The sequence below is a fragment of the Geotrypetes seraphini genome, chromosome 11 (assembly GCF_902459505.1).
Source record: "Geotrypetes seraphini chromosome 11, aGeoSer1.1, whole genome shotgun sequence".
Lineage (NCBI taxonomy): Eukaryota > Metazoa > Chordata > Amphibia > Gymnophiona > Dermophiidae > Geotrypetes > Geotrypetes seraphini.
In genome coordinates this window covers 123099808-123348047 of record NC_047094.1, presented here as the reverse complement: position 1 = coordinate 123348047, position 248240 = coordinate 123099808, and the positions used below count along the sequence as shown (strand labels likewise).

Sequence of the window (248240 nt, the reverse complement as noted above, 5' to 3'; positions counted from 1 at the left end):
GTATTGCAGGGAAGCCAAAATGCTAACTTAAAAATTACTGTAGTAAATGACTCAGCAGTTAAAATGGAGAAATCATTTTTGTATATAGTCTCTACTTCTGCTTTCATTGTTATTCATCTTAAGCAGTAAGTCTTTTGAAGATTTCAAAGTCTCAGCTTTCCAGCTCCTCACCCAAATCAGAGGCACTGCTGGGCTGGCAATCTAGGAGAGCCTCCATTATTACTTTCTGATAGACCTGGTGGCCTTCAGAAAATAAATTACAAATCCAAAAAAGTCCCAGACATGAGAGGTTGTAGCACAGAAATTCTTTGTATCCAAAAAATTAGAGTCTAGAAACAAGATGGTCTTGCTGGTGGAAGGGAACATTCAAAGTGGTTTACAGGTACTTCTTTTGTACCTGGGACAATGGAAGATTGGGTGATTTGCCCAGGGTCACAAAGAGCAGTGCTAGGATTTGATCCCACAACTTCAGGGTGCTGAGGCAGCAGCTCTAGCACTAGGCCACTTCTCACCTCCATGATCACAGGAAACATAATCAGGTCATGACATTTTTTTGGCAGGGAGAGAAGCAGCTGTAGTCCTTCAACCTTCCAGCTTAACTAGAATAAGCCGCTGTTGGGCCTATACCATTGTAAGCCTTCATTCACAGTTACTGGGGGAGGGGTTTCTCCATTTTTTTAAAAATACGAATCACATACCACAATCATCACCATATCACTTCATGGCCAGGCGCAGAGTACAATTCACAACTCCCTCTGGAATCCAGTTCACATGTACTTTGAATCTGGCCAGCTACTGCTGCTGTTGCGTAATGGGTGATACACCCTGTCCTGTTATCTCTGCAGCATCCCTGAGAAGCTGAAGCTGAGCTCATGAACTGAATTTGAATTTCCCAAACCACTGCCATTGAACCACGTGATAATTCAAGAGTCTAGACCTTTTTATCATCCACTGTCTATATCGCTGTGCTCTTTCCTTAGATAATGTTTTTGAAGATGAGAATGGACCCAGGGCTCTGCTTTGCCATTTTCTTATTAATGCAGTTTTAAATATGGACCCTAAACTGGCACATACAGACTCTGCTCAGTCATGTGAGGAAAGCTTTACTTAAATATTGCTGACAACTTGATTAATTTATTTATCTCACTTCCCGGTCCTGATCTTTCTCCCTCTATACTAGTGGTCTCAAAATCAAACCCTCTACAGGGCCACATTTTGGATTTGTAGGTACTTGGAGGGCCTCAGAAAAAATAGTTAATGTCTTATTGCAGAAATGATAATTTTGCATGAGGTAAAACTCTAATAGTTTATAAATCTTTCCTTTTGGCTAAGTCTTAATAATAATATTGTCATTTATAGCTAAAGAGACATTTGATCAAGAAACTGTTTTATTTTACTTTTGTGATTATGATAAATATACCAAGGGCCTCAAAATAGTACCTGGCGGGCCGCAAGTTTGAGACCACTGCTCTATACTAACATTTGACATCTTTGTCTTATGTAGTTTTAATTGTGTCTTATAAGAAGCACTATTTTGTAACACCTTTTCTTAATCATCTAGTAAACATAACTTCCAACAGTGACTAGAATCATGAAAGATGGGTCTGAACAGGGCCTCTTCGGGTCATGTAGTCCATCAACTGTACCTAAACCATCACAGATACAGTAGATGTTTGCCTGTTGAATTCTTAAGAACCTCTAATCCTCTTTGCAACTTGTTCCAGTGCTTAACTGCCCTTAGTTAAGTTCTTTGCCATGCTAAATGCAGATAGTGAGTCACATGCCGTGGACATCTATCAGCATTATAGAAAATGATACGTAATAACAAGGAAACATGTGAATGGTGAAGAGAGAACTTTTCACCTCTTTCATTTTCTTTAGCTTGCATCTATCTTTCTATCTGCCATTGCTTTATAGCCAGGAAGATGGCACTGCCCTGTGTTCTGAATAGGGGTTCCTTGTTTTACTATGTTTCCACCAATCGTGGTTGAGAAATAATCAGCGATGATCAGTAATGCCATTTTGTCTAATCATCTTTATCTTAACATGGTCAACATCTTGGTCACTGGTATTTCAAAGATTCAAACTATCATTTAAGTAAAACAAGAAATATTTGAGTGCTGTATGTAGTTAGGAAAGTATCATATGCAGAAACTGTTCATGTGTTATCTAAGATATAAATTTTAAGAGAAATATAAACACACCAGCCAATATTCAGTGCTATTTGGCTGGCCAGGAATAGCTCCTGGTCAGCCAAATAGCCATCTAGTGCTATCTCCCGCTGAATATCCTGTTCCCTGGGTTGGCTGGTAACAGGCTATGTCATTCGGCATAGCTGGTCACTGTCAATATTCAGCAGCTAGTTAGCTAAGGCTGGTGGCTAGATAGACCCACCTAAAAAGCAGGTCTATCTTTGCTAGGCCTTAGCCGGCCAGGTGCTGAATTGTGGCTTGGCCAGCTAAGACCGAAGTGGCAAACTTTGATCTGGATATTCAACGCCAGTGGCTGGATATAGCTCTGGCATTGAATATCCTGGATTGCCGCAGACTGGGGAGGTAGCAGGTTGCCTCCATTGGTCTCAATATCAGGTAGACAGTATATAGCTGAATATCTATAAGGGTTTTAGTTATACATTGAAACTGCATTCACTCTCACATTGACGCTCTTAAGCATAAAATCTATGCCCAGTATTTTTTTTTTTTAGTATTTTGGAGACTCAGGGGCCGATATTCAGAGCATGGGGGTTAGCCGGACTGACTCCTGCGGTCAGCACTAAGACTGGATATTCAAAGCTGGGCTGTTTCCGGTGACCGGTATTGAATATCTGGTTTATGTTTGGCCACTATAAACGTAACCAGCTAAGTCGATATTCAGCACTGGCTGGCTAAGTTTATAGCAGCCAAAGATAGTGACCCAGTTTGGATGCTAAATTTAGCTGGCTAGTGCTTTAAATATCAAAGATAGCTGGCTACTTTGTGCAATATAGCTGGCTGTCCACTAGCCACTAAGCACCAATATTCAGTGACCATCTCACACTGAATGTTAGCACATAGCTGGCTAAGTGCTATTTAATTGGGAAAGAGCTGTTCCTGGCCAGTTAAATAACATTGAGTATCGGCCAGTCAGAGAATAACAGATAGATGTATATGATGTAGCCACAGATGTTTTACTGGTTCAAATGAGCATGCCTTATTTTCTCTTCTTAGGAATAATATGTCATTGGTGATTGATCTTGAGGGAAATGACTTTCAACTGATTTCACAAGTGATGGGACTTTTTAACCCCTGGCTTTCCAGCTCCTCACTGAAATCAGAGGCACTAATGGGTTGGGCATCATAGCAAAGCCTTCATTATTAACACCCTGGTAGACCTGTTTAGCTGACAGATATTGCTCATAACATAGAAAATTCTAATAGCCATTTAGGTCTTTGTGAAAAAAAAACCCCGAGTTCTTTGTTGGCTGTGATACTTTTATTGAATCAACGTAAGAATTCTTCAAAGATGATGTACATAAACTTTCAAAATCATTCAGACAGAGCCTTTCTTCTGGTGTGCACCTCAAGAATGGATGTATGATGCATCTGGATAGGGGTCCAAGCCATCGTAAAGGCTCATGTACATTGACATTTTTGGATATGCCTTATGTTAATCCAGTTCAATAGAAATAGGAACTTCTTCCTTATTTCAACTAGCAACCTGTTTAGCAACCAGGTTGCTAGTTGAAATAAGGAAGAAGTTCCTATTTCTATTGAACTGATATTTAAGAAATAGCCAGAAATCTTGATTATGTTAATCCAGTAACATGAATAGAGTACAGTTGTACATTTGTATTTTCTTCCTCCCTTTATAACTGGAGACAAGGGTCTAGATTTATTCTTGTAAAGAATTTATTTGCTCTGACTTAGTAGCATTGTACTGTACACTAGGTGAAATCTGACTGTCCCAAAAGGGAATAAAAGGTGCCATCATTTTATCTGTAACCTTAGTAATATTGTTAAGAAAATCTGGATGTTACATTTATTGATGGAAGCTCATTTTTCAGTTTATTTATACTAAGTTGTTAATTTATTTTGATTGAGATACCAGGTATACTTATGCATATTCTTGAATGAAGGTATGTGATTAGCTCTTTAACTGTCATGCTCTCATTTCTATAACATGTATGGGAACTATGGCTAATGGTTTTCTGCAGTCACAAATCATGTTTGCTCTTGCCAGGGTTTTCCCATGGTCATGAGCCATGTTCTCTTTCTTGCTATATTTACACTCTTCAGCCACCTCGTGCTAAGGTTGAACAATGTAGTGTTTCTTACTCTGCTTGCTCATGATCATGAGTCATTATATCTCTTCTCGTAATTATCTAGGATCTTAAAACTTGTTCTCTCTGCCTTTAACAATAGTTGAAATGTTTATTTAAAACTACTCAGCACACTGACTCCATTTTTGCAGTCTGTAAAATGTTTGTTTGCAGAGATGATTCCCAGAATTTTGTTTGTCACATGTTTTCTGATCGGGTTTGACTTCAGAATCTAATGTATTAGAAAAAATATTATGTTCTGACTGTGGTAGTGCACAAGCCTAACCACAAAGCAACACAAAGGCATGAAACTGTCACTTTTTCATAAATCTTGAGCATTGTTGATCATAGATTGAAAATTAACAGTAGCATCCAACATGGTTGTCTCTGATTGCCTACATCATACTAACTTCTAAATTTTAAAAAAAGCATTGACACAGGATGCTGTGACATTCATTTCACATCAGACCTGGCAGTATATATTTTGCGGATTTTAAAGCCTTTCTGGATTCCATGTGAACTAAACATTGAGGGGCCCTTGTACTAAAGTGAATAAAGCACTTAATACATGGTTAATGCCTGGAAACAGGCAATCACGTGACTGTGTTAAAGGGTTTTGCAGTAGTTTGCTTGTTTCTAGACATTATACCACAAATTACTGAATTTTTCATAATTTTTCTATCAGGATGTTTGGCATGGGCGGAAAGTGGGCTTGGAAATGTTACCCAACTAGTGTGTTACATTTATCATGTGCTAACTGGTTAACAGAGTTAATGAAGGACCATTTTTACTGCCTCCTTAATAGGAGGTAAATGCTTTCGCATTAACTCTCTGCAGGTACTATGCGCTAATGGAAATATTAATGCACATAATGCAATTTTTTAAAATGGGAACATTCCTTCTTGATGCAGCATTAGTTGTGGGCTTGCTGCATGTTATAATCCTGCACTATTTCTAGGGTTCAAAAGACAACAGGAGAAATTGCCTTCACACCAGTGAGGGACACGAAAACAACAACGAAGGAGACCGGATGGTGCTCAATCCTTTTATTTATAAAACAGACTCGACACGATCGTGTTTCAGCCTCAAAAGGCCTGCCTCAGGAGTCTTGATATTGAATGATAAAACCATAGATGTGTAAATCCATATGTCCAATTATGTTTTATAAAGAGGCCATATTGAAATATTTGGACATATGGATTTACACATCTATGGTTTTATCATTCAGTATCAAGACTCCTGAGGAAGGCCTTTTGAGGCTGAAACATGATCGTGTTGAGTCTGTTTTATATATAAAAGGACTGAGCACCATCTGGTCTCCTTCATTGTTGTTTCCGTGTCCCTATTTCTAGGATTACCATATGGCTCCAGAAAAAGAAGGGCGGATTGAGACTCCGGGATTTATTTCTATTGCTTTCAATGGAAGCAAAACCCAGATGTCTCAATCTGTCCTACTTAGTTCTATTGCTTTCAATGGAAGTAAAACACGGATGTATCAATCCATCCTCCTTTTTCTGGAGCCATAAGGTAATACTAATTATAATATGCTAAGCCTAAAACTTAACACATTTTAGTAAAAGGGCCCCTAATATTGTGTGCTGGTGGACTATTGTCTGGCTGCATTTGCTTATCATAATTCCCACTGTGGTTATAACCATGGTCTTTGTAAAACTACAGTCACTTATTTCCAGTTGTGGTCGTCAAGCATAGCCACAGCTTTCACATATCACGGTCAATCAGTGTCATCCATTGGTCAGAGCACTTGTCACACAAACATCCAGGCCTACCAATGGTAAGCAACCACATACACAGTGTGGTCAGTCATTGGTCAGCTCTCTCAACAATGGCAGAACATGGTGCCAAGAAGGACCATAGTCTCCTGGAGCACTGCTACTGAGGAATGGGATGAATTTGACTGCTTATCTCTTTGCACAGGTCTTTGGAAAGAAGGCTGTGTCAAATGACTGGCAGAAAGGGATAACAGGACGGACATAAAAATGACTGCTACTAATTGTGAAAGTCATGTTTTGTGTTTTGAGGTCTCAATGTAATCAGTTAACAGACAACTTTGTGTTTCAATGCAATAGAAACTATTTTACAAAGTCTCTCAGTTTTGTCTTATTTTAATCATTTCCTTACAGCCACATTGTTCTTGATGATTCAGGATATGAGAGACAGAAGCTCTTTCTTAATTATAACTGATTATTGTTTATATAGTTTTAACTATCTTTATGGTTTTGCAAAAGGAATATGAACTCAGTCAAAGTTACTGGACATCATTGCTCCAGAACCCCCAAATCAGCCATGGTTATTCCAGCCTCTTTTATCCCTTCCTATTGCAAAACCACAGATCCTATTTCATCTCTGGCTTTGGCCTCACTTCTTGGCCCAGAATTTAATTTAATGTGGTATCTTATATACCGCTAAATCTCCCAAAGGATTCGAAGCAGTTTACAAAACAATTAAACTGTCTTAAGTAATGGCCAAAAATCTAATCAGGCAGTTTAAAAAAAAATCTTTATAATTGTTTCAAAACATGAAACAAAGAAAATTTACATATTAATTTCAAAATCAATTATAAAGGAAATAAATTATATAGCCCACATCAAGATGATTGGGTGGATAATACAAAGAAAATAATTATCATAAGAAAATATTCACAAATCATTTCAATTGTGACTACTGTATAATACTGCATCAATCTATCCTGATCAACACTAATACACCTCCTAAGGTCTATCCAGTTCTTGACACTTGTCATGTAAGAGTTTCTCCAGGTGATCTAGATCAACATATACATATTGAACATTCTGATACAAAATTATACATTTACATGAAAATTTCAGGAAGAATGAGGCTCCCAAAGGCCAAAACTTTAGATTTCATATCCAGGAATTTCCTTCTTTTCAACTGCGTGGACCTAGCCACATCAGAAAAAATGTGTAGTTTTTGGCCACTGTAGATCTCAATCTTCTTTTTGAAATAAGCTCTCAAAACCCTAGATTTATCAATCTCACTAATCAAAGTTACTAGAAGGGTAGCCCTCTGCTTAAAGTCAACCTGAGAAGTTTCTAAAAGTTTGGTCAGGTCAATATTTGAGATGGCTTCTAAGACATCTATGTTCTCACCTTCTGTAGCACCAGCAATTTTCTTTTGAGGTAAATAATAAACATTAGATAATACCATTGTGTCTGAATCTTTGATAGACAAATCTTCTTTCAAATTCTTCCTAACTAGAATCTCAGGAGGAAGTAAAAGTGTCACAGGAAAATTCAAAATTCTTAGCTCTGTATAAGTTTTCCAATTGTTCCACTTGTTGATAACATGCTAAAGAATCTTTTATCCGTGCCTGCAGTACCAAAACATTAGGGCTCCTTTTATCAAGCCGCGCTAGCGGTTTAACGCGTGTGATAGCGCGCACTAAACCACGGGATGCGCTAGCCGCTACTGCCTCTTCTTGAGCAGGTGGTAGTTTTTGGCTAGCGCGGGGGTTAATGCGTGATGAAAAGCGCGGCTTGATAAAAGGAGCCCTTAGGCTCCAAATCATTTAAGCATTTATCACAATTTACCAATCGTCTATCAAGTCTGTTGTGTATATTCACATAATTGAGAAATGGAACCTTTAAGCATTAATTCAAGTCCCTTCATGAGCTTACAAACATCTAATAAAGTAATATCAAAAGGAACCTGTTCAAGCCAGCCCAGTGGACATTCTGGACATACTACTGGGTCTGGAATCATAGTTAAAAAGCTCAACTCAGAGGTCTGAATTTTCTGCTGTCCTTCCATTAATAAAGAACCCCGAGTTGAGGGAACCAATAAAGGAGACCCTTCCTCAGAGTAAGATAAAGAAGTCATAGGAAGTGAAGAGGTTAAAGGACCCACAGAACTAAGAGAAGCACAAGACATGGACTGAGTAGAGAAAATAGCTGCTGATCCTGTCAGAGCAACAGTTCTGTGAACATGTTTATCCATCAGACCGATTAGATTACCAGAATGTACTGCTCCAACCTCTTTCCTTTTCCGCTTTTTCCTCATAATATTGATGGATAAAAAAAAGAAACAAAAAACCTAGTACTCATAGGGAAGACCAATTAAAATTGGCCAATTCCAACCACCTTTTATAGTCTCAAGCCGCCTCCGGTGACCTCTATCAGACTTCGGAGGGGCCCTTTCGATCACGCCCTTTTGGGCCATGCGCCTGTGGCTGCACACCGCAATACTAGGTAGGCTATTATACTTTCCCAGGAAGCCCTGGATGACATTACAGGGCCTCCGTGCAGGTGTCCTCAGTGCCTACTCCTCCTGTTAGGTCAGCAGCTGCTCCCTCCAATCCCTACTTAAGAGGCTGTTTAATGTGTCCAGCATCCCTAATGTGAAGGAACTCTTTGGTAGGTTAATCCCACATCTTCCAGCCTCAGTTTAGAACATTATGTTCTCCAGTGGAACTCCCTTTTACTAAATAATGTGTATCTCTTGTGTGTTATTTACACCACTGTAGAATTTAAATGTCTCTATGATATACTCATTATCCCGCCTCTAGATATACGTTTTTAGGTCTCATTTTCTAGGGCTTCCAGTTCACAAGTTTGATAATATTTTTTGTTTACTTGTTTACATTTTAAAATTTACTTCATATCTTTTCCAGTAGTAGCTGAAGATGAGTTACAGTCAGGTACAGAAGGTATTTTGCTTCTCCAACCTGCTGCCTACGCCAGCTCTCCCTCCGATGTCACTTCCTGGCCCAGCGACACGGAAGTGACTTCAGAGGGAGAGCCGAGGCTGACACGAGCAGCAGGTTAGAGCTGCTGTTTGCGCTGGTGAAGAGTTAGAAGCATGGTGGGGGGGGGGGAGGAAAGTGCGGTGGGGGAGGGGCAGGGAGGGATGGGAGGCAGAGAGGTGTTGTCGCTCCCACCAAGACAGCGCTCGGGGCGGTCCAACTTCCCTCCCCCTTTAATATACCACTGTCTAGTGCTCTCCCTCTATCCAATTCTCTGGTCATCCAGTCAAAGAAATTGATCAGATTTGTCTGATAAGACCTACCTCTAGTGAATCCATGTTGCCTTGGGTTCTGTAATCCACTAGATTCCAGAAACATCATTATTCTCCTTTTTAAAAGCGTTTCTATGAATTTACTTAAGACAGAAGTCAGACTTACTTGCCTGTAGCTCTCTACTTCTTTTGTTTCAATCAAGAAATCAAAAAATGACTGTGTTCTCTGTATTACAAGACTTTCAAAGATCACAGGTTCCATTTCATCTGTATGCATGAGAATCTTGGAATGTCTGGCAACTTCCTAATGCAAGAGTCTATGCGCTGTGTCTGTATCCTGGCTCAATCCCATACCGCCTTCGCTGATTCACATGCCAACTTATAGCTTTCCGGTAAAGGTTTTCCTTCTTCATAGTGATGAAAATTGATCAGTTGAAGAGAATCCAGTCAACGTGGCAGCCTAGCAGTTGACAGCTGACAGACTGACTTCCCAAGGAGCCAGTTTTGCGGTGCAAATCGCAACCTAGATGACGCCATGCAGACTATGGGCAATCACCTGCATATACAACACACAAGCAAACAGTGCATGCTGGGGTGACCTATAAATATTGTCTAATCAAGCTGAAATTTGACACATGAGTAAGACATACCAAGTATACAAAAATAAACCTTGTGGAGACAAAAGATTTGACAAGGTTTTTTGCATACTACTGTGGACCACCTTAGTGGACAGGTTCAAACAGATACACATAAGTAATAATAACACTGGTCAACAAAAAACAAGTTTTTCTTTGCTACTTAGAACTTAAGAAGTGTTCTTAATTAATTTAATGACGTTGATTTCAGATCTGTAATTGAAATTCAGCTAGCACATCAGGTTTCTGAGATACATGTTACAGATTTTTTTTTTAGACAGTTTGCCATATTGGCACAATATTGCAAGTATGAGCTGTGTCTCACCAAACTTGTAATAAGGAGTTTACTTTGAAAACAAACACGAAGACAATAAGGAGACATGTTACAGCATATATTTACGCCTCTCTTAACTCACGCAAAAGTGATGTCACCATGTTCTGAAATGTTTGAAACACTTGCTTTTATGCTTGTACTGTACATTTGTCTCTCTATGCAAGAACCAACAATAGTCTCCTATCATACTCGGATTGAACTTTCCCTATCTGCTTTCCATCATCCTTGATATATTGATGAAATCTTTCCCCATGCTCATCTCTGACATCACCAAGATTGGGTGGGAAGAAGTCGAGGTGAGAATATAAGAAGTGCATTTTAAGTGACATTCTGGCACCCATTAGCTGATATGCTGTCAGCATGTTCTCCATAAGCTCAGCATAATTCTCTGATCTGTGATTATCAAGAAAATTCTGAACCAGCACTAATGCTTCCCGTGCTGCTGATTCAGCTGAGTTCAGCTTCTGTTTGAACGCATCATCAAAGATCAGTTCACAGATTTTGGATCCAACAAAAACACCTTCTTTGATTTTGGCTTCACTTCTCTCAAAGCCAAACGCATCATCATTTCTGTCCATTGCCTTGACAAAATTTTTCAGCAGACCCAGTTTTAGGTAAAGTGCTGGAAGGTAGATTTTCTCATGATGTACTAACAGCAGGTGCTTCACTTTGTATCTGCCAAAATAATGCTTGTATGCACTTTGAAGTCTGTTGGACAGATTTGTTCACTGAGCTTGTGCAGTAAATTGTCCACAGACATAACAGATATTATCAGGATAGTTAACACAACCTTGTTTGCTCATAATAATTATAATATCTTAGTCAAAAACAAACAAAATATAAAATTTCACAGGTAGAAAAAGCAGCACAATCACTTTTTAGTATAAACTTTCAAATTACTGGTATATGTGGTCAATGAGCTGTCCTAAATGCAATATTGTGTTACAGAAACAGTACAATACCAACATTTCACGGTAGCATTATTGATGGAAAAACTGATGCATAACTTAAAAACAGGATGGGATAGATGAAAACTGTTTTCAGATTTAGAGTCAGCATGTGGCCCTTGTTAAGGTACAGGCGACAGAACTCCAGTAGCAAAATGCTTGTTGACCAGTGTAATCTAAAGTATGGCTACATGATGCTAAGATCCACATTGGAAAACACATAAGCAGCCATCACTAGGATGAAAGTCTTATTGCTGGTTTTAATTCCATCTTTCATATGAAGACTTCCAAACTAAAGAAGAGAGAGTTATTATAAAGATACATCTTGTCCTTCAATTCCTTGTATCAGGCAGGAGGTTTTGGTGCAGTGATAACTCTCTGGCTTACGTGACGCCATGTCTGCAGTAAGGGAATTTTGGTACATTTGTGGAATAAAAGTGCTCCTAGATCTTCACTTTTGCATAAACTGACCCACTGTCCTCTTGAGGTGCCCACGAATTCTCTGCTGGCCGTGTAACATGCTGGGTTATGGAGTAATGTACTTCTTCTGGGGCCTGGACCTCTTGTTTCTGAAAGCCAGGAAGAGTCAGAGTCTGGAAAATACAAATATTGTTAAGTTTCAAGTTTATTTAAAATTTCTTATACCGCCTAATCAAACCTTCAAGGCGGTGTACAAAAATACCAAAACAGTGTACCAAATTGAATCAGAGTATAATCAAAGACAAATTGGGGGAAAAGACAAATTTTTAGACATTGACGAACGGGAATAAAGGGAAAGAGGGGGGTAGAACTACAATTGATAGAAAGAGAAAGAACATTTAAGGAAAAGAACAAAAGGAAGGGAGACTGGAGGTAAAAACCTTTCCAATCTGGTTTGTCCTTAAAAGGGCAGTTTAAGTAACAAAGACATCAAGGAATAAAAATGTCTTTAATTTCACCTTAAAATTGGCAAGACTTGTTATTTCAGGTAAGTGATTTGGAATACTATTCCAAAGCAAGGGGGTACTAACGGAAAAAATTGTAGCCCTCATTGTACTGATCCATTCCACTTTAATGAAAAAAATCACCAATATGCTAATCCACTGAAATAAACAAAGGCTACTGAGCTTCCAGCTCAGTCACAGTTATACTACAATGATGGTTAAGATAAGGGCTGTTGTATTGTGTAGTTGAAATAACTATCTACTCAGGCTATCTACCTGCCTCCTAATACTTCTATATATTCCTCAGTTCTTAATTCTATTTCTGGGGAGTTCAGGAAAGAAATCCACACAAGAGTGTAGGCAATAGTCAAAGCTTTGAGAAGCGTTTCTGCATCCCCAAAATAATGGGACGTCAGAAAGACTTACCCAATACAGGTGACTTGTCATTTTATTGACATCATTAATTAATTCATTATTAAACATACGTAGTTGGTGCATCGTCCAATTACAATCCAATTTACACGCACTGGGCAATCCTTAGAGGGCGTATTGGATGTAACTCAGGAAAACCAGGACTGGCTCAGCCTGTCCATGACGGCATGAAATTTGTTGGTAAATCTAGTCTGTATCTGACTACTCAGCTTTTACAGCATCTTACAGCTCACATTGGAAGACCTGAACCACAAGTCTGATAAGTGCTCTTTTGATTTTGTTATAATTGTAATCTGTCTGGTTACAGGGTTTGCTGCCTGATATCTAGTCTCTGAATTCTTAATTACTTAGTTCAGCTGTGCTGACTCTATATACTGTATCTGTATTGTGGTGTACTGCTCTGTTTTCAGACCTAGACCTTTCTTTCTCAAATAAAAAAAGCTTTTTCTTCCTTTTTGGTTAACCCTGATACAAGAGGAGATAGCCCTTCCATATTGAATCTAGCCATTTTTGAGTTGCTAATTTTTCTAAGCTTTCTAACTTAGGTTCTTGAACTGTACATTAGCTCTTAAGGTTTATTTTCCATTGCCAAAGCTTGGATAGGTAGCAGATTAAGTCTTGCAGCTGGTTTATTGGGCAGGAACTCATATATATACATTTGCTAGCCTCCTCCCCACACCTCTTGACTGTAGGCAGGCTCTATTACAGGGTATAGAAAGGTGTTATAATAGAAAAGTACATTGGAGATAGGTTTCATAGCTAACACAGCTCACAGATCTCTGGGTACAAGTGAATCGGGTTTTTTTTACTCTGTCAAAAATTACAAAGACTAGAGGACACTCAATGAAGTTACAAGGAAATACTTTTAAAACCAAGAGGAGGAAATAGTTTTTCACTCAGAGAATAGTTAAGCTCTGGAATACATTGCCAGAGGAAGTGGTAAGAGCGGTTTAACATAGCTAGTTTAAAAAAAGGTTTGAACAAGTTTCTGGAGGAAACATCCATAGTGTGCTATTGAGACAGACATGGGGGAAGCCACTGCTTGCCCTAGATCTTTAGCATGGAATGTCGCTACTGTTTTTGCCAGGTACTAGTGACCTGGATTGGCCATCGTGAGGATGGGCTACTGGACTTGATGGACCATTGGTCTGACCTAGTAAGGCTATTCTTATGTTCTTATGTACATTTCTCAAGCCTTTATGTATCATTCTTTCCATCTTTTGCAGGGGTCTCAAAGTCCCTCCTCGAGGGCCGCAATCCAGTCGGGTTTTCAGGATTTCCCCAATGAATATGCATGAGATCTATGTGCATGCACTGCTTTCAATGCATATTCATTGGGGAAATCCTGAAAACCCAACTGGATTGCGGCCCTCAAGGAGGGACTTTGAGATCCCTGATCTTTTGTGTGTTGGAAAGAATAAAAAGTGTACACACTCCTAATGATATATTTGAAAGTGAAAGAGTGAAATGTCCGGGGCATTATTTGGAGAGACCCCCCAGGAAAGAGACTTGGGAGTAATGCGCGGCAGTGGCGAAAAGGGTAAACAGAATGCTGGGAATGATTAAGAAGGGGATCACGAACAGATCGGAGAAGGTTATCATGCCGCTGTACTGGGCCATGGTGCGCCCTCATCTGGAGTACTGCGTCCAGCACTGGTCGCCATACATGAAGAAGGACACGGTACTATTAGAAAGGATCCAGAGAAGAGCGACTAAAATGGTTAAGGGGCTGGAGGAGTTGCCTTACAGTGAGAGATTAGAGAAACTGGGCCTCTTCTCCCTTGAAAAGAGGAGACTGAGAGGGGACATGATCGAAACATTCAAGATACTGAAGGGAATAGACTTAGTAGATAAAGACAGGTTGTTCACCCTCTCCAAGGAATGTGTTCCCAAGGGAGGTGATGTAGAGGGAAACAATTACAAAGAAACCAAAATGGAATTGTCCAAATCTGAATGATGTGCACTAAAATAGTGTCCTCCAACTCATCTGATAATGTGAAGATCTTTATTCCTCCAATATCACAATGGTACATACAAATAACTCTATGACTCAATGACTTGACATGTACATGTTTCGGCCGACAGAGTTCAAACAAGCATGGGATGAACACAGAGGATCTCTAATCGGAAAATAATGGGTATATATTGAAGGAACTAAGGCCAGTATTGGGCCTTTGTCCCATATATGGACATTCAGTTGAGGATGGCTGGTATGGTTAAGATGGACTGGAGTGAGTTTTGATGAAGACTCCAGTAGATAGAACCCAAGCACACTACTGGGCAGGGATCTGGGTTTCTGGCCCAGAAATATCTAAGAAAAAGGGCCTTTTAAATTAAATGATTGATTTTTGGAGCATGTATGGTTGGGCAGACTGGATGGACCATTCGGGTCTTTATCTGCCGTCATTTACAATGTTACTATGAGTCCCTGTGCTGGCAGGTCCTGTTCACAGGAAGAGAATGGCCTTCAGAGGGAGTGAGGCCCAGCTAAGGATGTCGATACAGGGGCTCGCAGAATACCAAAAGCGGCAGTCAAAACAGAACAGCACTCCGTTCTTAAGGTAGTATTTAGAGCAGTGGTCTCAAACCCGCAGCCCGCCAGGTACTGTTTTGAGGCCCTCTGTATGTTTATCATAATCACAAAAGTAAAATAAAAGTTTCTTGATCATATGTCTCTAGCTATAAATTATAATATTATTATTAAGACTTAGCCAAAAGGAAAGATTTATAAACTATAAAGAGTTTTACCTCATGCAAAATTGTCATTTCTGTAATAAGACATTAACTATTTTTTTTCTGAGGCCCTCTAAGTACCTACAAATCCAAAATGTGGCCCTGCAAAGGGTTTGAGTTTGAGACCACTGATTAGAGGGTATGCAAGATCTCTCTTTTATCAGGATCATGAAAACCATCAACAAGCAGCTGGAGTGACACAAGAGATATCGACCAGAACATAGTAACATAGTAGATGACGGCAGATAAAGACCCGAATGGTCCATCCAGTCTGCCCAACCTGATTCAATTTAAATTATTATTATTATTATTATTTTTCTTCTTAGCTATTTCTGGGCGAGAATCCAAAGCTTGTGCTATAAGACAGAGTTCAGTTGTGTTCTCTATCTCCACCTGCTGGAAGACCTAAAAACCATCAAATTTCTGGACTGGTATGCTGCTGATGACGAGGGACATATGTTAAACCGACAGCATTAATAGGTACTATTTTCTTGAACCTCTTAATTCAGTGCTCAGTTTCTCTCACTGCACGAGGGCATTTATTACAAAACAAAGTTCCAGCCAGGGCACTCTGCCCTGCGACTCCATTCAGAGCCGTCTCAACTACGTCACGGCCACAGAAGTTCTTTCTCGCCGAAGGCAAGCCAAGCTGCGACGTGTCACGTACTGATTACGCGTTAGGGACGTTACGCTACGGCACTTCCGATCTCCATGATTTCCTGGGGAGCGAATACTTCCGGTCTTCGTGTACCAGAACCTCTGGACCTGACTTAAATTGGGAACGGTGGCTTAGCGGAGACATGGACCCGGCTGGCCAAGGTTAGTGGGGGAATAGGCTGGTCCCCTATCCCTAGGGTTAATGCTAATGGCTCAGCCGCTTCCATATTTCTTAGAATTCCTCATTTGGCGCTGGAGTGTTTATATTTTGTGGAAATCTGAATTAATTTTAGATCTTAATGCGTTGAATTGGACAAACATAACGTTACATAATTTCACATTTCCATTATATTACTCAGGGTTTACTTTCTGTGTCTCAGAACAGGCATCCCAGGACCTTAGCAGTGCCACTCGGCTAAAAACCCTAAGCTTTACGCACCATCATCTTCATAGGTTCGTTATAGTCGGTTTTAATCTCTTATTTTATATAAAAGTATTTAAATATTTATTCAACAAAATGTTAACTCATTATCTCGACGGTCAGGGGGATAGTATGTCCAACATGCCACATGTTTCGCCTGAACAACTTTATCAAGAACATCCCTTGTAAACAATTTAAGACATCATCATACATATGTTAATTTATAATGCTCCTTAAATCTATATTATTTTAAATTGCATATTTTACTGTCACAAATGCCATACTCCCCAGCTCTCATTAGGTCAGAATGGTGGTATCATCTAAAACTCCAGCTTTTGAAATAGAGAATGACATGGGGGAAAAAATCTGTCCCCGTCACCGGCCCACCATCCTCTGCACCGCCCCGTCACCGCCATCCCTTTCACCGCCCCGTCACCGCCACTGCCATCCCATTCACCGCCCCGTCACCGTCCCCGCTGCATCCATATAAGCCTTAGTACTGTAATATTTAGCTTATTCCTTTCTTATAAATCAAAGTTCCTGCTGCTGAACTAGAGAAAGAGATGTTCAGCTGGCAGGGCTTTGTTTATAAATTTTTATCAACACAACTAATATACTATTTTATCCTAAAGCAAAAAATAAATAAATAAATATAATTTTTTTTTTCTACCTTTGTTGTCTGGTTTCTGCTTTCCACATCTTTTCATTCAATTCCTTCCATCCACTGTGTGTCTTCTCTCTGCGTCTTCCACTTACTGTGCCTCTCCCTTCACCCCCCCCCCTCCAATTGGTCTAGCACCCATCTTCTTCCCTCCGCTCCCCCATAGTCTGGCATCTGTCTTCTTCCCACTCTGTCTTCCACATTTCCCTTCGGGGTCTGTTCCTCTCCACCCTCCTTCAATGTCTGTCCTATTCCTTTCCACCACCACCCTTCACTCCCTCCTTTACCATCTGTTCCTTTCTACTACCCTTCAGCTCCTCTCGCGTGGCCTATCTATCTACCTTCCTCCCTCTTATTTTCATGGCACGTTACAATGTAATTTGTGCAAGCCACTGGAGCCTGCAAGCTCGGTCCCTGTCCCATCCCCACAAACCATCTCGCTTCTGTGCTATTTTCCCCATTTCTAATATCTCCCCTATGTATCTGCCATTGCCCCCCCCCTGTGTCCATATACCATCCCTATGGCATGTCCCCTTTATGTCACTGTCCCTATGCCCCATGCACATAATTTCCCCTCTTTCTGTTACCTTCCTGTGTCCAGATTTCCCCTATCTTCCTCTTCCATACCAGTGTGTCTCTTCTTTTCAACCCCATCTAGCTTTTTTCCCTCTTTCTTCCCCCTCCCCCCCCCTTGCTTCTAGCATCTGGCTCACCTGCCTGTCCTTCCCTTTCTTTCCTGCTGTGGGTTTTTCTTTCTGTCTTCATCCCCTTGGCCCAGAATCCTTTTCCCTTTCACTCCCTCCTTCCAATTTGAGCCGGGAACACGAGCGATCGCACGGTCCCCGCAGCCATCACCCGCCTGCCCAATGGATCCTACTGTTTAGCCAGCTCTCTCCCTTCTCCTCACCTTAGTTTGTAGGTTTTGTTTTTCGTCGACATGCACACTTTCCCAAAGAGCCGCGCACGCGCGGCTGCTCAGTGTTCAATCTTCTGCTCTGCTGCAACTTCCTGTTTCCGGTTGCGTCAGAGCAGAAGATCGAAACTGAGCAGCAGCGGGTGCGCGGCTCTCTGATAGCGTGCGGGTCACCGAAAAAGAAAACCTACAAACTAAGGTGAGGAGAAGGGAGAGAGCTGGCTAAACACTAGGATCGATTGGGCAGGCGGGTGTGTGCTGCGGGGACCACGCGATCCTTCATGCCTCACTGCGGGGACAAGACCACCGTGTCATTCTCTATTTTGAAACACTCCCTTCACCCCTTCTCATTGGTTGGTCGGGGAATCTAAACCTGAGCTATAATAGTGATGCCCACTCATTTTAGCATCTAGACCAGGGGTGTCAAACTTAATCACATAAGGAGCCAAAATCTAAAACACAGGCAAGTCATGAGCCAAATTTTTTTATTAAGATACTTAGTCTTAGTAGAAGGATTCTGGGTTAGATGAACCATTGTTCTTACCCAATATGGCGGCTCTTACGTTCTCATATTCCTCAGAGCAATCTCCATTGACCACTACCCTCTGTCACCTTGCACTGAACCAGTTCCTAACTCAGTCTGCCATTTTGGGGCCCATCCCGAGGGCACATAGTTTATTTATTAGATGTCAAGGTTTGCTAAAACCTAAATCGAAATACACGACATCTAGTGCATGCTGTACAACACCAGAGAAATAAAAACAAATGAATTTCTTCCTGAACAGTGCAAAATATAGACAGCAGATGTAAATTTTCAAAATTAACACACTTAATTGAAAATAAAATCATTTTCCTACCTTTTTATTGTCTGGTGATTTCATTTTTTAATCATCTCTCCTTCACTTTTTGTCCTACATCCATCTTTGGCATTAAACTTTAACATTCAACTTTCTTCCCTTTTTCTGCTTCTTCTCAATCTATTTTTCCATGTCTTCCACTTCTGTCCATACATGTGCACATCCCCTCCTTCCTTTTCCCCTATTCCCATCAATCCTAAACAGCATTTCTTCCATCTCTTTTCCTTTCCCTTCCCCACTCCTCCCATCCCTGTTCACCATTTCCTCCCTCTCCCCCTCCTGTGTTCTGACATCTGTTTTCTCCCTTCCTATGGTCTGGCATATTTTTTTTTCTCTCTTTCCTACAATTTGGCTTCTCTAGCCCTTCCTTCCTTTCCCTTGTTCCCCTACTGTGGCTGGCAGCTCTTCCTCCTCCTTCCCTCCCCTTCTTATGTCTGACATCTCTCTCCTTCCACAACTGAACTGCTATATTTTCCCCTGATCTGGTATCATTCTCTTCTCCTTCCCACAGTCTGGTATATCTCTCTCACTTTCATCCTTTCCCTTCTCTCCCCCTTCTTGTGGTCCATTTCCCTCCTTCCCTCTCCCCCTCCTGTTGTCTGCTATCTCTCTTCTTCTTCGCAGTCTATCATATCTGTCTCACTCTCTCTCTCCTCCCCTTCCATCCCTGCTCTGCACTGTTGTCATTCTCTAGTCCCGATGATGACCTATGCTTGCTTTTATAAGTTTTGAACACAGTAGTTGGTGATCTTAGAACTTTTTAATACACATTTTGTATGATGATTAGGAAGCTGACCATCTGAGGCAGAGCAAAAATGCACTTTTCATTGTGCTCAACCTCATCCACTTCTCAACTCTCGCAGAAATAACCTAAAGCTCAGGACTCTTTTCACCCCCTTCTTTTTCCTTCCTGCCTCTCCTTTCCTTCACCTGTCGCCCTTCCTCGTTCTCCAGGGTGATGCCACATGAGCCCCTCCACAGCAACAACATTGCGGTGCCCCTTTTATTAAACCGTGCTAGTGGTGTGTAGTGCCGGGAGCCGCGCTGAATGCTGTGCGCTGCTACTGATGCTCATAGGTACTCTATGAGTGTCGGAAGCAGCGCGAGGCATTCAGCGTGGCTCCCGGCGCTACAAAACTCTAGCGCGGTTTAATAAAAGGAGGCCTAAGAGCCGAACCTCTGCCCTATCAGCAGCAATAGCCAGTCTAGTAGGACTGAGCCTTCGTCACCTGATGGTGACTGAGTGAGGACAGCTGCCTGGCACTCCCTGACAACAGTTTACCTCATCGGGGGATTTCTCCTGCTGGCAGCGCTCCCACACGTTAGACGTACAACCAGAGCCAGCGGCTACAGCCGCCGCCACAGCAGCAACCCCTTCACCGCATCCTAACCTATATGGGGCAGGGTAAAAACACAAAATGTGTCATAGCCAATCAGAAAATGCAAGCCGGCAAGCGCAGTTGGGTGATTTTCGGCTGCTTGCCTCCTGGAAATTTTTAGTGCAGATACTGCGATATTCCGGCCTACAGTTTTTCAAAAGGCTGGGGGCTGGAGAGTTTTGCTGGGTGAAGTTGCGGGGTTGTTTTAAAAAGGTATGAGAGTAAAAATTTGTATCTTCGCTACATAACACACACCAACATTTTCACCCACTTTTGGGTGGAAAAAATGCATCTTATGAAGTGGAAAATACGATACTTTTAAAACCAGTAGGAAGATTTTTTTTCAGTCAGATTAGTTAAGCTCTGGAATGCATTGCCAGATGTTGTAGTAAGAGTGGATTGCATTCTTGGCTTTAAGAAAGGTTTGGACAATTTCCTAGAGGAAAAGTCCATACCTAGTCTGTTATTGAGAAAGACATTGGGGGAAGCCACTGCTTGCCCTGGATCAGTAGCATGGAATATTGCTACTCCTTGGGTTTTGATCAGGTACTAGTGACCTGGATTGGCCACTGTGAGAACAGGCTACTGGGCTTGATGAACCATTGGTCTGACCCACTAAGGCTACTTTTATGTTAACTGAAGAGATGGAGATATAGAATCCATCTTGTTACGCATAGAACAGCGCTTTATATATGATCTCGACACCCTCTATCCTTCAGGGCTTAATACAGAACTAGATGAGTCGAGTTAGGATAACAGCTTGCATCAAAACTTGTACTGTAACTATGGCAAATTGTAACCTGTTAACTATATATTATGTATGTTTAACCTGTAAACTGTTCTGAGCTCTTTGAGGAGAATGGGATAGAAAATGAATTAAATAAATTTCTTTGAGAATTGTTTAAGCAATTCATGTGTCACTTTTTATTCATTGCTTTTTTAAAACCATCTCTGGTTTCTTTATTTTGTCTGCCTTAAATTTTAGATCTTTTTATCCACTATAATAATACCTTTGGCGCGCATTTGCACTTCAATCTTTGTGGCTCCGTGGTGCCGTGCCCACGCATGCGCAGTAGAAGGAGCCAGCGGCGGTTTCCCTATCGCCCTCCCTCGGCGATACTAGCTCCTTCTACTGCACCTGTGGAAGCAATTTAAGCATGGACGCATGGAGGCAGCGGCGACTCTCCCCTCCCGCCTTCACTCTGTCTAACAGGACCAATGAGAGCATAAAAATAACAGAAGCAGGCATATCAACGCTCAGCATACTGACTGTGGTTGGCAGTTGTTCAGGCTGGGGAGGAGGCAAAAGGAGTTATTTAAGGGTAGGTGGGAGAAGGGGGCTGGAGCTGAAGCGTCTCAGCGCACGAGAATGAAAGACAGCGGGCTGGGAGAGAGACAGACAGAGAGACAGGGGGCCAGGGAGAGAGACAGACATAGTAACATAGTAGATGACAGCAGATAAAGATCCAAATGGTCCATCCAGTCTGCCCAACCTGATTCAATTTAAATTTTTTCTTCTTAGCTATTTCGGGCAAGATTCCAGAGCTCTACCCGGTACTGTGCTTGGGTTCCAACTGACAGACAGGGAGCGAGGGAGAGAGACAGAGAGATAGAAAGACAGACAGACAGTGGGCAGGGAAAGAGGTAGAAAGACAGACAGCGGGAGGGAGAAAGCCAGAAAGAAAGGAAGAAAGGGACAGGGGCAGGGAGAGAGGCAGAAAGATAGACAGACATATTCTAGCACCCATTAATGTAACGTGCTTAAACACTAGTGTATTTATAAATGTTTAATAGACTGATTAATGTATGATTTGAAATTTATATATATAATGTTGAATGACACTTATCATTCACATTTGCTAGTTTTTTTTAATTTTATTTTAAATCCAACATTTTTTTGTCCCAGGACAAGCAGGCAGCATATTCTCACATGTGGGTGACATCATCCACAGAGCCCCGACGCGGACAGCTTTTCAAGCAAACTTGATGAAGATTCAAGCTTGCTATGCTGCACCACGCATGTGCATGCCTTCCCGCTCCACTAGAGGGCGCATCACCACCTCGTGGTCCTCAGTTCTAAAGTTTCCGCAGAGCCAGAAGCCCTGATCTTGTGTTTCTCTGTGTGAATTTCCTTCTAGTACCGCGGCTTTGTTATTTTGTTCGGAGTCGCTGTGCGTGTTCGTGTTATTTGTTCTAGTTAAAAAAAAAAAAAAGTAGATTTTCTTTTCGTGTTTCGGCATCCGGGGGCTCCCGGGTTGCCGTGGCTGCGTGGCCTCGTTCGGTCGCAGCCTTGTTTTTCATGTCCCGGCCCTTGTCCGGTTTTAAAAAGTGCACCAGGTGTGATCGGCTGCTGTCGATCATCGACCCCCATCGGTGGTGCCTTTTGTGCTTGGGGGCTGATCATCCCACCCATTCCTGCCCCCGGTGCGCAACTTTTCAATCTCGGACTCTCCGTCGCCGTCAGGCTCAGATGGCGGACCTGTTTGTTGTGGAGCTGGCCTCGGTCCCGGCCTCGACGTCAGCCTTGGCTTCGGCCCCGGCCTTGGCCTCGGTGACCTCGGCCCCGCCACGGCTGTCCTCGGCTTCAAAGTCCTCGACATCGACCTCGAAGTCATCAGCCCCGGGTAAGTCCCCGCTTCTCTCCTCAGGTTCCACACCGGCGAAGAAGTCATCCACGGGGACGGCTGCGGTGCATGGAGGGGGTGCGCCAGCCTCGGCCCCGGTCCGGACCTCCAAACCTGTGCATGTGTCCACTCCTAGGGAATACTCTGTGTCGAGGTCGCCCTCGGTGGAATGCACTGTGACCTCGGAGATGCCGTCCATGATGGCGGGTCCGGTGTTCCAGGACGTGTTCCGTGCCTTAATATCGTCGGAGCTGTCCTTGGCGTTGGCCCACTTGCAGCCTGCCTCGACTTCGGACCAGCCTGAGCGGGGCGTTGGGGCCCCTCGGGGCAAGGTGCGCCGGTCCCGGTGCCTCTCTTCTTCCGATTCCTCGCGTCGGGCCGTTCATCGCCCTCGGGCTTGCCGAGGTCGAAGCATCGATCGAAGCATCCTTCGTCCCCACTCCGTCGTTTGTCGAAGCGTCCCCGGGATTCCCCTCCGAGGCGGGGATGCTCTCTGACGTCCTGTACCGTCGAGGCTCTTCGAGTCTCTGATCTGTCTCTCTCCAATCCCCAGTTGCTCCAGTCGCCTCCTCGGTTGGGAGCCCGGGGCCGGACCGCCTTACTATCGATAGGATCTCCATGGAGCTCTCGGGACCCTTCTCAGAGGCATCGGCGGGTTTCAGTACCGCCCACCCCTAGGTCTTCACCGCGGGGGTCCTTGAGGCCTCGTCGGTCCTCGACGCCGGTGCGTTCCTTGGGCGCTGCCTCTTCAGGTTCGGAACAGGGTGTTGGCCGTGAACCCCGCTATTCATGTGAGGCTTCGCCCTCCTTTTCGGCGGCTCGCCGTTCTCACTCGCCTACCCCCACGGACGAATGGGCCGGAGTTCGCCCATCTTCGTTTTCACAATTTGTCATGGACATGGGGCGGGCACTGGATTTGGACCTTTATTATTATTTATTTATAAATTTTTGAAATTTTAACAAGCATACAATCTTGTACAGAAAAGTGCAATCAAGAAAACATATCATTGATTATTCTCAAACTTGAAAATAAACCAAAATTACATAAAAGGTAACTTAATCGTACACTAGTCCTCAACAATGGATCCAGGATTAAGGAATTAGGAGTAAATATAGTACAATAACAAAATTAACCAAAACATGTCATCTGTGCTGAAAGAGAGCTTAATTAATTAAGACACCGATGTTTCTCCTTTTTCAAGGCGCTTCATGGAGAGAAAAGCAGTCAAATGAGATGGTTCAAAGAAAATATATTTGAGGGAATTATACCTAATTACACACTTACAAGGGTATCTAAGAAAAAATAATCCCCCCACCTGGGTCACACCTGGTTTTAACAATAAAAATTCCCTCCTTCTTTTCTGAGTTTCTCTCGAAACATCAGGAAAAACTTGAATATGGAAGCCAAGGAAATCTCTGGATCTATTTTTAAAGAAAAGTTTAAGAATCCAATCTCTGTCTGGAGCCAAAGCTACAGTCAGTAAGAGAGTGGCTGGACTAGCCACCTCTCTATCAGATTGTTCCAATAAAGCAGTAATATCCAAAGGATTTTCCTGTGGTCTACCATCCTCATCTTTTTTTTGAGAATCCTGATTTTTTTTATTAGGCAAATAGTACACTCTTGACAATGGTGGCAATGAACTCTCAGGAATTTTTAAATTTTCCAGAAAGTACCATTTTATCATTTCTCCTGGAGGAATTGACACAACCTTTGGAAAATTAATCAAACGTAAATTGTTAAACCGACTATTATTTTCAAGTACTTCAAATTTTCTTCTCATATTAAGATTATCTTTCACAATCAAATCTTGGTTGCTCTTAAACATTTTTAAGTCCTTCTTTTCTTCTTGAATCTCAGTTTTTATGACTACAATGTCCTGTTTCACATTTTTAATTTCTTCTTTCTGAAATTCTAATTCTTTTTCCAAGTTCTTTATCTGAGGATTGAGAGAATTACCCAGACTAGAAACCAAATCCCATAACGATTCCAGTGTAACCTCTGGGGGTCGGATAGGGGCAAAGGAAAGTACTTGTGCAATGTTAGTTGGTTCATCTGAGTGTTTTACCTCCCCTGTGCCTTGTGGACCCTTAAGCACAGTTGTCCCGGTCGCTGGTTCTTTTACAAGGAGAAATTCCCCTTGTGCTGTTCCCTGCAGCGAGCCTTCCACTTCACTGGCCTCTCGAGAAGAAAACTCTGCCTCTTCGGACATGCTCTCCTCCCTCGGAGAGCTAGCTCCCAGCGGCAACGGCTGTAGAGGAGGTGTCCTGACGTCGGGGCTCAGCGGGACGTCCAGCCCGGGGGTATCCGCCGAGACACTCCTATCAGCCGGCGCTCCCAACGGGCGATTCCCCAAGCGACTCGACTCGCTTTGAAGACGCCGGAAAATGTCGTCGATAGTGAGAACTGCGGGTCTCGAGCACTGGGAGGCTCCACCAACGCTCCTACCCCTTCTCTTCGGCATTATTCTGGTAGGTAGGTAAGAAAGACACTCTCCAGCGTCTTGTCAGCAACAGATAGCGGCAGCCATCTTGGATCCATCTATGTGGATTTGGACCTTAAGTCGGACTCCAAATATACAAAGGAGTTCCTGGTGGAGATGGACTTGCCTTCCCCGCCCCGGGAGTCTCTCCGGCTTCCCTTGAACCCGGTGCTCCGTCAGGCTTTTCTGTGGAACCTGGAGACTCCCTATGCTGTTACTGCTGTTCCATCTAAGATGGAGTCTAAGTACCAGACGGTGCCGTGTCCGGGGTTCAAGCAGGCCCAGCTGTCTCACCAGTCGCTGTTGGTGGAGTCCTCGCTTAAGAAATCTCACCCATCTCGGATTTCTGCTGCGGCTCTCCCGGGGTGCGAGGGCAGAACTCTCGATAAGTTTGGGAGGAGGCTGTACCAGAACTCAATGATGGCCAATCGCGTTCTGAATTACTCCTTTACTTACACATCTTACCTCAAGCGTTTGGTAAAATCCCTGCCCGCTTTTCAGGGGGTTTTGCCGGATTCTCACCGGGAGGAATTTGGGCAGTTGATCGAGTCCCTCTCTCAGCTGCGTCTGTACCTTTTTCATGCCACCTACGACGCCTTTGAGCTCACCTCTAGGGTCTCTGCGTTCGCTGTCGCCATGCGCCGGTTGGCGTGGCTCAGGTTTGTGGATACGGATCCTAATCTTCAGGATCGCCTCGCTAACCTTCCCTGTGTGGGCTCAGAACTCTTTGATGGCTCTATCGAGGCGGCTACGAAGCGCCTATCTGAGCATGAGAGGTCCTTTGCTTCCCTGGTAAGACCCAAGGCGAAGCCTGCACCTACCAAGACCTATCGGGCTCCGCCCCGGCGGTACCCACAGAAATCGACTCCGGCTTTCTCGAGGCCGCCGCATCGACGTCCGCCTCAGTAGTCCCGGGCGCAGCAAAAGTCTGAGGCACTGGCGGCGTCTAAACCTGCACCGTCCTTTTGACAGTCTGAGCAATTGGGGGCCACCAGCCCGGCTTCCCATCGGGGGCCGACTCTATGCTTTTTACCCCAGTTGGACGCGCATCACCTCGGACGCTTGGGTCCTCAATGTCGTGGCGAACGGTTACTCTTTGAATTTCCGGGAGGTTCCACCCGACAGTCCGCCCAGCGTGTGCCCTTCGAATCGGGCACAGTTGGCCCTGTTGTTGTCGGAAGCCCGGGCCCTTCTGCGCCTCCGGGTTGTGGAGCTTGTTCCCCCTTGTCAGTAGGGCTGGGGGTTCTATTCCCGTTACTTCTTGGTCCCCAAGAAGACCGGGGACCTTCGCCCGATCTTAGACCTCAGATGTCTCAACCGGTACCTGGTTCGGGAGAAGTTCAGGATGCTCTCCCTTCCGGTTCTGTACCCGCTGCTCGACGAGGGGGACTGGCTGTGCTCCCTCGATCTGAAGGAGACTTACACCCATGTTCCAGTGCATCCCGCCTTTCGCCGGTTCCTGCATTTTCAGGTGGGGGAGTTGCACCTTCAGTACCGGGTCCTCCCCTTTGGGCTGGCTTCGTCCCCTCGAGTCTTCACGAAGTGTCTTGTAGTTGTCGCGGTGGCTCTGCGGTCCCGGGGCCTTCAGGTCTTCCCTTACCTCGACGACTGCTTTTTCAGCCTTCACATGCTGAGGAAACTTAGATCCTGTTTCCATCAAAATCACTTTACCGTACTTGTCTAATCCATCATCCTTTCCAGATTGGACTATTGCAACTCTATTTACTTAAACCTAACTAAGAAAAACCTTCATAGACTCCAGCGGATTCAGAATGCCGCGGCCAAGCTGATCTTCGCAAAAAGTAAATTTGACCATGTCTCTCCGCTTCTGTCCAAGCTTCACTGGCTACCGATAATCGCCAGGATCCACTTCAAATGCGCCTGTCTAGCTTTCAAAATCCTACATGGGATCCTCCCTCCATGTATCCCTCTTTCTTGGAACTCCTCAAACCCTAATACCATCAGATCCACCCACAAATTAAAATTTTCCTTCCCCTCATTAAGAGGCATCTCCCATAAAGGAAAACTAGGGACCTCCTTTCCCTTCAGAATCACCGAGCTCTGGAACAACCTTTCCTCCCCTCTTCGGAACCTGAGTTCCCTCCAACTTTTCCGTAAACATCTGAAGACCTGGCTATTTTAAAAAATCTGATACTTTCTCCATCTCTGGCATTCTAAGCCCTCAAAAAATCTCTCCATACTTAGTCCTCTAACCCTTCACTGTAGTTCCTTTCTATCCCATCTCCTGTAAACCTCTACCTTTCATTGTAGTTCCTTTCTATCCCATCTCCTGTAAACCGTGCCGAGCTCTACGAATGTGGAGATGATGCAGTATACAAACCTAAGGTTTAGTTTAGTTTAGTTTAGACTGGTTGATCAAGGCGCAGTCGAGGGAGGGGGTTATTGCAGCGACCCAACAGACTATTACCTATCTTCAGTGTCTGGGGTTCGAGGTGAACTTTCCCAAGTCCCAGCTATGCCCCTCGCAGTCTCTGCAATTCATCGGAGCCGTGCTGGACACGGTTCAACTTCGCTCATTCCTGCCTCTGACTTGGCAGGAGGCTCTTGTCAGACTGTGCGAGCAGGTTTCCCTGCGGTCATGGGTCTCAGCCAAGCAGATGATGGTCCTCTTGGGTCACATGACCTCCACTGTCCATGTCACGCCGTTCGCCTGGTTGCACCTTCGGATTCCTCAGTGGACTTTGGCGTCCCAATGGCGACAGGATCAGGACTCGGTTTCCCGTCTCATTGCGGTGACTCCTTCTTTGAGGCGTTCGCTCCGTTGGTGGACCGACTCTTCAAATCTTTCCAGGGGTTTGCTCTTTCTTGCTCCTCCGCATTGCAAGGTTCTGACAACGGACTCGTTGGAGTGTGCTTGGGGGGCGCACCTCGACGGTCTTCGGACCCAGGGGGCTTGGTCGGCAGCGGATCGCCGCTGTCACATCAATCTGCTGGAGCTTCGGGCCATTTACTTGGCGGTAGTGGATTTTTGTCATCTGCTTCGGGACCAGGTGGTCCTCGTACGCACGGATAATCAGGTGGCGATGTACTACGTCAACAAACGGGGGAACGGGGTCCCTGTCTCTATGCAGGGAGGCCCTTCGCCTTTGGGATTGGGCCTTCCGACACAACATCTTCCTTCGTGTGGTTTACATTCAGGGAGAACGCAACTGTTTGGCGAACAAACTGAGTCGCCTCCTGCGGCCGCACGAATGGTCTCTGCATTCTCCGACTTTACGTCGGGTGTTCGAGCACTGGGGGACTCCTCAGATAGATCTGTTTACTTCCCCCCTCAATCACAAGTTGCCTCTCTTCTGTTCCAGGATATACTCGCCGGATCGTCTCGAGGCGGATGCTTTCCTCCTGGCTTGGGAGGGGAAGTTCCTTTATGCGTTCCCGCCTTTTCCTCTAATTTTCCTCTAATTTTGCTGGTACATCTCAAGTCGACCCATGCCGATCTGATCCTGATTGCGCCTCGATGACCTCGGCAACCCTGGTTCTCCCTACTGCTTCAGCTCAGTATCCAGGAGCCTCTTCTTCTGCCTGTTTTTCCTTCTCTGCTGTCTCAGAGTCAGGGGTCGCTGTTGCATCCCAATCTGCAGTCTCTGCATCTGACGGCTTGGTTCCTTTCCACCTGATTCCTTCTGTTCAGTTGTCCCAGTCGGTGGGGGATGTTTTGGAGGCCTCTCGTAAGGCTTCGACACTGCAATGTTATTCCCAGAAGTGGACTAGATTCACTTCCTGGTGTGCTTCGCATTCTCTTCATCCTTTGTCAGCTTCTTTGTCTTCGGTTTTGGAATATTTACTTCATTTGTCTCACTCTGGCCTTAAGACGAACTCTGTTCGGGTCCATCTTAGTGCGATTGCTTCCTTCCATCAGCATCTTGATGGGAAACCCATTTCTGTCCACCCTTTGGTTTCTCGTTTTATGAGAGGGCTTTTGAATGTCCATCCTCCTCTCAAGCCTCCTCCTATGGTTTGGGATCTCAACGTGGTTCTTGCTCAGCTCATGAAGCCTCCGTTTGAGCCTATGGATAAGTCTCACCTGAAGTTCCTTACTTGGAAGGTGATCTTTTTGCTTGCGCTCACCTCTGCTCGTAGGATTAATGAGCTGCAGGCTTTGGTGGCGGATCCGCCTTTTACTGTTTTCCATCATGACAAGGTGGTTCTCCGCACTCATCCCAAGTTCTTGCCCAAGGTGGTGTCTGATTTCCATCTCAATCAGTCCATTGTGCTTCCTGTCTTTTTCCCCAAGCCACATTCTCATCCTGGAGAGGTGGCGTTGCATACTCTTGACTGTAAGAGGGCGTTGGCTTTCTATCTTCAACGCACTCAGTCTCATTGGACGGTTCCTCAATTGTTTCTGTCTTTTGACCCTAACTGGTTGGGTCACCCTGTTTCCAAGCGCACCTTGTCCAATTGGTTGGCGGCTTGTATTTCCTTCTGCTACGCTCAGGCTGGTCTCGCGCTGCAGTGAAGAAACCTTCCAAGTGTATTCCACCAGGTCATAAGGACCTTCTTATTTAGGCCTTCTCAACATGTGTCGTGAACAATATTGCCCATTTAGAGAAAAAAAAGAAACAAATATTTTAATTTTACAAAAGAAGAATTTAACGTCATACACTTTCTCTAAACTAAACCTTAAGTTTATATACCGCATCCTCTCCATGATTATAGAGCTCGGCACGGTTTACAAGAGCTTAATAAAGGAAGGTATAACACATTGGGTTTGGTTGAGTATAGGGGGAGGAGAGCATTACATTTTTGTGAAAAGCCTAGTTTTCAGGTGCTTAACGGAATAGTTGGAAGGAGACCTGATTCAGTAGTGGGGTAGTAAGGTTATTCCAAAGCCCTGTGATTCTGAAGAAGAGAGATTTTCCCAATTTTCCCGCATAGAGGATAACTTTTAGTGAGGGAAAGGATAGTTTAAGTTTTTAGGTGGGCCTGGTGTTGTCAGGACTCGAGGAGTTCCAAGATTAGGGGAGGGAGGATGCCGTGTAGGATTTTAAAAGCTAGGCAGGCACATTTTAAAATGAACCCTGGAAATTGTTGGGAGCCAGTGGAGTTTGGACAACAGTGGGGAAACGTGGTCAAATTTGCGTTTTGAAAAGATCAACTTGGCCGCAGTGTTCTGAATTAATTGAAGTCTTAGGTAGATAGAATTGCAATAGTCTAGTCTGGAAAGGATGATGGATTGAAGAAGGACGGCAATATGTTGTTGGAAGCAGGATCTCACTTTCCTCAGCATGTGGAGGCTGCAAAAGCATGATTTATCAGGGAGTTGAGGTGGTCGTTGAAGGAAAGGGAAGAGTCGATGATGATGCCTAGAACTTTGCTTTATAGCTTCTTGTCTTCCATGTATTTCCCCATCCTCCTATGTACCTGAAGCCTTGTTCCCCGCATCAAGGATTTAGTCCGACTGGGGCGTGATTTCTTGTGGGTCCCTTAGTTCTCTGACTTGTTTTTTTCCGAGCACCGATTGGGAGTTTGTTTACATCTTCCTCGTGGCACAGCATCAACAGTGCCGTGCTCGACTGTGCCTCTTGGCCTAGCCAGGGCTTTCCGAGAATTTTAGCACAGGTCCTTTCTTTCTTTCGTGGTCGACTGGTTGGTTGGACTTCTTCCAGCCTGTTTACTTTATCAATCTCCACCAGTTGATTTCCTTTCTTCATTCTTTGGCTGTGCATCTTCACATTTGCTGAGACCTCTCTGGTCCTGTGCCAATTCTTGGACTATTTGGCGATGCTCCTCCTCTCGAAGGTCAGGAATGTTTTTCTTCCCAGAGCCTGGGTTGATGGCTTAGTGTAAGGTTTGCCGCCTTCTGTTGTCCTCGATGACTAGTGTATGGGATTCTGTACACGTTTTAAGATCCATGGTGGTGATTCCCTGGGACCTTCGCCTCGTTTTCTTGTGAGACCGCTGCAGCAGTCGCATTTGTTCCGGGTTCGAAAGTGATGGTAGTGGTTGTGGTGTTTCGTTGCAACCAGGGGATTCAAATACATCCTTCATTGTCCCATTACTTCAGGTGCCTTCCTGGCGGGTCAGTTTGGCGGTGACACAAACGAGTGATTTCTCTATTTCGATCTTTGTATTCCCTTCAGGACTCTCTTGTCCTGTGGTAGTCCTTGGACCATCTCTTAGGGTTGTTTAACATGCAGGTTGATCACTTCCAGTCTCAGGTTTGTCTTTTTTCTTCAGTCACTCGGACCGAGAGTGTAGGTTTATATACAGGTTCTAGAGACCATGGTGGCATTTCTGGACTTAGCGCCTTCGGCTGGATTTCACGTCAGCACGCTGCAGCTGTAGCTTCTGTGCCGATAGTGCCCGGTGTAGGAGTCTGCACCCAAAGTGTCTAATGGACTCCTTATCCATAGTTCAGTATAAGTGGGTGGCGAAATGATTTTTTCAATGGCGTGCCATTATTATCAATGGGCCCTCTTATAGTTGCCAAGGTTTCCAGTCTTTGTGGTTAGGAGGCTCGGTTCCTTCCTGGCTCAGAGTTAGGCATCTGGTCTCAATAAGAGGCTTAGTGTTCGCTTGCTCTTAGGGAGTTGTGGACGTTCAGTCTAGCATTTCTGGAGTTTCAGGCCATCCTTCAATGAGGGAATTGTAGGGTAGCGTCTTCGCAGTTGCATTTTTTCTGCTGCCACAGAAGTATGCAGATCATTCGGTTGCTGGTCAAAGCAATGATCCTGTTTCGGTAGGTGGTACCTTATCTTTCTCTTCTCTCAGTGACTCACTTTGCGAGATCAATAAAAAAACCAAAACAAAAAAAAAACAGCCCACATGTTTCACATACCTACTCAGTGTGGATCTTCTCCATCCCGGGCTTTGCGATCTTTCCGCTCAGGAGCTCCAGCTTCTTGTGTAGCGATGACACCTCATTGAGCTATACTTCTTCACCTTATATTGCACTGCCAGCTTTTCACTTCTTCAGCGGGCTCTATGAGTGGGAGTCCGAGGGAGTTGGAGTGCATAGCTCCGTTCGCTCTTTTCTGACCTCTGGGTACTCTTCTTTATGTGTTTCCCTTGAACAATGCTTGCATTCGTCCTTCTCATGGCTCGCTTTCACGGCATGATGATATTCGTAGCTCCGGTTTTGCCGCTCCATCCTTGGTATGCGGGTCGGAGGGGTTTGTTGGTGAGCGAGCCGTTGTAGCTCTCGGTATCTTTGGATTTGTTTACCTTGGGATTCATCGACATGAACATTTGTCTTGCTGACGTTCAGGCCTAGCTCTTCGTCTCAGCTGAGGCATACGAATTATTTCTCCTTTGTTCCAGGCGAACCTGATGTCTGTATCTGTGGCTTCCGCTTGTGTCTGGAGGGGTTAGTTTGAGTCCTAGGCAGTTTGCCTGGTATTTAGCCATTCTATACTTCTGCTCTGCTTCTATGTCTTGCTTATCAGTCCACTGTAGTTCGGTTCCTGATGATGGTACCGCCTATTCGTTCATCAGTGTGGATCCCCTATCTTGGGTGGACTCTTATGATAGTTATTCGGAATTTCAGACACATTCCGTTTGAGACTTTGTCTTTTGATGCTGTAACGGAGGGGCATTGCTAACAGTGTTTCTTGTGACCATGACTCTATTTAGGTGAGTTTCTCCTTTGTTTCTTCCTCAGGTGATATATTCCTTGCATTTCAGTCGCTCTCCCTATTCCTTCCTGCTTTCTGGGAGGAGGACTGGGGGGGGCATGTGCTTCTCTTCATGGTGCTTCTTCGACCTTTGACTCTGCCTCTTTGTCTTCTTCGCGCGACACATCAAAGCTTTGGGAGCGACCAAAGCGCCCATCACTTGACGGCTCACGGGGATCTTGACTTCCACTTTCTGTATGGCAGGGAAGCGGTTCCCACATGAGCTTCATGCATTTTCACCTCAATCTCTGCCACCTTCTTGGATTGAATCCGGAGGTTTTCTTTGGCAGCCATTGGTCCGTGCTTCTAAGACGGCATTTTATATGCATGCCATTAAGAAGGCATTTTATAAGCTTGGTGCAATTGAGGATATCGGAGACTGCGTTACTTTTGGTGCTTCAGTCATTGCAGAGGTGGGGTATGCTTCCCACCCAGATTGAGGATTGCTTTGCTACAGCCCACTAGTCTCTGGATTCATCTGCTGCTGTTGCAAAGGAAGGAAAAATTTATTTCCTTTAGACGCAGCAGATGAATCCAGAGCCCCACCCTTTCTACATATTGTGGTTTGGTTTATCTTTTGCGAGTTTCTGAGGTTTTGTTATAGTTGGTCGTTGTATTCTGTATTATTACCTTTGGAATTTATTATGGGAAAGAAGTTTTTTGTATACTAAGCAGCTTACAAGTTCCGAATGCTTGGGCAAGGAGCAATACTGACGATACAGGAGAAGTGCCAGCCAAGAGGACCACCTGTTAATCAGTTTCTCTATCTCCATCTGCTAGTAGATGTGTGCTATCCCACTAGTCTCTGGATTCATTTGCTGCGTCTAAAGGAAAGAAAATTAATAGGTAAGAACATAATTTTTCCTTCAGCCTGCCCTGCTTCCCTCTGCTCCGTCATCTAAATACAGGAAGTGATGCGGAAGAGGGAAGGCCCTGGTGGGGCCGGCCGCAATCAGTCCATTCATGGTGCTGCCTCTGCTGGCTGGCTGCCACCATTGCTGCTCTTTGAGGCCTGAAGTTATGTTTGATCTGACCCGGGAAGGGGGGGGGAGTAAGTCAGAGGGGGAACATAAGAATTGCTGCTGCTAGGTCAGACCAGTGGTCCATAGCACCCAGCAGTCCGCTCACGCAGCAGCCCCTAGGTCAATGACCAGTGCTCTAAAATGAGTCCAGCCTCACCTGTGTATGTTCTAGTTTAGCAAGAACTTGTCCAGATTAGTCTTGAAACCATGGAGGATGTTTTCCCCTACAACAGACTCCGGAAGAGTGTTCCAGCTCTCCACCACTCTCTGGGTGAAGAAGAACTTCCTTACGTTTGTAGGGAATCTAGAAGACGGGGATGAGGGGAGGGGGAGAATTGAAGGATTATGCAGAATTCCTGATGCTATTGGATTATAGGGGATTAGAGAAGATGGTTTCTTTCCTGATGCATTGTGGAGTAAATCTGCTTGTGAATGCTTCTGCTGCCTCCTTATTCTCCTTCCCCATTCTGCCTTTTAATTTCTGACAGATATCAACCTTAACTCTCCTAACAAAGGTCTGCTTACTGATACAATGACGGATGTTCCTGTGGATGTAGCTAACAGTCCTGCCAGTGCTGCAAGGATGTCACTAACAGAAGCTGAAGCTGAGGAGCTCAAGACTGAGCTGTTCAAGGTAAGAATTCTTTGGTTTCTATGGTCTGTCCTCATTTTATTCAGTTGGCTTTCTTTTTTTTAATACACTTTTTTTTTTTTTTTTTAGAAATTCTTAACTGATTTAGTAAAAAATTCTAAACTAAAATTGACCAACTAATACAGTAGGACAAATTGCAGAGAGACAAATCAACTATTTATATAAAACTGTATGAGAAATGAACAGGATACAAATAATCTTTTTTTTTTTTTTTTTTTTAATTTACTCCCACCTTAACTCCCTCCTATCCCTCAAATATATTCTCAAGTAGACCATTATCTAAAAAGTAGTTGTTTATCCATGAACTGGAGTGTTAGTATCTTGGCCCTCTTTTACTAAGGTGTGCTAACTTGTGCATGTTAGTCTATGGACATGTTAGCGTTTAGTGTGCGCTAATTCGATTAGTGCACCTTAGTAAAAGAGGGGATAAAAGCCCTAAAGTTACAATAAAACTGGAGCAGTTGTGTTCTGATTACCCCTGCTTATTTACAGTTTTTTTAGTGCTTGTAAAGCACCAAACATAGAAACATAGAAAGATGACGGCAGAAAAGGGCTACAGCCCATCAAGTCTGCCCACTCTACTGACCCACCCCATTAAGTCTGAGTGCATATGACTTAGTTCCTTAGCTCGACCTTCGTAGGGATCCCACGTGGATGTCCCATTTATTCTTAAAGTCGAGCACGCTGGTGGCCTTGATCACCTGCACTGGAAGTATGTTCCATTGATCCACCACCCTTTCTGTGAAGAAGTACTTCCTGGTGTCACTACTAAATTTCCCTCCTCTAAGTTTAAGCGGGTGCCCCCTTGTGACCGAGGGTCCCTTGGGAACGAATATGTCGTCTTCCAGCTCTACACGACCTGTGACGTATTTAAATGTCTCAATCATGTCACCCCTTTCCCTGCGTTCCTCTAGAGTATAGAGCTGTAATTTGCCCAGTCTTTCTTCGTATGAGAGACCCTTGAGTCCGGAGACCATTCTAGTGGCCATCCGCTGGACCGACTCGGCTCGAAGCACATCTTTACGGTAATGTGGCCTCCAGAATTGCACACAGTATTCCAGATGAGGTCTCACCATGGCTCTATACAGTGGCATTATGACTTCAGGTTTGCGGCTGACGAAGCTTCTCTTGATACATCCCATCATTTTAGAGCAGACTATGAAGTATAAAATGTTCTTCAAAACAAGGCACTTACAGAGAAACGACTCCTTCCTTGTCATCAACAGCAGATGAATCCAGAGACTAGTGGGATCACGTCCATCAACCAGCAGGTGGAGATAGAGAGAACTGAGTTGTCCTCAGCCTTATTGGATGCATAGCTTCCTGGCCAACCAGTATTCTCTATCTCCAGCAGGCTGATGGATGTATTCCTCACAGCTCCTGGCTTCTGCTTGTGGATTTCGGTCCAGGCCTGGATATTTCAAGATGAGGGGTGTCTGGCTGAGTGGTGCCAGCTTTAGGGGTTACATCGGGACCCCCCCAGGTCCCTGCCTCACCCTCTTCTGGGATACACCTGTTCACCGCAGGTCCCTTTCCCTATCTGCCATTGTGACTTATTTACTTCTCCTTTCCCACGTTAAAAAAAGTCACTTATGAGGAGTGCTTTCAACAGCGGTTTTCATCCTCAAGAGCTTAAGCTCCCTTGCTTCTATAATAATAACAGTTTATATACCGCAGTACTGTTAACTTCTATGCGGTTTACAAAAGATTAATGAAGTACAAGTTGAGAGAACTTAAGGGATGGGAAAACAAGAGGGGGATAGGGCAAGAGAACCTTTATAAAGGAGAAAGAGAGGAACGGGTCAGCTGTCTAGATACTTCAGGAATAGGTGAGTTTTGAGGCGCTTCCTGAATACCTCGTAAGTGGTGGGCGAGAGCAGTTGTTCTAGATCTTTACCCCATAAAGCTGCTTGATGTGAGAGAAGGTGTTCATGGTTCCTGCTCCTTCAGTTGCCCTTCATTATTGATGGTGGGTGAGTGTTTCTTCCCTTTCGCAGTGTCAGGTTTTCGATGCGGTTAGCGTTTGGGCACCTGAAGGCGCTGACAAGGACTTGGATTGATCAGTTTGGCCTAGCTCCGCCGTAATTCGGGCGGGAAGCTAGGCTGTTTTCGCTCCTCTATAGAGGTATGTGGGCTTTTCCCATGTGGGTGAGCTGAGGCCGCTTTTTACCGCTTTATGATTTCCAGGGCTCTTTTCCATAGGGTCTTGGGGTGGAGAATGGACTGTCACTGTGTGCTGGTAGCACGTCATCATAAGAGAGGAGAAAATACCAGCACCTGTTGCGGTATACCATAATGCAAATATATACCTCGATTACATGATAACCTGTCTATTTCAACTTCTTTTACTAGGCTTTGTGGTGTTATGTTCCCCCTACTCGTTCATTGCTAACTTAGTTGCCTCCTGTCTTTTGACAGTTTTCTAGACATCATGGTACCCATACACAGGACTCTGAGCTTGTTTCTCTTCTCTCGCATTGACACAGGTCTCTGTCTTTCTTTGATTCTGACTAGCAGAATGTTCAGTCATGTTAATCAAACGGTTTTCACCTCTTGGGGGTTTAACCTTATGTTCTGTCCTTATCTCAGTATCCCTTTCTTCTTTTATTTTTTTTTAATCATTTTTATTAAGGAGTCAACAAGAGAAACCGGCAGGTTACATAGAGAAAATAGTCAAACAGATGCATCAATGAAAAATGAGACAATGTTCAACAACAATAGCACTTAGTACACCATTAAGACCCAGGACTATCCAAGATCAAGAACAATCCGTTTCCCTCATCTCCTCCATAAATTTTTTAGTTCAATATAACAGACCCAACCCCTTAATTCCCCTACTCAAATGACAGTACTCGCACCACTCTGCTCAAACCAGCCATTCCCACAGACATACACCATGCACCCCCCCATTCAATCACTCCCCCTCCCAAATCTAGAGACTAAAGGTAACCGCAAAAACACCTTCCATAGGGCCAAATAAGCTATCACCTCAGGGTTGGAAGAGCATTTATTATAGCAAAGCTCAAAATGTGCCAGCTCAATCATCTGATAAGTCCAGCTAGGCCCTTCTTGAGTCCAATATTGTAAAATCAGTCATTTGACTGTCAACAAAGTCAAATAAATAAATCGCCTCTGAGGAACAGTGAGGCCTGCTCTTCCAGCAGGGTCTGGTCGCCAAGAAGCAGCGTTTTGTAGTCCCACTCTATAGTGCGCTGCAGAACTAAGCGAAGCTGCGCAAAGGAGGAATCCAAAGGGTGAACTCAGGACACTCCAAAAAAGAATGCAGGAGTGTCCCCGGAGCCCCTCTGCATTTGGTACACACAGACTCCTCCCACAAACCCATGCGAGCACCCCGTTCTTTAATGATGTAAGCCCGGTGCAGAATTTTAAATTGGGTCTCCTGCCGCAGATTTCACAAAAGTATGCAAGGTTTGAAAAAGTTCCAAAAAGGTTTCAGGGTGTACTGTGTTGCAAGATTCCAATTCCATGTAACAAGGTCAGAGGCCCCTGGGAAGCAGAGGAACGAACCACCCTATACCAAACCGAAAGAGAGCTCAGAGAGGCCGGTACACGGACCAAATATGCATCAAGGGGTCCGCAAAGTCCACTCCTCGCCATACTGCAAACAGAGACTCTGATAGTAATGGCAGGCTGGTAAATAGGCAAAAAATTGAGTTTTAGGAATATCCCACTTGTTCTGAAATTGGGTAAAAGAATCAAAAACACCCATGCCCCCATCCAGTTTATGCGAATGGGTCAAGGCCCCCCCCCTAGAGGCCCAGACAGCAAACGAGGAACGACCCAGTCCTGGGTGGAAGTTAGGATTACCCTGAAGCTGCAAAAAAGGAGAAGCCCATGAGGATCGAGCCTGCGCCAGATGCCACCGCCGCCAAGCCTGGCAAAAAGAACGCATAAAGCACAATTTAGATGTCAATGGTCCCCCCTACCCCACTGGGGGCATGCACAAGATTCAAAAAGGTAAAAGGTGCACACCAACCTGCCATCCACCCCAACGGGGAGAATCGAGCAACCCCCAACACCCCTCATGGATAAAACGCATTAGAGCCGCCATGTTGTACGTGCGAACATCAGGGAGACTCAAGCCCCCCTCCTGCTTAGAAAGCGTCAGCTTCACATAGGCAATACGCGCCGCCCGATGGCGCCAAAGAAACATGGAGAAAAGAGAGTGGAGTTTCCGGATATCCCTCTGTAACACCCAAAAGGGTACCTTTTGTAGGGGGTATAACAGTTTAGGCAAGAGAATCATTTTAATCAACACCGCCCTCCCCAATAGGGACAGGGGAAGATCCCGCCATGCAGAACAAAGAGCTTGAATTTTATCAATAGCAGCCAAAACATTACTCTTGTGCATCACCCTAGGTTCCGAGTGTAAGTAAATACCTAGATACCGCATTGGTTTACGTACTGGAGAAATCAGTAACCCAGCGTGCCAGGGTTCCCAACCAGTTCCCGTCAGAGGTAACAATTCAGATTTCTCACAGTTCACTCGAAGACCTGAGAGAGTGCCAAACTCAGACACCAAACGCAGCACCACCGGTAAGTGAAGGGGGGCCTGGTCCAAAAAGAGCAGGATATCATCCGCGAACAAGGTAATGCGACATTCCGCCTTCCCTATTTGGATACCCCGCAATGCAGGGCTTGAGCGGATCTTAATAGCTAGCGGTTCAATGGCTAAGACAAACAACAAAGGAGAAAGGGGACATCCCTGACGCATCCCCCGGCAAAGCGGCAAGGACTTCGAAAGGCTGCAATTGATAATGAGACGCACTTGCGGCTGTGTGTAAAGGCCTTGAAGCCAAGTGAGGAAAGTCCCATCCAAGCCATATTCCCGCATCACCCAAAAAAGGTACTGCCATGAAGATGCATGCAATAACAGCTCTGGAAGACCCCACAGTATAAATCTTTAAAAATTGGTCTTTTGCTAATTCTGCACCAGCATACAGCTAGCTAAGCAGCACAGCTGACTACTTACCACCAGAGCTCTTGAGATCACTGCAAAATCGCTACAAAATTGCTGCACAAGGATCAGAAGGGGAAGCAGCAAGAGCCCAAAATGGCAGAATGCATGGCCCCAACGTCACCTTTCCCAAAGTCGCCGAGCTCGGTGTGGGTGGCTGAGGTTACGAACGAGGTCTAGGCAGCCCTCGAACATACGGTTGGAAAGCAACTTCAACTAATACTGAACAAGTTGGAAGCAATGGATCAACGTTTCACAGTCTATTATAGGGGAAAACACCCTCCAGGGATTCAAGAGAAAGTTGGACAAGTTCCTGCTAAACTGGAATGTACGCAGGTGAGACTGGACTCGTTTAGAGCACTGGTCTTTGACCTGGGGGCCGCTGCGTGAGTGGACTGCTGGGCACGATGGACCACTGGAAGTTTTGTTTTTATCTTTTAATTCTTCATGCTTTGTTATGAGAAATACTAACTGGCCAGATTCATTCTGTCCTAAATGAGTTCAGTTTGTTCTCCCATCTTCACTTGCTGGCCATAGCCTACAAGTTTCTGGATCCTTTCATTGTGATTAAAGGAAAGAAAATTATCAGGTAAGACATAATTTTTCCTTTCTGTTTTATCAAATAGGTCTAAACTTGCTCTTATGAAACTGCTATTACATATTAATGGTCATGCCCATGTTTAACCAGCTTTTCATAAGGAATGCCTTGATTCTTTTTTGTCCTGTTTGTGTTGCATACTAGCCTGCAGTGGCAGAAGGAAGCAAGTCTATTTTGACTGATTTGTGGGAAAATGGGAAAAAAATATCATGTTTTGCTTAGTTTCTCTGCAGTAAAATTATTATCTTTTGCCACTAAAATATTGGGTCTCCTGAACAGGCTATGCAGAAGTTAATACACATCATGATGGGACATACGAGTATGTCCTAGATTACAGATAGGCACGCCACTAATTTCTGAACATAAATGGACTTTCTGTACTACCCCGAAATGGCAGAAGGAAGTGATTGATAGTATATTGGGGAGTGTCATTGGAATTGGAATAGAAGATTGATACAGTCATCAGGTTTTGTTTTTTTTGTACACAGCTTTGAGCAGAGCTGTATTTTGCTTGGGGATACAGTTTATAAGCTAATGAATGGAATGAAATTGTGGATAGGGTAGAACAGGGGTCCCCAACCACTGGGCCAAGACCAGTATTGGGCCATGGGCTGTGCTGAACCAGGCCGCATATAAATTTTTATTTACATTACAGGCAGTACCCGGGTTCTGGCTGGCTCCCTCATTATAGCCACATTCTCCTCAGAAAGTTGTGCACAGCGGCTCTTATATGCTGCTGGTGGTTCACTTAGAAGCCTTCCCTCTTAAGTTTCTGGGTCAGCTGCATGTAGGAACTGTGGCCGCGGCTTTGTGAAGAGGAGCTAGGAGAAGGGAGCCGGCCAGAAAAAACTACTGTGGGAGGGAGGCACAAACTTGGGACACAGAATAGAGGAAGGGAAGGACGAAGAGGGGTGCATTAGGATATGAGAGAGAGGAGGCAAGTTGGGACAAGGAAGGGAGCAAGCACAAACTTCAGACAAAGGATGGAAAGAAGGAAGAAAGGAGGGAGGGGGGCATGAACTTGGGACACAAGGGAGGGAGGGAAGCTTGAACTTGGGACATAGGATGGAAGAATGGAGGGAGTAAGGGAAAGAGATACAGAGTTAGGGGAGAGAATAGAAAGGGAGAATTGTTGGGCATGGATGTCTAAGTTAGAGGGAAAGAGAGATGGTGCACATGGAGAAATGAATAAAGTGGAGAATTGATGGGCATGGTGGGAGAGGAGTGAGGTACAGATAAATGGAGAGAGATGAGAGGGAGAAATGGTGGAGAGGGAACAATGGGATGGATGGAAAGGGATGCAGGAGGGGCCTCGAAAGTGGGAAGAATGCTAGGATCAGACTTTGGAAGGGAAAAAAAGTTGATCAGAGGGAAGGCTTCCGGGTTAGCCGCAGACAGCATGGTGTGAGGGAGGAATATTGGACATGGTGGTGGAGGCAATGGAGGGAGAGATGTGGCATAGTGTTAGAAAGGGGTGATACAAGGAGAAATGTTGGTGTGGGAGCTAGGCAGGGGTGAAAGATGGTGCGCATGGTCCTGGTGATGAGAGAGGGAGAAATGTTGGGTGTGGCAGTACAGATGGTGGGAGAAATGCATCCTGGGAGGGGAAAGTTTGCTTTGTATAGTTTAATTTTGTGGTTACTGAAGTAAAAGGCTGCTTACTTTACCTCACCGGGGGTCCGTCGTGAAGGAAAAAACCCCCAAAAATAAAACCCACAAGATTTACATTGTATATTCCAAAGCAAATAACTTTATTCTAGTCATTAGTATTATAGCAGCATTTGTCAAATCAGAAATAAATCAGTTTGGACATATACAATGGAGAGAAAAACCTCATACAAACAGTGGCAGCATTTTTTCTGTAAGTATGGCGCAGTCTCTCTAAAGAAACTCTGCCAAAGCATGGGGTTTTTATACAGAAGGTGTCATGGTGTTAGATAATACTCCTGGCTGGGAATATATATCACCCTGTTGGAGAGACCAAATGCCTATCTAACCCTCTCCTAGTCTACGCCTCCATTCTTCCCTGGGGGGCCCTGGGCAGGCATAGCTTCTAGAACTTTGTTCTTCTTGAAGTTTCCATTCTTCACACGGGTACATCAATATCAGTGCCTGAGCGCATTAGCCTGGCATCACTTTATCAGTTCTTAGGTTCCCGGATGATGGAGTGTTTTGCTGACTGACATTTTTCTTTCAGCACTGTTAAATAGCTCATTGTCTTTTCAGCACTGGTTGATGTCCTTGAGAAACTTCACAGCAAGAAATCCACACACTCACGTCGCACATTAGCATTTCAGCATCTGAACTGAAACCAGTTTGCACAAACCCGTGACTTCAGCAACTTCAGCAAAATGCAGGAATAGGTCTCATAACCTGTAAAAGTCTCCCATAGGTTCCTGTCATCTATCTCATTACCATAATGAATTAGTAAGATTATATTGTGTATACAGTACAGTGAAGATTATATATTATGCACTTTATTGATTTATGCGCTTGAATCCCACCCCTAGTCTGTGGAAAAATTGTTTTGCATGAAACCAGTCCCTGGGGCAGTGTTCCCGCTAAGCTGCGCTGGCCTGCGCTGGCGCACAAAATATTACATCGCAGCACACAAGTTTCTCTTCACAGCGCACACACGCGTCGCAAAGGTAAGGGGAGGTAAGGTAAGGGGACGCATTGGGGGGATTGCACTTCCCCACAATTGCCATGCTTCGGTTCCTCTTCTTCCTTCCTTCCTCCCCCCCCCCCCCCCCCCGCGGGACTCTGCGGCACCATCAACTCTTACTCCCTCTAATGTCGGCCCTGCAGCTCCAGACTTCCTCGCACCTTCTCAAGTTTTCAAGTTTCAAGTTTATTCAGTTTTTGATGAATCGCCTATTATAAATTCTAGGCGATGTACATGATACAATTTTAATATAAGAAACTTACAAAATAGTTCAAAAATACAGGATATAAACGATACATACATGAAATTAAGGAAAAGGGGGAAAAGTTACAATAATAGGGAGGTGTTAAAGTAAAGGAAAGAACAATAGGGAAGGTATTATAAAAAACCAGAGCACAATGTAAAAAAAAGAATTCAGAAATTGTGTTAAAAATCATAGGCGTCTTTAAATAAAAAAGTCTTTAAAAGAGATTTGAATTTAACAGAATCAGGTTCAGAACGGATATACTGTGGTAACATATTCCACCACTGAGGGCCCATAACTGTAAAAATGTCTAGTCTTCTGGTTCCAATAACCTTTAAAGATGGAACTGAAAGGAGACTCTGTTCTGATGATCTTAATGATCGTTTTGGTTTGTATGGAATTAATAACTTAGATATGAATTGCGGTTCGTTAAAAGCTAAAGTTTTAAAAATAAGAGATATTATTTTAAACATGATCCTATGGCCAATTGGTAGCCAATGCGCATCCTTCAAAAGGGGTGAAACATGGTCGTACTTTTTTGCGTTATAGATTAATTTTACTGCAGTGTTCTGGATAATCTGTAATCTCCGTTTCTCCTTGTTTGTAATATTTAGAAATAAAGCGTTACAGTAATCGAGTTTTGATATTATAAAAGAATGGATTAAAATTTTCAGGGATGAAGTAGTAAGGAATTTAGAGATTGATCTGATTTGACGAAGTTTAAAGAAACAGGTTTTAATTATAAGAGAAATATGATCGTGGTATGACAGATTCGCATCAAGTACTATTCCAAGGATTTTAACTGAAGGAACCAATTCAATTTGAATTTGCTTAAGATAAAAAGGATTACTAAGTGTTATTTCTTTTTTCCATGTAAACAGAATGGATTTAGTTTTATTAATATTTAACGCAAGTTTATTAGTGTCCAACCAATTTTGAATTTTTTCCAATTTTTGATTTATATCTAAGATTTCTGAAAAATTTCCAGGATCCAAGGGGTGTATTAGTTGTATGTCATCGGCGTAAGAGAATGGTATAAAACCTAAGGCCTGACTAATTTCTAGTAACGGAGATAAAAAGATATTGAATAATAAGGGGGAAAGTATTGAACCTTGAGGTATACCAAAAGAAGTGGTAAATGAGTTCGAATTTTCATTGTTAAATCTGACTATTGAAGTTCTATTTGAGAGGTAAGATTTGAACCATTGAAGTACTTGATCATTTATTCCTATTTCCTCAAGTCTAATTAAGAGTAAATCATGATCAATGGTATCAAAAGCTGCCGAAATATCAAGGGAGAAAAGAATAACAGATCTGTGGTGGTCTAAATAGTATTGAATATTGGTGGTCAGTCCTATTAAAGAGTATTCTGTATTATGAAATCTTCTAAAACCTCCCCCTTTGGATCGCTATTATTTTAAATGTTATAGCCGCGGAGCTGTATCCATCAGTGGAGATGTCTAACCTCGGCCTGCCCCGGAACTCTTACTGCAACAGTGACTTCCTGTTCCTGCCTAGACGGGCGGCTGCTGCAGTAAGAGTTCCGGGGCAGGCCGAGGTTAGACATCTCCACTGATGGATACAGCTCCGCGGCTATAACATTTAAAATAATAGCGATCCAAAGGGGGAGGGGAGAAGGTGCGAGGAAGTCTGGAGCTGCAGGGCCGACATTAGAGGGAGTAAGAGTTGATGGTGCCGCAGGGTCCCGCGGGGGGGGGGGGGGAGGAAGGAAGGAAGAAGAGGAACCGAAGCATGGCAATTGTGGGGAAGTGCAGAGCTGCAGGGAAGAGAGTTGCGGTACCCAGCTGGAGGGAGAAGGAAGATGAGGGAGGGAATTAAAGGAGATGCCAGGGCTTGGAGCGTAGGAGGAAGGTATGCCAGTCTAAGGGAAAAGGAAGGGGGAGATGTGAGAGCATGGAGGGGGAGCGAAAGATGGAAGAAAAGGAAAGGAGAGAGATGCCAGAGAATCAGGGAAGGGGAGATACCAGACTATGAGGAGAGGTGTGGGAGAGGGAAGGCGAGGAGAGAGATGCCAGACCAATGGGGTGAAAGGAGAGATGGAAGGGGGAGGCATACAGTTTCTGGAAGGGGCATAGAAGGAGAGAAGATGCCATATAGGGGAAGAGAGACGGCAGACAGTGGATGGAAGGAAGAGAGTTACAAGAAGATGAGGAAAGGAGAAACCACAGAAGACAAAGGTAGAAAAAAATTTCTATTTATTTATTGCTTTAGGAGACATGTGTCACTGTTTCTGTGAAGCATTGTATGCAGAGTCCAGCTTCTTGCTGGTTCAATTTAACCTTTGTCTATGTATTTTTATTTTATCCCCCCTTTTACAAAACTGTGAAGCGTTTTTAGCACCAGCCTTGGTGGTAGCAGCTCTGATGCTCAGAATTTTATGAGCATCAGAGCTGTTACCTCCGTAGCTAAAATCCACACTACAGTTTTGTAAAAGAGGGAGGGGTTAGTTTGTGATTACATATTCCTTACTAGGCGAAGGTGTTTTCTGTGTTCTGTGTGTTCGAAAGACATGGTTTTCTGTTAGGATTGACGGTGTAGGATTGATCTGTGCTGGTCTGGCTTGTTTAGTTTTACAATGGGTGTATTGATGTACTGTTCACTGCAATATGTAAGATGCTGCCTTTTCCTAGGTACTCATGTGTGACGTGTGGCTTGTTACTAAAAATCACGTTTTTCGTACAGATGGGGGGGGGGTGCCAAAAAATGATGGGCCCCGGGTGTTACATATGCTAGGTACACCACTGCATTATGTAAAGATACCAGAAAGCTGGCTTAGCAAAAACTTTAAGTAAATTGTTATTCTTCTAAGTTTTGAGTATTTAACCCTCCCACAATCTCATGGGCACTCGTTTCAAGTTTCAAGTTTATTGAGATTTTGATTTAAACGCAATATCAAATATTTTCAATGTGTATAACAAAAATAAATTTTGGGAAATAAATAAAACCATTTGAACAATAAACATACAAACATATCCATAGATGATTAAAATTACATAAGGAGTACAAGGATAAACTACATTTGTTTAAAAATGCGTCCTCTGCGCCTGCTCATAAATTTGTGGAGTATGTAATTTGTCGCTCATGCATATTTTTTTTTGCACACACCTCATCAATCCTTAGAGGGAACACTGGTCCCTGGTGCAAAAAAGGTTGGGGGACCACTGGGATAGAGGACATTGTATCTTTAGTCACATTTGTGCTTCTTTCTCCTTGCCAACCCATATGCTGCAGTGCCTTTCTTTGCAGGTGGAAGAAGAGATCTGTACACTGCGCCAAGTTCTGGCTGCGAAGGAGAGGTATGCGGCAGAGCTGAAACGAAAGTTGGGCCAGACCCCTCTGAATGAGCTGAGGCAGAATCTTTCCCGGAGCTGGCAAGAAGTGCAGATGTCAAATGCGTGGGTGTTAACTTCTGATCAATTACAGTAGAAGCTCTTAAGTTCTCAAATACAATGAGGGAGCTTTCCTTCATTCTGAGCTCAGGTAGTTCAGAGAAATTGCAACTGGTCTACTGTAGAGCTTCTGATTTTAAGGGGGTTAAGTGTGTTAGCTTTGCTTTATATCCCTTCCATCCAGCACATATTTATCCCTGTGTAAGTAGATACCTTAGAATGGGCTATAAATGGACTTCCCCTTTCTTTCCCTATGAAAGAAGCATGCAGTTTCTAGCTTTTGAAATTTGTTCTCATTTAGCAGAATCCATGCACATTTGATCATGTGTAGCAGTAGTTCGATCCACAACCTCTTTTAATATAGTGTTAGCAAAGTCAATTAATTTTAAGGAGACATGAACAAATGCCGTATTTTCACGCATATAATGCGCACGTTATACACTATTTTTACAAACCGAGTATAACCATGCGCGTTATATTCGTGAGCGCGTTATCCCCTTTTTTTTTCATAGTTCCCCCCCCCCGACATCCAATTCACCCCGCAGGACCGCTCGCACCCCCACCCCGAAGGACCGCTCGTGCTCGAACCCGCACCCCCACAGCCTCCCCACCCCACCCCATCATGTAGAAGCTGCCTACCGTTGTCCTGCTGCTTCCTCTGCCGGCGGTCCTGCCCCTTCTCTTAGCCCTGCGTCTACGCTGCTTCCTCTTCTGGCGGTCCCGCCCTTTCTCTGACGTAAGAGAAGGGGCAGGACCGCCGGCAGAGGAAGCAGGACGACGGTAGGCAGCTTCTACATGATGGGGGGGTGGGGAGGCTGTGGGGGTGCGAGCAGTCCTTCGGGGTGGGGGTGCGTGTGCGAGCGCGAGCGGTCCTTTGGGGTGGGGGTGCGAGCGGTCCTGCGGGGGGGGGTGAATCGGACGTCGGGGGGGGGCATCAGGCTTTCAGGGTGGGGACAGGACTTCAAGGGGGGACAGGACTTCAAGGGGGAGAGGAGAGTCGGGGCGGGCTAAAGGAGAGTCGGGCTGGCCAGAGGAGAGTTGGGGCTGGCCAGAGGAGAGTCGGGCTGGCCAGAGGAGAGTCGGGGCGGGCTAAAGGAGAGTCGGGCTTGCCAGAGGAGAGTCGGGGCGGGCGAAAGGAGAGTCGGGCAGCGACGGGAGAGTCGGGGCGGCATGCGCAGTATAGAGGTGTGCACGGTATATAAAAATTTATTTACATAAATTTCCCGCGCGCTATACCCGTGTGCGCGTTTTACACGCACACGCACACGGGTGCGCGGTATATGAGTGAAAATACAGTACATAATTGCTTGTTCAAGAAGAGGAGACATGGCTTTTGAATTTCAGCTGTAACATGCTGGAATCATTTTAGTTAAAGAAGCTCAGTTTATCCATTCCTGACTAATTTCTCAGCTCTGTGATGTGCTGGCAGCACTATGTGATAGAAGTCCCAAGTTTGATATCTTTCTTTGGCTATAGCTAGGGATGAAAGTGATGTGGAGACAACATTTACTCCCTTAGGGGGTAGGGAGTCTTAACCACAGATCAGATGTAGGTGCATGTGTGTTGGGGTACCATAGGAAGTTGCAATTTGTGGCTTCGGGTCAGATATTTCATAGTATTTGTTTATAAAATAGGGGGAAAATTCTTGTAGCAATTGTAAATGAAAACTAATTGGCATTATAGGCTAAGAAGAGCTGATCTTGATTAAACTATAAGCCCAAAGGAACAGTACACCTGATCATCTCAATCCTTTTAATAACTTTGCTTTGGCGACTATAGTGTGGCTTGCAACCCCATAGTCACTTGGCTTTTTAGAATATCCAAATGGAATTTTTCTGAGGAAATTTTTCATGTTTTGGAAACCGCATGTCCTGAAAATCCCGCTGGTGTGGAGTCCCTGGGACAGGTTTGGAAAATGTTGATGTAGGGTTCAATTGCTGCTTTTTTTGCACTTGGGTCCTTAATTTTTTTCTTTCACTGAGGAATGGTGTGTTGGTGACTGGATGTTGGTGGGTTGTATGACCAAATATATGTGGAAATTCAATCGTGTAAGTCAGACTAAATGTAAGAACGCATTGAGGATACTGCTATGATAGCCTAGGACCATTCATACCACGTTAACACAGAACATTCATTAACATCACACCATCAATATAAGAAATTATAAAACAACGGAGAAAAATAAACCTCAAGTGTGAGAGGCCGGGACTACACAAGTACCCGAGTCTATTCACATCATCACTGGTTTATGAAAAAACTCCGTGTACATTTAAATCAATACTTCTTCATTCACACTCAATGATTTCTTAAGAGTTTTCAAAGAATTTTCTCAAAAGTGTTTCAGGGTGATATATAAAGACATATTCATGGCATGAACCAGATCCCAAACTACATACACCTGTTTGCATACACCTGTTTAGCTGAGCTGTAGCCCTCGTGCTGTTTATGATTAGTTTGGGATCTGGTTCATGCCATGAATATGTCTTTATATATCACCCTGAAACACTTTTGAGAAAATTCTTTGAAAACTCTTAAGAAATCATTGAGTGTGAATGAAGAAGTATTGATTTAAATGTACACGGAGTTTTTTCATAAACCAGTGATGATGTGAATAGACTCGGGTACTTGTGTAGTCCCGGCCTCTCACACTTGAGGTTTATTTTTCTCCGTTGTTTTATAATTTCTTATATTGATGGTGTGATGTTAATGAATGTTCTGTGTTAACGTGGTATGAATGGTCCTAGGCTATCATAGCAGTATCCTCAATGCGTTCTTAGGTGGGTTGTATGAACCAGGATTGTGAGCATATGACTGGAATGTTATGACCAATCAGATGTGTCCATTTGAATATGAAAAAGAAAAATATTTTTAAGGGCAGGCAGTCATTAATTGCAATATCTCTTGGAGGAGGGGGCTTTTCAATTTTAACTTGGTGAGATTAGAACTGAGGAATTGATTTTCTTTGCAGGTCTGAAGCAGGTTGCTTATTCCTTTTAATATTAACAAAGCAATGCCTGGAGTCCTGAAACAAACTGTACAACATCCCACCTTGTAATATGGGAACAGTCTCAAGTTGTTTATAACCAGAGGCAAACTGTAAGCATCCATGGCAGTGATTGCTGTGACATAGAACTTCTGGAATGTGTTACAAGCGATTGTTTGTATTTGAGGGTATTTTTAGCCTTGTAGTTTAATAATAAGCATCCTTTTATATAACAGTTTGAAATATTGCTGCTGAAGATTTTGTTTTGACTCATGTTGGAGAAAACATTTATTGGTGCTTCACATGAGAATATATTGGAACTGAAATGACAGTTTACTTGAGTTCTTTTGTTTCTAGCTACATGAAAATTTCTGAGAAATTTGGGGAGTAGAATGAGAAAGTAATGCAATCAAATGTTTGAGCTGCTGCAGCTGCTCGGCACCATTTTCCATGGGGCTGGCTGTGTGCTTGGTAGTGCTGCCCGATTCACGATTCAAATCGGTTCACCGATTCACTTCGGGTGAATCGATTTAAAACAAACAAAAAAATCGGCCTCCCGATTCGGTAACTGATCCTCCTCCCCTCGCCCCCTAAAGCAGGAGTGGCAGCGCTGCCTCTTGCTGGCTGGCCGCTGCCCCACCTGCTTTAGAGGGCATGGGGGGAGGGTCAATCAGGAAGTGCTGGTGTCCGGCTTCCTCCCTGGCCTCCCGCTGGTGTCCGGCTTCTCCCGTGGCCTCCCACGCACCATTTACCTACAAGCAGCAAACTGCTATAGGTCTTCGGAGCCGTTTCCAATGCCGTGGTCCCGCCCCTACCTCTAACATCAGAGGCAGGATCGCAGCAGAGAAAACAGCTCCAAAGACCTATAGCAGCTTGTAGAGATCGCTAGCCCCAGTTATCTTCTCTGCAGGCTGCTGCTAGTGGGTAAATGGTGTGTGGGAGGCCAGGGAGAACATGCAGGCCTTCCAGGGGGGTAGGGTGGGAGTATGCAGTCCTTCAGGGGGACAGGCAAGCCTTCAGGGGTGGGGTGCAGGCCTTCGGGGAGGTGGTACAGGCCTTCAGGGGTGGGGTGCAGGCCTTCGGGGAGGTGGTACAGGCCTTCAGGGGTGGGGTGCAGGCCTTCAGGGGGAGGTGCAGGGCTTCAGGGGAGGGGGCCCTGGTGTAGAAGTACATGGAGGGAGGGAGGGAAGGGGGATTCAAAAGAGATGTGCATATGCCGGATTTTTTTTTTTTGGGGGGGGGAATAATGGGTCTAAAAACAGAGTAGAGGGAGAGAGATGGTGGACAATGGGATTTAGAGAGGGAAGGAACAGAAAGGGAGAGAAGTTGGATGCAAAGGATGGTGTGCAGGGGGATAGAGATACTGGATAGGAGGCTAGTTGGGAAAAGAAAAGGAGATATGGTGGACCCTGGGGTGGTGGGGAAGGAGGGAGAGATGCTGGATGAAAGGGTAGTTGAGAAAAGGTGGATCTGTGGATGGAGACGAAAAAAAGGAACTATGCTAGACTTCCGGGGGAGGGAAGGGAAACGGAAGGGCAGGACAGAGATAGAAGATGGATGGTTAGCACGGAGAAAGAAGAAAGGAGACCCTGGCAAGCAAGTTATCAGAAGACAACCAGAGCCGGGGACCAACAAGATTTGAATAATGACCAGACAACAAAAGGTAAAAAAAATAATTTTATTTTCTGTTTTGTGATTTTATCCTGCCAGATCTGGTGTTAGACCGCAAACGTGAGCTAGGATTTAATAGAGAGAGGAAAAGTCTTTTTTGTTTATTTTGTTTACACCACAGCGCCAGTGTGGTTAGGAAAAGGCAAAGGGGGTGAAGACAAGAGGCTATAAAATAAACCCACCAGAATGTTTGGAAAAAAAACAACCCACCTAATTGGGCAGGAAAATTGAATCGAAAAATCGATTCAATAGGCTGAATCGAATCGAAATATTATTTTTTTTTCCTGAATCGGGCAGCACTAGTACTTGGTGATGAGTTACATACAGGGAGTGTGAGACTGCATTTGAGCTTTCACTTATTAATCATATATTAAACTTTGCTTCTGAGAGTGTGCTCACTCTTGAGCCCTCCAGATGATCCTGTCTCTTGATGCTGGTGTACTGTAGGCCATTTTATGAAAATTACAGGAGAAGCCATAATGGTGTCTTCAATTCTTAATACAAAACTACAACAATTGCATATCTTGTGTCTCTAGAGCAGTGTCTCAAGCTTTCTCGAGCCGGGGCACACTAAAGGTAGTGGCCACGGCTTGAGGCACCCAGAAGTGCGCGGATGTCGCTGTGATGACATCACGTAAATGCGTGACATCATGACGTCGACGTCCATGCATGCGCAGAGGCCCTCCAGATGGGCCCTGAGACGCTAGTAGGGCATGCCTACAGGGAAGAGGGCTGGAGAGAAGGAGAGGCATTGGCGCCAGCTGCTTGCCTACAGCAGTATTTCTCAACTACTTCAAGCTAAGTGCCCCCTAAGTCTAACAAATATCAACTGAGTACCCCAACCACAGACCTCCCTAGGCCCACCCAAACTCTGCCCCAGATCCCATCCCCTTTTTTCCATTCGTTTTTCATATACACACAATATACAAGCAGATATAAATTCTCAAAGCTGACACATTTCAATCACTATATTGAAAATAAAATCATTTTACCTACCGGTGATCTTCTGCAGGCTGCTGTAATTAGCTTTAAAGGTGAAACTGGGAGGCCAGGGGGGAAGCCGGAGGATGTTAGAGAGAAAGGGGAAACATGCAGGCCTTCAGCGAATCGGGCAGCGCTGGTGCTGTACCACATAGGGAAGTCAACTGGCAGGCACCTCGTTTCCTCCTCAGTTTGCTGCAGCACACTTGGAATCTCAGGAGGCACACAGTTTGAAATACACTGCTCTAGAGCAGTGTTTCTAGTGTGCCGCGAGATGTTGCCTGGTGTGCCGCAGGGCCGCCGGGCCCGGAGCTGACAGGGGGCCCGAGGCAGGGGCGCCAGTAGCTCGCCAAGGCAAAGTGAGTCGATCACCCAGGACTCACTTTGTCTTGGCGATCTAATCTATCGAGCCGATAAGTCTTCTTCTCCCCGACGTCAATTCTGCAGTCGGAGAGGAAGTTCGGGCCAGCCAATCGCTGCCTGGCTGGGCGGAACTTCCTCTCCGATTGCAGAATTGACGTCAGGGAGAGCATGCGTCGGCGTCGGCTTTGGGGCCTGTTATCCATTGGTGGGTCCTGTTCCCCGATGGCAGCGGCAGTGGCAGTGGCTTGGGGAACGGCAGGGAGAAAGAAAGAAAGGGGGCAGGCAGGGAAACAGAAGGAAAGAAGAGAAACAGAAAAAAAGAAAGAAAGGTCAGGGAGAGAGGAAGAAAAAGTTGGGGGAGGGAATGAGTGTGGAGGAGAGAAAGCATACAGGCTGATAGAAGGGAAGAAAGATTGGATGCACAGTCAGAAGAAGAAAGTGCAACCAGAAATCACCAGACAAGGTAGGAAAAATGATTTTATTTTAAATTTAGCAAAGTGGAGGCAGTATTACCACAGTTTTCAAAGGAATTTGCCCAAATAACTTAATAGTTAACTGGGTAAATTCCCAGAGATGAAAACTTCCCTTCACTTACTATGCACAGTTCTGAATTTATATCTGCTGTCTATATTTTACAATATGGTCACCTTTTACTAAACCGCAATAGTGGTTTTTAGCGCAGGGAGCCTATGAGCGTCAAGAGCAGCACTGGACATTCAGCGCAGCTCCCTGCGCTAAAAACTGCTATTGTGGTTTAATAAAAAGGATGGAGGGTATATTTGTCTATTTTTGTATGCTATAAAAACCAAATACAGAGAGAGACTGAGAGCTGTTGACGAAGAGCTACGTGTGTGTCTTTCTTCGATTCCAGCCAGAATATCAGCTTTGTGTTCAGCCAAACAGGCCCAGGTTTCGCACTGAATAAAGTATTTTATAATTTTTATAATTTTTATTTCGTAATAAAGTAATTATAAAATACTTTCTTTGTGTTTATTTGATTCCTATTCAAGAGAATTACTTTATATATAGTCAATATAGGCAGAGAGTTAAATCTTTTAACATTTTCTAATGGTGGTGTGCCTCGTGATTTTTTTCATGAAACAAGTGTGCCTTTGCCCAAAAAAGGTTGAAAAACACTGCTCTAGAGCATGGGTGAGAAAAGTCAGCTTTCTTGTTTCTTGGATTTAGAACTTGCTTTAATTTTGTGATGCTGTTGTGAGATGCTTTGTTGAACCTGGCCTGTGAGGTGCCGTGGATTGCATTTTTGATGGAAATTTTGCATTCTGATTGGTACATCAAAATAATATTTAGTGCTGGTATGCGAGGACTGTCTAGTCACTAGACACTGTTGTCTGTGATAAAGCAAAGGATGGGGGAGAGCTGTTGTAGAAAGGTGCAAGATATTAAGTAGTGGGTAGTCCTAGAGAAAGAGCTAGCTGCCAATCATCCTTCTGGACTTCTTAATAGCCCCCTTTAGGTGTCTTGCTTTTGATCAATCGTGTGAGGTGGAAAAGCTTGATGTGTGCCTTGAGTTATAAAACAAACGTCTGTACCCACAGGCTACACACCCCACCCCACCCCCTGATTAGCTTCTGCCACCATCCTTCTTCCCCCACAGCCCCAGAACATTTGTTTATTGACACCCTAGTCCTGTGTTCTGTAGAAATGTCTTCAGTGCTCTCTTCGGGGTATGGATATAGCCAGAGCTGTTTACCTTTTTATAATATTAGGCTGTGATTTTCTTTTTTCTGGAATTACTTAGCTTCAGTTGACACAGATTTCTCAAATCAGAGAAGAATTTCATTCACTCCTGGTCTTCTGATATTTCACTACTTTACCACAAGAACTGTGTACCCCTTACTAAGGAGATAGGCAAGGGTGCTGCAGGGGATCCTAGGCCCTGGTGCATGGAGAGAACTTGTTGTTGTCTCCCTTCTGCTCTAATATCTTCCTCTGTCCCATTGTGTTTATAGATATCTGTCAGCCAGCAGCACCCTGGAAGACTGGAATGAGAAAGTTACCCAATCAGAAGCGTGAGTGTCTTGAGCTGCAGCTGCTAAAAAAATGACCAAAAGGTGTCAGGCCCAGGCTTTCAAATCTGGTCTACAGCAGGAATACCTCATTCTGTTAACTATAGGTGGGGGGGGGGATGATAGCTGCTCCAGAGGTCTTATTAGACAATATTTCTACGGTACATCGGAGGTGAGCCTGACATTGCAAAATTATCCTTTTACCCAAGTGGGAGCTGTACTTTCAAAGCACAGTGAAGGATTTTGGAGGCCCATTTTCTAACAGTTTTTCTATTTTTAACCAGTGTGCTCTGAAGAATTTATCCAGCACCAGAGTTCAGATGCTGTGTTGCTGATCTGGGTTAGAATACTTGCTAAATATGAATGAACTGGGGGGTGTGGCTGATATATGGTACAGGGTCTCTCAGGTTCAAGTCAGATTCTGGTGCAGGTTGATTAATAAGCTTGTACAACCTTATGAGATCAGGCAAAGTCTGGGATTTACCCATTTAGATTCTCTTTACATTTCTCCCTCCATATTCGCGGTTTAAGCATTCGCAGTTTCTAGCTTGCTGACTCCTCCCCCCTCCCAATTACATCAGCTTGCAAAGAGAAATCTAATTCCAAGCGTTTACAGATAAAATAGCTGATTCCCAGTACTTTCTTCACCGTGTTTTGCCTCTCCTTCAGGAACAGGCCAGGTCTCCCACCATGTTATTCGCGGTTTCACCATATTCACGATAATTTTAATAGAAAACAGTGAATAACATATGAAAAAGTTATTCACGGTTTTTCTGTATTCGCGGGTCTGTTAATCCCCTATCACAGTGAATACGGAGGGAGAAGTGTATATAATTCTTTATATCCTAGACCAGTGATTCCCAACCCTGTCCTGGAGGACCCCCAGGCCAATCGGGTTTTCAGGCTAGCCCTAATGAATATGCATGAGAGAGATTTGCATATAATGGAAGTGACAGGCATTAAAATCTGCTTCATGCATATTCATTAGGGCTATCCTGAAAACCCGATTGGCCTGATGGTCCTCCAGGACAGGGTTGGTAACTACTGCCCTAGACAGTTCAGGCTATAAATAGCACTTTTATCAGAGAAACCAAAGATTGAAAGTTTCTGAAAGATTTGGGGGGGGGATGGGATGTTTGTGCTGTTGTGGATACAGAGAGGATTTCTTTTCGTAGGGCTGTACCGAATAGTGCCCTGAAGACACTTCTGTGTTCGGCCAAATAGCTTTAAATTCAAATGCGATTCCAAGGCTTACTGAAATAAACACTTGATCTGATTTCATGTTACTGCTATTGTTAATTATTTTAAAGCTCAATGCCTATTACTTGTTTTTGGTATTAATATTCAGCTGAATAATAGAAATAATATATTCTATTCGGTACAGCTCTACAAAGAGCTGCTAAGCTGATATTCTGGCACAGCATAGAGATTCTTCTTTAAAAAAAAAAAAAAAAAAAAGCCAGTCTGCCGGCTTTAAAAGTTCACTACATTCCTACAAAACAGAAAAAAAAATTCCCTACATTCCAAGGTAAGGTTCTTTCTCCTTGGGTTCCCATACCACAAGTTAAAATTTCTTCCATACCCAAATACATGGTTCCCCTCATTCGTAATATTCTGAGTGTGTTATTGATGGCTGCTGCCATGCTTTGCTATAGAGATGTCTAAAGCATAGCCCTAGATTTGGGATGACAGTGGCATGATACTCCTGAAAGATTTGCTGAAGGAATAGAATGGGCAATAGGCACTCTTCTCTTATGGAGCCCAGGCTTGAGGGGATCAGCTGCTTTCTCAGACATTGCTCTGCATGAAGGTTTCTTTTGCTCAATGTGTAATTGAGGATGCAGGTGTACTGTTTTGTCTTTTAGTGAGAGGATTTGCTTGCTGGGATGCCTTTTTGGTTGCATACCTGCTTCCTGTGAAGCCTGCAGCATAATAACTCATTTGACTTTTAATTCTGAGGGGGAAGATTCTCAAAACATAAACTACCTTTAACATGGTCGCTAAACCTGCTCCAGCCGGTTTAGCGAGGCAGTATTTTACCAGCCGATTATGGCTCACTGTGTTCTTTTCCAGGCTTCTAGCTGTCACCGACTGTGCCATGCAAATAGAGTACAATGAGGTCATTAATATTAAAATGAGCACTCCGAGCAATACTCTATCCTCACTGGGTGATTCCCTAACCTCTTAGTACTTTTGCGGGCAAATTTTTCTGGCAGGAGCTGTTGTAGCCTTATTTCCCGATCAGTGCCTGAGTGCTGATTGGCTCAGGCACTGATAGGAAACTAAGGATTGACAGCCCAGCCCCCCTCCTCCCCTGCAAATTTTTTTTTTTTTAAAAACCCTCAAATCAAAGATTGGCAGGAAGGATGCCTGCCACCACCAAACACCCCCCCCCCCCCGACACTCCCTCCTGTTGCCACAGTCGGGCAACCTCTGCTGACACTCCCCCTCCCAGCAGCAGGAGGTATGCCCACTCCCTCCTGTCACCAGCATCAAGCAACCTCCCCCCCCTTGGGCAGCAGGAGGCAAACCCACCCCCTCCCCTACCTTCTTCACAAAGGCCGGCCTGAAAGATGCTTACGCCCTCCAACCGGCAGGCCCATCTCTTCAAAATGGTTGACCTTTCCCTTCCCTGTGCATCCTGGGATGCACCGGGGATGAGACTAAGGCTCTGATTGGCCCAGGCGTCTAAGGTACCTCCCATAAGAGGGGCCATAAGCGCTTGAGTCAAACTGAGCCTTAGGTCCTTCCCCAGCGCATCCCAGGATATACTGGGAAGGGGAAGACCCGCCATTTTGAAGAGGCAGGCCTGCTGCTCGGAGGGAGTAGGCGTGAAGAAGGTAGTGGAAAGGCGAGGTGTCATCGGGGGAGAGGTCGTCGGGGTCACAACAATGGCAGTGGCAGGGAGTGGGCATCCCTCCCACTGCTGGGGGGGATGTTGTGGAGGTTGTTTGGTGGTGGCAGGGAATGGGCGTCCCTTCTGCTGTCGTGGGAGGTTGGTGTTGGTGGGGGTTGCTTGATGGTGGCAGTGGGAGGGAGTGGGCATCCCTCCCACTGCCAGGGGGGATTGTTTGACGGTGATGGGAGGGAGTGGATATACCTCCTGCTGATCTATTTTATTTTTAAATTTGTGGGTGTATTCTGCACATGTGCTGATCACTATCACCAGTGATTCATCCCATGCAAATTTAGAAACCCTCCATGAACCTGCATGTGTGGTTTTTTAAGAATGACTGGTCTTTTTGAAATCGTTACAATAGTTGACGACAAGAGCATCCTGTCGGATTTTACCATGAACATTAGAGAATCTTCCCTTGAGCTTTTAAGGCTAAATTCCTTTCTAGGGAGAGGGTGGAGATGAGAATGGTGTGTATTTGTGCATATGGATGGGAATCTATTCAGAACCTCTGTGTTACTCACATAAACTGAAAGTTATAATGTGGTAGGATTTCCATATGTTTTTTTTCTATTCATCTATCCCAAGGGAGTTATTGATAGCAGAAATGTTAGCACACTTGCTGATATCTGTATTAGAACTATGACTTTCACTGAGTGCTTGCTGGTCTGTTGCCTTTTTTAAATTTGGGATCTCACTACACTTCGTGTACAGCTTTCCTGTATAACTTTTCTTTATCCCAGGACAAGCAGGTAGCCTATTCTCACATATGGGTGACGTCATCCATGAAGCCCGGATGCGGACAGCTTCGCAAGCAGACTTGCTTGTAGAAATGTAGAAGTTTTGAGTCAGCCGCACCACGCATGAGCGAGTGCTTTCCCCCCAGCACAGGGCGAGTCTCCTCAGTTCTCAGTTTTCCGCGGAGCCGAGAAGTCCGTCTTTGACACTCTGCGCTAAACTTTGTTACTTCGTGCCTTCTCTCATCGCGGTTTGTGTCCTTTTCGTCACGAATCGCTGTGTTACTTTATTTTATTTCAGTTTTAAAAAAGAGACTTTATTTTTTTCTTCGTTCAACTGGCGGGGCAGGCCGTTTGGCTGCAGCCTGCGGGCTTCGACTTCACTGCGGCTATTTTCCCTCCTATGTCCCGGCCAGCAACGGGCTTCAAGAAGTGTAGCCAGTGCCAGCATGCAATTTCCCTCACGGACCCACACCGTTGGTGCCTCTAGTGCCTCGGACCTGACCATAATCCTAAGTCGTGTGAGTGCTGTGCTACTCTTCAACCTCGAGCCCTTAAACGTCGTTGGATTTTAGTGGAGAAACTTTTCGGGATGGACTCTTCAGTCACACCCTTGACTTGGAGCTCTGCCTCGGTCCCATCTTCCGCCGAGAGTCCTCCTGCTTCCACGACTCTGACCTCGAGACTCATCAGACCTTCCTCGTTTGGGACATCTTTGACCTCGAGTAAACCTACTATCTCTTCCCCTGAGCTTCCCTCAGGTCAGATACCTAAGCAGAAGGTTCCGACAGTGGTCCTCAAGCTTTCTAAAACTTCTAAGTCGAAGCACATCTCCACTGCCACCTTGGAGCCTATAGCCTCAGCAAGTGGTCCGGTTTCAGACGCGGATCCATCTTTGCCGGCTTCTCTCCAGACCATGTTAGAGCAGCAGTTTGTTCAGTTACTAAGCAAATTTGGGCTGATGCTGTCTTCTCTAATCCAGCCTGGTAAATCAGCAGTCTCCTGCGAGGTCGAGTCTCTGCCTATAACCTTTACACACTATGCAAGGAGCAGTGTTTGCGAGTGTCTGGTCTGGCATCTACGCACTCTATGCAAGGAGTAGATTCTTTGCGAGTGCCTCGACAGGAATCCTCACACTCCATACAAGGAGCAGAGTCTTTGGGAGTGCTTCGAGATTCCTCCATCAAACCTCCTGAGTTTCGATCTACTGCTTCTAGCCCTATCCATTCACCGGTAGCATTGCCTACTTACATCTCTAGGGCGAAGTCTCCTCGATCCACGAACTGCTTCCACATACCACTCTCGTCGATTGAGGCATCCATCCAGGCATAGGTCTTCTTCCAAAGAGCAACCACCTTCGTCTAGACCTCGTTCCAGACCTTCCAGCTCTTCCAGACCACCAACTCCTTGATCGAGGTCTCAGCTGCGTCCATTGCCTCATCCAAGTCTCCATATTCTTTTGATGGTCATTTCTCCAGAGAGGCTTCGCCTCCGACCCAGGCTGCCTCGAGGTCATCAAGTCCCTCTCGGGGCAAGGCCTTGGTGGATCAGCTGTCTTTCTCTGCTTTTCTTCGCCAGATGGCTGATGACCTAGAACTTCAATTAGATGCTGGTTCTAAGTACTCTAAGGAGTATCTCGAGGTCATGCATCTCCCTCAACTTCCTGCAGAGTCACTTAAGCTTCCTCTTCACAAGCTTTTGTTTCAGACTTTCATACGCTGCCTGGAGACCCCATATACCATTCCTGCTGTTCCAGGCAAATTGGACTCCAGGTATAGAACTCTGCATTGTAAAGGATTTGAGAATTCGCAGTTGTCTCACATATCCCTTCTGGTGGAGTCCTCCTTAAAAAGATCCCATCCTTCCAGAGTCTATGCTACTGTTCTTCCTGGAAGGGAGGGGAAAACTATGGACAAGTTTGAACGTCGTCTTTATCAAAATGCTATGATGTCCTCCAAAGTCCTTAATTATAATTTTAACTTCGTTACTTATCTCAAGTTCCTCATTGATCTCCTTTCTAAATTTCTCAATTTTCTGGATACACAGAAGCACTTCGAATTCCAAGAAGTTATTGCTACTCTGTCACAACTCAGATTGCATCTTCTTCAGTCCTCTTATGATGCCTTTGAATTGTCACTGCTTGGCTTGGCTTCGCACCATTGACATGGACCCTAATCTTCAGGACCGCCTGGCTAATATCCCTTGTACAGGCAATGACCTCTTTGATGAATCCATAGAAGCAGCCACTAAGAAATTGTCTGAACATGAAAAATCTTTTGCTTCCATTGTTAGACCAAAGCCTAAGCCAGCTCCTGTGAAACCTTCACACCCTCCTCCAATTTTCCAGAGGCGTTATACTCCGAGGGCAGCTCCTTACAGTCGAACGCCTCCCAAGAAACAACAGCAACAGAAACCTCAGCCTTCTGCTGCACCTAAGGCTGCACAGCCTTTTTGACTGTTTAAAACAGAGCATAATCTCCATCGTTCTGTCTCTGTCCTCTCTTCCCCCATAGGAGGTCGTGTCCATCATTTTTATCACCGATGGGAGACCATTACATCCGACCTCTGGATGCTGTCAATGATCAGGGAAGGATACTATCTTCATTTCACTCAGGTTCCACCAGAGCTTTCTCCAAGAGAGTATCCTTCCAGTCCATCCCAGACCGCCCTTCTTGAGGAAGTTCAAGCTCTGCTTCGTCTCTGTGCCATCGAACCAGTTCCTTTGGAACAGCAGAACAGGGGGTTTTACTCCCGTTACTTCCTAGTTCTGAAGAAGACGGGCGATCTGCGACCCATTCTGGATCTCAGGGCTCTCAACAAATTTTTAGTCAAAGAAAAATTTTGCATGTTATCCCTGGCGTCCCTATACCCCCCTTCTAGATCAGAACGATTGGTTATATTCTCTAGATCTCAAGGAAGCGTATACCCACATTCCCATTCATCCGGCCTCCCGTCAATATCTCAGATTTCGGATGGGGAATCTGCATTACCAATATAGAGTGCTACCCTTTGACCTGACTTTATCTCCCAGAGTGTTCACCAAGTGCCTGGTGGTGGTAGCAGCAGCTCTAAGGAACTATGGTCATCAGGTATTCCCCTATCTAGACGACTGGCTCATCAAGGATTCAACATCTCGGGGGGTTATTGTAGCGAACCAACGGACTACCTGGTTCCTACAAAGCTTGGGATTCGAAATCAACTTTCCCAAATCCCAACTTCAGCCCTCTCAGAATCTACAGTTCATCGGAGGTGTTCTGGACACTATCCAACTAAGAGCATTCCTTCTGTAACAACGTCTTCTTCAACTCTGTCATGCAGTGTCTTCCCGCTCTTCAATCTCAGTGAGACACATGATGGTACTCCTAGGTCACATGGCCTCCACAGTACACATGACTCCTTTTGCCCGACTTCACCTCAGAATTCCTCAGTGGACCCTGGCTTCTCAGTGGACGCAGGCTTGCGACCCACTCTCTCAACACATTACAGTCACTCCTTCATTGAGACAGTCTCTCCGCTGGTGGATGCTCTCTTCCAATCTCTCCAGAGGCTTGCTGTTTCAAGCACCCCCTCATCAGAAGGTCCTCAACAGATTCCTCGACCTATGCTTGGGGGGGGCTCATCTTGATGGTCTCCATACTCAAGGCCACTGGACCAGTATGGATCATCAGTGTCACATCAATCTATTGGAACTCGGAGCGATCTTCAATGCTCTCAAAGCTTTTCAATATCTTCTTCACGACCAGGTAGTGCTCATTCGGACGAACAACCAAGTCGCCATGTACTATGTCAATAAACACGGGGGGACGGGATCTCCCTCCCTTTGTCAAGAAGCTCTGAAGGTTTGGGACTGGACAATCCTCCACAACACCTTCCTAAAAGCTGTCTACATCCAAGGGACGAAAAACTGTTTGGACAAATTGAGTCGTCTTCTGCAACCTCACGAATGGACACTCAATTCCTTGCCTCTTCATCACATTTTTTCACAGTGGGGAACGCCTCAGATAGATCTCTTTGCAGCGCCTCACAACCACAAACTGCCTCAGTTCTGCTCCAGGATATATTCTCCTCATCGCCCCGAGGCAGATGCTTTTCTAATGGACGAATCTTTTTCTGTATGCATTCCCTTTCATTCTCAAGACTCTCTTGTCAAGTTGAAGAACGATCATGCCACCATGATTCTGATAGCTCCTCGGTGGCCGAGACAACCTTGGTATTCCCTTCTACTTCAACTCAGCAGCAGGGAGCCATACCTTCTACCAGTTTTTCTGTCTCTGCTTACACAGAGTCAGGGATCTCTACTTCATCCCAACCTGCAGTCTCTACACCTGACAGCTTGGTATCTCTCAACATAACTCTTCCTCAGTTTTCTCAACCTGTCAGAGACATTTTAGAGACTTCTAGAAAGCCTGCCACTAGACAATGCTACCACCAAAAATGGACTAGATTTTCTACGTGGTGCATCTCTCATGATAAGAAGCCTCAAGATTACTCCTTATCTTCTGTTCTAGATTATCTTTTGCACTTATCCACCTCTGGCCTCAAGTATACATCGATCCGAGACCATCTCAGTGCAGTTGCTGCTTTCCATCAGCCTATTGAAGGGAAACCCCTCTCTGCTCATCCAGTGGTTTCCAGATTTATGAAAGGACTTTTCAATATCAAACCTCCTCTCAGACCGCCTCCAGTGGTTTGGGATCTCAATGTTGTTCTTGCTCAATTAAGCCTCCATTTGAACCAATGTCTATGGCTCATCATAAGAATCTTACTTGGAAAGTGTTTTTTCTCATTGCCCTCACATCTGCTCGAAGAGTCAGTGAGCTGCAAGCATTAGTTGCTGATCCACCTTTCACAGTTTTCCATCATGACAAGGTGGTCCTCCGTACTCATCCTAAATTCTTACCTAAAGTGGTTTCAGAATTTCAACTCAACCAATCTATTGTACTTCCAGTGTTTTTTCCAAGACCTCATTCTCATCCTGGAGAATCAGCTCTTCATATTCTGGACTGTAGTGCTTTGGCCTTCTACTTGGAACGCACCAAACCACACAGAACTGCTCCTCAGCTTTTTGTCTCCTTCGAGCCAAACAAGTTGGAACATCCAATCTCTAAGCGTACCATCTCCAACTGGATGGCTGCTTGTATCTCTTTCTGCTATGCCCAGGCTGGATTACAACTTCAGAATCGAGTCACAGCCCACAAAGTCAGAGCATTGGCAGCTTCAGTGGCTTTCCTCAGATCCACACCTATTGAGGAAATTTGCAAAGCTGCTTCCTGGTCCTCGGTTCATACTTTCACTTCTCATTATAGTCTGGATGTTTTCTCCAGACAGGATGGCCATTTTGGCCAGAGTATTACAAAATTTATTCTCCTAAATTGCCAATGCTCTCACCATCCCATTCTGGTTAGCTTGGAGATCACCCGTATGTGAGAATAGGCTGCCTGCTTGTCCTGGGATAAAGCAATAAAGCACAGTTATTTACCGTAACAGTTGTTATCCAGGGACATCAGGCAGCTATTCTCACAACCCACCTACCTCCCCTGGTAGGTTTCTCTGCTAGCTATCTGAACTGAAGAGACTCGCCTTGTGCTGGGCAGGAAGGCACTCAAGCATGCACGGTGCGGCTGACTCGAAACTTCTACATTTCTACAAGCAAGTCTACTTGCGAGGCTGTTCGCATCCGGGCTCCATGGATGACGTCACCCATATGTGAGAATAGCTGCCTGCTGTCCCTGGATAACAACTGTTATGGTAAGTAACTGTGCTTTTCTTGTAGGTACAAGAAGACTCAGGAGACTTTGTCGCAGGCTGGACAGAAGACCTCTGCAGCCCTCTCCACTGTGGGTACTGCCATTAGCAGAAAGCTGGGTGACATGAGGTATAGTTCTACACTCCTTTTTTTCATGCTGCCTGTTCCACAGCAGGGCTCTATAGCAGATGGACAGATTATACCATTTTAATAATCATTAAGATTGTTTATTAACTTGTTTCTCCCCACCTCTTAATATTTGTGTCTGTGGCAGAAGCTAAAATAGGAAAACATTTTATTTCCCCATTTCTTGCCTCCCATTTTCTTTTATTGTGAGAACCTCTAAGTGGGCCCTCCAAATCCTAGGAAGGCGGTGGCGAAAAGGGCAAACAGAATTCTAGGAATGATAAAGAAGGGGATCACGAACAGATTGGAGAAGGTTATCATGCTGCTGTACTGGGCCATGGTGCATCCTCACCTGGAGTACTGCGTCCAGCACTGGTCACCGTACATAATGAAGGACACGGTACTACTCGAAAGGGTCCAAAAAAGAGCAACTAAGATGGTTAAGGGGATGGAGGAGCTGCCGTACAGTGAAAGATTAGAGAAACTGGGCCTCTTCTCCCTCGAGTAGAGGAGATTGAGAGAGGACATGATCGAAACATTCAAGGTACTGAAGGGTATAGACTTAGTAGATAAAAACAGATTGTTCACCCTCTCCAAGGTGGGGAGAACGAGGGGGCACTCTCTAAAGTTGAAAGGGGATAGATTCCGTACGAACGTAAGGAAGAAGTTCTTCACCCAGAGAGTGATAGAAAACTGGAACGCTCTTCCGGAGTCTGTCATAGGGGAAAACGCCCTCCAGGGATTGAAGACAAAGTTAGACAAGTTCCTGCTGAACCAGAGCGTATGCAGGTATGGCTAGTCTCAGTTAGGACACTGGTCTTTGACCAGAGGGCCGCCTCGTGAGCGGACTGCTGGGCACGATGGACCACTGGTCTGACCCAGCAGCAGCAATTCTTATGTTCTTATGTGAAGACACCCCCGTTGTTTATTACTGACTTGAAGATTAAACTTCAGAGGGAGCCTAGCATTTTCCCACACAAACTATCTATAAGAGAAGGATCATAGATATAAATAAATAAATATTCATTAAAATGCTGAGGTCAACATGGTGATGGCTCTAGTGTTACTGAATATCTCATAGGCTGCTGTTTACAAATTTGTAAAACAAAATCTTAATCTCACTGAAGAAAATCTACTCCTCACCTGCAGATTTGCCTCATCACAAATCACAATCAAATGCAGAAGATTTTTTTTTTTTTTTTAAATAAATGACTTTTTGCACTTTATTGGGTCTTAGGTTCACCAATGTTCTCCAAACTCAGCTCTCAAACCCTTTTCAAATCTTAATAAATTATGAGTGAGCTAGGGAGGGCCATGGAAGTGACTGAATCTGACTTATGGAACTCCTGCTACATGCAGTTAATATGTGAAAGTGAGGACCCACTCAACACAGCAGTGCAATTAAACTTCCCAGTTCAAGGAAAGCCTAAAGCAGCAAGTAAATTTTCTGTTATTGGAGCTAAGATGTACAGACTGAAAGAGACCGGAAGATGGGTGGTTGATTTTCTACATTTTGGATGGCTGCAGACTGAGATGGAAAGGTAATTTTTGATAATATGAAATTGCCAATTGACTTGCACCTCAGTTATTATGTATGTTATATCTGTTTTTAAAAGAGACATTACTTAAAAAAAAAAAAGTAAAAAATATCAAAAATAATTTTAAAGGAACACAGTAGAGAGGAACCCAAAAAAGCAGTAATACTTACCCCGATTTAGCAATCCCCCATGTGTGCCGCTGACAGCTGCTTCAGCATCCCGCTCTGAAGAGGCTAGCTGTAATAGAAGTGAATGGGAGAACCAGGCAGTTAATGAAGGTTTATATATATATATATATATATATATATATATATATAAACTATATTAGTGATTGCAAATTTGGGACCTCTTCGACATTTTTTTATGCTCATCGGCTAGCGTTAGTGTTTGTGTGGTCCCAGCCAAATTTTTTTCTTCCAGTGTGGCCCAGGGAAGCCAAAAAGTTGGACACCCCCGGCCTTAGACCAAATAGTACAAAAGCAAAACTATATACTGCATATCCAAAAAAAAAATCCAATTATTAACAAAAAGGGGTTCCACATCAACAAGCAAAATGGCAGTGAGCATGCAGATTGGTTCCTCACTAAGTCATTCTACCTGTTTTTAGTGTTACTGCTCCAACAAAATAGAACTCGCTTCTTTTATACCTTCATTCTGAATTATCTTCTCTGAAGTTTCTTTGCTGAAAGCTTACTTTTTTCAATGTGCTTTCCCATCATCTCTAACTTAGTTGGTTTGTGGCAGCCTACCTTCTTTTCACTTCATTTATGTTGTCATCTTTTCATCAGTGGTTAATGTGGTGGCATGAGAACCCAGAGAACTGGGTTTGATTCCCACTGTAGTGTCTTGTGACTCTGGGCAAATCATTTAACCCTTCATTGCCCCAGGTATAAAATAAGTACCTGCATATAATAGAAACATAGAAACTGACGGCAGAAAAGGGCCATGGCCCATCCAGTCTGCCCACACTAATGACCCACCCCTACCTACCTCTATGAAGAGATCCCATGTGCCAATCCCAAGCTGTCTTAAAGTCTGGCACGCTACTGGCCACAATTACCTGTAGTGGAAGGTTATTCCAGCGATCAACCACCCTTTCGGTGAAGAAGTACTTTCTGGAGTCACTATGAAATTTCCCACCCCTGAGTTTCAGTGGATGCCCTCTCGTTGCTGCTGGACCTTTGAGAAAGAAGATATCTTCTTCCACCTCGATACGGCCTGTGACATATTTGAACATCTCGATCATGTCGCCTCTCTCTCTACGTTCCTCGAGTGAGTATAGCTGCAATTTATCCAGTTCCTCATACGGTAGATCCCTGAGACCAGAGACCATCCGAGTGGCCATTCGTTGAACTGACTCAACTCTCAGCACATCTTTGTGGTAATGTGGCCTCCAGAATTGTACACAGTATTCCAGATGGGGTCTAACTATGCATTATGATACAGATGGGATCTGTACAACGGCATTATGACCTCGGGCTTACGGCTGACGAAACTTCTTCGGATACAACCGATGATTTGTCTAGCCTTGGACGAAGCTTTCTCCACTTGGTTTGCCATCTTCATGTCTTCACTAATGATCACCCCCAAGTCACGTTCTGCTACAGTTTTGCTAGGGCCTCACCATTAAGGGTGTAAGTCCTGCATGGGTTTCTGCTGCCAAGGTGCATGACCTTGCATTTATTGGCATTGAAACCTAGTTGCCATGTCCTGGACCAATGCTCCAGTAGGAGTAGGTCATGTGTCATATTGTCGGGCATTGAGCTTTTGTTAGGCACTGTGCTTTTGTCTGCTATATTGCATAGTTTAGTATCATTTGTGAATAACGTAATTTTACCTCGAAGTTCCTCGGCCAAGTCCCTTACGAAGATGTTGAATAGGATCGGGCCCAGGACCGAGCCCTGCGGCACACCACTGATCACCTCAGTCGTTTCGGAGGGGGTGCTCTTTACCACCACCCTCTAAAGTCTGCCACTGAGTCAATCCTTAACCCATGCAGTTAATGTGTCTACTAATCCCAGCGAACTCATTTTGCTCAATAACCTGTGGTGTGATTGTAACCTGCAGTGTGATTATAACCACAGAAAGATGGTATATAAGTCCCATCCCCTTTCCCTTAGGTATTTAATTAAATCCCTTCCCATTTCCTTATAACATATTTATGTAATTTAATTTTTCTTTTTTGTTTCCTTTTCTCTCCTTATATAGTTTATTGTTTTATAAACTGCTTAATTATTTGTGATATGTTAATTAAAAATGAAATGTGAATTTGACACTGATGAATAGCAGAGGACAATTTTTGAATTCTAGGCCAAGCATGGAACCATGTTGGAAGCTTTTAATTTAACAAATAGCTTGAACACCAAAAACTCCCAAATACACATTATCAACATGTTCACAAAAAACCTTTTCAAGGCTCATACATTTTTTTTTTTTTTACAAAATTTCCCTGACTCCTCCCCCCACCAATCAGTGCTGAATTCCACTGCCGTAGGGATTTGTATTCAGCAGGAATACTCTTAGCTTTTAAACCATAAGATGCCTCGGATTTATGCCTTGCTAAGGTAATGGTATCTTGATCTCCCATTCATCTTAGAGGGAATGTTGATTGTGGCATTCTTAAGTTTCAAGTTTATTTCAATTTGATATCCTGTCCTTTAGAGATTTGTCATGACAGTGTACTATATACAGTGGAATCTTGGTTTATAAGCATAATTCATTCCAGAAGCATGCTCGTAAACCAAATTACTCGTATATCAAAGTGAGTTTCCCCATAGGAAGTAAGGGAAACTTGCTCGATTGGTTCCACCTTCTCTCCCCCCCCCCCTCTGCGGCCACCGGTGCTTCTCCACCCCACCACATCCCCAAAAGACCCCCGAGGCCACTGGTGCGCTTCCACATTCCCCCCCCCCCACCGCGAATGCCCGCCCGTCCAAACTGAAGCCTTACCTCCATCTGGCACTGGCATGTAGCACCAACCCACAGGAGGTGCCAGTGCCCGAAGATCCTGCCTCTTGCCAGACTGGGCCTTGAGCATCTACGCATGCTCAAGACCTTCTGGCTCCCGCCTCTCTCCGAGATTCTTGGAGAGAACAAGAGCCAGAAGGCCTTGAGCATGCGTAGATGCTCAAGGCCCAGTCTGGCAAGCAGCACGATCTTCGGGCACCTGCACATCCTGAGGGTTGGTGCTGCGTGCTGGTGCCAGATGGGGGTAAGTCTTCAGTTTGGGCGGGTGGGTGTTTGCGAATGGTGGGCAATGCCGGTTCGCAGGTGGGGGGACTCGCAAATTGAGTCAACGCTTGATTTTCGAGTCACGATTTGCGAAAATGTTTTGCTTGTCTTGCAAAACACTCGCAAACCGAGGTTTAACTGTATAAACAAATAACTAAAAAAAAGAAAGAAAAAATTCACAATTTGATAGGACAGATAATTAAAACAGTATAAGATTACACTCCCCTCACACACACACACACAAAGAACCTCTTATATAACCAGACTTGGTACTCTATCCCTGGAGCTACTAATGCTAGATACACGGCAGCAAATTCTTAACTAAAGGCATCCTGGAAGAGAGGTTTAAGTCAGCCTTGTACTTATTTATTAAGCTCTCTAAGTGTAGCTGAGAAGGTAAAGCATACCAGGGTGAAGGACCAATTGCATTGAACTATGACTGTACAAATTCATAACAGGTATGTCTGAATGAAGGAATCACTATTTGATTAAGTTGTGGTGATCGTAGAGTGTGAATTGAACAGGAGAATATGGAATCAAGAGATGCAATAAATACAAATGACTTCCTGAATTATGAAACTTTATGAATCAAAGTAAGGATAAAAAACGATATTAAAAAAAAAAAATGATCCAGGTCCCTGTTTGCCCATTTTGCCCATAACTGGTAAGATCTTGCTAATTGACCTCATCTGGTCAGACATGAGCAATGCAATTACAGGGCATTCTCTCATGTGCCATGCTTTTAAAAGTCTTATTTTAATTCCTTAAAATTGGCAAATGCATGGGCATGATATTTTATATATTGATATGCTTGTTTCCATAAATGTACACAGATGTGCTTGTATATACATGTTTTCAGCATGAGGTTTGTTTTACATCTGATGTATTGGTGGATGTATTTTTTTTTTCTTTTAAGTCAAGGCTTCTGCTTAAGTTTTAACCAGTTAACATCAGTAACACTCTTAATGCTTAAAAAATTTAAAATAGATGTCAATGGAATTAAAAACAATAAACCTGTACTTCCTTGTCCTTAACAGACCACTACAAAACCTGTGGTTGTACCTTCCAACAAGCAGATGGAGACAGAAATACTAGTGAGCTCAGGCTGCAAAGTGTCTATTTTAGGGCTGGATTCACAAGCCTTTGTTCTGTCTCCAGTAGATGGTGATAGTGATACTTTGCAGCTCCTGATCTGGTTAAATGATGAGAGCTCCTGCCACAGTTGAGCTATAGAACAAAGAGTGTATATTTTGGGGCTTCTCTCACACTTTGAGGGGATCTGTGGAGTTGTCTTAAGTTCCCCCCTCCCACCTTCCTCCTTCAGTTGGTGGAGCAGGATCTTAATCTTTCAGCAGCTCACATTGCCAGAGCTTAGAATGTGCAAGGAGACCTTTAACCATAGAACTAGAGAGTGACACGGTGACGAAATTCATTACTGTTCCCATCCCCATGGATAACCACGGGAAACCATCTCCATGTCATTCTTTAAGGAGAGAGGGAAGATTTGGAATATGAATCGGCACAACCATTGACCCTCAAGCTTTGCTTTGAAGAATGCTGGTGTAGAAAGACTGAAGTTGAGATACACTAAAAAATGACACGAGATTGTTTCCCGCGGTTATCTGTGGGGATGTGAACAGTGATGAATTTTGTCACCGTGTCATTCTCTACATAGAACCGAAGTTCTTTTTTTTTTTTTTTCTCAGTAATTTTTTTATTATAATTTGAATAATACATTATCCAATCACATAAGGAAAAAAAAGAGAAATCTCTAAACAAATATACATAATCAATCATACATACATAATTCTTTTTTGAGCTCACAAAACGGGGAGACTTAAGACAATTTACAACAGAAAAATATAAGAAAAGATAAAAGAATAATTCTCAGATCACCTATGCGATCCTCGAAACATTCCTTACTGTACTAGGGATAAATTTCACCTCACATTTCTTAGTGATGAAACTGAAAAGAAAATTAATCCTATGTCTGTTCTCGGGCAACTAAAAATTGCTGTAGTTGAACAGGATCCCAAAAAACATATTCAACCTCTTTTAATTTGACTAAGCATTTACATGGAAATTTCAAATAAAAAGACACCTCTAGAGCCAAAACTCTTAACTTTTAACCGCAAGAACTCTTTCCTTCTAAATTGAGTGGCTCGAGAGACATCAGGAAAAATTCTGACTAAATCACCACAAAACTTTGTTAATCTGTTTTTAAAATAAAGCTTCATAATTAACATTATCAATCTCACTCATGCATGTTATTACTAGTGTGGATTGATTCTGAATCACATCTTGAGTATCTTCCAAGAAATCAGTCAAATTAACTTCAGTTGTGTAGTCTTTTAGATGTGATCAGGAGTGCTGAGTAACCTTGTAAAACATATGACCACAAAGGAAATCTGTGAGGATCCAAAGCCTATAGTTTCAGAGGGAGGGAGCCAAGACAGCACAGGGGATGGGGGAGGGATTTATCAACCCTGCTGGCAGACCCTTCTGTGCTGGTTCTTGTGGCATCTGCTGCCATTTCTGACATGGCTTGCGCTACGGATGCTTCTCCGCATTTGGTAAGTGAAGCTCTCTAGTCCTTCCTCAACAGCAGGGGCTAATATGGCTTCCTTAGAGCCAACAGTAGATGAATCCAGAGACTAGCGAGTTGTGTCTATCTACCATCAGGTGGAGATAAGAGGTACTGAATTGCACTCTGCCCTATTGGATGGGATGTCTCCAGCAGGTGACCAGAGAATTGGATTGAGGTTGTGCGCTAGATGTAATGAATGTATGAACCATGGCTTTAAAGAAAAATAGGCTGGATTAATTCACGTTAAGCCTTTTCCTAATATTTAGTATTCATTTTGAAATTGGATCTCCCTATCTTACTTTCTGTTTCTCATCTAGATATTATTGAGGTCTAAGAAAGAGTATTGGAATATTTGAACCCTACATGATTTAGTCTTTAATTTTGTATTCAAATGCATGTAATGTTTAAATGTTTTTCTTTGTAAAATTATATATACTGTACATGCTTTGAAGATTTATTAAGCTCTGATTTACTGTATCAAGTGGATGCATGTAAAAGATTGAAAAATTAATAAAATATAAATTAAAAAAACAAAAAACTAACTTTGTTCGGATGGGGGTTTACATTAAGGAATTATTGTCTAGATGGGAACGTATGAAAGGAGTGGAAATGCAGAGAGCAAAACTGAAAGGAGTTATTGTAAAGGTGACAGACCTTTTTGTGAGACAAGTAAGTAAAAGTAAGAGGAAAAGAAGGCCACTTTGGTTCTCAAAAGTAGTAGCTGAGAAAGTAAGGAATAAGAGGTTAGCTTTCATAAACTACAAAAGATTGCAGAAAGAGGAAGACAGGCAAAAATATCTGGAAAAGTTAAGAGAGGCTGGTCTTGTAGTCAAGAAAACAAAGATGCAAATGGAAGAAAAAATAGCTGACACGGTAAAACAGAGAGACAAGACTTTTTAGATATATTAGTGATAGGAAGAAGTGTAAAAGTGGCATTGTGAGACTCAAAGGTGAAGGGGAGGAATATGTAGAAGCTGATAAAGAAAAGGCCGAATTGCTTAACAGATATTTCTGTTCTGTGTTCATGTCTGAAGTGCTGGGAGCGGGACCGCAGAAGACAAACGTGAATAGGGATGGAGGAGTAATAGACCCTGATTGATTTTCAGAAGGTTGTGTTCGTGAGGAGCTAGTTAAAGTAAGGGTAGACAAAGCAATGGAGCTAGATGGTGTACATCCTAGGGTGCTGAAGGAACTTAGGGAACTTCTGGTAGCTCTGCTGACTGACCTTTTCAACGAGTCTCTAGAGTCAGGAGTGGTACCGGAGGACTGGAAAAGGGCGGATGTGGTCCCTCTCCACAAAAGTGGAAGTAAAGAAGAAGTAGGGAGTTACAGGCCTGTAGGGGTTGTTCCTTCTTTTCACACCTGGGGTTAGGCCTCTATGATGTCACAAAGCCTGAACCATCTTTTGCAAGAAGAGAAAATAAGAAATCATCTTTGTTACCTGCTGCCTGCCAGGTGCATTCTGGACTTATTTACAAGAACTCTGTGTTTTCTTCAGTCAAGGACATCTGCCAGGCTCAGTTCCTGAGAAAGTTGTAGGAGGAATGCGCTTCCATGATCGGTATGTTTCTCTCTTATTTACTGAGGCACCTCTCTCTGAAGGCTGGTACACGAAGATACCAAATGGCTACTAATTGGAGAAAGGCTACTAATTGGGACTGTTTCTGGATTGGTCAGAGGGAGGTCATCTGATGAGAACTAAGGAGAAGGTGGCTAATTAATTTTTAGTCTGTGCTGAGGTGTAAGGGAACTTGGATCTTAGCATAGGTCTCTCTGCACATCTTCTATAATAATAAAATCTGATAAGTTACCTCTTGTGATTAGCTCTACCAAAGAGTGAAGAAAACAAAATCTTTATACAGATCTGGATTCCCGCACATAAGGAAACTGTTGCAGACCTAATTTACAGCTTTTCCAGTGGCTAACGGACTGTTCCTAATCAGAAGAATTTCCACATTTGCTGCTGAAGGAACAGATTCCTTCTCCCCAATTTTGCTGAGGCCTAATCTAAGGGTGAGCATAAGGAATTATCTATCTTTTCAGCTGGGTAGATAAAATTCTGTTTGGGACAAGGTTAGTTAAGGTCCCGTGGTGATAAGCTATATTTTTAGATTGCTGCTATTCAGGAATTATTATTATAAGGAATTACTTAGTGTGTAATAATTAGTATTTGCTCATTTACTTAGGGATTATTGTGTAATAATTATGTAATGAGATATATGTATGTATACAGAGACATTGTGAACAATAATTAGTTATTATTTACTGCTGGCTTGTGAATTATATTTTTCTATTTCTATAATAAAATATTTCATATAGCCCTGGCCTCTATTCTTAGTATAAACTGGCAAGATAACGAACCTGGATAAGGAGTTTATGGTTTCCCCTAGAACACTAGAGATATGCACGTAACTTGTTTATGTAGCACTAATTAGACCCATAAATCTACCTACAGTACCCCTAAGTCCTTCTCTAGGCTACTTTCACCCATTACCAGCCCTCCCATCATATAGCTGCATATAGGAAACAGAAACCCGATGTACAGCTATAAGATGGGAGTGCTGGTAATGGGTGAAAGTAGCCTAGAGAAGGATTTAGGGTTACTGGTGGATAAGACGATGAAGCTGTCGGCACAGTGTGCAGCAGCCTTAAAGAAGGTGAACAGAATGCTAGGTATTATCGAGAGAGGTATTACAACCAGAACAAAGGATGTTATCCTGCCGTTATACCGGGCGATGGTGCACCCGCATCTGGAGTACTGCGTCCAGTATTGGTCGCCGTACCTTAAGAAGGATATGGCAATACTTGAGAGGGTTCAGAAAAGAGCGACGCGATTGATAAAAGGTATGGAAAACCTTTCATATGCTGAAAGATTAGAGAAACTGGGACTCTTTTCCCTGGAGAAGTGGAGGCTTAGAGGGGACATGATAGAGACGTACAAGATCATGAAGGGCATAGAGAAAGTAGATAAGGACAGATTCTTCAAACTCTCAAACTACAAGAACAAGAGGGCATTCGGAAAAATTAAGAGGGGACGATTCAGAACCAATGCTAGGAAGTTCTTCTTCACCCAAAGAGTGCTGGACACCTGGAATGCGCTTCCAGAGGGTGTGATAGGACAAAGTACGCTATTGGGTTTCAAGAAAGGATTTGATGATTTCCTGAAGGAAAAGGGGATTGAAGGAGAATTACTGTACAGGTCCTGGACCTGATGGGCTGCCGTGTGAGCGGACTGCTGGGCGCGATGGACCTCTGGTCTGACCCAGCAGAGGCATTTCTTATGTTCTTATGAACAGGCTGGTAAGTCTGACTTCTGTGGCAAGCAAATTAATGGAAACACTTTTAAAACAGAGAATGGTCAAGTTTCTGCAAGCCTTTGGATTACAGGACCAGAGGCAACATGGATTCACTAGAGGTAGGTTTTGTCAGACAAATCTGATCAATTTCTTTTACTAGGTGACCAGAGAATTAGATATAGGATGTGCACTAGATGTGGTATATTTAGATTTTAGCAAAGCCTTTGACAGTGTTCCACACAGATGTCTAATAAATAAACTGAGTGCCCTCGGGATGGGTCCCAAAGTGACAGGCTGGGTCAAGAACTGGTTGAGTGGAAGACAACAGAGGGTAGTGATCAATGGAGATCGCTCTGAGAAAGGGATGTTAAGATTCTATTCTTGGGCCTGTTCTTTTTAACATTTTTATAAATGATATTGCTGAAGGGTTGTCGGGTAAGATTTGCCTCTTTACGGATGATACTAAAATCTGCAATAGAGTAGACACGCCGGATGGTATGAATAACATGAAGAAAGACCTGGTGAAGCTTAAAGAATGGTTTGAAATTTGACAGCTAAAATTTAATGCTAAGAAATGCAAGGTCATGCATTTGGGCTGTAAAAACCCGAGGGAACAGTACAGATTAGGGAGTGAAGAGCTTATGTGCACGACAGAAGAGTGGGACTTGGGTGTGATTGTATGTGATGATCTTAAGGTAGCCAAAGAGGTTGAAAAGGTGACAGCGAAAGCTAGAAGGATTCTAGGTAGCAAAGGGAGAGGTATGGCTATTAGGAAAAAGGAGGATTGATGCCCCTGTATAAGATTTTGGTGAGACTTCATTTAGAGGCCGCACCTTCAAAAAGATATAAAAAGGATGGAGTTGGTCCAGAGGAAGACTACTAAAATGGTGCGTGGTCTTCGTCAAAAGGCCTATGGGGACAGCCCTAAAGATCTCAATCTGTATGCTTTGGAGGAAAGGCGGGAGAGGGGTAGATATGATAGAGATGTTTAAATACCTACGGAATGTAAATGAGCATGAGTAGAGTCTCTTTCATTTGAAAGGAAACTCTGCAATGAGAGGGCATAAGATGAAGTTAAGAGGTGATAGGCTCCGGAGTAATCTAAGAAAATACTTTTTTACAGAAAGAGTAGTAGATGCATGGAACTGTCTCCCAGAAGAGGTGGTGGAGAGAGAGACTGTCTGAATTCAAAAGGACCTGGGATAGGCACGTGGGATCTCTCAGAGAGAGAAAAAGATAATGGTTACTGTGGATGGGCAGACTAGATGGACCATTTGGCCTTTATCTGCCATCATGTTTCTATGTTTTGTGGTGGAAAATGCAATCAAAATATTTCAAAAGTAAAAACTCATAATAAAGAATAAGGCATTAAGAAAAGCAAAATATTTGACTGAAAAAGTCTCACAATTATAGGAGACACAATTAAAATCACAGTGTCTGGTTCGAAAGTAATGAATAAATTACTCCATTTGTTAGTATGAGAGTATTATCTCAACAGAAGAAAAAGCCTCAGGTTTGTTCTGGCAGAGCATAAATGCTCAAACCTCCTCCATCCACATCATCTGCAGAAAAAACTTCCATAGAGAATATACAATTGCCACTGTGCTAATTTTAAGTGTGGGACTGAGATGTTATATAAAGCTATCTCAAAAGGAATTTAAAGCATGTTACTTACTGAATTGTTTGCTCGCACAATCTCACCAGCTGAGATAGTATACCATTAAAAAGGATGAGTGAGATTTTTATATCATTATATTAAAGAAGAGAAGTTAATTTAATCATATATTTTAATGAGGATAACTAATGGGCAGACTGATGACATCATCAGTAACGCAGCAGAGTGAACCCCGACGGACAAGGCCAAGCATCCTGTTTAAAGTGCTGCCAGCCCCATGCTGCTTCGGTTGAAGGTTGGGCACGGTCGGCGGGAAGGATGGTGGGTCAGCAGGGGTTCGGCTGCATGATGGGAGCAGGGATGTGCTCAAGGGTTATGCGGCACAAGAGATGGGAGGAAGGGAAGGATAGAAGCTAGGCAAGGATTCTGCTTCACAAGGGATGGATGGGAGGGGAGGGAAGATGCTGCACATGTGGGGGAGAGAAAGGAAAGAGGAAGAATTGGGGTGAAGGAGAGGAAGGGAGAGATTATCATGTGCATACCTTGAAAATAAGACCTAGTGCCTTTTTTGGGCCCAAAATGAATATAAGACACTGTCTTATTTTCGGGGAAAAACGGTATTACTGCTATTACTTATTTTTATAGCACTACTACAGTAAATGTACACAGTGGTGTGTACATATGCAGATACTTTCTCAATCCCTAGTGGACTCAGTCTAAGTTATGATTTGGGGTTTTGTTTTGTTTTTGGGGGGGTTCTTTTGTCCCTGAGGCAATGGGGAGCATTTTTAAAAATATTCATTGACAGTTTTCCTAGGGATGAACAGAAATATACCTGATTGTTAAACCGCTTAGATAACCTTGATAGGCGGTATATAAAAACCTAATAAACTTAAATTTAAACTTACATCATTCAACAGAAAAGTGGACTCTTTACATTAGTATATATTCATTCTGATGGTTATAACTCAATGAATGAGTGTGAAAGATTTATTTAGTACATGTATGCTGTCAAATCAATATCGTTTTTTGTTTAAAATTTATATCCATTTTGAGAGAGACTGTAAGGAATTGTTGTGCTGCTATGATGGTTCCCTTGATGTTGGCTTTGAACGACATGACCACACAGGTGGAGCTCTGAGGCCACAAATATTTTTAAAAAATTTTATAGTTTAAAGATGAATATTATTTCTATACCTTTTCATATATATGATTAGTTGTGGGGACTGGGATTTTTCATTTTTTCTTTTTAGTAATATAATTTGTTGTATCATTAAGAGTGGGATACCTGGTAGCAGCCGGGTAGGATTCAAAATTAGGATTATCTGCTGATATAATATAACATAATTTTTATCTGGAGCATGATTGTATGATGAAGAGAATCATGACCTTACTGTGGATTGGGTTGAAATTCAGAGATTTCACAAAGCTTTAATTACATTAGAACTATACTCTGCCACTTTGGCTGAATATTGTTGGGTACAACACACCCCTTTACAAATTGTGGTTGAATAAAGAACCACTTTTTTTGAGTAATGCTGATTAGGTTGAGAAATGGAATCGTATCTTATCTTGATGTTCTCTCGATTTGATATTATTAACGATAGATTTATTACAAACAATGGTGGTGTTTGTGGTATTGGTATTTCTTGAAAAAAAACAACTGGTAAACTAAGGAATGGAGGTATAGCCTAATGATTAGGGCTGTGGGCTGAGAACCTGGGAATTGGGTTAGATTCCCACTGCAACTCTTTGTGACTCTGGAATACACCTAACCTTAACCCCCCCCCCCTCCTTTTAATAAGCCACAGTAGAGGTTTCTACTAGTGCTGCCCTATACAGGAAAAAAAAATTTGATTCGATTCAGCCTATTGAATTGGTTTTTCGATTTGATTCGATTCTCCCTCCCAACTGGGTGGGTTGTTTTGTTTTTTTTCCCAAACATCCTGGTGGGTTTATTTTACAGTCTCTTCACCCCCTTTGCCTTCTACTAACCACACTGGTGCTGTGGAGTAAACAAAAAAGACTTTTCCTCTCTCTTTTAAATCCTAGCTCATGTTTGCGGTCTAACACCAGCTCTGGCAGGATACACATTTCAAATCTGACATATTGTAATCACAAAACAGAAAATAAAATTAGTTTTTCTACCTTTTGTTGTCTTGTCGTCATTCAAATTTTGTTGGTCTCAGGCTCTGGTTGCCTTCTGATAACTTGCTTGTCAGGGTCTCCTTCTTTCTTCTTTCTCTATGCTAACCATCCATCTTCCATCTCTGTCCTCCCCTTCCGTTTCTCTTCCCTCCCCAGGAGGTCTGGCATCTTTCCTTTTTTTCGTCTCCCTCCACAGATCCACCTTTTCTTAACTACCCTTTCATCCAGCATCTCTCCTTCCTTCCCTACCACCCCAGGGTCCACCATCTCTCCCTTTCTTTTCCCAACTACCCTCCTATCCAGTAACTCTATCCCCCCCTCCTCACCATCCCTTGCGTCCAACTTCTATCCCTTTCTGTTCCTTCCCTCCCTAAATCCCATTGTCCATCATCTCTCTCCCTCGCTACCTCTCCTCTATTTTCAGACCCATTTCTTCCTCCCCAAAGTCCAGCATATGCACATCTCTTTGAACCCCCTTCCCTCCCTCCATGTACTTCTATACCAGGGCCCCCCTCCCCTGAAGGTCTGTCTCCCCTTTGAAGGCCTGCCTCCCCCCTTGAAGGCTTGTCCCCCCCTTGAAGACCTATCCCACCCTTGAAGGCCTGCCTGTCCCCCCCATTGAAGACCTATCCCACCTCTGAAGGCCTGCCTTCCCCCCTTGAAGGCTTGTCCCTCCCCTGAAGGCCTCCCCCTTGATAGCCTATCCCACCCCTGAAGGCCTGCCTATCCCCCTTGAAGACCTGTCCCCCCCCTTTAAAGGCCTGCCTCCCCCCCTTGAAGGCTTGTCCTCCCCTTGAAAGCCTAACCCACCCCTGAAGGCCTGCCTGTCCCCTCTAAAGACCTGTCCCCCCCTTTGAAGGCCTGCCTCCCCCCCTTGAAGGCTTGTCCCCCATTGAAAGCCTATCCCACCCATTTGAAGTCCTGCCTGCCTGTCCCACCCCGAAGGACTGTTCACTCTCCCCCTCCCCGGCGACCGGCTTCCACCCCCTTGGCCTTCCGCTTTCCCCCCCCGGCCTCCCCACACTGTTTACCTCCCAGCCAGAACAGCCTGCAAGCAAGATTGCAGTGTTAGCGATCTTAGTACCGCTTCAGAGCTCGTTCCTCCATCACGGTCCTGCCCCTTCTCTGATGTCAGAGGAGGGGTGGGACCACGACGGAGGAACCAGCTCCAAAGCGGTACTAAGATCGCTAACACTGTGATCTTGCTTGCAGGCTGTTCCGGCTGGAAGGTAAATAGTGCGGGGAGGCCGGTTGGAACGGAAGGCCGAGGGGGTGGGAGCCGGAAGCCGGACACCGGGGGGGGGGAGGAAGCCGACAGCAGCACTTCCCGACTGACCCTCCCACTTCGCCTTCTAAAGCAAGTGCGGCAGCTGCCGCTCCTGCTTTAGGGGGCGAGGGGGGAGGGTCAGGTGAATCGAGAAGCCGGGGTTTTTTTTGTTTGTTTTGAACCGATTCGAATCGATTCACCCGAAGTGAATCGGTGAAGCGATGCGATTCAAATCATGAATCGGACAGCACTAGTTTCTACCGCTGCCCAGACCGCTTAATGCTGAAATGTTGCTCAGACTCTCATAAAATTCCTATGAGCATCGGAGCAAAGTCAGATCATCTAGTGCCCTAGGCCGCAGTAGAAACCTCTACCGTGGTTTAGTAAAAGAGGGTCTTAGAATGTGAGCAGAGAAAAGTACTTATATATAATAAATGTATACAGTTTTGATTGCATTACAGAAAGGCGCCAAATCAAATCCCTTGAGCCCTTATAGGGCAGAATTCATAAGCCTTTGTTCTGTCTCCCATCTGCTGGTTAATAGACATAATCCACCGGCTTTGGACTGGTCTGGTGGGACTCAAGGAAAGAAAATTAACAGGTAAGATTTTAATTTCTCTTTCTCCTAATACTATTACCCTTCCCACTTCTGTCTTGTATCCTCAACTCCTGTTTTTGTGCCTTTTCTGTACAGACAATTCCTTAGTTGTACGACTGTATCCATTTGATTCAGCTGGTTAAGCACTCTTAAAAAAAATAAACAAACCTGAAATACCCATTTTATACACCCTAAAGTAACCTTTAGTTAGCTGGAAAATAAACTCCTAAAAATAGAAGCTCCTTTTACATGCTTAATAAGTATGTTTCCTGTTTCCTGTATCTTAGTCTGCCTTTTCAGGTTAAGATATATTAGTACTGTATATACTTGAATATAAACTGAGTTTTTTGGACCAGAAAAAATGATCCAAAAATGGGGGTCTCGTTTTATATTTGGGCCAACACTAACCCACCCCTCTCCCAAACCTGTTTGCAGGTCTCTGCTGGGTCTGCCAAGAGACCTAGTGGTCCAGCGGTGGCTGGGCCAGGAGGGATCCCTCCCGCCTCCTATCCCAGCCCGATTCTAATTATTTTTATCTCCCTCCCACCTCCCCATGTATCTTAAATATCCCTGGTGGTCCAGCGATGAATCATGGCAGGAGCAACCTTCGCTCCTGCCTGTGCAGAACCGCTAGCTAATTGGCTGCCACAAGTTCTCGTGCTCCTGAGAATTTGCAGCAGCAGCAAATTAACTAGTGGTTCTGCACGAGCAGGAGTGAAGGAAGGTTGCTCCTGCCATGATTCACCGCTGGACCATAAGAGATATTTAAGGTATGCTGGGGCGGCGGGAGGGAGATAAAAATAATTAGAATCAGGGTGGGACAGGAGGATTCCCTCTTGTCCTGGCCACCGCTGGGCCATTGGGTCTCTCAGCAGGCCCAGTGGAGGCCTGTAAGGCATTGGGAGGGAGAGGGAAAAGGTACAGAACCTGGCAAGAAGAGAGGGGGGCTGGGTGCAGAGACTGGCAGGGCAAGGGGAGAGTGTGTAAGTGAGGGGGCTGGATGCAGAGCCTGGCAGAGCAGTGAGGGAGGGAGAACAGGATGCAGAGCCTGGAAAGGCACTGAACTTGAATATTAACACCCCTCCCCTCTTCTCCCCCCCCCCCCCCCGGGTTTATAGTCGAGTCAATCTTTTTCCTCCTTTTTTTGGGGGGGAGGAAAAGGTTGCCTCAGTTTATATTTGGGTCGGTTTATTTTCGAGTATATACGGTATACTCGTATATGGTATGGTATATGGTATGTTTCCTTGTTTGAGGAGTCTAACATATTTGTGAGCTCTTAGTGGTAATATTTGCATGCAGGGTTTGTATCTTTTTGACTTTTGTGCAGCTTCTACACATGGTGGTGATGTTACCAGGGCTAGTTGTGCCTGGGACCATCCATTTTTTTTTTCTTTTTACTGCATGGCAAGGCAATTTACAGCGATGTGGAAAACTCTTAACTATTTCTATTCTCTTGTTCTTGCTGCTTTTTGCTTAATTTTGTCAGGACTCATTCCTTTAGGTAAGACATCTTTTCATTCTCTGATACGGGGAGGGGGATGTCTGAGATATCAGCCCATCTTTCACATAGTTATGCTGCCATAAGCCTTTTATTCCTTGACAGCTAACTTTATTTTAAAAAACGTATCTTCTGCATGTAAAACATGTTTCACATTCAGTAGATAACTAAAGTGTGCACACTGATAAGATCATGTGCATTTGTACATAGGCTATTAATATTAATATATGTTCTGGGGGGTGCAGTTTGAGCAGAGTTGCAATGTTATATATGTAATTTAGAAAATGTTTACAAGCATAGTGTAAGTGCATGCATTTAGTCCTTAGAGCAGGTGTATGGGTGCTATTACAGAGAACATAAGAATTTCCGCTGCTGGGTCAGACCAGTGGTCCATCGTGCCCAGCAGTCCACTCCCTTAGACAAAGGTCCAGAGCCCTAACTGAGTCTAGTCTTACCTGCGTACGTTCTGGTCTAGCAGGAACTTGTCTAACTTTGTCTTGAATCCCTGGAGAGTGTTTTCCCCTATGATAGCCTCAGGAAGAGTGTTCTAGTTTTCCACAACTCTGGGTGAAAAAGAACTTCCTTATGTTTGTACAGAATCTATCCCGTTTTAACTTTAGAGAGTGCCCTCTCGTTCTCCCTACCTTGGAGAGGGTGAATAACCTGTCTTTATTTACTAAGTCTATTCCCTTCATTATCTTGAGCGTTTCAATTATGTCCCCTCTCAGTCTTCTCTTTTCAAGGGAGAAGAGGTCCAGTTTCTCTAATCTCTTGCTGTACGACAACTCCTCCAGCCCCATTAACCATTTTAGTCACTCTGAGTGCTGTTTTTCTAAGAGCTGCTTTTTCAATAAATCCACGGTGCCACTCCTTTGTACCAGGTACTGAGAAAAAGCCAGAAATACTTTATTTTTATTTTTCTCCTTTGCTTGTAAGTGAGAAAAGCTATTTTAATAATTTTAATAGATAACAGACCAGTCTACTTATCCTACCAGCTATCTCTAGAGCTTCACTTCTTACCATATATCTTTCCTTTATCAGTTTTTGTCATCCTTGTGTTCTGTACCTTTGACAAATGAGCATGTTGGAGCTCTTAACTTGACACTTATAGCTCTCCTTTCCTGTGTGTGTCTAGCTATTCATATTACTGTAAATTATGAATCATAAAAATTACCATCAAAATTAGTTTCCAAGCTTATTCAAAGTTTACTATACTGCTGATCATCCAAGCCATCTGAAAGGGACATGAGGCAATATGTAGGGCATTGTTTCTCAACATGCAGTACTAACTTTATCCTCTTAGATATCTCATAGCCCATCAAGTCTGCCCGCTCTGATCGCTCTCCCCCAATTTACCCTCTTAGAGATCCCACATGTGCATCCCATTTTTTCTTAAAATCTGGCACGCTGCTGGCCTCAACCACCTGCACTGGAAGTTCATTCCAATGATCAACCACTCTTTCGGTGAAGAAATACTTCCTGGTGTCGTCATGAAATTTCCCGCCCCTGATTTTTAGCGGATGCCCTCTTGTTGCTGAGGCTCCTTTAAGAGAGAAAATATCATCTTCCTCCTCGATACGACCGATGATATATTTAAACGTCTCAATCATGTCTCCCCTCTCCCTACGTTCTTCGAGAGAGTACAGCCGCAATTTAGTCAGCCTCTCCTTGTATGAGAGATCCTTGAGCCCTGAGACCATCCTGGTGGCCATTCATTGAACCGACTCAACTCTCAGCACATCTTTTCGGTAGTGTGGCCTCCAGAATTGTACTCAGTATTCCAGATGAGGTCTCACCATGGATCTGTACAACGGCATTATGACCTCGGGCTTCCTGCTAACGAAACTTCTACGGATACACCCCAACATTTATCTAGCCTTGGATGAAGCCTTCTCCACTTAATTAGCAGCTTTCATATCTTCACTAATGATTACTCCTAAATCACGCTCTGCTGCAGTCCTAGTTAAGGTCTCACCATTTAGGGTGTAATTTCTGCACGGATTTCTACTGCCAATGTGCATGACCTTACATTTCTTAGCGTTGAAGTTAAGTTGCCAAGTCAAGGACCAGTGTTCCAACAGGAGTAGGTCCTGTGTCATACCGTCAGGCAAATTGCTATTACTTACTATGTTACATAGTTTGACATCATCGGCGAATAATGTTGTTTTACCTTAAAGCCCCTTAGTCAGGTCTCCTACGAATATGTTGAAGAGGATCGGGCCTAAGACCGAGCCCTGCGGCACTCCACTGGTTACCTCCGACATTTTGGAGAGGGTACTGTTAACCACTACCCTCTGGAGTATAACACTTGGCCAATTTTCGAACCATGTAGTTAGTGTTTCTCTTAATCCCATCTCCTAATCCCATCCCAACACTGAAGGGGACAGCAAATACGAGGGGGCATTCTGAGAAACTGAAGGGAGACAGGTTCAAAACAAATGCAAGGAAGTTTTTTTTTCACCCAAAGGGTCGTGGACACTTGGAATGCGCTACCGGAGGAAGTGATCAGGCAGAATACGGTACAAGGATTCAAACAGGGATTGGATGGATTCCTGAGGGATAAAGGGATCGTGAGATACTGAGGGAGGAGCTGGGATGTAACACAAGTATAGGAAGTTAATCAGGTAATGAGTATAAACTAACCTGGTCGTGCATGTGCAAGACCGGAGGGCTAGGACTTCGATAGGAAGGCAGGACTTAAATGGGAAACCAAGGTGGCGAGGGAGCCCCTTCTGATGATTCAGACAGGTCTTGACCTGTTTTGGACCGCCGCGGGAGCGGACTGCTGGGTGGGATGGACCTGTGGTCTGACCCGGCGGAGGCACTGCTTATGTTCTTATGATTTCATCTTGCTTAATAACCTACGGTGTGGAATGCTATCAAAAGCTTTGCTGAAGTCCAAGTACAGGACGTCCAAGGACTCTCCTCCTTATTGCCTGCCCACACCTCTCTGCCGAAGCCATTGCTACTGCCCGAGGATCCCATGCCTTCCTTCCTGCCTGCTCCCACTCCAACGAAGCTAACAAAGAAGGCTTTCCTCCTATGTCAGAGCAGACATCAGAGGAAAACCTTCACAGTCAGCAGGGGATCCCAGTTACCTCCTTCCAGGTGAGCTGTTCCTTCCTGTCTTCAGCGGCATTTGTTGCAAGGATGCGTCATCAGCTCTTTTATGCTGCACATGGCTAACCCGGAAACCTTTCCAACGTCAGAGCTGACTTCAGAGGGAAGGCTTGTAGGTAACCACGTGCAGCATGTGAGCCACTGCCCACATATCCCTGTAAAAAGTGCCACTGAAGGCAGAAGGAACAGCCCTGGAGTGAGCAAGTAAGGGAGAGAAGGGACATGATCTGGGACAAAGGGAGGAGGGAGGAACGTGTTGGGACATGGGAGGGGCATGATTTTGGGACAAAGGATGGAAGGCAAGGGGTCCTACGGGTATAAATTTATGCATGAGTTTAAGGCGGAGGTGCCCAATACGTTGATCGTGATCGACTGGTAGATCGGGAAGGCAACGCAAGTCGATCGCGGAGCCCATCCTTTTGCCGTCCCGATCTACCAGGCTGATCAGCCTTCCTCTCCCCGCTGCCCCAAGCTCCCCCTGCATAAGCATCTGACCAACCAGCATTCCTCTCCCCGACGTCAATTCTGGCTCGGAACTTCCTCACTGACATCAGAATTGACGTCGGAGAGCGGAATGCTGGTCAGTGTGATGCTTCTGCAGGGAGAGCTTGGGGCGGCTTAGGGGCCTCTTCCCTGATGGCGGTGGCAACGGCAAACCTAGTGGCTTGGGGGCCTGTTCCCTGATGGCGACGGCGGCAAACCTAGTGGCTTGGGGGCCTGTTCCCTAATGGCGACGGCGGCAAACCTAGTGGCTTGGGGGACAGGGAGAAAGAAAGAGGCAGGCAGGGAAACAGAAAGGGGGAAAAGGGAGACAGAAAGAAAGGGCATGGAGAGAGAAAGAAACATAGAAATAGATGGCAGATAAGGGCCACGGACCATCTAGTCTGCCCACCGCAATGACCCTCCCCTACCTACCTCTGTGAATAGAACCTACGTGTCTCCCATTTGGCCTTAAAATCAGGCACGCTGCTGGCCTCAGTGACCTGAAGTGGAAGACTATTCCAGCGATCAACCACCCTTTCAGTGAAAAATAATTTCCTGGTGTCACCGTGCAGTTTCCCTCCCCTGATTTTCCACGGATGTCCCCTAGTTGCCGTGGGACCCTTGAGAAGGAAGATATCTTCTTCCACCTCGATGCGGCCCGGAAGATACTTGAAAGTCTCGATCATGTCTCCCCTCTCTCTGCGTTCCTCGAGTGAGTAGAGCTGTAATTTATCTAGCCTTTCCTCGTACGGGAGATCCTTGAGACCCGCAATCATCCGGGTGGCCATTCTCTGTACCGACTCTAGTCTCAGCACATCCTTTCGGTAATGCGGCCTCCAGAATTGCACACAGTACTCCAGGTGTGGTCTCACCATGGATCTATACAATGGCATAATGACTTCAGGCTTACGGCTGACGAAACTCCTGCGTATGCAACCTATAATTTGCCTTGCTTTGGAGGAAGCTTGCTCCACTTGATTGTCAGTCTTCATGTCCTCACTGACGATCACCCCTAAGTCACGTTCTGCTTCAGTTCTTGTTAGGATCTCACCATTTAGGGTGTAAGTCTTGCATGGATTTTGGCTGCCCAGGTGCATGACTTTGCATTTTTTGGCATTGAAGCTGAGTTGCCAGGACCTAGACCAGCGCTCCAGTAGTAGTAGGTCGTGCATCATGTTGTCAGGCATTGAATTTTTGTCTGTTGTGCTATTGGCCACTACATTGCTTAGTTTGGCGTCATCGGCGAATAATGTTATTTTACCTTGGAGCCCTTCTGCCAAGTCTCTTATGTAGATGTTGAACAGGATCGGGCCCAGGATGGAGCCCTGCGGCACTCCACTGATCACCTCCGTCATTTCGGAGGGGGTGCCGATCACCACTACCCTCTGAAGCCTACCTTCAAGCCAGTTCTCAATCCATTTCATCAATGTGTCGCCCAATCCTATAGATCTCATCTTGCTCAGCAACCTGCGGTGTGGTACGCTATCGAATGTTTTGCTGAAGTCCAGGTATACGATGTCCAAGGACTCCCCAACATCCAGCTTTCTCGTCACCCAGTCAAAGAAGCTGATCAGGTTGGATTGGCAGGATCTCCCCTTAGTAAATCCATGTTGACGGGGATCCCGTAGATTCTCCTCATTCATGATCGTATCCAATTGGCGTTTGATTAGAGTTTCCATTAGTTTGCTCACTATTGATGTGAGACTCACTGGTCTGTAGTTAGCTGTCTCCATCTTGGAGCCTTTTTTATGAAGGGGAATGACGTTAGCTGTCTTCCAGTCCAATGGGACGTTGCCTGTACTAAGGGAGAGATTGAAGAGCGCGGATAGCGGTTCCACCAAGACATCACACAACTCCCTGAGCACCCTGGGGTGTAGGTTGTCAGGCCCCATTGCCTTGTTAACCTTGAGCTTTGACAGCTCGCAGTAGACACTGCTGAGTGTAAACTCGAAATTACTAAACGGGTCAGCTGAGTCAACCCTTGTCTGCAGCTGAGGACCAAGTCCCAGCGCCTCGCGGGTGAAGACTGAGCAGAAGTATTCATTTAACAGTTGGGCTTTTTCCGAGTCCGTTTCCACATAGTCTCCGTCTGGTTTCCTGAGATGTACTATCCCGCCTGAGTTATTGTTCCTGTCACTGATATACCTGAAAAAGGATTTATCTCCTTTCTGTATGTTCTTTGCTAGAGACTCCTCCATGCGGAATTTGGCCTCCCTAACTGCTGATTTGACGGCTTTTGACTTGGCCAGATAGAAACATAGAAACATAGAAACATAGAAAGATGACGGCAGAAAAGGGCCAAGGCCCATCAAGTCTGCCCACTCTATAGACCCTCCCCTTAATACTATACAATGTTTTACCCTGACCCACTTAGGGATCCCACATGGGCGTCCCATTTATTCTTAAAATCTGGCACGCTGCTGGCCTCGATCACCTGTACTGGAAGCTTGTTCCATTGATCAACCACTCGCTCCGTGAAGAAATACTTTCTGGTGTCGCCGTGAAATTTTCCGCCCTTGAGTTTGAGCGGGTGCCCCCTTGTGGTTGAGGGGCCTCTGAGAAGGAAAATGTTATCTTCCACTTCTATACGTCCGGTGACGTATTTAAACGTCTCAATCATGTCTCCCCTCTCCCTGCGTTCCTCGAGAGTGTAGAGCTGCAAATTGTTCAGTCTTGCCTCGTACGAGAGACCTTTAAGCCCTGAGACCATTCTGGTGGCCATCCTTTGGACCGACTCGACCCTCTGCATGTCTTTGCGATAATGTGGCCTCCAGAATTGCACGCAGTATTCCAGATGAGGTCTCACCATGGTCCTGTATAATGGCATTATGACTGCAGGCTTTCTGCTGACGAAACTTCTACGGATGCAACCCAGCATCTGCCTTGCCCTTGAGGAAGCCTTCTCCACCTGATTGGCAGATTTCATGTCCGCACTAATGATTACTCCTAAATCTCGTTCTGCTGTAGTGCTGGTCAAGGTCTCCCCGTTCAAGGTATAAGTTCTGCATGGGTTTCTGCTACCCAGGTGCATGACCTTACACTTTCCAGCATTGAAGCCCAGCTGCCAGGTTGAGGACCAGCATTCCAATGTACGCAGGTCCTGCGCCATAATATCTTGTAGATTGTCCTCGCTTACCATATTACATAGTTTGGCGTCGTCGGCGAATAATGTTACTTTACCTTGAAGCCCTTGAGTCAGATCTCCTATGAATATGTTGAAGAGGAGTGGACCCAAGACCGAGCCCTGCGGCACCCCGCTGGTCACCTCCGATGTCTCAGAGAAAGTACCGTTAACCATCACTCTCTGAAGTCTGCCACTCAGCCAATCATTGACCCATGCCGTCAGAGTCTCTCCTAACCCCATCGATTTCATCTTGTTTAACAGTCTGCGGTGTGGGACGCTGTCAAAAGCTTTACTGAAGTCCAGGTACACTATGTCTAGTGAATCTCCTTCGTCCAGTCTTTTTGTTACCCAGTCAAAGAAGTTGATGAGGTTTGATTGGCAGGACCTACCCTTGGTGAATCCATGTTGATTGGGGTCCCGTAGATTCCCTTCGTCCAAGACCGTGTCCAATTGGCGTTTGATCAGTGTTTCCATGAGTTTGCATACTATCGATGTCAGACTCACCGGTCTGTAATTTGCAGCCTCTGTCCTGCAACCCTTTTTGTGTAGAGGAACGACGTTAGCTGTTTTCCAGTCCAAGGGGACTGTCCCTGTACTCAGTGAGAGATTGAAGAGCACGGCTAACGGTTCTGCCAGGACATCACCTAACTCCCTGAGCACTCTGGGGTGCAGATTGTCCGGTCCCATGGCTTTGTCCACCTTGAGTTTTGTTAGCTCAAGGTAAACCCCGCTGGGTGTGAATTTAAAATTCTGAAACGGATCTTCTGTGTTTGAATGTGGCTTCAATTGAGGGCCGGACCCTGGCGCCTCGCAGGTGAAGACCGAGCAGAAGTATTCGTTTAGTAGTTCGGCCTTTTCGGGATCCGATTCTGCGTAATTCCCGTCCGTTTTTTTCAGGCGTACTATCCCGTTTGTGTTTTTTTTCCTGTCACTGATATACCGGAAAAAGGATTTGTCCCCTTTCTTAATGTTGTTTGCTAGAGTTTCTTCCACTCGAAGTTTGGCCTCCCTGACTGCCGTTTTGACCTCTGTGGACTTGATCCTGTGTAGCAGTTGATCTTCGCTTTTCCCCGTGCGTTTGAAGGAAGCAAATGTGTTTTTTTTCTCCTTAACGAGACGTGAGATCTCTGCGGTGAACCACTGGGGTTTGTCTTTTCTTCGCCGTTTGTGTGATGATTTTATGTAACGGCCGGTTGCCTCGTGTATGACAGATTTCAGGGATGACCACATATCCTCCACATTCCCTGTCTCAGTTTGGACCTGGAGCGCCTGATGGACGAAGACTCCCATGCGTGCAAAGTCCGTTCCTCGGAAGTTGAGTACCTTTGTTTTAGTGTTTGATCTATGGAAACCTTTCCTCAGGTGGAACCATACCATGTTATGATCACTGGAGGCTAGCTTATCTCCCACGAAGACTTCTGAGACGCTTTCCCCATTGGTGAGTACTAGGTCAAGGATCGTTTGGGCCCTAGTGGGCTCCATTACCATTTGATTGAGGCGTGCTCCTCTTATGGAGGCTAATAGCCTCTTGCTGCCGCTGGTTGTTGCTGAAGGTGTGCTCCAGTCTACGTCCGGCATATTGAAGTCTCCCATTAGTACAACGTCCCCCCGTAGAGCGATATTTTCTATGTCTTCGATTAGTTCCGTGTCTTTGTCTTCTGGTTGTCTTGGGGGTCTATATACCACACCAAGATACAGGCATTTTTCTCTCCCTCTGGCCAGGTTCACCCAGAGGGATTCCCCGGTGTACTTAACGTCCGTGATTCTGGTAGTTTTGATGCCTTCTTTAATGTATAGCGCTACCCCTCCGCCTAACCTGCCCTCTCTGTCTCGACGAAGTAAATTGTAACCCGGTATGGCCATATCCCACCCATGAGAGTCCGTGAACCAGGTTTCGGATATCGCAACCACATCTAGATCGGCATTCACTATCTCGGTCTCCAATTGCAGAATTTTATTGCCTAAACTGTGTGCATTGACATACATGGCCCTCCATCCCTTGTGTTTGCTAGGGCTGTCATGCGTATTATGGGTGCTTACCTTGGATACAGAAGGGTGGTTGTGTCTCGCCTCCACCGGATGATTCCTTACTGCTCTGGAATGTGAGTGGATACCCTCCCCCAACTTACCTAGTTTAAAGCCCTGCGAAGATAGACTACTCTAGAGTCCTGTTTCCCTGATTGTTTGTAAGAGATGAATGCTTTTTTCTTCTCCTTGATGAGGTCCGAGATCTCCACAGAGAACCACTGTGGCTTATTGTTCCTACTCCGTTTACTTACTGATTTAACATAGCGGTTTGTTGCTTCCTGTATGGTGGCTTTCATAGTTGACCACATTTCTTCCACGTTATCGGTTTTTGCTTGGCTTTGTAGCACCTGGTGAACGAAGTTTCCCATGTCTTTGAAGTTTGTGTCCGTGAATTTGAGGACCTTGGTCAGTGTGGTAGATTTAGTGAAACTTTCCTGAGATTGAACCATACCATGTTATGGTCACTGGAGGCTAATGTGTCGCCCACCGAGACCTCTGTGACACTTTCTCCATTGGTAAGTATCAGGTCCAGGATTGCCTGATCCCTTGTTGGTTCCAACACCAGTTGCCTGAGTCTTGCTCCCTTCAAAGAGTTTAATAGCCTCCTGCTGCTGCCTGAAGCAGAGGAAAGTGTGACCCAATCCACATCAGGCATGTTGAAGTCACCTAACAATACTGTGTCCCCACGCAAGGTGATATTCTCTATATCTCCGATTAATTTCCTATCTTGGAGGGAGGGAGACAGAAAGAAAAGGGGCAGGGAGAAAGAAAAAGTTGGGGGAGAGAATGAGGTCTGGAGAAGAGGAAGCATACAGGAGGCTGAAAGAAGGGAAGAAATATTGGATGCACAGTCAGAAGAAGAAAGTGCAACCAGAGACTCATGAAATCACCAGACAACAAAGGTAGGAAAAATGATTTTATTTTCAATTTAGTGATCAAAATGTGTCCATTTTGAGAATTTATATCTGCTGTCTATATTTTGCACTATGGCTCCCTTTTACTAAACCACAATAGCAGTTTTTAGCGCAGGGAGCCTATGAGCGTTGAGAGCAACGCAGGGCATTCAGCACAGCTCCCTGTGCTAAAAACTGCTATCACGGTTTAGTAAACAGGGAGGGAGTATATTTGTCTATTTTTGTATGGTTGTTACTGAGGTAACATTGCATGGAGTCATCTGCCTTGACCTCTTGGAAAAAACCCTGGAATATGAATGATAATTAACATTTTCTCTGCCTTTCAGTGTGCTTTGTGGGTTTGTTTTTTAAAATTTTATTGTTGGTAGATCATTTTGACTTAGTCATTTTAAAAGTAGCTTGCAAGTCCAAAAAGTGTGGGCACCCCCCTGGTTTAAGGTATTCTAATGATGTGGATGTGATAAGAAAATAGTAGTGCTGTCCAATTCAGGAAAAAAAAATTCAATTCGATTCAGCCTATTGAATCGATTTTTCGATTCAATTCGATTTTCCTACCCAATTGGGTCGGACTTTTCCAAACATCCTGGTGGTTTTATTTTATAGCCTCTTCACCCTCTTTGCCCTCTCCTACCCACACTGGTCCTGTGGTGTAAACAAAATAAACAAACAAAAAATACTTTTCCTCTCTCTATTAAACCTAGCTCACGTTTGCGGTCCAACACCAGCTCTGGAAGGATACACATTTCAAATCTGACATATTGTAATCACAAAACAGAAAATAAAATTATTTTTCCTACCCTTTGTTGTCTGGTCATTTTTCAAATCTTGTTGGTCCCATGTTGGTCTGATTGTCTTCTGATCAGGCTCTCCTTCTTTCTTCTTTCTCCATGCTAACCATCCATCTTCCATCTCTGTCCTCCCCTTCCGTTTCCATTTCCTCCCCCGGAGGTCTGGTATCTTTCCTTTTTTTTTCATTTCCATCTCCCCGCAGCTGCAGCGATGGACCCCACCATCCACAGATCCACCATCTCTCCTTTTTTCATCTACCCTTTCATCCAGCATCTCTCTTCTATGTCGCTGTTCCTATGCCCCCTCCATGCCCAGCATCTTATCTCTCCCCATATCCAGCTTCTTCTTTCTCTCTTCCTTACCTCCTGTATCCCCTTCCCCAGGTACAGGCTTTCTCCTACTATCGCTCCTGCCATCCTGCACCTTGCCCACCTACTGTAGAGCAGTATCTGTCCCTCTTGTACCCTTCCCCTTGTGCTCTGACAGGGGGTGTGGGGGGAACTTCCCCACTCTACTTAATAGGGATCGTGCTGCCGTGTTGGGGGGCATGGGGGGTGTAACCCCCCACATTATACTGAAAACTTAACTTTTTCCCTAAAAAATAGAGAAAAAGTTACGTTTCCAGTATAATGTGGGGTTACAACCCCCCCGCCAGCACAATCACTATTAAGTAAAGTGGGGGGTTCCCCACCAACACCCCCCGTCGGAGCCCTTTAAAAGAAGGTTTTTCTATGGTGCGCTGAAGTCTTGCGCTGAATTGTCGGCCCGCGTCTGTCTCGCACACTTAAGACTATGAACCGCCAAAGGAACTCGTCCTCCTCCTCCCTCTGCACAGGCCTGCTTCCCATCACAAAGACCTGTTCCCCCCAGGAAGGCACTTTCTCTCTTCCTCCCCAAGCTAAGGCCTGCTTCCTCCACGAAGCCTGCTCCCCCCCGCCGCAAAGGCACATTTTCTCCTCCTCCCCGCCGCGAAGGCCTGTTCCCGCCGCAAACGAATGCCTGCTCCCCATGCCGTGAAGGCACATTTTCTCTTCCCCCTGCCACGAACGAACGCCTGTTTCCCCCCGCAGCCTGCACCTTCCCCGCTCTTACCTCCTTAACGGTAATAGGGCAGCTTGCAGGCTCGCTGGTGTTATAGCGATCCCTTCAGCTGCCCGTGATCCTCAGCGGCACATTCTCTCTGCCGTGATCCTGCCCTTGATGTCAGAGCAGGGGCAGGATTGCGGCAGAGAGAACGTGCCGCTGAGGATCACGGGCAGCTGCAGGGATCGCTATAACACCAGCGAGCCTGAAAGCTGCCCTATTAGCATAAAAGAGGTAAGAGTGGGGCGGCAAGAGCGGGCAAGCTGGGGGAGCATTTCTGACTGACCCTCCCCCCCACAAGTTGGAGCAGCAGCAGATGGCCAGCAAGAGGCAGCGCTGCAGCTCCTGCTTTAAGAAGGCATGGGGGAAGGGTCGGCCATTGAATCGGGAGGCCGATTTTTTTTTTATTTAATTGAATCAATTTGAATCGATTCACCTGATTCGAATTGGGCAGCACTAGTAAATAGTGCTTTATCCTGGAAAAATCTAGTGAGATGTTATGTGCTCTGTGGAATGATGAAATCAGGGTGATGTGATTAAAATATCAATATAAGTGAACCTCTGTGAACCAAAATGGAAATAGCAAAGGATGCTAGTACGCAAAATACAAATGTGGATAGTGCAGATTTGGGTGATGAAAATGTAAAAAGTGTTTCGGAAAGATATGTGAGTACAGTCGATGTGAAAGAACTAGCAAGGGGGTTGAATTAAGGGATAACATACCCAAGTGGTTTCTTCAAAGGATGCGTGGATCTGACAACTTATAAGAGACAAAAGCATGAGGCAAAGTCTGTGCTTTTATATTAAAAGGTATATAATGTATATAAAAGAAAAAAAATATATAAAATACAGTACAGCTCTAAGGGATATATGACCAATATGAAATTAAGAGCGCAAATAAACCAGTATAAAAAACATATAAAAGACAATATTAAAGACAATGTAAAAGGGTAAAACGATCAATCGTTTGATAACTGCCGATTTGATCACAGTAGGGACACGCCCATATCCATAGGTGTGTATGCAAAAACTAAAGACAACCAAACCAGTAGCCACATAGTGAGCCAAATCAATAGTGACACAAATGTTTAAAATAATCACTAAAAAAACAGACTATTTTCCTTGGTATATCATAGAGAGAAGAGAAAACATGCTTAGTAAAAATATGCTTAGTGAAAACATAAAGATGCCCTTAGCCGCTGATTTCAGACTGAGTGTTTTCATGTACTAGGGATGGACAGAAACTAATAAACTCAGTAGAAAAATGTGGACGATAGCTGACCGCCAAAAACCAGGCATAAAGTGGCCCTGGTCAAGCTGAGGCTATAATTCTATCAGAATGCATGTCCAGAAACCCAGTATGGACAGATACCAAGTATACTGTCACTTTAAATGTTAAGGTACTGCCCCTACCGCAGACATGCTGGTGTCTTTCTGCCTGACGTCTGCTCACAAGACCTACAGTTCTTTGTTTTCCATGGAGCTGAGAAACTGTCTTCAGAATTTTCCACAGCACATCAAACCTTTTTTCCATTTTTGGTGCATTCCCTACATTTTTTTCTTCCAGTTTTCTCATAATTTCTTGTTTTTATTCAGTTTTTCTTTTAGTTGAGTTCCTTTTTTTTTTTTTTTTTTTTTTACTTTCTGGTTTTCAGGCCTTTGGGCCAATTTGAGCCTTCTCTCCCTACTAGGAGCATCAAGCTGCCTTTTGGTATTGTTTTAGTTGAGCTCCCTGGGTCATTTCCCCCTTCATGTCTAAGGCAGGTAGAGGCTTCAATGCAATAGGACTATCTCAGCAACTCACCCACACAAGTGGTATGTTCAGTACCTGGGTCCTGAGTATTGGGATATTGCTTGTGCCCTCTGCTCACGCATGCAGAACAGGTTGTTGAAAGCTCGCAAGCTTTAGCATCAAGCATGATTGGGGATTTGGAGCTAGATGCCCAACTTATATCAACCTTCATCAATGCCTGCACAATCTGAGTCCACGTTGCATCAGGAACATCATACATCAGCATCGACGCAGTGCAGGGTTTCCATTTCTTCCTTGTCAGTACCACATGCATTGGGAGACCTCTCACATAAGAAAGCTAAGAAGCATATATGTCTCTCCCCTGCTAGGCATGCCTCAGTATCCTCCCAGATATCTTCTGATTTGATACAGGCCAAGCATTGGCATACAGAAAATTGCTCACCTTCTATCTAAACTGGTGTGTCTGCACAGGGGTGCCTCAACATTGAGGTCTCCCATGTCTCGACAGCTAGTACCTCAGGCAGCTCAAGACAGCTCTATCTCTGTTGTACTGGTTTTGACGATGCAAGAGATCAGGGCTCTGCTTTGGCAGGAGCTATCAGGGCTACTACAGTCGCAGCCTGTCCAGGCTTCTGCAGTCACTGCCTTGGCCCAGTCCAATAATTTGTTGACGTGTTGCTCCAGACCACACTCCAGGATACCAGCTCGGTACCGAGCATTGACATTCCAAAGATGCTGTATATATGCCTTGATCTTGGGGGAGCAGACTTTCCTGATTCACCTCAATGCATTCTAGACATTCATCTCGGCTCTCTTGTTGACACTCTCCAATGCATCTAGAAGAGAGTACTTCAACAAATCTGACTGTGACCTGTCTATACACTCCAATGAGGACCTTCCAGACTACTCTGTAAAGGAATCTTTGGTCCTTCTCCATCTCTTCCATTTCAGAGATTCCCACCTGGAAGTTTTTCACAGGCTTTGTCAGTCAGATTAGCCATGCTCTTCTATCAAACTGGAGATGGAAGTTGAACTTCATTCAGAACTTTTTGAACTCTTGGATTGATGTTCTGCCTAGTAGATGCATAAAAGTACCATACATAGTCATGAAAGCTACTTTATTTAAAAATTGGGAAACCACCTTGATCATTCAAGATGCTCACTGCAAAATAAACACAATGTATAGGATACAAACATGTCCCAGCTTTGACAGGCCTCAACTCCAACATCAGTCTCTAGTGAAGTCTGCTCTTAAGTATGCATGTAGCTCTCACTCTTATGCATTGACTCCACCAGATAGGGAAGTAAGAAATTTGGACATTTAGCAAATGCATTTTCTAGTCCACCATGCTCATCAACTCCCAATTGATGGAATATCTTGACCAGTTCTCTCTCCTGCACGAGACTCAGTCCGGCTTTAGACCTCTTTACAGCATGGAAACTGTAATTGCGGCTATCTTAGATTACTTGCATCTATTGTTAAGCAAAGGCCTCAATGCCCTGATCATGCAATTCGACATGAGCTCCGCCTTTGATCTAGTTGACCATGCGAAAATGCTATAATGCCTAGATGCTATTGGCATTGGGGGTGAAGTGCTAAACTGGTTTCATGGCTTCCTTTTATCCTGCACCTATCAGGTTCGTTTCAATAATGATCTTTCCAACACCTGGAGCAACCCATCCGGTGTACCACAAGGGTCCCCACTATCTCCACTGCTTTTCAATATCTACATGACCTCACTGAGCGTTCAATTAACCCAGCTGGGGATAAAATTATTCAGTTACGCTGATGACTTTACGATCATCATCCCATTTGCCAACTCCATCTCGGAAACCATTCCCAAAGCATCAGAAGCCATAAACTTGATGGAACACTGGATGTCAGACTTCAAGCTCAATACAGAGAAGACAAAATTCTTCGTCGCTTCACCACACCCGCTTGACATCAAAACACCACTAGGCATCAACAAACGTAACTACCTCATACAACCCACCATTAAAATACTGGGTGTAACACTGGACCAATACCTAACCATGAAAGACCAGGTGGACTCCCTAATCAAAAAGGGTTTTTTCACCCTCTGGAAGCTTAAATCCATTAAAGCATACTTTGATAACTCTGCATTCAGAATTCTGGTACAATCCTTCGTACTGAGTCAACTTGACTACTGTAACATCGCCTATTTAGCAATCCCCCAAAAGAATATGCAACGCTTACAATTAATTCAAAACACTGCGGTCAGACTTATCTTCGGTCTAAAAAAATTTGATCACGTGACGCCATACTTCAAACAGCTACACTGGCTAATGTTGGAAGCTCATGTAAAGTTTAAGTTCGCCTGCCTCTGCTTTAAAGTTCTTTGCGGTCTAGCCCCTAAATACATAACTGACCTCTTCTCCTTCTCAGCCAACAGACACAAGAGAAGCTCCCACTTGTACTTCGTTCCCCCCCCCCCCCCCCCCCCCGGTTAGAGGTTACAAACTAAAAAAACCACTATGGACACCTTCTCGCACATCAAGCAGCTTTATGGGGTAAAGACCTAGAACAACTCCTCTCGCCCACCACTTATGAGGTGTTCAGGAAACGCCTCAAAACTCACCTGTTCCTGAAGTACCTAGACAGATGACCCTTTCCTCTCTTTCCCCTCTATAACGGTTCTCTTGCCCTTTCCCCCTCTTGTTCTCCCTTCCCTTAAGTTCTCTCAACTTGTACTTCACTAAGCTTTTGTAAACCGCATAGAACTTAACGGTACTGCGGTATATAAACTGTTGTTATTATTATTATTATCAACAGGATAATGGACTATCAACTTACTGACTGGTGACCTGAATATCCACCTAGAGCAGGGCGATGCCAAAGAATTATTATCCTTTATCGATTCGCTAGACTTCCTTGTGCCACTCCCAGAAAGAACCCATCAAAAAGGACATCAACTGGATCTAGTCACCTTTTCATCCAAAGACCTAATCAATCACAAAATATTCTAGCACCAAACCACCTGGACCGATACTCTATGGTCGGACCACTGTCTATGTAATTTCCAATTCAACTGGCAATCCAAACGCTCCCCATCCAAACCCAAGGTAACTAAAAGGAATAGGAAAATAACAGCCACCAGAGGCTTGGTAAACCCAGTGGAATTCTGGACACATTACAACATCTCTTCAGACTCAGACTCCCTCTCTGTAGACTCTTGGATCGAAATGAGCACACAAATTCTAAACAAGTTGGCCCCCATCAAACTAAGAAAAATGAGAAACAAAAGCCTGGACGGTTGGTTCGATGCCGAGCTAGGAACAGCAAAACGTAAATTAAGAAAACTGGAAAGACAATGGCTGAAATCAGGAGATAATATAAGAACAAAATGGAGACTAAAACTAAAAGAATACAAAAAACTTATAACTACAAAACATATGAATTTTTACGCACAAAAAATAGGCTTTCCCAACACCAACATCAAGAACCTATTCAAACTTGTCAACAATCTTTATGATATACAGGCCTTTTCCTGCCCCACTACAGACCCCCCCACCATCAGCCGATGCGCTGGCTGAATTTTTTAACCACAAAATCAACAACCTAAGATACAACCTATCGATCTCCACAACCAACCATTTGAACTACCCAGTCGCCCAACACATTGACGAACCCAGGGTAGACATGTACTAGAACAATTTTTCCACCTCCACCTGAAATCAATTTTGCAAGCTCTACTCGAAATACGCCGATTCGTTCTGCAGATTGGATAGTTGCCCACCAAACGTCATGAAAGCTGCTCCAGTCACCTTCAAAGCCAAGCTACACGATTGGCTCTCCTCTCTATTATTGTCTAGTACATTTCCCGAGGAGTTAGGTCAGATACTAATCACACCGATTCTAAAAAACCCCAAGGAATCTATCAAGTTGAAATCGAATTACAGACCCATTGCAAACATCCCCTTTTTTGTAAAGCTGATGGAAGGCTTGGTAAACCAGGACTTAGTAACGCACCTAGATAAATTCAGTATACTTCATGACAACCAATCGGGTTTTCATTCTGGGTTCAGCACGGAAACAGTTATTGCTTCATTATTGGACTCCCTCCTGAATCTATTCAGCCAAGGTTCCAGTGCACTAATCCTTCAGCTGGACCTGAGTAGTGCCTTCGATTTAGTCGATCATGCCATCCTAATTGACTGCTTAGAGACAATTGGACTCTCAGGTAATGTATTAAAATGGTTCCAAGGACTTTTGACTAAACGATCGTACCGAGTCTATAGCGATGATAATCCTCCAACTGGGTAAACCCATGCGGAGTCCCACAGGGTTCCCCCCTTATCTCCCACTCTATTCAACATTTACCTTTCCCCACTGGCGAATCTACTACAAAAATTAAAAATCAAGTTCTACATCTACGCCGATGACATCACCATAATCCTTCCCCTAACAAACCTGACTCCTGAGATGAAGAAACATCTAGAACTAGCTTTAAAGCAAATCGAAACATGGATGACTGAGTTCAAACTGAAACTCAATTCCGAAAAAAACCAAATTCTTCCTGGCAAATCCGAACGACAAAATCAAAGACACTTCAATTTCCCTGAACGGACAGAACTTCCCTTTTGTTGACACCATAAAAATCCTGGGAGTGATGCTGGACCGTCACCTCATTCTAGATTCTCACACAGAGCTACTGATCAAAAAAGGCTTCGCAACACTATGGAAATTAAGAACCATCAGAAAGTTCTTCGACGCAGCTTCATTCCGACTACTGGTGCAAATCTCAATCTTCAGCCTGCTCGACTACTGTAATATCATTTATATGGGGTCTCTAAAGAAAACCATTCATAGGCTTTGAATCATACAAAATTCAGCAGTGTGACTGATCTTTAATATAAAAAAATGGGACAAAAACTCCACTGGCTGCCCCTAGAAGCAAGAGTGCTATTCAAATTTGCCTGCCTGTGTTTCAAATCTATTCTGGGTTTTGCCCCCCTATGTCTGGTCGCCCATTTCAAATTGGACTATTCCACCAGGCCAAAATGCAGAATACAAATATTTAGCCACCCAATAATAAAAAACTGCCGATACAAAAGATTCCTTGACAGAACTCTTGCGTTCCAAGCAAATCAACAGTTCTAGGCAATCTCATCAAGCACTCTTCATCCTACCTTAACTTCAGAAAACTAGTCAAAACCAACCTGTTCAACCGATTTGTAACCAAGAACTCTTAAAACCTTTCCCCTGTATTCTACTTACCTGTACTTGACGCCCCCACAATATGACTTTCACCCTGTTTTTCTTCCCACAAATATGCATGTATTCAAAGACATCATTGTTATTCTAAGAATTCATTGTATCCAAGGACTTCATTGTTATGTCTTCGCTGACTGTCCAGCTCTTCTTATTGTAAACCGCCTCAAACTACTTTGGCTTTGGTGGTATATAAAAATAAAATTATTATTATTATCATCAATTTTACATGTTGTTCTATCTTAAATCATGTTGTTCAAACTCTGATAGTTTCATCAAAATCTTCCCTCAGATCAACTTAAGCTATTTGGACATCTAACCAAGAATTTGTTAGCTACCAGAAAGTTCATGTCCAGGGCCACCTTTGATGCCTTTGTCTCCTTCAGATCATCTGCTGTGGCTATCACAATGCATAGAATGCTTAGTTGTGAAGTTCTGATTGTGAAACTTCAGTTCAAGAACGTCTCTCCAATGTTATCTGCAGGGGAGATAATCTCTTTGGGGAATGAATTGAGGAAGCTGCAGACAAATTAAAAACACAATGACTGCATAACAACCTCTAGACATACATAACATAAGAACAGCCTTACTGGGTCAGACCAATGGTCCATCTAGTCTAGTAGCCTGTCCTTACGGTGGCCAATCCAGGTCACTAGTACCTGGCAAAAAACTCAAAAGTAGTGACATTCCATGCTACTAATCCAGGGCAAGCAGTGGCTTCCCCCATATCTGTCTCAATAACAGACTATGGATTTCTCCTCCAGGAAATTGTCTAAACCTTTCTTAAAACTAGCTAAGTTAACTGCTCTTACCACAACCTCTGGCAACACATTCCAGAACTTAACTATTCTCTGAGTGAAAAAATGTTTCTTCCTTTTGGTTTAAAAAGTATTTCCCTGTAATTTTGTGAAAAAATGTTTCTTCCTTTTGGTTTAAAAAGTAATTTCCCTGTATGTCCCCTAGTCTATGTAATTTTTGACAAAGTAAAACATCTATCCATGTGTACCTATTCTACACCACTCAGTATTTTGTAGACTTCAATCATATCTCCCCTCAGTCGTCTCTTTTCCAAGCTGAAGAGCCTTAATCTTTTTAGACGGCAGATAAGGGCCAAATGGCCCATCTAGTTTGTCACATCCACAGTAACCATTATCTCTTTCTCTCTCTGAGAGATCCCACGTGCCTGTCCCAGGCCCTCTTGAATTCAGACAGTCTCTGTTTCAACTACCTCTTCTAGGAGACTGTTCCATGCATCTACCACCCTTTCTGTAAAAAAGTATTTCCTCAGATTACTCCAGGGCCTATCACCTCTTTCCTGAGATAAGGCAACCAGAATTGAATGCAATACTGTAGGTGAGGTTGCACCGTGGAGCGATACAGAGGCATTATAACATTCTTAGTCCTGTTAACCATCCCTTTTTTAATAATTTACCTCCAGACGTCACTACAACTAGCTTTCCTTGACTTCCAGGTCAAATAACCAGAGGCGGTTTAGACCACAAAGATAGTAGAAGTCATAATCCCAATTTTAATCTAAGCAACAGTCGTACTTTTAATGTCTTTCTGGAGAGCATAGCCACAGCCTCGCTCGATCTCCCTCCAATCAGAGTCAGACTTTATAATTTCCAACAGCGCTGGACTCTCATAACTTCGAACCAGTGGGTATGCCAGTAGTGACTCATGTTTATGCCCTGTGTTTACTGAGAGAACCTCCAAACCATCCACCAAGAGTCTCCTTTTCAGCTCCCTCCAGAAGATCCTCCATCAAGAGCTCCAAGTCCTTCTGCAGTTCAGTGTAATAGAACTAGTTCCTATGAAGGAGAGGAGTGAAAGGTCCTACTATTTCCTGATACCAAAAAAGACAAATACTTGGAGAAGGAGAAGTTTCAAATGGTCTTTCTGGGAACTCTGTTAACATTATTGGAAAAAGACTATGGGTTCTGCTCTCCAAACCTCAGACGTGTGTACACACATCAATACTGTCTGCTCACAGGAAATATCTTTCATCCCTTGCGTGGGCTTTTGTTATCTTTAGTACAAGATCCTGCCCTTTGACCTAGCTTCAGCACTGAGAGTTTTCACAAAATACCCTGTAGTAGTAGTGGTTGAAACCCTTCGGTCATGGAGGTTTCACGCCTTTCACTATATAGATGACTGGTTGATCAAGGCTTCATTGGAACTGGCTTAGCAGGCCATCCAATCAATAGTATCTCTTCTGGAACTTCTAGGGTTTGTAGTCAGCTATCAGAAATCGCATCTTCAATGCAAATCTTAGAGTTCATAGGAGCTCTCTTAGACATTACTCACAGCTGAGCTTTTCTACCTCAGAGGTTGACACTCTCTTTTACCTGTTTCAGTCTCCTCATTAACATGCATAACAGCACGTCAAATGCTATGACTTCTGGGTCACATGGCTTTGACAGTTCACTTCATGCCATTCACATGTCTAAATTTCCAAGTTTCATAATGGACTCGGTCATCCCACTGGTTGCATGCCATCAGATCTCTGCTCCAATGCCAGTTAAACCAGACCTTTGTCACTCTCTCCATTGGTGGATGCTTTTGTTCAGCCTCTCCAGAGGTGCCTTCTTCCAGCCTTCTCCTCAACAGAAACTTAACAAGACAAATTTTTCCGGGGAGCTCATCTCAATAGCCTCCTCACTCAAGGAATCTGGACTCCTCACAAGAAAACTTTCCACATCAATCTCTCAGAACTCCAAAAATTTGCAGTGCTCTCCAGGATTGACTTCGAAACCAAATAGTCTTCATCCACACCAACAATCAAGTTGACATGTTTTACTTTACCAAACAAGGAGGCACAGGATCTCATCTTCTCTACAAGAAAGCAATAGAGACTTGGACTTGGGCAGTTGTTCAAGGCATACGTCTCAGAGTAGTTTATCAAGCAGGAAAGCAGAGCGTGTTGGCAGACAAACTAAGCAGACTCCTTCAGCCTCACAAATGATCTCGCAACACATCTATCTTACGACAAATATACTGAAATTGAGGGACCCCACCATAAGAGCTTTGCTTCTTCCCACAACAATAAACTTCTGTTCCAGACTGTATGCTCCCAATCATCTAGAGTTGGATGACTTTCTCTTGGACTGGAGAAACCAAATTCCTGTATGCATTCCCTCCAATCTCTCTCATCGGAAAAACTCTACTCAAATTTTGTCTAGATTGGAGAACCATGAGCCTCATCCGTACCCCATTGACCATGTCAACCATGGTTTCCTCTCCTACCACAGCTCATTGTTTAGGAATCCATCAGACTTCAACTGTTTGACATTGCTCACACAGAACAAAATCTATCTTATCTCCATCCCAATCTACACTCATTAGCACTCGCAGCATGGCATCTCTTTCTCCAAGTAGGTAAACACCTTTACCCTGTCTGCTCCAGTATCAGCTATCATTGAAGTGTCCAGGAAACCCTCCACACAACAGTGTTACCATTTTCAAATGGACTCACTTCACTGTCTGGTATGGCCTCCATTCCTTAGAACCCTTTCACTTGTCCACTTCCTTCTATTCTAGAATACCTCCTTCATCTTTCTAATTCTGGCCTAAAGACTAACTCGGTTCTGGTTCATCTTGGTGCCATCAGTGCATTTTATATCATACCATGTATCTCTCAAGCCTCCGTCTATTGCCTGGGACCTCACTGTTGTCCTTTCTGCACTTATCAAGTCTCCATTTGAACTACTCTTGACTTTCTCACTCAAACATCTTATTTGAAGAGAGGTATTTTTCATAGCCCTTATGTCTGCAGGCCAGGTTAGTGAACTACAAGCACTTGTCTCAGATCCACCCCATACAAGATTCTACCATGATAGAGTTGTTCTCCAGACTAATCCAAAATTCCTTCCAAAAGTCATCTCCAAATTTCATCTCAATCAGTTCATAGTTCTGCCTGTCTTCTTCCCAAAACTGCACTCTCGCCCTGGTGAAGCAGCTCTCCACACCATGGACTAAGAATGTGCTCTTATGTACTACTTGGATCGCACTGAGCCTCATACTTTGTGGCTTTCAACCCTAACTGACTTGGAACTCCTGTTACCAAGAGAACCATCTCCACCTGGCTAACAAACTGTATTTCCTATGCATATACTTAGTCTGGGCTGATGCTTGAAGGTTCTATTACTGCTCATAATGTATGACCTATGGCGACTTCAGTAGCTCATTTTGCTCCACTCCTATTGAGGACATCTACAAAACGGCCATTTGATTAGAGCAGAACTCCGGAAGAAACAATCGGTTTGGGCAAGCAGATCTGCATAACTTATTTTCTTCTTAAGATCCAACTTTCCCTCCAACCCTTTTTCAGTTTTGCCAGGCTCATGTTTGTTCATTATAATCCTCTTTCTAGAGGCATGATCCTGGCAGATTGGGAGTCCCATCTGAGAATATTATACCTGCTTATCCTCGGAGAACACCTGCTACAGGTAAGTAACTTTGCTGATGAGCATTGTGATTCTTCGATTTGATGTCCTGTTGCCTATAGCCTTGAACGTGATCATTGGTGAACTCAAGCCCAGGTTGAGATGCAGAATAGCTGAATACTTTGTATAGGAAATACAAATATATAGCTTCAGAATCTCAAAAGCAAGTTTCTAATGTTCAAAAGGTGTGGCAACAGGTAATGGCTTTTTGGCCCACTGATTTGCTGTGCATCCCTTGTTCATTTGATTTTTTTTGTCCCACTTTAACCTAACACTATACAGTACCTCTAAGGCCTCTTTGTTTCTTATGCTTGAACTCTGTTATACAATCTGTTGAAAGTCTTCCTTTAGATGTCTATCACCCACATCAATGAACATATTTCCTTGCTCTCCCATTATCTATGCTTCTTTATTTAAGGGCGGCGCACATTCTTGGTAGCGTTCCATTACAGGGGGAGGAAGGGTTCTATAGTTGAGTATTTTCATTTGTGGATGGTGCATGCAGCTTCACTGATAAATGTGGAAGTACCTACAGGGTTGGCTGGTGTCTGATTCTCATGCTGCTTTCTCAGTTCTTTGTTTGTGTTGACATTCTCTGTCTTGTCTATAACAGTTACTATGTCCTGATGCTTTTAAATTGTTTTCTAACTTGATTCTATTTTCTCTCCATCCAATGCTTCCAAGTAGCAGCTATTCTATTCGCCATTCGATAAGCATGCCAGCAATGAGGTAACATACTAATCCGATCCTTCATTCCAACCTAAATATATTTAAGTGTTATTTATTTACTCAATAGAGTGTAAATTATGACTGTTTGTTGGTAATTCAACCCTACTCTTTTCTTGCAGTTGTGGCACACTGATAAATATGATTTTGCTAAAAAGATTGGGTTCTGAGCTGCCTAGGAATAGCTCTTGAGGAGAAACTGAATACTGCTTGAGTCCTGACCAACAGACCTTGTCTTTCACAGTTGCTAATTGATTTTCTTAAAATTAACACTGTTCTGCACAATTAGGTGTTCTCTCTTCCTACCAACAAGTGGAGGTAGAGAACTGAATTCTGCCACTGACATAAGCTGTGGCATTCCCTAGAACAATCTAGTATTTTGTTTTCTCTACCTTCATCAAGTGGTAGTCATACTGTAAGGTGATTCTGTGCCTGGTTAAGCTCCCTTCACTGTTGGCCATAGCCACACAGCAAGTTCGAGCCTAGTAGCCACTCCAGGTTCACAGTCTCAGGATCTTACATGGTTGAGCACCAGATGAAGCTTTGGCTCTGTCCCATGGGAAGTTGACTGATATCCTCCCCATCTCTTTTGCATGTACAGTCTCTTTGGTTATAGCTCCCCTGGATTTCTCAGCAACTCCCAGGTTAAAAAAATTTGGGACAATTTGGCCTGGGTGGCTTTAATTTCCTGTTTAAGGGAATGTCTATTCAACTGTTACTGCAGCTTTAAGAACTTTAGGACAGGGAAGTTCCTTCTACTAGTGAATTCATACCTGTAGAGAGGAAATGTTGGAGACCCTAAGACTTGCAGACAGGCAAGCCCATGTATATCTACCATGAGGTTGGGTATGTTGGCAGTCATGTACTGCAGGACTTGCAAAAGCCAGTACAGCTGCCGACTCTATCCCCAGCATGATGGGCTATTTCCAAAGATAGGGGTGGATTCTTCCTCTGCCAATGCATCGGGCACGGTGGCCATTTTGAATCGGGTAGGTTTTTCCCCGGTACTATTTTTATTATTTTTTTAATATCTTTATTCATTTTAAAGCTAACAATAAGTGCAACATATTTTACAAACATTTTACACTTTAAAAAGCATTTAAATTCTATCAAATTATGTTTCATAACAAATACATGTCTTCCCTCCCCCCCTTTTATACACACAAAAATTGCAATCAACAATAAAATAAATTAAAGGTATTTCCCACCCTGGACATGTATAATCAAAGGGCAAAATCAATAATCACTCCTTACAGAATTTTGTCAGTGGTTCCCAAACCTCCTTAAATTTCCTATAATGTCCCAGTTGTATGGCAATCATACGTTCCAGTTTAAATGTGTGGCATAAAGATTCCCATCAGAAATTATAATTTAATCGGTCCCAGTTTTTCCAGTTCTTCAAAATAAGTTGTATGGCAACTCTTGTCATGATAAAGAGAAGTTTGTTATGGGAAGTTATTGGGGTTTTAGCCCTCATTAACGTACCAAATAGCACTGTATCATATGTCAATGCCACTGGATTTTCCAGTATTCTATTCACTTGACTCCAAATGGTTCACCAAAGTTAAGTATCAAGGGACAAAAAAAGAGCAGATGATCCATTGTCCCTATATTGAGATGACAGTGCCAGCATCTATTTGATCTAGAACTATCTACTTTTTGTAATCTAACAAGGGTCCAAAAACTTCTGCGAAACAAAAAAAAAACAAGTTTGTCTCATAGATGCTGACGCCGTACATCTCATCTTCCAAGTCCAAATTTGTGACCATTGAGACGCAGAAATCTGCTGCTTTATCTCAATGCTCCAAATGTCTCTAAGACTAGTTTTTGGTTTTTTATTCATATAACCAGATATTAATTTATACCACTGGGTGGCCTGATGTCCTAGGAAATCCATCTGGAAGCACAGGTCCGGCAAGCTATACTGATTTTTTAGATTTCGCCAATCAGGGAACCCCTTCTGAATGGCTTGCTTTAACTGCAACCACTTATAAATTTGAAACTTTGCTATGCCAAATGATTGTTGCAGTTGTGAAAAATCAAGCATTTTCCCATCTGATAAAACATCATCTGGTGTACGTATACCTGCCTGCATCCAGTGCTTCCAGAAAATCTCAGACTCGCCAATTTGAATCTTGGAGTTTAGCCATAAGGATTGACATGTAGACTTCTCTACTGGAACATCTGTTAAGTTGTTAATAAATTTCAAAGTTTTCCAGGTGTCAAAATATTATTGTCCTTAACATATCTGGGTAACTTGATACTTAAAACATGACACAATCGCATTGGAGACATGAGTTGCCATTCTAAGTAAAGCCAATCAGGGAGATGTTCCATGAGCTCAGGAAGGATCCAATACATACCCTGATGCAATATATAGGTCTGATGGTACCTATAAAAATTGGGAAAATTTATCCCACCTGCCGCAATTGGTTTTTGTAAAGATACTAAAGCAATACGAGCAGTTTTACCCAACCAAACAAATTTGGTGAAAATATTATTTAATTTCTTGTAAAAGGACCCCTGAAAAAAACACTGGTAACATGCCCATTTGGTAGCAAACCACAGGCAAAATCATCATCTTAACTGTTTGGGACTCTCCCCCACCAAGACAGATATAGTGGTTCTATTGCTCACACATTTCTGAGATCTTTAGCAATAAAGATTTTTCATTTACACTCATCATGTCCTCCAGTGTTTTTTGAATCCAAATGCTCAAATATTTTATTCCTTTTTCTTTCCAAAGAAAAGGGAATGAGTCAAATAATCAATTTGGACAGTATACATTTAGCGGAAGAGCTTCCGATTTACTCCAATTTATTTTATATCCAGAAAATTTTCCAAATCTGTCAATCAACTCTAGCAAATGCAGGATGGTAAATTCAGGATTCCTCAAATGAAGCAAAATATCATCTGCATAAGCAGAGACCTTATATTCCCGACCTGCATAAGGAATACCTTGAATCTCCCTTGCCTATTGAATAGCCAATAACAAGGGTTCCAAAACAATATCAAAAAGCAAAGGAGATAATGGACACCCTTGTCTAGTTCCGCTCTCCAGACGAAAACATTCTGAGAAAGTATTATTGATATATAATCTGGCAGAAGGGGAACTATACAAGGTTTGAATCATTTCTATGAATCCAGATCCAATACCAAACCAATCCATTGGTACATAAAGGTCCATTCCACACGATCTAAGGATATAGAGAAGGCTGGATCTTCCATGGCTTTTGTTAAATTTCACATATGAAAAGCCAGTCTGGTGTTTGAAAAATGTCTTTTCCATCCGCTCTTGGACTAGATGGGCCATTTGGCCTTTATCTGCTTTATCATGTTTCATCGTTGCTCTGTTCCTATAGTTTTGACCAGGGCCGCCATCAGAAATTTCTGGGCCCCTTACTGAGCAATCCTATTGGGCCCCCCACGCACCCCTTCCCCCCCCCTTCTTCCATGGGCCAAATACACACATACTTTTCTGCTAATGCTCCACCTAAGCCAGTCCCGTAAAATCTTCTCACGTCCATTGGGTGATTTGGCATAGAGGAGATATTCATAAAAAGAACGTCCATCAAGATCTTTACTCATAGACTGTGCCATTTGCTTTAAATCATCTTCCATCATTAATCCAAATTGCACAATTCTTTCTCTGTCTTTGTCCTGAATGGCATCTGGCCACATTGCTGGATCCTTCCAGTCAACAAATTTATGAGCAGGCGCGGAGAACGCATTTTTAAACAAATGTAGTTTATCCTTGTACTCCTTATGTAATTTTAATCATCTATGGATATGTTTGTATGTTTATTGTTCAAATGGTTTTATTTATTTCCCCAAATTTATTTTTGTTATACGCATTGAAAATATTTGATATTGCGTTTAAATCAAAATCTCAATAAACTTGAAACTTGAAACGAGTGCCCATGAGATTGTGGGAGGGTTAAATACTCAAAACTTAGAAGAATAACAATTTACTTAAAGTTTTTGCTAAGCCAGCTTTCTGGTATCTTTACACACAGTGGCGTACGTAGCATATGAAACACCCGGGGCCCATCATTTTTTGGCACCCCCCCCCATCTGTAAGAAAAACATGATTTTTAGTAACAAGCCACACATCACACAAGAGTACCTAGGAAAAGGCAGCATCTTACATATTGCAGTAAGCAGTACATCAATACACCCATTGTAAAACTAAACAAGCCAGACCAGCACAGATCAATCCTACACCGTCAATCCTAACAGAAAACCATGTCTTTCGAACACACAGAACACAGAAAACACCTTCGCCTAGTATGGAATATGTCATCACAAACTAACCCCTCACTCTTTTACAAAACTGTAGTGTGGATTTTAGCCACAGTGGTAACAGCCCTGACGCTCATAGAATTCTGAGTATCAGAGCTGCTACCACCACGGCTGGCGCTAAAAAATGCTCCACAGTTTTGTAAAAGGGGGGATAAAATAGAAATACACAGTTTCAATGCTCTAGCTCAGAGGTGCCCAAACTTTTTGAGCTTGTGAGCTACTTTAAAATGACCAAGTCAAAATGATCTACCAACAATAAAATTAAAAAACACAAAGCACACTATACGCTGAGAAAATGTTAATTATCATTCCTATTCTGGGTTTTTTTCAAAGAGGTCAAGGCAGATGACTCTATGCATTGTCACCTCAGTAACAACCATACAAAAATAGACAAATATACCCTCCATCCTTTTTATTAAACCACAATAGCAGTTTTTAGCGCAGGGAGCTGCACTGAATGCCCAGCGCTGCTCTTGACGCTCATAGGCTCCCTGCGCTAAAAACCACTATTGCGGTTTAGTAAAAGGGGACCATATTGTAAAATATAGACAGCAGATATAAATTCAGAACTGTGCATAGTAAGTGAAGGGAAGTTTTCATCTCTGGGAATTTACCCAGTTAACTATTAAGTTATTTGGGCAAATTCCTTTGAAAACTGTGGTAATACTGCCTCCACTTTGCTAAATTTAAAATAAAATCATTTTTCCTACCTTGTCTGGTGATTTCATGAGTCTCTGGTTGCACTTTCTTCTTCTGACTGTGCATCCAATCTTTCTTCCCTTCTATCAGCCTGTATGCTTTCTCTCCTCCACACCTCATTCCCTCCCCCTCCCTTTTTCTTCCTCTCTCCCTGACCTTTCTTTCTTTTTTTCTGTTTCTCTTCTTTCCTTCTGTTTCCCTGCCTGCCCCCTTTCTTTCTCCCTGCCGTTCCCCAAGCTACTGCCGCTGCCATCGGGGAACAGGACCCACCAATGGATAACAGGCCCCAAAGCCGACGCCGACGCATGCTCTCCCTGCTTCGGGCCGATCAGTCTTCCTCTCCCCGACGTCAATTCTGCCGTCGGAGAGGAAGTTCCGCCCAGCCAGGCAGCGATTGGCTGGCCCGAATTTCCTCTTCGACTGCAGAATTGCCGTCGGGGAGAGGAAGACTGATCGGCCCGATAGATTAGATCGCCAAGACAAAGTGAGTCCTGGGTGATCGATCTCACTTTGCCTTGGCGAGCTACTGGCGCCCCTGCCTTAGTACACTGCCTAGGACCCTGGGGGAGCCCGGGCCCCCTGTTAGCTCCGGGCCCCTGAATGCAGGACTGGTAGTACTGCCCTGATGGCGGCCCTGGTTTTGACATATTGATCAGAGTTCACTCAGACTTTAGCTAAGCTGTTTCTTTTTTCTGTTTCTTTTTTTTTTCAGGGGAGGAGGGGTTTGTCTTCCCTTCCCTTCTCCTCCCCTCCCTTGACCAGTAGATTTGCTTTGGTATATCCCAATTGTGCAGAACAGCAGAGCTGATGCTAAGAAAAGAGAAATTTACTTAACCAGATAAAATTTCTTCTCTTTACTCAGCAACACTGTTCTGCCACCTCACTCTTGGACAACCTTGGCCTAAGACTGTGGGTGTGCTCTGTGCTTCCTTTTCAGTTTAAAAAAAAAAAATCCTTTTGCGATTGGCAGCCATACAGGGTTCCCATGAAACATCTATATCCTGGTATACGAGAGTAGCAAGTGCCATTCATGTTTTGCTTGTTTGATAATCATTGCAGCTGCAGTGGTTGGTGGGGCATGGGTAAAGTTACAAAAGGGACCTTTTGCTGCTTGGGCAGATGTATATTGAATTGTCTCAGGGAAGTTGTACCTGTGATTATCACTGGCAGAATAATATTTTTTCTACCACCACCTGCTGGTAGGAAGGGATAACACTAATCATGCAGAACAGTGTTGCTGATGAAAGAAAACAAAATTTATTTATGAAATCATAATTTCTTCTTTCTTGTATTTAAATATTCTAGCTCTAATATCCAGCATGATTGCAGTGGTCTGCTTGACTGAACTCTTACTGGCTTTTATTCTTTTCTTTAAGGAACACTGCAACCTTTAAGTCCTTTGAGGATAAAGTTGGAACTCTGAAGGTAATGCACTGAGGACAATGATAGCTTTAATATTTCTGGTAATCTTGTGCAAAGTATGACATGTTGGGGGGGGGTTCTCCTTACTATGATGGTCCTTTCCAAAAAAACAAATATTTTTCTACTCTGGTACAATCACTTTCAGTTACATGACCTTAGCTTATGCTTCAGGACAGTGATCTCCAGCATACGGCCCCAGCAGTTCTCTGATGTGGCCCTCAACCCTCCCCCCCCCCAATGTGATCGGCATTCTCCACTCTGTGCCCCACCATCTGCTTGCCTTGGCCCTTTGAACCTCTGAACCTGCCTCAGGTGCTGCCACATTAAAGGCATGCCACTTCTTCCATGCTTGGAGCCTCTCTGCAGCATTCCTTCCCACCTCCTATTCCATGGCAGGACGCTGCAGAAAAGCAGTTCGGCAGCACATGGCAGGTTTGGAGGGCTGAGACATTTACATAGAAGGAACCAGGAGAAGACAAGGATTGCGGGGGGGGGGGGGGGGGTGATGGTGCAGGAATGCTGGAGGGGAAAAGGGAAGAAATGGTGTAGAGAATGAGAAGGGGAGGCAAAAAGCAGGAGAATGGTGCCCATGGAGAGTAGGGGAAGAGAAGGGAGGTGATCATGCATATGAATGGAGGGGAAGAGACAGAAATAAGGTTAGAGAAGGAGGAAGAAAAATTGAAATTGAATGTAAAAGATGGATGTAGGGCAGGAAGGAAAAGAGAATTAAGTTGTTGGGGTTTTTTTGTCTGTGTGAATATTTGTTATTAGATTTGTTCTATATTTTTATGGTATTCCCTTTCTATTTAGTTTATGTTTTTATTGTAAACTGCTGAGAACTGTCATAAGTTTCAGCAGTATATCAAATTTTAATAAACATAAGCATTAGAAAGGTGAAATCACCAGACAACAAAAGTAAAAATAATTTTTATTTTAAAAATGTAATCCTAAAGTCTTTTGATGGTCCTCGCTTTCTCATGACCACTTTGCAGCCCTTTACATGAAAATGTTTGGAGACTCCTGCCTCAGGACAATGATGGAGTAGGAGTTTGGGGGATGGGGCATGTCTTGAGAATTCTCTTATGTCCATCCCCCTTCCCCGATCACTTGAGAATATGTATTTTCTTTGGTTTCTCTGAAACTTTCTGCCTGCTACTGATAACCATATAAGAGATTTCCTGCATTGAATTTTCATCCTCATAGTCAAATTTTGTTAAACGTTTTTTGAGGTGATCAAAGAACTAAATTTGAGGTCGCTTTTTTGAATTTCATAAGAATGGCCACTGCTGGGTCAGACCAGTGGTCCATCATGCCCAGCAGTCCGCTCCCATGGCGGCCCTTTGGTCAAAGACCAGTGCCCTATCTGAATCTAGCCTTACCTGCGTACATTCCAGTTTAGCAGGAAATTGTCTAACTTTGTCTTGGAGGGTGTTTTCCCCTATGACAGCCTCCGGAAGAGCATTCCAGTTTTCCACTACTCTCTGGGTGAAAAAGAACTTCCTTATGTTTGTATGGAATCTATCCCCTTTTAACTTTAGAGAGTGCCCTCTCGTTCTCCCTACCTTGGAGAGGGTGAATAACCTGTCTTTATCAACTAAATCTATTCCCTTCAGTATTTTGAATGTTTCGATCATGTCCTCTCTCAGTCTTCTCTTTTCAAGGGAGAAGAGGCCCAGTTTCTCTAATCCCTCACTGTATGGCAACTCCTCCAGCCTTTTAACCATTTTAGTTGCTCTTCGCTGGACCCTTTTGAGTAGTACCGTGTCCTTCAAGTACGGCGACCAGTGCTGGATGCAGTATTCCAGGTGAGGGTGATAACCTTCCTCTGATCTGTCCGCGATTCCCTTCTTTATCATTCCTAGCATTCTGTTCGCCCTTTTCACCGCCGCCACACATTGTGCAGATGGCTTCACCAGTACTCTTTCCTGGGGGATCTCTCCGAGTACTGCACCAGACATCTTGTATTCGTGTATAAGATTTTTGCTACCGACATGCATCATCTTACACTTATCCACGTTAAACCTCATTTGCCATGTCGAGCGTGTTTATGTCCCTTTGTAGGTCTTCGCAATCCTGCGTCTTCACTACTCTGAATAACTGTATTGTCTGCAAATTTTATCACCTCACACGTCATACCAATTTCCAGGTCATTTATAAATATGTTGAAGAGCACAGGTCCGAGCACTGAACCCTGAACCCTGAAGCACTCCACTCGTGACGCTTTTCCAATCCAAGTATTGTCCATTTACCCCCACTCTCTTTCCTATCCACCAACCAGTTTTTAATCCACATCAGTATTTCACCCTCGATTCCATGGTTCGCAATTTTTCGAAGTGGTAGTTCATGTGTACCTTGTCAAACGCCTTCTGAAAATCCAGATATACAATGTCGACCAGGTCGCCCTTATCTATCTGCCTGTTTACTCCCTCGAAGAAGTGCAGCAAGTTCGTCAAGCAAGATCTTCCCTTGCTGATGCTGTGCTGGCTGATCCTAATCAGATCGTGTCCGTCAAGGTGATCAATGATGCGGTCCTTTAGCAGCACCTCTACCATTTTGCCCGGTACTGAGGTCATACTCACCGTCTGTAGTTTCCCGGATCTCCCCTCAAACCTATCATGAAGATCGGCTTAACATTCGCTACTTTCTAGTCTTTCGGAATCATTCCCAATTTGATCGACAGATTGGCTATTAATTGAAGCAGTTCAGCTGTAGCCCCTTTCAGTTCCTTGATTACCCTCAGGTGGATACCATCCGGTCCGGGGGACTTATCGTTTTTAAACCTATCAATCTGCCTGCATACCTCTTCTAGACTGACCATAAACCCCATCTTCGTTTCCTGCATATAGTCTGTCGGCTTCCGGTATGTTGTGTATATCCTCTTCGGTAAATACAGACGCAAAAAATGTGTTCAGTTTGTCGCCGATGGCTTTGTCCTCCTTTAGCACTCACTTTATTCCATGGTCATCCAACGGCCCCACCGCTTCCTTCATGGGTTGTTTCCCCTTAATATATCGAAAGAACGGCTTGAAGTTTTTTTTTTTTGCCTCCTTGGCTATTTTTTTCTCAGTCTCTTTTGGCCCCTCTTACCGCCTTAAGGCACCTGCTTTGATGTTTATGCTTTTTCCAGTTTTCGTCCATTTTTGATCTTTTCCATTCCTTAAACGAAGTCTTCTTGACTCTGATCGCTTCCTTCACCGTTACTGTGAGCCACGCCGGTTCCTTGTTCTTTTTCCTCTTGGATCCCTTGTTGATACGTGGTATATCTAGATTTTGCACCTCGGTGACCATGTCCTTAAAAAGATACCATGCTTGCTCTAGCGTTTTTACAGTGCTTATCCTCTTCTTAATCTTCTTCCCCACCATGAGTCTCATCTCTTCGTAATTCCCTTTTCGGAAGTTCAGTGCCGTGGCTGTCGTTCCGGATAGATGTTTCACCCCTGTGTCCACGTTGAAGCGGATCATATTGTGATCACTGCTTCCCAGCGTCCCTTCTACTTCTACACCTTGCACTGGTCCTCGACCTGATTCTGTATAGAAAACTATTATGTCTTTTGCATGAGCTCAGTTCAAAGAACTCCTAGCACTCGGAATGGGTCCGATCTCTTGAAGCTAGAGTAGCAGATTTGGAGGAGCTGAGGAATACAAAGGTACATAGAGGAGACCTAAAGGGACGTTTTAGAAATGTCCCCCCTTCAGTCTGGTATCCTCTTTGCTGTTTCGAAGGAGGGAGGTTATCTTAAAGGAGATCATCACCCTGATGTGCAATCCTGAAGCCAGGGCCTGCCCACCAGGGGATGTAAAATCCTCTTGTACCAAGGATGTCTCTTCAGGGGCTTCTGCCCAGGAGGGAAAAGTTAGTACAGCTCCAGTCATGGGAGAAGTGAGAGATTCAATCATTAGGTATGTAGATGGGTGGCTGGTGGATATGAGGATTGCTTGATCTCTTGCCTGCCTGATGCAAAGGTGGCAGATCTTACGCATCCCCTAGATAAGATGTTACAGTGCTGGCGAGGAATCTGCAGTCTTGGGGAAATGCAGTAGGGAGGTTCTAGAAGCCAAATTTAGGCTTTTAGGTAGGAAGTTAAAAATCCAAAACCTCCAGGGTATCATTTTCAGAAATTCTCCCTGTTCCACGTGCAGGACCCAAGAGACAAGCAGAGCTCCAGACTGTCAATGTGTGGATGAGGTGAAGGTGCAGGGAGGAGGGTTTTAGATTTGTTAGGAACTAGGTGACATACTAGAGAAGTAGGAGCCTATTCTTCAAAGATGGGCTCCACCTTAACCAGGATGGAACCAGGCTGCTGGCATCAACATTTAAAAAAGAGATAGAGCAGCTTTTAAACTACAGACTAGGAGAAGGCTGACAGTCGCTCAAAAGAGCATGGTTCGGGACAAAGTATTTTTACAAGATATCAAAAAAAGGGAAGATGGTGTATTCTGATAGTGAGATTACAATACAGGCCACAGTAGATCAGGTATCCTGAAATATAGAGCAGGCTGATTTTAAATATTGCAAATTATCCATGCCAACTGCTGAGCAAATTGTAAATAGATATGACAGGCATGGTTTGAAATGTCTATATACAAATGTGAGAAGCCTAAGAAACGAGATGGAAGAGTTGAAATATATTGCTCTAAATGGAAAGGTAGATATAATAGGCATCTCTGAAAACTTGTGGAAGATAACCAATAGGACACTGTTATACCTGGGTACAAGCTATATTGTAGTGATAGGGTAGATCGAATTAGTGGAGGCTTAGTATATTGTATGTTAAGGAGGGCCTTGAATGAACTGAAATTGTATCAGAAATTAGGAAGGCTAACAAAACTGGGTAAAACAATAATAATGGGTGATTTCAACTACCCCGATATTAACTAGGTAAATGTAACATCAGGGCATGCTAGGGAGATAACATTCCTTGATGAAATAAAGGACTGCTTTATGGAGCAGCTGGTTCAGGAACCAACAAAAGTTGAAACAATGCTAGATCTAGTTGTTAGTGGAGCACATAAATTGGTGTGTGAGATAATAGTACTGGGGCTGCTTGATAATAGCAATTATAACATGCTGTTGTACTGTATTTCTTGTGAAAACTTATTCCAGGGATTATATCAAATCAGATTTTATATAATCCCTGGAATAAGTTTTCACAAGAAATATAATACAACAGCACTTGTCTTTAAAAAGGGAGACTATGATAACAGGAGGAGAATGGTAAAAAAGAAGCGTAGAGAAGCTACTGTAAAGGTCAAAAATTTATATTGGGCGTGGATATTATTTTAAAATACCATCCTGGAAGCCCAGACTACCAATACCATACCATATTGTTTCTTATACCCTGCAAATGTCAACTGGGAATCATTGTTTATGTTTATTAAAAACTTTATTTACCGCATAACAGCCTAAAAGGATCCAAGCGGATTATATAAGATTAATAAGGTTAGAAAGATAGACATTATGAATCATAGCAAGACTATAATGAAAATACCATATTTTTCGCTCTATAAGATGCACTTTTTTCCTCAATAAAGTGGGTGGAAATACGGGTGCATTGTATGGAGCGAATACCCAACCTCCACCCCCCCCCCTACACATTATTTAGTTCTTCCGGCTCTCAGATACTGGCCCAGCAGTGCCCCCCCCCCCCAAGTCTGCGAGGGGGATATCAGCGGCCGAAGCTGCACGGGCAGGCCTCAGGGTGGACACGCCCCTCCCCCATATCCACCTTGTCATACATGGCGCCCACGTTGGCTGTGATAAGCAGAAGCTCCACCCGGCCCTCCATCCAGTCCCAGCCTCCCTCGGCTCAAAGAGTGGACAAAACTCGGTACACAGAGCTGTACCTCTGTAGAAATTCAGGAAATAGCGGCCAGGAAGCTGAGGCTGTGCCTTCCCGCCCGCTCCCCCCCCCCCCCCGGCCGCCTGCTGAAGCGAGGGTATTTACACAGCAGCTACTCTTTTATGAGGTCTCACGTTTTAGTATACTGCACAGCTTGCCGCTCTCCCTCATGATCTTATTACTGTCAGCCGCTGCAGCCAACCCTTGTTATTTCAGTACTGAGCCCCACCCCCTTCCCAAGTTCTGCCAATTCTCTTTACTTTTGGACCGAAGCAATCACAGCTATTACAGTACTGAGACCCCCCTAATTCCTGCTCTGCAGCAGCCCCTGCAATTTATGTGCTGAGATCCTCCCACAAACCACCCTGCCGTGCCAAAGCACCTCACTCATCCTGCAGTAGCACCTGATAGTTCAGTACTAAGATCCCTTCCACACACAGCTGTGCCCATTCATTTCACACCTGTTGCAAAGCACACCCTATGATTCCAGTTCTGAGACCTCCCCTCACACACAGCTCTACAATACTACTCCAGTACTATACTGTACACAACTCTGCCACTGCAAGCAAGCAGGCAGGGCCCCCCACCCTGAGGCAAGCAGGCAGGCAGGGTTTCCCTTGTACCCACCCCGACTGCCTCCCTTACCTTATTTTAGTTCCTCCGGCAGTCCTGCCCTTCCCTCCAGCTGACTCCTGACTGAGCGGTGCAAAAGCGGCACTTATTCTCTCCAGCTGACTTCCGTCAGAGCGGCGCAAAAGGCAGGTGCATGCTTTTCGCATGCCTGCTTTTTCCCGTGCCACTCTGTGAATGGCTGCTGTCAGTTCTCACCACTAGGCCTGCCCGTCCTGTCCCTACCCACCCTGTCCCGGCCTACCACTAGACCACCAGAGGGGGGGACAGGGTACAGAGCCTGGCAGGGAGGGGGGACAGGGTGCAGAGCCTGGCAGGGAGAATTTGGTTCAGAATGTTTTCTTGTTTTCCTCCTCTAAATCTAGGGTGCATCTTGTGGTCAGGTGCATCTTATGGAGCGAAAAATACGATAGATCCATTTTTAGCACCTTCCTAAATTGAAGATAGGAAGAGATCTGACGTAAGCAGGTCAGCAGGCAGTTCCAAATTTTGGGTCCCTGAAACTCATAGGTGGATTGGAATTTGATGTGAAGAGGTAATTTATAGCATAAGAACATAAGAATTGCCAATGCTGGGTCAGAACAGTGGTCCATCGTGTCCAGCAGTCCGTTCACACGGCGGCCCCGAGGTCAAAGACCAGTGCTCTAAATGAGTCCAGCCTCACCTGCGTACGTTCCAGTTTAGCAGGAACTTGTCCAACTTTGTCTTGAATCCCTGGAGGGTGTTTTCCCCTATAACAGACTCTGGAAAAAGTGTTCCAGTTTTCTGCCACTCTCTGGGTGAAGAAGAACTTCCTTACGTTTGTACGGAATCTATCCCCTTTCAACTTTAGAGAGTGCCCTCTCATTCTCCCTACCTTGGAGAGGGTGAACAATCTGTCTATCTGCTAAGTCTATTCCCTTCAGTATTTTGAATGTTTCAATCATGTCCCCTCTCAGCTTCCTCTTTTCAAGGGAGAAGAGGCCCAGTTTCTCCAATCTCTCACTGTACGGCAACTCCTCCAGCCACTTCACCATTTTAGTCGCTCTTCTCTGGACCCTTTCGAGTCCTTCTTCATGTACGGCGACCAGTGCTGGACGCAGTACTCCAGGTGAGGGCGCACCATGGCCCAGTACAGCGGCATGATAACCTTCTTTGATCTGTTTGTGATCCTCTTGTTAATCATTCCTAGCATTCTGTTCGCCCTTTTCGCCACCGCACATTGCGCAGACAGCTTCATCAACTTGTTGATCAGAACTCCCAAGTTATAGAAGGAGTGTGAAACTTGGATGGCTGAAGTTAGCCCAGTCGAGCTTTCTTCATATATGGCCCTGTGAACCACACATACAATTTTAAATTGAATTCTATACTTGACTGACAGCCAGTATAGTTCTATCAGCAGCAGACTGGCCCTCTCAAATTGGGCCTTATGGAAGATCAGTCTAGCTGCTGTGTTCTGGAGTAGCTGCAACCTCTGAACTCCTTTCTGTGTGATGTTGCAATATAAAGAACTACAATAATCTAGATATGGAAGTAGAACTGCTTGAGTCACTGTCTGAAAACTAGTTGGACTCAGAATTGATCTTATCGTCCTCAACTACCTCAATCTGAAGAACAGTCTTTTGAACAGTGAGGTAATCTGCTTGCCCATGGTGAGATTAGAATCTAGAATTATTCCTAATACTTTTGACATTTTATTAATCATGAGCTTCTCACCTGAGGATAGGGTTAACTCTGAGTGAGGTATTGAGTTGTGATCACCAAACCATAGCACCTGTGCATTCTGCTTGTTTAATTTAAGGAAGTTCTGCTGTGACCATGTACTTAGATCCTCAATCAGAATATATATGCATTGCAATGTATCCATGAAAGAGTCGTTGGCTACACAGAGGAGAAAGAGATCATCTGCATAAGAAAAAGTATGGACTTATGTGGAGGAGAACCACCTGCCCAAAGGCATTCATGCATATATTGAACAGTGATGGTGAAAGAGGGGAGCCTTGTGAAACCCCACAGAAGGTATCCTAGGTTTAAGATTTCTTATGATCTTTGTTCTCTTGCTATGGAGTTCTGTGAACCATTTCAACACTAACCCACACATTCCTAGTTCTTCTAGTTTTAAAAATAGTAATAAATGATCCACTGGCAAGCAGGAAGCAGGAAAAGAGAAGGAGAGAAAAGCAGAGCAGAGAACAGGAGAGGGGAAGAAGGAGCAACAGAAGGCAGGAGAGAGCAAGGGGCATTGGCAAGAGGTAGCTCTGCCCACACCCTGACATCATCCACTGGAGCTCCTCCTTAAAAGAGGAAGGGCCAACGGTGCTCAGCCGTTCAGCGCGCATCAAAGGCAAGCGTTAAAGGCGCTCGCCTTAGCGAAAGCGCCTTTGCGAAAGGGCCTTGAGAAGGGACGAGTCACCGCTAAAGGAGAGCAGAAGGAGACCACAGCAACTGATCCAAGATGGCCGTATGCTGGAAGTGCTGAGGAACGCTCTTCAGAGTCCGACTGATTCCGAGGAAAATTTCGGGGAGTGAGATCACTACCTACCAGAGATGCCGAAGAAACATGGCCGGAGTACCGCTGCTGCCTCGCGGCACACCAGAGGAATCTCAGCCGGCACCATAGACGAGCTGTTGAAGAGGATGCAAAATGTCCCATTGGCGTGGTCCGCTGGGAGTAGGTGGGACTGCGGTGACTCTCCTTGAGCCAGATACTACTCTTAGCCCTGATGCAAGAGCACCGCCTTCGCAGCCTCAGACCACAAGCTCTCCAGAGTGGGGAGACCCCACAGACTGGATTGTTTCCCCCTCTGGAGGCAAGCATTGTAACACCAGAGAACCTGGGAGATGGGGAATTTTGGCAGGAAAGCCCCATTATGGAGACTAAGGCAATATCGCTGAGTGAAGGACATGCCCAGAGGGGAAAGTGGCAAGCAGATTCAACTGACGGTGACAATTTTTTCACTAAGCAAGAAAAATTCTTATAACTAAACCTGCTGAAGTGACCCTGGAATCATTATGGGACCTTGTGGCTAACTTTGGTAAATTCATAAGTCCCCATTTTCAATACATAGAAGGGAAAATAATTGAACAAACAAAAGAGATAAAAGAACTTAAAATTGATATGGTTTCTTCTAAAGTAACTATTGGAAAAGTGGAACAGGACTTGGTATCTTTTAAAAATATTCAAGAGACATAAAGATTATACAAATCTTAGGAGAAAAATTGAGTCTTTGGAAAACAATGCTCGTGGTAACAACCTAAGATTGATTAATTTCCCAAGGGTCGCTATGGTGTCCCCTAGAGAAATGATTAAACGATATCTACAGGAAATACTGGGAGTATCGGAGGAATGCTTACCTCCATTCTCTCAGGTTTATTACTTGCCTACAAAAAATCAAGTTTAACGTCAAGTGACTACTAACCAGGAAGTATTAGATGTATCAACCTTACTTGATACAGATAAAGAAATGGCAATTCCAGCGTCATTAATCTTAACGGTGGCTCTTTAGCCAGACAAAGCATGGATTTTGGGACTATTCTTCAAAAATAGACAAAAATAATTTCTTGCTCCAACCGCCTCTTCCTGCACTAAAGTTGGGCCTCACCAATCAGAAGGGTAAAAGGGTATAGATAGAGTATTACTATACAGGTCCTGGACCTGATGGGCCGCCGCGTGAGTGGACTGCTGGGCATGATGAACCTCTGGTCTGACCCAGCAGAGGCACTGCTTATGTTCTTTTTTTTTTTTTTTTAAAATATATGTTTATTAGCAGTGAAGCAGCACATACATTCAGGCGGCAACAATACCATAATCTGCATGCAAATAACATAAGGGATATAAAAACAGCTGGTAAAAGCAAACCATACCAGAGACATCAGGGTGTCGAGAGGGATCCGTGAACAAAAATACAAGGAAATTCCCCGCCATAAGGCAGTGCCAACTCCACCTATTGTTACTTACCCCCCAAAATATCCAAATAGACATTCCTCAAGCCCGACTCAAAGCCCATGCACACCAAGCACACACAGGACAACAACAGGCACATCTCCCTTTCTCACTAACCCCCCCCCCCCACACACACACACACAAACAAGCAAACCGCCCCCCTCCCCCCAGTCCTAGATAGAAGAGCTGTCAATGAGTATAGAAAAAGAAATAGGCCTACAGACGGAAAATAGAAGGAGAAATAGAGAAAAGGTCACCCAGGTAAGCAGAGGACTCCCGAGAACCCCCAAAAGGGGGGTCTTCACCTCGGGGCCAGAAGCTCAAAATTAGTTGTCACTGGGTACTGGCTCCGGAGCAAAGATCGAGCGCAACAAGCTGTCCCACAATGCCACATAATATCTTTTATCACAGTTTGAAGATCCCGCATACCATTATTTTTCATAGAAAAAAAATTTTAGGTCTTGGACAGAGGATGTTTTGAAAGAACTGAAGACATACCGTGTTACTGAAAAGAGTCACCCAAAATAGTGGCAGATTTTAAGCACATGTAGGAGAGTTATAGAAAGTGGTATTAAGGGAAAGTAAGGGTAAAAACTAGGTAGGCTAAATGGTTATCTGCCCTTATCTACTGTTGCAAATGGGGAATGGTCTGGTCACCATTGCACCCTCCTAGGACTGTTTGTGCTTGAGGTGCTGGTATATATCTAGCATCCTTTGAGCACATTGGGCTCTTAGAGCCAGCTTTTTGGGGGAACTTGAGGATCAAAGTAATAGGATAGAAGTGACTAAAGAAGTGCTTTGTCAGTTCTGATGCCTATGTGCATATTTAACCCTGTTCTTTCTGCTCTCTTCCAGTCCAAAGTGGTGGGTAGTGGAGAGAACATTACAGAAGATCCCCACTCCCCCTCTGAAAATGGATCCAAGTGTTCACAGGACAGTGCTGCCTTCTAATCCTGCTACATGGACCCACAGTTCAACCGCTAATCACAAAATCAATTTATAACAAGAGCACGAGAGACTAAGCAACACTCTGTGCACCCATTCCATTGTCCATACTCCATGCCACTGGATGGATTGGACACCTTTTCCTCTAACACTAGCAGATCTACTGTATCACTGTGCTGCCCTTTGCAGGTGCCATTTGATAAGCACCATGCCTTTTGTTTAGATATAAAATAACATTGGTCCAAAGATGCAAAGAGCTCTAAAGGTTTAAGCAGCTAAGGAGGGAGATGGGCCCAGGCTAGAAGAGCAATTAGAAAAACAGTGTAGCATCTCCAGCTTCAGGAAAGGAGCATGCTCAAAATTCCTTATTTCAAAAAGGTTTGGGCATTGAATGCATTCTTACTGACATAATTGGCATGAGCACTTAGTACTATCTCTCGAAGAGTGGCACTAGTATAAGCTTTTGAAGGAGGGGGAGATCCTGTCAAAGTGGTGCTAAGTGCCAGTAGCCTCCTTGCCTTTGCTGTCCCCTTATATACTATCAGAATGCAGTGGGTGGGCAGAAGCTTCAGTAGTCCCTTCTGCTCTACAAAGAACTGTGCTGTGCTTTTTTTCTCTAGAGCCTAGAAAAGGGGAATGCTACTTAGCTCAAGTTATCATACTAATCTCAAGCTTTAACAAAAACATCTTTTTATATATATATATATATATTTACATTCATCATTCTTAATACAACTAAATGATGAAGCTGAAAGCTGAATCCTGTGAACTAGAAAAGATTGATAGGTAGCTGTGACCATGGACCTGTAAGATGACTTAAAAGCCTTATTACTTTACACTTCTTTATATTATTTTATTATATGTACTAATGAGATACTTGTGCAATTTGATGTGATATACTGGGGAGCTCAGGATAGCAGAAGTGACAGAGGTGATGGTGGTGAAATCTGTGTACATGGGAATCCAGACTTACTACTTTTCCTTCTTCCTGTAAAACAATGGAGTCACATTCTTATTCAAGTAGACTTCTGGAACCTCTTAATTATAGCACATTATTCTCTTATACCCAGGAAGGAGAGAATATGCTCTCTCATTTTACAGAGGTGCTACAATCCTAGGCATGGCTTGCTTGTGGCTGAACTTAGAAGCCATTATTTCTAAAATTCTTCCTCTGCCCCTCATATCTTTTAACTCATTGAGTTTAAGATTACTAGTTCATCTCTAGAACATGTGAGTGGGTGGGAAGCAATAGGGGCTGAGAGACAAGTCATTATGGCATCTAGGTGATGCATGTTTGTGTTTGTGGGTATGTTATATTTCCCTGAAAGCCTTGGATTATAAAAATGCATTTTAGCAAATTAAGTGAGTTCACTTCACTCTGCCTCAGCAGGACACATCTGGACAGTCAGGCTGGAAATGGTGTTGTTCTAGAACCTCCACAGGATTAACTTTCAAAAATTTTTGAAGTCCTGTGTTCCAGACTTCTAGATTTCTTTTCCATCTGATCATTATTAGGGCCCTATCACCTTGTAATATGTGGAAGTTAGGAAGCTTTTTGCGTTTAGGAGGGATGTCTTTAATAGGGACAGAAAATCATAGAGGAATTCTCTGGCTTTCATTTCCTTCAGTTTGTATACCTTGATACAAACTTCCAAATTTCCTGTTTAGGAAGACAGAGATAAGTTTGGGTGCTTACTTGCTGCTACCATATTCTTTCCACAAGCCTCGGTTACTGGGAAATCTGGAAGGGCAGAATATGCTGAGATCTGCCATGTTTTCTTATGTAAGGAATTGCAGTTGCTGGAGAGAGTAGGCGATCAAAGGCAAGGACTCACCTTGATAAAGTGGAAGGTTTCCTTTCTGTAGCATGCAGTAGTGCGGAATTTGTCAATAAAACCATTCCTTCAGGAAAAAAATTGTATTCTTTGTTTATTGGGGCATTTGAAGTGAAATATAGTAAAACCCTTTTCTTAAAATTGTATTAATGCTTTATGAAGCAGAAAATCAAAATTAAAAATAAATGAAATCCATTTCCATTTGCCTTGTCTCTTTGACTTTTATTTTTTTTTTAATAAAACACAAACTTTCTACATGGAAAGTCAGTATAGTATATTAGTATGTCTGTGAAATGATTGATCATCTGCTTCCACTTCTACCAGGAATGTTTATGAATGCATCATTATCCCAGGACAAGCAGGCAGCATATTCTCTACATGTGGGTGACGTCATCTATGGAGCCTCGACGCGGACAGCTTTTCAAGCAAACTTGATTGAAGATTTCAAATTTGCTGATGCTGCACCACGCATGTGTGTGTGCCTTCCTGCTCCACTAGAGGGCGCATCCCCTCCTCGTGGTCTTCAGTTCTTAGTTTTCCGCGGAGCCAGAAAGCCCTGTTGTTTTTCTTTCCGTGTCTAAGAGCCTTTCTAGCACTGCGGCTTCTTTGTTTTACTTGCGGGAGTCGCTGTGCATTTTTTTCTTTGTTCTTTGCGAGTTTTCGTGTGTTTTTGACAGTTCGGCATCTGGGGGCTCCTGGGTTGCCGTGGCCGCTTGGCCTCGATCGGCCGTGGCCTGTTTTTTCCTTATGTCCCGGCCTCTTACTGGGTTTAAAAAGTGCTCACAGTGTAGTCGGCTGCTGTCTATAACCGACCCGCACCGCTGGTGCATCTTGTGCCTGGGGGCTGATCATCCGACTGACTCTTGCCACTGGTATGCCACTTTCCAGTCGCGTGCCCTGCATCGTTGTCAGGCCTGCATGGCTGAGCTGTTTGTGGTGGAGCCGGCCCTGGTTTCAACTCCAGTTTTGGCCTCGGTCCCGGCCTCGATGTTGGCCTCGAAGACCTCGGCCCCGAGTAAACTGTCCTCGACTTCGAAGTGACCGGCCTCGTCCTCGAAGTCCTCGGCTCCGGGTAAGTCCCCTCTTCCTTCTTCAGGGTCAGCGTCGGCGACGAAGTCAACCTCGGAGTATCCAGCCGTCCATTTGGAGGGTGCTATCCCGCTGGCCTCGACGAGACCCTCTAAGTCTTCCAAGCGTGCTTCCGCCTCCAGGGAATACTCATCTTCGAGGTCGCCCTCGGTGGAATGCACTGCTGCATGGGACATGCCCAGCATGATGTCAGTGCCCGTGTTCCAGGATATGCTCCGGGCTATGATTTCCTCGGAGCTCTCCTCGGCTTTGGCCCACTTAACCCCGGCCTTGACTTCGTGTGTGGCAGACCAGCCTGAACGTTGTGTTGAGGCCCCTCAGGGCAGGGTGCGTCGGTCTCGACGTCTTTCCTCTTCAGACTCTTCGCCTCCACCCTCAAGGCGTTCCTCGCCGTCGGGACGTCCGAGGTCGAAGCGCTGGTCGGGTCGGGGCGTGCCTCAACTCCGTCTCACCGCTTGGCGAAGCAGCCCCGGGACTCCCCCCCTGAGGCGGGGCCGGTCCCCGGGTGGTCGCATGGCCGGGGCTCTCCGGGTCTCGGAGTTGACTTTGTCCAACCCCCGGTTGTTTAAGTCCCCTTCCCGGTCCGGGGCTCCGCGCCAGGAGGTCCCGGCTTCACGGGGGTCCCCTTCTTTTTCCCGAGGCGTGTCTCTTCAGCGGCGTCAGACCTCGGTTCCTCGGACCCCAGGGTCCTCCCCTCAGGAGACCTCGAAGCGTCGTCAATCCTCAACCCCGCCTCGGTATCTCAGCAGAGCGTTGGGTTCGGGTCGTGGGGACACGGATAGGCCACCTCAATACTCTCGGGAGGCTTCTCCCTCTTTCGGTGGCGCTTCGTTCTCGCTCAACCTCCCCCATGGAGGGCCGGTCAGACAGTCGGCCCTCTTTCTTCACGAGGTTCGTCCAGGAAGGCGCTCCATCTTTACCTTCAATCCAACTTCAAGTACACCAAAGAGTTTTTGGAGGAGATGGATCTGCCTTGCCCTCCTCGGGAGTCCTTACAGTTCCCTTTGAATCCGGTGCCGCGCCAGGCGTTTTTCTGGAATTTGGAGACTCCCTGCCATTCCATCCAAGATGGAGTTGCGATACCAGACGGTCCCCTGTCCGGGGTTTGAGAAGGCTCAACTTTCCCACCAGTCTTTGCTGGTGGAATCATCTTTGAAAAAGTCTCATCTGTCCAGGGTGTCCGCGGCTGTCCCACCTGGCCGGGAAGGGAGGATGATGGATAAGTTTGGCAGACGCCTCTACCAAAACTCCGTGATGGCTAACCGGGTCTTGAATTATAATTTTACATTCACTTCCTATCTCAAGGTTCTAGTCAAATCCTTGCCTGCCTTTCAGGAGGACTTGCCCGCCTCGCACCGTGAGGAGATAGCTGGTGGACTCTCTGTTGTAGCTTCGTCATGTGGCTTATGATGCTTTCGAGCTTTCCTCGAGGGTCTCCGCCTTCGCGGTTGCCATGTGGCGATTGGTGTGGCTCCAGATCGTTGATATGGACCCTAACCTTCAGGATCGTTTGGCCAACCTTCCCTGTTTAGGCAATGAGCTCTTCGATGACTCTATCGAGGCGGCTACAAAACGCCTCTCCAAGCACGAGTGTTCTTATGCATCCTTGGTGTGGTCTAAGCCAAAGCCCACTCCTCCCAAGGCCTATCGGTTGCCGCCTCAGCAGAAGTCCACGCCTGCTTCTTTGCGTCCTCCTCCTCGATGCCAGCAGCGGCAGCGGGCTCCCCCCAAGCCTCAGACCCCGGCTGCAACTAAACCCGCCCCGTCCTTTTGATAGGCTGGCCTCCTCCGCGTTGGTCCCCGCTCCTCTCCCTATTGGGGGCCGCCTCGGCGCCTTTTATCCGGTCTGGGAAAGCTACACCTCGGACGCTTCGGTCCTCTCGGTGATCAGAGAGGGGTATTCACTGAATTTCCAGGAGTTGCTGCCGGACTGTCCTCCCGGCGTGTCTCCTTCAAACCGAGCGCAGCTTCCGTTGCTTCTTCTGGAGGCTCGGGCTCTTCTTTGCCTGCGGGCGGTGGAGGAGGTTCCCTCTTGTCAGCGGGGGCAGGGGTTTTACTCCCGCTATTTCCTGGTCCCCAAAAAGACCGGGGACCTCCGGGGGCTGAATAAGTTTCTTGTTCGGGAGATGTTCCGGATGCTTTTGCTCCCTTACTGTATCCCTTGATGGACGAGGGGGACTGGTTGTGTTCCCTCGATCTGAAGGAGGCGTACATTCACGTTCCGGTGCATCCAGCTTGCCGCCAGTTCCTTCGTTTTCAGGTGGGGGACCTGCATCTGCAATATCGGGTTCTCCCGTTCGGGCTTGCTTCATCCCCCCGAGTCTTCACGAAGTGTCTCGTGGTCGTGGCTGTGGCTCTCAGGTCCCAAGGACTCCAGGTCTTTCCGTACCTCGACGACTGTTTGATCAAAGCCCCGTCGAGGGCGGGAGTTATTTCAGCGACCCGTCGGACTATTTTATTCCTTTAAAGTCTGGGGTTCGAGGTTAACTTCCCGAAATCTCAGCTGTGCTCCACTCAGTCTCTACAGTTTATCGGGGCCGTGCTGGACACGGTTTGCCACCGATCTTTTCTGCCTCCTCCTCGCCAGGCCACACTGGTTCGGCTGAGCCAGTCGGTTTCCCCGCGGGATTCGGTCTCGGCTAGGCAGATGATGATTCTGCTGGGACACATGGCCTCCACCGTCCATGTCACACTGTTCGCCAGACTGCATCTTCGGATCCCTCAGTGGACCTTGGCGTCTCAATGGTGTCAGGATCAGGATCCCGCTTCCCAGCACATGCGGTGACTCCTTCCTTGAGATGCTCGCTCCGTTGGTGGACCAACTCTTTCAATCTTTCCAAAGGCTTGCTCTTTCTCGCGCCTCCGCATCACAAGGTCCTGACCACGGACTCCTCGGCGTATGCCTGGGGAGCACACCTCGACGGTCTTCGGACTCAGGGCCTTTGGTCGAGTGCAGATCGTCGTTGTCACATCAATCTGCTGGAACTTCGGGCCATTTACCTTGCCCTGGCCGCTTTTCGTCATCTGCTTCAGGACCAGGAGGTCCTGGTGCGCACGGACAATCAGGTGGCGATGTATTACGTCAACAAGCAGGGGGGCACAGGTTCCCTGTCCCTCTGCAAGGGAGGCTCTTCGCCTTTGGGATTGGGCGTTCCGCCACAACATCTTTCTTCGTGCGGTTTATATCCAGGGGGAGCAAAACTGTCTGGCGGACAAGTTGAGTCGCCTTCTGCAGCCGCACGAGTGGTCTCTACATTCCCAAACTCTGCATCAGGTGTTCGTTCACTGGGGGACTCCTCAAATCGATCTGTTCGCCTCCCCCCTCAATCACAAGTTGCCTCAATTCTGCTCGAGGATGTACTCCCCGGACCGTCTCGAGGCGGATACATTCTTCTTGGATTGGGAGGGCAGATTCCTTTATGCGTTTCCGCCTTTCCCTCTGATCTTATGGACGCTTGTGCACCTCAGGTCGGCGCATGCCGACATGATTCTGATTGCTCCTCGGTGGCCTTGGCAGCCGTGGTTCTCTCTGCTTCTGCAACTCAGTGTCAGGGACTCTCTACTTCTGCCTGTTTTTCCTTCTCTGCTGTCTCAGAGTCGGGGTTCACTACTGCATCCCAATCTGCAGTCTCTTCATCTGATGGCTTGGTTCCTTTCTACCTACCCTTTCTCTTGGGTTGTCTCGGTCGGTGCAGGATGTCCTTGAGGCTTCTCGGAAGGCTTCTACAAGGTAGTGCTATTCTCAGAAGTGGACTCATTTCGCCACATGGTGTGCTTCGCATCGTGTGGAACCTCTGTCTACTTCGTTGTCCTCGGTTCTGGAATATTTGCTTCATTTGTCTCAATCTGACCTCAAGACCAATTTGGTTCATGTTCATCTCAGTGCGATTGCTGTCTTTCATCGGCAGCTTGATGGGAAATCGCTTTCTGTTCACCCTGTGGTTTCTCGTTTCATGAGGGGTCTCTTGCATGTCCATCCTCCCCTCAAGCCTCCTCCTGTGGTTTGGGATCTTAATGTGGTTCTTGCTCAGTTGATGAAACCTCCCTTTGAACCCATGGATAAAACTCATCTGAAGTTCCTTACTTGGAAAGTGATCTTCCTGCTTGTACTCACTTCTGCTCGCAGTCAGTGAGCTGCAGGCGCAGGTGGCGGACCCGCCTTTTACTGTATTTCATTATGACAAGGTGGTCCTGCGGACCTATCCTAAGTTATTGCCTAAGATTGTTTCGGATTTCCACCTTAATCAGTCTATTCTTCCGGTGTTTTTTCCTAAGCCCCATTCTCATCCTGGTGAGGTGGCTTTGCATACTCTTGACTGTAAGAGGGTGTTGGCTTTCTATCTTCAACGCACCCAGTCGCATCAGAGGGTTCCTCAACTATTTTTGTCCTTTGATCCTAATCGTTTGGGACGTCCAGTTTCCAAGCGCACCTTGTCCAACTGGTTGGCTGCTTGCATTTCCTTCTGCTATGCTCAGGCTGGTCTCTCGCTGCGCGGTCGGGTTACGGGGCATAAAATCCGAGCGATGGCGGCTTCTGTCGCTTTCCTCAGGTCCACGCCAATTGAGGAGATCTGTAAGGCTGCCACTTGGTCTTCAGTTCATACCTGTCCAGAAGCGACAGCCAGTTTGGCCAGTTGATTTTGCTTAATATTTTTACCTGATTTGCCAACTTTCCCTCTGTCCCTTTTTGGTTAGCTTGGAGGTCACCCACATGTAGAGAATATGCTGCCTGCTTGTCCTGGGATAAAGCACAGTTACTTACTGTAACAGGTATTATCCAGGGACAGCAGGCAGATATTCTCACAATCCTCCCGCCTCCACGAGGTTGGCTTCTTTGCTAGCTATCTGAACTGAAGACCATGAGGAGGGGATGCGCCCTCTAGTGGAGCAGGAAGGCAAACATACATGCGTGGTGCAGCATCAGCAAACTTGAAATCTTCAATCAAGTTTGCTTGAAAAGCTGTCCGCGTCGGGGCTCCGCAGATGACGTCACCAACATGTAGAGAATATCTGCCTGCTGTCCCTGGATAACACCTGTTACGGTAAGTAACTGTGCTATCTGTGCTTGATCTGTAATTTGGAATGTCTAATCTCTTTTTCAGTCCTAATTTCATAGGGTTCTATAGTAGGGCTTCCCAAACTTGTCCTGAGTAGTGCCGCCCGATTCAGGAAAAAAAAATTTGATTCAATTCAGCCTATTGAAAAGATTTTTCGATTCGATTTTCCTGCCCAATTGGGTGTTTTTTCTCAAACATCCTGGTGGGTTTATTTTATAGTCTATTCACTCCTTTTATAACCTCTTCACCCCCTTTGCCTTCTCCTAACCAAATTGGCACTGTGGTGTAAACAAAATAAACAAAAAAGACTTTTCCTCTCTCTGTTAAAAATCCTAGCTCACATTTGCGATCTAACACAACCTCTGGCAGGATACACATTTCAAATCTGACATATTGTAATCACAAGTAAATACCAAAAAGTCCAACAGGACAGAGAACCCACAGGTATAAAACAGTACAAAAGGAAATGGGAATGGACATGAACACTCCACTGAAGATCACTGATGTAAAACCAACTTGTTTATTTCATAAAAGGACACAATTAGACTCCAGCTCTGTGGACCCACACAGCTTCTGCTTGTGTCCTTTTATGAAATAAACAAGTCGGTTTTATATCAGTGATCTTCAGTGGAGTGTTCATTGACCGTTCCCACTTTTGTACTGTATTGTAATCACAAAACAGAAAATAAAATTATTTTTTCTACCTTTTGTTGTCTGGTCATTATTCAAATCTTGTTGGTCCCCGGCTCTGGTTGTTTTCTGATAACTTGCTTACCAAGGTCTCCTTCTTTCTTCTTTCTCCGTGCTAACCATCCATCTTCTAGCTCTGTCCTCTCCTTCCATTTCTCTTCCCTCCCCTGGAGGTCTGGCATCTTTCCTTTTTTTCGTCTCCATCCACAGGTCCACCTTTTCTCAACTACCCTTTCATTCAGCATCTCTCTGTCCTTCCCCACGACCCCAGGATCCACCATCTCTCCCTTTCTTTTCCCAACTACCCTCCTATCCAGTATCTCTATCCCCCCTCCATACCATCCTTTGTGTCCAACTTCTCTACCTTTCTGTTCCTTCTCTCCCTAAATCCTATTGTCCCCATCTCTTTCCCTCTCCTCTGTTTTTAGACTCATTTCTTCCCCCCAAAGTCCAGCATATGCACATCTCTTTGAACCGTCCCTCCTTCTGTGTACTTCTACACCAGAGCCCCCCCCTGAAGGTCTGCCCCCCCGAAGGCCTTCACACCCCTGAAGGCCTGCATCCCACCCCTGAAGGCCTGCCTGCCCCCCAAAGGACTGCATCCCCCCCCCCAAAAGGCCTGTGTGTTCCCCCTGGCCTCCGCACCATTTACCTACTAGCAGCAGCCTGCTAGCAATCTCTGCAAGCTGATATAGGTCTTTGGAGCTGTTTCCTCTGCAGTGATCCTGCCTCTGACGTCAGAGGAGGAGCAGGACCATGGCAGAGGAAACAGCTCCGAAGACCTATAGCACCTTGCAGAGATCGCTAGCACCAGCTATCTTCTCTGCAGGCTGCTGCTAGTAGGTGCATGGGAGGCCAGGGGGGAAGCCGGACAACAGCGGGAGGTCAGGAGGAAGCTGGACACCAGCACTTCCCAACTGACCCTCCCCCCTTGCCCTCTAAAGCAGGTGTGGCAGCAGCCGGCCAGCAAGAGGGCCAGCCGCTCCTGCTTCAGTTACTGAATCGGGAGGCCGATTTTTTGTTTGTTTTAAATCGATTTGAATTGATTCACCTGAAGTGAATCGGTGAACCGATTCGAATCGGGCATTAGTCCTGAGTACATCAGTCAAGTTTTCATACTATCCACACTGAATATGTATATGAGAGGTTTACATAACACTGGAGCTTTAATATAAGCAAATTGGGGGGGCATGGCTTGGCGCGCGCACAAGATGGAGGGCTGATTGCGACGCTCCTCTAACCCAGGCAATGGTTTGAAAAATTGAAAGTACCTTTAGGCTTTCTTTTCCGAAACAGTAATATTTGATTCAGGAACATGGCATGTACGCGGCAAGCGAAAATTGACACGGCTTTCGCAGTTGCAGGGACGGCGAAACGCGTCAAGCATGATCAGGTGATGCCGTCAAAAGCGCCGCTTCCTGAGGAAGTAACGGAAGCTTTAGATAAAAATGAGGTAATGGTAGAGTTGTGAAACATACAAAAAATGCTTGAGGACAACGCAACTAAAATTACTGAAGTAAAAGAAGTCTTGAATATTAATAGGCAGTTGGAAGTAGCTAACCAAAGAATGTATACTGGAGAATAAATTGGATCAAATGGAACTGAACACAACCCAATGTAAAGCAGATAGCCAAACTATTAAAGAAATGCAGAAACAGCTTGAAGACTATGAAAACAGGGGAAAAAGAAAGAATGTGAAAATTATTGGCCTAGCTGAAGATCATCTGCAATAGTATTTGACTACTCACCCTAATTAAAAAAAAATGTCAACAATTACCATCTTGTAACCCAAAAAATCATTTTCCCTGACCGGGAATCGAACCCGGGCCGCGGCGGTGAGAGCGCCGAATCCTAACCACTAGACCACCAGGGAACTTATCACTTCGCTTTGCGACATAGTCTTATAAGGCGGTGCTGTTCTGCTTATTCGTTGCTCTTCCTCCTCCTTTCTTGTGGGTTGGGCAAGGCGAAAGGAGAGGAATACGTTCACGCCGTGCGCACGTATGATTTTAGGTGTCGCGTGTGCTTCCCCCCCCCCTTTCCTTTTGCACATGCGCTTCTCACGGTGTTACCGGCTGAAGTGCCTAGAGCTCCGGGCGGAGGTGGGACGGCAAGAGCCGCAGAGCGCAGTACCGGTGGGGTGAGTGAATGATCCTCCTCCCTCCTGTGTCCGTCAGACCCCTGGTGAGAGAGGCGGCCTCGGAGCGGGGTTTTAGGAGGAGGGGGGCGCTGAGGGCAGCTCCTGGCCGACACCGCATTTACCATTCGGGGAGGGGGCGGCTGCGGCTGAGGGACCTGGCGGCCGCTCCCCGTAGTGATTTATTCTCTTTTCACTAAGAGACCATCCCTCCTTTCGCAGGACGTGCTGCCGCCACAGCTGCTGCTGCTGCTGCTTCTTCCCCATGGCCTTGTCCGCTGCAGGTTACCTACGGCTCCTAATCAACGCGAAGCCCATCAAGTTCTTTTTTTTTTTTTTTTTTGCGACCCCGCTGCCCCATAATGAAACATAATCTCCGAATGTTACGCGATATCTTGGGCGATTCCGGATCTTTAGGGTATAGCTCAGTGGTTCCCAAAGCTGTCCTGGGAGAACCCCCCCCCAGCCAGTCAGGTTTTCAAGATATCCCTAATGAATATGCACGAGAGAGATTTGCATATAATGGAAGTGACAGGTGTGCAAATCTCTCTCGTGCATATTCATTAGGGCAGTGGTTCCCAATCCTGTCCTGGAGGAACACCAGGCCAATTGGGTTTTCAGGCTAGCCCTAATGAATATGCATGAAGCAAATTTGCATGCCTATCACTTCCATCATATGCAAATCTCTCTCATGCATATTCATTAGGGCTAGCCTGAAAACCCGATTGGCCTGGTGTTCCTCCAGGACAGGGTTGGGAATTAGAGAATGACACGGTGACAAAATTCATCACCGTTCCCATCCCCGCGGATAACCGCGGTAAACCATCTTCATGTCATTCTTTAAGGAGAGAGGGAAGAATCAGAGTATGAATGACCACAACCACTGACCCGCAAGCTTTACTTTGAAGAATGCTGGTGTAGAAGGACTGAGGTTGAAATAGACACTAGAAAATGACATGGTATTATTTCCCGTGGTTATCCGCGGGGACGGGAACGGTGATGAATTTTGTCACCGTGTCATTCTCTATTGGGAATCACTGCATTAGGGATATCTTGAAAACCTGAGGTGCTATTTTTTTTTTCTTTTTCAATGGAATCGGTGTTGCGGCAAATTCTGTGGTTCCCACACGAAGAGCATTTCCTATAAACACGGGAGAAATGCCTATATCAGGGATCTCAAAGTCCCTCCTTGAGGGCCGCAATCCAGTCGGGTTTTCAGGATTTCCCCAATGAATATGCATGGAAAGCAGTGCATGCGCACAGATCTCATGCATAGTCATTGGGGAAATCCTAAAAACCCGACTGGATTGAGGCCCTCAAGGAGGGATTTTGAGACCCCTGCAAATATGTAAACAGCTTTGGTTGTACAATATTGGGAGTATATCAAGTGTACCCTTATATTATTACTCCTTCACTTGTACATGTCATCCAGAGGATGACAGGTGCTAGCACAGATCATTGCAGCTTTTGTCTTTTCGGTTTATCATGGGCAAGATTAATAATAATAATAATAACTTTATTCTTGTATACCGCAATACCATGGAAGTTCATTGCGGTTAACAATAGAAGAGACGGTACATTTACAGCGATGATACATATTATAGTGTTGTTACATTTACAGAGATGTTACATAAATAGCAGTAATAAAAAGGCATATACAGTACTAAAGAAGAGACTGTACGTATACAGCGATGTTACATGTTATAGCGGTGATACATTTACAGTGATGTTAAATGTGAGGCAATGAAAAGGCAGGGCAATTAGATATGGGAGATGGTACAATCAAGTTTACATGTATTATATGCAGATGTTTTCCCTGATGGGACCACAGCCTGGATCCGAGGAGATGAAGGGTTAGGTGACTTGCCCAGAGTTACAAGGAGTTGCAGTGGAAATTTAGCACAATTTCTGGGGTTTCAGCCTACTGCACTCACTAATAGAGTACTCCTCCACTCTGCAGATAGTAGGAAATAATGAGTAATTAAATAAATTCTTTAAAATTAAAGCAATTATAGCTAGTACGTCTATCATGATAGATTAAATCTTCTCTCCAAAAGCAAATAGATCGCAAGCTTATTAACAAAGAAACAGAGGTGTTGCAAAACTGTGCCTTAAGATATAGAAGCTAAAGTGTGAAGGTAGATTGATCTAAAATGTTTTGTTTTTTAGATTTTCATTTTTTAAAATTTTAATGTATTAACATAAGTAGTTGGGATTCGTCCTGCTTCCCCCTAACATTTTATACAAAATGCAAAGTGGAAAGAAAAGCAAACCATAGCTTTTATTAATAATATACCATACATACATATTCTTTACCAAATACCCTGAGATGCTTTACATTTTTGTATTATGTTATACAATTCAGCTCTGCTGGGCAACAAGAGCTACTAGTTAGGCCCAGCCTTCAATCCAGAGTAGAGGTCTGCACGGGAACGGGGATCGCGGGGACCCCCCTTTGGCCCATGGGACTCCCACGGGGACCCCCCTTTGGCCACAGGACTCCCATGGGGACCCCCTCTAGCCAACAGGACTCCCACGGGGATGGAAGGCTTTGGAAGCAGGGTTTGTCCATATAATATAATGGACACGTCAGCCTTAGTAAAAGAGGGGGTTTATAAGTTAATTACCTGAACAGAAAACAAAAAAAGGGTTCCACCAAAGAGATTCCACAAGGAAAACAGCAGTGCAAACACAAAAGAAACTGTGGAATTGATGATCCTGTCAGAAGTAATTGCTGCTTTTTATGGGGACGGGCAGGGATGGAGGTAATTCTTGCGGGGACAGGTGGGGATGAAGAGGATTTTGGCGGGGACTGGTGGGATTTCTGTCCCCGCGCAACTCTCTAGTCCAGAGTAGACCTCCACAGTAAGCCCAAGTTTTTTTACATTGTTGTCTACATACAGCATGCACCACTTACCCAGGTACACTAATTACAGAGTGCCAACTATATATCTCAAGTGTATTGTCACTGGAAGGAAGCAATCATTCTCTAGTCAACAAGGATGAAGAAACAATGCCTAGTTGACTACTGGTTGTCTTCTTCCTTGCCTCTCTTTTGAACCCCGTCATATCTATTCCGAACAAAAATGTACTCGAAATGTGTTTTGTATTAATATGAAGGCCTACTATACTCTCTGACCTTGGAAACAAAATCTGTGTGTATACTTCTCCCTCCCTATTCGTTGGAGTTAGGGGCAGAGCTGGCCCGCGAATAGGGAAAATTTTCAAATAACTTTTGGGCCAGCTCTGACCCACCCCTGGACTTACCTGGTGGTCTAGTGGTGACACGGGGCAGGAGCAATCTTCCTACACTCCTGCCCCTTGCAGAGCTGTGTTGTGATTTCCCTTGGTCTCACGAGACTATAACAGGTAAGGTCTGTGCTCCTGGGGCAGCTGCTCGCCTCCTCTGCCTCCGATTGCCCCCCTCTGCCTCTGATGGCCCCTCTCCGCCTCCCTCCTTGCCCCGATCCAAGTCCCAGGGCCGTTGTTTTTTTTTTTAATGCGGGCTGCCAACGAGCGCCTCTCCAGGTGGGGGCTGGGGAAAAAACTGCGAATAATCAAAACCGCGAACAACGAAACCGCGAATAGGGAGGGGGAAGTGTAGTGCTTATTTAAAATATGTTTATTTTATAATTTAGTATTGTCTTCTGAAAGATGGCCTTTTTTTCAAGGTGAGGCTTTTGCCTTTAAACAATAGATTAAGGCCCTCAATATTGAATTTATTTTTGTTAAAATGAATGCTAGATCACTTTGATTTGGCAAATAGATTTATAGGCCCAGATTCTATAAACGACACCATTGTCGGCAGCTGCCGATTACGTGTCAATCATGCAGTGGTGTCATTTATTTTATTTATTTATTCAATTTTCTATACCATTCTCACAGGGGAGCTCAGAACAGTTTACATGAATTTATTCAGTACTCAAGCATTTTCCCTGTCTGTCCTGGTGTTTTCACAATCTGTCTAATGTACCTGGGGCAATGGAGGAATGAAGTGACTTGCTCAGGGTCACGGGGAGCAGTGTTGGTTGGAGCCCACATCCTCAGGGTGCTGAGGCTGTAGCTTTAACCCCTGTACCACACTCTCCCCTAGGCGCCTTTGAGAAAGGTAGGCAGCAGAAATGTAGGCCAGGCTTTTCAAGGCCTACATTTCCGACGCCTGCCTTTGACGTGAATCATGCCCATGGAAGTGCTTTACTGTGCCTAATGCTACTTGTATTGTTACTCAAAAACAAAAAAGTGCACAAATTATCGTATCAATAAACAAAATTTAACTTAAACTAACCACCATTTTTCTCGCATGAGTTCCTCAGATTGCCACACGATTTTAACGTATGGTAGCTGTCCTCATAGGAACCTTTATATTATGCGATTTTTCATTCAATATATTATTTTCTTTTTTTTTTTTTTTCTTTTCTTTTTTTCAAGTTATAAAGTGCTTGTGCTTAATATAATATAATAGTAGCAAGTGTAGCAGTTACTTAGCTTTGTTACTTGTATTGTTAGCCACACATACAGTAGCATTAGGTATTGTAAAGCGCCTCCATAGGCGCAATTTCGGTGGTGCTTTTCTTAAGCGCCAGTAGGGGCCTTGAAATTCATTTTTAAAAGTTCTTTTAAATGGTGTTTTGCACTTAGGTGCCTAAGTTAAGACACCATTTATAGACTATGGGCATTAGGCTCTTCTAGTCTGCCTGTTTTTCCATTCCTAATGCTAGGACAGTCGTTGGATATTAGTGTGCTAGGCAAAGATTGCTCCCAGAACCAGCTCCCCCCTCTACTTTCAGGTTCACTTGCTTGTAGACTGACTGAAAAGGGTGGATGTGATGCTTCCCCACCCATGCTTGGCACCTGTGGCATCACCCCTTTTGCCCCTTTGCAATAGTTTTACCTACTGTAGTACTAAAGGTATTATTTTCTTAATGATTTTACCACTTCAATGGTTTCCATATCTCAAGATCAACAGTGACATCAAGTTCTCCTGCATGTTCTGTAGCCCTAGTTAATCTAAAGATGCATTTTGTGGAATACACTCCTATAAGGGCTGCATTCATTGGAAATGTTGCTTACCTTCATTTACTGCTTATGGATCACCATTTCCATTACACACGGAGAAGCTAAGTTCTTACAGCCTGTGTATTTTTGAGCTTGGTTGGATTTGGACACTAACTTTCCAGTTTGGCCCCCAGCTTAGGGGTAAGAGATGAATTCCTTCTTTATTTTGATAATGTGTGTTTTTTTCATTTGAGTTTTTTCACACATTGCACATTTTGCACTAGTTAAGCACCACAAATATTATCCGGAGCAAGCCCGGGGATGTTTCGCAGTTAACACCTTCCTGGGTGTAAATCCGCGACAGCTTTTCCCTGGAGTTTCCAGAGGTTGCTGTGTGACTGAGGGCTTGTCCGGTTAATACTCTTAAATTAAATTATAGAATTATTTTCATTCTTTGCTCAGTTTGGAGTTGGACTTCATCTCTTTTCCTTAATCTTTGTAGACTTCTTGGGGTGAGGGAGGTTCTTTCATTTGTTAGCTTACCTTTAGAAAGCAGATGGAAGCTTTTTTTCTTCCAGCAAATATTTCTTTGTACATGATAGCAAGGTGCATTAATGAGAACATGATTGTCATCTTTATTGGTAACTTAATATTTGCTTTGCTGTGCAAACAGCATATGATTCCTTATGGATAGGTTAAGCACCTCAACTCAGGAAATGCTTGCAGAAGACATTAGTCATTTTCATCTCTCTGCACCCTTGTTTCTCTGAGCAGCGCAGCCCTCCTCAGTCTTAACTTCTACAAGTGAGTTGAGAAGATGTCATTTCATCTACTTTGCACCAGATTTTTTTTATTTTATTTTTAATCTGTTCTTGTTCAAGAGTTCCCAGTAGTCCTGGGGCAGCTCTGCATGGGAGATGGGTCAGACGTTGACAGCCCTAGATCAGGGAGAGGATCTGACACTGCATAGGCTATTTAAGCCAACAGATTTAACTGAGCTTATTATAGTCTCTCTGTGGGAGTTGGATTTAGAGTCCCCACAGATTTCTACTGCCCAGCTCTCGCTGTTAAGCAGTACCAAGTCACAGTCCATGTGCTTCCCTTCACACCCAGAGATTACCAGGATGATAACAGAGTATTGGTTGACGCCTGAAGGTCTTCTGATGGGGCCAGGGCAATGATGAAATTATATCCCATGGCTTCTGATTTCCAGCAGTTATTTACTGTATATACTCAACTATAAACGGAGATTTTGGGGCTAAAAAATTGGGGTCTCGGTTTATATTTGGGTCAGCGCAGACCTGCTTCCCCCTCCCAAACCTGTTTGTAGGCATCTCTGTTGGGCATGCCATGAGACCTGGTGGTCCAGTGGTGGCCGGGACAGGAGAGATCCCTCCCACCTCCTGTCCCAGCCGATTCTAATTATTATCTCCTGTCTCCCCCACATACCTTTAGATTCCTTGGTGGTCCAGCAGTGAACCATGGTAGGAGCGACCTTCCTTTGCTCCTACCTGTGTAGAGCCACTAGCTAATTGGCTGCTGCTGGTATCTCTACCTGTGCCTTTTAGTATCCCTGGTGGTCCAGCAGTAAATCTCTCTTCACTCCTGCCTGTGCAGAGCTGCTAGATAAGAACTCATAGCATCCAATTAGCTTGCACAGGCAGGAGTGAAGGAAGTTTGCTCCTGCCGCAATTTACCGCTGGACCACCAGGGATATTAAAGGTATGTGGGGGAGGCGGGAGGGAGATAATTAAAATCGGCTGGGTCAGGGTCCCTTCTGTCTCGGTCACTGCTGGACCACCAGGTCTCACAGCAGACCCGGCAGGGAGGGGGAAAGGGTACAGAACCTGTCAGGGAGGGAGGGGGGTTGGGTGCAGAGGCTGGCAGGGGAGTGAGTGAGTGAGGGGGCTGGATGCAGAGCAGCGAGGGAGGAGGAACAGGGTGCAGAGCCTGGCAGGGCAAGTTAAGGCGCTGCACTTGAATATTAAACTCCCCCTGGTTTATATTTGAGTCAACCTTTTTTCCTCCTTTTCTTCCTCCTTTTTTGGGGGGAAAAATGTTACCTTGGTTTATAATCGGGTCAGTTTATATTCAAGTATATATGGTACTTCACCTAAGGTGGATTCTCTGGTGGCTCAAGTTACTATAAGAACTTCTCTGCCTAGTGAAGGTGGAATAGTCCTAAAGGATTCACAGGATCACAGAGTAGACTTAGTTCTGAAGTGCCAATTTGAGGCATTGGCATTAGGCCTTAAAGTTGTGGCTGTGGCTTTCTTTCTGGTGCGGGTTTGCCTTAAGATGCTGTGTCAGAATCTGGCCACAGAGGGGGTGTTGTGCCTTCCTGGTACTGGCCGGGGTGGACTATGTAGAGGACACTATTTATGACATGCTCAGGGTCATGCGTAAAGAGTCGGCGTATTCCATCTCCGCCCGCAGAATGCTCTGGATCAGGCAGTGTGCGGGAGATTTGGCATCTAAGGGCCACCTTGAGCAAGCTCCCTTTTAAGGGGCAGATGCTTTTTGGGAAAGGTCAACTTGATGAACAGCATGATGGATCATCGTAAGCTGGACAGTAAGCGCTGAGGTACCGGGAGTTCTATTCGTGGTTCCTTCTGCGGCTACAGAAAACTGCATTATAGGTCTGCAGACTCCTCATCCCAGAGGCCCTTCCAACGCTCTAGATAGAGGTTTGGGGGGGCTCCAGAAGAACCTCCACATTTGGTTCTCACTCCACCATAAATTCTAAGAAGTCCCAATGACATCAGATCATCCGCTGAGATCCCCTGCATAGAAAGGAGAGTTAGGCGCAGATTTCATCAGACCAGTGGGTACTGGACATCATTCAAGACTTGAATTCTGTCTTCCTCTCCAGGACATCTTTCTAGACCAGGGGTGCCCAAATGGTCGATTGCGATCGACCAGTAGATCGCAAAGGCAACGCGAGTCGATCGCGTTGCCTTTGTGATCTTTTTCTCCCTGCCTGGCTGGCCTGGAACTTCCTCCCTGATGTTAGAATTGACGTCGGAGGTGAAGTCTTGTGGGCCCGGCGCTTGTATGCGCCAGGCCTGGCTCGGGGAAATAGCAGGGAGAAATCGGCATGGTGGCTTGGGGATGGTAGGGAAAGAATCGGGGAAGTGGAGAAATCGGCACGATGGCTTGAGGGGGGGCAGGGGGAGAGAGAAAGAAAGACAGGCAGGCAGGGGGAGAGAGAGAGAAAGAAAGGCAGAAATAAAGAGGAGGGGCTGGGGGGTGAGAGAAAGAAAGGCAGAAAGAAAGAGGAGGCAGGGGGAGAGAGAAAGAAAGGCAGAAAGTAAGAAATATTGGCTTTACAGAAGAAGGAAGTGCAACCAGAGACTCATGAAATCACCAAACAACAAAGGTAGGAAAAATGATTTTATTTTCAATTTAGTGATCAAAATGTGTCTGTTTTGAGAATTTATATCTGCTGTCTATATTTTGCACCATGGCCCCCTTTTACTAAACTGCAATAGCGGTTTTTAGCGCAGGGAGCCTATAAACATCGAGAGCAGCGCAGGGCATTCAGTGCAGCTTCCTCTGCTAAAAAACGCTATCGCGGTTTAGTAAAAGGGGAGGGGGTATATTTATCTATATTTGTATAGTTGTTACTGAGGTGACATTGCATATTTTAAAGTCATCTGCCTTGACCTCTGAAAAAAACCCTGAATACAAATGATAATTAACATTTTCTCTGCGTACAGTGTGCTTTGTGTTTTAAAAATTTTTATTGTTGGTAGATCATTTTGACTTGGTCATTTTAAAAGTAGCTCGCAAGCCAAAAAAGTGTGGGCACCCCTGTTCTAGACTGTCTGGCAGGACGACCAGAGAAAACAGCCAAGGTCAAAATGACTGTCCAAAGACTTCAAATTGGAGCCATAGAGCCGGTGCTAGATGCAGACTCAGACTCAGGCAGATGTTCAATATATTTTATCGTGCTTAAGAAAGAAGATCTGAGACCAATCCTGGATCTCAAATCAGTCAATACAGTGTTAAAGGTTCTAGATGGAAACAGTGAGATTGGTCATTGCCTTGGTAGGTCCGGGTGAATTTTTGACTTCGCTGGATTTGACGGAGGCTTACCTACATAAACCCATTTTCCCAGATCGCAGGAGGTTTCTCAGGATCTATGTGTTTGAGAACCATTTTCAGTTCTCAGCGTTACCCTTTGACTTGGTGCCTCAAACCTTTACCAAAATGATGATGGTGGCAGCACACATCAGGCCTCCAAGTTCATCTGTACTTGAATGATTGGCTGATCGGAACACCATCCAAGATGGAATGTCACCAGGCAGTTCAGCCCCTGCAGGATCTGGGGTGGATTATAAATTCCAGAAAAAGCCACCTTGAACCCACTCAATGTCTGGAGTATTTGGGGATTCTGTTCAGTATGGAAGAGGGCCAAGTTTTTCTTCCAGAACCACGCAAACTGAAACTCAGATACCAGATCCTGGAGATTTTGGAGCTACTGACACCTATAGCTTGGCATTACCTGCAGATTCTAGGCTCCATGGTGGCAACCATAGAGATGATTCCATTGGCAAGAGCCCATCTGCATCCTCTGCAGAGTATGTTGGTCGTCTCAGAGGGACTGTCTCCGGTTGCAGTTAGTCTGGACGGCAAAAGCGCGCCATAGTCTTCAGTGGTAGCTTTGACTGGAGTTGTCATCCAAAGGCCTCTCTCTCTGCATAGAGTCTTGGGTGATCCTGATGCCAGATTGCCAGTCTTTATGGCTGGGGGGGGGGTCATTCCAAGGGTTATCCAGTAACAAGGATGTTGGTTACGATCATGAACGAGGAGAATCTACGAGAAACGCGTCAACATGGATTTACTAAGGGGAGGTCCTGCCAATCTAACCTAATCAGCTTCTTTGACTGGGTGACAGGGAAGCTGGATGTTGGGGAGTCCCTAGACATCGTATACTTGGACTTCAGCAAAGCATTCGATAGCGTACCACACCTCAGGTTGTTGAACAAGATGAGCTCTATAGGATTAGGAGACACGTTGACAGCATGGGTTAGGGACTGGCTTGGAGGTAGGCTTCAGAGAGTGGTGGTAAATGGCACCCCCTCCGAAAAGACGGAGGTGATCAGTGGAGTGCCGCAGGGCTCGGTCTTGGGCCCGATCCTATTCAACATCTTCATAAGGGACTTGGCTGAGGGACTTCAAGGTAAAATAGCGCTATTCGCCGATGACACCAAACTATGCAATGTAGTAGGCAGGAACACGTCAGACCAAAGCACAGGGCTGGACGGAAACTCAATGCCCGACAGTATGGTGCATGACCTACTCCTACTGGAGCACTGGTCCAGGACCTGGCAACTCAGTTTCAATACCGAAAAATGTAAAGTCATGCACCTGGGCAGCCAAAATCCATGCAAGACGTACACCTTTAATGGTAAAATCCTACAAAGGATTGTAGCAGAGCGTGACTTAGGGGTGATCATCAGTGAGGACATGAAGACTGCCAAGCAAGTGGAGAAAGCTTCATCTAAGGCTAGACAAATCATAGGTTGTATACGTAGGGGTTTCGTCAGCCAGAAGCCCGAAGTCATTATGCCATTGTATAGATCCATGGTGAGACCCCATCTGGAGTACTGTGTACAATTTTGGAGGCCGCATTAGTGCAAAGATGTGCTGAGACTTGAGTCAGTCCAGCGTATGGCCACCCGGATGGTCTCGGGACTCAAGGATCTCCCGTATGAGGAAAGGCTGAAAATATTGCAGCTATACTCACTCGAGGAATACAGAGAGAGGGGAGACATGATCGAGACGTTCAAATATCTCACGGGCCGTATCGAGGTGGAAGAGGACATCTTCTTTTTCAAAGGCCCCACGGCAACAAGAGGGCATCCGTGGAAAATCAGAGGCGGGAAACTACACGGTGACACCAGGAAATACTTCTTCACCGAGAGGGTGGTTGATCACTGGAATGATCTTCCACTGCAGGTGGTCGAGGCCAGGAGCGTGCCTAATTTTAAGTCAAAATGGGATCGCCACGTGGGATCTCTTCACAGAGAAAGGTAGGGGAGGGTTGTTGGGGTGGGCAGACTTGTGGGCCGTGGCCCTTATCTGCTGTCTATTTCTATGTTTCTATGGTTACCCTCACTGAGGGCATGGTCCATCAACAGATTAGAGCTGAGAGCCATTTGGTTAGCTCTGCGGGTCTTCCAGACATGGCCGAAAGACAAAGCAGTCAGGGTCTTCTCCGACAGTTCCACAGCCATGGCATGCATCAACAGACAAGGGAGAACCAAGAGTGCTTTGCTGCAGTTGGAGACTCAATTACTGTTTCGCTGGGCGGAAGCCCATCTGCAGGCCATTATGGCGGCTCATGTAGCGGGAGTGGACAATATCCAGGCCCGTTATCTCAGCTGCCAGACTCTGGATCCAGGGGAATAGTCCTTGTCCCAGAGAGCATTCAACTGTATTGTGAAACACTGGGAGTGGCCAACATTTGATCTCATGGCCTCAGCAGACAACAAGAAAGTTCCTTGTTTCTTCAGTTGAAGGTCAGAGCTGGGAAGCATTGGCATAGACAATCTGGTACAATCTTGGCCAATAAATGAGCTCCTTGTATGTGTTTCCCTCCCCCCCCCGTGACTGATGATAGGCTGGTCCTTCACAGGTTAGCGACCTATTGACAGTTGGTAATCCTTGTGGTTCTGGATTGGCTGCGTTGGCTTTGGTACGCAGATTTAGTCTGGTTGCAGCGAGTCAGCTGTCTCAGATTACCTTTGCAGCAGGATCTTTTGTCTCAAGGGCCCATAGCCATAGAGAATCTGGAACACTTTGGCCTTACGGCATGGCTATTGAGCGTTTAGCCTTAACACAAATAGGATATTTGGATATGGTTATCACAACACTTTTACAATTGAAGAAACTTGCTAATATAATGGCCTATGCAAAAGTGTGGAAACCTTTTCAGCTCTGGTGTAAGGAGAAGCAGCTAGGATAAAAACTTGTATCGAAAACTTGTACTATAGCTTTGGTAAATTTGTAACCTGTTAACTGCAGTGTTCTCCCTAGGGCCTTTTAGCTGGGCGGTCCGCCCAGCTAATTTAGACGAGCGCCCGGCTATCATCTGCTGCTGCCGCCGCTGCTGAACATTAAAAAAACCCGGCTTGGAGATTTCAGCCCGTAGCGAACTTATGCTCCAGGGCTCTAACGTGTGCGTGCCGGCTTCCCTTCTCTTCCCTCTGAAACCGGAAGTTATGTCCGGGGGGGGGAGAAGGGAAGCCGGCACGCACATGTTGAGAGCCCTGAAGCAAGCGTTCGCTACAGGCTAAGGCGGGAGACAGGTTAGTGAAGCATTTGCTCTTCTTGCTGCCGGGTCCTGCCTACTTTCTGTTTCCGCGAAGGCAGGACCCAGCAGCATTTCCTCCAATAGGTCGATCGCGATCTTGGGCCGATCAGCCTTCCTCTCCCCGACGGCAGAATTGACGTCGGGGAGAGGAATGCTGGTCGGCCGAAGCAGGGAGAGCTTGGGGCGGCATCGGCTTTCGGGCCTGTTATTGGTGGCGGTTTGGGTCCTGGTCCCCGATGGCAGTGGCAGTGGCTTGGGGGAGGGCGGGGAGAAAGAAAGAAAAAGGGCAGGCAGGGAGACAGAAGGAAAGAAGAGAAACAGAAAAAAAAGAAAGAAAGGGCAGGGAGAGAAGAAGGAAAAGTTGGGGGAGGGAATGAGGTCTGGAGGAGAGGAAGCATACAGGCTAAAAGAAGGGAAGAAAGATTGGATGCACAGTCAGAAGAAGAAAGTGCAACCAGAGACTCATGAAATCACCAAACAAGGTAGGAAAAATGATTTTATTTTCAATTTAGTGATCAAAATGTGTCTGAATTTATATCTGCTGTCTATATTTTACACTAAGGTCCCCTTTTACTAAACCGCAATAGAGGTTTTTAGCGCAGGGAGCCTATGAGTGTCGAGAGCAGTGCTGGGCATTCAGCGCAGCTCCCTGTGCTAAAAACTACTATCGTGGTTTAGTAAAAAGGGAGGGGGTATATTTGTCTATTTTTGTATGGTTGTTACTGAGGTGACAGTGCATAGAGTCATCTGCTTTGACCTCTTTGAAAAACTCTGGAATAGGAATGATGATTAACATTTTCTTTGCATACAGTGTGCTTTGTGTTTTTTTTTTATTTTATTGTTGGTAGATCATTTTGACTTGGTCATTTTAAAAGTAGCTCTCAAGCCCAAAAAGTGTGGGCACCCCTGCTCTAGAACATCGCTCCTTAGTTTTATCAAATGGTGCAGTGAGGGGCCAGCACTTTACATCTTATCACCTCATTATTTCTTTTTTCTCCTCATGTACAAATTTAAAATTTGTTTATTCATGAAAAAACCAGAAACATACAAAATATATAGTACACCAAAAAGTCCAGTACAAAGCAAACAGTTGTAACATGACTCTTAGTGACAAGGCCAACATAAAGCGACAAGGAGAACAGTACCAGACGCTCACCCACCCCCAGAACCCTCCCACTCCCTCTTCCCCTCCCCCCCCCAAGGACCTGGAAACAAGACAAGAATAGTGTTATAGGAAGCAAAAGAAAAAAAAAATTAATACTATTTTCTAAGAAATAGAAATTATTCAACCATGCCTCCTAGCCTTCCAATCAATATGTGGCGTCAAATTTAAAAGGGCACACCCCAAATCTTTAACCATAAGCATCCCACAAATATCTGATAAATAATGATTAGTTTTTAATTATGTAGTATGAGGTTGTATATTTATGCAATGTTTAATTTTTTTGTTAAATGAATTCCATTAATCACGTACTGTATATACTCAAATATAAGTCGATCCGAATATAAGTTGAGACCCCATTTTTCCCAAAAAATCAATTACTGCAATGCTCTACTCAAGGGAATAGCCCAAAATGAAATTAGACTTTTACAGATCATTCAAAAAGCCTCAATTAAACTTATAATGAAAGCAAGGAAATTTGATCATGTCACTCCCCTTCTTAAGAAAGCGCACTGGCTCCCAGTCGCGCATCGTATACAGTATAAATTAAGTCTGCGTACCTTCAAGTCTCTGTTATATAAAACTCCAGCTTTCATTTACAAATCATTGATTCCCTATACCCCAACCAGATCACTGAGGTCTATCGATCAACATTTATTCCCTCACTTAAAGTTATTAATACACGGCGGCATTTTATTTTTTCTGTCACAGCTCTTCAAACCTGGAACTCCCTCCCTATTTACCTAAGAGAAGAAAACAACTTAGATCAGTGGTCTCAAACTCAAACCCTTTGCGGGGCCACATTTTGGATTTGTAGGTACTTGGAGGGCCGCAGAAAAAAATAGTTAATGTCTTATTAAAGAAATGACAATTTTGCATGAGGTTAAACTCTTTATAGTTTATAAAACTTTCCTTTAACAGTTAAAAGGAAAGATATATAAACTATAAAGAGTTTTACCTTATGCAAAATTGTCATTTCTTTAATAAGACATTAACTATTTTTCTGCGGCCCTCCAAGTACTCTATTTTTTCTGCAGCACTCACATTTAAAGTTTAATATCTTTTCTTTCTCAAAACTGCCACATTTCAATCACTAAATTGAAAATAAAATCATTTTCCTACCTTTGTTTGGTAATTTCATGAGTCTCTGGTTGCACTTTATTCTTCTGACTGTGCATCCAATATTTCTTCCCTTCTTTCAGCCTCCTGTATGCTTCCTCTCCTCCAGACCTCATTCCCTCCCCCAACTTTTTCTTTCTTTCTCTATGTCTGTCTTTCTCTGATTCTGTGTCCTATTTTTTGCTTTGTTTCTGGCTCCCTGTCCCCCCCTTCTTTCTTTCTTCCTTCCTGCCCTCCTCCATGCCGCTGCTGCTGCTGCCGCCATTGGGAACAGGCCCAGATCTCCATGCTTCTCTTCTCCACGGGACCGACCGCCCGACATCAATTCTAACGTCGGAAAGGACGTTCCGGGCAGCCAGGCAGCGATTGGCTAGCCAGAACGTACTCTCGACGTCAGAATTGACGTCGGGCGGTGAGAGAAGCAGGGAGATCAAAGAGCACGGTGCTGGCCTGTTCCCCGATGGCAGCTGTGAGAAGGGAAGGGAAGCAGGTTGGGCACCACTGCTCTAGACGAGCCGCACTCTAGGGAGAACAGTGGAGGGTGGCCAGCTGTGCGGACTGCCCCCCCCCTTGGTATGCCACTGGAGCAGCAGCGTGTCTGGCTGGCTCGTTCCGTTCAAAGCCGCGGGTGGCAGCTCCTTGCGAGATCCACGCCTGTGTCTGAAGCCTCTCTGATGTTGTGATGTCAGAGAGGCTTCCGATGCAGGAGTGGATAGCGCAAGGAGCCGCCAACCCGCGGCTTTGAACGGAACGAGCTGGCCAGACACGCTGCTGCTCCAAAAGGAAGAGAATGATCCAGTCCAGACCGCGGGCCGCAAATAAAACCTGGAGAGCCACATGCGGCCTGTGGGCCGCATGTTTGAGACCGCTGACTTAGATAAATTCAAGAGCAAACTAAAAAGCTTTCTTTTTCAAAGATGCTTTTGATACTTAAAAAACTTGACTAGGAGTTTCAGTTCATTCCCATAACCTCCTTAAGGTTCATTGTTTATTCCCCCCCTATTGTTTTTTTACCATAATTGTCTTCTTTCCTATCAGCAATTTGTATTTCTCTATCCACTCTTTTCCCTCGTTTTTTATTTGTTTATACTGTTAGTCAATAACTTGTTATGTTTGTTTAGCGTCTCTGTTTTGCTGCCCCTTTATTATGTGTAATTTTAAAGATATGTACATCACTTAGAAATTTGAGTAAGAGATTAATCAAATATACAATTAAACTTGAAACTTGAAAAAAATGGTTGACTTAAATATAAGTCGGGCGGCTTAATATTCAAGTGCGCTGTCAGGCTCTGCACCCAGCTCACTTTCTGCCAGGCACAGCACCCAGCACCCTTCCCTCCCTCCCCTGTCAGGCATTGCATCCAACCCCTTCCTTCCTTCCTTCCCTCCCCTGTCTGGCATTGCACCCAGCACCCTTCCCTCCCTCCTTCACCTGTCAGGCACTGCACCCAGCTCCCTTCCTGTCAGGCATTGCACACAGCCCCCTTCCTTCCCTCCCTCCCCTGTCAGACACTGCACCCAGCACCCTTCCTTCCCTCTCCCGTCAGACTCTGCACCCTGCGACCCTCGCTGCCGCTGTGCACCCTGCTGCCCTCCCTATCCTAGACTCAGGCTCATACCTCTACTGATGATCGTCGGTGGAGGTGCAGCGGGCAGGAGCGAACTTTCTAAGTTCCTGCTCCGCTATTAACTGGCTTCCCTGTCTTCGGCTGCTGAGAAGCAAAAGCAGGTGCGCAATTTTGCGCTGCTGCTCAGTGCTGAGCGGCTTCCTTAATGGCTCCTGCAAATTCTCATGAGAATTCATAATAATAGTACTAATTGTAATGTAATTTTTTCCATTCAGTTTTCATATACACACAATATATTTATTTATTTAAAAATTTATATAACGCTTAATAACTATACAGTTTACAAAATTACATGCATACATATTTAAGAAATGCTAAACATGTTTCAACAAGACAAACACAAGAAGACGTTAACAGTATCATTATCTTATTAATAAATAATGGTAACCACAAAATTAAAAAAACACAAAGCACAGAAAATGTTATCATTTATATTCAGGGTTTTTTCAAAGAGGTCAAGACAGATATAACTAAAATATGCAATGCCACCTTAGTAACCACTATAGAAAAATAGACAAATATAGTGCAAAATATAAGACAGCAGATATAAATTCTCAAAACTGACACATTTTGATCACTAAATTGAAAATAAAATAATTTTTCCTACCTTTTGCTGTCTGGTGATTTCATGAGTTTCTGGTTGCACTTCCTTCTGACTATGCATACAATATTTCTTTCTTCCTTCTGCATGCTTCCTCTCTTCCAGACCTCATTCCATTCTCCAACCAACATCTCCCTCTGTCCTTCCTTGAGTCCAACTTTTTCTTCCTATCTCACTGCCTGCCCTGTGCCACCCAACACACTCCATTCCCTCCCCCAAGTTCTTCTTCCTCTCTCCCTGCCTGCCCCTTGCCACCCAAAAACACTCCATTCCCTCCAACTTTTTCTTATCTCCCTGCCTGCCCCCTGCCACCCAACACACTCCATTCCCTCACCCAACTTTTTCTTCCTCTCTCCCTACCTGCCGCCCAACACACTCCATTCCCTCCAACTTTTTCTTCCTTTCTCCCAGCCGTCAAAAGGGCGCCGGACAATGGTGTGCTTACAAACCCGCCTTGACATTCGAGTACAAGACAATTGCGCACCACCATATTTCTTAATTTTTCCACTCTCGGGGGGTGGGGGGGGTGTTTCACGCTCTGCTTGAGGGTGGGTTATGGATGTATGTGGGCGGTGTGTGGTGATGTTGCTGTTGGATGGGAAGAGAGATACTTGGGCTGAATGAAGTCTGAATCTGGAGGATGCAAGAGAGAGAAATCCTAGAAGGTGGTAAATCCTAGGAGAGAAGACAAGGCCAAGTGTTGTGCCTAGGGTGGGAAAAAAAGTTCCATGAACCATAAGGCCAGCCACCTAACTGAGCCTAAAATAGAAATTGTCTAATACATCTAGATCTGAAATAGTTTCTGAAAAATAACAGAACAGTTTAAACTAATAAAGCTGTTTATTTCTGGAGCCACAGGCTCTTGAGTTACACAAACTCTCTGTCTCCTATGAAGAAGACTTGCTTTTTTATTTCTGTACTCAAATGTACATTACATTTTTTAGTACATTGCTGGGTTGTGGTTGGATTTAGGTGTCTGTGTGTTCAAAACTTGTTAAGTCTTAGGGGTTGGATTCATTAAGTTTTTGTGCAAGATGGCAGAGATCCCAGCTTGGTTGGTCTTTTTGTACTACCTAGTTTTAAGTCTTATGTATTTTCTCCGACCAGCGTGGAATGTGATCTGGTTTTAATTTTAGTTCTATATTTTACATAGAAACATAGAATATGACGGCAGAAAAGGGCCGACGGCCCAACAAGTCTGCCCAATCATGATCCCTTCCACCCTCGAGAAACTATCCCCTATCATACCTCTGTAGCGACCCCACACGTTTGTCCCATTGTCTCTTGAAGTCGAGCGTGCTACTAGCCTCGACTACCTGACGTGGAAGACCATTCCATCTACCAATCACCCTCTCGGTAAAGAAGTATTTTCTGGTGTCCCCATGAAATCTTCCTCCCCTAAGTTTTAGCGGATGTCCTCTTGTCACCGTGGGACCGTAAGAGTAAAGATTTCCTCCTCCTTCTCGATGCGGCCCGTTATGTACTTGAAAGTTTCTATCATGTCCCCCCTTTCTCTGCGCTCCTCGAGCGAGTATAAGCGCAGACTGCTCAGACGATCTTCATTATGAAAGATCTTTAAGTCCTAAGACCATCCTTGTGGCCTTGTGTGTTTTGTCAACAAGCATAGCTTCCTTTAAGTTTTCCCTTCATTTATTATTTTATTTTCATTTACAATTTACTGTAAAAAAAAAGATAATGTGAATTATAAAACTTGACTGTGAAATGCTTTGGGTTGCCATTTTTGTTTTCTAACTAGTAATTGAGAAAAAGGACTTAACCCTTCATATGTCCTATTTCATGTAGAATGTGAACGTGTAATGAGATTAGTTTTAGAAGATACAATCACATGCTTTGCTGTGACTCACCAAAGAGAAGCATGACTACAGAGTTGCAGTGAATGGGGCTCATGGGCTTAAACAATTCTTACTGACAGTGTACAAAGGTGTTCAAAAGCTTACAGAATACAGTGGTACCTCGGTTTACGAGTGTTTTGCAAGATGAGCAAAACAGTCAGCAAACTTTTGTCTCGTAAATCGAGCACTGCCCCAATAAACGAGCATTCAGCAATGGTGGCCCAGGGGTGAATACCTGCCTACAGGTGCTGCAGCGATTCCAAAGTGTGGTGCCTTCCTTCCCTCGGGGTCCTCGTGCGGCTGCCCTCCCGTTTCCGCCGATGCCTCTGCCATCCATAAGCACCTCCCGGCTCCTGATCCAAGCCGGCCGCCATCCTGAATGAGCATGCACACAGCTTCACCTCTCCTCTCCTAAGTCAGCTGCTGCCCCGACAACATGCTCACCACATACAAGCACGCAGGACATAGGAAAGATACTATCAAAGACCTGAAAATACAGGCCTGTCACTTCCTTGTTAAACATCACTGGCTGCCACTTTCTTATAGGTTGCAGTTCAAAATTTTGTTGTTAATCTACCATGCTTTCTGGGTAAATCACTCTGTATATTTCTTTTTGGCCCTTAAAACTTCCTGTCATTTGCCCCTACATCTTGAGTTGAAGGTTATTCACTGGATATTCTTTTCATACTTAATTCCCTCTTTCCAGTGCAATTGGTTGAGACATTCTAGACATGTGATTATCTGACATGGTAAAACGGGGAGACAAGACATTTTTTAGATATATTAGTGATAGGAAGAAGCAGGGCTGTGGAGTCGGAGTCGGAGTTGGAGGAAATTTCAGGTACCTGGAGTCGGAGTCAGAAGTACAAAAAACTGAGTAGTCGGAGTCGGAACATTTATCTACCGACTCCATTTTTGAACTTGGCATACCAATCACGAGCGATTCTTTCAGCTATAGCACCCACTATATACACAGCACAAATGTTGCGAGCAGCTTCTGCGACCTTAGAACCTTGATTAAAAGCAAAAAGAAGGTGGTGTCGAAAATGCTCATTTCTCTCAACTTGACATTCCATTTTAACGATCTGAAAATTAACCAGTGCTGTGGAGTTGGAGTCTCGGAGTCGGAGGAAATTTCGGGTACCTGGAGTTGGAGTCTGAAGTACAAAAAACTGAGGAGTCGGAGTCGGAACATTTATCTACCGACTCCACAGCCCTGGGAAGAAGTGCAAAAGTGGCATTATGAGACTCAAAGGTGAAGGAGAGGAATATGTAGAAGCTGATAAAGAAAAGGCCGAATTGCTTAACAAATATTTCTGTTCTGTGTTCACGGCTGAAGTGCCGGGAGCAGGACCGCAGAAGACAAATGTGAATAGGGATGGAGGAATAATAGACCCTGATCGATTTTCAGAGGGTTATGTACATGAGGACCTAGCTAAAATAAAGGTAAACAAAGCGATGGGGCCAGATCCCGTTGCATTTCCTCCTGGGTGATACTAATGACCAATACACTTCCCCCCCGAATCCGCTATTTCAGCATCCGCAGATTTGGTTATTCGCGGTTTTAAACCCAAAAACCCATTTTAATTTTGGGGGTTATTTTAAGCCCTGTAAGCTCCCCCTTAAGCCTTACCTGGTGGTCTAGCGGGTTTTCGGGGCAGGAGTGATCTTTCCACATTCCTGCCCTGTGCAGATCGCTCACAGGAAATGGCTCGAGAAACTACGGGAGCTCAAGGCAGCCATTTCCTGTGAGCGATCTGCACAGGGCAGGAGCGTGGGAAGATCGCTTCTGTCCCAAAAACCCGCTAGACCACCAGGTAAGGCTTAAGGGGGGGCTTACAGGGCTTAAAATAGCCGGGGGGAAGCGGGGGTTAGGGGCAGAACCGGCCCAAATATTATTCAAGTTTTTTTAATATTCGCGGGCCGGCTCTTTTCCTAACCCTCATGGAAACGGAGGGAGAAGTGTACCAGCATTTACAGTTGGAGGGTCATTGCAACGGACACTCAGTTCAGAGTTGTTGGAGTGACTCGGCAGGAATGGTCCATAAATCACTTCAGGCACTGGAGAAGTCTCTGGAAGGCAATGCAGTCAGTCTTCTCAGACAATGCAACAGTGGTGGGCTATGTCAAGGCAGGAGTGCTCTGTTGTGCTTAGAAGCTCAACTCCTCTTTCAGTGGACAGGAGCTCATTTGCAGACTCTGGGCTGCGTACGTAGTGGGAGTGGAAAATGTGCAGGCTAACTTTCTCAGTCGACAAGACACTTGATCCGGGGGAATGGTCTTCAGGCATTCAATGGCGTAGTTCGGTGGTGGAGGCCTCCACAGATGGATCTTATAGCCTCGGCAGTAAACACAAAGATGAGTCGAGTGTTGTAGTTGACAGCTATAACAATCGTGATGACAGCTGCGGAAGCCTAAGAGAACACAGAGATGACTTGCTTTTACAGCCAAAGATACAAGCCTGGAAGCGACTCATCTGAAATATCTCACTTGGAAAGTGGTTTTTCTCATTGCTTTTATGTCTACTCAAAGGGTCAGCGAGCTACAAGCTTTAGTTGCAGACCCACCTTTCACAGTATTCCATCATGACAAGGTGGTCCTCCATTCTCATCCTAAATTCTTGCCTAAAGTGGTTTCAGAATTTCATCTCAATCAATCCATTGTACTTCCATTGTTTTTTCCAAAGCCTTATTCTCATCCTGGAGAATCAGCTCTTCATACTCTGGACTGTAAGCATGCTTTGGCTTTCTACTTGCAAAGAACTAAGCCATACAGATCTGCACCTCAACTTTTTGATTCCTTTGATCCAAACAAGTTGGGACATCCGAATTCCAAGCGCACCATCTCCAACTGGTTAGCTGCTTGCATCTCTTTCTGCTATGCTCAGGCTAGACTTTATCTACAGAGTCGAGTCATAGCCCATAAAGTCAGAGTCATGGCGGCATCAGTAGCTTTCCTTAGATCTACTCCTATTCAGGAAATTGTGTAAAGCTGCCACTTGGTCCTCGTCACCTCTTATTATTGTCTGGATGCTTTTTCCAGATGGGATGGCCATTTCGGCCAGGCAGTGTTACAAGATTTGTTCTCCTGCATTGCCAACACTCCCACCATCCCATTCTGGTTAGCTTGGAGGTCACCCACATGTTGAGAATAGGCTGCCTGCTTGTCCTGGGATAAAGCACAGTTACTTACTGTAGCAGGTGTTATCCAGGGACAGCAGGCTGCTATTCTCGCAACCCACCCACCTCCCCAGGTTGGCTTCTTTGCTAGCTATCTGAACTGAGGAGACATGCGCCCTTGCATGCGTGGTGCAGCAGTCGCTAACTTTCTAAGTTCTGCAAGAAAATCAGCTTGCGAAGCTGTCAGCATCGGGGCGCCATGGATGACGTCACCCACATGTTGTGAATAGCTGCCTGCTGTCCCTGGATATCACCTGTTATGGTAAGTAACTGTGCTTTTTCACAGCTCGCCTTCCCTTGATACCCCTTCTCCGCACAGGCCGCAGTGAGAGCAGTTTTGGGCAGGGCTGCTGTACTCCCTTCCTCAGCTGACAAGCCCAAATGCAAAAGTGGGATAACTGCTGAAAGTTTGTTAACACATGTATTGTGAGAGTTCTATAATAATGAATAAACTTATATTTTTATTTGTTGACATTCATTTCCATGCATCCAACCCAGCAGTAATAATTCAAGAAACTAAATGTTAAATGAAACCACATGGCTACTGAGATATAAGCAGTTAATGCACTATTTACTGAAGAGCTCAGGTTTGGATTATGTGCCACCTGTCGCTCCTCTGTGACTCAGCTCTGCAGGTAAACCAGGTCTGATTAAGTAAACCAGGATGTCATCAAGTTCCTGATTGCCACTCAAGTAATGAGAATTTTTTTTTCTGACAATCTGAGTCATTCTAATTTTTCCTCCAAGTCTCACTAGGCACACACAGATCTGCAGAGATGAAGTTAAGGGCATTTTACTTATCTGGCTAAATTGTTCGAACAGTAATGCATCCTGAGTTCTGTACTGCTGGTCTGCAGAGAAGTTACACACCAAGAGTTTTACAAAAGCAGCTGCTTTCTTTGTATAAAAGTTCCTCTTCCCTACAACACAACTTGCACTACCCGACATATTACTACTACTGGGAGATCAGGTTTGACGTGGTTTAGGTCTTGGTTCAAGCAAGGTCAACAGATGGTGAAAGATCTATATAACTCCCAAAATTGGGAATTGTCTAAAGGAGTTCTAAAGAGCCTAGTTCAATCTTCATTTCTGCCCACTCCTAGAACATCTCTTCATTTAGAATCAAAAATGTTTTATTGGGTAAACAAAGTAAAAATACAATACAAGCAATGGAACCAGAAGTAACATACAATTATTCTAATTTGAATAATAAGAAGAAAGTTTTCACTACAGGAGTTTTAATTAGATTTCATGTCTAGCTTAGAAGCAAACACTAAATAAATCACACAGCATGCATGCCTTATAATCTTAAGGCTTTATATATTAATCTGATATCTCTAGAACCTTAACAAGTTTTAATTAAACACCTCAGTAATATTAAGATGAAAGCACTCCAGCAGCGAGAGGGATGCTATCTAGTCTTTTGCACCAAGTGTCACATATATGATTATCTCTCAGTTAGCAACAAGTTTATATGTGTGTGCTTGAAGCAAACAGCTCCTAGCTCTGTCTGTTCTCTTGAGGTTAGAGTAACAGGCTTGGAGGAGTTGAGTCAAAAAGGTACATAGAGGAGATCTATAAGGACGCTGTAGTGAAGTCCCACTTCCAGTCTGGCAGCTCCTGGGCCGTCTTGGAGGAGGGAAGGTCTCCTTAAAAAAAAGCATCAAGCAGGATTTGATTTAAATCACTAGTCAAAGAGACTTACCATAATCACGGTTTTCTACAGAAAGACTCATTCTTGCTGGTATAATCTTAAGACTCATTCTTGCTGGTATAATCTTAATACCTAAAACCAGATGAATGTGTCATTTTTTTTCCATTGTTTTTTATTAAGTTTTCAAAAAATAAACACCAAACAGCAACGTAGTGTACAACAATAAGCAGTGAGTTCCAACATTCAACCCAATTCCACTCCCATCCCTGTCGTCTCCCCCCCCAACAACAACAGTAATCACAAAGTGTAATAGAAATATTCCAGTCCAGTGTGTCTCATACCAGTGGAGATCAAATATTGAATAAATGACTGCAAGCCCGGGGAGTCAATGTATTCCAGAAGGGCTCCCAATGAGTCCAATGAAGAATGATACAGACGTTCCATGGAGGCTAGTTGTAACATCAACGAACGCCAATATGCAAGCGTAGGAGAGTCTGAAGAGATCATAGAAACATAGAACATGATGGCAGAAAAGGGCCACGGCCCATCTAGTCTGCCCACACTAATGGCCCACCCCCTAACTACCTCCATGAAGAGATCTCACATGCCAATCCCATCTTTTCTTAAAATCTGGCACGCTGCCTGCCTCAATTACCTGTTGTGGAAGATTATTCCAGCGATCAACCACCCTTTCGGTGAAGAAATATTTTCTGGTGTCGCCATGAAATTTCCCACCCCTGATTTTCAACGGATGCCCTCTTGTTGCCGTGAGTTCTTTAAGGAAAAAGAGATCCTCTTCCACCTCGATACGGCCTGTGACATATTTGAACGTCATTTTCTATGTTTCTATGTCTCTATCATGTCTCCCCTCTCTCTGTGTTCCTCGAGTGAGTACAGCTGCAACTTACCCAGTCGTTCCTCATACGGGAGATCCTTGAGTCCATTGAGTGGCCATTCGCTTAACCGACTCAACTCTCTGCACATCTTTTTGATAATGCAGCCTCCAGAATTGTACACAGTATTCCAGATGGGGTCTCACCATGGATCTGTACAACGGCATTATGACCTCGGGCTTACGGCTGACGAAACTTCTAAGGATACAGCCCATGATTTGTCTAGCCCTGGATGAAGCTTTCTCCACTTGATTGGCAGTCTTCATGTCTTTGCTAATGATCACCCCCAAGTCACGTTCTGCTACAGTCCTTGCTAGGATCTCACCATTTAGGATGTAAGTCCTGCATGGATTTTTGCCACCAAGGTGCATGACCTTGCATTTTTTGGCATTGAAACTTAGTTGCCAAGTCATTGACCAATGCTCCAGTAGGAGTAGGTCCTGCGTCATACTGTCGGGCATTGAGCTTTTGTCGGGCACTGTGCTTTCATCTGTTGTGCAGTTGCCTACCATGTTGCATAGTTTGGCGTCATCGGCGAATAATGTAATTTTACCTCAAAGCCCCTCAGCCAAGTCTCTTACGAAGATGTTAAATAGGATCAGGCCCAAGACCAAGCCCTGCGGCACTCTGCTGATCACCTCCGTCATATCGGATAGGGTACCGTTTACCACTACCCTCTGAAGTCTACCTCTAAGCCAGTCCCTAACCCATGCGGTTAATGTTTCACTCAGTCCCATCGAACCCATCTTGCTCAATAACCTGCGGTGTGGGACGCTATCAAACACTTTGCTGAAGTCCAAGTACATGATGTCCAGGGACTCCCTTATATCCAGCTTTCTTGTTACCCAGTCAAAGAAGCTGATCAGATTTGATTGGCAGGACCTTCCCTTCGTAAAACCATGTTGATGGGGATCTCGTAGATTCTCCTTGTTCAGGATCGTATCCAATTGGCGTTTGATTAGTGTTTCCATAAGTTTACTCACTATCGATGTGAGACTCACCAGTCTATAATTCTCAGCCTCCGTCCTGCATCCCTTTTTGTGGAGTTGAATGATGTTAGCCATTTTCCAATCCAACGGGACTCTTCCTGTACTTAGGGAAAGATTGAAGAGCGCGGATAACGGTTCCACTAGGACATCACTCAACTCCCTGAGCACCCTGGGGTGTAGTTTGTCCGGTCCTATAGCTTTGTTCACCTTGAGTCTTGATAGCTCCTCGTAGACACTGCTGGGCGTAAACTCGAAATTTCGAAATGGGTCTTCTGAGTTTTTCCCTCGTCAGCAGCTGAGGGCCGGATCCCGGCACCTCGCAAGTGAAGACCGAGCAGAAGTATTCATTTAAAAGTTTGGCTTTGTCGGAGTCCGATTCTACATAGGTCCCGTCGGGTTTCCTAAGGCGTACTATCCCATCTGTGTTTCTTTTTCTGTCACTAATATGCCGGAAGAAGGATTTATCGCCCTTCTTGATGTTCTTCGCAAGGTTCTCCTCCATTTGGAGTTTGGCCTCCCAACAGTATCGCATGATCCAGAAAACTCCAAAATCCCTTCGGGGCGGATCTAGGAAGAGACTCCAAAGTAAACAACATGACCAGGCGAAATGTATATTGATAATGCCACATGGTCATTATATGCTGGTGGATATGTTGCCAAAACAACCACACCTTCACACAGGACCAAAACTGGTGACCAAGAGTAGCAGGAGAATATTGGCATTTAAGGCAGTGGTCTGAAATGCACATTTTCGCCCGATACATATAAGATGGAGTTCGGTAAAGCCGTAACAAAAATTTATAGTTCATTTCAATCAATGTCACTTGAGGCATCAAGCGAGCCGCTCTATGAAGCCCTCACTTAATTATAAAGGCAGAAACCTCGCAGGGCAAATCCATGGACCATTTGGTGGTGTAAGAGTCATAAGAAAGTTCACCCAGACACTCCTGAAGATGATGATGATGAAATTGCAGAGGGATCGATACCTGTGCAGACAAACTGAAGGCTTCAGAAAGTAACTCCATGCGCCTATCCGTGAGACAGTCATGCGGGAGAGAGCGGATATAAGAAGATAGTTGAAAGTATGAATACCAATGTTGAGTAGTCCAACCATGGTCCCTTTGAAGTTCTCCCAAGGATCTCAAGGTTCCATTAGAATGGACCAATTGAAAGATGTAACGATTAGAGGCTTGAGACCATACAGAGGAAGATTCTGGCGACAGTCCAGGGAGGAAATCTCCACTTCCAAGCAATGGCAAGTATGGTGTTACGTGGTAAGAAATATGAAGATGCTGACAAAAAATCCTCCATTATCGTCTCAAAGGTAGTAAGAAAAGGTCCCATGCCAATGATATCCTCGGAGGCAAATGTTTAGCATGAAGTAATTAGCTGAAGTGGTAAGAATCACAAAGGGAGAGTTCCTGACTAGTAGCTGAAAAATGTCAAGTCCCCCTAAACCAGTCATTAAGATGTCTCATTTGGCAAGCCTGAGTCTAATACTACGCAAGCCCAAACCACCTCTGAGCCATATGAGACAAAGACATCCTAGCTTTTTTCCCATTCCACAAATAGAGTTGTAGATCTTTCCCAATTTCCTTGTCATGCTTAACAGATAACAGTACAGGTAACATTTGAAAAATATAGAGCCACTGAGGCACCAACACCATGTTATATAATGCAATCTTCCCCATCAAGGAAAGCGGGTACACCCTCCAGTTTTGCAATTTGTGCTTAGTGGCCTGCAAAAGTGGAGTAATATTTAAAGAGTAGAATTGGGAAAGATCAAGAGAAATGAGGATACCCAAATAAGTCAAACAGCTTGGGGCCCAAGTAAGAGGAAAAACACCCTCCCAAACATTCGGAATCTCAGGAGATAATGGTAAAACCATCGATTTTTGTTTATTTAACACCAGGCCGGAGTATATGCTATATTCATCCAGTAAATCTAATGCTCGCGTAAGGGATCTCTGCTGGTCTCCTAAAGTCAATAAGAGATCATCCGCAAAGGCCAGCACTCGCAACTGTGAAGCACCCTCAGGTAAGCCCTGTATCTCATCATCGAGCATAAGCGTACGTAAAAAGGGGTCTAATAAAGAAGGAAAAGAAGAGGTGTCAACGGACTACCCTGTCTAGTTCCTCTTTTGATCTGAAATGGAAGTGTGCAGGCGCCATTCACTAAGATACACGCTGTAGGGTCTTTGTATAGCAAACAAATCATCCCATAAAACTAACCATCAAAGCCCATATAAGTGAGCACTTGAAATAGATATTGCCAATTTACTTGATCGAAAGCCTTAGTGGCATCCAGGCCAACCAATATCCCCTTAATGCCTGTGTCCTTCACGCATTGCTTAGTAGTTAATAATCTACAGACATTCAGGACCAAGTGACGATGTTGTATGAAGCCAACTTGTTCTGGGATAATCAATTTAGGCAATAATAATGCCAGTTGATTGGCTAAAATTTTGTTCAGGATCTTAATATCCACATTAATAAGGGATATCGGGCGATAAGATTCAATATCGGCCTCCGGTTTTCCCGGTTTTGGGATTAAAGTTATGTGTGCGTGGTTCGCTCCCTTAGGGAACCCACCCTCTTCCAGGGCCGCCGTGTAATAATCCACTAAAGGACGACAGAGAGAAGGAAATAATAGTTTGCAAAACTCGGAGGAAAATTCATCCGGGCCCGGGGAAGTACAATTTTTGAGTTGCTTAACCACCCTCTGAAGCTCCTTTCCCTGTATAGGCCGATTCAAATGCAAGTGATCTGGAGAGGACAACCGTGGTACCCCCGCATCGGTCAAATAATCATCAGCCTCAGGACCCTCTAAGTTTTCCTTTGCAGAATAGAAAGCAGCGTAGTATTTGTGAAATCTATCTGCAATAGCAGGTGTAGTGGTCACCTCCACTCCCGAATTAAGGAGGAGGCGAGGGATATAGCGATTGGGCCGCCTAGGTCTCGTCAAGGTCGCCAGCAATCTCCCAGATTTATTTCCAAATTTATAATAATAATGAAATCTAGAATAATAAAGATAGCGCTGTGTATGCTAATGTAAAAGAGTGTTCAGGACAGCTTGTGTCGCTGTCAGGGCCTCCCTTGACTGGGAAGTGGGATGTGCGATGTGTGCCCGCTTCAGTGTTCTATAATCCCGTTCCAGGTGTAAAATCCCCTGAGTGAGTCTCTTTCTCTGGGCTACGACGTAGGAAATAATGTCTCCCCTAAGAACATACTTTGCCACCTCCCAAAATAATAACTGGGTATCCTTATGTTGAGAATTAAGTGACATAATCCTCCCACTTTGAAGTAAGATACCGAGTAAAGTCCGAGTTATTAATTAAATAGGAAGGAAATCTCCAAGTCCCTTGGATAGGAAATCCATCACCATGTAAAAGATCCACCCAAATGGGACAATGATCTGATACAGAGAGAGGACCCACCTCTGAAGAATGTACCTGGGAGAAGGAAGCCGTGGAAAGCAATATATAATCTATTCTGGAAAACGTAAGATGCACTCTCGATTGATGAGTAAAATCTCGGTCTGTAGAATGCAAAAGGCGCCACGGGTCAGTCAAATCTAAAGTATCGCAGAGAAAGGGGATACCCCTTGTTATACCAGGGTGTTGTGAAGGACCCGGTCCCGTTCTATCTAAATCTTGGTCCAACACCTGATTTAAGTCCCCCAATAATATCAGTGGAGATGTCTGGTCCCTAAGATCAAGGCTCACCAGTGAGGAAAAGAATTTGTGGTCATATTGGTTAGGTGCATATACTACCATAAGAAGATAGGATTGACCAGACATTGTAAGTTTGCACAAGAGAATTCTCCCATCTTTGTCCCCATATAAACGGTCCACCCGGCCTGGGAACCCCTTCCTTATTAAAAGTGCGACGCCTGCTTTCTTATTAGGTGAAGAAGCTGATATTACTTGGCCCACCCACCCTCTTTGTAGTTTGGCATGTTCTGCATCCGTAAGTCGGGTTTCCTGCAGGCATGCCAAATCCGCTTTATGATGTTGGAGACGTTGAAGCAGTTTAGTTCTCTTTACAGGAGATGTGACACCACCCACATTCCAGGACAGTATTCGAAAGGTCCTACCACTCACTGCCGAAAGAATAAGCACCTACCAACAGGCCCACTGGAAAAGACCCCCTGGGCGCCCAGCCCTCGCCCAGGAGACAATATCATAGCCGTTGGCTAATTTCAGGTTCATGCTCATTGCATGCAGCAAGTTGGTTCTTATTACTGCCATGTTCATGCATGTTTTGCATTTTTCCTGTTTATTAATTGTTTTCTTTTGTGTTGCAGAGCAGGACAGAATAGTGTTATACTTGTGGGGTAGTTCTCCATGCCCCCTTCTGTGTATGCTTTATTCCAGTGATGTTCAATTGCTTTTGGAATCAACTGTAGGGGGCTCTGTGTTCCTCTGCTGTATGGGAGGAGCCGAAAACAATGTTTGTGGCTTTCTACAAGACCTGGTTTCTGGGTACAGATTGAACACTTATTGTACAGATTTCTCCGTGTATTAACAGAAAGAAGATTACCAAAGGTAAGATCCTAATCCTCCATTCTGTACTTGGGGATCTGCATAGTGGTGCCTTCCCTTCAGATGTTATATTTTCTTTAAAAAAAAATTTTTTCTTTAAAATCTGTAGCTCTCTCCTAGACCCTAGCTTCTCAATGGTCTCGGGCTGCTGGGAATCTAGTGGATGTCAGCCTTATTCCCACAGATAAGAACATAAGAATTGCTGCTGCTGGGTCAGACCAGTGGTCCATCGTGCCTAGCAGTCCGCTCCTGTGGCGGCCCGTACGTCAAAGACCAGTGCCCTAATTGAGTTTAGCCTTACCTGCGTACATTCTGGTTCAGTTAATCTCATCTCTGGTAGACTGTTCCAATCTGATGCTGGGACTTCCATTCCAAATTCTATCTCCTCAGAAGGTATTAATGGTAGATGTACCCCGACTGGAATGTAGAGCCCATGCAGATGGGCTTCATATCTAGGGGAAATGGTCAGCTCAGGAAACAGAACTTCACATCAACCTCCTGGATCTCAGGGCTATATGGAAAGCCCTAAAGGCTCTTTGAGATCAGCTACAGAACCAAATTGTCCTAATTCAAATAGATAATCGGGTTGCAATGTTTTATGTGAACAAGCAGGGAGGTACAGGCTTCTACCACTTTTGTCAGGAGTGCTCCTTTGAGCCACATATCTTGCAGGCAAGGAAAACAGCCTCAGCAGGGTTTTGTAACCTCATGAGGGATCTCTCAACATGGGAGTAGTTCAAAAGATATTCCGAGAGTGAGACACCCTCTCGGTGGATCTTTTTGCCACACATCTCAACAACAAAATCCTGTAGTTCTGTTGTAGGATCGATTAACATGGCAGACTAGCATCAGATACCTTCCTTCTAAATTGGGAGACAGATCCATCAAGCCCAGTAGCCCATTCTCATGGTGGCCAAAACCCAAAGAGTAGCAACATTCCATGCTACTGATCCAGGGTAAGCAGAGGCTTCCCCTATGTCTTAATAACAGACTATGGACTTTTCCTCCAGGAATTTGTCCAAACCTTTCTTAAAACCAGCTAAGCTATTTGCTTTTACCACAATCTCTGGCAATGCGTTCCAGATCTTAACTATTCTTTGAGTGAAAAAATATTTCCTCCTAATGGTTTAAAAGTATTTCCCTGAAGTTTCATTGAGTGTCCCCTAGTTTTTGTAATTTTTGACGGAGTGAAAAATCGATCCACTTGTACCCATTCTACTCCACTCAGGATCTTGTAGTCTTCAATCATATCTCCCCTCAGCCTTCTCTTTTCCAAGCTGAAGAGCCCTAACATTTTTAGTCTTTCCTCATACAAGAGGAGTTCCATCCCCGTTATCATCTTGGACGCTCTTTGAATTTTTTCTTTTGCTGATCCTTGCATATCCTATGCATATCCTTTTATACATCTCATAAGAAGATCTTACAGAAACTCAAGCAAGATTGGGGAACCATGATCCTTATTGGCTGAGGCAGATCTGGTTCTCTCTTCTTCTGAGCTTATCCTCGGAAGAACTGTGAAGATTGGAGTGTTTACTGTCTCTCATTGTGCAGAGTGAGGGGTCTCTTCTGCATCCAGCCTCTAGTCTCTGGCCCTCACATCCTGGTTGTTGAGAGCATAGAGATGGAATCTCTTGGCCTGCCTATGGGTGTCCCCAGGACCTAGCTTACTTCCAGAAAAGACTCCACTTCCACTAAGAGATTTTAAAAGTGGAAGAGGTTTGTCATCTAGTGTGAGGGCAAGGCCCTAGATCTTTTTGCTTGTTCTACACAGAAACTGCTTGAATACTTCCTGCACCAAATCTTTAAGGGTTCACCTCGGTGTATTTAGTGCTTACCATTCTTGTGTAGGGGGCAAGTCTATCTCTGTACAGCCTCTAGTTTGCTTTGTGCGAGTTTTGTTATTGACATAGCTCTCTATCAAATCTCCTACTGTGCCATGGGATCTCAACATGGTCCTCACCCATCTGATATCTTTTGAGCCACTTGATTCCTACTACCTGAAGTTTTTGATCTGGTTTTGGTGGCAGTCACTTCAGCTCGCAGAATCAGTGAGCTACAGGTTCTAGTAGCTGATCCACCTTAAAATTAATCACTACAGAGTAGTTCTCTGCATGCACCCAAAGTTTCTTCCTAAAGTCATGATGAGTTCTGTCTTACTCATTCGCTCTGCCAACATTTTCCCCAAATCTCATGCTCATCTTGGTGAAAGCATACTGCAAACTTTAGATTACACTTCCCCCTCAATATTTGTCTGGAATAGGGGCAGAGCCGGCCCACAAATATTAAAAAACAACAAATAACTTTTAGGACCAGCTCTGACCACCCCCGCCCCCCTCCTGCGTCCCAGACCTTCCCTGGTGGTCTAGCGGTGACGCGGGGCAGGATCGATCTTCCTATGCTCCTGCCCCGTGCAGAGCCGCTATCAAAATGGCTGCCTTGAGTTCCTGTTGTAGTCTTGAAATGTCTCTATCTCCTGAAACCATGACTGAAGTATTGTTAAGAAAACAAAGCATTTTTCACTTAGAGCATTTTGAATAATTCTGCTTACTTTTTGCTATATATTCACTGTTTTAACTGGAAGAAATTGCTATGGCACATCCATAAAATATTCCAGCAGAAACATTTAGGGTGAAAATCTTTCAAGCCAATAGGGAATCACTAAACTGCAGAACTATTTCTTAGCAGTATTAATCAGGTGCAGTGCTTTCTCAGCTTCTCATCTGAAATAAGCATGCAGGAAACTAATTAACACATCTGCATATTCTTAGAGTAAGTCTGTGTTAAAATCTGCCATAAAGTGTTCTGTCCCTGTCTCTGGAAGCTGGAACTAACTCGGCAATGTTTTAGTTTTCTTAAATATTTTCAGAGGAGCTGTTTGTTGGCTCAGCTATGGATCTTTTCCCAACTGTTAGTGCTGGATGCATTAACAGTGGAACTGATACCAGGTCATGTCCCAGCAAACAGAGGACCAAACCAAGCACAAACTGCTCCGAATGGTTTTTATTACTCTAGACCAGGGATCTCAAAGTCCCTCCTTAAGGGCCACAATCCAGTCGGGTTTTCAGGATTTCCCCAATGAATATGCATGAGATCTGTGTGCATGCACTGCTTTCAATGCATATTCATTGGGGAAATCCTGAAAACCCGACTGGATTGCGGCCCTCAAGGAGGGACTTTGAGATCCCTGCTCTAGACCAGTCTTTCTCAACTTCTTCAAGCCAAGTACTACCTAAGTCTAACAAATATCAACCGAGTACCCCGACCCAAGCTCCTCCCCAGACCTGCCCAAGCTCTGCCCTTGACCCCTCCCCCATAATAATAGTACTAATTGTAATGCAATTTCTTCTATCCATTTTTTTCATATATGCACAATGTAATCTTATTCATACACCACAAAATTTAAAAAGCACACCGTACACAGAGAAAATCTTAATTATCATTTATTTATTTTTTCAGAAGAAGTTGCATCATTGGAGGCCAACCGGCCTAGCAAAGGTCACACAGTGAGCTGCTGCTGTTCGGGGGAAGGAGAGGAACCACGGCTGAACTAACGCTAGCGGCAGCTGCTTGGGGAAGTTAAAAGCACGCAGTGAGCTGCCGCTAGGGAGAGGAGAGGTACTGCTGAGCCAGCGATTCTATCAGGCAACCTTGGGGCCTTTGCTAGTCTTGCTCGCCTCCAATGATGCAACTTACTATTTCGTCAGAGGCAGGCTGGCCTAGCAAAGGTCACACAGTGAGCTGCTGCTGTTCGAGGGGAAGGGGAGGCTGGGGAGAGAAGACGAAGGTGGGAGATACGCAATGGCAGGAGGAAGGGAGACATACAGTTCTGGCGCTGTATATATGCGATGGCAGGAGGGAGGGAGACAAACAGCGCTGGCGCTGTATATACACGATGGCAGAAGGAAGTTGGGAGTCATACAGCGCCAGCGCCATGTACCCCTAGGGGTATGCAAACCTCGTGTTGAGAAACACTGGTTTAACTATCTCCTCCTGCTAATTGTAACCCCTACCCTAACATCCTGTTTATCTGTCTTGATTGATTGTAAGCTTTGTTTCCAGAAGTGAGAGGGATACAATATTTTCAACTTTTTCAGTCCACTTTACAGACAGTAAAATTTTGGCAAGATCTTTGGAGTCGTATTAAAATTATACATAATTTTAAAAATGTTTAAGGAAGTAAAGATTTTTATTTTTAAGAAATATGTTATAGGTTAATTGAACATTTGATGTTATATTAATGTAATTCTGGAGTCTGGCTCTTGCCAATTTTGTCTTGTGCGGGGACATCCTTCCTGCCAATTTTCGCAGGGGGGAGGGGTCGGTCCCTGGTGCTAGTTCGTCGGGGGGGGGGTTCGTCAGAGGGGGGATTAATTAGGCAATATTGTACATGTGTAACACATGCACAGCATCTGTGTCCATTTTAAAAATGTGCCGGTAAGAAAGGTAAGTAACTGGTGTTGATCAGTTGCTTTTTTTGTGCATCGCCAAGCAAATGTTAGTGCATCAATAACTCAGGTAATTTGCATGGGGGTTTTAATATTAAATAGCTAATTTGCATGGTCAGATCGGAAAATGGGCGATCGAGGGGAAAACACGTGATGATCCATTTTGTGCACAGGGTCAACAAATGCAATCGTTGCTAAAGCAATCAAACTGGTTTAGCGACGATCACTGACTTTAGTACCCTTGAGTAGTCAATCCCTTCTCGTGAGAATTCTTGACCCTCATTAGCATTCTTTTGCTCTCAACCCTTTGGATTGACCTCCAATTCCTCAGTTGTCTCTCTACAAGCAAGATGGTAGGAGCCAGTCTTTTTTGCTCATGTTTATTTTTCAGTTAAATTTTTTTTTTTTGGGGGGGGGGAAGTGGGGGTTGACCATTGCAAAGCTTTTCACTGCTGCAGAGGATCCCAGTCTTGGGACATCTCTTACTGCGGGAGGGCGCAGACTCTGAGGTTGAGGATCTGCTTCAAGGAGCAGACTTCTTTGCAGTGCACCCACTTGGACAGCCTGCACTAAGAATTCAGGGCCCTGGGACTGATCCCTTGGGAGCTCCAGGTTCGTCCACAATGGGTTTGAGTGCAGGCTGAGTAGCTCCTTGGCAGTTTTTCCAGGATTGAGGGCAACTGCTTCCTCCCCCTGTTTGCATGTGCGAGGTCTGGTAGGGGTTGAGGTCTCCAGCCAGTTCGTTGTGCCTGAGATGCAGTCTGAATTCCAGGCTTGTTGAAGCAGTTCTCCCAGTAAGCTGTTTGCAGCTCTAAGCACACAACACGGCACAGTGGGTAACAAGCTAACAGCCTGGATACCAAAATAGGGGTGGAGGGAGGAAGTCTTTAAAAATCTTTTTTTTTTTTGGGGGGGGGGGAGTTTCAGAAGTTTAGAGTCAGGTTCCCCCACCTTTAAAATCTCCAAATTCACTAGTTTTTGGACACAGTATAGCTCCCTTGGGCTGTTCTTGGCACTAAAATTGCTGTCGAGGTACCCATCTTGGATTTCTAAATTTGAAAATAAAAGCCTCTGTCTGCCTCACAGCACCTTGATTTTGCTTTAAAATAGGTGTTATGGACTCCTCTGACCAGGATACTGTGGATTTATGCCAAATTTGCGATTGGTGACTGAGCTGTCCATGTCCCGTGTGCTGCACAGAGTGTGAAGAGGGGGCGGGAGCCACTGTGTTAGCCTTCTCTAGTTCCTTGGGTAGTGTTAGTTCCAAAATGGTACAAGGGCCAGAAAAGAAGTCCAGGTTTGAGCCGGGGAGAAGCACTGCCACAAAACCCAGAAAGGAGCTTGTGAGTGTCGGCAAGGGCCATCTGGACTGAATTCATCAGTATGATGTTTGAAGCTTACAGGATTAATAAGGGTCGCATGAAACCCTCGGGGATCATGGCCATGCTGGTACTAAGTGTTTCTCCCCCCCCCCCACCAAGCACAATTCCACAGCAACAGTGCCTTGCACGAGACAGGGAAGTACAGTCTGAGGAAGACTGGGCTGGAGAGGGCTTTCTTTCAATGCCTTTACATTCCCAGTCAGGGTCCTCTGTAGCAGGAGATGCTGCTTTAGCCCTAGAGGGGGGAGGACCTGATCCAGATCTGGTGGAGGCCTCTGATCTTGAAGAGGACTTGATTGTGCGCAGGGTATTGAAGTCTTCAGCGTTTATGCAGGTGATAATGGAATCATAGAAAAACATAGAAAGATGACGGCAGAAAAGGGCTACAGCCCATCAAGTCTGCCCACTCTACTGTCCCACCCCATTAAGTCAGAGTGCTGCTCGACCCACGTAGAGATCCCACTTGGATACACTTTCCGACTGGCTGGCCAATCAAAAAACAAGCGACTGGTGAGGACCAGTCGCTTGTGCTAAAATCCTGCTCTCTGTCCTGATTCTCCTGCTCTGGCTGCCCTGCTCTCTGCTCCAATTCTCCTGCTCTGGCTGCCCTGCTCTCTGCCCCGATTCTCCTGCTCTGGCCTCCCTGCTCTCTTCCCCGATTCTCCTGCTCTGGCTGCCCTGCTCTCTGCTCCAATTCTCCTGCTCTGGCTGCCCTGCTCTCTGCCCCGATTCTCCTGCTCTGGCCTCCCTGCCCCAATTCTCCTCTGGCTGCCCTGCTCTCTGCTCCAATTCTCCTGCTCTGGCCTCCCTGCTCTCTGCCCCAATTCTCCTGCTCTGGCTGCCCTGCTCTCTGCTCCAATTCTCCTGCTCTGGCCTCCCTGCTCTCTGCTCCAATTCTCCTGCTCTGGCTGCCCTGCTCTCTGCTCCAATTCTCCTGCTCTGGCCGCCCTGCTCTCTGCTCCAATTCTCCTGCTCTGGCTGCCCTGCTCTCTGCTCCAATTCTCCTGCTCTGGCCTCCCTGCTCTCTGCCCCAATTCTCCTGCTCTGGCTGCCCTGCTCTCTGCTCCAATTCTCCTGCTCTGGCTGCCCTGCTCTCTGCCCCGATTCTCCTGCTCTGGCCTCCCTGCTCTCTGCCCCAATTCTCCTGCTCTGGCTGCCCTGCTCTCTGCCCCGATTCTCCTGCTCTGGCCTCCCTGCTCTCTGCCCCGATTCTCCTGCTCTGGCCTCCCTGCTCTCTGCCCCAATTCTCCTGCTCTGGCTGCCCTGCTCTCTGCTCCAATTCTCCTGCTCTGGCCGCCCTGCTCTCTGCCCCGATTCTCCTGCTCTGGCCTCCTTGCTCTCTGCCCCAATTCTCCTGCTCTGGCTGCCCTGCTCTCTGCTCCAATTTTCCTGCTCTGGCTGCCCTGCTCTCTGCTCCAATTCTCCTGCTCCAATTCTCCTGCTCTGGCCTCCCTGCTCTCTGCCCCAATTCTCCTGCTCTGGCTGCCCTGCTCTCTGCTCCAATTCTCCTGCTCTGGCTGCCCTGCTCTCTGCCCCGATTCTCCTGCTCTGGTCTCCCTGCTCTCTGCCCCAATTCTCCTGCTCTGGCTGCCCTGCTCTCTGCTCCAATTCTCCTGCTCTGGCTGCCCTGCTCTCTGCCCCGATTCTCCTGCTCTGGCCTCCTTGCTCTCTGCCCCAATTCTCCTGCTCTGGCTGCCCTGCTCTCTGCTCCAATTCTCCTGCTCTGGCCGCCCTGCTCTCTGCTCCAATTCTCCTGCTCTGGCTGCCCTGCTCTCTGCTCCAATTCTCCTGCTCTGGCCGCCCTGCTCTCTGCTCCAATTCTCCTGCTCTGGCTGCCCTGCTCTCTGCTCCAATTCTCCTGCTCTGGCCTCCCTGCTCTCCGCCCCAATTCTCCTGCTCTGGCTGCCCTGCTCTCTGCTCCAATTCTTCTGCTCTGGCTGCCCTGCTCTCTGCCCCGATTCTCCTGCTCTGGCCTCCCTGCTCTCTGCCCCAATTCTCCTGCTCTGGCTGCCCTGCTCTCTGCTCCAATTCTCCTGCTCTGGCTGCCCTGCTCTCTGCCCCAATTCTCCTGCTCTGGCTGCCCTGCTCTCTGCCCCAATTCTCCTGCTCTGGCTGCCCTGCTCTCTGCCCCAATTCTCCTGCTCTGGCTGCCCTGCTCTCTGCCCCAATTCTCCTGCTCTGGCTGCCCTGCTCTCTGCCCCAATTCTCCTGCTCTGGCTGCCCTGCTCTCTGCCCCGATTCTCCTGCTCTGGCTGCCCTGCTCTCTGCCCCGATTCTCCTGCTCTGGCTGCCCTGCTCTCTGCTCCAATTCTCCTGCTCTGGCCGCCCTGCTCTCTGCCCTGATTCTCCTGCCTGCCGCCCTGCTTTCTGCCCTGCTTCTCTGCCCCAATCTCCTGCTCTCAGCCCCGACTCTCCTGCCCTTCCCCGCAGTGCAAGCCCGTGGTTTTAACCCGCAGGCTTAAAGCGGGTTAAAACCATGGGCTTGCAAAAAAAATCCCAAAAAATCCAACAGCTAAAAACAAACACCAAACGTATGCGCAGACCATCTACAGGGAAAGCAGATGGTCTGCGCATGCATCAAGATTGCACACTAGCGATCCGTGTTAGCGATTGGGGGCGTTGCTCCGATCACCCCCATTTATAATATTACTGCTTTCTGAATCCATCGGACTTTCCTGGATTGGACATAGATCGATCACGATCGGGCAGGTTAGTGAATCTAGCCCAGTGTTCATTTTCTTCAGAACAAGCTGTTAATCAAACATGCAAATAATGGGAGGGGGGGAGGTAGGAGGGGAGGAATGGTGTGTGTGTGACCCCCAGATACAGAGAGCACAAAAACATCTTGTACCCAGCGTTTATTTAGAAGCAGTGTGACATGGCACGGCTCCCAACTTTGTGAGAAGCTTTTGTATGGGGGTGTGAGCGTCAGGACAGACATTAGCCCAGTAGACACATTCTTATCTGCTTTCTTTCTGATTAGTTGATGATGACAGACCAGAGGCAGCGCTCCCTATCCACCTCCGGGGAATCTTTATACCATGTTTTAGGACTGGACAAGAACGCCACTTCAGATGATATTAAAAAATCTTACAGGTGAGGGGTTTAAAGTAATAATCTCCAATGGTCACACACCTCTGGATTGCTACCTCATTATTTCTGCACATCCTAAACTCTCAGTTGCACCTAATATTGCACTTAATTCTGCTGAGTGAAGCTTGAATAGATAGAATAGAGATAGAATAGAGCAGTGGTCTCAAACTCGTGGCCCGCCAGGTACTATTTTGAGGCCCTCAGTATGTATATTATAATCACAAAAGTAAAATAAAACAGTTTCTTGATCATATGTCTCTTTAGCTATAAATTACAAGAATATTAAGACTTAGCCAAAAGGAAAGATTTATAAACTATAAAGAGTTTTAGTTAATGCAAAATTGTCATTTCTTTAATAAGACATTAACTATTTTTTTCTGAGGCCCTCCAAGTACCTACAAATCCAAAATGTGGCCCTGCAAAGTTTGAGACTACTGGAACAGAGGGAACTGCTGCTGTGCTGCTCATTTGAGCAGCAAGTGTTACATTCCACCAGAGGGCTCTAGTATACTTCTAATGAACTCTTTTGAATTAATTAATTAAAACCTTCTAAAGATAAACATGTCGAAGTAAATTTTGTTATCACCACTCACATTCCTGGCTGGTCAGTTCCTACTTGTACTTGCTGAATTGGAAGTTCTGTTCTAAGGACCCTAGTAGATGTAGGATTAGCTGTTACCTTGTCTTATGAGAAGTAGAAGTGCAACAAAATAATCCTATAAAATGAGCTACTTATTCTCTGAGGACAAGTGGACCAAATCATCTCATGACTCGGTGATGTCATCCAATACAGCCCGATATGGACACTGCCCAGTGCTCTCTGTTTAAGAGGCCTTTGGCAGCATCTCATTGCACAAGCACAGGTTCCTTCCTGTCTAATGTGCGAGTGTGGAGAAGAGAGGTCATAGTTTTGATCTCTCCTCCGTGGGTTTAGTTTCTCTTTTGTCTTAGTGCTTTCACCGATGGTTTCTTTTTTGTCCTTTATTATTTTCTTTTTGCTTCTCTTAGTGTCCCTAGTCTCTTTCAACTGTGTGGGCCCCCATAGGCCAAGCTCTAGCTGGGTTGCATTAATGTTTTTTTGAGAGTGAATGGCCTTTTTTCACCCTCACCATTAAGCAGTTTGATTTGGCATCAGCTGTTTTTCTTTCCACGTCCCTAAAAGTTCCCAGTGGCTTTAAGTGCTGATCCCAGTGTATTCAGTTCATCTCTGAAATGATCCACATTACTGGTGTTTCTAGTGCTTGGTACCAGACCATGATGCTTATTCCTCTGTCCTCTGTTTGTATGTGCAAAAGGGAAGCCAGTGAAATTCGGCATAAAAATATTTTTGATTTCCAAGTCCAGTCTATCGACATTAGTATTGGAAGCATCAGCCTCAGTGGCTGAGGCAGCTCATTCAGACACTAGGGCCTGCATTCAGTATAGGGCACCCATTCTCAGAAGCCACCTAAGCAGGGGTGGGGTGGAAGCAAACTTTCGGTGGGGGAGGGGGGTTCCACAGGAGGGATTGGGCAACCCTCCTGCTGCGGTCTGTATGATAGGGAGGGGGGGTGTTCCTGCAGGAGGGACTGGGCATCCCTTCTGCCACGGTCTTTATGGGTGGGGGGAGTGGGGTTCTGGCAGGAGGGACTGGGCAACCCTTCTGCAGCGGTCTTTACGGGGAAGGGGTTCTGGCAAGAGGAACTGGGCATCCCTCCTGCCAGAGGATGTGTCAGCGGGTTGGCGGCAGAAGGAATTGAGCACTTCTCCTGCAGCAGACATTTGGAGGTGGTGGTGGGGGGCTGGCTGGCTTCAGGGGTCCCGGGTACATTTCTGGCGCCTTCCACTGGCCTAGTGATTAAATTTGCGGACAATACGAAGTTGTGGAGTGTGTGGCGCGGTGGTTGAAGCTACAGCCTCTGCACCCTGGGGCTGTGAGTTCAAATCCCAAGCTGCTCCTTGTGACCCTGGGCAAGTCACTTAATCCTCCATAGCCCCAGGTACGTTAGATAAATTGTGAGCCCACCGGGACAGATAGGGAAAATGCTTGAGTACCTGATTGTAAAACCGCTTAGATAAGCTTGATAGGCGGTATATAAAATCCTAATAAACTTGAAACTTGATTCAGAGTAGTGAAGACACAGGGGGATTGTGAAGATCTACAAAGTGACATAATCAAGCTTGAGAAATGGGCATCGACATGGCAAATGAGGTTCAACGTGGATAAGTGCAAAGTGATGCATATCGGTAACAAAAATCTCATGCACGAATACAGGATGTCCGGGGCGGTACTTGGAGAGACCTCCCAGGAAAGGAACTTGGGAGTTCTGATCGACAAGTCAATGAAGTCGTCTGCACAATGTGCTGCGGCGGCAAAAAGGGCAAACAGAATGCTAGGAATGATAAAGAAGGGGATCACGAACAGATCGGAGAAGGTTATCATGCCGCTGTACCGGGCCATGGTGCGCCCTCACCTGGAGTACTGCGTCCAGCACTAGTCGCTATACATGAAGAAGGGCACGGTACTACTCGAAAGTGTCCAGAGAAGAGTGATTACAATGGTTAAGGGGCTAGAGGAGTTGCTGTATAGTGAGAGATTGGAAAAACTGGGCCTCTTCTCCCTTGAAAAGAGGAGACTGAGAGGAGACATGATCGAAACATTCAAAATACTGAAGGGAATAGACTTAGTAGATAAAGACAGACTGTTCACACTCTCTAAGGTAGGGAGAACGAGAGGGCACTCTCTAAAGTTGAAAGGGGATAGATTCCGTACAAACGTAAGGAAGTTCATCTTCACCCAGAGAGTGGTGGAGAGCTGTTAACGCTCTTCCGGAGTCTGTTGTAGGGGAACACACCCTTCAGGGTTTCAAGACTAAGCTGGACAAGTTCCTGCTGAACTGGGACATACGCAGGTGAGCCTGGACTCATTTAGAGCACTGGTCTTTGACCTGGGGCCCGCCATGTGAGCGGACTGCTGGGCAGGATGGACCACTGGTCTGACTCAGCAGCGGCAAGTCTTATGTTCTTATGTTATGTTCTTAACAATCGCCCTGGAAAGGGAATTCACTTCATCAGCTCTTGCTCCCCCTTCCTCCCGGTCAAATCAAATGTTTTTCAATTCACAATAATCAAAAACAAAGAAATCAAAACAGCTTAGCTTTAACTGCAGGGCAGGGTAGAAAGTTGGTAATCATTGAATGTTTCTGCATCCCCGCCAGTCCTTTCGCCGACGCCAAGCTAGCTGTCGTTTTGCCCACAAGCTGCGTCAGGGCTCCGGACCAGTGATCTACAAAAATAAAGAGAAAGTGGCAGGAAATGTATTGTAAGGCAGAAAGACATTCTCCAAATGCTGTAACTTACTGGGGCGTTCAGTCTTTCACGCTCACTGTGGCAGAGATGGCCCCAGCTGAAACTGCTTCCTGTTAAATGACGTCGGACGTCGCTTACGTTGTCAGCTGACAAGTGAGTTGGGAGCCTCACTACGCGCTAAATCAAAACTCATAGTTCAGAATCAGTAATTGTCAGGGTAAAAGCTTTCTAGTCCCCTGGCAATATGTTTAAAAAAACAAATGCAACTTGATCGTTTGATTTAATCCATCAGGTTCTTCCGAATGCAAGTGAAAAATCCATTCCTATTCTGAGAAAGATATTGTTGCGTGAACCCCACTGTTTTACCCTTCTCCATTGAAAATATTGACCATTTAAGCCTACTTGTTTTCTGTCTTTCAACCAGTTCTTAATCCATAATAGGACATTACCTCCTGTCCTACGACTTTCTAATTTCCTCAAAAGTCTTTCATGAGGTACTTTGTCTTTTGAAAATCCAAATACACAATATCAACCAGCTCACCTTTAGCCACATGTTTAATGCACCCCTTCAAATAAAATGCAGTAGATTTATGAGGGATCAAAAGAAACAAAAACCTAGGTGGACTGTCCATAGGCTTTAGTCCGCTCCAGATAGAAGGTTAAGGCTTGCTTGCAGTCCAGGGTGTGAAGCACACTTTTGCTAGAATGGCCATGTGGTTTGGGGAAGAATGTTGGCAGAACAACTGACTTGCTAAGATGGAACTTAAACACCACCTTAGGAAGGAACTTAGGTGAGTGTGGAGAACTACTTTGTTATGATGAAACTTCATATAAGGTGGGTCCGCTACTACAGCCTGAAGTTCACTGCCACCAAAAATCAGACCTTTTGGTTCCGGTACTTCAGATAACAGGAATCAAGTAGCACAAAAGTATCTTTCATCAGCTGGGTGATTACATCATCGAAGTCCCAAGATACAGAGGAGGTTTGATGGATAGCTTTATCAACAGCAAACATCGCATGAAGTAAACAACAGATAGGTTCATCTCCCACAAGATGATGAAAAAGCTCTGATCGCACTGAGGTGAGTTGGTTTTCAACCCAGACTCAGGAGGTACTCAAGCAGTTTTTGTGTAGGGCAAGAGAGAAGATGTAGAGCTTTACTTTCACACAAGACAGCACATCTCCTCCAGTTAAAGGAATAACTCCACTTAGTGGAATCTTTCCTAAAAGCCAGCAAGACCCTGGAAACACCTTCCAGCAGGTTCAAGGTGGCAGATTCTAGGCTCTCAGTATCCAGGCTGTGAAAGTCAGGGGACTGTAGGTTGGGATGTACCCTACAGTAATTCTATTTTATTGAGGAAAAAGGACCTCAGAAACCACTGCTCTAGATTTTTTTTTTTTTTAATTCTTTATTCATTTTCATATTTTACATCAAGTGCACAAAATATTGAATTACAACTAATGAATACACAATATCATTTTATATCTACTACATAAAATTTCAAGCATATTTTATCCCCTCCCCCACCCCCCCTTCAAGTACTTTCCAATCACATTATATATATTATATACCATATTATAACATGTTATGTAAAATTATTTTCATTACCCACCCCTACATATGTGCCATAAAGAAGACAACGAAAAAAAAAAAGAAGAAGAGAAATCCTACTATTCATTCACTATAATATTTTGTCAATGGCCCCCATATTTTTATAAATGTCCTTCTTTGTATTGCTATTGCTCTTTCCATTTTGAATATATGACAAATTGTATTCCACCAAAATGTATAATTAAGGTTACTATAATTCTTCCAGTTGTTGGTTATATGCTGAATGGCAACCCCTGTCATGACTAATAAAAGCTTGTTATTTTCTGGTGAAATTTGACTTTTTTTCCTCATCATCATTCCAAATAACACGGTATCATATGATAGTGCTACATGATTTTCCATCAATTTATTAATTTGTGGCCAAATTGCATTCCAAAAACTTTTAATGTGGGGACAATGATACAGTAAATGATCCAATGTCCCAGGTTCCAGATTACAATGCCAGCATTTATTGGACTTAGAACTGTCTAATTTTTGCAAACGTGTAGGGGTCCAAAACACTCTATGTAACAAAAATAACCAAGTTTGTCTCATAGATGCTGACACTGTACATCTCATTCTCCAAGACCAAATTAGTGGCCATTGAGATGCAGTAATTTGGTGCTTAATCTCAATGCTCCAAATGTCTCTTAGACCATTTTTTTGTTTTTTATTCAAATATCCAGATATTCATTTATACCACAATGCGGCTTGATGTCCTAGGAAGTCTGCTTGGAAACATAAGAACTCTAAACTATATTGATTATTCAATGTTTTCCATTCAGGGAACCCAACCTGAATGGCCTGCTTCAATTGCAACCATTTAAAACTTTGTGTTTTACTAAGACCAAATCTATGTTGCAATTGTGAAAATTCCAGCAGTTTACCTTCTGAAATAACATCATTTAGAGACCGAATGCCTGCAATAATCCAGTTCTTCCAAAGGATTTGAGCTCCGCCTATTTTAATCTTGGAGTTTATCCATAAAGACTGATTTGTTGACTTGTTTATTGGGATAGGTGTTAATTTACTAATAAACCTCAACGTTTTCCAAGTATCCATTAATATCTTATTTTCCCTGTATCTTCTAGGCATGTTGATACTTGGAAGATGAACTAAATTTAGGGGAAACATAAGGCGCCATTCCAAATATAACCAATCCGGTGCATTATCTATAAGTTCTGGGAGGATCCAATACATACCCTGACGTAAAATATAGGCTTGATGGTACCTATAAAAATTTGGAAAATTTACCCCTCCCTCCTTAATTGAGTTTTGCAAAGTTACTAAAGCTATACTAGGTATTTTACCAAGCCAAAGAAATTTCGTTAAAATGCTATTAAGCTTTTTATAAAAGGACCCCTGAAAATAAATAGGTATCATACTCATTTGGTAGCAAACTACAGGCAACATCATCATTTTAATAGTTTGAACTCTCCCCCACCATGAGAGATGTAAAGGATTCCATTGCTCACACAACTCCGTAACTCTTTTTAATACAAATTTTTCATTATCTTTTACTGTATCTTCAATTGTATTTTTAACTTGAATGCCAAGATATTTAAATCCTTCTTCCTTCCATATGAACGGAAAAGCGTCAAATAGTCCTTTTACACAATGAACATTTAAAGGTATAAGTTCAGACTTACTCCAGTTAATTTTATATCCTGAAAATTTACCAAACATATCAATTAATTCCAATAGACAAGATAAGGTAGACTCTGGATTTCTCAAATAAAGTAAAATATCATCCGCATATGCTGAAATTTTATATTCCATATCAGAATATGGAATATCCTGTATCCCCCTTGCTTGCTGTATTGCTAACAATAAGGGTTCTAATACAACATCAAATAACAAAGGAGATAAAGGACAACCTTGTCTAACTCCCCTCTGCAATTTAAAACCTTCAGATAACATATTGTTAATCTTGCAATCAGGAAGCTATACAATGTTTTTACCATTTGTATAAATCCAGAACCTATACCAAACCATTCTAAAGCCTGATACATAAAATTCCATTCTACCCTATCAAACGCTTTTTCTTTTTCTGCATCCAATGAAACTGTAAAAGCCGGTTCATCCATTTTTTTTGATAAATTTAACATATGAAACAATAATCTAGAGTTATTAGAGGAATGCCTTTTAGCAACAAAACCAGTCTGATGCGTGTCTATAATATGTGGGAGAGCTTTGGCTAATCTCAAAGCCAAAATTTTCGCCAAAAGTTTATTATCCACATTTATTAAAGATATAGGCCTGTAGTTCGAAACCAAAGTAGGATCTTTATTTGGCTTAGGCAAAACAATTACTACTGATTCAGCCATAGTACCTTTAATATCACCTTTTACAAGTTGTGTCTGATATAAATTTAGTAAATATGGGGAAAGGACATTTTGAAATGTTTTATAAAATTCTACTGTATAACCATCACCACCTGGAGCGGATCCAACTCTAAGAGATCTCAATGCTGTTTCTAATTCTTTTAATGATATAGGTTCATCTAAACTCTGTTTTATATGATCAGGAACCTTAGGTCCATTAATTAATCTAAAAAATTTTTACCATCTTCTTGCCTCTCCAAATAAGGCTTGGAAGAATACAGGTCCTTATAAAATTTTAGAAATTGTTTTAAAATTATATCCGTTTGATTTGTTATTATACCATTATCATCTTTTATCCCATTAATGTTAGTTCTTCTTTTTTTTGCTTTAAGATAATTCGCCAATAATCTTCCCGCCTTATTAGAATTTCCATAATACATTGTCTGTTTGGAAAACAAATCTCTTCTTATCATTTTTGAAGCTAATTCATTATATTTACCTTTTGCTTTCAAAAGAGCTTGTAATACCTCATGTTCCCATTTACTTACCAATTTAGTTTCTAGTACTTTAATTTCTTTTTCTAACTCTATATACTGCATTTTAATCTGTTTCCTAACAAAAGCCGAATAAGATATAATATGACCTCTCATAGTCGCTTTAAATGCGTCCCATACATTTTCAATAGATGTATCCTCCACTAAATTAATTTGAAAGAAATCACTAATTTGTGTTTTAAAATTTTCCAAAAATTTGTCATCCACAAGCAATGCATTATCAAATCTCCAAAGAGGTCTTCTATTCTCTAATTGATCTAAATGTAATTCTATCCATACTCCCGCATGATCCGAAATAATAATGGGATCAATGGAAGCCTTAATCACTTGTTGCACCTTATGTGATGAAATAAAAATATAATCTATTCTTGAAAATGATTTATAAACCTGTAAACAAAATGAAAATTCCTGATCATTAAAATGAAGAATACGCCATATATCCTTCAAATCACATGATTGAACCAAATTATCTAAACCTAAAGATTTTATACTTTTACCTGGTTTTTTATCCATTAATGGATCCATTACAGCATTAAAATCTCCAGCCACCACTAAATTAGAAGCAGCCAGTGGTAACCACATACTCTTCAACTTTTTTAAAAATTCTGATTGATTCGAATTAGGGGCATATATATTGAACAACGTCAGGATATTATTTCCCATACTCATATCAACATGTAACCATCTTCCATGTGGATCTGAATTTACTACCTTATTAGCCATACACTTTTTATTTATAAGAACTGCTACCCCTGCTTTTTTACCTGCTGCTGGAGCAAAAAAACATTCCTTCACCCACCCACCCACTAGTTTCTGTGATTCCTTTATATTCAGATGAGTCTCCTGCAAACAATAAACATCCGCATTTTGCTTTTTAAAAAATGATAATACCTTTTTCCTTTTGATTACATGATTCAGGCCATTGACATTAATAGAAAATATCTTAAAAGACATAATATATTTTAAACTCCTCATCATAATCCTCTTCTTCCCTTCTTTCATATTTAAGATCTAAAGAGTGAAGGATGTGGCCAACAGGATCTCCAGGATCATAGACAGTGCAGGGGGAGAGGATACTGCTGTGCTCATCCACGTGGGAACAAATGATGTAAGCGGACGGAAGTATGACAGGGAAGAGATGAAGGGCCAGCTCCGCTCACTTGGAAGACAGCTGAAGATCAGGGAGGTGAAGGTGGCCTTCTCCGAGATCCTCCCAGTACCAAGAGCGGATGGAAAGAGACAAGGGGAATTGCAAGCTATTAACGCCTGGATGAGACGATGGTGTGAAGAAGAAGGCTTCGACTTCGTGCGCAACTGGACGGCGTTCTGGGGGAAAAGCAAGTACTATAGAAAGGACGGACTACACCTCAACAAGGAAGGAGCGAGAGTATTGGCAGGCAACTTGAAGAGGGCCATCGAGAAGGCTTTAAACTAATAAATAGGGGAAAGCCGACAGTCGACCACCAGTCGATGGCACGGACGACAGGATGCCCCGATGTAGGAACAATGGGCTACTACTCATACACAGGAGAGGACGATCTCACAGCAAATAAGGAAGACAAGGCAGAAAGGGACAACTCAGACATAGGAGAGGAAGACCGCACAACAAACAAGGGAAACAACACTGGAGCGGTTAAGGATACCGTGAAAGTAACAGTAAGGACAGCAAAGAGTAGAAAGTCCATAAAAGTAACTCGAAGAGAACTCAAATGTATGTATACGAATGCTAGAAGTCTAGGAAACAAAATGGGGGAACTAGAGACAATAGCAAGAAATGATAAGTTGGAAATCATTGGCATAACAGAAACATGGTGGAATGAAGAAAACAAATGGGACACAGTACTTCAGGGATACAAACTATATAGAAGAGATCGAGTAGGGCAGAAAGGTGGAGGTATTGCCCTATATGTGCAGGAAGGAATAGAATCTGTTGAAGTGGCTACGATGGAAACGAAAGAGAAGCTAGAGTCCCTCTGGGTCAAGATTCCTGGACAAAACAGTGCAGCCACGAAAATTGGCCTTTTTTATCGTCCCCCGGGACAGGCGGATGAAACTGACTTAGAAATGATAGAGGAAATCAAACGAGAATGCAAGACGGGCAATGTAATAATATTGGGAGACTTCAATTTCCCGAGGATAGACTGGAAACTAGGAACCTCCAACTGCGGCAAGGAGGCCAAGTTCCTGGAGGCGCTAGGGGATTGCTTCCTGGAACAAATGGTGAAAGAGCCGACAAGAGGCAACGTCACCCTGGACTTGGTGCTAAATGGCCTCACGGGACCGACAAAAGAAGTAGAAGTTACGGTACCGCTGGGGACGAGCGATCACAATGTGATCATCTTTAAGCTTGACATCGGGAATAGAAAAAGTGCCAAAACCTTAACCAAAACCTTTAACTTTAAAAAGGGCAAATACGATCGCATGAGAGCCATGGTGAAACAACGACTCAAGAAAAAGGTGGATAAAATTGAAACAGTAGACCAGGCATGGTCCCTACTGAAAAGTACTATCACAGAAGCACAAAACCTACACATTCCGAGGATCTCCAAGGAAGGGAGAACAAAAGGTAAGGGAGAACCGGCATGGCTTACCAGACAGGTGAAGGAAGCCATAAAAGAAAAGAAGGACTCTTTCAAAAAATGGAAACACATCAAAACGACCGAAGCATGGAAAAAACATAAAGACGAACAGAAGAAATGTCACAAGGCGGTGAGGGATGCCAAAAAGGACTATGAAGAAAAAATAGCGCAAGAGGCCAAGAACTTCAAGCCCTTCTTTAGATACGTGAAAGGGAAAAACCCCGCAAAAGAGGCGGTGGGACCCCTGGACGACCAGGGAAGAAAAGGGTACATTAAGGAAGATAAACAAATTGCGGACAAACTAAATTCCTTCTTTGCGTCTGTCTTTACGGAGGAGGATACTGCAAAAATACCAGAGGCAATGAAAGTGTTTAATGGAGTAATAGAAGACAGCCTCACCACAGTTGAAGTGGAGTTGGACCAGATATACTACCAGATCGACAAACTTAAAAGTGACAAATCCCCTGGACCGGATGGAATTCATCCGAGAGTCTTAAAAGAATTGAAGATTGAAATCGGAGAGTTATTGCAAAAACTCACCAATCTGACAATCAGAACTGGACAGATACCAGATGACTGGAAGATAGCGAATGTCACGCCAATTTTCAAGAAAGGATCGAGAGGAGAACCGGGCAACTACAGACCAGTGAGCCTTACGTCTGTCCCTGGAAAGATGGTTGAAGCACTGATCAAGGATAGCATAGTCCGGCACTTAGATACACACGACTTGCTGAAACCCAGTCAACATGGGTTCAGGAAAGGGAAATCATGTTTAACGAATTTGCTTCAATTTTTTGAGACCGTGAACAAGCAAATTGATAGTGGAATGCCGGTGGACATAATTTATTTGGACTTCCAGAAAGCATTCGACATAGTTCCGCATGAAAGACTTCTCAGGAAACTACAAAGCCATGGAATAGAGGGAGATATACAAAGGTGGATAGGCAAATGGCTGGAAAACAGGAAGCAGAGAGTGGGCATAAATGGGAAGTTCTCAGACTGGGAGAAAGTGACTAGTGGTGTGCCCCAGGGCTCGGTACTTGGGCCGATTCTATTTAATATATATATCAATGACCTGGAAGGCGGAATATCCAGTGAGATCATTAAGTTTGCAGACGACACAAAGCTATGCCGGGAAATCAGATCGCAGGAAGATAGCGAGGAACTCCAGAGCGACTTGTATCAGCTAGAGAAATGGGCAGAGCAATGGCAGATGAAGTTCAACGTGGAGAAATGCAAAGTAATGCATTTAGGTAGTAAGAATAAGGAACACGAGTATTGAATGTCAGGAGCAACTCTGGGTAAGAGCGAACAAGAAAAGGACCTGGGTGTACTGATAGATAGGACCCTGAAGCCGTCGGCACAATGTGCGGCAGCGGCAAAGAAAGCAAACAGAATGTTGGGCATGATAAAGAAAGGAATCACGAGTAGATCGGAGAAAGTCATAATGCCGCTTTATAGAGCAATGGTCAGACCACACTTGGAATACTGTGTACAACATTGGTCTCCCAACCTAAAGAAGGATATAAAACTGCTGGAGAGGGTGCAGAGACGAGCAACGAAACTAATAAGAGGTATGGAGAAATTGGAATATGAGGAACGACTCAAGAAACTAGGATTGTTCTCCCTTGAGAAGAGGAGGCTGCGAGGGGACATGATAGAGACGTTCAAAATACTGAAAGACATCGATAAAATAGAGCAGAAAAACAAATTATTTACATTGTCCAATGTGACACGGACAAGAGGACATGGTTTGAAGCTAAGGGGTGACAAGTCCAGGACAAATGTCAGGAAGTTCTGCTTTACGCAGCGAGTGGTGGACGCATGGAATGCTCTTCCACAGGAGGTTATTAAGGAATCCACTGTGCTAGGATTCAAAGGCAAATTAGATGCACATCTCCTTATGAGAGGCATAGAGGGATATGGGTGATTAGAACAATCAGGTGTATACCTGACTGGGCCTCCGCGTGTGCGGATCGCCGGACTCGATGGACCATGGGTCTGATCCGGAGATGGCAATTCTTATGTTCTTATGTTCTAAGAGCTTCTCCCAAAGGCACACATTTTTACTCCTAAAGTACCCAATCCCTTATTAATCTTTTCCTTAATCATTCTATTAATACCTTTAATGCCCATCTTCTTCCCACCCCTCCCCCCCAATATAATGACTGCTTAAGGACACACATTTGAACAGCAATCCCAACTTTCCCCCTCCCCCCAGGCAACCAATATTTATTAATAACCCCTTTATCATTTCTTAAGACAAACTCACTAACCCTCCACAATGTATCTAAGTATATCTCTCTTCTAATCATAAAACCTTTTTTTATTTTTTTTTACCATTTTAAAATAATTACTTTCTCTATCTGTTATTTAACCTTTGGTCACATAACCATATTTAATTCCTAACATTCCATTAATGCATCTTTATATTCTCACCAATCTTTGAATTCATTTCCCCAATATTTTACTTCATACAACAATATTCTATCATAAACCTATATTTAATAAATTAGTATCATTTTTCCTATATCCCATACTATCCAATCCATCAACCCCTATCATCCTTTTAATACCTAAAAGCAAATATCCATATCTTCATATACTTCTTTAAAAATTGTTTTCAATTTTATAAGTTTTTATCTTCTATTTATATATAAATATTTTTATTTCATTCTGAAAAATAAAATTTTCACTTAAAAAAAATTATAAATATTTCCTCTTTTCCAAATTAAATCCAATCCTTTTAAAACTATAATATTACAAAATCAATCTTTACATTTGATCTTTTAGTCATCTCCTTCAATTACCAATAAATTCTTATTATGTATCTTTCTTGTATATTATTCATTTTCCTTTCCTTTACTTGCATCTAAATGTCATATAACTTTTCTGTCTATAATTAGTCCATTCTATATTCTTCTTCTTGTCCTTTCATTCATTACTTTTCATTTACTGACTTATTAAATTAACTGAACTTTCATATTTTTCTTAGCTACATCCATCCTCTCTTAAGACTCTTGACTGCCAATTGTCATTTTATTTAATATCCTTTTAGTCTATCCATTCTGCTTTCTTCTTCTTCACATCTATTTATTGTCTTGTCCATTCTTCACTTTTCTCCTTTTGTTAATTAGTCAAGTCCTTTATTCCTTCCTATTCACTCTTTACTCCAGCCATCCATCCTTCAGTCTCCTAAAGTTCAGTCTCATGACTTTCCAGTCCATCCTTCTTGCTTTTTTCTTCTTTACATTCTTTTATTGTCTTTTTCCCTTGTCCATTTTTATTTCCTGTTCTTTATTTCATATTCCTCTTTCTTCAACAAACCAAAGTCCCATAGTTCTTTATATTAAACTTTTTGTTCAATATCCACCAAACCAGTCTTAATATTTTTCCCTTCATTTCAACACCCATTGTGCTAAAATGACATAGGTTCTGATTTTGAAAGAAAGGTCTTTAGCTTTTCCGGGTCTACAAAATACAAAGATTTATCCCCACAAGATACCCTCATTTTTGCTGGGTAATATAACCCATATTTATATCCTTTTTCCTTTAATTGAGGTCTCAGATCAAGGAATTTCTTCCTAATGTTTGCTGTATTTTTAGCAAAATCTGGTAAAAACCATATTTTGGACCCTTTATAATTTAAATTTTTATCTTTCTTGGCAGCATTTAAAATTTCTATTGCTTGCTGGTATCTTAACATCTTGAATATCAGTGGCCTTGGTCTCCCTTGGTTCTCCACACGCTTTGTTGGAATTCTGTGTGCACGTTCTATTTCTAAAGGCTGTTTGAAATCCAACTGCAGTATTTTAGGTATTAAATTTTCTAAAAACTGTATGGCATTTCCTCCTTCCAAATTTTCTTGTATTCCAAAAAGTTTTACATTTTTCCTTTTACCACGGTTTTCATAATTTTCCAGCTGATTTTTCAATTGATTAATTTCCAAACTGTCATTTTTACATCTTCTTTCTGCACATTCCAAAACCTCCATTTTAGCTTCCAGATCCGTTGTTCTTTTGTTTGTCACTTCCATCTGCCTATGTATATTCAATATTTCTTCCTTCATTTCCGCCATGCTGTTAACGTTTTCTTTCAACATTTGTTTTATTTGTCTTAATTCCCCCATAACTTCGGCTTTACTTAGCTCTTCCGACTCATCCCCCGGAAGCGGAACCTTACACAGAGTAATTTGATCCGACTTTTGCCTCTTCGCCGCTCCTCCGGTTTCATTTTTACTCTGCCTCGTACTCGCCATGCTCCCGCACTTCCCTCCACACTTTTTCGCCGAAATACAAGCCACAATGATAAACTTTTTTATTCAGCCGTTGCCCAGGTAAGAGGAGCGCCGCGATCACGCGTCCATTTTGTGTGCGCGCCAAGCCACGCCCCCACTGCTCTAGATTTTAAGATATATTTTACACCTGATAGCTCTTGTGGTTCAATTATCTTTTGTAGGATCCAAAAATCTCCTGTTTTTATCTTTGCATGTAATAATTTGTACAAAATTGTACTAACAGTCAAAAATTCTTCCAAAACAAATCTGTGTTCTGAGTGTAGATGTATTTGAGTGCAAAGTTGTGTTTCATTGCATGTTTCAGCATGTGAAAGTGGTTTTGATTTTTTCTGTCACTGATAGTCTTTTGTTTGGAGGAAGAGTGTGGTAGAAAATTCAAGTAACCCCCTAGATTAGAAGGTCCCACCTGCCCCACTAGTGCATCCGTTAGATAGAGCATGCCCCTACTCGCTCAATGTTTGAGGTTGAGGAGCCACAGTAAAATTGCTCTTGCAGTATAGAAATGGAAACGGAGAATGTTCCTAAGCAGAAATTGCATTTTCATGTTTTCCTGCAGGAAATTGGCATTAAAGTACCATCCTGACAAAAATCCAGATAACCCTGAAGCAGCAGAGAAATTTAAAGAGATCAACAATGCACATGGGATCCTGACTGATGGCACCAAACGAAACATCTATGATAAGTATGGCTCTTTAGGGCTGTACGTAGCTGAACAGTTTGGAGAAGAGAACGTGAATACATACTTTGTGCTGTCGAGCTGGTGGGCAAAGGTAAGCAAGCCCAGGTGTCCCTTTGTACCTGACTAGAACAGCCTTACATGACATGCAGAGAGCCAGGGAGGTCTACCCTTTACCCTTTGTTTAATTGAACTGAATAGCTAATTTGATTTATTTGAAGTAACTGCAGTGTAAGTTAGCTGCAGTTGTGTACCTTCAACAGCTACAGTACTTACAGGAGCCTTAACATTGGACCCTGAATCCTGCAAAATTTAAATACCATTGTTTTGCATGTCTTAAAGTTTTTATTTTAAATAAGATTGTTTTAAGACCACAGTAGAGGTCTGGAAATTCTTAATATGTATTTGTGCTGCTCCTCCTCCTCCTGATCTCCATCTCAATCAGATCTGGGGTTGGGTTCTAGTACTTTGAACCCTCTTTTCCCTCTACTTTATGAACCCTGCCAATTTATATATCAAATCATTGTAAGAACACTTCAGGGCCTGGAATATGTAGAAAAGCTCTTTGTAGAACTGTGACTCCAGTCACAATGAATGGGGTTTCTGCCTCTTTCTTCCACATTCTTCCCATCCCATGCCCATGTGGTGTGCAGAAGACATGAGCTGGGAATCAGTGCCCGTCCTTCTGTATGGCAGTGTGCAACATTGCTACTAGGCTGGTCCCTTAACAACCTAAGGGGTTGGGTTTTTTTTTTTTTACTGGTACTGCAGCTTCAAAAGAAAGTTGAATCCTCTATGCAGTGTTTCAAATTAACATAAATATCCTTTATACTGCTAAATATTCTGACTGAGATTCTTCATATTAGTCCCTGGAGAGCAGATGTGTCTGCCTTATGAAGTATAATTTTATTTCACCCGATAACTTAATTTTAAAATTTCTATCCCACCTATAACCTAGTAAGTGTTTTACCATGTATATTTAAATAGATGTTAGTAGTGGTATGCCGCAAGATTTGGTTCATGGGTCTGTTTTGGGGGTTGGGGCTTGGTTTTTTTTGGGGGGGAGGTTTACATTTTTGTAAGCAATATTCCAGAAGGGCTAACTGATATAGTTTGTCTCTTTGTGGATGATATCAAAATCTGCAATAGGATAGATATTCCTGATGGTGTGGCTAATACGACGAAGGACCTAGTGTAGTTTGAAGAATGGCCCAGAATTTGGCATCTAAGATCTATTACTAAGAAATATAGGGTCATGCATTTGGGCTGCAAAAATCCAAGGGACTGGTACAGTTTAGGGGGTGAAGAACTTTTTTGCACAAAAGAAGAGTGTGACTTGGATGTGATTATTAGTATACTAGTCTTTAAGCCCGTTACATTAACGGGTGCTAGAACATATGTGTGTGTGTCTGTCTTTCTTTCTCTCTCTCTCCTTAGCCGCTCTCTTTCTGCCTTTCATTTTCCTTGGCTGTCCATCACCACCCCTTGCCTGCTCCCCCTGTCCATTTTCCCTTCCTTTTACCTCCACTGTGTCCACCACCACCCCTTCACTGCTCTCCTTATGCAGCAGCAGCCCTTCTCCCTTTGTTTTACCTCCCCCCTGTCCAGCACCACCTCTTTCCTTCTCCCTCTGTCCAACATTAGTCCTCCGTTCCTTTTTCTTCACCTCCCCTGTCCATCAGAATCTCTTTCCTTCTCCCCCTGTCCAGCAGTAGGCATCCCTTCCTTTTTTATCCTCCCTCCTCCTTCTTATCCCTATGATACTCTTACCTTGCTCTGCCCCTGATCAGAGGTTCCCGACAGCTGCCCAGTTGCACCCATTGGAAAAGTTCCCACTGCCGCATCCCGCACCCCTCCTGACGCGGCTCTCGCTGTCCTTTCTGTCTGTCTCTGTCCCGGCCCCCTTTGCCTGTCTGTCTTTCTGTGTATCTCCCTGACCCTGTGTCTTTCTTCTTTCCTTTCTGTCTCCCTTCCTCCCTCTGTCTGTCTGGCCAAAGCAGCATTCCATCCTCCTCCATTTCCCTCCCCCCACACCAGTTCTCTGTGCACCTGCCCCTGTCTTTCTTATTTTCTTTGTGTTTCCCTTCCTCTCTCTGTCTGTCTGTCCAAAGCAGCATTACCTTCCCCTCCCCCCAAAGCAGCATTCCATCCCTCTCCATTTCCCTCCCCCCACACCAGTTCCCTGTGCACCTGCCCATGTGTCTTTCTTATTTTTTTTGTGTTTCCCTTCCTTTCTCTGTCTGTCTGTCCAAAGCAGCATTCCCTTCCCCTCCATTTCCCTCCCCCCTCTCTGTGCAGCAGCATTAGCGTTTCCTCTACCCCCCCCCCCCTTTCCCTTCCCGCGGTCCGGACTACAAAGGTGGTGATTCCAGCAGCGCTTGCATCAGTCTTCACACGCTGCTTCGGGTCCTTCTACTGCCCTGATTTACTCTGGCATGTCCCTGATGACATCATCAGAGATGCGGCAGAGCAAATCAGGGCAGTAGAAGGGCCCGAAGCAGCGTGTGAAGACTGATGCACACGTTGCTGGAATCGCCATTCGGGCCCGCGGGAAGAGAAGGGGGTGGGCGGCAAAGGAGAAATGGAGATTGGCGGCGGCGGCAGGAGGAACGGACATCGTCGTCTGGCTGCGGTCCGGCTTGTGGAGGTGACATATTAGCGTGCATGCGCACTCCTTCGGCCACAGACCTACAGCGCACAGAACATGCAAATAGGAGTGCGCATGCGCGGCTAGCTCTTTATTATATTAGATGATAATCTTAAGGAGGCCAAAAAGTAGGAAAGGCAAAAGTGAAAGCTAGAAAAATGCTTGGGTACATAGGGAGAGGAATGACCAATATGAAAAAAGAGGTAATGATGCCCCTGTGTTAGACTTTGGTGAGACCTCATTTAAATTATTGTATATAAATCTGGAACCCATACCTTCAAAACCATATAAATGGGATAGATTGGTCCAAATAGCTGGTGGTCTTTATTATAAAGCATATGGAGACAGACTTAAATATCTCAATATGTATACTTTTGAGGAAAGGTGGGATAGGGGAGATATAATAGAGATGTTTAAATACATATGAGGTGAATTTTTCAATTGAAAGATAACTCTGGAATGAGGGGGTACAGGATGAAGGTAAAAGTGGATAGACTCAGAACTAATCTCAGAAAATACTTTTTCACATAAAGGGTGGTGAAAGCATGGCATGACTTTCCAGTGGAGGTAATGGAAATGAAGGTTGTATCTGAATTCAAGAAAGCTTGGGACAAGTACATTGGATCAATAAGGGAGAGGAAGGGATAACAGAGGAGAATGTGGCCCAGTGGTTAAGAGCTACACCCTCAGCATCCTGAGGTTGTGAGTTCAAATATCGTGCTGCTCCATGTAACCCTGGGCAAGTTACTTAATCCTCCTCTACCCCAGGTACATTAGATTTTGAGCCCACTGGGACAAATAAGGGAAATGCTTGAAGTACCTGTATGTAAACCGCTTTGAATGTGGTTATGAAACTACAAAAAGGCAGTATACAAGTTCCCATCCCTTTCCCTAATAGATGGCATGGATATGTAGACTAGAAAGGCCATATGGTTTTTATCTGTTTTCATTTTTCTCTATTTCTATGGATGTTCTTAGATTGTACATCCAAAGATTTTATAACACATTCTTGTACAATCTCACTTTGTTTTGGGATCAGTGAGTTATTTCTATCTACTCACCAGGACTTTGTAGGAAGCCTCAAACTTCAGAGACTTAAACCCCTCCCCCTCTCACCTCATCACTGTCCGTGTAAGCATCCGTTTTCCTTCCTACAAACCAGGCTATAGGAGTTTGTCTCTTCTGTTTTATTTCATGTAATGTCAGTCTTTGTATTCGCAGTTTTTGCCTTCGTACTGCAGAGGTTCCATGCAAGGACAGTTCTGACTGCAGGAGATCGCAGACCTTTGGAAAAGTGTGTGGGAGTGTGTGGCACAGTGGTTAGAGCTACAGGCCTGATCACCCTGAGGTTGTGGGTTCAAATCCAATGCTGCCCCTTGTGACCCTGGGCAAGTCACTTAATTTTCCCCATTGCCCCAGGTACATTAGGTAGAGTGTGAGCCTGCTGGGACAGATAGGAAAAAATGCTTGAGTACCTGAATGTAAACCACTTAGGTTATAAATAATAAAATAAATAAAAATAATGTCTGCTTCTGGGAGATTCCCTGCTTGTCAGTAAACCCCCTGAACAGCCTGCACATCAGATCGGGGCTCAGGGACCATTACCTTGGGAGCTTGCTTACACCAGGTTTGTCTGCTAGTGGGTTGAGCACAGGCTGTGTGGTTCCGTGCAGGTGCGCCAGGTTTCACAGTCAGACTGCGTTCCTCTGCCAGGCATCTGCACGGGGTGGCAGAGGTACCTGGCCGTGGAGGTCCGACCAATGGGGCAGTCAGAAGACTTGGAGTCCAGCTTTTCAGCTGTTTGAGGCAGAGGATCTCAGTATGAGCTGTTTCAGCTCTGCAGTGTTTTCCAGTCAGCACATGGTTCTGTGAGTACAGGCTGTCAGCCTGAATCAGTGATTTTTTTATTTTTTTTTTTTTGGGGGGGGGGGCGGGGGTATCTTAAAATGAGGTTTTGGGGGGGTTCCCTGCATGTCCTTACCTCCCCCCCAAACAAAATCCTAAAATCGCAATTTTTGAGGGTTCTCTGTAGTTTTCCCGGGCTATTTTTAGTCAAAATAAGAACCTTCGGTGGCCATCTTAGATTTTTCTTGATTTGATTTTAAAGTTATTTTTTTTACTTGCCTGCCTTGTTTTTGAAAGAAAACCACATAGATGATCTCCCCAGGGCAGGATGTCATGGATTCATGCCTTATTTGTGGTGGATAGCTTTTGGATACACAGCAGTGTTCCATATGCGCTGCAGCCCACGAGGGGTGCAAGGCTTGCCCGGATTCACTGCTTTCGACCTCCAAAGAGGGTCTTCTAGCGTCTTCTGCCCTGACTTCTGCAAAAATTGTTTGGGGGTGTGTGTGCCTGGGGAATGCAGAGGCGACACTACGGTGAAACGCAAGCACATTTCAGGAGATAAACCTCATAAATCCTCCAAACAGACCAAAACTAGTATGTAGGGGTTGGCTCCCACTGTGAAGGATAGGTTTTCACTGGATTTTGTTAATATGCTTTATCAGACATACTTGGTTAAAAAGTCTCTGCCTGTTTCCCTTCCACCGGCCTCCATGCCAGTCACAGGGACTCCTGCTCCTGTGGACCAAGGTCTTTTCTCTTGCCTCCCCTTGGAGGTGCCGGCAGGTAAGCCAGTAGTGCCTGCAGTTGCGCCAGATATGCTTTCCATACCTCTGCTTTCAAAGAGGGCACCACGGCAACTGTAGATCTGGCAGATCTACAGGATCCAGATCAGTGTGGAGCCCCTGATTTGGGGGCGGATTCTACTGTGCGCAGATTTTTCAAGCATGTGCATTTTGTGGGTTTGATCTCTGAATCTCTCCAGGAATTAAAGCTACAGTTTGAGCAGATTGTCACTGCAGAATGTTCCCTCATGAGTGACCAGAAGTCGCAATCTGCCTTTTTTCCTGATCATCCTGACATCGTTCGGATTCTTACAGACATCTAGGAGACTCCTGATTGTCCTTTGAAATGTTTTCGCACCATGGCGTGGCTTTATCCTATGGCAGATGCCTTTAACAAGCGCTTTGCTTCCCCAAAGGTGGATTCCTCGGTTACGCAGGTCACCAAGCACACTTCTCTCTCCAGTGACGGGGGAGTAGTCCTGAAGTATGTTCAGGACTGACGTGTGGATTTTGTCCTTAAAACGTTTGTTTGATTCAGTGGCCACTGGTGTTAGGGTGGTTTTGGCCTCTTCTTTCGTGGGCCAGGCATGCCATTCCAAGCTGTGCCATGATCTTGTTCAAGTAGGCCGGAGACTTGAACATCGAGGCCAAAAGAATTGCCAGAATGGATTCTCTTTCCCACATGATTGGGCTAGAGACTCCGTTCTGTGAATTCAAATAACAGACGAGGAAAAGCCATGTAAAAACAAATATTTATTGACAAAGCTCCCACAGTTCGGGAAGAGCAAGGCCTCAGAATTTCAGTGCTCTTCAAAGAGAGAAAACAAGGCAAACAGATTTATACCCTATGTGACATCATTTGTAATAATTATCATGCTTTAGTATACAATGGCACAGTTGATCACATGACTTCCTTTCCAAAAATGCCTTACGTCAATGTTAACATTAAAAGTCGATTCTGTTAAGTTTTTTAAACCCAGCAGGTGGCAGTGCTTCACTTTTCTTCCTAAATCGCTCTTGATCTTTGACCTCTCCATATTATCAATCATGTCAGTAAAAGCCCTACTTCTGCAGACACATCTTAACTTCTGTATGACCTTCAAATTAGCATTGTATTTTCTAATCTATAAGAAACAGATTCTCTGTAAAATACCCAAATTTCCTGTTCCTCTGAGAACCTTATCCCCATGGATGTATGTGAAGAATGGTACATAAATCTATGTCTCTTAAGAGTCACAAAATCAACCTTCTGAACTTCCTAGCATTAGCTGAAATGTAAAATCGGCAATTTAGGCAGGGAATGCCAATCTGTGAGCTAGCTAAATATATTTATTACAAGTCCTCAAGGCGGAGTTTCCAATGCAATGTGCAGATACTGTATTTTAATTTATTCATTTAAGTTTGATTCATTCACAATCTCAGTTTTCATATCATCGGTAACAACTGTCATACCTGTAAATTCCAGGAATCTTCAACATTTCCCCTCTTGTAACAAGACTCTGTTTGTTACACATACACTAGCTAGTAAGTTGTTATCCCTCACTCACAAAGGTTTCTATGCAGAGGATGTTGAGACCAGATAAGGTGGTGTGACAACTTAAGCTGTTCTTCCGAGTAGCTAAAACTGAGAGAAATCATCAGATGTGAACTGAAATGTCATGAATTGAATCAAAACAATTATAAGCATGCCAATTGTAAATCTTGGCTAGCCAAATAATGAGAGTAGAACCCATGTGTGAGACAATGTAAAAAGAGAATGTTCCTACTTTCTTAAGTAACTATAGTCATAATTATTCATGGAAGGATCAATCAAGGTTTGAAATTGTGACTGATAAGAAAAGGCTTCATAATGTAGACATCAAATCATGGCATCTTGCTTAAATGACATTCATCAAGGACATCAGTATTAAGGGGCTATAGTTGGCAATAAACTTCACAATAAGGACATTACATTAGCCTACAATTTTTGGTTTCATCACTACAAATAAAGTACAGTGGAACCTTGGTTTACGAGCATAATTCGTTCCAGAAGCATGCTCATAAATCAAGTTACTTGTATATCAAAGCGAGTTTCCCCATAGGAATGAATGGAAACTCGCTTTGATTTGTTCTACCTCCTCCTCTCCCCCCCCCCCAAGGCTACCGGCACTGCTCCATCACCCCCTCCCCCCCCCCCCCGCTCTAACCGGCATCGCACCCCCATCCCCCAGCGAATGTCCCCCCGCGAGAACCGCATCGCACCCCAGTGCTGAAAGCGGCATCTGCCCGCCCTTCCTCCCAAACATGCTCCTTACCCCATCTGCCGGTTGTGCCACTGAAAGAAATCTCCCGCCTCTTGCCTGGGCTGGGCCTTGAGCATCTGCGCATGCTCAAGGCCTTCTGGCTCTCGTTCTCTCCGAGATCCCTATGTATAATTAGTACACAAGAAATAAACACTTCACTTTTTTTCCCCCAACGAAAACTCTTATCTTTAAGTTCTCCTAAGAAAGTGAATTAAGCCAACATAAAACAATAGAATATGTAAAACCACAGAAAACCTGGGTATTAATCCCATTCTAAGGTTAAACATTTAGAATTTCAATATTCTCTATTAGAGAATGTGATCTTATTATGTGATCTTATTATGTGATCTTTTAGTCCCATTTCCTGTCCTGAACACCAGGAAACAAGCGCATAGATTCAGTTGTAGCTTCTGAACTACACCTGAAGTGAAAATCACAGGATGAGAACACATTTTAAATTAACATTTAAGCCAACATTATTAAAACCCAGAATATTCCAGATCATTAATAACTATCAGGCATAACTCATTCATTCACTGGAGCTCCAAGCATACACATAAACACGCCCATATTCTGAATTCTAACATACCATTTAGCTACAGCAAAGACAGGAAATATCACTGAACAAAATATTTATCTATACAATCCATGCAACATTGAAGTTAGTTTTTTTCTTTTTTTTCCTAAGCAAAGCAAAACATTAGCAACTTTCATGCTGCACTAAGGAAAGGCAGAATACTATAGGAAATAATAGAAGCAAAGACGGGATACAGCATTTCTAAAAGCTTACAGTCAGAATTTTTCTTGTGCTAAGCTCATGAGTTATCTGGCTGTTGATGGAACTTAATTTTTTTTAGAATCCACGTGGTGGAATGAAGAAAACAAATGGGATACAACACCAGGACAGGTCAGTACAGAAAGGAGGTGGAATAGCCCTATACATAAAAGAAAGCATACAATCGACAAAAATGGACACAGCAGAGACGACCAACAAGCTGGAATCGCTATAGGTTAAAATACCGGGAAGGAAAGGGACTGAAATAAAGATGAGCCTATACTATCGTCCACCCGAGCAAACCGGGGATATCGATGAAGAAATGGAAGCCGAGATGAAGCGAGAATGCAAAAGTGATAAAACGGTTATTATGGGAGACTTCAACTACCCCGGGATAGACTGGAGGAAGCTCAAAATGCGCTAGGGAGACAGAATTCCTGGAGGCTATACAAGATTGTTTCATGGAGCAGCTTGTTAGAGAACCAACGAGAGGAAATGCCACTCTGGATCTAATCCTAAATGGGTTAAGGAGACCTGCAAAGGAAGTGGAAGTAGTGGGACCGTTGGGAAACAGCGATCATAACATGATCAAGTTCAAGGTTGAGGTAGGAATACCGAAAGGAAAGAGAACCTTAGCGACAACTTTCAACTTCAAGAAAGGAAACTACGAAGCAATGAGGGAAATGGTAAGGAAGAAACTTAGGAACACTTCCAAAAAATGGCAAATGGTAGAACGTGCCTGGTCTTTTCTCAAGAACACGGTGAGCGAGGCGCAAAATCTGTATATCCCCAGATTCAGAAAGGGGTGCAAAAAGAGTCGAACAAAAGACCCGGCGTGGATAACTAAAATAGTGAAGGAAGCGATAGGCAATAAGAAAAATTCATTCAGGAAATGGAAAAAGGACAAAACTGAGGGGAACTGGAAAGAGCACAGGAAATATAAAAAAGAATGTCACCGAGTGGTTCAAAAAGCCAAAAGAGAGTATGAAGAGAGGCTAGCCAGGGAAGCACGAAATTTCAAAACTGTTCTTTAGATATGTTAAAGGGAAGATGGTGCGGTATACAAACCTAAGGTTTAGTTTAGTTTAGTTTAGGAAGCAACCGGCTAGGGAGGAGGTGGGACCGCTGGACTACGGAGACAGGAAGGGAGTGGTGAAGGAGGAGAAAGAAGTGGCAGAAAGGCTTAACATGTTCTTTTCGTCTGTATTCACAAACGAAGACGCATCCAACATACTGGAACCTGAGCAATTCTTCAATGGAAATCAATCAGAAAAATTAACATCCATGGAAGTGAGCCTTGAAGATGTACGCAGGCAGATAGAAAAACTAAAAACTGACAAATCCCAGTGTCCGGATGGAATCCATCCAAGGGTTCTGAAGGAATTAAAGGAGGAGATAGCGGAACTACTGCAGCAAATTTGCAATCTATCCTTGAAAACAGGCATGATCCCGGAGGACTGGAAGATAGCCAATGTTACGCCCATCTTTAAAAAGGGATCAAGAGGTGACCCGGGAAACTACAGACCGGTGAATCTGACTTCGGTCCCGGGGAAAATGGCAGAAGCACTGATAAAAGAAAACATCGATAAACATTTTGAAAGAAACGAACTTCTGATAACCAGCCAACATGGTTTCTGCAAGGGGAGATCGTGCCTAACAAACTTATTGCACTTCTTCGAAGGAATTAACAAACGGATGGACAGAGGAGACCCCATAGACATCATATATCTAGATTTCCAAAAAGCCTTTGACAAGGTGCCCCATGAACGCCTACTCTGGAAACTGAAGAACCATGGGGGTGGAAGGAGATGTACATAGATGGATCAGAAACTGGTTGGCGGGTAGGAAACAGAGGGTAGGAGTGAAGGGCCACTACTCGGACTGGAGGAGGGTCACAAGTGGGGTCCCGGAGGGCTTGGTGCTCAGGCCGCTGCTATTTAATATATTCATAAATGATCTAGAAACAGGGACGAAGTTCGAAATAAAAAAATTTGCAGACGACACCAAACTATTTAGTGGAGCTCGGACTAAAGAGGACTGCGAAGAATTGCAAAGGGACTTGAACAAACTAGGGGAATGGGCGACGAGATGGCAGATGAAGTTCAACGTTGAGAAATGTAAAGTATTACATGTGGGAAACAGAAACCCGAGGTACAACTATATGATGGGAGGGATTCTTAATTTAATAGGTCAATTGTCTTCGTCTCCCTTCCTATTGTTTTTCCCCTGAATTAAAGATTTTAATACTGAATTAATGATTTTAATACTGAATGTAACCATTAAATAATTTTCCTTTTGTCTCATTATAATTTGTAGAAATACCCTCTAAATGTACTGTAATATGTATATTTAAGATAATTGTTTGTTTAATTTAATAATTGTAAGTATGTTACCAAAAATTTTTATTTATCTGTACATCGCCTTGAATTTTGAATAGGCGATAAATCAAAATACTTAATAAACTTGGAATAATAAACTTGGGATGTTATTAAATGAGAGTACCCAAGAAAGGGACTTGGGAGTAATGGTGAACATGACAATGAAGCCAACGGCACAGTGTGCAGCGGCCGCTAAGAAGGCAAACAGAATACTAGGCATAATCAAGAAGGGTATTACAACCAGAACGAAAGAAGTTATCCTGCCATTGTATCGGACGATGGTGCGTCGGCATCTGGAGTACTGCGTCCAATATTGGTCGCCGTACCTTAAGAAGAACATGACGTTACTCGAGAGGGTTCAGAGGAGAGCGATGCGTTTGATAAAGGGGATGGAAAACCTTTCATACGCTGAGAGATTGAAGAAACTGGGTCTCTTTTCCCTGGAGAAGAGGAGACTTAGAGGGGATATGATAGAGACTTACACTCACAGGCCCTTTTCATTCTTATTTTGGAGCACCTTGCCAATTCAGCTTCAAAATCTTCCAACCTCTGGAGTGAATTCCTGCACACAATGTGGCTAGCACACAAGTGTGTCCAGTCAATTCAACGTCCAGGGAGGGACAAATGCCTTCACACGTTGGGGTCACCACATGTTCAAGTAGGCTGGAGATTTGAACATCGAGGCCAAAAGCATTGCCAGAATGGAGTCTCTAGCCCAATCATGTGAGAAAGAGAATCCATTCTGGCAATTCTTTTGGTCTCGATGTTCAAGTCTCCATCCTACTTGAAAAATCCTGACAATGTTGGTACTTTATGACTTGTATTTCATAATCTCTTCCCCCCTCAAATTGGATGCACCAGCTTTTCTCTTCCCCCTCCCCCCCAAAAAAAGTGGGTCAGCAGCAACATTTCTCTTCCCTCCCCCCCAAAATGGGTGCAGCAGAAGAATATTTTTCTTCCCCCTCCCCTCCCCTATTCGGTGCAGCAACAGCATTTCTCTTCCCATCCTTCCCAGCTCACAAACCCGGTAGTCGCTAGGCAAGTTGTAAGCTTCCCTCCATCGCTGACCTATCTTTCATAGATCAGCGATGGAGGGAAGCTTACAACTTGCTGCTTTTACTTGCTTCGGGCCTTCCTCTTTGCCGGGTCCTGCCTACTTTCTGGTTCCGTGAAGGCAGAACCCGGCAGCGAGGAAGGCCCGAAGCAAGTAAAAGCAGTAAGTTGTAAGCTTCCCTCCGGGGCTCTGTGTGCGTGCTGGCTTCCCTTCTCTCCGAAACCGGAAGTTGCGTCCCGTGGGGGGGAGGGAAGAGAAGGGAAGCCGGCATGCATTCAGAGCCCCGGAAGGAAGCTTACAACTTACTGCTTTTACTTGCTTCGGGCCTTCCTTGCTGCCGGGTCCTGCCTTCACAGAAACAGAAATTAGGCAGGACCCGGCAATAGGAAGGCCCGAAGCAAGTAAAAGCATGCTGGCAAAAAAAAAAAGGCAGGCGTCAAACAAAATTTTCGGCTGCGAGTCAGCCCGGGAAGGAGCATCGGCAGCAGCTAGTGCTAGATAAGTCGATTTTAGAGGAGTAAAATGCTGTACGTTTGTCTTTTATCAGTTGTTTGTAGATTTTTATATTGGATCTCCAGTTGTTACGGTCTGACAATTTTCCTGTTTTTTTCCAAATTCTTTCTAGTCGTCTTATTAGTTGTTTCATTTTTAGAAGTTCGGTGTCAAACCATTTGTTATATTCATTTGCGCAGCTTTTGCTATTTTGTTTAGGGACAATTTTATCTAAAATGGATGTGCTAGTTTTCATCCAGTGATCCCAAAAATTGACTCCTTCTCCTATCTCCGCTTGTAGTTCATATTGTGACCAATATTCTTCTGGATTGATATGACCCCTTGTGAGATGTTCTCTTTTTATCCTTGGATGTGTTTTAGATTTTAAATGAGTCCAGATTAATTTGAAATAATAAGTAAAATGGTCGGACCAGATATCGTGACGCCAGATGCCATCAGGTAGAGAGATGGAAGGGTCTAGAATCTCCTTTGTGGACATAGCTACCACATCTAAATGACCTTTTTCATGTGTTTGTGTGGGTAAAGGGAGATTGTAATTAAGCAAAGATAGAAAGTTTTTAAAGTCTTTCACATCTGGATTGTCCTCTTCATCTAGGTGTAAGTTTATGTCACCTGCGATGATATTATATGAAGGAGTAATTGAATTATGTAGAACAAATTCACAGAAGTCCTCTTTGGCTTTTGGCCAGCTTTTCGGTGGGATGTAAAATAATATGCAAGAAAGGGATTCTTCTAGTTCCTTATTGCTAATTTTACAGGCTAATATTTCTAACTGAAGGTCATTTTGGAATCCAATAGTTCGAACTCAAATCCTTCCTTAAGAATAATTGCTAATCCTCCCCCTTTTCTTCCATCACGGTTTAGCATAAAAATTTTAAAATTATCTGGTAGAAGATCAATTATTATTGGATCTTCTTCCGACAATAGCCATGTTTCCGTTAGAAAAAGACAAGCTATTTGCTTGCTGATGATCCAATCTTTAATTTAAAAAGCTTTATTCCTGACAGATCTAGTATTAAGATATGCACAGGGAACAGAAGCGGTTGTGATAGGTTAGGTAGATATAGTGATTCTGATAGGTTTTACTTCCCTTATCCTTTTTTTAAGGGTACATTGATGTCTTCCTTTATTTGAGATAACATTAATATGATATACCCTGTCTTCTTGTGGGTTAATTATGTGCCTAATAGATGGATCAGGGTAATGGACTGAATGTAATTGTGGATAGAGTGAATTAACATCTTTGATGCTGCCGCTTATTAAATAGATCAATAAAATCAATAGGAAATTCATGTTTGCAGGGTAATATGTCTTTTCCTGTCATGATAGCTATATTGGTTTCCCTATCACTCCCAATTTCTAGGTTGTTTAGTTGATAGTAATCAGATTGTTCAACTCTTAAGATGTAGCCAGTACCTGACAGTAATTGTTGTGTTGGGGGAGTTAGCTCATCACACATGCATCTAACAATCTGGCAAGTAAAGTGCAGAGAGCAAAAAATCTTAGCAGAAAAGCCTTAGCAAAAGCCTTAGCTTAATTTTTCACACAACACACAACTCACAGACCAGTGCAGTGAAGTGCACTGAACAGTCCAGCAACTAAAGAGCAAAGTGCAGAAAACCTAAATCACTCAAGCGTTTAACAATCTAGCAGGTAAAGTGCAGAGTGGAAAAAACCTTAGCTTGATTTCTCACCCAAGTCATGGTTCAGTGAAGTGTGCAGAGTCTTGTATAGCATCTCTTCTATGATCGCTGTCCTACATGTGAAGGGCGAGATCTCTGGTTTTTAGGTTCCGCACGGCTTTCCGCAAAGGCGCGCGCTAAGGTGGGTGCTCGCCTTTGACTCGTGCCAAACGGCGGTGTGCCATTATCTCTGCCTTTTCAAAGGGCTGAAGAAAGGCAGGTCAGTCCTTGGGGGCTTGACCAAGGCCCCGACGCTGATTTTGCTGATGGTGGTGGCAGCACATCTCCGCACCTTGGGTGTCCTGGTTCACCTTTATCAAGACAACTGGTTGATCAGAGTTCCCTTGCTGTCCGAGGGGCGTCAGGCTATCCATCAGGTGGTACAGTTGCTGCAAAGTCTGGTCTGGGTGATCAACTTCAGGAATAGTCACCTCAAGCCCATCTAGGATTTGGAGTACCTGGGAGTTCGATTTCACATGAGTCAGATCAAAGTTTCTGCCCATGTCCCATCAGGTGAAGCTACAGCAGGTTATCATGGACCTTCTGGCCACTCTGGTCCCGATGGCTTGGCAATACCTCCAGGTTCAGGGAACCATGGTGGCAACGATTGATGTGGTCCCTTGGGCCAGAGCCCATCTGTGTCCACTGTAGGATGCTCTGCTTTCACGCTGGAATCCACAGCAGGACCCTTTACATGCACTCCTGCCTTGGACGATGGTGACGCACAACAGTCTAGCATTGTGGTTACATCCTCTCTCACTGTCCTGGGGACTTCCACTCTGGAACTCGGATTGGGTGATCCTGTTGACAGATGCAAGTTTCAAAGGCTGGGGAGCTGTGTTCATGATTGTCCCTGTTGAGGGCCGGTGGGTGCCCTCAGAGCACAAGTGGTCGATCAATCATCTGGAACTGTGAGCGATTTGGCTGGTCCTTCTCTACTTCAAGGGTCGTCTCCATCATGGAGCTGTCCATGTATTCTTGGACAGTGCCACGGCCGTAGCTTACATCAATCATCAGGGGGATATGGAGTCCCTCCCTGAGCTTGGAGGCTCGGCTGCTTTTTTGGTGGGCGGAGAGACACCTTGTGATGTTGTCTGTGGTGCAAGTGGCAGAAGTGGACAACATTCAAGCAGACTTTCTCAGTCATTAGACGCTGGACTTGAGAGAGTGGTCACTCTCTCAAAGAGCATTCAGTTGCATAGTGGATCAATGGGGGTGCCCCACATTCGACCTCATGGCATCTGTAGTCAACAAAAAGCCGATCAATTCATCAGTCGTTGTCGAGAAGCCAGCAACGAAGGCCTGGACAATCAGGTTCAGCCCTGGCCCCGGGAGAGTCATCTTTGTTTTTCCTCCATAGCCCATGATAGAGCATCTGTTGTGGCTGATCACGACTCACAAGGGCCTGGTGATTTCTGGTGGCATCTGATTGACTGAGGCGGCTGTGGTGTGCTGACTTGGTTCGGCTCCAGCAGGATTGGGGGCTCCAGCTATCTTATCATTCTTGCTTTCTCACACAGAGTTCGATTGCGATGCAGGATCTGGGCTGCTTTGGTATTACAGCTTGGCTCTTGAGTGCTTAGCCTTGACTAGCTGGTGCTATTCTTTGGCAGTGATAGCCATGTTGCTTCACAGCAAAGGAAGTCCATAGTGGTGGCCTGTGCGAAGGCTTGGAGGTGTTACCAGGTCCAGTGTGCCTTGAGAAGGTAGACCCTTCTCGTCCATTGATTCCTCGGTTCCTGGAGTTTCTACAGGTTGCCCTGAAGAAAGATCTAGCAGTAGCTTCACTCCTAGTATAGATTGTTGTTTTTTTGTGTAGGAGCTCATTGGCAGTTCATCTGGATGTGGTTCATTTTCTGCGGGGCGCGTTACAACTAAGGCCTCCCTTGTGCTTTCCCTGTCTGACCTGGTTTTCACTCACTGGCTTGGGGTCTGTATGATCCTCTAGAACAGGCATCGCTGATTGATCTCACAATCAAAACAGTCTTACTGGTGGCTATTGTCTCAGCCTGCAGGATTTTGGACCTTCAGGCTCGCTCCTGCAGGAATCCCTTTCTGCATATTATGGATTCCGCTGTGATGCTGAGTACTGTTCCTTCTTTTCTTCCAAAAGTGGTTTCTGCTTTCCATGTGAATTAGGAAGCCCAGATTCCTGCTTTTGCTTCCTCTAGTTTGAGGGAGCAGGACCGAGTGTTGCGGTACTTGGACGTGCGCAGAAATTCATTACGTTATCTAGAGCAGTGTTCTTCAACTACCGGTCCATGGACTAGTGCCGGTCCACAGAAATTTCCTGCTGGTCCACAGGGCCAGCACGTGCATCAGGCCCAAAACAGTGTTCTTCAACCGCCGGTCCACGGTGCGATCGATGCGGCATTATCTTCGAGCCAGCTCCCTCTTCCTAACTGATTCAGTACACAAAGCCACAGGCGGTGGTTCCTTCAGGCATCCTGCGCCTGAACCGGAAGCCTTCTCTCTGATGTTGCAACGTCAGAAGGAAGGCTTCCAGATGAGGCACGGGAAGTGCAAGGTGCAATTAGTACTATTATGAGGGCAGGGTCTGGGGTGGAGATTGGGTAGAGATGGGCCACGACTTAGCCCAGTGTTCTTCAACCGCCAGTCCACGGACCAATGCCGGTCCACAGAATAATTCTTTTATTTCTGCCAGTCCATAGGTGTAAAAAGATTGAAAAACACTGATCTAGAGGTCACCAACGAGTTTCGCCTCTCTGACCACCTATTTGTTTTGGCGGGTCTGACCCACAATGGTAGGCCAGCTTCTAAGGCTACCATTTCCAGGTGGATTCACATGGCTATTTCCATGGCTTGCTTGGTGGCCAGAAAGAAGCCCCCTGTCAGGATGCAGGCTCATTCAACCAAAGGTGTTTTCACTCTGGGCAGAGTCATCATCTATTTCTCTGGACGAGATTTGCAGGGCCACTAACTGGTTCACATTGCATACATTCACCAAGTTTTACAGGATAGATGTGGCGGCCAACTGGATGCTGCTTTTGGTGGCAGCAAGCTCATCAGTCCCACCCTGAATTTTTGGGACTGCTCTGTTATGTCCCACTGGTCCCAGAATAAAGTAGGATTGTACAAGAATGAAAGATTAGGTTCTTACCTTTGCTAATCTTCTTTTTTGTAAATCCATACTTTATTCCGGGAACCTGCATTGTACTTGCTGATTTGCCGATTGTCTGCCTTTCCAAGTACTGGTAAGCTGGATTTCTGTTTTCTGACCAACCTTTCTAAGAGTGCCATCAGAATTGGTTCAGCACTTACTTTGGGGGGGTCTTTGGTTCAGGTATCCCTTCTGACAGTGCAGATTGTGTCTCCCTTTGGCACTGTTTTGTCATTCAGGTTTCCAATGTTTCATAACCTGTTATTCGTTTTTCATTGTTGGTGTTGTTACATTTCTTAATATAAGCAGAATTGATTTAATTGCCAGGGATTTCCACGTTCCCTTCTCTCTTGTTATTATCCTCTACAGATGTTCCTGGCTGCTTTAAGACTGACTGGTGAGCAGATGAGGTATGAGGGGGAGGGGGTAAATGTCTATGAAGTTTTGAGGCTTCCTTCATTTCCTGGCGGGTGGAGGGAAATAACCCACTGGTCTCGGACTAAAGTATAGATTTACAAGAAAGATTAGCAAAGGTAAGAAGAATCTAATCTTTCGTTGTGCCAGTTTTCAAGTAGTCTTTTAGAGAGGATGATTGTTTCCTTAAAATTTTCTCTCCCCTCCCCTTCCCTCCCCTCCCTTTTTCCCTTGCCACCTGCATTCCTGTGTTCTTCCTGGCAGGCCCTGTTTGTCTTCTGTGGACTCATTACTGGCTGCTATTTCTGCTGCTGCTTGTGCTGTTGCTGTAACTGTTGCTGTGGGAAGTGTAAGCCCAAACCTCCTGAGAGCGATAACCAGGACTACTATGTCTCGCCAGAGGACCTGGAGGCACAATTACAATCTGATGAGAGGGGTAAGAGCATTTGAATGTCTACATACACATAGCATAGGTCAGGGGTGAGCAAACTTTTTGACTCATGGGCCACAATGGATTCTTAAATGTGACAGAGGGGCCGGACCAAGAGCAGATGGATGGGGTGTTTGTGTGAACTAATATAAATTAAATGTAAATGTCATAAACATAAAAGGTTTTGGTCTTTAAAAGGTAGCAAAACTTGAAAATGTAAGGTTTATTGTACAAAACGAATGTAATGTAATGTAATTTATTTCTTATATACCGCTACATCCGTTAGGTTCTAAGCGGTTTACAGAAAATATACATTAAGATTAGAAATAAGAAAGGTACTTGAAAAATTCCCTTACTGTCCCGAAGGCTCACAATCTAACTAAAGTACCTGGAGGGTAATAGAGAAGTGAAAAGTAGAGTTAGAGGAAAAATAAAAATAAAATAAACATTTTAACAAGACAGCATTGATCTAAATACTTTGGAAGGTAGAAGAGAGGAGAGAAAGGAATAAAAGCAGAAGGGGGAGCCGTTGAACAGTAGAATTCTGGAGAAATTTAAATGATAGAAATAGAACAAAACAAAGACAAAAGGCAAAACAATAGATAAGATTAAAGATAAATCATAAGCTGGAAAGAAAAATAAAATAAAACTTTGTCTTCAATCCACGGTTTCAGCGTCAGTGATGAAGTGGAGCAAGTAAGTTTAGGAGGAGCGATTGACGTTTCCAGAAATGTACATGATCATCTCTCCCTTCCTCTCCTTCACCCCAATTCTTCCTCTTTCCTTTGTCTCCCCAAAATGTGCAACATGTTTCCTCCTTTCTCACACATCCCCTTCTGCATTCCCTCTTCAGCATCTTTCTATCCCTCCCTCTCATCCCCCTGTGCAGCAAAACCCTTGCCCAGCTTCTATCCTTCCCTCCCTCCCATCCCTCGTGCAGCAGAATCCTTGCCCAGCTTCCATCCTTCCCTCCCACCCATCTCTTGTGCAGCAGAATCCTTGAGCACCCGTCCCTGCCGCGCAGCCAAACCCCCGCTGACCCTCCATTCTTCCCTCCCATCCGAACCCAGTCGACTGCAAGCCCTACATACCTCCCTTCAGAGCAGCGTCAGGCTGTCAGCATTCTAAACAGGGTTCTTCGCGGCCTTCTCTTGTCTGGGCCTTCCGTGTGCCGCGTTACTGATGACATCGTCAGTGATGCGGCAGAGGGAATTCCCCAACGAAAGAAGGCCGTGAAGCAGCCTGTTTAGAGTGCTGCCAGCCCAATGCTGCTCTGGAGGGAGGTATGTAGGGCTCACGGTCAGTGGGGTTCAGATGGTCGGCGGACCAGATTAAAAAAACTAAACGGGCCATGTTTGCCCATGACTAGCCTAGGTATTTTCCTGTCCAAAGGGTCAGTGGAGTGTAAAGTGACTTCTTTAAGTGATAAAGAGCATCTCTGGGAGTAAGTAGCATTTGAATCCTGATTTCCTTCATTGCAGCCTGCTTCTGTAACTGCTAGGTCACCCTGTGCTCTGTGGCACACATATGAGACCAGAGAACAGTGCTTTCTGAGAGTTTTAAAAATGCTGGGATCTTTTTTTCAGCTTGTGCTCAGTTCTGGCAGGCTGACTGCAGCTCTGTGGGTATATAATTAGAATTTTAAAAAGTCTGGCCTACCACACCTCAGTATGCACAGAGCGCCAGAAACTGCTGGTTTCTGGTCTCTCATGTGACTTTATTTCATTTTCTATCCCATCCTCCCCAAAGAGCTTGGAACAGGTTATATGTTTAGGGAGGAAGAAGGCCATGTGGGGAATTAGAACAAGTAAATGAAATTTCTAGTGCAGTAGGAATGGTTTGCTGAATCTTAGGGTACTCTGTCCATTCTCATGAGCATACTGCAGAAAAATCCTTCTCCCAGGAGTCTACTGCCCCCTTCAGTTTCTATTTCTGCAGGTGAGCATGAAAGGTGTCTTCTAATCTGCTCGGTTTATTTCTTTATTATTTTGCGATAGTTGTGTGGTTTTTGCTCTAGTTGCGGTCTTTTTTTATGAAATCAGAGATCTATTTTGATAAGGGTCTACTTTGCGTGCATGGAGAGGAACAGATTTTAATCTAGCTGGCAGATGTATCCTTTGGGGACCTGTTTCAGCCAGCCTGCTGAAGATTAGTGGAGCCCAGGGTTCATTCCCCTAATGTTTGCTCACCCCTTTGGTTCGGTCAGGGGCAGGAGTGAAAGCTGTTTAGGCGCTAATAGCGTTCCTTTGGGGTGCTCATAGTACTGGCTATGTTTCATCTCCCCCTTTTTCATGAAAGGTCTGGGGGGGGGTTGAGGACTGGCAGCCTGAAGATTCCAGCGAAGTAGTTGAGTGACTGGAAGTAGAGAGCCTCTTCTAGAACAGCTACACATGAGAAGAGCTGAAGCAGGCGGCAGCAGCAGCAGCAGCACCATCACCACCATTTCCCCAGTACATGGTCTGTGAGTAAGGCTGTGACAGCCTGTGGGAAGAATCAGGGGGGAGGGTCTTCAAAAGCTGTTTTTAACTGCTAAGACCTTGGTCCCCCCCTCCCCTAAAATCCTGTGTGTGTTTTGAGATTTTTGATTAGCCCTGAGGTGATTTTAATCTGTTTTTAGCCCTAAAATTCACCAGCAGCGGCTATCTTGGATTTTCTGGATTTTTTTTTTCTAAGTTTTCAAACTTCTCCAAAAATCTCATTTTGCTTCCAAAGTGCCAGGGATGGAGTCCTCTTACTCTAATACCCCTAGATCTTGCCTTGTATGCGAAGGATGGGTTGCAGAAGAGCACCCATGTGCCATGTAACATGTTGAGCGAAGCAGGGAGGTAGGAAATTCAAGTTTAACTCCCATGCATCCTCTGGGGTATGGCACATTGCTTTCAAGCTTGTTAGGGGAATGAAAATTTCCCCAGGATCCCTGGAACAGTGGCATGGTACGCCAAACTGGTGTAAAAGCTCTACAGCCAAAGTCTCCTCCCTTCCAAAGGGGAAGGAGAGTTGCCTACTAAGGCCTTCTTCCTAAAGTTCATTAATCTGCTCTAGCAGGTGTATGTGCACGGCTAAAATGCGCAATTTAGGTCCACTGAAGAGCGACCTTCGGTGCACGCCTCTAAGAATCCTCGGAGTGCTACTTTCTATGAAAGTGGAGCTCCTCCCTGACTCTGATTGTCAATTGGACAGGGTTTCAGGGGATGAAAATTCAGTCTTGATCCTCTTACTATTTCGAACTGAGGACTCCCTGTTGGGAAATTCGGCCTCCTAGGTTGAGGATTAGGATGGAGTCCTGGCCACGGACCTGGGAGAGGATCTCTCCATACGGCAGCTGTTCAAGTCTTTGGCTCTGCCAGACATTATTACTGAGTCTCTTCGTGAGTTCAAGATAGATCCGCCTCAGCCTCAGTCATCTCTCTTTTTTTTTTTTTTTTTTTTTAATTTAATAATATCTTTATTGAAGTTTCAAAACCATACAAGGAACAATAGCAACTCAGGAAGGAAAAAAGCAGTGGAGCATAATTCAGAATAATCCTTGAAAAATACATAGAACCAATACAGAGGCCCAGAATATCCAGACCCAGGGACACAGTAAGGTAGAAGAAGACTGTGATCCCACTAAATATCAACTTATACAGCAATGAAGTATTTTAGAAAAGAAAATCCATATGACTCGAATAATCATATGCTATATTCCTCACCCAAAATCCCTCACATCCATCAACTCGCCATTCCAAAAACACAACTCTCATCCTCCCAACACTCATACCACCCTCCCCTCTCTCCATCTAGTGCCTCATAGAGTATCAACAATCTGATCAGAGAGTGTCTGAGGGTTCCCCTCGCACCTGGCATGGAAGGCCTTCCACAATGAAACATATACAAAGGTTAAACTGTTTTGAGATGCTCTATAAAATTGGATCTCAAACCCAGCCACTTTTTGCATTTTTTGTTGCCAGCCCCGTATCGGGGCAGAATCAGAAGATGCCCAATAATGAAGCAGAGTTGTCTTGAGCAAAATAATAGCCATGCATAAAAATCTCTGATAGGGAGTAGATAGACCCTATTGTTTCCACTGACTCATTGCCGAGGAGTAATGTAGAATAATCTCAGGGTATGGAGCAACCAACGACCTGTCCCAGGATAGGCAGTGCCTCTCTCCATAGCACTAGCCTAGAACATTCCAAAAATAGTGTGTATATGTGCCCACCGCTTTCAGATACTTTGTGCAGACACCACTCTCCCAAAGTCACATCGCAGCTCCCCGTTCTCTGGTTTTATAGGCCCTATGTAGGATATAACATTGAATTTCCCTAAGATTCACAGACCTTCCCATAATGTGGAGGTTATGGAGTAGCCATAGAATCTGCGAGGGGTCATAGCTAGTACCCGGTTCTGCGTTCCAAACTCGCACCAAGCCAGCAATGGGATCCAGAGGAATCTCCATTTTCAGCAATCTGTACCAAGTAGAAAGACTATACTTGCAGGGGGCATTTTCAACAGCTGAGTGTCTAGAGGGCCATAGCCCATCGCCTCACCCCACTTAGCCCAAAGAAAACAGTAATAGTGCCGGATTTGCAAATAGGCCCAGAACTAAGAAGTAGGAATTTGCCATTTATCCTGAAGCTGCGTAAACTCGGGGAAAGAAGTGCTCTGCCCTTCTAAAAGCTGACCCAGTAGCCTACAACCCCTTTTTGCCCAGTCCTGAAAGCAGGTAAGGCTGAGCCCCGGGGAAAAATCCCCATCCCCTACCAGATAGCGAGAAACTGGGAAGCCTTCGGAGATTTACCTTGCCTTCTCCGCCACCAACTCCAAGCATTTCAAAGGGGAGGCAGAAAACGGATTTTGTGTGACAGCCTCAAAAATAATCCTCATCAGGGCAGCAATATTGTATAGGCGAATATCTGGCAGGCCCAAACCCCTGCGGCATCGATCCATAGAGAGTTTAACATAGCTAATTCTAGATTTTTTACCTCTCCAGATGAAAATACTTATAATAGCCCTAAACACCCGTTCATCTTTTTGGAGCAACCATAAGGGCATAAGCTGCGAAGGGTACAACAATTTGGGAAGCATAACCATCTTTACTAGGGCTATCCTACCCCACATTTTTAAAGGAAGGTCCTTCCACTTTGCACAGAGGGTCTGAGTATTATCAATATGATCTAAAATATTAGCTTTGTACATGGCTTGTAAGTTGGTACTAAGGTAAATGCCAAGATACTGCATGGGTTTTTTCACTGGTGGAATGGCTAATTGAGTGTGCCAGGATTCCGGTTTTCCAGACCCTAAGGGAAGGAGCTCCGATTTAGCACAGTTAACTGTAAGCAGGGCTGTGGAGTCGGAGTCGAGGGTACCTGGAGTCAGAGTCGTGGGTACCAGAAACTGAGGAGTTGGAGTCAGAAGGATTTATCTACCAACTCCACAGCCCTGTAAGTCCTAAGATCATACCAAAGTCCCAGACCAAGCTGAGTGCTACATCCAGGTGAATGGGCGCCTGTTCTAAATAAAGCAGGATGCCATCTGCAAATACATTAATTCTGCTTTACTGAGCTCCGATACAAATTCCTGTAAGCTGTGGTTCTTGTCGGATTTTAAGGGCCAGGGGATCAATAGCTAACAGAAAAAGAAGCGGGGATAGAGGGCATCCCTGCCAGTTTCCCCATGCCAACGTAAATCCTCCCATCAATTTTCCATTGCCTGAGGATTATGATATAAGCTCTGCACCCAAAATAAAAACTGGTCCCCCCAGACAGTACTCTTGGAGGACCCAGAACAGGTATTGCCACGAGATGCTATCAAATGCCTTCTTCATATCAAGACCCACAATAGCTGCTTGGCCTTCCTTGCTTCTGTGTTCATGGTTGGCCAACAGAGCTCTAGTGTAAAGTTCATAGAGGTTTATCATCCAGGGACAAAACCAGCCTGGTCAGTGTGTAGAAGAGAGGGAAGAAAAGGCATTCAAATGTGCTGCCAAAATGGCCGCTAGCAGCTTGGCATCCTGCTTTAACAAAGAGATTGGCAGGAATAAACTCTCTGGTTAAACGGACTAAGGTTCTCTCCCGCTTCTACTTTGAACTCTTCCAGCACCGAACTCATCTTCAGCCCTCCTAGGGCCGCTGAAAGCTTCCAGCGTCGGATTCATCTTCAGACCCCCGAGGGCCGCCAAAAATCCCCCCCCAGCGACTTTTCCCAGGCTGAGGAAGGAAGCTTTCCTTCATCTTATCCTTCCCTCCTCCGCCCGTTGCCGTGTTAACAGGCATCCTAGCTTTCTTAAAAAAATAAAATTAAATAAAATTTTAAAAAATAAATAAATAAAAAACAAAATACAAAAACAACAACAAAAAAAAAAAAAGTCTTGCCTCCCCTTTCCAAAGGCTTCCCAGTTCTTACCTGCCTCCCCACCCACTAAGACTTTCCAATCTCTCACCATGAAGCCACCCTCGTGGCTCCTTCTCCTCCTACTCTGCTCCTCGCTCAACACCACCCTCTGCTTACTACCTCCCTCCCCCAACCCCCTTAATTCCGCAAGTGTCAGTAATATGTGCTCTGGCTTCAGAATCCCCATGCTGATATGCACCAGAAACCATCCCCCCCAAAAAAACCCTCGACAAACCAGCCTTGCCTCTCTAAAGCCTATTCCTCCTGCCAACCTCCCAAACCTCGCCTCTGACTCCCTTACCCCAGTCCCAACACTTTATTGCAATGTCAGATCCGCATGCAACAAGATCCAAATTTTGAAGGATCTACTCGAGGATTCTGACCCCAGATTCCTATGCATCACGGAATCATGGATCACAAAAGATGACCAATTTATTCAAAACGAACTCTGCTCCCACGGCTACCATGGCCTCTTCTCTCCCAGAACCAACCGTAAAGGAGGTGGCCTCGCATTGCTATACAAATCATTCTTCGATGTCCAGCTCCTCGAAAAAGGCAGTCACACCTCACTAGAATACATGCTAGCCTCTGTCAAAGATGAACTCCACCCCCATGCACTGGGTATCCTGCTTCTATATCGCCCACCCACCCCTTGGAACAAATCCTCTGAACTCGTCCTCGAGACTATAACAAATGCCTTCCTCAAATTCCAAAGACTACTGATTATTGGGGACATCAATCTCCACCTAGACCACCTCAACAGCAAGGATACAACCGAATTTATTAGCTTCCTCACCTCCCTTGGCTTCCCCCCCGCCCCATCCCCAACCCATGAAAAGGGGCACACACTTGACCTCATTAGCTTCCTTGATCTTACCGCCCACAAAACTTTAGCCGGCGATACTCGCTGGAATCATGTACCCTGGTCTGACCTCTTAGGGATCTTCTGTCTCCCCATTTTCATGTCGCCTTTTGGCGCTTCGCCCCGCACTTCCAATTCCATTACTTTCCGCAAAAAAATTACGAACGATCTGTTCTGGACCAAATTTCTCAACCTATTCTCCTCCACTCCTCAGCCTGCAGACCCAGAATCCAACTGGCATAATTGGGTCACACTTTCCCAGTCCACTTATCACTCCCTCGCCCCTCTTTCCACTAAAACCATCTCCTACTCCCGTAAGGCCCCTTGGTTTCTCCCCTATCACAGAGAACTAAAGCAGAAATGTCGAGCTCTGGAGCGCAAATGGAAAAAATCTAAATCCCCTATCGACAGACAGTCCTGGAGGGTCAACATCAAGTTCTACAATACAGTTCTGAAAAAAGCTAGACAGAACTTCTACGGAGATAAAATCACCAGATCCAACAATCAGAGCAGTATTCTATTCAATATCTGGCATTCCTTAACTTCCAAAAAAAGCTCCACCTCGGTCCCCTCCTCCCCCTCAGCTGATGTTCTGGCGAAATTCTTCAACGATAAGATCACCACCTTGAGATCCCCCTTCCCACCCACAGTTCCCTACAACTCCCTGGTGCCCACTGACTCCAATTCTACCCTAACGTCCTCCTTCCCTATCCCAGTCGACAGATCCTGGTCCACCTTTGAGCCCGTATCCGAATCCTCGGTCCTCAAACTCTGCCTCAAACTGAAATCCTGCAACTGCTCCTTAGACCCATTCCCCTCCTACCTATATGAGGAAATTCCCACGCAGGCCATCTCTTCTATTACCGAACTCATCAATTCCGCCTTACACTCGGGCCTTTTCTTCCCAGAAATGGGCCATATTGCCCTGTCCGCTCTACTGAAAAAAATCTGACCTAGACCCCTCCACACCATCCAGCTATCGCCCAATAGCAAATATCCCTCTATTAACCAAGTTGCTCGAGTCCATCATAGCCACCCAACTCGCATCATATTTAGAGAGATTCTCTATCCTCCTACCTTACCAATATGGATTTCGTCCCAATTTCAGCACCGAATCACTACTGACCTCCTTAATCTCAAAGGTTCAACTACTCCACTCTCGAAACAAGTTTGCCGTCCTCCTTCAATTCGACCTTTCCACTGCTTTTGACGTTGTTCACCATGACATCCTAGTCTACCAACTCTCCGAGATAGGCATCAACTCCACAGTCTTAGACTGGTTCTCAAAATTCTTACGTTCTCGTTCTTACACCGTCAAAATGAATGGCACCTCATCCGCCCCCTGGCAACCAACGTGTGGAGTCCCGCAAGGCTCTCCTCTTTCTCCTATTATGTTTAACATCTATATGTCCTCCCTTAAACTCCTCCATCTATCCCCCCTAGAAACAATTTACACTTATGCTGACGATATCCTAGTCCTCCTCGAGACCGACCCAAACCTTACCAACCTCTCGGAGAACATATCCTCCTGTATAACGAACCTCCAGTCCTGGGCCCATACTGTCAAAATGAAACTGAACGAGTCCAAAACTAAACTACTTTGGCTCGGCCCTAAACTAGACCAACTTCCCACCTCCATCCCCCTGTCATCTGGCTCCACTCTGCAGCTGGAGTCCTCAAGCAATGTTCTGGGCATCATCATCGACTCCACTTTGTCCTTCAACGATCACCTCAATTCCTTGGCAAAAAAATGCTATTTCAGCCTTCACATGCTGAGGAAAGTAAGATCCTATTTCCATCAAAATCACTTTACCGTTCTTGTCCAATCTATCATCCTGTCCAGACTGGACTACTGCAACTCAATCTACCTAAGCCTTACCAAGAAAAACCTTCATAGACTTCAGCGGATCCAGAATGCCGCGGCCAAGCTCATCTTTGCAAAAAGTAAATTTGACCATGTCTCACCGCACCTGTCTAAGCTTCACTGGCTTCCGATTATCACCAGGGTCCACTTTAAATGCGCCTGCCTAATTTTCAAAATCCTTCATGGCATCCTCCCTCCCTTCATCCCACTCTCCTGGAACTCCTTAAATCTTAATACCACCAGACCCACTCACAAACTAAAATTATCCTTTCCTTCATTAAAAGGCATTTCCCGTGCAGGAAAACTAGGGACCTCCCTCCCCTTCAGATTCACTGAGCTCTGGAACAACCTTACCTCCCCCCTCCGGATCCTGAGCTCTCTCCAACTCTTCCGCAAACATCTGAAAACCTGGCTTTTTTCAAAAATGTAATACCTTCCCCATCTTTGGCATCCTAAGCCCCCCAAATATTCTTCTCACTATACCCTTTAACCTTATTGGTGTTCCTTTCTCTCTCAACTCTTGTAAACCGTGCAGAGCTCTACGATTGTGGAGATGATGCGGTATATAAACCTAAGGTTTAGTTTAGTTTAGTTTAGGTCCCTGAGCGTCTTATATTGGATTGTTATGCATCTGCTGCCCGGAGTTCACGTAATGCCTCTTTGCAGGAAATGCAGTTCAAGATCTTGCATCGGACGTACATTACTAGATTCTAAGGGGTTTGGGCTGGCCTGTGGGAGTCTGATGAGTGTTTGAGATGTAAACATGTTCGTGGTACCCTCTTACACATGTTGATTGAATGTGAGAAATTAGGTCCATATTGGAATGGGATCTTTGCTGAATTGTCATGTATGATCCCTCATCAGATTCAGTGGTCCTATAAAATCTTAGTACTGGATCATGAAGGGGGATCTAGAGGGACGGTTTGACATCAACTCAATGTAAATTTATAGCCATCGCTCTCTTGTTAGCTAAGCGGTACATAATGCGGGGGTGGATGGATGAACACCCACCAGTTGTGCTGGCATGGTCTTGGTCCATGTGAGAGATGGCTGGCTGGGAACTTAGGGGGGAACGAAAAGACCAGAGGCTGCAGAAGAAGCAATAGAAACATAGAGTATGACGGCAGAAAAGGGCCGATGGCCCAACAAGTCTGCCCACTCAAGAACCCTCCCTCCATCATTTAAGCATTCCTCTGGAGCGACCCCACCTGTCTGTCCCATCGTCCTTTGAAGTCGAGCGTGGTTCTGGCCTCGACTACCTGACGTGGAAGACCATTCCATCGATCAATTACCCTTTCGGTGAAGAAATACTTCCTGGTGTCCCCATGAAATCTTCCCCCCCCCTGAGTTTTAGCGGATGCCCTCTTGTCGCCATGGGACCCGTAAGACAAAATATTTCTTCCTCCACATCAATACGACCCATGACGTATTTGAATGTTTCTATCATGTCCCCCCTTTCCCTGCGCTCTTCAAGAGAATATAAGCGCAGCTTGCTCAAACATTCTTCATATGGGTGATTCTTTAGTCCTGAGACCATCCTAGTGGCCATTCGCTGAATCGACTCCATTCTCTTCACATCCTTTTGATAATGTGGCCTCCAAAACTGAACACAGTACTCCAAGTGAGGTCTCACCATTGATCTGTACAACGGCAGTAGCACTTCAGGCTTACGACTGATAAAGCTCCTTCTGATGCAGCCCAGCATTTGTCTAGCTTTTGCTGTTGCTTTTTCCACCTGATTCGCAGCTTTCATATCTTCCCGGATGATTACTCCTAAGTCCCGTTCTGCTGCAGTTCTGGTTAGGTTTTCACCATTAAGGGTGTATGTTCTGCGTGGATTTCTGCTACCAAGGTTCATAACCTTACATTTTTTGGCATTAAAATTCAGTTGCCAAGTACTGGACCATTGTTCTAGTAAAAGTAGGTCCTGCTCCATAGCGTCGGGCATGATTGCACTATCAGGTTCTGCTGCGCTGCCTACACTGTTGCATAGTTTAGCGTCATCGGCGAATAACGTAATTTTACCTCGAAGTCCCTGAGGCAGATCACTTACAAAGATATTGAATAGTATTGGGCCTAAGACCGAACCCTGTGGTACTCCACTGGTCACTTCTGATGTTTTTGAGGGAATACCGTTTACCATTACCCTTTGGAGTCTACCACTAAGCGAGTCTTCTATCCATGCATTCAGTGTTTCCCCTAGGCCCATCGCGTTCATCTTGTTCAGTAACCTACGGTGTGGGATACTATCAAAAGCCTTACTGAAGTCTAAATACACGATGTCCAGGGACTCTCCCTTATCCAGTTTCTTTGTTACCCAGTCAAAGAAGATTATCAGATTGGATTGACAAGACCTTCCCTTCGTAAAGCCATGCTGATGGGGATCCCTTGTCCTTCGTCATCCAGAATCGTGTCCAATCTGTTTTTGATCAACGTTTCCATAAGTTTACATACAATTGATGTGAGACTCACTGGCCTGTAATTTTCGGCCTCTGACCTACATCCCTTTTTGTGGAGCGGGATAACGTTTGCAGTTTTCCAGTCCAAGGGAACTTTTCCCTTTGTTAGGGAAAGATTAAAAAGCTCAGCCAACGGTTCTGCAAGAACATCTCTCAATTCCCGAAGTACTCTGGGGTGTAGATTATCCGGGCCCATGGCTTTGTTCACCTTTAGCTTTGACAGTTCGTAGTAGACATTGCCCGCGGTAATTGCAAAGTCCCGGAATGGGTCCTCCGAGCACCCTTTTGTCTGTGCCTGAGGTCCGGATCCTGGCGCTTCGCAGGTGAAGACTGAGCAGAAGTAGTTATTGAGTAGTTCTGCTTTGTCCGCGTCCGAGTCAATGAAGTTGCCGTCAGGTTTCCTTAGGCGCACAATACCGCTTGAGTTCTTCTTCCTGTCGCTAATGTACTTAAAAAAGGATTTATCCCCCTTTTTAACATGTCTTGCCAGATTTTTTTCCATTTGGAGTTTGGCCTCCCTGACTGCCATTTTAACATTTCTAGATTTTGCCAGATAGGTTTCTTTAGCTTCCAGCCGTTGCGAATGTTTGTAGGTTACGAATGCTTTTTTCTTTTGCTTTACTAGTTCTGAGATCTCTGCTGAGAACCACTTCGGTCTGTTTTTCCTGTGTTGTTTGCTCACAGTTTTTATGTATATGTTGGTTGCTTCTTGCAGGGTTGATTTCAGAGCCGACCATAGCACCTCCACACTGTCTGTCGTGCTCAGGTTTTGCAATGCTGTGTAGACATAGTCCCCCATGCACTGAAAGTTGGCCCCTTTAAAATTTAGGACCTTGGTTGTTGTATTTGACCTAGTGATTCCTTTCTTCAGATGGAACCATACCATGTTGTGGTCACTGGATGCCAAAGCTTCTCCTACTGACACCTCTGTGACACTTTCCCCGTTGGTGAGGAGCAGGTCCAGGATCGCCTGATCCCTGGTGGGTTCTAGTACCATCTGTTTGAGATGTGCTCCTCGTATGGAGGCTAGTAGCCTCTTACTGTCACTTGTTGTAGCTGATAGTTTGTTCCAGTCCACATCGGGCATATTGAAGTCTCCCAACAGCACTGTGTCTCCCCGCAGTGTGATGGTCTCAATGTCTTCAGTTAGTTCTTGGTCCTCATCGTCCTTTTGTCTTGGTGGTCTGTACACAACCCCAAGATACAGGCATTTGTTATATTGTAATATTGGGCTCTGTGGCATTCCTTCTGGAGGGAGCCTTTTGAGGGTGCAAGTAGGTTTAGTTCTTGGAGACTGATCCTTTATTTTGAGCCACAACACAGAGGAAGTAGGGGTAGGGAGGGGAGATTGGGTAGGGGGGATCGGGGTAGGGAGTTACGAAGTGTGGGGTGAAAATCAAAATCAAAGGGTTTTGTGTTTGGCTTGCATTATGGTGTTTCTTGGTTGGTGTGCCTGGAGGTCTGGCTTTTCCAGACTTTCCGGGCATTTCTATTGCTGACTGATATGTATTATGTCTTTTTGTATTTGTACCACTTGTTATTCTGTCATTGCATGTGCTGTCATTTTCTTGTTGGTACGAAGCTTAATAAAAATGTGTTTAAAAAATACCCAAAGTGATTGGTCGGTATGACCCCACCTGATTTCCCCAATCCCTGTTCTGCTTTTAAGCCATTAAAAGCTGCACATAAAGGATCTGGAATTAGGTCTGCTAAGATTTTGTAGTACTCCAGTCCATAGCCATCTGGACTAGGTGCTTTAGTTAGTTTTAAATTTTTTATACGTGAAAGTACCTCTGCCCGGGATATTAGATTGTTACGTTTGACAATTTGGTCTTCCTGAAGCTTAGGCAGTACAATATCCTTGAAAAAAGTAGTTTTAATCCCTTCATCAAGAGTTCAAGCACTATAGAGCTCCTAATAATATTGAACAAATTGGAGCATGATAATCATTCTCATTTGGTATAAGCTATGCCTTTTGGATCCTTTATGGAGAGGACTACCTGGTTCTTCCTAAGGGGTTGGACCAAGCTTGCCAACAACCTTTCCATTTTACGCATCCCCCCCCCTCCATTTATGTAAATTATAGCTGACCTCTGCATTAAGATAAGGTCTATTTGCCTTCTAAGCTCTCCAACTGTGCTGTTTTAAGTTTTGCGCAAAATCAGGAGCCCCTGAGAGAGCTATAGGAGAGTGACGTCTGATTTTTTTTTTCTTTTTTCCCCGCAACGTAAGTGATGGCGTGACCACAAAGCACTGCATTGGAAGCAACCCAGAACACTAGAGGATCGACATCCGGCTTGGCATTATTATGGCAGTAATCTAGCCACTGCTCTCGTAAAAACTTATGAAATTCCAGGTCCCTATAGAGATAACTAAGAAACCACCATACTCTCTCCTTCGGCTCCGAAACTACCACCAGGGAGAGAACCACAGGGGAGTGGTCTGAAAGCGTGGCCTCCACAATTTGGACATCTGCCACCATAGAGAGTAAGATTTCACAATTAGCAATCTGGTATACATGCCATGTAGATTAGAGTAGAACATATAAAAACAGTTGGAAGGATCTCTACTTCATCCGCTTGCTCCATAGGAAAATTCACACCTTTGTGATAGTGGTCTTTAGGGTTACGATTGGTCAGCTGTAATATTGAAATTCCCCCCTCCCCCCCCCCCCCCCCACAATGAGCTTATAGCCAGGGTACAGTGCTATCTTAGAGATTAAGGTGGGAAAAAAAATCTATAGTTATAAACATTAGAAGTATAAGTATTGCACAACAATAATTTCTGTCCTCACAAGTCCCCCAACATCATAACATACCGACCCCTCGTTGTCCATCAAAATTTTATGGGTAATAAATGGCAGTTGTTTATGGATTAATATAGCTACCCCCCTTCTTCTGAGTATTATATACCCTATGTCTATGAAATCCCCTCCCTCCCATCTGACCCCACTCATACCCCCCCATTCATATAGTTCACTCAAACATACAACCAGACACACATCCCTGTTCTTTCCCCCATCTCCCAACCCAGAAAACCCTCAATAATACCAAACCATACATATCAAATAGAAATATATCAAGTGCTGGGGTGAGCTCCAGCGGACCTCTATGGGAGGATGAGAGCCCACCTCCATGTCCCTATAGAATCACTGACCTGAGGGAATATAGACTGATGGAAGTCCAATGAGAGGGACCCCAAATGGATTTGCGATGTTAGCAGCCAATAAAGGGAAAGTCATACCTCTACACTGGAGCAGTCCCAATCCTATTATCCCAGAATAGTACAAAGGAAATAAAAATGAAAGGAGAAATATCTCAGGCCCTCTAATACCATGCAAGAAGGAAGTTTGCAGGCAAAGAAAACCAGTGACCATGAGCATAGAATGCATGGAGGAAACCAGCACCATTCAGGAGCTAATGTGACTGTCCTACAAATTACAAATCCCCTAGTAGTCCTTCAAGGGGTGGAAGAATTGGCGGGAGATGTATTAATATAATCCAGGAATTTCTGTGCAGCATTGCGGCTTCTGAGGAGTGTAATTTTTCCATCCCTCCAAATCCAAAGGTTAGCAGAATAAACAAGCGCAAAACGAATTCCCTTCCTATGGAGGGATGTGCAGATCGGAGCCATCTCACATCGCAGAAGGGCTGTCTTGCTGGAGTAGTCATTGAATAAAATGGCGCCTCTCATATTCCAGCGCATCCAGTTTTTGATAGGCCTGCATCTTCTTCTCTATGTCACAAAATAACCTGAAACCTCACTGACAGACAGTCCTGGAGGGTTAATATTAAGTCCTACAATACCGAACTAAAAAAAGCAAGGAAGAACTACTATGGTAACAAAATCTCCAGATCCAACAACCAAAGTAATACACTGTTTAACATCTGGTGCTCCATATCCTCTAAACATGAATCCACCACACTCCCCTCCTCTCCATCTGCCGACGATCTAGCAAAATTCTTCAATGAGAAAGTCACTACCTTATGATGCTCGTTCCCACCAGCACCCTCTTACAACTCTCTGGTGCCTACCGACTCCGTCGCCAACCATATACCAGTCGACAGATCCTGGACCGCCTTCGAGCTCGTATCCGATTCCCAGGTCGCTAAACTCTGCCTCAAGTTGAAATCCTACAACTGTACCTTGGACCCTTTCCCCTCCTACCTATACAAGAAAATTCCCACACAAGCCATCTCATCTCTCACCAAACTTATAAATTCTGCCCTACTTTCAGGTCTATTTTCTGCAGAAATGGGACACATTGCCTTATCCCCACTTCTGAAAAAAGCGGATCTAGACCCCTCCACACCAGCCAGCTATCGCCCAATAGCAAATATTCCTCTCCTGACCAAGATACTGGAGTCCATCATATCCATCCAACTCTCATCCTATCTTGAGAGATTCTCCATTCTCCTACCCTTCCAACACGGCTTCAGACCCAACTTTAGCACCGAATCCCTACTGGCCTCATTAATCTCAAAGGTCCAACAACTTCACTCTTGCAATAAGTTTGCTGTTCTTCAATTTGACCTTTCTGCGGCTTTCGATATTGTCCATCATGATATACTAATTCTCCAACTTTCTGAAATTGGCATAAACTCAACAGTCCTAGATTGGTTCTCAAAATTCTTACTTTCCCGTTCCTACTTCGTTAACATGAATGGCTCCTCATCCTCTCTTGGAAACCGATTTGTGGAGTTTCCCAGGGTTCACTTCTATCTCCAATTCTTTTCAATGTTTATATGTCCTCCCTGAAACTCCTCCAATTCTCCCCCTTGGAAACACTTTACACTTATGCCGATGACATCCTTGTCCTCCTCGAGACCGACTCTAACCTCACCAATCTCTCTGAGAACATCTCTTCATGTATATCAAACCTCCAATCCTGGGCCCTCACCGTACAAATGAAACTAAACGAGATCAAAACAAAACTACTATGGCTCGGCCCAAAATTAGATCAGCTACCCACCCTCATCCCACTTTCCTCTGGCACCACTTTGTAGCTTGAACACTCAAGCAAAGTTCTGGGCATCATCATTGATTCTACACTGTCCTTTAATGACCACCTTAACTCCCTAGTAAAAAAATGCTTTTTCAATCTTCACATGTTAAGGAAAGTGAGATCCTGCTTCCATCAACAACACTTTGTTGTCCTCGTTCAATGCATCATTCTTTCCAGACTGGATTACTGTAACTCCATCTACCTAAGCCTAACAAAGAAAAGCCTTCATAGACTCCAGCGGATTCAGAACACCGCAGCTAAACTAATCTTTGCAAAAAGCAAATTCGACCACATCTCCCTGCTTCTGTATAAGCTTCACCCTCTCCAAGGTAGAGAGAACGAAAGGGCGCACTCTAAAGTTAAAAGGGATAGATTCCATACAAACGTAAGGAAGTTCTTCTTCACCCAGAGAGTGGTGGAAAACTGGAACACTCTTCTGGAAGCTGTTATAGGGTAAAACACCCTCAAGGGATTCAAGACAAAGTTAGACAAGTTCCTGCTGAACCGGAACGTAAGAAGTAAGGCTAGTCTCAGTTAGGGCAATGGTCTTTGACCTAAGGGCTGCCGTGGGAGCTGACTGCTGGGCATGATGGACCACTTGTCTGATCCAGCAGCGGCAATTCTTATGTTCTTATTGTTTGCATATTATTTGATTTGGGGTTTGTTTTTTTTTTATCATGCATCACTTCATAAGCTTTGTTTCAGGAAGATTGTTTGATATTCCCCAAAAAGCTGGACTTCTAAGTTAGTGAATTTTTCAGCCATACCTGGGTGCTTATTTTTCAGCTGAAAATTCACCTAAATTCAGGAGCCTAAAATTATACTGGTAAAATTAGGTTTCCTATTTCTTCTAGATTTATGAACCTAATTCAGTTGTCCAGGTCTAAACCGTCACCACTCTCCCTGTCCTAAATCTACCCCTTTTGTTACCCATTTTTTTAAACTCTCAAATTTTTGTGAATAAATTCAGAGGCACTAATTTAGAAGCCTAACTCTGAGATAGGAGTATGAACCCTTTAAAAATTGACCCTATAGTTTCCAGTCCTATTTTCTATATTTGGCAGCCAGTGATGAGCTATCCCTGTTTGCATATAGGAGCATTGGAACAGTTTGCTGTCTCTGTGTACATGGATTCCTCTCAGTCTTGTGTATTAAATCGTCTTCCTCTTACATTTTCAGAATCTACAGACATACCTATTGTGGTACAGCCATCATCAGCCACAGAGACTACGCAGCTGACAAGCGACTCGCATATCAGCTATCACACTGATGCTTTCAACTGACTCTTCATGGTAGACACTTGCTTAACATGAATAATGTAGTTACAACCAATTCAATCCTGGGATCATGAGCATTAAGATTAGAAAATGTGGAGGAGGTAAAGAAGCCTTGACATTTCCATTTCAGACCGGTTTGCAGCTATTCTTCCTCTTATAACGTGGAGACTCTCCCTCCATGTGCCGTAGCATGCAGTATTGAATCCATGTTGCTGCTTTTCTCAATTTTTAATAATTCCCTTTCTGATTTTATGAAATTGAACTGATGTTTCTGTATAGCATGTATCACCTTCTCTTAGCTGTCTTGTTCTCCTTGTGTTGTGTATATAATGATGAGATATTGCGGTAGGGCAGAGATTTCTGTTTTGCAACAGGATTTCTTGCAGCCCCTGTCTCCAGAGCTGCTGGAAACTGGTTGTATTTCCTTCCTTTGTTTACTGATCATATGTGCAGAGTTCTAGGGACTGCTGGGGCTTTTTTGTTTAATTTTTTTAATTTGTGTGGCCTAGAAGTTTGGAACCAGGGTGGAATATGGCACCATGAGTCTTTATTGACCACTTACTGAGGATGTCTCCTGGTTTTCTTTAATCCAGTACCCTGCAGTCACTGGACCTGAATAATAAGTGTTGCTATTTTGCTGTTTCTGAAGCATCCTCTGACCCAGAAGCTGAACCCAAGTCCCTTTGTATGGCAGAGTATTTAGGGAGCTCCATTTCATAAGGGAAAAAACTAAGGTGGTCCTGGTCTTTTACTCCTTTTCATGCATGGACTCCCTCAGTCTGTTCCCTTTGACATCTTATGCAAACTGGACCAAGCATGGAAGAGCCTATCTCTTTCTTCTGCTGCTTTCCCCTTCAATTCCTGCTCAGGTAAAAGAGCAGATAGGAAGAGAAGTGCATAGGAACAGTGCTGAAAAGACTTCATTGGGCTTAGACCCGACCCAAACTGTACGATAAAGCCATGAAGCTTACCTACTGAATAGTTCTGATCCAGCACTCAATCTTCAGAATGCAAATTCCAGGTAGCAGGGGGCTCTTTAAATGAGTACGGTAGTTTCCAAGGAGATAAAAAGTAATCCTATTAAATCGTTCTAAACTGTAAAAAAAAAAAAAACCCAACCCAAAATATGGAGCTCTGTTCAACTCATACTTACTTTAAATTTAGTTATGTGATAAATATACTGGGAAACCTGCAAAACTTCTTTCTCTGTGATTCTTGCCCCTGGAAACTCATAAATAGCTGTTCTCCACCAAATAGTCGTAATCCCAGCAACAAGCCTCAGTTTCACTGGAAATATAAAATGTACTAATTGAATCCTCATTGCATTGCAGCAGCTTTTTAAATGTACCCACTTTGCTGTCTCCTGGCTGTGCCCATGCACTGTGTGTTTGTTGACTCTGCACAGTAGTGAGTGTCCTTCTGTCATCTGTGTTTCCTGAGTTACATGTACCTGTTGTGTGTGGGGGGGGGGGGGAGTGGGTATTATCATTGGATTCTTGTTTGCTGGTATGGGTGAGGGTGTACTGGGAAAATCTCTGTGTTAACCTGTCACTTTGTAGGTTCAGTGTCTGATGTTGGGGTATCACAGGTGGCAGCGAGGTGGGTGCAATGACCTGGTGCCGAGCTTGGTGAAAGGTCATGATCCTGTGTCGGCAGTGGGGACCATGATTCATTTTTCTGTGCATCTGTTCTGCATGGGTGGTATGTGCAGTGGCCTTGTCTGGGACAGATGTGTGGACGTTATTATCTTTATTTAGAGAGAAATTCAACAACTGTTTGTTATACTTACAGTATCTTTCAAATAGGTATAACAGAGTACTTCTCCAGATTTTGAAACCGTATAGTTCCCTGTCATGGCTGCATTTCAGTAGCTGAGCTCAGTTTTGGGAAGAATTAAGCCATTTTCTTTTTCTTTCCAAGGCTTGACAATACTGTAATTCCCCTTCTGGATACTTTGCTGGGACAGTGCTGTGGAAAGACCCTAATTACAAACTGCACCTTTTTAATCTGCTGTTATTAAGATTTACTAATGTGAATTGTTGCTTTAATTAAATGATGGCGCTTGAAAAGATTTATATACAATATTAATTTGAAAACCGTTTTCATTGGACTCAGTCATTTTCCTGTAGAATGTAAAGAACAGATGTGATTATTGCAAGAGGATAAGCAATCAGAATCTTTCTGTAGATAATAATAACATAGTAGATGACGGCAGCTAAAGACCCGAAAGGTCCATCCAGTCTGCCCAACCTGATTCAATTTAAATTTTTTAATTTTTTTCTTCTTAGCTATTTCTGGGCAAGAATCCAAAGCTTTACCCGGTACTGTGCTTGGGTTCCAACTGCCGAAATCTCTGTTAAGACTTACTCCAGCCCATCTACACCCTCCCAGCCATTGAAGCCCTCCCCAGCCCATCCTCCACTAAACGGCCATATACAGACACAGACCGTGCAAGTCTGCCCAGTACTGGCCTAGAGGACTGTAGTTTGAGAAAGGACAAAAGTGACCTCTCTCTATCTCAGCATTTTCCTTCTCCTTTTTAAACTATCAGATTAGTTGGGGCAAGCGTGCCATGAGCTTTCCCTTCCTAGCTATTTGCAGGAGGTAGGGGGCGGTCCTGTTTGCAGTACCTTCTATCTGGGCTCATTATAAGAGCAGTCTTCTCTGGCCCACAGGCACAGGTTGGCTTCCTCCATAAACTGGTGTACCTGCACCCTGCAGAGTCACTAATGTGTAAGGGCAGGAAGTCATCTCTTCCCCCAACTCGGTAGTGTAAAGAGAAGGAGCCAGGCTCAAGAATTGAACGGATTTCCAAACGCAACACTGCTAACATTTAGCCTGCCATTATCTCTAGCATCTTGGGCATAGGTGAGAGAGTTCCAGAATATAAATGTGAACAAATGAATGAATTAATAAATAGGGCAAAATATAACTAGTGAAATTACATGAAGCATTTAAGCATATGATTTTGCTGGAAGGAAAGCCCAAGAAAGAGGACTGCTTCTGTATGCTTACAGTTTTGCATTTCTTCATTTGTACTTTTATTTAATAAAGATCATATTAAATAATAATGTGGTTCCTTACTGCTGTTAAAAAAAATCACCAGTTCCTCTTGTGGCTGCTTCCTTTCATCCTTTAGGCTGGCAAATCTTTTTACTTAAAAGATAGAAGAACCTCAGTCCTGCTGCATTTCCCTATTTATTTCTGGGGCCGAGTAGACAGTCATCTAAGGAAACAGGATGCAGGCAACTATTGGGAGATTCTATAGCCAAAGAGTGAGCTGGAGAGACTAAACAGCAACCTAGCAGTAGCTTAAAAGTACAAAGGAGTCTAAAACAACTCTACAAGAGGCCCAATCTGCACCTTTGCTTGTGGTGCCTGCAGACACAGGCTGCTCAAGATTTTGCTGCTTCTGCAGGTCTTGGAGGGATTTTGACCCTGTACTTGATGAATTTGGTTATTTTATACTGGCTAATTGTCAGAGAGACAAGAGGTGATGGTTTCCCCATTTTAATTCTTGAAACTAATCTGTATGTAAGAAGTATTCAGAAGCTGTAGCTTTCTCTGTAGCAATTGTGGATTGATTATTTAAATGTCTAGCCACATTTTCAATGTTCTGCATCTACTTAGGGTGGCAGACAAGTGCTGAATTTAGTATGGAAATCACTGTTAAAAACACATTTTCAGAAAGTACTGGTAAGAAAATGAAGAAAAAACTCCTCTTAGCTCTGAATGCCTCTTTTCCTTTTATCATGTATAATTCCCATTCTTTTTTCCTGTGTAAATTTGTTTCATTACGTTTAAATGTAAAGTATTTACTGTGATCTGCATTAAATGTTTCTGCGCGTATGTTTCTTTTTTGTTCTCTGCTTTTAATATCTCTTCTTGGCATGATACTTGCTTGGCTGCAGCTAAGAGCCATCAGGGATTTCTTTAGTAAACTGATGACTGAAGGAGAATGTATAGAGGAAGGTAATGGGTAAAGGAAGACTGCCTGCTGTATGCTAGGGAGGGAAATAAAGCTTCTTGCTTTGAATGCATGCTCTGAGACATTGCTTAAACCATTTGGTTTCATGCATGTTCTGCCTAGATGCTGATAACATGTAACTTACCCTTTGCAGGCTTTAACACAGATATTTTATCATAAGATGGTCTTGCAGGGTTCTACATAAATCCTTTTAAGCCTCTTCCATTCCATCCCAAATGAGCTGCAAAATTGCATATAGAGCACTTTATTTGATTTGATTTATTATATTTTATATTTTACCTTTTACAGTATCAAAATGACAAGCATTTAGGGCTTGATAGAGTATGCATTTTCTCCACAGACAACAGCCAGGAGAAAGCCCTCATGCATTTCTCTGTTGTAATATTAGTGCTGACAAATGTTTAGTGCCAAAGGTCAACTGAGTCGGTCTGTAGAATGTTAATGCCCAGTGTCTGAGGGAGAGGTATATATACTGTAATACCATAGTGGAGAAGACAAAAAGACCAAATTTAAGTGGTGGTCAAACAGATCCAATTTATTCTTAGTGACATGTACATTTGTATAAGATGATAATAATAATTTTATTCTTATATACCGCCAAAGCCATAGTAGTTCGAGGCGGTTCACAATAAGAGGAGCTGGACAATCAGCGAAGATAGGTACAAAGAAGGTTTTTAAAGTACATGGAGCGGATACAGGAAAAAGAGAGCAGGAGCCTGCTGCAAACAATCAGCGAGAGTGGGGCACTGGCCAGAACATCAATTTCAGTAGGCCGAGAGCAGAGCGGAAAAGAGAAATCGTGGTAAAAATCAGATGGAGTAAAGCAATAGGGCAAAGGGAGCAATTAGGATACAAATCGGTTGAACAAGTTTGTTTTTACTCGTTTTCTAAAACTTAGATAGGAGGAAGAGTGTGTTATTAAAGATGCTCAGCCAGTTGTTCATTTGGCCTGCTTGGAAAGCAAGGGTTCTGTCTAGGTATTTTTTGACGGATGGGTGAACATATGGACTCTGCGTGTAGATCTGCCGGGGCAGTCCAAATTGAAATGTGCAACCAGGTAGGTGGGGGCTGTGATTTCTCTTGCTCACAAGAGTTTAGATGGAGCAGCTGCCAAATTCTGGATCCTGAAACTGGAAGGCTGTTACTAGAGGTTGAGTGATATTTCACGTCTAGAACATGTCCTTTCAAAAGGGAAGCCTTAAAGCCAGAAGGACATTCAGTGTTTACAATGTGCTTAAAAAAATGATGTACAAATGCTCATTACTGTTGTCATTGATGGTCTGCTTTGAATTCCTGGAGTGCCCTACTGTGTTAGCGCTATTCTGCTCTTTTATTCTATAGATGATTTGCTCCCATAATGCAGTACTGTGATTTTGTGGCCCCTCCTAGTGTGTTTGTACATATTCTGAACATAGACAAAGTTTCTACTGCACTGCAAATATGAATAGTTTACCTTGCAGTTATTAACCTCTCACCTTTTACAAACACAATTTTCCTTAATGCATAATTTCATTATGGAAATAAATATTTATTGTTTTTCTTACTATCCCACCTAGCAGATAAACGCACAAGGCCACGTACAGGCTGAAAAGGGAAGTTAAAGGAATGGCAATTCAATAGAAAAGAAAATCAGGAGAGAAAGAAATACATAAAACTACTTAAAATTCTGAGCATACGTAAAATTATTTTAAAATTCCAACCATGATAATATATGAAAGAACTGTCTTGTCAGTTTTTCTACCCTTTACTGCCAAAGTGCACCTTCCTGTCCATGTGTATTGAAAGGCACCCTGCCTTGTGGTAGCATCCCTGTTCACTTTCTCTTGATTGCCAGACAAAGGTTCTTGTATCCCAATAGAAGAAGTAGAGTTTCAGGTAGATTTGCTGTTAGCAAGTGTCTTTTGGTGCTCATCATTTGGGCCATGATATGATGATGATACCAAAGATCCATTCTGGTGATCCTATGAGCAAGAAACAGGTGGGAAGACAGAAGCTAGTGCTGCACAAAACTGGGGGATGGAAAAAAAGGGGGGGGGGGGTCGGGGAATGTGAACTACCCTTTTGAGCATTGGTGGGAAGAATGAACATAAGAATAGCCTTACTGGGTCAGACCAATGGCCCATCAAGCCCGTTCTCACAGTGGCCAATCCAGGTCACTAGTACCTGGCCAAAACCCAAGATGTAGCAATATTCCATGCTACCGATCCAGGGCAAGCAGTGATTTCCCCCGTGTCTTTCTCAATAACAGACTATGGACTTTTCCTCCAGGAACTTGTCCAAACCTTTCTTAAAACCAGCTATACTATCCGCTCTTCACATCCTCTGGCAATGTGTTCCAGAGCTTTCCCCTAACAAACCTAACTCCCGAGACGAAGAATCACCTGGCATCTATCTTAAAGCAAATCGAACTATGGATGGCCGAATTCAAATTGAAACTCAATTTAGAAAAAAACCAAATTCTTCCTGGCGAGTCCGAACGACAAAATCAAAGATTCATCAATTTCCTTGAATGGACAAGTCTTTCCTATTGTTGATTCCATAAAAATTCTGGGTGTGATTCTGGACCATTAACTTACTCTAGATGCACACACCGAGTTATTGGTTAGAAAAGGCTTCTTGACATAATGGAAACTAAGAACCATCAGAAAGTACTTCAATGCAAATTCATTCCGCTTACTGGTGCAATCCTCCATTCTAAGCTTACTCGATTACTATAACATCATTTATTTGGGGGTCTTTCAAAAAAACCATTCAAAGACTCCGAATCATCCAAAATTCGGTAATCCGATTGATTTTTGGGCTAAAAAAGTGGGAACACATAACTCCCTACTATCAAAAACTCCACTGGCTGCCCCTGGAAGCAAGAGTGCTGTTCAAATTTGCCTGTTTCTGTTTCAAATCCATTCTTGGTTCGGCCTCCATTTCAACTCAGATTGTTTATCCAGACCCAAACGCTAAATACATCTGTTTAACCATCCAACAATAAAGGCCTGCCGTTACAAAAGATACCTAAACAGAACACTTGCTTTCCAAGCAGGTCAATTGAACGATTGGCTGGGTAACATTATCACGCACTCCTCATCCTACCTAAGTTTCAGAAAATTAGTAAAAACAAACTTGTTTAACCGATTTGTAACCCAAGACCTCTTAAGCCTTATCTCTTCAATACTAACTGAATTGTTTCCCAAAATCTCTTATGCCTTACCTCTGTATCCTGCTCATCTGTATTTTGATGACTTTACATTGTACCTTTATTCGCTGATTGTCCAGCTCTTCTTTGTGGTAAACTGCCTTGAACTACTACAGCTTTGGTGGTATCCTATATAATAAAACGCTAGGCGCGCATGCGCACTCAACTGCGTGCTTCTGTAATCCCTGTTACGTGAGATGTAAGTCCGTGGCTTTGCAGGAGTACGCATGCGCGAGTCCCCAGCCTTACTTAAGTTTCCAGCACCTACCACTCGCTGCTAGCGCTGGAGTTCCTGCTCTCCGTGTCGGCTCCTCTCACCCTACCTCGGACTTACATGTCAGGCAGGGATCGACAGAGGAGCCGCGGCATCTTTTCAAACCCTCCCCAGCACTGCCGCCATCGTCGCTAACTTTTTAAAGTCCGGAAAAGCCGTTGGCCGTGAAGTATGCAGGTGGCGTACTTCACGGCCGATGGCTTTTCAAACCGCCCCCCTCCCCCAATCGCCGCCATCGTCGTTAAGTTTTTTGTTGTTGTTTTTTTTTAAACCTGGTAGTCCAGCGGTATCCCTACCTCGCTCTCGCGGCTGCCAACGCTGGAGGGAGCTGTGTTGTTAAGGCCTGGCTTCTTCGGGCAGCAGCAGCATTTAAAATTCGCTGCTGTTGCTGACTTCAGGCCTTACTCTCTGGCGGGTCCTGCCTACTTCCTGTTTTCATGAAGACAGGACCGGCCAGAGAGGAAGACCTGAAGCCTGGCAACAGCAATGAATTATGATTGCTGCTGCTGCCCGATGAAGTTCAAGGAGGAAAGGGAGCAGAGGGGGAGAGAATGGCTTAGAGGGAAGAAGACATGGCAGGGCATGCAGGGAAGGAGGAAGGTATGCCACACCAAGTGAAAAGGAAGGGGGAAAGGAAGGAGGAGATGCCATATGGAACAGAGAGAGACAGAAGGCGGACACTGGATGGAAAGAGAAGAGAGAGCAGTGAATGGAAGGGGAAAAACAAGAGGGTGAACAGTACATAAAAGGAGTGAGAGAGGGAGACAGACACCACTGAATGCAAGTGTGGGGGAGAGGAGGGACAGCCGCTGAATGGAAGTCTGAGGAACAAGGGGAGCAGATGTTGGAAAGAAGTGGGGAGAGAAAGAAAGACAGATAGTGGGAGGGAGGGAGACAGAAAGGAAAGAAAAAAGAGACAGGGGCAGGGAGAGAGACAGAAAGAAAAAAAGACAGCGGCAGAGAGAGACAGAAATAAAGAAAGACAGACAAACATATATTCTAGCACCCGTTAATGTAACAGGCTTAAAGACTAGTATAAGAATAAAATTATTATTATTATTAACTATTCTCTGAGTGAAAAAAAATTTCCTCCAATTGGTTTTAAAAATGTTTCCCTGTAACTTCATCGAGTATCCCCCTAGTCTTTGTAATTTTTGACAGAGTGAAAAATCGATCCACTTGTACCCGTTCTACTCCACTCAGGATTTTGTAGACTTCAATCCTATCTCCCCCTCAGCCGTCTCTTTTCCAAGCTGAAGAGCCCTAACCGTTTTAGTCTTAGTCATATGAGAGGAGTTCCATTCCCTTTATCATCTTGGTCGCTCTTCTTTGAACCTTTTCTAATGCCACAATATGTTTCTTGAGATAAGGAGAACAGAATTGAATGCAATACTCCAGATGAGGTCGCATCATGGTGCAATTATAATATTCTTAGTCTTGTTAACAATTCTTTTTTTAATAATTCCTAGCATCCTATTTGCTTTTTTGGCAGCCGCCACATATTGGGTGGAAGATTTCATTGTATTGTCTACGATGACACCCAGATACTTTTCTTGGACGCTAATCCCCAAGGTGGACCCTAGCATCCGGTAACTGTGATTCAGGTTATTCTTCCCAACGTGCATCACTTTGCATTTGTCCACATTAAATTTCATCGGCCACTTGGATGTCCAGTCTTCCAGTTTCCTAACGTCTGCCTGCAATTTTTCACAATCCGCATGTGTTTTAAACAACTTTGAACAGTTTAGTGTTATCTGCAAATTTAATCATCTCACTCGTTCCAATTTCCAGATCATTTATAAATAAGTTAAATAGCACTGGTCCCAGTACAGACCCCTGTGGCACTCTACTGCTTACTCTCCTCCATTGAGAAAAATGACTATTTAACCCTACCCTCTGTTTTCTATCTGAAAACCAATTCCTAATCCACAATTGAACTTTACCACCTATCCCATGCCACTATAATTTTCTCAGGAGCCTCGCCTCTCGTGAGGAACTTTATCAAAAAGCTTTCTGAAAATCTAGATATACTATATCAACCAGCTCACCTTGAACCACATGTTTATTCACACTTTCAAAGTAGTCAAGCAAATTTGTGAGGCAAGATCTCCCTTGGCTGAACCCAGGCTGACTCATTAAATCATGCTTGTCTACATGTTCCACAATTTTATTTTTTATAATCATTTCTACCATTTTGCCTGGCACCGAAGTGAGGCTTACCGGTCTGTAATGTCCCAAATCTCCCCTGGAGCCCTTTTTAAAAATCGGTTTAGAAAGCGGAAGGCATTTCGATTTAGTCTACACATTTTCTTATTAATTCAAGGTGTTATATTCAGGTATACAGTCCCTGAAGAGCTCACAATTTAGGTTTGTACTTCAGACAATAGAAGGCTATGATCACAGGGGTGGCTGTGGGATTTGAACCCTGGTCCCTAGTTCTCAGCTCACTACTCTTATACTAGAAGGGTGGGGAAGCTAGGAGCTACCATTTTAAGCTGTCTGGGAGTAGAAACTGGAGCTGCCAACATGCCATGCTGACCAGGACCACACCCCCCCCCCCCCCCCCCAATCACATTGCTTCTGGGGCTCCCTCCTCCCCAGTCCAAGTCTCTCTTTTTCCTCTTGTCTGTCTCTCTTCCTCTAGGTCTGACAGTGCTCCATAACTTTTCTCACTCCCCAGTGGGCCTATAACGTTTATGATTGGCTGCTTTCAACCAGCCCTTGGGACTTCCCACAGCTATGTCTCATGCACCGGAAATTGCATCAGGGGAGGAAGGACATGGCAAAGAGAAGACCCACCATGCAGCTGATAATGAATTTTACAGCACCATGGGGGCGTGGGAGAGGTGAGGGTGAATTGCCGGCCCTGCAGAGAGGGGAAGAAAAGGTGTAATCTGTCAAATTGGGTGAGGTCAAAGGCTGGATATTTTGATATTCTGAATTGCAGGTGCCCTGGGCCAGAGCTTCATCTGGTCCAATGGTTGAGGATGAAAATTGCCACTGGTTAGCTCCTAGAGCTCCCCTCTCACAGGGTATGCATTGCCAGCAGGGCTGGCTCAAATGTAGTAGCACCCTGAGCCAACTTGTTTTGGCAGCAACCTCTACTCCCATAACATCGCTTCCTTGTGTTCCCTCCATCTTTCCCTCCACTTTGCTCTTCAGCATCTCTACCTCTCATAGGCTAACTCAACATGCCTTTACGCTGCTGCTCCCACCAGCTACTATCAAACTTTACAAGATGACAGGGAAGTAATAGAAGTGAGAGAACAGTGCCGAACCCATGGGGAGGGAGAAGAGAGAAGGGGAGAAACCATATTGAGGGTGGGAGAAAAGGCTTAACCTTAGACCTGAGTCGGAGGCTGGGTATTTTGTCTCCCTTAGTCACTGGCATCCTGGGCCAGAGCCTCACCTGATTGCCAGTTGAGCAGAGGTTTGGTATTTATCTTTTGTGAGGTTCTCTCTGCAGTGGTCACTGTCCATGATCTTTTTACTCCTTCAATGCCTGTTACAAAAACATCTGTTTTGTAGTGATAGATTTGAAAAACACAGTAATTATACCTGCTGTTCTAAAGTTCTCTCAGTTGTACCATATGGAGGGAGAATAAAGGACATTGATTTCATGAAGCTCAGCCAGGACAAATGCTCTAGACCAGGGGTATCAAAGTCCCTCCTTGAGGGCTTCAATCCAGTCGGGGTTTCAGGATTTCTCCAATGAATATGCATGAGATCTATTTGCATGCACTGCTTTCATTACATGCTAATAGATCTCATGCATATTCATTGGGGAAATGCTGAAAATCCGACTGGATTGCGGCCCTCCAGGAGAGACTTTGACACCCCTGCTTTAGACTTTCCTTAAAACCCTCCAGCAAAGAAGTGAACTACGTATCCCAGAATACAGTGTATTCCAAAAGTAATAAAAATCAAGAGATCAGTCTGGCTGGGTGAGAAATAATGCTTAGCCTCCTGGTTTACACGATCTGTGAATAGGTGGTGGTTGTTATACTGCTTAGCTCCTGGTTCATGGCTTGTCAGTCAGTATCTCCCCTCTCTTGTGCCTGAGGTCAACTCGCATGTTACAGTCGGTCTGTCCTGAAGTGCTGTGGTTGCTTAACAGCAAGTGAAAAAACATTTCTTTACACTTTTCAGTTCTGGAGCTCATGAGAAGACTCTAGTATTTGGTTTGTGGTATGTTATTGTGATAATCAAATTCAGGGCTTTTTTGGAGGGGTTACTGAACACCAGCACCTTTTATATTGCTTGATAAAAAAGGCCTGTACCCTGTTTCCCCGATGATAAGGCAGGGCCATCAAATAAGACAGCCCCCCCTTTTTAGAAAAAAATGTAAAATAAGGCACCCCCCCGCAAATAAGCCACCCACCGATACCTGCGCTTACCCGAATCGGGTGGTACGGTGGGTGACTCCGTGTGGTCACTCCGTCTACCGTATTTGCCTCCATGGCTGCGTGCCGCGCCTCGTCATGAAGTGAAGAGGAGGAAGCGACAGGATTGCAGCGCGCGCACGTGACTCCGCGCCAGGAAACACAGGCAGCTTCCCTCATCCCTCCCTAACGGAGACTGCAGGAGTTTGTTCACGGCCAGAACATCCAAAAGTGAGACACGCAGACAGGTTTCTTTTGCTGTGAGCAATACCACTTACTGTATATAAAGCCTGTTTAAAATGCATACGGTATATAAACAATGGTTTCACATGGTCAAGTCCCCTCTGATGCTGCACCACAGAATAATCTCTTTACTGTGTTTCCCTGATGGAGAACATTGGGGACATTAAATGGTACAATATATGATATGATGGATAAAGCTGGCCATACACGGTACGATTTTTCGGCCGACCGATTCTTCAGCCGTCAAATAAGACAGCCCCCCCCCCCCTTTTTAGAAAAAAATGTAAATAAGGCATCCCCCCGAAAATAAGCCCTAGAGCATATTTTGGCCTTCCAAAAAAAATAAGACAGTGTCTTACCATCGGGGAAACAGGGTAGTTCCTTCAGGTTCTGCACACTTGGTGCTGCCTTTTGCTGGATTCTGTGCTGGTTGCAGGGAGCCTAGCTACTGTAGGGTGACGGGACTAAATCGCGCGAGACAGCGGCGCGTAGACAACTGAGCGCAAGGTTGATGGCGTGCCGAAGAAAAGCACTATTTTAAAGGGCTCCGACGGGGGGGGGAAACCCCCCCCCCCCACTTAACAGACATTGCGCTGGCGTTGTGGGGGGTTGTAACCCCCCACATTATACTTAAAACTGAACTTTTTCCCTAAAAAACAGGCAAAAAGTTCGGTTTCAAGTATAATGAGGGGGGTTACAACCCCCCACAACGCCAGCGCGATGTCTGTTAAGTAAAATAGGGGGGTTCCCCACCAACACCCCCGTCGGAACCCTTTAAAATAGTGCTTCGGCGCGCCGTCAACCTTGCGCTCAGTTGTCTGCGCGCCGTTGTCTCGCGCGATTTTGTCTATGAACCCTACTGTAGGGTGGGTCTCTCAGTAATCACCCCACTCCTGAAAAATGGCCTGGTATTTTTGCTAGAAAAATGCACTGTTCAAGTTGTAAGCATTCCCACTGGATGCCTATTTGTGCTAATCGCTGAACATATTCATAGAAACATAGAAATAGACGGCAGATAAGGGCCCACGGCCCATCTAGTCTGCCCACCTTAATGTCCCTCCCCTACCTTTGCCCTGTGAATAGATCCCATGTGCCGATCCCATTTGGCCTTAAAATCAGGCACGCTGCTGGCCTCAATCACCTGTAGTGGAAGACTGTTCCAGCGATCAACCACTCTTTCAGTGCAAAAGAATTTCCTGGTGTCACCTCGTAGTTTCCCGCCCCTGATTTTCCACGGATGCCCTCTTGTTGTCGTGGGACCCTTGAAAAAGAAGATATCTTCCTCCGCCTCGATGCGGCCCGTAAGATACTTGAACGTCTCGATCATGTCCCCCCTCTCTCTGCGCTCCTCGAGCGAGTATAGCTGTAATTTGTCAAGCCGTTTTTCGTACGGTAGATCCTTGAGTCCCGAGACCATCCGGGTGGCCATTCTTTGCACCGACTCCAGTCTCAGCACATCCTTGCGATAATGCAGCCTCCAGAATTGCACACAGTATTCCAGGTGGGGCCTCACCATGGATCTATACAATGGCATAATGACTTCCGCCTTACGACTTCGTATGCAGCCCATGATTTGTCTTGCCTTGGACGAAGCCTGCTCCACTTGATTGGCAGACTTCATGTCCTCACTGACGATTACCCCCAAGTCTCGTTCTGCTACCGTTTTTGCTAGGATCTCGCCATTAAGGGTATAAGACTTGCATGGATTTTGGCTGCCCAGGTGCATAATTTTGCATTTTTTGGCATTGAAGTTGAGTTGCCATGTCCTCCTGTAGAGAATGTTTATCCATACACTCCCAGTACTGTAGAAAATGCTATACCAGAAATAGATTGAAAAGGACCAGCGTGCACAAAAAACCCCTCTCTAAAAAAAATAGGTCTAATCAGTTTTTCCAAAATATTTTTATCAATTAAAATTAACAAGCCTGCTACTTCCAGAGTAAATCTATTTTTCAGTATTGTTTGCTTTAACCCTTTCAGGACCAAGGGACCTATTTGTCCCATAACTTTAAAATCCTATACATTTTGATTGGGATAGTCTACAGTTCTAAATTTGATATGTACGGATTCCATAGGATACTGCCTTTATGTAAACAAACTGGTTCCGACATTCATTCATTAGCGTCATTGCCAGATTGACGAGAAGATTCACTTGCCACACTGTCCATAAGCCAGAAGTGTGATTTTTTAAATAAAAATAATGATATTTCACAAAAAAAATCAATTTTTTGGCATCTGCAAGCCCTTTTTACCATAAAAATGTCGTCAAAACCACAAAAATTGGCCTACGATCCTTATGGTCCTGAAAGGGTTAAGGGATGTTTTTTAAAGATGTTTAACCATTTCTGCTAGTGTTGAAGTAGCCAATGTGCCAGAGGCCATTCTTCTCTCACTCCTTCACTAAACTCAGCTGATCTGATAATGACCAAGCCCTGAAGACTGTTACCAGCTCTGAAAGTACATGGGCTTTGATGTGTTCACTGGAGCAATTCATGTCCTAGTCCCCTTGGCAGCACTAGAACAAGTTTCACTTCATACTAAAGGAGTGAGCTTTGTGGTCAGAGCAATTATTTCATAGTTGTGGAAAGTTAGGAGGCTTCAGACCGATTTGCACTGTATTCGGTCAGACTGGCAGCAATGAAAGACAGAGAAAGTATAAAAGCATGTGAAAAGCTGTTCCTTTTGTGTATCTTTGTTTTCTGTTCCTGCTGGCCTGGCCTGTTGGGTTTCTGCTTCTTAGCTCCTCTGTACATGTTGAAACAGAATGTGTCTCAGCATGGTGACTGATGCATTGTAGGTCTGAACATAAAAGAAAAGAAAAACTTGAAAGGTTGTTAAATTATCTGAATCATTGTTGTACAATAAATGTTTCCAGTGCAGAAACATTGTCCTTTGCATATTTCATTCTTGCTTTATTTTTCTTGTTGCTTAGTTGTTCAAACCATTTCCTTGTGTTTGTGGTCCAGTTCTCTGTATTCTAACAGTATTAACTCAACACTGCAAGACAAATTTTTGCTTCCTAAAAGAAAAATACAGACAAAATAAAATACAGTGGTACCTCGGTTTACGAGTGTTTTGCAAGATGAGCAAAACATTCGCAAAATTGGCGCCTTGGAAACCGAGCATGCCTCGATTTGTGAGTGGCACACCTCCGCGATCCGGCACCCTCCCCCCCCCTGCCACGATTGGGCACCCCCCCCCCCCCCCCGACCGCTTCTTACTGTCATCTGGGCCTGGGCACTGGCATGTCGTGTGCATTGGTGCCGGTGGCTGAAGATCGGCCTCCTCTTCTTGCTGGGCCTTGAGCATCTGCGCATGCTCAAGGCCTGCGAGTTCACGCTCTCTCTGAGATTCTCAGAGATGTTGGAGAGAATGTGAACTTGCAGGCCTTGAGCATGCGCAGATGCTCAAGGCCCAGTAAGAAGAGGAGGCCGATCTTCGGGCACTGGCACCAACGCACAGGCCCAGATGACAGTAAGGAGCGGCGGAGGGGTGCCCAATCGCGGGAGGGGGGTGTGCCAGATCAGGGGGGAGGGTGCCAGATCGCAGGGGGGGGCCTTTGGGGGGAGCAATGCCGGTTCTCATGGGGGGGGTAGAGCAGCACCGCTGGCCTCGGGGGGGGGGGGGAACGTATCAAAGCGAATTTCCATTATTTCCTATGGGGAAACTCGCTTTGATATAAGAGTATTTTGGTTTACGAGCATGCTTCTGGAATGAATTATGCTCGTAAATCAAGGTACCACTGTAATGGAAATAGATAAGGACTAAAGGTGCTTAAACACCCACAGAGCTGGCTCCTATGAGAGTCACCCAGGCATACCAGCTGGGAATGGGGTTTGTAGAAGAATGTTCCAAGGTGGACCCAAATGAAAACATCAGTGGTGGAGGGTAAGGATGTACTGAACTGAGATTCCCATATATGTTGTCTTATTCCTGGGGTGGTCCTGACTCATCCCCTTGTGTACAGTGAGATTGATGTAAGAAAGTACTACTACAGTATACTGTATTTTCACGCATATAATGCGCACCCGTGTAAAATGCGCACACGGGTATAGTGTGCGGGAAAACATTTATGTAAATAAATTGACATATAGAGCGCACACGCATATACTGCGCATGCTGCTTGCCGCCCCGACTCTCCTCTCTCTGTCCTGCCCCCCCTTGAAGGCCCGCCCCACCCTGAAAGCCTGATGCCCCATCCCGAAGGACTGCTGTTCCCCCCACCCTGAAGGACCGCTCGCACCCCCCCCCGACATCCGATTCATCCCCCAGCCCCACCGCACCATTTGCGGTGGAGAAGCAGCCTACCGTGGGTTTGCGATGCCAGTGAGCCCTGCGCTGCTTCCTCTGTCGCGGTCTGACATCAGAGAAGGGGCGGGACCGTGGCAGAGGAAGCAGCCCAGAGAAGGGGCGGGACCACGGCAGAGGAAGCAGCGCCAGGCTCACTGGCATCGCGAACCCACAGTAGGCTGCTTCTCCACCGCAAACGGTGCGGGGGGGGGCTGGGGGATGAATCGGACATCGGGGGGGGGAACCAGCAATGTAAAAAAAAATTGTAAAACGCGCTCACGCGGGGCGGTGAATGGTCTTGTCCCCGCAGTGAGGCATGAAGGATCGGGCGGTCCCCGCAGCTCACACCCGCCTGCCCAATCGATTCTAGTGTTTAGCCAGCTCTCTCCCTTCTCCTCACCTTAGTTTGTAGATTTTCTTTTTCGGCGACCCGCACGCTATCAGAGCCGCGCACCCGCTGCTGCTCAGTTTCGATCTTCTGCTGTGACGCAACCGGAAACAGGAAGTTGCAGCAGAGCAGAAGATTGAACACTGAGCAGCCGCGCGTGCAGGTCGCCGAAAAAGAAAACCTATAAACTAAGGTGAGGAGAAAGGAGAGAGCTGGCTAAACACTAGGATCGATTGGGCAGGCAGGTAGTGGCTGCGGGGACCGTGCGATCGCTAGTGTTCCCGGCTCAAATTGGAAGGAGGGAGTGAAAGGGAAAAGGATTCTGGGCCAAGGGGATGAAGTCAGAAAGGAAAACCCACAGCAGGAAAGAAAGGGAAGGACTGGCAGGTGAGCCAGATGCTAGAAGCAGGGGGGGGGAAGAAAGAGGGAAAAAAGCTAGATGGGGTTGAAAAGAAGAGACACACTGGTATGGAAGAGGAAGATAGGGGAAATCTGGACACAGGAAGGTAACAGAAAGAGGGGAAATTATGTGCATGGGGCATAGGAACAGAGACATAAAGGGGACATGCCATGGGGATGGTATATGGACACAGGGGGGGCAATGACAGATACATAGGGGAGATATTAGAAATGGAGAAAATAGGAGCACAGAAGCGAGATGGTTTGTGGGGATGGGACAGGGACCGAGCTTGCAGGCTCCAGTGGCTTGCACAAATTACATTGTAACGTGCCATGAAAATAAGAGGGAGGAAGGTAGATAGATAAGCCACGTGAGAGGAGCTGAAGGGTAGTAGAAAGGAACAGATGGTAAAGGAGGAAGGGAAGGGTGGTGGTGGAAAGGAATAGGACAGACATTGAAGGAGGGTGGAGAGGAACAGACCCCGAAGGGAAATGTGGAAGACAGAGTGGGAAGAAGACAGATGACAGACTATGGGGGAGCAGAGGGAAGAAGATGGGTGCTAGACCAATTGGGGGGGGGGGTTAAGGGAGAGGCACAGTAACAGCAAATGGAAGACGCAGAGAGAAGACACACAGTGGATGGAAGGAATTCAATGAGAAGATGTGGAAAGCAGAAACCAGACAACAAAGGTAGAAAAAAAAATTATATTTATTTATTTATTTTTTGCTTTAGGATAAAATAGTATATTAGTTGTGTTGATAAAAATTTATAAACAAAGCCCTGCCAGCTGAACATCTCTTTCTCTAGTTCAGCAGCAGGAACTTTGATTTATAAGAAAGGAATAAGCTAAATATTACAGTACTAAGGCTTATATGGATGCAGCGGGGACGGTGACGGGGCGGTGAATGGGATGGCAGTGGCGGTGACGGGGCGGTGAAAGGGATGGCGGTGACGGTGACGGGGCGTTGAAGGTAACGGCGGTGACGGGGCGGTGCAGAGGATGGTGGGGCGGTGACGGGGACAGATTTTTTCCCCGTGTCATTCTCTAATCTGAATCTTTCTTATGCAGTATGAAGTATCTGTCCAAGCCTGATTCTTCAGTTGGTATGGGCTCTATGGTTTGAATATCTAAAAGCTGTTTCACCATTGCTCAGACTTTGATTGTTTTTTCTGGCCATCTGTCCAGAGAGTCCACAAACAAGTCCACCAGAGGATGAAAGAATTTGAGTTTGTATCCCTCTCAAATGATGTCCAGTACCTAGTGGTCCAAGCAAATCTGCGTCCAAGCTGCCCAATAATCCAACAATTGCCCTCCTATCCACAGAGGTATGGCTACTGATCTGATTGCTGCAAGGCTGCTTCAATGTGAGAACCAGAGGGTTAAAGTTGCCTGAACCTTCCAAACCTCTGTTGAGAGCCCCGAGATGATTTCTGGGCAAAGGACCCTTTTGAGAACTGAAGAAACCACCGAGAGCCATGAAAATGACCACAACCTGATCCACATGGGGCACGTAGACTGCTGTCTGGAAGGGCTAAGGGCAATGATCTGTCACACTGTACATAAGATCGTCCAATCTCTTACCAAAGAACATTTGGCCTTTGAAGGGAAGCCTGCTCGAGGTGGCTTTAGAAGCCAAATCTCCTGATCTAAAGCATCCTACTTTGGAGGAAAGACGGGAGAGGGGAGATAATAATAATAACTTTATTCATATATACCGCCAACAATCTTGCGACTTCTAGGCGGTTTACAGTGAGGTGAAACTGTACAGTCGGTGAATTACAGAGTATAACAGTGACCATCTGATATTAACAACATTAATAATAACAGTGTGATTGATATAAATTTAGAAGATAAGGTAAAAGAATAATTTGGAATGATCTGAAAAACTCCACCATGTAACCATCATTTTATCTGAATAAATCTCAGAAGAATATAAAGCTTTATAAAATTCCAAAAACTGCTTCACAATATTCCCAAGACTCATGTGCCTTTTGCACCAGAAGAAGAATTAGTAGATGAGACACAGAAAAGAAAAACTGGAACCAATGATGGAAAAATAAAATGTCTAGAAAACAAAGATATTAAAAACAAAAACATTTTATTTTGAAGGTTTTAAATGGAATATGTTAGCTTTGGGAAATGTGCGTAGAAAACATCTATATTATGTACAGTAGAAAAAGAAACACATTTGTTTTTATTTCTCCAGTGGTACAGTACATACTAAGTTTAACTTCATGGGATTCCCAGTTCATTAAGGTCTAAATATTTATTTCTAAATTGTGATCCCTTGTTGTGAGGGTCTGTCAGTATGATAATAATGGCAGGTGGGAAAATCAGAGGGGAGGCAAGGGAAACAGGGAAGCAGGTCTAGCATCAGTCCTGACTCTTTCTGTATATCTGGTGGAGATTCCCAAGTATCCCCACCTGAAGACCTCCTTTGCCATTTAAAGATGGTATGGAACCTCCAAAGATGACCAGAACTCCCTTACTAACCTCAGCAGTCAGCAACAGCATCCATGAGCCACTGCCAACTAAGTATGCCTGGGGTGTCAGCATCAGTGGCTTAGTGATGTTTTGTTGCTTTCCAAGCTTAGTAAAAGGGAGTTCTGGCCATTTTCAGAGAAAGTTTTCTGCTGACAGAGGTTTGGGATCCTCATTAGCTAAAGTATGCACATTATGAGGTAGGAGCAGGGCATGACTCATCCACCATGGGCTCAAGCCCACCCAAAATTAGTTGTCTGGCTATGCCACTGCACTATGCACTGTACACTTAAAGATGGTTGGGCTTTAAATGTTGGTGGTTGTTTTTTTTTTCTCCATTGTTCCATCTCTGTGTAGGCTATAAGTGGTATATAAATGATTAAAGAAATAAAATAAATAAAAAATACTGTGGGGAGTTAGCTACTAGGCTCTGCAGACCAAGGCCTTGATGCTCTCTCCCTGTGCATGGGAGGTTAAAGCCTGCTATAATGGTCCTCTACCTATAACCAGAAACAATGTAGTTCTGTACTTTGCTGGCATCATATTAAAGGTATTTATCATATCTACATCTCGGGTGATTGATTTAGAACAGCAGGGATACCTAATGATACCTTGAGGATTATTTTGTATTTTCTGATAACAAATGTGCATAAACTATAGACTCGCATTCAGTCTTCAATATTTGATTATTGCTTCTTGGACTGCCACTTTTCAGAGTTTTACCTAAAAGGCCTGATTTCATAACAAGATGCCTATATGAGAAATCCCAAAAGTTTCCTGTTTTATAAAGACATTAGTCTTATAGCCTGTTATATTAACGGGTGCTAGAATATATGTGTGTGTGTCTGTCTTTATTTCTTTCTCTCTCTCTCCTTAGCCGCTTTCTTTCTTTCTGTCTTTCTTTTTCCTTGGCTGTCCATCACCACCCCTTGCCTGCTCCCCCCTGTCCATTGTCCCTTCCTTTTACCTCCCCTGTGTCCACCACCACCCCTTCACTGCTCTCCTTATGCAGCGGCAGCCCTTTCCCTTCCCGTGGTCCCAACTACAAACGTGGTCCCGAGTCCTTTGCCGCCCCCCCCTTCCCTTCCTGCGGGCCCGACAATTATGGTCTCTCTGAAGACTACACATGGCGATTCAAGCAGCGTGTGCAGCAGTCTTCGCACGCTGCTGATGACATCATTAGAGATGCGGCAGAGCAAATCAGGGCAGTAGAAGGGCCCAAAGCAGCGTGCGAAGACTGCTGTACACGTTGCTTGAATCGCCAGTCGGGCCCGTAGGAAGGGAAGGGGGGGGCGGCAAAGGACTCGGGTCCTGGGCAGCGGAAAGTTGCTGGGCTCCTCGGTGGGGGCGCTGAGCGGCCGCAAACCCTCTCCTCCCAGACCCCCCCCCCCCCCCTCCACTGGAGGAACGGAGATCGGCGGCTTGCTGCGGTCCCGGCTTGTGGAGGTGATCGGCGGCTGGTGACGTATAAGCGTGCATGCGCACTCCTGCGACCACAGACCTACTGATCACAGAAGCACACAAATAGGAGTGCGCATGCGCGGCTAGCCTTTTATTATATAGGATCAGCACCTAAATGCTTTTATAAAATGGAACCACACTCAATAGTGTGCAAATATCAACACACACAATTACTGTGAGACATTACAACTATGCCCCTATTCCACAATGTACCCCTGGGACTGCCTACACAGGTGCATGTATAAGTATACTGCATCCATAGGATGCAGTGGCTGCTAAGCACCTCCAATACACTCAACAAATAAGATGTGAGACTTTTATTGGACTTATTTCATTTTAACATATTTCAGAGATCTGAGACCCCAATTTCCAAGGTTTTAGACATGACCTACAAATTATTTGTTGATCTTTGTTTCTATGATTTAAGTGGAATGCCAGGAAGTTTCAGGGACTGTGAAGATGACATGAGGTTAAAGATGACTTCTAACACAGAGATTAGGTGATTTCTTGCAGCAAGAATTAAAAGTGGGATTAAACTAATATTTGCTCACTTTCCTGATGTTTTTGGATGTGTTTTATAAATGTGGTACTGGAGAGGCGACTCTGGTCCACTTTGCTGTAAGAACATTGGACAACCGATTGATGGCATTCTATGAGCATCAGAGCATTTACCATGCTGGCCCAAAGCTAAAAAACCTCTAAACAGTGGTTCCCAACCCTGTCCTGGGTGACCATTATGCCAGCTGGGTTTTCAGAATATCCCTAATGAATAAGCATGAGAAAGATTTGCATATAATGGAAGTGAGAGGTATGTAAATCTCTCTCATGCATATTCATTAGGGATATCCTGAAAACTTGACTGGCTGATGGTCTCCAAGGACAAGGTTGGGAACCACTGCTCTAGTACAACTTGATAAAAGGAAGTGGGATGGGGGTGGAGATTAGTCTCCATCAAGAGCTATATACACTTAGTTCAGGAGTTTCCAGTTTTTTGTAAACTATTTATCCTATGATACAAAAAACAAAATAAAACCCTGGAAACTTACTGGACTAAGTGTATAGCCTCGTATAATAAATAGATTTTCTATATTTACCAAAAGATTAACCATAAAGTATAGAAAGATGCATGTTTTTAGCTTTCTTTGCAAAAAATTGGGATAATTGTTTTCAATAACAGTGCTACAAGAGTAAAATATACAGTACATATACACATGCTTTATCATCATTTCCCTATATATATATACATATGTATTATCATCATTTTCCTATGTTTTTTAACAACATTTTATTGTTAAAAGCTTTCTGGGCTTGTTTCTCTGCCCTGGACATTTCCAAGAACTCTCTCAAAAGATGAAAAGTTAAGTCTAGGGAGTTGGGTTTTCCATCTTGTCTTTTGGAGTTATACACTGATCTTTCCTCTCTGTTGCTGCTTTGTGGCTTTTTGACATGGTCAACACTGAGCAAGTTATAAGGATTAAGGAATCTTTGGTTAGACATCAGAACTTCATCCAGTGTACTTGCTGCTAGCGGGAAACTGTCCTGGCCAGATGGAGTTTTTGGCCACAGCTTCAAGTCCGGATCTGTAACTAAAGAGTAGTAATGAGTTCCTTGCATGGGGAGTTTCAAAGGGTAATTTTCAGAAGGTAGAATAAGAAAGGCCAGAACTGATGCTGCCCACATCCTCATGATATTCATCCTCCTTGTCTTTTGTTCCTGTGCTACCTGAAAGAGATGTTTCTTGAAAATTAGCCCACTGAGCAGAATATGCTCAAAATATTTACCTACCGAAAAATATTTGCAGACTTTAAAATATTAGCATTGCAAACGATATTTTAAACTTAATTCAGCATTGAAACCAAACTATTTTTTAAAAATCCTGCTACCTAAAGAAAACTAGAACTCTGATTTATGCACAAAGATTATGTTTAACGCTCTTACATCAATAGTCTCTTATAGATAGCGAGTGCTCAGTGTTTAAAGAAGCAAAGAGCAGTGATTGTTAAAAGTTTTCTTCCAAGAGTGTCTAATACTCTTTATTCCTGAAGAAGAAATAAGAATATCACTTGCTTAAAAACAAAATTAGGCAGGTAAATCCAGGAACAACCAGTTATAACCAATCTTAGAAGTCTGAAAAATAATCTTTACACATTTACACACCAACAAAACAAACTCTTTTCTACTTATTGCATATTTATCTTAATTCTGAGCTTGTAGAATGAAACTCAGCTGAGATGCATAAATTCTTTGACCCGCATTTTATAGGATTAGTTGTTTAGAATAGATTTTGTAGAAAAAAAGTCACTTTACACTTTATCTTTTAGCTAATACATTCAATATAGTCTACAGAAACTCACAGCTTAGGTTGCTTGCTCCTGTCAGTAGCTGGTTAGAGACACAACTGGTAAAGGTTTCTTCCTTACTAAAAGTAAAGACCAGATAACTAAAGCTTATTTATACTGAGAAATCTTTAAATTCCAGTTCACGTGATAGACCCTTGAAATCCCTCAGGTGGGAGGGAGCCTTGAGGAGTTAAAAGATCAGATCTTCTGATGCGAAGTTGATGAAACAGTGACAGAAGAATGCTGGGAACCAGATGGGTTGGAATATATTCTGACATAAACATGGCAGGAAAAATCAGTGAGGTATTGCATAAGCAGAATGGTGTGATTGGCATAAAAGAGAATTAATAACAGACCGCAGTAAATTTCAGGTCAATGGAGGGAGCTTGTTGCTATTTGCAAGACGTTGCTGGGAGAGACTGTCCAATGCACTAAAGTTCGCTATAAACTCCTGGACTGCATTAAGCAAGCAGGTGGAAACATGTATTTAAATTTTTAACATGTTAATTGAATTCATTTAGATCTAGCGCTACAAGAAGTCTTGGTATTGTTGTAGCATAATTCACAAGATGCATACATATTAGGAATATATAAGAAGCTTGTTTTTCTTTTAATTAAACCTCCTTTCTTTTAAGAATATTTGCAGTTTACAAATCCAAAAGTATGGAAAGCACAAGCCCTATAAAATTGCTATACACAATAAGATATATCCTCACAGCATTATGTTGCTTAAAAATGTGATCAAAATCCCAATCAATTAATCAATATTTCTATATTTATACATCCCATCTTCCAATTACCCAGT

At 44.3% G+C, this 248240-nt stretch overlaps 2 protein-coding genes, 1 long non-coding RNA gene and 1 other non-coding gene across 15 annotated transcripts; 2 read left to right on the top strand and 2 right to left on the bottom strand.

Annotated features, from left to right (window-relative positions):
* Nucleotides 1-9248: 9248 nt before the first annotated feature.
* Nucleotides 9249-133882, bottom strand: LOC117345566. Its single transcript, XR_004536462.1, has 4 exons — nucleotides 133677-133882; nucleotides 133200-133346; nucleotides 65730-65796; nucleotides 9249-11798 (listed from the first exon to the last, which is right to left on the bottom strand). It is a non-coding gene; the product is annotated as an uncharacterized LOC117345566 (long non-coding RNA).
* Nucleotides 15917-125296, top strand: TPD52L2 (TPD52 like 2). Of its 11 annotated transcripts, none has more exons than XM_033914392.1 (9): nucleotides 15931-16112; nucleotides 34430-34575; nucleotides 46331-46494; nucleotides 54460-54519; nucleotides 63923-64024; nucleotides 104699-104774; nucleotides 105459-105500; nucleotides 111875-111923; nucleotides 123168-125296. In XM_033914392.1, exons 1-8 carry the CDS (start codon nucleotides 16094-16096, stop codon nucleotides 111890-111892), a joined length of 627 nt encoding a protein of 208 aa, XP_033770283.1. In that variant the 5' UTR covers nucleotides 15931-16093; the 3' UTR covers nucleotides 111893-111923; nucleotides 123168-125296. The 11 variants fall into 11 exon arrangements, with proteins under 11 accessions (XP_033770280.1, XP_033770284.1, XP_033770283.1 ...); XM_033914386.1 differs by lacking the exon at nucleotides 104699-104774 and adding an exon at nucleotides 80248-80304 and having other exon boundaries at nucleotides 15937-16112; nucleotides 34457-34575; nucleotides 105456-105500; XM_033914382.1 differs by lacking the exon at nucleotides 104699-104774 and adding an exon at nucleotides 80248-80304 and having other exon boundaries at nucleotides 15940-16112; nucleotides 105456-105500.
* TRNAE-CUC lies at nucleotides 133730-133801 on the bottom strand. The gene has a single exon. It is a non-coding gene; the product is annotated as a tRNA-Glu (tRNA).
* A 30-nt stretch (nucleotides 133883-133912) lies between the features above and the next one.
* DNAJC5 (DnaJ heat shock protein family (Hsp40) member C5) lies at nucleotides 133913-227847 on the top strand. 2 transcript variants are annotated; one of them, XM_033914395.1, is made up of 6 exons: nucleotides 133913-134068; nucleotides 167463-167618; nucleotides 172814-172926; nucleotides 188114-188327; nucleotides 205994-206165; nucleotides 223901-227847. In XM_033914395.1, the coding sequence occupies exons 3-6, from the start codon at nucleotides 172817-172819 to the stop codon at nucleotides 224002-224004; spliced, it is 600 nt and encodes a 199-aa protein (XP_033770286.1). In that variant the 5' UTR covers nucleotides 133913-134068; nucleotides 167463-167618; nucleotides 172814-172816; the 3' UTR covers nucleotides 224005-227847. The 2 variants fall into 2 exon arrangements, with proteins under 2 accessions (XP_033770286.1, XP_033770285.1); XM_033914394.1 differs by having other exon boundaries at nucleotides 167460-167618.
* The last annotated feature ends 20393 nt before the right edge of the window (nucleotides 227848-248240 follow it).

Bases quoted from the DNA above. Each gene is read 5' to 3' on its own strand.
- DNAJC5 (XM_033914395.1), top strand. From the start codon at position 172,817: ATGATGACAGACCAGAGGCAGCGCTCCCTATCCACCTCCGGGGAATCT. The intron at 172,927-188,113 runs GTGAGGGGTTTA...GTTTTCCTGCAG, and splicing joins GATATTAAAAAATCTTACAG to GAAATTGGCATTAAAGTACC. The intron at 188,328-205,993 runs GTAAGCAAGCCC...TCTTCCTGGCAG, and splicing joins TGTCGAGCTGGTGGGCAAAG to GCCCTGTTTGTCTTCTGTGG.
- TPD52L2 (XM_033914382.1), top strand. The intron at 64,025-80,247 runs GTATAGTTCTAC...GCTGGTTAATAG, and splicing joins AGAAAGCTGGGTGACATGAG to ACATAATCCACCGGCTTTGG. The intron at 105,501-111,874 runs GTAACATACTAA...CTTTTCTTTAAG, and splicing joins ATAAGCATGCCAGCAATGAG to GAACACTGCAACCTTTAAGT.